The sequence below is a fragment of the Lepidochelys olivacea genome, assembly GCF_965140295.1.
Source record: "Lepidochelys olivacea isolate rLepOli2 genome assembly, chromosome: 5".
Taxonomy (NCBI): Eukaryota; Metazoa; Chordata; order Testudines; family Cheloniidae; genus Lepidochelys; species Lepidochelys olivacea.
The window spans coordinates 81,311,751-81,600,108 of NC_140415.1; the positions used below are offsets into that span (position 1 = coordinate 81,311,751).

General features: G+C 40.7%; 3 protein-coding genes across 7 annotated transcripts; 2 read left to right on the forward strand and 1 right to left on the reverse strand.

The window, feature by feature from the left end:
* Positions 1-7,611: 7,611 nt before the first annotated feature.
* On the reverse strand, positions 7,612-24,967 carry LOC311520766 (glutaredoxin-like protein C5orf63 homolog). Of its 3 annotated transcripts, XM_084628524.1 has the most exons (5): positions 24,566-24,967; positions 13,313-13,434; positions 9,058-9,114; positions 8,064-8,110; positions 7,612-7,777 (listed from the first exon to the last, which is right to left on the reverse strand). In XM_084628524.1, exons 2-5 carry the CDS (start codon positions 13,424-13,426, stop codon positions 7,750-7,752), a joined length of 246 nt encoding a protein of 81 aa, XP_084484650.1. In that variant the 5' UTR covers positions 13,427-13,434; positions 24,566-24,967; the 3' UTR covers positions 7,612-7,749. The 3 variants fall into 3 exon arrangements, with proteins under 3 accessions (XP_084484650.1, XP_084484648.1, XP_084484649.1); XM_084628522.1 differs by lacking the exon at positions 7,612-7,777 and having other exon boundaries at positions 7,807-8,110; positions 24,566-24,965; XM_084628523.1 differs by lacking the exon at positions 7,612-7,777 and having other exon boundaries at positions 7,808-8,110; positions 24,773-24,965.
* Positions 24,968-72,371: 47,404 nt separating this feature from the next.
* On the forward strand, positions 72,372-215,973 carry MEGF10 (multiple EGF like domains 10). The gene is made up of 25 exons (XM_084629272.1): positions 72,372-73,799; positions 113,829-113,958; positions 119,018-119,119; positions 120,277-120,377; positions 130,642-130,734; positions 151,832-152,078; positions 153,360-153,480; positions 154,848-154,984; positions 162,972-163,184; positions 169,444-169,618; positions 170,547-170,667; positions 173,753-173,916; positions 178,002-178,104; positions 190,039-190,185; positions 194,182-194,316; positions 194,747-194,875; positions 198,274-198,402; positions 200,135-200,263; positions 202,798-202,926; positions 203,495-203,731; positions 205,184-205,311; positions 205,542-205,665; positions 206,263-206,307; positions 208,844-209,050; positions 211,235-215,973. The coding sequence occupies exons 2-25, from the start codon at positions 113,846-113,848 to the stop codon at positions 211,393-211,395; spliced, it is 3,390 nt and encodes a 1,129-aa protein (XP_084485398.1). The 5' UTR covers positions 72,372-73,799; positions 113,829-113,845; the 3' UTR covers positions 211,396-215,973.
* Positions 215,974-245,761: 29,788 nt separating this feature from the next.
* PRRC1 (proline rich coiled-coil 1) lies at positions 245,762-282,765 on the forward strand. 3 transcript variants are annotated; one of them, XM_084629534.1, is made up of 9 exons: positions 245,762-245,908; positions 256,904-257,041; positions 257,959-258,366; positions 258,945-259,108; positions 268,063-268,165; positions 274,552-274,715; positions 275,566-275,669; positions 276,784-276,886; positions 282,383-282,765. In XM_084629534.1, the coding sequence occupies exons 2-9, from the start codon at positions 256,924-256,926 to the stop codon at positions 282,590-282,592; spliced, it is 1,374 nt and encodes a 457-aa protein (XP_084485660.1). In that variant the 5' UTR covers positions 245,762-245,908; positions 256,904-256,923; the 3' UTR covers positions 282,593-282,765. The 3 variants fall into 3 exon arrangements, with proteins under 3 accessions (XP_084485660.1, XP_084485661.1, XP_084485659.1); XM_084629535.1 differs by lacking the exon at positions 245,762-245,908 and adding an exon at positions 246,155-246,440 and having other exon boundaries at positions 256,887-257,041; XM_084629533.1 differs by lacking the exon at positions 245,762-245,908 and adding an exon at positions 246,155-246,440.
* The last annotated feature ends 5,593 nt before the right edge of the window (positions 282,766-288,358 follow it).

Consider the following 288,358-nt stretch of genomic DNA (forward strand, 5'->3'; position numbering starts at 1 on the left):
GTAAGCATGTTAACTACAGGGCTAAAAGTTAGAAATGAGGTGTTGGCAGCAGCAGTGCTGTATTGCCACCAGCCTCCCGGAGAGGGCTCGCAGCTTAGAATTCCAAGCAGAAATAAGTGCCTGTCTCCAGCCTGGACTTTGGTGCTAAACTCTCTGAAAGGGGCCGTCTCTCCTCACTATATCGCGTTGGCTAGCTTAGGTGGGGTGCCACCTAGCATGCTGCCTGTTGTGTGGCCCATTCTCAGACATGTATTTCTCTCCATTCAAAGTATAGGAAGCCGGAGCATCTAACTCAGGCTTTGTGAATCCCAGTGATTTTCTAGGTGCCTAGGTCCCTTTGTGAATCTAATCACTGTGTCAATGTGGCTAGTCATATTCATAAAGATAAATACCTGCATAAATGTTTGCAAGATTGGGGCCTAAACTGGAACAGGATTTTTCCCCCCATTTTAATTCAGAATTGAATAAAAAGCTCAAATATAGCCTTTGTCTTAATTCCCATTGCTTTTTTGGTTATGAGAGATTAAAGAAAAGGAGGAAAAACTCTATTTAGAAGTGTGGGAACTGAAAGGATAAACCAAATTCCAGGGAAAACTTCTATTTTTTTTGCAGCATGTGGCAGGAGGGGGGAGATAACTATTAGTGTATATTTACATTTTGCTCAGGCCTAAGGGCCACAGTTAGAATTGCGGTCACATTGTGCAAGATCCAGCACAAACACAGAAAGGAGGCAATCCCTGCCTGGCAGGGTTTACAGTCTAATGACACAAACAGAGGGTAGGGGATGGAGATGCAAACAAATGAGCATGATGAAAAATTGGTATATATTTGTTAGTTATAGGTATGGGAGGGGGAGGAAGGAGGGAGTTGTGGTTTGAGGGTTTTTTTGCTTGTTTTTCAACTAGGGTGTAAGTGGCAAATAAGTTACTAGATATGTCCACTATGCCATTCTACAATACACATTGTCAAGGGATATCAGAGCAGATGCATTCTTGTCAACATCCTCTGGAAAAAAAAGTAGCCTTGCAAATTTTCACAAATTTGCATGAATTTTGCTTCAGCAGGAGCACGTCTTCTAATTTTAAAGTTATTCTTTACCAAACATCATTGTGGATGACTGCGTGCACTTGCTGGGAGCTTAGTGTGTTTACAAGATGTCATACGCTGTACGTAAATCCAAAATAAATAATACAAGTTGCCATGGAATATTTCAAGTATTATTCCTTTTTCTCTTTCATGGTGACAAGTACTAAGATGGAGGGAGAGGAGGTCCTTTTAGTGCTATCTCAAGCTAGACTGTCACTAATCAATTCCCCTGCCCCCTCCCTTCCCCCCCCCCAAAAAAAGAAAACCCAACAACAAACATGCAAGTCAAGACATTTAAAAATTCTACATCTGACACAGATTCTGGCTGCACTGAAGTCAATGGGAGTTTTGCCACTGGGATCAGGATTTCACACGTGGTGTTCTTAGAACTGGTAATAACAGGGACACAATGTTTTTGTGGGAGGGCTATTTCTTAATACGCACAACTAATTCTGTTTTCATATGCAGTTCTTTCCATTGTCCCCACAATGAGCCAGCATCAGGTTGGCATCAGAAGCTTGCTTAGGTTTCTCTTTAGCAAATCTGTAGTCAGCAGTTAAAACCTTGGACTTGGCAGGTCTGCAAAAGTGCAGTGATGGTGCCTTGCAGCCTGTGATCTTAGAACATAAGAACGGCCATACTGGGTCAGACCAAAGGTCCATCTAGCCCAGTATCCTGTCTACCGACGGTGGTCAATGCCACATGCCCCAGACGGAATGAACAGAACAGGTAATCATCAAGTGATCCATCCCCTGTCGCCCATTCCCAGTTTCTGGCAAACAAGATGCTAGGGACACCATCTCTGCCCATCTTGGCTAACAGCCATTGATGGATCTATCCTTCATGAATTTATCTAGTTCTTTTTTGAACTCTGTGATAGTCTTGGCCTTCATAACATCCTTTGGCAAAGAGTTCCACAGCTTGTCTGTGTATTGTATAAAAATATGCTTTCTTTTGTTTGTTTTAAGCCTGCTGGCTATTAATTTCATTTGGTGACCCCTAGCTCTTGTGTTATGAGGAGTAAATAACACTTATTTACTTTCTCCACACCAGTCATGATTTTATAGACCTGTGTCATATCCCCCCACCCCCCTTAGTCATCTTTTTTCCAAGATGAAAAGTCCCAGTCTTACTAATTTCTCCTCATACGGAAGCCGTTCCATACCCCTAATAATTTTTGTTGCCCTTTTCGGAACCCTTTCCAATTCCAGTATAGCTTTTTTTGAGATGGGGTGACCACATCTGCACTCAGTATCCAAGATGTGGGCGTACCATGGATTTATATAGAGGCAATATGATATTTTCTGTCTTATGATGGATCCCTTTCTTAATGATTCCCAACATTCTGTTCACTTTTTTGACTGTCGCTGCACACTGAGTGGATGATTTCAGAGAACTATCCACAATGACTCCAAGATCTCTTTCTTGAGTAGTAACAGCTAATTTAGACCCCCATCATTTTATATATGTTTTCCAGTGTGCATTACTTTGCATTTATCAACATTGAATTTCACCTGCCATTTTGTTGCCCAGTCATCCAGTTTTGGGAGATCCTTTTACAGCTCTTCACACTCTGCCTGGGACTTAACTATCTTGAGTAGTTTTGTATCATCTGCAAATTTTGCCACCTCACTGTTTAAATCTTTTTCCAGATCATTTGTGAATATGTTGAATAGGACTGGGCCCAGTAAAGACCTCTGGAGGGCATCACAATTTACCTCTCTCCATTCTGAAAACTGACCATTTATACCTACTGTTTGTTTCCTGTCTCTTAACCAGTGACCAATCCATGAGAGCACCTTCCCTCTTATCCCATGACTACTTACTTTGCTTAAGAGCCTTTGGTGAGGGACCTTGTCAAAGGCTTTCTGAAAATCTAAATACACTATATCCACTTGGCCACTGTCAGAAGACAGGATATTGCGCTAGATGAACCTTTGGTCTGACCCAGTATGGCCGTTCTTATGTTCTAAGATCACAGGCTGCAACCATCATTGCACTTTTGCAGACCTGTCAAGTGGATTGCCCTTGCCACATGCTTGTTGACCCCTCAAAGAATTCTAGTAGATTGGTGAAGCATGATTTCCCTTTACTGAAACCATGTTGACTCTTCCCCAACAAATTATGTTCATCTATGTGACTGACAATTTTGTTCTTTACTATAGTTTCAACCAGTTTGTCCAGCACAGAAGTCAGGCTTACCAGCCTGTAATTGCCAGGGTCAGCTTTGGATCCCTTTTTAAAAATTGGCGTCACGTTAGCTATCCCCAGTCATTTACAGAAGCTCATTTAAATGATAGGTTACAGACTACAGTTAGTAGTCCTGCAATTTCACATTTGAGTTCCTTCAGAATTGTTGGGTGAATACCATCTGGTCCTGGTGACTTACTACTGTTTAGTTTATCAATTTGTTCCAAAACCTCCTCTACTAACACCTCAATCTGTTCCTCAGATTTGTCACCTAAAAAGAATGACTCAGGTTTGGGAATCTCCCGCACATCCTCTGCTGTGAAGACCAATGCAAATAATTCATTTAGTTTCTCCACAAAGGCCTTATCATCCTTGATCTTGTAACAACGCTCAGCAACATCAGAGACATAGCTTTTTCCACAGTCTGATATGAGCTGACCGCCATTCGTTGTTGCTCAGTCACCTTGTCCTGCAGTGTTTCCTTTGGTGGAAAGTACTTTAATTCTGCTATTTCTCCTATGCCAGCCCCACATCATGTAATTTGAAATGTACCTCAGTTTTCATGCCTGTACAGCCAGACAAGGGTAAAAAGGTTTTTTTCTTGGAGGAAAGATGAATAAGATTGAGACTTTTCAGCTTGGAAAAGAGACGACTAAGGGGGATATGATAGAGGTCTATAGAATCATGACTAGTGTGAAGAAAGTAAATAAGTGTTTACTCCTTTTCATAATACAAGAACTAGGGGTCACCAAATGAAATTAACAGGCAGCAGGTTTAAAACAAATAAAAGGAGGTATTTCTTCACACAATGCACAGTCAACCTGTGGAACTCTTTGCCAGAAGATGTTGTGAAGGCCAAGACTATCACAGGGTTCAAAAAAGAACTAGATACATTCATGGAGGATAGGTCCATCAATAGCTATTACCCAGTTTGAGCAGGGAGGCAAAACCATGCTCTGAAGTGTCCCTAACCTCTGTTTGCCAGAAGCTGGGAATGAGCGACAGGGGATTAATCACTTGATTACCTGTTCTGTTCATTCCCTCTGATGCACCTGGCATTGGCCACTGTCAGAAGCCAAGATACTAGGTTAGATGGACCATTGGTCTGACCCAGTATGGCCGTTCTTATGTTTGTTTCTCTGGTAAGAGACTAAGTCTAAGAGTGAGAATAGGGAAAAGTAGTAATGTTTTCTCAGGTAAATGTAGAGTGTTTAGCATTATATCTCATACATAAAATAAAGTCTTTGAAAGGGGAGGTTTTTTCCAAGATAAATGGATGAAAGTACTCTTTTATTTTAGTCATCAGGGAAATCTCTCTCTCTCTCAAATCCAGGAGGTCTGTATGCTCAAATCCACATTCCTTGCATCCCCAACACTCCCATTTAAGTCAACAGAAATTTAGTATGGGGAAAGCACAAGGAATGCAGAATCCACTCTGATCCTATCTAGGAGGCTGCGTTGGAGAGAGGCAACCTCTTTATTACACTAAATCAGGGATCAGCAACCTTTGGCACGTGTGGCCAGTCAGGGAAAGCCACTGGTGGGCCAGGACAGTTTGTTTACCTGCAGTGTCCGCAGGTTTGGCCGATCACAGCTCCCACTGGCCACAGTTCGCTGTTACAGGCCAATGGGGGCTGCAGGAAGCAGTGACCAGCATATCCCTTGGCCCACGCCGCTTCCCACTGCCCCCGTTAGCCTTCAATGGCGAGCTGCAGCCGGTGGGAGCTGTGATTGGCCAAACCTGCGGACGCTGCAGGTAAACAAACCATCCCGGCCCACCAGTGGATTTCCCTGAAGGGCCGCATGCCAAAGGTTGCCAATCCCTGGGCTAGATGGACCTCCTAAAATAAAATCAATCTGGTTGACCATTGTGAAGCCTCCATCTCCTCAGTTAGCCCCAAGATAAGAACTTCATTTGTGATCCATGGAAATAATGCTATTATAAATCTTGTTAGCATTCACATTAAAATACGAAGTATTAGAAAAATACCATGTGTAGTTAACAATAAAACTCCCCACCCTCCATGTGAATGAATAAGGCACAGACAAGTCGTCCTCTTCTGACCTGATCAGAAAGGTTTACTTTTGGCTCCTGAGATTTCCCACACAGAAGATGTAATAAAAACAAGGGAAAATACTGCTATCTCGGGTATAGCTACGACTTGTTGACTATTCCAAGTTCTGCCACTGACTAACCTTGTGATACAGGGCAAATCACATAACTTCTCTATGCCATCTGTAAAATAGGGGTAACAATGCTCTGCCTTTGTGAAATGCTTTGAGATCTACTGGTGAAATGCACTATACAGTTCTATTATTTTATCAAAAAAAATTAGTCAGGAAAAACTCTGGCTCTGTGAAATTTTCCTATATTTTGGAAAGGAACCAATTAGCACTTGCGTGCTGACATAGAGGCAATTCAGACCCACGTTTTAAAGGCTCCTTCTCAATATGCTTCTTTAAGGGGTAGCCTAAACTTTATAAAGTCTCCCTGGCCTTGCACAAATACAAATAAATTACTTCCCCTCTGAGCACACCCCCTCGGTTGTTGAATATGACTATGGATGGGGCAGACCTGTTTTTCAACATCCAGTGCAGGAAGGGTGCTTTGATACAATGGATGTTGAAACCTGTTGTGTATTTGGTTGGGGGGGAGGTGTGTGTGAGAGAGAAGACACAATGCCTTTAATTTGGCCCTGGTGCAATCATTTATACCTGTGCAAAGTTCTGATGTGCTAATATTTTCCATATCCTTTGTACTTTGCACTTGTGTAAGTGGTCGTGCCACGGCAAGATAGCTGAGAATTAAGGCCGAGGAAGTGGCAAAGTGGACCTAAGAATAAAAAGGGGAGGAAGTAGTTTATCAAAGGCCAGGGTGATAAGGTGTTATACAGATGCAACAGCTGGGTATACTCTCAGACTCATGAGGTAACAAGCCCTTCTGTTACCTTCTACGTCAAATGGCTAATCTGAGTTGTTGAGGGAGAGTTTTTCAAAACAAGACTATGCTATTGGGTTAAGTAGATACTTTTACTGTGGGTTTTTTTGTTTTGTTTTTGTTAATTTAATATAGTTTCAATTACATTCCTGCCTCTTTCATTAATGATGCCCACCTTTCTGCAGGACTCAGAGAGAGGGCACAGGTTTCTGAAGTTCTGTTGACTCTGAAAACTAGTGTGAAATTCTGTAGTGAATGCTTGATCTTAATTTGGTAAGACTGTCTGGTGCTTAATGTGTGTCCTTGTTTGGAATTTTCTAAGGATTGAGAATGAGGAAGAGACCCACCTTTTGATAGACAGGCTTCTTGTTTAATTTCCTAATTCTGGAAGGTGCTCAGATACAACTGAGAAGAACAGAAACGTAGTAATTACATTACTTTTTGTTTGGACAGATTGATTAAATAGACTGAAAAAAAAATCACACTTTTCCAATACTATTTAGTTAGTACTATAGCCTGTTCAGCCTAAAGGACAACAATTAACTTTCTCAATTCATCCTCCTCCTTAAATATATGTAAGGAGTTCCATCTACCCACATTATTCTTTTCTGCCGTATGATGCAAAAATGCACTAGTAGAAGCTGCCTCACCCCCTGCGATACAAGTACACTTGCCAGTCACTAAATTAAGATACAGTGATGTCACAGATGGGACTAAAATTTCAGTTTTCTCTGTTCTGTCACAGAATATAAGGGCCAATCTACACTACCGAAAAGACTGTTAACCCTAAATCCAAGTACTGTTCCCATAATACGATTAGAGAATCATGTTTTCTGTGCCCCCTGGCAAATTAAGAAAAAGCCCTGGTATGACATGGGCATCCCTAATTGTGGCAGAGAACCACATGCTAGCATGTTTTCTTTTTAATAGTGTAACCTGAGCCTAAGGGAGAAGCTATCTTATCTCATGCCAGCAGATTTACAAGGAAACTCTTAGGGTGTTTTAATTCCAGAGAGTAAAATGAAGGTGGTAGGTAGCACAGAGTGGCATGTTTGCAGTGTTAAATCTTGTTTCAAGGAAAAATTGGGCCCTCTTGGTTCAATTTAACTTTCACTTATACTTTTACTTGAGTACTAAAGAGCTCAAATTTCTCAGTTTAACATAAGCAGACATTTTAGGCTTAAGTGTAACATGTTCATACTGTTTAAAAAAAAAAAAAAACTCCGTTTTTACAGGTGAATAACAACTAAATCTAGGTCTCTGATTCTATACAAGAGTATAAGTTTGATTTTTTTTTTTTAAATCCCCCTCCCCACTTAACAGCTCTCCTTTCTACTTCAAAATAAGCATTTGGGGATACACTGTGAAAGTCTTACAGAAGAAGCTTCATACAGACATAACTTAAATATTCCTTTATTGTCAGTGCAGGGTGTATTAATGATCTGAAAATGCATTTCATTTTATCTGCTGCGGTGGAATAGCACTTGTTCTCTCATTGAAAAACAAAACCATCTAGGATAGCAGATGAAGAGTTGCTATTCAGTCAGATGGGCTTCATCATTACTACAAAATGAAATATAAATCAAATAACTAAAATTTTAATGTTAAATATGTACATTACATTCCAAAGAAAATATGGTTTGATAATATATGCAACAGTTTCAAACCATTTGTTCAAAATCCCTTCAATCCACTGTCAGAATGGTTGCATTTCCTTCATTGGTTTTCATCATTTTGAAACTCTAGCTTCACAAGCTGGTTCTCAAATTTTTTAACATCTACCCGATGCTTCATTAGGAACTGCCCATTTAAATGAAAGACAGGTATGTCATACTTATATCTGTCATACCACACTGAGTTCTCTGGAAGGGTGATATCCACTTCCTGCAAAATAACCTTTGAAAGAAAAGAACTAAATGTTAAACATTTTATAACATTGGACACTTTTTAATAAAAATAGCTGCTGTCTTTCATCAAATTTCAGATTTACTTTAACAAAATGGGTCAAATTTTCAGCAGGCCTCTATATTAGCCCCGCATGGGTCCCTGGATTCCCAGTGAGGAACTGTACCACATATGATCTTGGTCATTTTCTTTCTGCAGGTGGGTCAACAGACATTTTCTGTTTTGCTCATGGGTGCAGCATTTCTTTGTGTCTACTGCTGCTTGCACCACTTGCTCTAAATTCAAGCAACTGAGGTTCAAAAATTGGTCAAAGTGCACTACACGCAGTTGACAGAATATTAGTTGGGGAGGATGGTGGGAAAGTACTTTCAAGTGACTCAGGGCAAAGAATATTTGATGGACCTGCCTCACAGCAGTTTTGCTGCAAACTGCATTATAAACTTGAGATATATGTACATTATAGTCCAGTGGTTCTCAAACTTTTGTACCGGTGACCCCTTTCACATAGCAAGTGCGATCCCCCCCTTATAAATTAAAACACTTCTTTATATATTTAACACCATTATAAATGCTGGATGCAAAGCAGGGTGTGGGGTAGAGGCTGACAGCTCGTGACCCCCCCATATAATAATCTCACAACCCCCTGAGGGGTCCCAGCCCCCAGTTTGAGAACCCCTGTTATAGTAGCAAACGTTTTTTTTAAATAGATGCAACATTGCATTCATTGGTTTAGTTTGCTAATGCTTACTTGAACCACAGAGTCTGAAAATGCTTTTGAATAATAATTTTTATGGAAATCAGCGCTAAAACTTTCTTGAAGAGGTTGCCCATGAAAGACTAATGGATGCAAATAAAATCAAGCAATTTTTCTTTTACAAAGAAAGGTCCCTGATTAACTATTCTTTCTCTATAATATACACAGTACTGTATTGCATTACCCTGTTTTTATATGGCTCAAGCACTTCTTTTGCTTCATCACATAGAGGGCACGGGTTCTAAAGGAAAATATGAAGATCATCTTAAAATAATCAATAAAACATACCTAGAAACAAGTTACATGCTATCATTATTCCACATGTTCTCTCCTCATTGCCACATCATTTTCAAAATCTCATTTTAATCAGCACAGCATAGATTGCAAGTTTAAAAATTCTTTTTTATATAAGTAATAAAAAGAAAATCTCCCTTTTTATCCGGTCAACACCTCTAAGATTTTTGACTCTACCTTTAATTTGTGACCACAATAAAAATATTTTTGAAATGGTGCAAGTTCTAAAAGCTGACACAGCTGCATGGTTCTGAAGACAAGTTATAGGATAGTCATAGGGTTGACTTCTACAGTCACTTCCCAAATGTATATCTGGAAAACTTTATTGACTTCCCTGGAGTGACTCCAGATACACATCAGTGTATGTTGTTTGGCATACAGTAATTTAACACAAAATATAGTGAGGAAAAGCATGATGGTTCTGTCTCTTTGGTGTGAAGTACTGTTCAGAGATGGAAAATGTCTATTCCTTTCCTCCCTCCCCAAAGCTTTATTAGGGTATGTCTACATAGTAAAAGGTGTGCAGAGGCTAGTCTGCCAGAGCCAGCTTGAATTCAGCTTGTGTGAGTAACAGCAGTGAAGACAATGCGGTATAAGTTTCAGGGCAGGTAATACAAGCGCAGCACGGACCCTACCTAGATACACACTTGGCTCATTTGTCTGTGCTGTGCTCTCTTCACTGCTGTTACCCATGCTAGCTGGAGTCAAGCTAGCTTGGGTAGGTAGACTAGGCTGTGAAGACACACCCTTAATGTTTGAAACCCTATGCAAGGTGCTAAAGGACACCAAGTTTGGAGTGCAGCTGCTGCTGTTTGTAACTTGTGGAAGAGCTGGTGATGGTGAATCAGCTGACCAAATGTGTTATTGAGAAGGGCTGACAGAATTTTGTTGCATGTAATCTGTTGTAACAGACTAGACTCTTCAAACTAAACTACGGGATGCTCAACTCTTTATGGGTTATTACTAAAAGAAAGATTGCTAAGGTAGTGGAGCTGGTAAAATGAGCTGGTAGGGGCAGAAAGGCAAACAGACACACCATTTCTCCTTACTAAGGGCTTGTCTAAGCATGCAGGTTGCACCATTAGGATTTGAAGTGGTTTAAGACCTGACTTAGTTAAAACAGTGCAGTTTTAGTGCTTGGATACTCTTCTATCAGTGTAGGTATACATTTACAGGCACAACTTAAACCAGGTTTAAACTGGCAAAGAGTCCTGTGGCACCTTATAGACTAACAGATGTACTGGAGCATAAGCTTTCGTGCGTGAATCAGGTTTAAACTGATTGTCCACATGCAAACTTACACCAGTTTAAATGCAGAATCACACCTTTAAGTTAACTTGGGAAACTGTATTTAGACCAGGCTGTTATCAGTTTGAATTCACACTTTCAGTTATTTTGATGCAAGTCTGTGCGGGGACACTTATTTTGGATTAAGAGTTCAATTATTTTGATTGGACTACAGTTAAATAAACCAAGCCTTGTATTGAAATAAGTAAAGGTTTGGATCTAAAACTATCTAGCTATTTCGTTTCCAACCTCTGTGTGGGGACAAGTGCTAAGCAACAAAGCAAGTCATGGCACTTTACTCCTTTAATAAAGCCAGCACTGAGTTCCAATGGGAACTATGCTGAGAAATAATTCTGACTAGCCAAGGGTCTCTGCAAACAGACTTTAAACTGCTTTAATGGGACATTCAGCAGCTTGTATATATGTTCATGTCTTTCTGAAAGTACTCAATTGCCCTGGCTGCAAACAGAATTTGAATTTAATACAGAAGAGAGAGATGCAGATGTGCTGGGCAACAGAAGAGGCTGAAAGGAGAGGTTTTTATTTATACAATACGTTCTCACTTATGCTAAGCCTCATTCATACTTACTTCTGTCTTTACTTTAAAAAAACAAAACAAAACAAAACCCGAAACCACAAGCCTGGGGTGAATGGGGATAAACAGAGATCACAAATTGGTCTATTAAAAGCAGCCTGCAGTTTAGTGAGAGCTTGTTTTATAAATGCCAGTGATATGACACGTTCTGAGAGACGTGAAAAGTACGTTACTTTAAGCACGTATTCAACAAAAGAGGCCAATTTAGAAAACTGTTTCAACTTTGCTATCAGAAATTTGGTCGCAGAATTTCACATTGCTAATCAGTATGTATGCATAATAATCATGCAAAAGAGCGTTTTCTAAAATTAATGCCAGTACTACCTACATTATTGCCCTTTGGAGTATGAAAAAGCACAGGGCTGAATCAGATGGCAGAGACAGAGATGGGACTTTAAAGTATGTTTCCTCATATAACACACATTCCACTGATAAGAAACAAGTGCTGACTTTTCTTTTTCTAGAAAGTCCGCACCTTTGTAAAATAATCTAACTTTTTTCCAGGTTGGGTAGGGAAAAAAACAAACATTACTTGATGATGGAGCCTCTCCAGTCTCATCTTCTCTCAGCAAATTCACACTTTTTTCATTTTATTTAAAATTCACAGCAGTTTACACTTACATAGAAACTTTCATCTTAGAGCATTTTGCAATCTGTATACGTGCACCAGTATAAGACTCCTGAGTCCTTTCAGGACCTACATGTAAATCCGTGGTAGAGATCATCCTTGAATCAAGGGATTGCCAGTCAAAATCAATAAATAATATGCTACAAAAACAATGTACAGAAGGTAAAACTTTAGCCAAAGACACCAAATGAAACTCCTCTTCCTATGAAAAGTGAAGTGGGATCATTAATACTTTTGCAAAGAACACAGGATCTCAGTTAAGGTTTGTTAGGGGGCTTATTCCTTCACCCACTTACTTCCCTGGTCCTTCTCGCATGAACAGAGAGCAACAATACCCGAAGTCCAAAGGTGCAAACAATTCAATGTTTATTGGGGTGAACTTCCAGCAAGCATGATTCCAGTTTCCTTCCTTAGTATCCTCCTTCCCAGCTCTGACACCACAGAGCCTTACACCTGTGTCCCTGTTCCCATTCCTACCCTTAGCCAAACATGATTCCAACTTCCTTACTCCCATTCCCTGTTCCCATTTCCCCCTTTAGCAAAGCATGATTCCAATTTTCTTACCCCTGTTCCCATCTCCCCCTCCCACACCCACCCACTTCCTCACTGACTACAGTTTATATAGTTTTATATAGTAAAACTTGAGTTCTGCTTAGCTATACTTTAACCAATCATTTTCCTGAAATTTAACTAACCAATCCTAACATATTGTAACATGATTATGTAACCAATTATATCCCAGCACCTTAATTAGTTTACACTCAGCAAAATTAATTGTACAGCAGACAGGAACAATCACAGAACCAGATAGAGATTATACAGACTACTCATCGCTTTTTACTCCTGTTAACGCTGCAGAGCCACCAAAGCACAGAGGGAATGGGTTGGATTTTATTTCTCCTGGTGCATCATCGATAGAACTAATGTTAAACCTTTTCAGGCCCACTGACAGATTTTGCACAGATGTCATTGAGGGCCTAATTGGCCTTCAGCACTTCTGTTAGGATAATAATCTATGATAAATAAAGAACTTGCCTTACCTTCCAATCCCAGGTCAGGCCACTTATGGTCTACTCTACACAGTAGCTAGGAGGGTGCTTCCCAGTATGAGCAGGCACTTGTGCTAGCTCTATTTGAGTGAATGTGCTAAAGATAGCAGTGTGGCCATGACGGCACCGGCAGTAGCTTGGGCTACCAATCCAAATACGTATGTGGGAGTTGGGCATGATTGTACTTGGGTGGCTAGCCCAAGCAGCCTTCCATGCCACCATGGCCCCACTGTAATTTTAGCAAGCTAGCTTGAGCAGAGCCAGCTGGGAAGCGCCCTCCCGCCATTGTGCAGACATAGTCTTAAATAAAAGAACTTTTAACTTGTAAACTGGGTCCACTAGCTAAGGAGTCACTGAGGCACAATAATCCGACAACTCCGTCTTGCCACTTCTATAGAGTCAGAGTAGAACCAAACTATGAGTCTCACCCAAACGATGCCCACACAGTAAGCTGTATGGAACTAAATCTCTCTACCTCTAAAAGATGAAGGGCTGAGCCTTTCCGTCTGGGATCTATTTGAACCTACAGTTCCTGGAAGGCTGATATTTAGGCCTTCCTGTCTGGCTTTACAAACTAATTTTTTACCTTGGTGAACAAAGTTAACACTGGTATATTTGTAGTGGCTGCACATAGTCGTTTCCATAGTGGCCTAGAAGAATATTTTGCTAGCTGCTTTGCTGTACTCTGAAACCAAAGCATCTTTTATCCTGTTAAAACAAAAAACAGAAATTACATGCATGGCATAGTTTAATTTTTCACTAAGCTATAGCTCAGAAAATCCAATAATAAGGCAGAAGTGGTGGTTCCATGGAAGTTCTGAAATACAAACTCAAGCAAACCATTTTCACAATACTTCTGTGTTCACAGCCTCCGCATGTTAATCTTTAAAAAAAAAAAAAAAGTATGCAGCGGCCATATTATCAATTTAATGTAACCCAAGAAGCTCTATTTAAAATTTAGATTTCATTTTCTTGCTGCAGTGCCTTTGCTAAATTCTCTTACACAAATGCTGACATAAATACATTAATGTTTCAACTAGACATATGCCAGTAAGAATTACACAATACTAACAGAACGCAAACTGCTGTGCTTTGAACTGCTGTAATCTTGCCGATTTGCTTGACACAAAATATTCTACTTACTCAAAATTGTTCCATCAAACTAGTTCTGTATCTAATCAGAATGTTAAAATAATGCTTCCTGAAGCAAGTTAAAAAAAACACAACAACAAACTACAGACAAGATGATTTAACTTTAAAGGCGAGCAAATTGTCTTGTTCTTTCTGCAAGAGCAAACTAATTGATGAAAGATGTTGATGGGTTTAGGGTCTGTTTGGTTTTGGTTTTTTTCAGTGAAGTTACTGCAGGTGCAGTATGCCATGCTGGATACTGAAAACTTTCACCCATACAAGAGCATGAATAGCAATACTGCTTTCTCCATAATAGCCTACCAATGAGTCTTAACCTTGGCTTCTAAGGATCACCTGTAGAATTGAGAGACTTCTTTATTCTCCATGTCTGTTCATTCTTTGGCCTCTGTGTTACGATTGTCAGCAAAGATGTCAATTCTGATGGTGGTTATTGTGGATATCTATTCATTAGAAACTGCACTAGGACCACCCACCCATTTTACATAGAGTTAAATCCTACTGTTCTTGGACAAAATTTACATTGGCTTTTGCTAACTATAGATAACAACTTTATATTTCATTTGAATGTATTTGAAAGCTGTGGTAAGTGTGGGGCACAACACAGAGCAAAAGGAATAATCAGCTGTGTATGAAAAGCATATCCCAAAAACCCTATTAAATAGAACTGAGTTGAAGTGTGCCCTAAACTTTGATCATTAATACTGTAAAGTAGGGTTCAGTCAATGCATTAGATAGGCAAGTTAAGAAAAACACGAAGTCCAGCTTCTTAAAGCTAAAGGAGCAGTTATTTCAAAAGAAGAATAGACTTTACAGAGAGGTAATTTGGCCAACAGACCCTCCCATCACACAAGAACAAAATAATATATTGGAAGAACTGTGAATCTGAACTTAGTTAATTTCCTTCCTAAATGAAAAGCCGTACCAATAGTGACACATCATCCTGACTGCACTGTCTAGGACTTTTGTCTTTCTTTGGGAGGCAAGGTAAAAACAATTTGCTATGCTCCCAGGACAGTCTTAAGCAGAACATGTGCCACAGATGAGAGTTATATTTGCTAAAAAAGGGAAGTTATGTCTAATGTGCTAAATCACAATTTTGCAAAAGTGGTTAATCTATAATTCGATGGCCTACTTTCAGATGCTGGAAAAGAATTTGGACATGTCACAAACATGCAAAAGAAGGCATTTGAGATGAAATACATTGTAATTCACAGGCTGTTGTGATTGTGTTCCACTACTTCTTCTGGATGGAATCAGCTGGTTAACTGTGTCTCATATGCTCTATACTGCTAACAGACATTCTCCTGTAATTCAATTGGTAGGGTCTTCTGTAGCAGGAGGATCTGAGTTGTATCCTTGTTTTCACCACGAAGTTCCAGGTGACTGTGATACACAACACAGTGCCATTAGTGTTGGCTAGAAGTCCTTAGGCAGTATGACAGGGTGTTCACCCTACAACCTACACCAGCACCAAAAGGAAGCTGAGAAAGGGCCAATTAGTATGATAGACCACACATGAGGGACTTAGGCTGAAGAAGTAACCCCTGATTGGAGAAAGAAGCTCAGCTGTACAGGTGTGGGCTGGGTTAGTATACAATCAGGAAGCTGGCAACACAAAAGGTTACAGGAAGGAAGTCTACAGCCACCCTCTGTGTACTAGAGGGAAAAGGAGGGAAACCAGGGAAAGAGTAGGAACCTGACCCTGAGAGAAGGGTGGACCCAGGAAAGAGAAGAATGAAGAGGAAAACAAAGGCCCTGGAATCTTTGTAGAAGGGGAAGGTAAGGCCAAAATTGGATTCCTATGCCCCTTCTTCCCTAACTCCTGCATTCCCTCCTCTGCCCCCAGGTAGTTGGTCCGCTACCTCCAGTGGCGGCACATAGCTCCCGGGGAACCAGCTGTGCGGCTCCTCTTCCTTCTGCCCTTACCACCAGCTACCATCCAGCACCTATAGCAGAGGTGGGCAAACTATGGCCTGTGGGCCACATCTGGCCCGCAGGACCGTCCTGCCTGGCTCCTGGCTGGGGAGGCTAACCCCCAGTCCCTCCCTGCTGTCCCCCCCTCTGTGCTGCCGTGCAGGTAGCACGGCTTGTACCCGCCCACCTCCCAGGCTTTCCAATAAGCTAGTCCTGCCGCTCTGAGCCGCATGGGGGGAGAGGGGGTTGGATAAGGAGCAGGAGGTCCCAAAAGGCAGTTGGATGGGGCAGAGGTTGTGGGGGGGGGGCAGTCAGGATTCAGGGAGCAGGGGGTGGGGGGCCCTGGCGGGGGGAGACAGGGAGCAGGGGGTTTGGGTGGAGTCCGGGGGGGGGAAGTTAGGGGACAAGGAGTAGGGGAGGGTTGGATGGGGATCCTGGGGGGGCCTGTCAGGGAGCAGATGGGGGGGGGTCCTGGGGGGTGGTTAGGGGGTGGGGTCCTAGGAGGGGACGGTCAGGGGACAAGGAGCAGGGGGGGTTGGATGGGTCGGAGGTTCTAAGGGAGGCAGTCAGGGGGTGGGAAGCGGGAGGGGATGGAGGGGGGCAGGGGCCAGGCTGTTTGCAGGGCACAGCCTTTCCTACTCGGCCCGCCATACCGTTTTGCCGCCCCCATGTGGCCCTCTGGCCAAAACGTTTGCCCACCCCTGACTTAGAGCATTATGATCAGCTCCCCTGCTGCAAAGCGTAACCCCTGCTGGAGCCACTCCATGCTTTCCCAAGCCTTGCAGTTTGGAAGGGCAATGCCTTTTTGCCTCCCCAAATTAGGCCCATCTTAAAAAGGGGGGGGCATGGTCCCCTTACCTGCCTGATTCTGGCACTGGTGGAAGAAAACCTGTGGGAGGCAGAGTAGGGAGCAGCAAGGTTGAAGACTGAGCAGACCTTGGTTGCACTTTGTAGGGTCCCTGGGCTGGAATTTGGAGTAGTGGGTGAGCCTGGGTTCCCTTACCAGCCACTGAGTGAGTACCCCATAATAGGCAGCCACAAACTTTTTCTCAAAAAGAAAAGGAGTACTTGTGGCACCTTAGAGACTAACCAATTTATTTGAGCATGAGCTTTCGTGAGCTACAGCTCACTTCATCATATGTATGCCGTGCAAACTGCAGCAGACTTTATATATACACAGAGAATATGAAAAAATACCTCCTCCCACCCCATTGTCCAGCTGGGGATAGCTTATCTAAAGTGATCATCAGGTGGGCCATTTCCAGCACAAATCCAGGTTTTCTCACCCTCCACCCCCCCCGCCCCCCACAAATTCACTCTCCTGCTGGTGATAGCCCATCCAAAGTGACAACTCTTTACACAATGTGCATGATAATAAAGTTGGGCCATTTCCTGCACAAATCCAGGTTCTCTCACCCCCTCACCCCCCTCCCAAAAACCACACACACAAACTCACTCTCCTGCTGGTAATAGCTCATCCAAACTGACCACTCTCCAAGTTTAAATCCAAGTTAAACCAGAACATCTGGGGGGGGGGGTAGGAAAAAACAAGAGGAAATAGGCTCTTGTTTTTTTCTACCCCCCCCCCCCAGATGTTCTGGTTTAACTTGGATTTAAACTTGGAGAGTGGTCAGTTTGGATGAGCTATTACCAGCAGGAGAGTGAGTTTGTGTGTGTATGGGGGTGGGTGGGATGTGTGAGAACCTGGATTTGTGCTGGAAATGGCCCACCTTAATTATGCACATTGTAGGGAGAATGGTCACTTTGGATGAGCTATTACCAGCAGGATAGTGAGTTTGTGTGTGTGGTTTTTGGGAGGGGGGTGAGAGAACCTGGATTTGTGCAGGAAATGGCCCAACTTTATTATCATGCACATTGTGTAAAGAGTTGTCACTTTGGATGGGCTATCACCAGCAGGAGAGTGAATTTGTGGGGGGGGGGTGGGGTGGAGGATGAGAGAGCCTGGATTTGTGCTGGAAATGGCCCACCTGATGATCACTTTAGATAAGCTATCCCCAGCTGGACAATGGGGTGGGAGGAGGTATTTTTTCATATTCTCTGTGTATATATAAAGTCTGCTGCAGTTTCCACGGCATACATCTGATGAAGTGAGCTGTAGCTCACGAAAGCTCATGCTCAAATAAATTGGTTAGTCTCTAAGGTGCCACAAGTACTCCTTTTCTTTTTGCGAATACAGACTAACACGGCTGTTACTCTGAAACTTTTTCTCTTGAGCCATGTGGCAATCTGTTTGTACAGGGTTTTACATAACTGAAGAGGTGAGCTTGAAAGATTAGCAATGTGCAAATCCGACAATAACTGGCCTCAGCAGTCCTATTTAGGAATTTTTATGTCCACAATAGCACCGAAAGTCTACCCAACACTGGATATGTTTGGAATGATAAAATGCAGCATGTGGACCTACTTGCATCCAAGATAAAAATGACAAGCTATTTAATTTGAATTAATTTTAAAACATGGCAAAATACTTCTGCTACCACCCAAGCAACCAAGTTTGTCATTAAAAATAATATTTAAAAGTCTGTGTTTTTTCTTAAGTGAAACCAAGAAAAGAGTATTTTCTGAGTTCAAGAATAGGTCTTCATTGACCAGAATTATTACTGATTCTAATGAATCACTACACTGCCAACTCCTCAAGCCTATGAGTTGTGGTTTCCATAACATCCAGTCCACAAGTAGTAATATTAACTTATGTGCAATTCAAATATGATGTATGAGCTTAAATGTCATTACTTATTAACAGATGCTAGACACAGCCACAAATGCTAAGGAAATTCAACATTTATATTGCAAATCAAACTTGTATCCCATATGCCTTCCATGGAACTTACAGCCTAAAGACGACCAGGAGCCCTGGCCTCTGATTTATTTGCTTATGTGGTGTGAGATATTGGGGGGGGCCCTACTCAGCAGTTACACTTGAATAAATTGGAAGTAACTCCATTAAAGTCAATGATCCCAATTGTGGGTTGTGTTCTACCCATTCTGTACTGCCACACAGCACCTCTCAAACACCTCTGTGGGGTTGGGGGAAGATGTCATCAGATAGTATAGAGCTGCCACAGTACAGGGACTCCTGAAGTCCCTGGTTGCCAAAATAGTCCCTTGGGGAAGCTAATGCAGGTTAGAATAGCTGCTCCAACCTGTGCTAGGGAACTGGCCCAGCAGAGAGCAACCATAGCTCCTGAAGAACAGTTGAGGATCTGGCCCGGGGAGGCTCTCTGTGTTGGCTTCTGAGTTCATTCTCCTTCTGGTGAAACAAAACATGGTTTTGGATAAAATCAAGTAATAGCTTATTGAATGTGCTGAAGGATAGATGGGGATGTAAAGTCTAGTTCCTGTCAGCAGCAAACTACTAAAAGGTAAATACCCCAGAGCGTAACGTCAATCATTGGGCCACATCTATTCTCACCAATTCATACAAGAATTCAAGTAACTCTTGGGCAGATCTATACTACTGCTTAAGTCGACCTAACTTACGTCAAACAGGGGTATGAAACCCCCTCCCCTCAAGCGATGCAAGTTTTGCGCTGTCCACACTGGTGCTATGTCGGCAGCAGACGCTCGTGACTTCACCAGACATGCTACAGCAGCATCAGTGCAGCTGCGCTGATGTAGCACTGTTGTGCATGCTTGCCCTGAATAGTATCTGGATTCCATAATGTGACCAAGCAGCTCACTAAGCCTGGTCTGCACCATTGGTAGGTAGAATGCACTGGTTCCACTAATATGCAGAGTGCAAAAGTCCAATCTGTATCAATCCTTCCCCTACCTCCGTTTACAAGAGGCAAAGGAAAATGTTGTGCAGATGCCCCACATGTTACACTCAACATGGGAAAAATCTGTAGCGTGGGATTTTTGTGTGGGCGTTTTTTAATGATGAAATTGTTAACAATTAGTGCAGAACTTTTCAATACAGTAATTCTGAGAGCTCTTTCTGACATTTAAAGATCCTTCTCAGGATCAGCAATACATAAACAAGAAGCAAAAGAGCTTGCTAATGCCAAAATCCCTTTTATTCCATACTGTAAAGAGATGTTAATAACTTGACAAATATGATGTTCGGAAGATAAACTTGGCCAGTACTACATTCCAGAAAGACACATTGGACGAATCTATAAATAGTCTTCTCCAGCAAATAAATCCTAGTTTTCAGCATAAACTGTGACCCTGAAACTACCTTAACCAGTTAATTGTTTATAAAGCTAAAGAAAAGATACGCATGTCTGACTTTTTTCAACTTAGTATTTTTAATAATGACATTTTCTTCAATAATCTCAACTTCAAGACACTTGACGTACTCTACTTCCATGGCTCTGAATGTATGTGACCCAGAATTATGAATATATTTGGATCTGACTAGTAAGGTCCACTTTTTCATGATTCTCTGTGCATAACCAACTGTGCAGTTAATTACAGCAGTTGCATGTGCATTTGCAGTGTTTGTGAATACTGTGTGCACATGTAATGATTAACATTTAAGACCGAGGATCCCAAGACACAGAGCAACCGTGATTCCCTGGACAAATCACAAGTACCTCTATGCAAGGGACTGCGCTGTTAACCTGTCAGGATCATTAAGTTATGTTAAATTTGAATAAAAGCTGATTGCAGCTGCTCTAATCTAGATGTCTAATATGGATGCATAGCCAAAAAGAAGAAAGTCTGTTTCTGCCTCTCTTTATTGCACACTAGCATGGCTGTTAGCACAGTTCAGAAATCCATAGGCCACTGACCAAACACTATTACAGCTTTGTGTGTTTGTGACTGTTCTAGAAAACTCAGAACTAAACAATTACTGTTACAGAAACTATTGTATAATAGTTAAATACTATTCTCCATTTGATCTTTGGCCTGTAAATCTAGATCCACACACTGAATATGGTAAAAAGAACAGAAGCGGGAAAGAAGGCTCTATCTAAGCAGTGAGGAAAACATGCAGTCATTGACTGTAAGAAAACAGACTGGTGGCTCAGCGGGGTGCTGTATTAGAATAGCCTTTCCTCTGGAGTTCCTCATTCAAACCGAGCTCTGGTCACAAATGAAAATGAATTTGCTGTTAATCTGGTCCCTTTTACCTGTTATTTAACTTGGCAGATGCTGGTATGAAGGATGGTCCCCCAAGCAGAGACAAAGGGCAGTGCTGGGATGAGGAAACCCAGTGCCCAACAGTTGCTGTAAATGGGGGTACTGGTGGGATCCTCATAGGGTGCTGAGGGACCTTACTTGGGGGCTCTATCTTTTATATGGTGTCTCAAATTTGAAGCTGCTGTGCCTGTCTCTCTCCTTTTGCTCCACAACAAAGTCCCTCTTGGCTATGGGAAGGGAAGGGGGAACTTCTTCTATACTCCCTCCCTCCCTCCCTCCCTCATCCCCAATTCTAGATGCTTCCCCCTCTCCCCCATGTTTTCTATTCCATTTGCATTAGCCTCCTCCAGCCGCATCATTGTTTTCCTTTTCTCTAGCCCCATTTTTGGGAACCTCCTTTTCTTATTTTTGGGGACTCTTCCTTTCTGAATCTCTCTGCCCAGCCTCTGCTACTGCTCAGTTTTCCTGACCAGCAGCTAAGCAAAATTTACACAATTTGGTCCATTTTACTCCTACCCAACTTATCATGAACAGCAACAGTGAAACTTACCAGACTTATCAGGTTCACTTTGCTGATGCCCCTGCTCATGAAAGGAACTTGCCAACTGACCATTTGTGAGTACATATTTAAAGTCTTGCCAGTGACCCATTATTTGATTCCCCAAATGATGTAATGACTGGTAGTCTTCGCTCATGACATGCGTGGTAGTGGATTAGCAGGGGTACTGCATGTTAGGCTTGGTAGAGTGCTCTTTCCTTTGCAGACAGAAGGTTAATAAATAGTAGGGGTGGAGTATTTTTCCTGGAATTCTAAACAAGTTAAAAGATCCTAAACATACTCCAGTTCATAAAGTCTTGAAGTACTATTTTTTTCCAAGAGCACACAGCACCTTTTTTTTTTTTTTAAAAAGTCTTGAGGGAAGAACCAATTTCTCATGTCAGAATTCATTCATTATAAGCATATTCTGTATCACCATTTTAATATTTACTTCAATGGGGGAATGTTACAAAATCTCTGCACGCTGTTATAGAAAATGTTCTGAAAATAATCAGCACCATCTCCCACATCCCTTCCCTCCCTTAATTATAATACTTTAATCTCACCTGGGATGGAGTGCTGTAGGACTGTAGCATTTTCTTAAAGATATCATTTCATGGTAATGCACAAGGGCCTATGTTTAGTTGCAGACAATGGCATTACACCCTAAAATATATTGAGTCAACATTCTTGACTTTGACCAGATATATATTCCAAATTCAAAGCATACTGACATACAGTATATTGCTGTAATAGCTGTGAAACACAGCTGTCTTTCTGAAAGATATGCAATCTTGTATATAATGGCTAGTTAAAGTAGGATTTATGAGTTCAAAAGCACATTTTAAGTGTCTTCATTTGAGCTATCAAATAAAACCTCAGAGTGAAGTGATCCATTCTACAAGAAGGGGGAAAAGATTCTTAAAGAATTTTCTTTCCCATTGTCCTCCTTTCTTTTTGAAGATATTTTCTGAATTCTCAATATCCTCTACAGATTGGAAGTCAGATTTTATTAGAAAAGTTTCTCACTGTTAATAACTTGGCTAGCAAATAATATACATAGGTTTGAGGCTTGTTCTGTTGAAGGAAAGCAAGCAAGCATATGTTAAATGTATAGACATACCAAAATGCCTACTTTGCCACTTACAAATGACATTTACGCTACCACTTGCTTATTCTGATTGTCTATTCCTATACTTTGATTGCAATAAGTAGAGGATAAAGTTATTTAGAAGACCACTAAAGAGCATAAAAAAAGCATATATAATGCACAGAAAGTGCTAGAATTTCAGTAACCACTTCTGAACAATACAAGTGCGTTTCAGTCATGGGTTTTATTTTCAGGGACAAATTTTGATAAATTATCCAAGTTCTGCACAGAACTGCAAGTCTACTTCTGTATGCAACTCCCCCCAATACACATTGAACAATGGACTGCCAAATGGCTAAACATCTGTCTGCACGCACAAATTGCTTGAATGTGTGCAAAATCATACAACACACATCTTTGTGCCCATCAGTGGGCCTCTACTTCTTAAAATACTTGGCCTCCAGTGTCTTTTTTTATTTCATTCGAAATTGTGATCTTCCTGTTGATCAAATGGCTCTCTCCCGTGGCCAGTGATCAAGTTATTTGACCATAGCTGCTGATAACAGAAATCAATTAAAGGCAGAAATTGTAGTATTGGGTAATCTAATTTATATTTTAATACAAATTATTTGTTTTTTGTGGATTTGATCACACTGACTAGTGATGGTACTTTATATGCTTACATACAGAATATGTACAGTAACTATCTTATTAGCAAAACCAGAAAGGTGGTGGTTTTATAATGAATGACAAGGTATAAGAAGTGTGCTGGAAAAGGCTAAGTGTATTTGGAAACATCTACATTATCAAAAGTGCTATTGTATAAAATATTTATTTAACATTATTTGTAACACTAAGATGCATATTGAAGCATGCTACAATATCATTTACTGATACATCCTTAAATTCGGCCAAAACAAGTATTGGGTTATAGAAAATGAATGCTGTTCTACTGAAAAGCAAGTTTATCCGACAAACAAGTTGCCTGTGTGCATGTAGTTATATCTGCTTATGTCGTTGGTAAAAATAAGGGCCAAGATTTCCCATTCAGACCACAGTGGTAAAAATGTATGCTGCTGGTATACACTAGCACTCACCTCATGACTGTCACTGGTGGAGCTGCACCAGTGCTAGACAACTGTTGGGAGGATTTCTGATAATGTTTATGAACGTTTTGTTTTTTTTCCCCTCCCACTCTAAACCCTCCTTCAGTATCTCCCCTCCGTTTGCTCTACATCAGGGGTGGGCAAACTTTTTGGCCTGAGGGCCACATCAGGGTTCCAAAACTGTATGGAGGGTCAGGTAGGGAAGGCTGTGCTTCCCCAAATAGCCTGGCCCTCTCCCGGGACTCCTTGCCCCCCCCACCCCAAACCTCCGCCCTATCCAACTGCCCCCTTCCCCCCCCCCCCCCCCTGCTGCTCAGAGCAGCATGTCTGGCAGCCACGCGGCCAGGAATTTCCCCAGCAGTCTGTCTGTATGCAGCTATTGGCTGCTGTCTTGTGCTTAGATTGTAAGCTCCTTGGGGCAAGGACCCTCTTTTTTGTTCTCTTTATACACTACCTACCACTAGGGTCTTGGTTCAAGACTGGGGCTCCTAGGTGCAATAATGCACTTAACTCTGACTAATAAATTCTTAGTGGAAACATGGTGTAGATGTGTCAAGTCAGGGGGAGCCTATGAAATCAATGGCGGAAGCACAACGCCTCTCCAGACAGCCACTTCTGATTTATTACTTATCACTTTGGGGCACTTAATTAAATCAGGCCTGTTAACTAGTGGGGAGAAGACTGTAACACTGCACACACGTGCTGGTCCCCGAGTCTGGGGTGAGTTTTCTTTGAAAACCCCCCTCGCTGCCTTTTGCAGAGTCATTTGTCAAATGCTCTTTTGCACTAGCATTTGCTCCGCTCTGGAGCGTCACAGCGGCCCCAAGCAGTGAACTGCCTAGCCGCGAGCCCGTCAGAAGGACCGCGCTTGTTCTCCCCTGCGTGGCCCAGGCTCGGGGCTATTCCACCGCCTCTTACACCGACACCCACCCGCTTGTGCGGAGACTCCGCCGCGTGCCCTGGTGCCCAGCGCCAGCGGCCTGGTGGCTCCAGAAGGAAAGCGGGCGCCGCTCACTCCAGCTGCGCTGTCGCTTGAAACCGGGGCCTCTTCTACACAACCCAGCGCCTGGCCCAAGCGGAGCGAAGCAGGGGCACCGCGGAGCTGTGAACACACCGATCCTGCGTCGGGCTACTCACGCGGCTGCCGCTGCCCGGGGACGGAGCCTCCAGCTCCCCTGCGCCGCGGCCCGGCCCTCCCCGCTCCAACAGCAGCGCCTGCTCCGCCCCAGCCGCTCCCCCGGGGCACAGGAACCGACCAGCAGCAACTTCCTGACACTGCTGCTTGCATTGCACCCGCCACCGCTTCGGCGCCCCCGGCCGGCCGGACACAGCCTCGCGCCGTGCCCGGGAGTTTACACTCACATCTCCAGGCTCGCCCCGCCTCCTGCCCTGTGTTAAGTTGTTGCTCCTTAAAGAAGTTCTTTGCTCCGCTTTGTTTTCCTGCCCAGGGAAGGCTCCAGTCCGCTAATAAAATAAACAAAGTGTAACCTTCACCCTGCATGGATTATTTGAAAGCAAGTCCTAAAGGTTTCCCCAAATAGTGCAGTGGCTGGGTCTATTCTTTAAAAATAATGGTTGGACCATTTTAGATTTTTCTAAAGCAGTTTTGTTAAAGTGTTGGCAAGGCTGTATGGAAGTGCTAAGGACTGTTATTAAACTAATATTTCCACTTTGCTGTCAACATTTAGTTCCCAGTCCTGCAAACTGATGTCAGTGGGACTAGGGGGTGATAGCCCTGGGATCTGGCCACATGGAGCAGCTTGGGGAATCCGGGCCTTGTTAAAGGTAAAGCTGGGAGTGGTATGATAGATTATCTGTCTGACACTCCCTATGATAAGACTCTGTTTTCAGTTGCTTAGAATTCTCCCCGTCTTTAAGTACTTCAAGGTGAAATTTTGCATGCTGGGTGTCTGCCCCAGGAAAGGGTGTTGTTTTTAGAAAAAATCAGCAAAAATAGTTCAGCCATTTACATTGTCTTGCCCATAACAAATTGTTAAAACCGTTGCAGTGAGAAGCGCAAGCCCTCCCATGCTTTGGCCAAATTTTGAACCTCTGGGAATTTCAATTAGCATGTGTTCAGTGTGGAGACTTGTTAGTTTGGTAACTAGATTCTTTATAGATTCCATCTGTGCTGCATATGCTCCAGCTCAGACTATTATTAATTTTCTAATGGGCTTTTCTTTGGCACTGATCACTACAGTGAGTGCTTCACATAGCAAAAACTATTTGTTTCAAGTTGTAGGTTAGTTATTTTATCAGACACCAATTCATCCAGCTGTAATAATAATAATACCTTGCACTTATGTCATTTTCTATCTAAGATTTGCAGAGCACTTTACTAATGTTAAATTAACCCTCACACATACCAGGTGAGGTAGATAAGCATTATCTTAATTGTAGAGATAGGGCAACAAAGTCTAAGCAAAGTGCTCAAATTCACAAAGGAAGCTATTCAGTGGCAGTGACAATAGAACCCTCTTTGCCTGTCCAGTGTGTTAGTCAAGATATCATAGAATATCAAGGTTGGAAGGGACCCCAGAAGGTCATCTAGTCCAACCCCCTGCTCGAAGCAGGACCAATTCCCAGTTAAATCATCCCAGCCAGGGCTTTGTCAAGCCTGACCTTAAAAACCTCTAAGGAAGGAGATTCCAGTGTTTCGCCACCCTCATAGTGAAAAAGTTTTTCCTAATATCCAATCTAAACCTCCCCCACTGCAACTTGAGACCATTACTCCTCGTTCTGTCATCTGCTACCATTGAGAACAGTCTAGAGCCATCCTCTTTGGAACCCCCTTTCAGGTAGTTGAAAGCAGCTATCAAATCCCCCCTCATTCTTCTCTTCTGCAGACTAAACAATCCCAGCTCCCTCAGCCTCTCCTCATAAGTCATGTGTTCTAGACCCCTAATCATTTTTGTTGCCCTTCGCTGGACTCTCTCCAATTTATCCACATCCTTCTTGTAGTGTGGGGGCCAAAACTGGACACAGTACTCCAGATGAGGCCTCACCAATGTCGAATAGAGGGGAACGATCACGTCCCTCGATCTGCTCGCTATGCCCCTACTTATACATCACAAAATGCCATTGGCTTTCTTGGCAACAAGGGCACACTGCTGACTCATATCCAGCTTCTCGTCCACTGTCACCCCTAGGTCCTTTTCCGCAGAATATCTTGGAATATCTTCCAATGTTTCTTAGATTACGTCTCCTTTTTAGTTCCCTGTGATTGTTTCTAGGGCCTCTTTCAGACATCTTCAAAGTCTTTATTTTGAACTGCACAGCAGTGAGGTGCTATTCAGGTAAGATTAATTGCAGCTTTTTGTGAGCATTCAAAATAAGACTCTGAGATACAAGCGAAAATCATATCCTGCTTATCAGCTTTCCTGACAGAAAGTCACCTCCAGGCTGGAACATCATGTGCCTTAACAGGGAAATAGTGGAACAATTCCCGAACCCTGATTGTAGGGCTAGCCAGGTCTTCTCCTGGCATAGAAAGCAGGGTCTAAGCATCTGATGCTCCTCCTAGAGAGAAGAGCACAGGGACCTATGGCTCAGCATCACTATTCCCTGACTGGTAGAGCTGACTGGCTATGAGGAGTGAGTTTACACCCACATTCTGCAGAGGAAGATGGAACACCCCACCCCCGGTCAATGTGACCTGAGCAGAAAATTCCTTCTTGACCCCATATATGACAATCTGCACAGTTGAGCAATAACCAGCCATAATGCCCGAACTTCTCATGTGCACCATAGAGCATATAAGTGTAGCATTACAACAACTTTTTGTCTGGGCTTGGATTACTGGGAAGGTACCAGGCCAGTGGAGTGAAAGAAAGGGATTACCATATTACTTCATAAGGGGAAAGGCCCATACACTGAGTGAAGTAGCTATAGTACTCTACTCCTGAAAAAGACTTTACATGCTATTCTTGTGCAGCTCCAGCTTCTCCTTGTGAAATGCCATTGCCTTGAACAATTGGGCTTCATGGCCAGGTGATCCATAATAGATACTATGCTTGCTTTCCATCTTTTATCCGAGATCCAGCATGAATTTAAACAGCCTATGAAAGTAGCATACATAGACCTAAAGGCAGCCTTTGATTCTGTTGACAGAGCTGCCTTGTGGAAGGCCCTGCAGGGCATCAGTGTTCCTGATATACCCCGGAGGCTAATTTAAACATCTACATAGTGACTCAGAGGCACAGGTGTATTGGGGGCCCCATAGGTCTGACAAGATTCACACTAGATCCAGGGTGAAGCAGAGATGTGTCCTGGCCCCAAACCAGTTCTGCTGTGCAATGGATTGGCTCCTTAACATATTTATGCAAATATTGGTATAACTGTTGGTTCAGCCTCTTTTACTGACCTGGATTATGTGGATGATGATGTCTGCTTTGGTCAGGACACAATCTCAAAGATGCACTAGACTGCTTCCAGCCTAAGACATCTGCCCTAGCGTTAAAGGTTTCTTGGGCAAAACCAGAAGTCCAGAGTGTCAATGCAAAAATTGGATACAAGTCATTTGTGCTTCTGGACAAACTGTGGAAGTAGTGGATGACTTCACTCATCTATGCAGAAAAATTGTCACCAAACGGGTGCAGCCAGCCAAACATCCTAAGGAGAATTAGTTTAGCAGCCTCAGCCATGAAGGACCTGCATAGTGTCTGGAGCCAAAAGAAGGAGAAACTATATACAAAAGAATGTATTTCTCAAACCTGTGTACTTCCGATTCTCTTACATGAACCTGAAACATGGATGCTGCCTAAACAGGACCTCAGGAGGTTGGATGCTTTTCATATGCATTGCCAACAGCAACTACTGAGTGTAAGATGGTGTGACTTTATCAGTAATAGGGATGTATCATTGAGAAACGGCATAGAGAGGATTGAAGTAATTGTTGGCTGCTGCTAGCTGGTCCTTTTTGGTCATGTTGCCTGCCTCAGAGACAATGTCCTCACACATCAAGCCCTGAAGATCGGATTGAGGTCAGGAAGAGGCACTGCCCTGTCTTGGATTGGTGGTGGTCTCACAGTTACCTGCGATTAACCTGAATGCACCAGATCAGCAATAACCCTGTGGAGCTCTTAGATGCTTGGAATAAAGGCCATGCAGTGTGGTCATGGACACCTAGGTGTTACGAACCTTTGCTGTCTAAGCATGGTGGTGTTTGTTATAGTTACCTCTTAAAACTAATTAAGTTTGCCCCCACAACTCCTTTTCAGATCTTTTTTTGTACATATTTCAATTTTATTGAGACATTTAATACAATGAGTCTTGCGGGTAAACAAGAAATACAAGATTGTTATAAAAGTGATACAACTGGTTTAGAAAGTGTAAGGCAGAGTGCAAATATATTAATGGTTGAGTGTGAAGTTGAGAGGAGGCATCAGGTGGGTCTGCCACGGGTCAGTTGTAGATACAGTATTCTTTGGTGTTTTCATTAACAACTTGGAGGATTAAGTGGCAAATATGCTAACCAAATTAGTGGATGATATGAATCTGGGAGCAATCAAGTACTTGGGAGGTTAGGATTAAATCTTCATTAAATTGGCTCAAATTAACAGAAATGGGGTTCAATTAATTTCTTCCTATAGATTAAGTATTTTTATCAGAGAGACAATACCATGGAGAAAGCTCTCCTTTCCCCTTCCACCAAACGCCACCTCTTGGCCCAGATCTGCCAGCTTTTAGGCCCTTCCACCAGCAGGGGGGATGATTTTGCTCTACTGAAATTTGTCTCAACACAGGAATGTTCTGGCTGCCTGTTGCATTTGACTGTGCTTTTGGTACATTAAATAGCTGTGCAGTGTTTCGTTTGCTGATATATGTTGGTTTACTGCCCTTTGTTCTCTCAATTAAAAAAATAAAAAGTGCTCTCCAGTGGGCAATAGAAGCTGTAGACTTATATCCTTCCTTTTTATCTCTTCCCTTGCTAGATTCCTCTCAGGATTTCTGTTGCCCTTTGTAATCATTCCTATTTGGGGAGTAGGATTTATATCTGCATGGGTATCAACTCAACTCAGCTCCTGCTCCTCATCTGAACATTGTGTAACCAAAAAGACCCTCCAGGAAAGTGGCCTAATCCTACCTCATTGGCAAATGGAATGCATCAAAAGAACAAACTAATGTCTACTGAGGATTACTCTCATCTGGATCTCCCTGAATCTCTGTCGTTTCCTGTGCTTGAACAGCAGATGTAATGTAGGTGACATGGGCTGGTCACTTTGTGTCAAGGTGACGAACAGAATATTGAACTCTGTCATTTTAGGTTTATTCCATGGTATCCACATACTCCGAAATAGAGAGAGAACTTGGTATTTTGCTTTCCATACTTGTAAGGCATAAGCATGCCTAAGCAGGGATGGTAAGAAGGTTTATTTGGGGGCCTTTTGAATTGTAACATGGGATCACAATAGAACTTATAAACGAGCACTCTATTTATATAGTTTTTATATTTATTTAAACATATAAGATGGTGCTGAAATTTGGGGGAAGGGTTGAGGCATATAGGAATGCTTCAGGTTGGGAAGAGAAGGTTTAATAAATGTTCAGCATGGATTATAGGCTTGCTGAAAAAGCTAAGTAACATTTGAAATCAAGCTGCTTTCTTGGGAGGCATGCCATTGCTTTATTCCCCTTGCTTCAAGAACTACTCTAGTTAAAGACATAGCACACTTTTGGCCCTATGACTGGGATTTCCAAAGGAAGCTGCGGGAATTAGGCACACCAATTCTAAACTAGTCAATTTATTCAACATAAATTATGCTAAAGCACAGCAGTGCTCTGGTTATTCTCCTGCACCCACCTCTCACCTTCTGTGCCAAGGATTGGTTGGTGTATAGGCATGAGAGCCAGTTTGTACATCTATAGATGTCTCTTTCATCCTAGGAAAATCACAAACAAGGGAGATCTGGCCAATTTCCAGCCTCTCTCTGCTACCTGAGAGAATATGGTCTTTTGTCTCCGTGGTAAATGACCTGAAATGTCATTGACAAAGTGTTGCCTTAGTGGCTAGATCAAGGGACTATGATTCAGGGCCATTGGAGTGCAATTAAATGTTGCCCAGTGGAAGTAAAATGCTCACAAATCAGAATGATAGCATTTTGCACCCATTTTACAGTGATGGAAAAACATCTGCACAAGGTGCAGGGCAACAATGAATTAGGCCTTTAATTTCTACTCCCAGATTTGACACTGACTCAGTGTGTGGCATTGGGTAAATCACATAACATCTCTGTGCCTCAGTCAGTTCGTGGTTGTAACGTGGTTGTAATACCTACTGCACAGTGACATTGTTGTGAGGCTTCATTAATATTTGGGAAGTGATTTGATATACTTTGAGGGAAAGTGCTGAAGAAGCAGAAAGAAGAGTTGTTTGTTTGTTTTGTAGTAGAATTTGCATCAGTACCGTACAACCCTTAGGAATAAGAGGGATCACTAAGGTTTACTCTTTTTAAACCATGTTCTTGAGATCTGAAATTAGATTGATTCCATACTATTTTTCATTCTGGCACATGGGATGCCTTTGAAAACTAAGGGAAGTTATGACTCAATGGCAGAATTTGCTGCATAAGCATCTTGATATTGTGCAGGAGTCTCTCGCTGTCCGTCTGTCCATATACCTGAAATAATATGTGACTTAAATTCTGTTTTGAAATAACGAGGAATTCATGTTATGGTTTTCTGTCCTCATGACCTCTAGTTAGAGAGAGCTTCTCTCTTTTAGCTCCCTGCATTAGCTTGCTTTTATGTATGGCCAACATGAGTATTTCAAATACATACCACAGTGGGTTTTTAATAATTTTAAAAGGGTGTGTTTATTATGTAACATACACTTCCAATAAATACTAGATTTAAAAAGTAATACAACACAATCAAGAAATGTTTTAAGAGAGGCATAGTCCACACTCCTCTCCAATCAATCTGTGTGTTTGTGGGAGATTGGGATAGAAGCTCTGACTTATGAAAAAAAAAATTCAATTTCTCCTTTAATTTTGAAAATTTGTCTTTACTTGATTTGTTGCTATACCAAATGTATGTATCTGCACCTCTGTTTACCAGCTGTAAAGTGGGTAAGAATTTGAGATATCTCTCTCTCTCTCTATAAATATGCATATATTGTAAAGTCTTATTATTAATATTCATATGAATAAATCATGGGGCTCTGCTGATTTTAAAAATGAAGACTATATTCTAGATTATGTATTGCTTCTGACTTTTATGTTCATGTACAGAAAGAATAAAGCAGTTGTTTTTAAGGATGGAGTCTATTAATCTTCCCTAGCATTAGTCATCTACTTTAGCCCATTTTGGTACTAAGTAACTCACCTCTGTGATGCTATGAGCACCTAGCAAATTATCCAGGCATTAATAAAATTAATAATAGCTATCTCTCATATAGTGGTTTTCATCAGTATATCACAAGTGCTTTACAAAGGAGGCAAGTATCATTATCATTACTAAATGTGGAAGAAAAGCATTTACAATATATGAGGAAGCCATATAGAGGTATGTTTCTAAAAAGAAAAGACCCGTCTGTGTCCAAGATGTGCATAGAATGGTGCACCTCCAGCAGTACACCTGTGTACCAAAACTGTGTGTGTAAATCTGGTAATTGTGCATGAGAAGCTGGGATTGTATTGCAGAATTGTGGCCAAACAACTGACCAGTCTTAATTCAGTCCCCTTGTGCATTATGATACAGTCTTTAATTACATGTTCATGTACTTTTTTTCCCCACAGGATCCTCCCTCATTCAGGGCACTGGCTGGACCTGCTCTGTGACTGAATCAGGGTTGTGCAGTGAAGGACACTGTTTGTTTGTAGGGCCCCTGCCTCACTTTTTGAGAAGTTGGAAGGGGTCTAATGAATGAGGCAGGCAACTGCAGGAAGAGAAAGGAGGGTCTCATGGTTCAGGAAGTCAAATTCCACTCTAGAGAACTGGATTTGATCCCTGCCTCTGCGTTACTATGTGATGCTGGGCAAATCTCTTTCATCAAAGTTGGCCACTAATTGTGTGTTCCTCATTTTCTGGGTGCCTAGCTTAAGACAAGAGGGGCTAAGCACACAAAGGGACTTGACTGTGCAACACTCAGTGGTGCAGTACCTAATTGTCCAGTGGACTCCTCAGCCCTGAATTAGGTGCCCAATACAAAGCCTGGGGAGAGTTAGGTACCTAAACAAGGGATTCACAGAATGAGTGGGGAGTCATCTAATCTAAGCCATTTTGTAGGAAATGTTGAGGAGCAGGGACTGGAATCCTGATCTCCTATATCCCAGGTGAGTGCCCTAGCCACCAAACTATACAGTCAGTCTCTCTCTTTCTTAGTGAATATTTAATTATGTGTACAAAGTGGAACAGCTCCAACAGGAGAGATTGAGTCACATGCCAGACTACCTAATAGCTTAGTGTTTATGGCACTCACCTGGAATATGGGACACCCAAATTCAAGTCCTTACTCCAAATCAGGTAGAGTGGGGATTTGAAAACACATCTCCTACTTCCCAGGTGAATATCCTAACCATTGGGTTACTAGGTATTCAGGGATACATGCACACTCCAGCCCAGACAATTCCTGATCTGGTTGCCACCTAGAACTGTTTTTTGGGAGGCTAGATCTGATAGGCATGTTCTCAGAACACCTACTGGATTGCGATAAGCAGAAGAATGCCAAGTTTGAGGATCCTGCTGGGGTTTAGGCATAAGCTAAGGTGCCAAGCAGCTCGGTGTTGTCAAGACTTAGGTGGTTTTGCACATGCCCACCAATAGAAACTTGGGTACCATGGGGATTTAGGCACCTACAGGTTTAGGCAGCAGCTGACCAGGGGGGTTTGACCTCTGTGGTGTCTAAATGTTGACCTTAGGTGTCTAAAGTGGCATCTTTGCCTCTTTGTGGTTCTAGCCCCAGTAGTCTGATTTGCAGAGGTATAGAGCATTCAGAGCTGTAACTACAGTCAATGGGAGCTGTTCTTTGAACATATAAGGTGCTATAAAATGCAAAGTACTTGAAAAATCAGGTGCTAGACTTATCAAATTGGGCATCCAAAATTATAGGACATTTTTTATCATAATCTCTCTGAACCTCAGTTTCCCATCTGTAGAATTGGGACAATATAGTCCTTTCCCTCACAGAGGCATTGTGAATGCTTGTGAAGCACTCAGATTCTATAGCAATGAGCACCAAAGAAAAGTGCAGGAAGAAATTATTAATTCTGACATCAGAGCAAGGTTTGGAGGGTGTGCAGCAAATAAGGAGCAGGGCTGCACAGAGATTAATGAGGGTAAAACTAAGTAGTGAACCTACTACTATTCCCTAAGCACTGTCCGTCCTATGCACTGAATGAAGTAGGGGGCTTGTGGAGAAAATAGCTTGTGCTAATAGAATTAAAGGCTATCATAATGCATATGCGGAGGGGAGCTGAATTAAGGTTGCATAGGCAATCTTCATTCTCACATTTTCTAACTTTTGAGTCCTTTACTCTGCAGCTGTAATGTTCTTTTAATGTAGGGTTTTGTTTTTTAAATGTAACTTGGCATAGCTGAGCTATGTAAAAAAAGAATTGTAGGTAATGAAGTTTGTGATTGTGTGGGGGTTTTTTGGTTTGTTTATTTAGATGAGAGAGAAATAAACATAATGGCATCAGTATGTCCTGGCTGGCCACCAGCTGGAAATCTCCTATAATTTGATGTGTTGCTACAGGGCATCTGGATGCTGGGAGGCAGAGAGAACAAGCATATGGTGTTCCCTCTTTAAACTCTCACATTTACTCATCAGCTCCTTTTACTGGGAAGTCATTGCTCAGGCTCTGTCTCAGGCTGTGCTGCTACAGCCGGGCCATTGTAAGGTATGCAGTGTAGCTGCCCTTTGTCACCAGGAAAGATCTTTTCTGACGACAAAATAAAACCATCCCCAATGAGGGGCGGTAGCTTTGGCAGCGGGAGAGCATCTCCTGCCAACGTAGCGATGTCAACGCTGGCATTTTCGTCATTAAAACTTTTGTCGTTCAGGGCAGGGATGTTTTTTTTTTTTTCCAAAGTGCAGGCGTTCGCCCACTGTTTTAATTTAAAATTGCCTCCCTTTAAAAGCCCGTGGTGTCAGTGGGTAGTTTACTTGGATCCAAAGACAGTTTTTCCCCCTATCTTGGGAGTCAAACAATGTCCTGTGTTGGAAAACTGCAATTCTATAAACTATAGGCCAGACTCCCAGACCATAGTTGGACAGAACTAGCTATCTGGGGAGTCATCCAGCATAGTTGACTCTCTGTTATTGATTCCCAAGATGCCTTTTGGGAGTATGACAGGAAAGAATGGGGGCATTGGCAGATAGCTGCTGTTTGCTTGTGACCCCTACCTGGCATACTGGCTCGTTGGGCACATATCCAGCTGCCCTAGGAATGTTCTAAACTATGCCAGGGCTAGACCCAGCATAAAGCTGTCTCCAGATTTTGGAAGCCTCAAGTGGCTCCTTTGCACACATTCTTCTTCACCTCCACAACTGCCCTCAGCACATATTGGGTGCAGCTGAGAATCTGGGCCTATTTTTCTCCCCTATTTGAGATGAAATCGTTTCACATGCCACCTACTGAGCCATCGTATCCTGGAGCCATGTTCTCACTTTCAAATGCAGGATTTTGAACTCTCAAGTAATTTAAAAATAAAAAAGTAACATATCCTAGAAAAACCTCTGTCACAGATACCAATGAATTACAATAATGGGCAGAGGAACAGCAGGTCCGTGTGTGTGAGAGGTAAACTTTGCTCCGATGAGAGAGAACTTTTGCATTAAGATATAACTGCAAGAAATAATTATCAATGCTCCTAGCCCAAGGCAAGAGAATCCGGAGGAATGCATTTAAAAAAAAAACACCACAGCATGCCGATTTAAATGATGAATGTCAGGTATAGTATATTGTTACCTGCTTAAATGACCTACATCAGTGAAAGTTAGAAATATCTGTGTATGAACTTCCTTTGCCTGGTAGTCCAATAACCACAAGAACATTTAGCTGTAGTCACACATACATTATACAGCCTGGTGGTGGGTGGGACAATACTTTATTTTTATAAGTAATGATTCCTGTTGTGCTCATCACTGTGATGACTATCATTGTATGTATTATTTTACTGATTATAAGTCACTGAGCACTAGCAGGGTACTCAGGATTGGATCTACTGCCCACTGGAAATCAGTGGGATTCTTTCAATTGTCTTCACAAGGCTTTGGATCAGGCCATCTGTGCTGCCCCTAACTGAGGACAAACATGATCCATTAGGTTTTTTTGTTTTAAAGAATATGTGCTGTTTAGAATACTTATGGGTTAAATATATTTTTAAGCAATATTTTCTTTACATAAATTTCAGTGTACTGGTCCTGATTCTTAGTTCCAACTGAAGATCACTTAGGGCAAGTTGGATAGATCAGTAAAGATACCATTTATATCCAACAATCCTAAACTTTGACTGCTCGTATGGTCCCCAATATCATTTAGAGCCAGCTTAAGGCTGCTCTGATTTATGATTGTTGCAAATGTTTGCCCCGCAACCTGTTCAGGGCTGCTTAAAACAGCAGGGAATCACTGGCTGAGCTGTTGTGACCTTTCTTTCCTCCTTTGTCACTTCTCTGTCTCATGAGCATGTCTGTTCTCCTCAAAGTCAGCTGTGGCTTGGTATATGGTGTGGTGCCGCTGTGTTCTGTTCCGCGCCAAGTCCTCCCAGTATCTCTTTGAAACACTTCCGCTGTCCTCCGCAAGCCCTTCTTTCCTGACTTAACTGAGAGAAGAGTACTTGCTTCGGGAGGCAAGTGTCAGGCATACCTGCACAGTGGCCAGCCCAGCAGAGTTGGTATTTCTATGCTGCTGCTGTTGGCTGCAGAGAGAGCTCATTACAACACTATTCAAGGGTTATTCCTGAAGGAACCAAAGAGAACACACAAAGGAGGCAGACTAGCAAACTTATCCCCCACCATCGTTAAATGATGAGATGGAGATAAAGCGTTTTTGGTCAGGGGTGAGGGTTTCAACTGTGGAATGAACTTCCAGAGCTTAAAGTAAAGCTTTTCCATCCTAAATGGGATGATGAGGGGGAGGATTGAGCAGGGTAGATCGATTTTGAATCAGCAAATAGGAAACCTTGATTTAAATCTCTTTTAATTTTGTTTTGCATTTACACTTTTTAGTGGCTTTTCCTTTTTTTTCCCACTGGTTGGTAACCATTAAAACATGTTAACTTAAAATTAAATATTGCCTTTACACTAACTTTCCTCCTTCTTGCTAATGAGGAGGACACACTATGCCTATATGTTTATTTAAGCATTTATGTAGCCTAACATACCTTTAGTCAGATTAATTTTTGTATTTTTAATTATGTTAGAAAATGGCAAATGACTAATTTCTTATTTACTAGATTAATTTTTTATTTGTGATTTGTGTCAAGCTGCATTGGGATGGAAATTGGAATTCAATTAAAATGCACAAAAAATATCATTCAAAATGTTAATTAGTTAAATGTCACTGTTTTAAATGTGCTGGATATGTATGGAAAAATGTTTATCAAAACTTGTTTTGCATTTAACACTCATTTATTAAATTGAGGAAGTATGCTCTGTAGTTAGTGAATTGAACTGATTGTTTCTGGTCATTATGTCCTTCAGGATTGTAAGACTAATAGATCTCATCCCCTCACATCTTGTTTATATTCTAAGGTTGGAAGAGGAAAACCAGCTTTCCTGCTTTTTCAACTTCCTATCAGTTTCTCAATTTCGAATGAGCTAGTCATTGAAGTGAACTAGTTGAACAAACTGAAATGAAGAAAATATTTTCTTGGTACATGCAGAAGAGATTATTGCTGTCAAAAGCTGGTTTAGCACTTCGACAAACCCTGGTTTCAGGTGCTTAGCCAGTGACTTCTACCAGTGCATTTCTGTAAAATTTCAGCAACCAACATCTATTGCTTGAAGATTTTTATTTAATTAAAATTATTTTGATTAATTGATTTAATTATTTTGATTATTTGTAGGCCTTGATATAAGTCGTCCTATTTACAAATTTAACTTTGAATAGACTTATTTAAAAATGTATTTAAATAAATTCTGATTTTTTTAAATAACTCTGATTTTTGTCCACCTGGGGTAGAGGGAAATGTATGTGTATTTTTAATCAAGCAGAACTCTCTCTAAACTCAAGAAGGTAGAAGAACAAAGGACTCCATGAAATTCATGAGGGATCTTGCTCACCTAGATTTAATTTACCTGTGTAGCATTCTGATGTTGCAGTGATGAGCACTGTCGAAAAGAGTAGGACATAGAATCATAGAATTGTAGAACTGGAAGGAACCTTGAGAGGTCTTCTGGTCTAGTTCCCTGTACTCAAGGCCAGACTAAGTCTTATCTAGACAATCCCTGACAGGTTTGTCTAACCTGTTCTTAAAAATCTCCAGTGATGGAGATTCCACAACCTGCCTAGGCAATTTATTCCAGTGCTTAACTACCCTGACAGGAAGTTATTCCTAATGTCCAACCTAAACCTTGCTGTAGTTTAAGCCCATTGCTTCTTGTTTTATCCTCAGAAGTTAAGGAGAACAATTTTTCTCCCTTTTCCTTGTAACAATATATACTTGAAAACTGTTATCACGTTCCCCCCTCAATCTTCTCTTCTCCAGACTAAACAAACCCAATTTTTTCAATCTTCCCTTAAAGGTCATGTTTTCTAGACCTTTAATCATTTTTGTTGCTCTTCTCTGGACTTTCTCCAATTTGTCCATACCTTTCCTGAAACGTGTCTCCCAGAACTAGACACAATACTCCAGTTGAGGCCTAATCAGCGTGGAGTAGAGTGGAAGAATGACTTTTTGTGTCTTGCTTACACCACTCCTGCTAATACATCCCAGAATGATGTTTGTTTTTATTTTATTTTATTTTTTTGCAACAGTGTTACACTATTGACTCATAGCTTGTGATCCTCTGTAACCCCCAGATCCCTTTCTGCAGTACTTTCCTAAGTAGTCATTTCCCATTTTGTATGTCTGCAACTGATTGTTGCTTCCTAAGTGGAGTACTTTACATTTTTCCTTGAGACCAGTTGTCCAGATCATTTCGAATTTTAATCTTATCTTCCAAAGCACTTGCAACACCTCCCAGCTTGGTATCATCTGCAAACTTTATAAGTGTACTCTCTATGGCATTTTTAAGCCCTCCCCCGGATGTCCTGGCTTTTTTGGCAAAACTGGGCATTTGTCTCGTTTGCTCATTCCAACTGATCAGTTGGCAAGAGCAAACGGGACAAATGCCCAGTTTTGCCAAAAAGAGGCTTGGGGGGAATGAGTGGCAGTTCTCAGGCCAGCTCCACACATATTTGGGGGGGGGGGAAGGGTGACGATCTGCTGAAAGTGGCAAGCGCTGATGCCAGCCCTACAGGTGCGGGCAGGGGCAGTGGGTGGAGCAGGAAATATGCTCGCCCTACCACAGCCTGACTCCGGTTTTTGGCCTGGCCAGGTGGTGGGGCCTTGGGGGTAGGGTGGGGGGAAGGAACAGGAGTAGCAGGAGGCAGGGCCACATTTTGGTTCTGTTGGCCCCCAAATTGGCAGAGGCCCCTGGGCATGGGCCCTGTGGGTTCTTGTGTTAATCCATCACTGACAATCAGTATCCATTTCTCTCATTTTTCTTTCTTTTTCTTTTTTTTTTCTCCTTCAGTCATTTTTTTCACATGAAGAGCAAAGTAAGTACAATAAAAGGAAGAATCATGCTGTCAGGCAATCCATAGGCTAGAGAAGAAATGCTGGTATGCAACAGGCACATCAGTATAACTGTCAGCGGAGATGGAATGTCAATAACAGACTGCCTAATGGAGTCTCAATAATACAGTAGATAGGCACCAACCATTGATTCTTTTGAACACATGCAGTGGCTTCTTGCACTTAAATATGTAAAGCATGGTTTCAGTTTGGTAACTTTTTTGAGAGAGAGAATGAGACTCACATTTATTGGGAAAGTGACTTTGACTAAAGTAAGAAGATCCTTTAGGAAAAAGTAGAGCAATATAATTATGTATTTGGTGTTCAGTCTTGGAAGGTAAAGAGCACTGGGCCACATGCTAAGGGTAAGCACATAAGTAATCCATTGATTTCAACAATGCTAAGCACATGCTTAAGTGCTTTGCCACTGGGTATCAATTTGCATCAAGATAGGAAGAGCAGCCATTCACGCTGTATTTTATATTCTATATTTTTAACATAGAGATTGGGCCTCCAGTGAGTTGCATAGGCATCTATCAAAGCAGCTCCAGTTACAAAAGAATCTGCTTAATGAAGTTAACATAATCTGCTATTGTAATTAGTCACCAAATACCCCAAGCTCAGACTGAACCTACTTTCAATTAATTAATTTATCTATTTGTTCCTATTTATTTATTGTGAAAGAAGTCAGAAAATGGAGTGAGGTAAGAAACCTGTAATTCAGTCTTGCTTTCTGAAGGGATTCCTCATATTACAATAAGGGCCAAATTTGACCCTGAAGACACACTTTGAGATCCTGTTGACTTCATCAAAGGTTGCACAGGCTGTAAGTCACCAAATTTGCCCTGAAGGTACTTTTTATTATCTGAACAAAGATTTCGAATTTGCCAAAGGAGGGGAAAAAATTGTGATTCAGAGGTTATTGCCAGTATAGATCTTATTCTTTTAAAAATTGTCTCAGATGTGCTGCAACCTAGACATTGTAAATCAATCAAAGACTTAGAAATAAGACAATCAAATGTGACAAGTGTAATATTTCATGTTAATTAGAAATGCATGGCTGTTAATGAGTCACAGAATGTTTTAAAACATTTGTCTAGTTTTCATGGAGATGCATCAAATTTTAAGTGCCTTTACTATTAATCTTAGGTTTTATCATAATTAGAATTTGCTAACACAGACAAAGCATGACATCAGATTCACAAGCAATTTACTTTGGCTATAAATTAGGACAATGATTGAGGAAAATTGAACTGTAATAGTTGGACAATTAAGCTAATTTTTGGTGAGAGAAATTTCAAGCCTTGAGAAGCTTTTGTAAAAATTTCTGAATTCCAATTTTTGACTATTGAAACCACCAGTTCAATAATTGTTACTTAAATAATTTGGTTTGGTATGTTTACTTAAATCAAGAAAATCTTTTCAGCCTAAAACCACCATTATAGAGCAGCAGGTTTATCATCACAAGTGTCAATAACTGATGCATTTTAAAGAGTCAAAGGAATATCTATGACCCCCAGGAGACTGAAATTTTCTTAAGGCCAGAATGAAGGGCTAAAGGGAAGAAATGTCTGGTGTTGTTCCACCAAGTAACCAACCTTAAAATAGATTGTTTCCTTCAATATTGTGATATGGTTCAGAAGTATTTTGCCCAAGAATATGTTTCTGGTCTAGTTAAATTCTGCCCTGCACGTGGAACATTGTTGGTAACAGTTTTATTATGTTTGGTTTTAATTTATTTCAGGTAGTGCCTACAATGTGCTAGGCACTTTCAAATACAACTAAAAGCAAGCGCTCTGCCTCAAGAGCTTACCTTCTAAAAGACAAAACAGGTCAATTGTCAAACTAAAAGATAAATGGGATTTTAATTTAAAAAAATCAGACCACCATTAATAAAAGTCACTGGGTGGAATTGGATCAGTTAGGTCAATACTGAGCACTTCTGAAAATCATATTATAGATGGATGATGCCTATGGTTAAGCTTGCTCATGTCTCATTCTGTGATCCCGTTTTCAGTTGTTTATAATTTTGCCAAACTTCGTCACTTCTGAGAATGAGATTAAGAAAAATACATTTTGTGCCATGTTAAAATAAATATTGCAACCATTTTACTGAGAAGCTTTAGCGTCCCCAGGCTTTGAAGCAAGACCTTGAAATTTAGCACTTTTGTGTGAAAGATGTGCCTTTTGCTGTCCCTGTAAAAATCTGCCCAATTTTGGTCAAATTATAAGTCGTTGAAAAAATCTCAATTCACACATGCTCAGCAATGAATTGTTAGCATTTGACAGCTAAAGGTCTACAGAGATTCCATCTGTACTGGGTATGCTCTCGCACAGAGCTATAGGAGCTAAGTAGCATTCAGTAGTGATTTAGGTGACCAGTTGAACTGTGCTAATAGCCAGGGGTCTTAGGACTGGATTCTGACTTTAGGCACAGCACTACACAAGGGAGCAATAGTTTATAGTGACCTATACCAGTGCTAAATACTGTCGCTTTTCACCCACAGTGCTGGTTCAGATACTCTGGTAAGCAAGTAAGGGGCAGAACTGCAGCACTGGAGGTGGTGGTGAAGCCCTGGAACAGGTTACCTAGGGAGGTGGCGGAATCTCCATCCTTAGAGGTTTTTAAGGCCCAGCTTGACAAAGCCTGGGCTGGGATGATTTAGTTGGTGGTGGTCCTGCTTTGAGTAGGGGTTGGACTTGATGACCTCCTGACGTCTCTTCCAACCCTAATATTCTATGATTCTATAATGCCCATTGTTCACCTGTCCCTACCACTTGCTCAGGGAAGGAAGTAAATGGACAAGTAGCCCAGCTTTCTCGAAGTAGTCCCAGTAGCTGGCATAAGGTGTAAGAGAGGAGTCTTATTCTCTTGCATGGGCATGTTGTCCAAATCACAATCTGACCTTTAATGACCAGTTCACAAACAGTCTATAGAATAAACCTGTTCACAGAAAAGATTTGAACAATTAATACAAAAAAACCTGTGGATACTTCATGAAAAAGGAACCAAACTCAGTGAATACATTATTACATGTTTTCCACCCATCTCTTATAGTTTCTGGTGTAAAAATATGCTTTTTAAAATATTAACACAATTTGGCTCTGTCCGCACTGGGAGGCCAACCCATGGTGAGAGCTGTTTTAGTTGAGAATGTGCCTGGTGTGACTTTCAACACTGCTCTCTGTGCTTAATGTGGATGATGCAGGAGTACCAGGCTCAATTAGCTTTTTTCCTATAGGGTTCATATAAAAATTGGTCATGAAACAGCACTGACTCTGTAGGAGGTACTGTAATACTGCAGTTATGTATTAATGGGCAAGGGATACAACAAAGAATTTGTTACTGAATTTCTTGCACAAAGCTACATTTCAAGTCAAATGCTATTTTGCTGCAACCCTGTAATTAAACCCAGGGCACAATTATTACATGTAACTTAACTCTTTCTGTGAACATTTTGCCTTGGATATACTCAGCAGGATTTACTATTCATAGCAACAACTCAGATCATATGAAATTCACTTGGTATTCATGGGGTGGTTGCATGTGCTTTCAGGTGATACTTTGTAATTCAACATCATTTTTTTAAAACATCCCTTAACTAAAGTGTTAGCCACTTTCTTTCTCTCCATCTAGTTTAAAACCTCTCACTCCCTTCATTAGAGTTCTGCTAAAAACAGGTTTTTCTATGGGAGTTAAATCACAGAGCTTGCTTTACAATAGTTAAAGCAAAGTGCAAGAGAATGTGAAGTCACTTACACAAATGACAAGCCAAGGAATCAAAGAAAAACAGTTCTGGATTTATAGTTGCACAATGGACCGTGATGCTGATATTAAAAATAACCTTGCTAGGGAAGCAAGTAGATCATGTCATTGTTATGAAACTTACAGGAACAATGTTTAACTTGGCATGATTAATATATATTGATATGACAATGAACGTGGACTTCATAAACTAGCCTCTAAGAACATTGGTGGTTCTTATCTGAGCCTCAAGAACAGTGCAGAATTTCTGACAAATTCCACATGGATCTAAAGAATTTGTTTTTGATGGATTCACCTTAACACACGCGGCCTGTGCAGGAACGTCATAGATAATGACTGTGGTATGACCATGAAATACTTTGCCTGTCATGTAAATCTAGGGGAATTTCCTACGCATTCCTACACAAGCACATATAGGGTCAAATTCTACCCTCACATCCAGGCCCCCCAATGATGTCCATGGGATTGCCTGGGTGTAAGTGAGGGTAGAATTTTGCCCACAGTATATATTAACACGACCCTTCACATTGCAAAAGAAACATATGCTGCAGCAATTGTAATAAACTCCTGCTATTGAGGTGTAAACAAAAGTTTTGTCTAAACAAAACAGATTTAATTAATAGAATTAAGCAAGCTCATGTAATTTCTGATAGTAACCAGACCTGGCTTGGGTATAAGGGCACCTACACTGTCAGGGTCTGATTCTCTATTGCGCTGCACCTCATGTGGTTCTTTTCACCAGTGGAAAGTGTATGTGTACACTTTCCGCTGGTTTAAAGGACTCCACAAGGTACAGGGCTACAGCAAGCTGGCTCCTGGGTCTTTTCATGGCTGAACTAAAATGCAAGGAGCCAAATTCAGAGTTACACCAAAGTTGAATCTGTCTCAGATACTGTCACTTAATGCAGGAAGTAGACTAGAAGTCTGAATAATAAGAGCTGTGATGGTATATTCCATCCTTTCTCTTTTATGCCAGACATGTTAAGATGAGTCTGCCAATCTAGTCTTTGTCTGAATGATTTTCCCCCACTCTCTATTCAGTTCTCATTTAGTTTTGAGGAATAAGACTTTCTATACTATGTTTTAGCTGGCTAACTATCATTGAGCATTTTGATGGAATAGAGCTACTTAGGAGTCTAGAAAAGAGCAGATTATCTAGTGAATAATGCTGGGATAGGACTAGGGTAGTGGAAACAGGGGTTATAGATTAGTATTCTGCCAACACTTAACCACTTACACAAGAAGTAATTGCAAACAAAACCTTCAGGTGGTGGCTACAGAGACAGTAAATGGGTTTTATGTGATAACATAGGGGAGCTACTTACTATCACTTCAGAATTTGTACAGTGGCTGTTTAATTGCTTTTTGCATGTCAAGTATAATTTGAATTAATTCTGTGATGCTAACGGCCTGGAAAAAGTCATTTTCAGGTGAAAGACATTACAGACTGGTCTCCAGGCATAAATTCACTGAGCATTTAACTTCATATTGCAAATGCAACCAAATTCTGTGGACTCCATCTTTCTAAAAGTAAGCAAGCCTGATTCTCATCTACACTGCTTTACACTGCTCTCACATATTACACTTGTACCAGGAAAATTAAATTTGCACCCACTTTAAGGCCCTTGACCCTTCTAGAACAGAGTAAAAAGTCCTTAGTATAAGAGAAAATCTGGACAAATGTCTGCAAAGATGCAGAACTATCACCTGATTATAGACAGAGGATTTGTCCATTTTTCTTATTCACGGTTCCATTAAAAATTGCTTCAACACTATGATGCAGTAACAAAATCCAGGACAAGATACTGCTGATTTTCACTTTTCTTCCAAACCTTTCCGTAAATCTTTCATTCTGACAGTAGAACTTACAATTTTTAGTAACAGCTCTGATCATATTGACTTTATGAGGATTTCATGTATATTTCATATTCTAAGTGATCATTTGTGCTATATTACTAGTTATCGAATGTTGTAAAAAAAGTACTTATATGCTTTAATTGCTTTCATCATATTTTAAAACATAACAAATGTTCATGCTAAAAATCCTGAATGCAGCTGCTTTTGCACACTTTTATTGCATAAATCTGGCCTAGCAGGATATGCGTTTGAACATGACAGTCACCGGCAGTATTTCTTCCTTTACAGTGAAGAATTTCTTCATTTCCAAAGAGTTGCATAGCATTTTAACCTTGAGACTCATATTTTTAGCCCTGATTCTGCCATTCTTATTCACATTGAATAGTACCTTCCTTTGTGAATGCAATGAATGGAGCTAATCATGTAGTAGGGCACTATCCAAATTGGGTAAAACTAACAGAATTGGGCCATTTATGGAAATCTTTCTTATCACAGGCTTCACTTTGAAAATGGTGGTGGTGGTGGTGTTTTTTTTCTTTTAATCTGACCAAGATTTTCCAAAGTGATTAGTGATTTTGAGGGACTAATCTGAGACATCTTAAAGACATTTCAGAAAATACTGAGTGCTCACCCTCTGAAAATTAGGTCCCTTAAGGTGTCTCAAGTTGAGCTCCCAAAAATTACAGAACCCAAAATCTCTAGTTTTTGGTTTTTTTAAACAACTTTATTTTTAATTATATAGTGCCAATGGTATACTAGGTATCTTAAAGATAAGAATGAATACAAAATCTCTGCACTAAGGAGTTTGCAATCTAAATAAGAGAGTATGCACTTGAAGAAGGTTTGCCCAGGATTTTAACTAACAGTGGGGCAAATGTCTAAATATTACCCCGGAAAAAAAGATGGACCAGATTCTGCTCTCAGATACACTGGTGCAGCCCCATTAGCTGCAGTATTATAAGGGAGAACAGAATATGACATCTGTAGAAAGTATAAACAACTTGGGACATTATTCACGTAGGCTAAAAACAGATTTTAAAACACAGAGGCCAAATTTTTGTCCAATTTATACTCCTTAGAATCTCATTGACTTCAGAGGAGTTTCACTGGGTTAAATAAGATGAAGACTTAGTTTTACGTAGTCTCTTTTAAAAAGTCAGACAAATAACATACGGCCTATCAAGGCTTGCCCTTAAAAACCCAGACAATAAAATTCATCTGCTAAATATTATACCAAAAGTACCCACAAACCTATTCCCTCCTTTCCCAGTGATCTCTTGAACTGATATGCTGGTATACTAATTACGTGAGTTCATTGGCTCTGACATTTTGTTCCAAACGCCATCCACTGTTTGTGTAAAATGAGTTCTTCTTAAAATTTCTTATCCTAACCTTTTGCCTGAATTTCAAGTTGTTAACCCTTATTTTCATATTAACTATCTTAAATAGCTTCAGTCCATTTCTTCTTAATTCTCAAGATCTAATAAGTAATAGACCTGTACAAATTACTCCAGCGTGTCCTAGTTTTCTTATCTATAGAAAAACATGCCTTTCATAATATATGAGCATCCCAAATCTTGATTCATTTTCTTTCAATAACATGATGATCTGCTCAAAATAGCCACAGTAGAATAGCTTTCCTTAAAAGCTTGATGCCTTCAGAAAGCTAGATAACATTATAGAAGTAGTCTCTATACTTAGTATAGTCCAACTACACCCTCTTCTTAGGGATTTTTGTGCTGACATTGATTAGTTACTAAGACAACTGGAACGTTCTCAGAGTTGATGATGACTATCTCATGATTATAAGACAGACTTCTGCCAGCTTATGCTCCAGTCCTTATTAATGTGTTTACCCTCTTTCTCTGTTTTTAGTCATTTATCTAATCACTGCCAAATAAATTATAGGTGGGTTTGATGCATTATTCATGATCATCTCTTCCCTCCTCCCACTCCAGCCAGCTTGGTCATTTTAGTATTGTACATTGCAATTTTTGATTGCACATTTAATTTGAAATGTAATTATACATTGGCATTGTTGTGGTTATGCTGTATTATATTTCCAGTACTAAAATGCTGATTATGTTTCCATTTGTGGTGGCACAATCTTGTAAAATTGAAGATGGCTACTGGAGAGATGTATGAGTTCTTATTTTTACATAAGAGGCTCTCAAGCAGTTGCGATGTATGTGAACGCAATAATAAATAAATGCAAAGAATGCAGGGCCTACTGGTCTTAGTGAAGAAAAGGGCAAGTGAGCTAAGTGAAGTGTTCAGAGTGTGGTGTTCTACTGCTGTGGACGGAGAAGAAAAATACTCCCCAACAGGGTACTGTTGCTGTCAATACACAAGGACAGATTTTGCAATTCATTGAGAACTATCACTGTAAGATGTTACAAAGTCAGTAACATTTCAAAGGAAAATGCATAGTCACTAAGAGAAGTAACAGTGAAACTGTGAAACTTTTAAATAGCTTTATCAAAGTGCCTACAATTCTCATTTCAAAGCAGGTGAACCAATAATTGATCAATGAAAGGTAATCTTGGTTGAGAGCATTTATTAATTTTTTTAAAGCAGTGCAGACCAGTTTGCTCTGAAGCAAGTATTAACAAGAGCTATTAGTATTATTAAGCTCTATAGATACATGTGGCATTTTATGGGCATGAGAAGACAAGAATGTTGCCACATGCAGTTTACAATTGAAGGGTAAGACTTACTCTTTACACAAAGCAAGATGTAAGAAGCACCCTGTGGAAGGTATTTTGGCATTTGGGACAGCATGGGCTTGTGAGATCTATGTCAAAATAATAAATAGAACTTATTTAAATATAATCCAAAGTAATTACACTGCAATGTTATATATAACATTTAAAGAGCACTTTGTGTATAATGATGGGATTTAAAATAAACAAAGATAAACAAAGAATCATTGGAAATTGTACTCTGCCCACATTTTATTGTAATTTATTTAATGATTATTTTATTCTTCTTTCTGATGATAGGAGGTTTTGACTTCAATGGATCTGTGATAATGTACACCAGCTAAAGATCTGCCCCTTCATTCTTAAAGGACAACCATGATACGTACACAATAATTCCTTAGCACTTCTGTAATATGTTTTACACACAGAGGCTATATTTAACATACACAATTTGTAAGTCTTTCCCTCTCCTTTCCATCTATTCTTTGTACATCTGTACAAAGATGTTACATCTTTATAAATGAAGAAACTCAGTGGTCCATAGCAACTGAGAATAGTGGCATCTAATGACTGTGATTGACATTGCTCAGGGCTTCTGTAGCACATTGAAAAACAGCATACACACCCAAATGCCCCTTTCTCCTCTACATGTGGAATAACCCACTGAAGGGGAAACGGTTGTCTTGTGGAGCATGTAAAGGAGACAATGGATTGTGTTCTGGAAATTGGAATTCTCTAGACAGGAACTGGTCTCATATTACATACTTATATTAAATATATAGTATTTCAGCAGTGCCATTGTTAAAAGCCTCCAAGACTCCACCTCCAGTCCTTATTATGTCTGATTTATCTATGGTTAAAAACAATTTAATTTCATTGAGTGGCTTAGTTGTGGGATTTTTTTTTCATTATCATAGCATATTCTGGGGCCTGCTGTGTTTTCAGTGTGTTTAGAGAGGGGGGGAAAAGAGTAGTGGACTCCAAAAATAATAGTTCTACTGTGTAACTAGTCACAAATGGACACACTCACATGCTATAATAATAACTGTCTCTGTTTTAGATTTTGACAGTGAGGTGAGCTATGTAAGTCTTTGCAGTGTCTGCTTCCAGCTGAGAGGCAGTAGCTGCTTCTTTCACTGTATAATAACCATACCAACTTGGGAGACAGAGAGCTTTACTGCATCTGTTTAACTACTAAACTTGATACTTCCCCCATGATACTTGCCTGAGCTGCTGGGTTGAATCAAAAGCGAAAGCCTGGATGGGAAATGATTTTATTTCAGAACAGTTCACGCAGTATGTTTTGCTTAGTAACATAAGAACATAAGAATGGCCATACTGGGTCAGACCAACAGGTCCAGACAAAGGTCCATCCAACCCAGTATCCTGTCTACCGACAGTGGTCAATGCCAGGTGCCCCAGAGGAAGTGAACCTAACAGGTAATGATCAAGTGATCTCTCTCCTGCCATCCATTTCTGACAAACAGAGGCTAGGGACATCATTCCTTGCCCATCCTGGCTAATAGCCATTAATGGAATTAACCTCCATGAATTTATCCAGTTCTCTTTTAAACCCTGTTATAGTCCTAGCCTTCACAACCTCCTCAGGTTGACTGTGTGTTGAGTGAAGAAGAACTTCCTTTTATTTGTTTTAAACCTGCTATTCATTAATTTCATTTGGTGGCCCCTAGTTCTTATATTATGGGAACAAGTAAATAACTTTTCCTTATTCACTTTCTCCACACCACTCATGATTTTATGTACCTCTATCAAATCCCCCCTTAGTCTCCTCTTTTCCAAGCTGAAAATCCTAGCCTCTTTAATCTCCCCTCATATGGGACCCGTTCCAAACCCCGAATCATTTTAGTTGCCCTTTTCTGAACCTTTTCTAATGCCAGTATATCTTTTTTGAGATGAGGGGATCACATCTGTACGCAGTATTCAAGATGTGAATGTACTATGGATTTATATAACGGCAATAAGATATTCTCGGTCTTATTCTCTATCCCCTTTTTAATGATTTCTAATATCCCGTTTGCTTTTTTGACTGCTGCTGCACACTGCGTGGACGTCTTCAGAGAACTATCCATGATGACTCCAAGATCTTTCTCCTGATTAGTTGTAGCTAAATTAGCCCCCATCATATTGTATGTAAAGTTGGGGTTATTTTTTCCAATGTGCATTACTTTACATTTATCCACAAGAGCCTAAATAAAAAATGTGTTCTGTATTCCCCTGAAACAATGTCCACTTAATATTTATGGTCTTATTGACATTTACCCCTGCTGCACTGAGATTAGTCATTGACCTCAATGGGAGCATAATCAAGCTCTATGCCACTGAAATACAACCCTGTCTGGGGTAGAGGACAGAAAACAATATGGGAGCATAATAAAGTGTTAGCCAAGACTCTGGTGAAAAGCGTTTGAGATCTTTATCGGCCAAGGAGAAATAGGGTGACCAGATGTCCCAATTTTGAGGGCTTTTTCTTATATAGGCACCTATTGCCCCCCATCCCCTGTCCCGATTTTTCACACTTGCCCTCTGGTCACCCTAAGGAGAGCAGAAAAAACTTCTTTTTAATATTTCATCCAAAATATAGTCAACTGCATGGACTAAACTCATCAAAAGGCTGAACTGATCCTGGCAAGATTGGAAGCTGTGGTTCCAGGGAGATATTTCAGACCTGAGGCTATCACTTTGCCAATCTATCCCCTCCAGATATTATTGTCAGTATATACGACAAATAAATACACTTTCAGTTACTTAAAAATGGGTGTTTGCTAACCCAACAGTGGGGCTCTGTTAGCTGGTTAGACAACAATTAAATTTCAGTTATTTTCTGGAGAACAACAAAATCACAATTAAGAAGAAAAAAATTGTAGTTATTTTGCACTCTGAAGTCTCTCTAACCACTTTTGCTGTTGCTTAAGTTATTCTTTGTAAAAAGAAAAGGAGTACTTGTGGCACCTTAGAGACTAACCAATTTATTTGAGCATAAGCTTTCGTGAGCTACAGCTCACTTATGCTCAAATAAATTGGTTAGTCTCTAAGGTGCCACAAGTACTCCTTTTCTTTTTGGGAATACAGACTAACACGGCTGTTACTCTGAAACCTGTCATTATTCTTTGTAGGCAGCTTTAAAATGATTATAGTATTAACACATCCTCACAGATGATATTACATTCCCATAATATTATTGCCTTCTACACTCAATTTGGAGAAAAATTAGAAAGTTGCTCTGGTGCTGTTTTACTAGTAATCCACCAAATTTTCATGTGCTGCAGTACCTGGCATCACTAAGCCACAGAAATCAGAAAGCATTGTGAAAGATTTTGTTCCAGTATGCCATAGAAATACAGACCTTGGTATTAAACAATAGAGTGGGTGCAATATAGGCAATGTGGTATATCTAGGTGATCATATAAACTAAAGCATCCTAAGCAGCCTGCTGCAGTTAAAAGGAGATTGTGATGGATATGACAATATCCTGGGCACATCTCATGGAATTCAGTTAAACCTTATTGAATTACATTTAATACCTTTGGATCCCTTGTACAGAAAACAGAAATGCTTGTGTGCTATTGTGGGATTGTGTGGAACTTCTTTAGGAGGAAGAAGGATTAATGCAATCTCTGGGAGATAATGTGAGCTTCAAAAGACTATGCTGAATAATATATAAACATGATTGATCTTTTGGGACAATATGCATAAAGTGAAATTCCTAGGAAGTACTGGGGAAGAGGGGATTGCAAACCTCCACCTATGAACTTAGCCTTTGAAGCTTCTCCCTGAGTGGGGGGACCTTTTGTAGGCTGATCACCTGTTTGAGAAGGACAGTTCAAAGACCCAGGAGAGAGTCTCCAAGGGTAACAGACAAAGAAAGAACTTTTGAATAAATAGCCTGAGTTTAAGATGACTCAGAGCCTTGGTTCTGATCCAGCAAATAGACAGAATCACTGGTGGAGGGCTCCAATCCTTAGGAAAGGATTGGAAGGACTGGCACCAACCAAATCACTTGTGCAGATGTGAGGTGGGTATCTCTGGTAAGCTTATTAGCATGTGTGTAGGTCCTTTTATTGTTTTTAATGTTTTCTGTGGTGCTTTTATCTTAAGAATAAAATATGCTTGCTTAGAAAAAACCGTGTGGTAATTTACAACTGGGGCAATTCCACTGTGTACAACCTCTGAGGAGAGAAGCAAAGCAAGCCTGCCTAGGCAGACTATCTTTTGCTGGAAATAACACAGTGAAGACAGGGAACTGTTCAGTCTGGAAATACCCTGATCAAAAGGGAGACAGATGCAGGTTTTTACCCAAAAAAGCAATGGCTGGAGGGGCCAGAAGCTTGAGAATGGTGACCTTGCTGGACCATTAAAGGGGAAATACACATGCAGTTGCCCTGACCTGTGACAGAGGCTGAATGGACTTAGTTTGGAGAAGGTTAGATGGAACTGAGAAGAATGTCAGAAATTGATCATAAAATCATAGAAATATAGGGCTAAAAGGGATCTTGAAAAGTTCCCAGTGGGGGAATATGACTACAACATAAAAGCCACTAAAACAAATGCAATGAAGCTGGGGATGGGCAGCCGAACTGTTCTGTACCTGCTATGCAACTTGAAGGCCTCTGTAGCCTCTGCAGCAGCTGCATCACCCTCTTCCCCATGGGGGTTTTGCTTTGACGTGTGCAGAGCTGCAGATCTACTTGCAAGTCCCCCCGCTAAAATCCTTCTGTGTGCTACAGTGAAGAAAGCTCTATGGAGCACAGCTCTGGGTGTGGCGGTGTAGACTCCTGTGTGATTTCCTTGCATCCTAGTCTATCTTGCCTGGTGCAGCAGAACTACATCAGTTCCACTGCATTCAAGGCCTTCCAGGGCTCTGAAGGGAATGGATCATCATTTGCCCCCTGTGTTTATCTTAATAAAGAAATTTTGAATGCAAAACACAATGTTTTTTTAAAATGATGATAATGAGCATTCTGGATTTGAGACTAAGTTGGATGGTGGATCAAATAACGGTTTGCACATAATTAAACATCAGTTTACAGAATTACACTGGAAGAAATGTGACAGCATATCACACATTCATTTTCCTAGCAAGACATGAATCTTGTGCTCTAAATTCCTAACTCTGCAAGAACATGTAGCTGGAAATATAACATGTATTTACTTTAAAGAACATTTCTCTAGTGAGGAGGATCAATAACCTTTTTAAGCTAAATTTACAGTTCAACAGAAGCAATCCCACAGCATGCTTTCTTTAATAAATAAACACAGTAGACAAATAAAAAAGACACTAAATCTTTAAACAAGATTAATTAAATCTTCCAGACTATTTAAATGGTACAGAACCTGTTAGTGTGTTTCTATTTAATCTCTTCTATACATGTGAGAGTTCTTTGCTGAATCTACAATATTAGTTAGTAGGTAAGCACAGTATGCTATGCATCAACGGTGTAACTCCACTGTCTTCTGTTCCTCTTGCCACTAAAAATAGTCTTTGATTGGGCCCAACTTTACAAGATTCTGAGCACCTTCAATTTCCATTCCAAATTTGGAGGTCAGAATTTGCCCAACAGGGTATAAGTTACTCTATTTAGTTTTTATTTCAGCTAAAATTTCATAAATATATTATAAGTAGGTAGCTTTGCTAACATGTAATGAGTCTGGTCCAAATTCTCCTCTTGCCTGGGGTTTTCCTTTACTGTTAATTTAAATAACAACAAAACATTAAAATGCATATGCTAAAGTTTTAGTTTGTATGTTTTTGAGGTTTTTAAACTGGCAAGACTCCTATAACCATGCCCCGGTCTCCTTTGCTTCTGAGGCCCCTCAGACCCTTTTATACTTGCAGGTTGGAGCTAAAAGTACTGCCCACCCTGGTCACCAGGATGAATCAGCAGAACTAACTAGCTCCATGAAAGAATCTGGCACCTGATGTCAGGATGAGTCAGCAGAAGAGCTCTGCACCTCTCTTCAGGGTTTTAGAACCCTTTTAACTTCTGTATGATGCAATAAACTTGGATAATAAATTAATTTTAGCACAGATTGTTTTTTGTAATGGGGATCTGATTTTAACAGTGACCTTTATTTTTTTGGATATAGTTTTGTTCCTTAAGTTAACTGGGAGAGAAAAGTAGATTAATAGATTTCAAGACCAAAAGGTACGATTGTGATTATCCAGACTGAGCTCCTGTATGTCTAGACTAGAAATGTAAGTTGACCTATATAACTGCGGTGGTGCATGTCCACACTACCTTCCTTGAGTTGGTGGTGTGTGTCCTCATCAGGAACCCTTTCACCGACTTAAGAAGGACAGTGTGGGGAGCTGAGCTGCCCCCCTTCGCTCCCCATTCACCGCTGGAAGCAGGGGAAACCATCCAGGTCTTCTCCCCTCCTTGTTCCCTGTTAGGACCTGGGGGAAGCTACCCCGAGCTTCTCGCCCCCAGAGAGTGGGGTCCATCTGCCCTCACTTCTCACACACCCACCTGCTCCCCACCAGGAGCCAGGCAGCCTTGTTAATTTCATGGCTCAGTGAGCCAAGAAATTGAGAAGGCTGTCCGGCTCCCAGCTGAGAACGGGGTCCAAAGCGATGGCGGCTTCTTGTCCCAGCTCCCAGATGGGAGCAGGGTCCAGCCACCCAGCTCTCCAGGGAACTTGTGAGGAGCTGGGCTCTAGCTGCCTGGCTTTCTTGTCAATTTCACAGCTCCTGCAATGAAAATGATAAGATGGCCAACAGCTGATGTAAAGGACAGTGTCTACATAGACACTGCATCGCCCTAACTACACCGACATTATATCTGTGTAATTAGGCACTTACTTTGGCAGAAGGAAGGCTGTAATGTAGACACTGACATAATTAAGTCAACTTAAGCTGCTTTATGTGGACTTATGTACTGTAAACTAGCCCCAGGCCATAGAACTTCCCCAAAATAATTCATAGAGCATATCTTTTAAAAAAACATCCAATCTTGATTTTAAAATGGCCAGTGATATTCTATGTATTCCATTTATAGATGGGAGACCATAATTCGAAAGCAAACTTGAAATCTTTGGACCCTACATTGATGGGGAAATTGAATTATTTGCAGACGTGATGCACTTGTTTTACTGACTAATTATTGGAGCAGTGATACTGTGGTCCCAAAGGTAATCAGTGAATCAGCTTGTGGGGCTCATGGAGAGTGGTTTCTACAAAATCTGCAAATATAAGAGCAATCACAAACTGATGGCAAGTAAATGACATGGAGTTGAGTTTATTTTCTGCACCACAAAGTGGTTGCCTGTGGTAAAGAATGCCTCATTGATTATTATGTTTTATTGTCTGCTAATTGTGGTTCCGTTGCTCCAAATGGCATAACCAGGATGGGTGCATAAGCTCAGAATACTTCCTTTCTTTATGCAAGCCTTAGATAGTTATGGATTTGGTTTATTTCAAACAACACAGAATAGTTTTATGTGCAGCACAGAGAAATAAAATAAAGCCACTGAACTGAAAGCTTACTTGCCAAGTACAGGTATATACATGTCCTTTAGTGCATAATACCATCATGCTGACTGTATGCTGAACGGAGCTCATGATTTTATTCCAGAATACGCATTAGGCTGACTTTGGTGATGAAGTAACCAATTACCACAAGGACAATTTGTCACAGGCATCATTTTTTTCTCACCTCTGTCTTGTTGCAACATTGTAAATAGCTGCTCTGGCAGCAGGAGCTGGATTCTTGATGTAAGTCTGATTGGTTCTGATGTCTGTGTTGTAGAATACTGAGATAAAGACTATTCCCTCTTTATTGTTGCTCACATCTTAGTAAGGATGAGTGCAGTACTCTAGTGATATGTTTATTCTGTCTTTGCTTATCTAAATTAGGGTAGGGTGTATTGCTGATCAGAGCTGCAACTGGACAGAGGAAAATTCCACTGGTGCAGCTACAGCACAAGACCAGTGTAAATAGTCCTATGCTTCCTCATCATGCAGCCCCAGCCAAAGGGCGTGTGCCCTGAGTAGAGCTGAGAATTGGAGGAAAGGGATTGGAGCTAGGAACGGAGAGTGCTTGTAGCGCTCATTGCTGAGGATTCTGGACTGCAGAGGAACACATTGGCAGCTGTAGGGAGGTTACTGTAAGTTAAAGCAGTGTGCAGGAGGCATTATTGTTGGGAGATACAGAATCAAATGTTATACAAACAAAGTGCGACCATCAGGCCACCAGGATGGTTCTTAATTAGATTTTATCACATTCACTAAGACTCAAGTTACTATTAAACATGTTCTACAGCTGAGCAAGCAGAGAGTTAAGTGACTTGCCCAAAAATCACCAAGCAAACCTTTTTCTGCCCACAGGCTGCACAGCAAAAAAATGTCAACCTAGGCAATCACTACAGGTCGGGGGTTTTAAAGAGATTTGTACACAGGATTCCAAGTGAAAGAAGCATATTTATACCATCAGAGGGATTGTCATCTAATATTAGAGAGTAGGGCACTAGGAGTCAGGACTTCTGTGTTCTATTTTCAGCTCTCCCAATGAGTTGCAGCTTGACCTCAAGCAAGTCACCTAACCTGTCAAAGGCTCATTTTACCCATCTGCAAGAGGAGTATAAGTAACACCATGGCTGCTTACTGCCTCCTGTGTGCCCCCTCGTGGCCAGGTATGTCTCTGCAGCACTCCACCCCTGTTGTCTCCTTCACTAGGTTCCTTAAACAAATTTCGCACAGTCCCCAGGAAAATTACAAACATTCCCCACATGGGGTCCAATTTATTGGGGTACACCTGGCCCCAACCTCATAGAATCATAGAATATCAGGGTTGGAAGGGACCTCAGGAGGTCATCTAGTCCAACCCCCTGCTCAAAGCAGGGCCAATCCCCAATTAAATCATCCCAGCCAGGGCTTTGTCAAGCCTGACCTTAAAACCTTCTAAGGAAGGAGATTCTACCACCTCCCTAGGTAACGCATTCCAGTGTTTCACCACCCTCCTAGTGAAAAAGTTTTTCCTAATATCCAACCTAAACCTCCCCCACTGCAACTTGAGACCATTACTCCTTGTCCTGTCCTCTTCTACCACTGAGAATAGTCTAGAACCATCCTCTCTGGAACCACCTCTCAGGTAGTTGAAAGCAGCTCTCAAATCCCCCCTCATTCTTCTCTTCTGCAGACTAAACAATCCCAGTTCCCTCAGCCTCTCCTCATAAGTCATGTGTTCCAGACCCCTAATCATTTTTGTTGCCCTTCGCTGGACTCTCTCCAATTTATCCACATCCTTCTTGTAGTGTGGGGCCCAAAACTGGACACAGTACTCCAGATGAGGCCTCACCAATGTCGAATAGAGGGGAACGATCACGTCCCTCGATCTGCTCGCTATGCCCCTACTTATACATCCCAAAATGCCATTGGCCTTCTTCGCAACAAGGGCACACTGCTGACTCATATCCAGCTTCTCGTCCTTTGTCACCCCTAGGTCCTTTTCCGCAGAACTGCTGCCTAGCCATTCGGTCCCTAGTCTGTAGCTGTGCATTGGGTTCTTCCGTCCTAAGTGCAGGACCCTGCACTTATCCTTATTGAACCTCATCACATTTCTTTTGGCCCAATCCTCCAATTTATCTAGGTCCCTCTCTATCCTATCCCTGCCCTCCAGCGTATCTACCACTCCTCCCAGTTTAGTATCATCCGCAAATTTGCTGAGAGTGCAATCCACACCATCCTCCAGATCATTTATGAAGATATTGAACAAAACCGGCCCCAGGACCGACCCCTGGGGCACTCCACTTGACACCGGCTGCCAACTAGACATGGAGCCATTGATCACTACCCGTTGAGCCCGACAATCTAGTCAACTTTCTACCCACCTTATAGTGCATTCATCCAGCCCATACTTCTTTAACTTGCTGACAAGAATACTGTGGGAGACCGTGTCAAAAGCTTTGCTAAAGTCAAGAAACAATACATCCACTGCTTTCCCTTCATCCACAGACCCAGTAATCTCATCATAGAAGGCGATTAGATTAGTCAGGCATGACCTTCCCTTGGTGAACCTCAGTTGAGTGTTTCTCTCCCCTCAGTTGGGAGGTTCCGCACACTCTTTCCCAGAGCTGGGTCACAGTTCAAGGTCTCTGCAGGAGCCATTCTCGCTCCCTGCAGTTGCTTCTTCAAGCTAGCTATAGTTTCTCAGGCTTCTGTTTCCTGAGCATGCCCCAGTTTACTACCAGACCTCTAGCCTCTGTCAGCTTCTACTACTTCTCTCAACCATCTCTCCCTACAGTTTCCTGCTACTTTCTGTATTGGGATCACCTGATCCTTCTCAGATGAGATTCATCTTAATCAGGGCTGGCTCAGGCCCAGGCTCTCCAGCCCACAGGTAAGCCACCCTGGTATGGTGCCATAGAAGAATACGATATTACATTTTAATTTTAGAGAGTTGTTCTTATGGTCAGGTCTTTTAGGGTTTTTTTGTTATTAGGAATGTGATCAGCAGTGGTATGTAATATTGCAAATAGCACAAGCACGGGAAACTTTTTCTCTTTCTGAGGCTCATTGAAATTTAAAGAGATTTTCTGTATACAGTAGATGTTGCATAGCTCCAAAATCCAATATGCCAAGTTATCTTATTTTAATTTAATTTTTTTGATGCAATATATCTTACAAGACTGCTTGTGACTATCTACCACACACATTTTGTTGTGCACTGAATGTTAAGTAGTTCTTTAGCAACAGCAGGTATTATTTTCCACTTGATGATGTCCCTCATGTGTAACTCATGATGTGTAACTCATGATCAAGTCAAGGAAGGTCATTTTCAAGATAAAGCGAGAATGTACTGCAACCCTTACACAGTACAAAAAGTCTGAAATATAGCACTGAATGTAGTAGTCTGAAATTATTTTTGTCTGGACAGATCATATTATTATAGATAGTGATGATAGTGCTATGGCTGCTTATGTTTTTCCTCAACAGATTTTTTTTAATTCTACAATTCTTTGAAGACCGTTAGTTCCAGTCTGTCTCCAAGTTCCCCACTGATAAACACAACAGAAGAAGCTATGTTAGGAGAAATAACTGGTGAGTAGAATCTCTGTTAAATGGCAGCAGTCAGTGATTTAAAATTATATCATTTCTATCTGATATCACATAATCTTAACAATACATTGCTAATGATGACCAAAATTAAGTCAAATATGTTCATACTAATAAGCATATAGGACTGATTGTAAACACTTCCTTGGCAGAATGAGGGAAATCGTCTGAGCTGCCTGGAACTACAATGTAGATTTCATTGAAGAACATGGCAGCTCAAAAACTGCTTTTGCTGCTTCTCTCTTGTGTTCCAGCCTTTAGGCCGCCATCCTCCCTCACTGTGCGTGCACGCTTGCTCTCGCTCTCTCTCTCTTTCTTTCTATTTTTTTTTTTTTTACTAATTCCTTCCTTCTTCTCTGTTCACTTTACTTCTTACTTCCCCCACTGTCTATATTTTTCCATTTTTTCTCTTGCTTCTCCCCTCCTTCCTTTCATTCCTTTTTATCTATATTTCCCAGTCTCTCTGTTTTTCCTTCCCCTGATTACTCAAGAGCCAAACCTATTATCAACCTGACTAATTTCTTGCTGCCCCTCTGGTCTTAAGTCCAAAAGCACAAGCAGAGGGAGGTAGACTGGTTGCTATGGTGCTTTATGGTACTTTACCTTGTTTTGTATCCTCTGGATTGAAAACAAATGTTACTTCCTCTCCCATCTGAAAACAGCTTCTGCCTGAGCATGGAAACGCTGCTTTGTAGGAACACAGCATGGTTATTCTTACTCTGGGGTCTATTTTCTTCAAAATTACAGAATGATTTCAACCTCGCCTAATCTCATTCATGCCATTTCTCATCTCCAAACTTTATTGCGAAGGTTAGCTAGAATACCCCATTCTGGAATCCGGACCGGTTAGAACTGCATGCAGTCTCAGTCAAGATCAGGTGAATTCTGTGCTTTAAGACAATCTACTGTGTTCTACTTCCATCTAACTTTGACTCTTAGTATCAAATGTTTGCTAGCACTACCCAAGTCAGTTATATATATTCATATCACAAAACCCTTAAGAGTGCATCTGCGCTAGAGTTCAACTTATGTTAGCTAGAGTCACGTTTAAAATCAGTTCTTGTTAGGACAGGAATAAGATCATTTCATAACTCAGTGTAAATAGGGCCTAGTCATGTTACAAAATTGTTTACAAAACCATGTTATCACCTAATAGGACATGATTAGGCCCTGTGCATGATGAGATTTGATATTAATATGTTTAGGGAAAGTATATTTAACAGAGTAACAGAAAGCACACCAATATCCTACAAGTTTGAAGGATCATACCAACTGTAATTTTTGGGATACGTCAAAGTACAGAAGTGTTACCTGGCTCCCAGGGGTGGGGGGTAGCAGGGGGGGAAGGAAGTGATCATGTAATTAGAGACTGTATCATATAATGCATACACACAAGGGGGCCAAATTAAGATTGTACTTCTGAGTGCTTGACTTTGCAACCTTAATGTTATTTACACACACAAACTATTTTAATTTCCTGGCTTTTTAATAAAGCAAACTGAAAAACAAAAATTCTGTTATGTGGAGCTATATTGACAGGAGAGGAATCTTGAGATTCCTGAATTCTGGGGTTGGTTGCAGGGTTTAGCATGAGGGTGGTGTTGGTAACCTGTGATCTATACAGAAAGCCAGACTAGATGATCTTGTGGTCCCTTCTGGCCTTAAACTCTGACTCTATGCCAGGTTCTGAGGGAGAGTGTCATCCAGTGGTTACAGACTCTTCTGTCTTTGCTTCCTCCTGACTCAGTGCCTGCCGCACCCCAACAAATCCTGATCCCTTCCATCCCTGGCTTCTCTAGCCTATCCTTGTCTATCATCTAGCCTATTCTCAGCTTCTTGTCTCAATCCCAACCCCAGTCTCCACATTAAACTCCATCAGCACCTTTTCCTAGTCTCCTGCTCAGCACCTTACCCCTCTGAATTCTAGTCAAACAGCTTTCTGCTGCCTGGATCCTGGCCGGGGGGAACAGGAGCAAAGGGCACTGAGAACTGAGGGGAAACTGTCCCTGGACTCTGGCGTCAGTAACTTTAGGGAAAGTCTTGCTTGACCTCTGCAATCCTGGGCTGGTACATGTTCAGTACGGACAGAAACACTGGAGAATTTAACAAGTCTTTACTGAGCATGTAAGAAAAGTGATTCTCGGAAGCTTATAACTTGGCCAAATTTGGATGGATTTTCACAGGGACAGTAAAAGGCATGTTCCAGACCACAGGGTGACCTGACAAGTTTCAAGTACAGAGGTGCTAGAGTTTTTCAATAAAACGATTGTGAGAATTTTAAATATGGGTAGAACAATGTATTTTCCCCAATCTCATTCTGGGATACGGCTGAACCACTTTTGCTGAAATTTTCCAAAAATAATCAGCCTGAGGCAGACACCCAGCATGGAAAACTTCAGTTCAAATGCTTAAAGTCTGGCAAAGTTATAAGCAACCGAGAGCAGGGTTGTAGAATAGTAAGTATTGGGTAACCTTAACTATTGGCATCACTACCTGTGCTGCTCATATGTGCATAAAAGGAGAACTCAAGGAGAACTCAAAGAGAACTCTGTCAGCTTTATATTAGACCTTCCAGGCACAGGTATTCCAGACAGTGGCCGTATTTGTTTCTGATCCGTGTTTCTTCACAGTTCTAAGACTGCACATAGATAAGTCCTACCCCTAGTAAATCAATTTTCTTAACAGACTGTCACTATCACCCTTCTTCAGGCTGATCTGCTATCTTCCTGTTAGTCCCTTTGTTACCCAGGGTTACTAAACCCAAAGCTCTTGGTAACTTTACTCTCTGCGAGGTAGTATCAGGAAATAAACCAAGGGAGATGCAGCACCACCATCTGCTATATGGCTGGCATAAATCAAAAAGGCAAGTGCTTTTACTTAAAGCCTTCACTTTGTTAGTCTCCAGCACTCTCTCCAGAATGCTTTTACTGAAAATCCCTGCTTTATTTAGTCTAAAGAACATACAAACATAATAGGTTCTAGAGCACCCTCAAACAATAGTTACCCATGTTTTGGATGGGTCTTGAGTGTTCAAACAACAAGGTTCAAGTGGCCAGCTAGCTGCCTGTTGCTGGGGATTCCAAGAGATGTCCAGAAGGTCAAATCCAAATCCCTCAGACCTGTCAAACCCTTTTACGTTAGTGATTTCTACAATTATATCAAGAAGTCCATCAAAGAAAAACCACTAAGCAAGCACTTTTTAAGCTGTTATACAGATGTGCTTTTGTAGAGTCTGCAGTCTCATGGGCCCTGACACACATGCACCAGAAGTCAAATATAGAATTACTTCCTGTTTTTCACAGACGCTTACCCCAGCATATCAGGTAAGACGCAGTCAGGCCCACACCTTGTGATCGCTACCTCTCCCCTGGCTTTGTCTTAGTGATGCTAAGGCTGGTACAAAGGCTTATAGGTGCTACTCTTGGCAATAAGCACAGTAATCAATATTCCATCCCAAAAATTGGCAGTGGCTTGAGTACCTGGATGGTTGCTAAAAATGCCCCTCATCACCTTTTTCCTGTCCCATGTTACATAGTTATCCTTGTAACTCTTATGCTGTGTTCTTGGAGGCATTCAAAAACATGGTCTGAGAATATCCCCTTTGTGAAACTTACAGATAAGAAGATCACAAGAGAAGGTAAATTCTGAGCTTTATGTGGAAACCAGATGTTCCACATTATAATTTGAATGCTTTCTCTAAATGAAAAGACAGACTTGATCAAAGACATCATCATGCAGTCAATTTATCTCAGCAACTCAAGTAGTGGAACCAAATTCTATTCATTTAAAAATGCTATTTATATGGAAAAATATCATCATTTCATGCTTGTGATCTGAATTTATTCCTTAGTATTTTTCTCAGTAATATAATATACCTGTTTTTATTATTTTTTATTTCTAGTTTAAGAAAAACACTTGTTTTAAACCATACTTTCAGCATGTTCCATCATGATGAAGGAAAATATCATCACTAAAACCACAGTGTGAATCACAAAAAAGTGTGTTTTAAAGGTGCAGACAATCTTATTCATAACTCAGCAGTATGAACATCCAGTAATTCTGACCCAAGTTTGTGATCTTTTATTCTGTCATTGTGACATACCAAATATCTCCTATACTATGTTAATTATCTGTCTATATATTTATTTAAAAAGAGTATTTTAAAGGCATATTTAATGTATATTTTCTCAATATGTAATGGAAGATAATGTGACTATTTAGAATAGGAAAAAATCTTCTGTGTTCTACTCAGCATGACAAAAAGTATTTTATATATCAGTGAAATGCTATCAATAATTTAAGTAGGGGATTCTAAAAACTATATAATAAAATCTTTGTAGCAAGGGGAATGCATTTGCAGAGAAGCATAATAGGGTAGATATTCATTAGTCTTCCTATTTAAGCAAAAACAAGTTGTCATAAGCATAACCAAGGATGAAGTCAATACTATTTGGCAAATAAACTGAGATTAAGATGCCCTCTGCTGGAAGTGTTTATACTTTGCTCCTGAAACATTTGCCAAGTATAGTGGGAGGATACCATTGTGTTTGACTTGTATGATTTTGAAATGGAAGTCTTAGTGTGTGGGCTTTAAGGCCATCTGGATTTTTTTTTTTTTACCTGTCTATCATTTGGTGTAGTGTGGCCACTCCAAAGGCAAAAAAGTTGAGCTTCATAATTTTTATGATCGTTTTTAAGCCAGGGCTGGCAGGGGTTTCTGAGAGCTCCAGATACCAGTACTACAGCTGGAGCATAGACCTGATGCAGTCTCACTCTTAGTCCTGTAATGATCCCAGGTTTGTGCACTGTGTGCAGTCATCATTAAAAAGTTAGTAAAAGACACTTTTGCTACATGGTAGCATCTAAGATGCTGTGGTTTTCTATTGTGTTTAGAAGATGAATTACTTCATGATTGCCCTGCTGTTGAAAATGCTGATTTTTGTAATGGCAACCTCTGTGTGGGAAGACTATGCAACTCAATGTGAGCAAATGATTGTAGCATTTTGGACAAGTCTCTCTAAAACTCAAACTGAGTCAATTTGTGGTAACTAAATTTATAAAATTATGCATTTACACATAATACATTTTCAAAACATTTAGAGTTTTAACTGGACAATGTTACAGCCCTTCTTTGGTTAAGGAGAAGGAAAAATACATTGTTCTTAATTCATTAATCAATTAGAAAAATGATCCAAACCACCTAGAGGTAGTGTGGTCTAATGTACTGAGTACAAAAATGGAACCAGCATGTTCTGAATTAAGTAATTCTGATTCTGGCCCTGACTCACCTCTCTAAATTTTCTGCATCTGTAAAATGGGGATAAATACTTATCGAGCTCACCGGGTTATTGTGAGGGTTGATTGGTTAATACTGTTATGCTGAGAAGTAGGGGTGACTGCATGAATCACAAACCTCTGAGTTTGGTGTGAGTGCACACTTCAATTAACATAACTGTCAGGATGAATTAATCAGAAACACCCCTCATCTGCCCAAAAGGGAGTTATGAACCTACCCAGGAGTTTGAACTGAGTGAGTTGGAGGACTTTTGCTGAATATTGTTTTTGGATAGGGCAGGGGTGTGTGGGAAGGCAGAAGAAACAAACAAATCTGGGAGTGACTAAGGCCTGATCTACACTCAAAATGTAGATTGACAGAGCTGCATCACTTGAGTATGAAAAATTATGCACCCTGGAGCAGCATCACTGTGCTGTCTGAATCCCTGGTATAGACACAACTATGTCAGTGGAAAAATGCTTTTTTCAACCTAGTTGCCATTGCTCATGGAGGTGGAGTTAATATAGCAATAGAAAAAACCCTTCTGATGTTGTAATGTGTATCCCCACTGTGGTGTTACAGCACATAGCCATGCTGCTGTGGCCTCCATAGTGCGGACAAGCCCTGAGAGCCAGCCAGCCAGAAGCAGCAGCATGGTGTCCTAGGAGAAACCCGAAGCTTTGGGTCAAGGGTGGAGGCTGAAATGATGATCTTGGTGCTGTGAGCAAAAGAACCCATTTCTTGCTATTTGATTAATTCTGTGTTCAGAGACCTGAAACATTGTACATTTGTTGTAAATAAACAAGACTGCATCAAAGAAGATACCAGACTCCACTGATTTCTACTTTCATTTGGAACATTCCCAGGGCCCTGAAAGTTGACCAGATGCTCAGGTCAAAAAGAGGCAACAATTCTTTGAAGATGTAGAACTCTATAAAAGCGATAAGTATTAATATTTTTCTAAGAATGAGTATTTTCTAAAGACAGTGGGGGTTGTTCTTACAAGGAAATATAGCTTGCAGAACATCTTGCTCTTTGGTGAAACCAGCTGGTAATTATATGCAATGTTGTAGCCTAATGAATGGGTCTCAGGATATTACTCACCTTGTCTGACTGGTTTTAGAGTAGCAGCCGTGTTAGTCTGTATTCGCAAAAAGAAAAGGAGTACTTGTGGCACCACTTTTCTTGTCTGATTGGTAATTGATATTTGTGAATGGCTAAATTCTGATAACTCTTCTGATCCTAACAATAAATTCTATCCAAATCAGTGCAGAGAGCTAAGTTGATGAATACTAGAAAAAATGTGACCAATGTTTTGCTGTGTTTAAAGAGAAAGTTGCAAGATTACTTTCTTCAAATACACAGATTCAGATTTTTTTAATAGTCTTTTACTCTGTAATTAGATGTGTCAAGGTTCCTCCCCCACTCTGAACTCTAGGGTACAGATGTGGGGACCTGCATGAAAAACCTCCTAAGCTTATCTTTACCAGCTTAGGTCAAAACTTCCCCAAGGTACAAAATATTACACCCGTTATCCTTGGACTGGCCGCTACCACCACCAAACTAATACTGGTTACTGGGGAAGAGCTGTTTGGACGCGTCCTTCCCCCCAAAATACTTCCCAAAACCTTGCACCCCACTTCCTGGACAAGGTTTGGTAAAAAGCCTCACCAATTTGCCTAGGTGACTACAGACCCAGACCCTTGGATCTTAAGAACAATGAACAATCCTCCCAACACTTGCACCCCCCCCCTTTCCTGGGAAATGTTGGATAAAAAGCCTCACCAATTTGCATAGGTGACCACAGACCCAAACCCTTGGATCTTAAGAACAATGAACAATCCTCCCAACACTTGCACCCCCCCTTTCCTGGGAAATGTTGGATAAAAAGCCTCACCAATTTGCATAGGTGACCACAGACCCAAACCCTTGGATCTGAGAACAATGAAAAAGCATTCAGTGTTTTACAAGAAGACTTTTAATAAAAAATAGAAGTAAATAGAAATAAAGAAATCCCCCCTGTAAAATCAGGATGGTAGATATCTTACAGGGTAATTAGATTCAAAAACATAGAGAACCCCTCTAGGCAAAACCTTAAGTTACAAAAAAGATACACAGACAGAAATAGTTATTCTATTCAGCACAATTCTTTTCTCAGCCATTTAAAGAAATCATAATCTAACACATACCTAGCTAGATTACTTACTACAAGTTCTAAGACTCCATTCCTGTTCTGTCCCTGGCCAAGACGACTACAGACAGACACAGACCCTTTGTTTCTCTCCCTCCTCCCAGCTTTTGAAAGTATCTTGTCTCCTCATTGGTCATTTTGGTCAGGTGCCAGCGAGGTTACCTTTAGCTTCTTAACCCTTTACAGGTGAGAGGAGCTTTCCCCTGGCCAGGAGGGATTTCAAAGGGGTTTACCCATCCCTTTATATTTATGACAAGATGTGTTAAAGCCAATCAGACTATTCATGGAGGAAGGTGCTACTCAATGCAAGAATCTCCTTTTCCTGTGTTTTGCTGTTTGCTCCATTGCCATGTTGCACTCCATATGTTTTATGGAAATACATTATATTCACACTTATAAACATAACTGGAATATGCTTTATGCAAAAGGTCTCTTGTAAGGTATCATTACAAAGCTTATAATCTACTGAGTGTGTTTGTCCTATTTGTATGAATGTATCATTCTTTTATCTGAAGCTAGAAATATGAAGTATTACTCTGAAGTCCTACTGTAACTATGCAAAGTGTGGGCCATTAATGGTGGTTTAGAATCTTGCTGGCTCCCATTAACCAGGACAATTGGTTGTAAATGGCTCTGTTTACTTATAAGCCTTCCTGTGCTCATGTGAGTCAGGCTGAAAAGAATGGAGGCTTGGGGTCTCACAGGACGTGACCATGTCACCTGGTACTGGAATCCATCTTAAACCTGGTGCTTTTCCATTAGGAAAAGATTCCCGCCTTGTGCCAAAGCTATAAAAGGGGGTGGAACAGAACAAGGGGGGCTGCGAGTCATGAGAAATCCCTTAGTTACCACCTGAGCTGGAACTAACAAGGACTGTACCAGGTGAAAGGATTGGGCCCAGACTAGGAAGGAGTCTAATCTGTGAAAGAAGCTTATTAGAACATCTCTGAGGCTGAGATTTACCTGTGTTCGGTTTCTTAAAAGTATTAGGCTTAGGCTTGCATGTTTTGTGTTGTTTTTGCTTGGTAACTTACTTTGTTCTGTTATTCCTTGAAACCACTTAAATCCTACTTTTTATAGTTAATAAAATCACTTTTGTTTATTATTAAACCCAGAGCAAGTGATTAATACCTGGGGCAGCAAACAGCTGTGCATATCTCTCTCAGTGCTATAGACGGCGGACAATTTATGAATTTACCCTGTATAAGCTTTATACAGGGTAAAACAGATTTATTTGGGGTTTGGATCCCATTGGAAGCTAGGTGTCTGGGTGCTGGGGATAGGAAACCTGTTGAGCAGTTTTGGTTAAAGTCTGCAGCTTTGGGGGTGTGGTTCAGACCCTGGGTCTGTGTTGCAATGGAGTAGCGTGTCTGACTCAACAAGACAGGGTTCTGGAGTCCCAAGCTGGCAGGGAAAATGGCCTCAGAGGTAGTTTCAGCATGTCAGGTGACAGTCCCAAGGGGGTCTCTGTGACCGAACCCATCACACCCATATAAGCATGCATGAGACTGGGTAAAGAGGAGGAGCAAGTAAATTCTCCAACGGGGTAAAGTATCAACAGTGGTCAGTATTATTTTAATTCTGAATGCTAACTAAAGATCTAGTATAAAGTGTTCATTCAGTATAATTGTACTTGATGATGATATTAGAATTGGAGGGCTAGCAAATGCATATGAGTGCAGAATTCAACTGCAAAGTTACCATTTCTTGGAGGGATTAGAATAGGTAACACACTGCAACAAGATGAGTTTCAAAATCCAAATAAATATGAAGTCATGCACTTACGGAAGGATCAAACAGTCTAAACGCAAACTGGAGATCAGCTGCTTGGAAAGCAGAAAGTCCAGGAAAGATCCTCCCATAAAGGCAGTTAGTAGGTAGTAAACTAAATATGAATTATACCATTGCATCAAAAGTTTATCATCTTCATCTTCAGTGCTTATGATCAGACGTGCTACATTGTTCTGATACTTTGAAAAAAATCTAGCCATTATAGGGATATTTAAGTGCAACATGTCAGCATGAACATTTTATTTTTTGTTTTATGAGTTTCAGTTCTCACCATTGTTTATTTAATAATGTGTTGTGTTTTTAATTCCTTAGAGTTGATATCAGTATAAAACACCAATTTTAATGGAAATAGGTATTTCTAAGCAAGACAATGTGACCATGGAGGTTCCTTTTTTTTTTTTTATAATATAACTTTAAAAGTATTCATTATTACTCACAGTCCTTGTGACAGAAGATCAAGGATTTCCTGTGGCCAAACAGTCTTTTTAGGTATTTCTCTTGTCACTTATTTTTCACCTGAGTCTGCCACTTTTACATGTTGAAAAGAACCTCTACAAGCAGCTCTATTGAAATCAGTAGGACTGCTCATGTGATACTACTTAATATGAGTGAAGGTAATAAAATCTGGCTTTTTGTTGTGGTTTCACAAATCTTGACTGGTATTGATGATTCAGGTTTCAAAAATTGTACCTGATGTTTCCTGTTCCTGTACTTTGCCAGAACTAAAAGAGGACATTTTAAAAAACAGTCTCAAAATTCTTTTATGTATTTGTATTCTGATAGTGCCCACTAACCTTAGTCAAGGATGAGGGACCCATTTTGTTGGGCACTGAACGCACACACAAAGGAAAAGACAGTTCCTGGACATAGCATTTTGAGACTCTCTCACAGTCTTCAGCTCAGTCTATTTTTCTCTGACATTATCTTAGCCAGAAATATTTCTTTGTGTAGGGATCCACAAAGTGTGGTTAATTTTCAGCATATAAAGGGGGTAAGGGGGAGGAGGCAGAAGGGAGAGGAATAAATGCAATCTTTGTAATTCTACAACAATTATAGATTTTTTTTTTAAAAAATCTAACTTTTTTTATTTAATTCAGTAAAAACTCATTGCTAATACTTCTGTTAATGTTCTTTTGTCTAACGCAGGGGTTGGCAACCTATGGCACGCGTGCCAAAGACAGCACACGAGCCAATTTTTAAAGGCAAGCTGCTGTCTGCTGGGGACAGCAGCGTGCAATTAAAAATCTTGCCCGGCCCACTCTTCCTTCCACTCTTCCCACTCATGCCTGACTAATCTAATTGCCTTTTATGATGAGATTACTGGTTCTGTGGATGAAGGGAAAGCAGTGGATGTATTGTTTCTTGACTTTAGCAAAGCTTTTGACACGGTCTCCCACAGTATTCTTGTCAGCAAGTTAAGGAAGTATGGGCTGGATGAATGCACTATAAGGTGGGTAGAAAGCTGGCTAGATTGTCGAGCTCAACGGGTAGTGATCAATGGCTCCATGTCTAGTTGGCAGCCGGTATCAAGTGGAGTGCCCCAAGGGTCGGTCCTGGGGCCGGTTTTGTTCAATATCTTCATAAATGATCTGGAGGATGGTGTGGATTGCACTCTCAGCAAATTTGCGGATGATACTAAACTGGGAGGAGTGGTAGATACGCTGGAGGGGAGGAATAGGATACAGAAGGACCTAGACAAATTGGAGGATTGGGCCAAAAGAAATCTGATGAGGTTCAATAAGGATAAGTGCAGGGTCCTGCACTTAGGATGGAAGAATCCAATGCACCGCTACAGACTAGGGACCGAATGGCTAGGCAGCAGTTCTGCGGAAAAGGACCTAGGGGTGACAGTGGACGAGAAGCTGGATATGAGTCAGCAGTGTGCCCTTGTTGCCAAGAAGGCCAATGGCATTTTGGGATGTATAAGTAGGGGCATAGCGAGCAGATCGAGGGACGTGATTGTTCCCCTCTATTCGACATTGGTGAGGCCTCATCTGGAGTACTGTGTCCAGTTTTGGGCCCCACACTACAAGAAGGATGTGGATAAATTGGAGAGAGTCCAGCGAAGGGCAACAAAAATGATTAGGGGTCTAGAACACATGACTTATGAGGAGAGGCTGAGGGAGCTGGGATTGTTTAGCTTGCAGAAGAGAAGAATGAGGGGGGATTTGATAGCTGCTTTCAACTACCTGAAAGGGGGTTCCAAAGAGGATGGCTCTAGACTGTTCTCAGTGGTAGAAGAGGACAGGACAAGGAGTAATGGTCTCAAGTTGCAGTGGGGGAGGTTTAGGTTGGATATTAGGAAAGATATTTTCACTAAGAGGGTGGTGAAACACTGGAATGCGTTACCTAGGGAGGTGGTAGAATCTCCTTCCTTAGAGGTTTTTAAGGTCAGGCTTGACAAAGCCCTGGCTGGGATGATTTAACTGGGAATTGGTCCTGCTTCGAGCAGGGGGTTGGACTAGATGACCTTCAGGGGTCCCTTCCAACCCTGATATTCTATGATTCTATGATTCTCTGCCCACTGCTCTCTCCCTGCAGGGCAGGCAAGCTTCCCCCTCCCCCCGCTTCTTCCCTCAGCATCCAGGGTTCCTGCACCTCCTTCTCTCCCTCCCTTCGGCGGATCAGCTGATGGCCCTTGCTACGGAGGGGGAGAGGGAAAAGCGGAGCCGCAGCGCGCTCTCTGCTCTGGGGACGTTGGGGAAGGGGGTGGAATCGGCATATCCCCTCCAGCCCCCTGCCGTGAGCAGGGCAGGGGGCTGGGAGCACACCCACGACCCCAGCCCACACTCCCCAGCCCTCTGCCCTGACCGCTGCACCCCCCTCACACACGCCCAGCCCTCTGCCCTCACCCCTGCACCACCCACACACCCCATTCTCGTGCCCTGACTCCTGCACCCCCACCCCGAGTACCAAACGGGAGCTCCTGCACGCGCGTGCACACACACACACACACATTCCCACCTGCACCCTTCGCACCAAATGGGAGCTGCCCAGGTAAGCGCTCCACACCCAAACCTCCTACCCCAACCCTGAGCCCCCTCCCTCATTCTAGCTCCTGGCCAGACCCTGCACCTTCACCCCCAGCCCTGTTCTCAGTGCACTCCCACCCTCATCTCATTGCAGAGAGAGGAAGAGAACGGGACAGAACCAGGGAGGAAGTAGGTACCTACTCTATGTGGACAGGGCTGGGATCCCAGACTGGCAGCAGGCTGAGCAGGACCAGCAGCGGGGACCCTGGCTGGCAGAAGCCAGCGGACGGAACCCCAGACCGGCAGCAGGCTGAGCCAATCAGCCCACTGCTGGTCTGGGGTCCCGGCCGTCGGCCCCGCTCAGCCGGCTGCCAGCCTAGGTGAACAGAACCCCAGGCCGGCAGCATGTTGAGTGTGCCGGAGGTGTAAGATCAGCATTTTAATTTAATTTTAAATGAAGCTTCTTAAACATTTTGAAAACCTTGTTTACATACGACAATGGTTTAGTTATATAGACTTATAGCGAGCGACCTTCTAAAAAACGTTAAAATGTGTTATTGGCACGTAAAACCTTAAATGAAAGTGAATAAATGAAGACTCGGCCCACCACTTCTGAAAGGTTGCCGACCCCTGGTCTAACGCAAGGACTAATCTTATTACTGTAATGAGCCCAAGCAATGGGGTTTGGTACCAACACTTAAAAGATTGTTGCAAACAGCAGGTGGCACTATTTTCAAAGAAATGTCTTCAACCACAGAGCGCAAAGGCTTCGCTTGGTCGCTTCTGTCAATACAGAGTGGTGTTTTCATAACTCAGTTTCTAGATACTCTCCAAAATGAAAACTTTATTTACAAACTCATAAACACTTCAATTGGCATGAAAAACTATACATATCTTACCAATGTGCAAAGTCAGAAAGGCACCCTACTTATTTGTCATAAGTACAGTAGATATATAACTGGTAGGTAGGAGATTTGCCAACATTACAGTGTATTGGGGGATTTTAGTCGCTGCCTTTCTTTATTATCTGTCCAAACCATATTCAAAATAAAATTAAAATATTGTTTTCTGGGCAGAAACCATGCTAAGAGTAGCTGCTAGTTCTCCGCACTTCACATCATTATTGGGGGGTGTATTGTGCCTACCTCTGGAAGTCTTCAAGTTGTTTGGGCATCTCTGTATGATGTAGTGACTCCAGGCTGCCCCCTTTTATGAAAGGATTTTTGGTTTCGGTGCTACCCCCTACTCTTTGAAGGGTAAAGAAGGTTCACCCTCTGACAGCTTGAAAATATTTTGGGAGAAAAGGATGCATCTTTTAACTCCCCTGAAATATAGTGGCATGGGAGAACTTAATGAAGGGAGAAAACAGAAACACAATCTTTTGCCTTAAAAAAGGGTGGGGATGCTGGTGTGGAGAGCGCCGAGAAAGCATATTTCCTGAATAGGAACATTTGTCATGTTGCAGTACAAAGGCTTATTTCTAATCCCACCTCCTATTGTGTGTATGTTTTCTTTCCCTGGGGTGGCTGGGGCCTTCTGAGATGCATGTGTGTGCCCACTGGCTCCTTCCTTGGCTGGCACCAGGGATGCGCAGGTACTAAGTAACAACCTGTTCCTCCATCACAGAGAGAGAGAGAGAGCGCAAGCCATGACAAACAAATACTGGGCCTAAAGTCCTGTGTAGCTTTGTCCTGCATCTATGCTTGGGCTGAAAGCCTGCACAAAACCCCCATTGACTTTCAGGGGGCCAGGATTTCCCCCTAGATACTGTAGGCCAAATTCCTGGCCCTGCTGTGCCTTGGCATAGTTCCAGGGCAAAGCCCTTGGCTGATTTGACCCCTGAGGAGTCTTCCCCCACGTAGGAGGAGCCTTGGGTGGCATTTTGCCATTGCAAGTGGGTCCTCAGTGTCTGGGCAATAAGTCATGTCTGGCGCTTCCCTGCGATCCTCAGTGGAGCGGTTGGGCCCTGGGGCCTGGGCCGGGCACTGGAGCTCTCAGGCAGCCCCAACTTGCCTCCAGTAGCAGTCCGGCCCCTGGCCAACCTCAGGCTCGGGAGAGTGCGAAGCTGAGCACAGCCTGCCCAGCGCAGCGAGCCGGCCGGTTGTACCTACCGCTGACGGCGGCCTCGGGGTGCCTTTCTGTCCTGCCTGTAAATCTCCTGGCGTGTGTCCCGCCACTGGCTCCGGGGGGGGGGGCGCTCTGGCTGCGGGCGCTCCTTGCCGCGGGGCAGAGGGGCATTTCACCAGGCAGCGTATGTGTGGCTGGGCGGGGGGCTGTCCCACGCCGGCCAGCCAAGTTGGAGACAGCAGCAGCATCCTCTGCTCCGGCTCCTCTCCCTGGGGCTGGGAACTCCACGCCTCTCGCTCCAGCGCGGCGGCGGGGCACTTGCCATTGGCCGAGGCGCGCTGTGGTGTCACAAAGGGGAGCAGCAGGTTCCAGGAGCCCGCCCGGGACAGCGTGGGCGGCAGCGGGGGGCACTCGCGCTACGTGCCAGCCAGGAGCGGCAGGAGGCGGCAGAGAAGCGCCTCGGTCGGTGACTGTCCCAGGAGCAGCCGCAGCTCAGCTCCCCCTCCGGCTCTCCCTATCCCGGGAGCCTTCCACACCCGGCGGCCAGGGGGACCCCGCTGTGCGGCGGGGAGGGGATCTACTTCTCCTGCCTCCTTCCTCCTAGGGCCAAATCACTATGCTGGCTTCCGCTCCGTGGAGCAGCCGGCTGTAGGCTGAGCCACCGCGCCGCAGCAAGTACCCTGCCAGGGGGGTGCGCGCAGCTCTGAAGAGGACGCTGCTGGGGTGCAGCTCAGCATCTCCAGGGACAGGTAAGGAAGCCCGGCAAGGGCCTGGTGCTTTGCTTGCTCTCCTTGGCAAGGGGTGGGGGGGCTGTGCCCGACCTCCGGGCTCCAGCCCCTCAGCAGTGCGCTGCCCTTTAGCGCGTGGGGTTGGGCTGGCTGCGCTCAGTTTCCAAGAGGTTTGTATCTGCTCCCCCAGCACTTTGCATGTGGCGGGAGCGCGGTAAAAGCCCCCTAAGTGTTGCTGTTGTAGGGGAAATCCCCCCAAGTTGAGGTTGGGCTGGGCTGGGATTTCATCCATCGCCTTCATATGCCGCTTGCCAGTCTTTTGGACGCTTTGTGGATTAGAGAGCGGTTCACATCGGGCATTTCGTCCCGAGAGAAACACGCTTAGGGTCGTTTACAGCCGACTTTCGACTCACCATTCCTCTCCGAACATGAATATTTTACCCAGGTTTCAGAGTAGCAGCCCTGTTAATCTGTATCCGCAAAAATAACAGGAGTACTTGTTAGTCTCTAAGGTGCCACAAGAACTCCTGTTCATTTTACCCAGGAGTGCTGTTGTTTTTTGCTCTGGCAACTTTGGATTCCCCTCCAAAAAAAAACTTTTATTCTATTAGTTACTCAATGTTTGCGGATGCATTAATGTTTGCCAGGTCCCCTGATGCAGGGGAGCTGCTGTGCCACATGTTCTCGACACTCCAGAAGAGGGTCAGATGCGGATTTAAAGTGTGACGTTTATACTGAAGTCTGTGCCATTCCCCACTTGTTGGGAGCTGAGTTTGTGGAAACCTTGGAGACGGGTTCTCCTTAAACACTCACTGGTTTGAGGGGCCATGTTTATTCTTTATAGTGGCTATGTGTTTGTATTCTTTCTTTCTTGAAAGTACTGGGTACAGTCCGAAGCACTTCTTTTTCCTGATTTGGTAACTAATTAGATATACAGATGCCTCTTGTTTTCATTTTTGTATGTGTGAAGGAGTAACTTAAAAAAATCCTTTTATTTCTTCTCTATAGATAATATACCTTCTTTTAGCACCCACACCAGATGTGATATGTAAATATACAGATATTTTGTTTCAGACTGTTATTTTAAACAAATAATAAAACTGACTTCTATGATCCACACACATCCAATTGGTCTAGACTGTTTAGACAGAATTTCTCTAAGTCAAAGCAAGGGGAAAATAACATTTAAATATGTTTCCTCTGCAGAGAGTAACTTTTTCTCCATTGTCCCTTTGCCTTCAAAATTATTCGTTGGAAGCTAATAACTTTACATATTAGTCAAGGCAACAGACTAATCATAATTTTCTTTAGGGTTATCACTGCTGGGTGAACTGATAAGTAGGGATTCCACTCAGTACATCCCCAGCTCTCCTCCCTCATGCCTTATAGCATCCTCCTACTCCCCCTCCTTTGGGACTGGATTCTGTACTCATTCCAGTCAGTGAAAACGCCCATTCACTTCAGTGCAGGATCAAGCCTATGGTTGGCAGACCACACTAGTAGCAGGGAAACTGTTTCTTTAAAGAGGTTTAGTTTTTCTTTGAAGGCTCTTAGACTTTGACTCGGCTCCTTTGGTTCTGATGCATTTGGGCTGTTCCTGAACAAGGGAAAAGAAAAGGTTTTCAAAGGCCTTTTTTTATAAGCAACTAATTCAGTGGTTATCAAACTTTTGTATTGGTGACCCCTTTCACACAGCAAAGGGAGTGTGACCCCCTTTCTAAATTAAAAACACATTTTAATATATTTAATACTATTATAAATGATGGAGGTGAAGTAGGGTTTTGGGGTGGAGGCTGACAGCTCGCTATCCCACATGTAATAAGCTTGCGATCCCTGAGGGGTCACGACCCCCAGTTTGAGAACCCTTGAACTAATTTGATCTCTAATAGTAATTCTGAAAACAATTGTACAACAGGAGGAGACATGGGGGTGTAAGTGGACGTAAACTTGCAGGTTCTGCTCATAAAAATGCACACCTGCTTTATAACTTGACTGTGTTCAGGAGTGTCTGCATAAAGACTTTCACTAGTGTGATATCCTGTAAGCATTTTGGGAGTGTAAATATTCCCTATTTTTATTTCTTCCAAACCTTAGTTAGACTTCAGCTGGAATTATAAACTCAAATCCACTATAAAAAAGGAAACTCTATTTTCAGAATAGCCTATAGGTGAATTTCCCAGAATGAACTAAGAACACAAATTAGTCTGGAATCTTATGAATTCTTCAAAGATGTTGCTACTAGCTGTAAGATACTTCCCTAAAGTCAGAATATAAATGTAGTTCCTATGCCATTCACCACGATGATGCTTTCTCTATATTAGGTGCCTACATTTGGTCTATAATCCTTTCAGTTCACTGAAGGTCTAAAATCTCTATTCAGAATATGTTATCAGCATGGTATAAAAGAGATTGTGTGTAAAACTTAGTGAGGTTTCCAACTATGTTTGGCAATGTCAAATAGTTTGGAAGAGAGACCAACAATGACTTCAGGAAAATTTTATTGTTCAGCAACTTTTACAACTAAAAATCAGTTTGGAGAAGTGTAATTTAATTGTTGCTGACCTGCACTTAAAAGATGCATTAAATGAGCAGTGGCATATCTGATATGAGACTGAAACTGAAAGCTGGGTTAAGACTTCAATTTAATTGTAAACAACCCTGAATGGCAGTTGTGCCCAAAAACACAATTCCGGGAGAAAGCATACATAATTAACTATGTGCATTCTTTTTGAAGTGCAGTATAGGGTGTAACTGACTGAGCTGGAGGAAGAATTTATGAAAGTAGCAATTTGGGTGGGCAAATTATCCATGTCTTCTGGGTTCTTAATTCTGTTTCCTTCTAAAAGCCATTGAGTAGCAGGTTTTATTTTCAGTCTCAAGTCAGATATGCCAGCCAAGCAGAGGTGTTACAGAAGATTTTTAATAAATTGGATGTACAATACGAGCTTAGGCCTAAATTTTCACTTTTGCGTGTGTCCAACTTGCACTCATGCACACCTTGAAAATGTGGGTCTTATATTGTAAAAACTAGATCATTTTCCCTACAAAGACAGTTGGGACGGCCATATTCTCTTGTCATACAACCAAATTTGAAATGTAGATTGCCCTTTAACAAATCTCCTTAAAAGAGAAACGACTAACATTTTAAAATAATAACTTTAATTGGGGAGTTGGACAGTTCATGGGATTGAAAGTGAATCTTTCACCTCTAGCTCACTAATTCTAATCCATAACTGTCCAAAAATGATCCTTTGTTGTCCTTTCAGTGGTCTATGTAAAATGAGTTGGTTATCTCAGTCTAGTTTTCCCTGAATAAGTTTTTACATTACATAAACTAGAATATGTTTTTTATTTTTTTTTATGTTTTATTTCACCAAGGAATAAAAAGTCCTGGGTACTGAATTATCCTCTCATATCTAGGCTGCCTCGACATTAGCAAACTTTGTTGCTTTAATTCTCTACATGCAGTAGAAATAGTAGAAGCTGTAGTGTGGAAACATAGATGACACAGTGGTAAAAATACCTGAGTCCTGCCTGTCTGCATAACAGCTTCCACCACTGCTATCACTGGTGGAGTTGCACTGGTAGTGCAATACAGCTAATAAGTAGACAAGATCCTAGAGGTGATTCCTCTAAACCAGGCACACAAGAGGAAAATATAGGGAACTTTACACTACTGTTGCATATGCTGTTCCTAATTTGTAGATAAACTGGGAATTTCAGTCTCCTGGGTGGTTCATCCAGCACCTACCATGAGCATAATGACTAAGGGGGGATATGATAGAGGTCTATACAGTCATGACTGGTGTGGAGAAAGTAAATAAGGAAGTGTTATTTAGCCCTTCTCATAACGCAAGAACTAGGGGTCACTGAATGAAATTAATAGGCAACAGGTTTAAAACAAATAAAAGGAAGTATTTCTTCACACAATGCACGGTCAACCTGTGGAACTCCTTGCCAGAGGATGTTGTGAAGGCCAAGACACTAACAGGGTTCAAAAAAGAACTAGATAAATTCATAGAGGACAGGTACATCAGTGGCTACAAGCCAGAATGGGCAAGGATGGTGTCCCTAGCCTGTTTGCCAGAAGCTGGGATGGATCACTTGATGATTACCTGTTCTGTTCATTCCCTCTGAAGCACCTGGCACTGGCCACTGTCAGAAGACAGGACACTGGGCTAGATGGACCTTTGGTCTGGCCCAGTGTGGACATTATGATGATCATTTTTTTTAAAGGCATATTTAATAAATGAGCGCAACCATCTAATGAAGCAAATAGCTAGTTTTGATTTCTCAAAAGCAGTTCACTTGGATACAGAAGGAACACAGGAAATGTATTAACATATTTAAGTTTAACTGGCAAAAAACAGAGTTGTATTGAGGGGGCTTTTGACTGCAGCTGGTAAGTATCCCTTGAGTTTCTATTCAAATTACTGGGCAAAAGTTTTACACAGCATGTCTCATACCTTTTTGTTGCACTGGCATTATCAGATGTCCCTTTCTAATGGAAACTAAGCTGCTGTTGGAAAAAATACAGAGTACTTGAATATGTGATAGTTTTTGTTGCTGTACAAAACATTACAAAATACACATTAATTATATTAATTTTATATCTTTTATGAAATATAGTGTGGTAATAAAAAATCTTTTATAAATCTTTTCTTTAACAATAGGATTATGGGTCAGATTCTCACTCGTAAGTATCACCTTACTCAGTGAATGGTCTTATTGACATCAGAATCTGACCATCTAGTTGTCACGGTTACTACCTTTCTACTAATCAAAGTCTGGTTCCCTTACATTGAATAGTACTGTATACCACAAACAGTCTCACTGAAATCAGTGGGACTAATTGAGGAGCAAGGTTCTGGTCATCATCAGCAAGGATAATGGAATTTGAGCCTAGATTTGCAGTGATAATCTAATACCTATTTAATGTAGGACATTAATCTCTAATAATTTCTACTCGTGTCTTTTTCAGAGACTTAAAAACATAAATTAAAAACAATGTGGCACAAATTTATATATAACTGTGCCAGTTTTCTTTTCATCTGGGCATATAAAATTGTGAGAGAAATCTGTATTTTCATGTAGTAAACATTATTCCAATTAGTTGAGACTATTGATATCAATTACAGCCATCTTGTCAGAAAAATAGGGATAGCATTCTAGGAGGGCAATTGGCCTTGCTGATCCAGTTTGATTAATTGTGTCAATGTTTCTGTTGTTAAACCCAGACAAACTATTTGGTCTTTACTCAAGCAAAACATCTATTAATGACTGCAGGTAGTTCAGTCTGTGAGATGTACAAATTAGCTTCAGGCTGAAATTTAGACAGGCAAGTCTAGTTGCAGCTCTTGTAATAATTTAATTTAAATAATGTACCTATCTTTCATATCTAATTAGCAAATAAATTGATCCATAATGTGCACTGAAACAATAATTTTGAACTCTCTCGATGTGTGAGGCAATGGAGTTCTAGAGGAATGAGCCTGGGATTGGGCATCAGAAATTGTAATCGTGGCTCTACCATTGACTCAGTGTGTAACTTCAGGCAAGATATTTAATCTCTGCCTCGTTTCTCTAACTATAAAATGGGGATAATTCTAATTCTATCTAATTTTTTAACTATTCAATTCATAGAGGTGCTAAGAGGATTTATTAGTTAATTGTAAAGGAGCTTGAAAGTGCGAAGCTCTATATGAGTGTCTGTTGTTGTTGTTTATTAATTATATTGTGGTAGCACCCAGGAGCCTCAGTCCTGATCAGATCCTCGTGGTAGGCTTTTTACAAACACTGGCCCAAAGACCTTATGATGTAAATTTAAGACAACAGGTGGATATGGACAGAACGATGAGGTAGTACACGCAAACGATGAGCCAACCTTGGTCAGCATGATAAACAGTCAAGTTTTGTGTGGGCAAAGGAGAGTTTTAAAGAGGACAATGATGTGGTTTTGCAGGTGTTTACAAGGAGGTCCTCCCAAGTGTGAATGGCAGCATGAGAGAAAGCAAAAAAGGGCTTGTTTGAAAATATAAAAAGTGAGTGATGAAGGCTGGCACCATTGGCCAACTGGAGGCAGCAGTCAAAATCTGGATAGTTTATGAGAAATCACATCCATGTGAAAGGCAAATAGTGATGGCAAATAGTTTATCTTTGATGTGATAGAGAAAGGGGAGCCAGGATAGAAATGCAAAGATGGGGGTGACATAGCCAAAGTGAAGAACTAAGAATATTATCTTTGCAGGACCATTCTGAATGCATACCAGTGGGGGCAAGATTGTATTTGTCAAGCCAGAGAAAAATATGTTGTAGTGATAGAGATGTGAGGTGATGAGAGCCTGGCTGGCAGTCTTAGTGGTGTAGATAGATGGGTAAGGCCATATCTTAGTGACAGTGGCAGAAAGAATTGGCAAGGTTTAGACCCAGCCTGGGTATGAGGAACTTGAGATAGAGCTGACTCAAAAGTGACACCCAGGTTACAGGCTTGAGTAACAGGGAGTATGGCAGTACTGTCTGTAGTGGTTCAGAAAGGAGGGAGTGAGGACAGTTTGAGAGAGAAAGATTAGGAGCGCTGTTTTTGTCATGTTGAGCTTGACCTAATGGCTAGATATCCACAAAGAGAGGTCAGAGGGACAGGCCAAGATTTTAGAGTGGACAGAAGGAAACACATCTGGAGTAGAGAGGTAGATCTGTGAATTGTCAGCATAAAGATTGTAGTTGGATTTGTATTTGCAAATGAAATTCCCAGAGGCAAGAGGGAGAAGAGAAGGGGATCAAGTACCTGTTTAACCCGTATAGAAAATTGGAGGGTGGATGGGGCAAATCCTCCAAATGGCATACTGAAGGAGCATACTTCTAGAAAAGTAGAAAAAGAATCAAGAGAGGACTGAATCATGGAAGCTAAGGGAGGACAAGATTTCATGAAGAGTGTGGTCAGTGGTGTCGAAGACAGCTGACAGGTTGAGGAGGATGAGGATGGAGTAGTGGTTCTGAGATTTGGCCAGAAAGAGGTATTTAGAGACCGATGAGCGCCATTTCAGTGGAATGAGATGGGCTGAAGCTGGACTATTTTATTATTGGTTTAAACTCAGGAAACAATAAACAGATTGTTGTTTCAAACATTTCACCATTGGAGTTGGGATAAGTCGTATTGTTTTGCGAGGCCTTTTAGGCACTTGGAACTCTATCATGTGAGGTGCTGCTGAGCACCCTGATCTCTCTTAGGGCTAGTTTCTGTTACACTTACTCTAATTGAACAGCACCTCACTCCAGTAGTAGCGCTACTGACTTCAGTTGTAGTGCTTCCAGAGCACGGTATTTCAGAGAGTGAGTAAGGGGATTAGAGTCCAGTCCTCAATATTTTAGGTCTCAGTCTTCCAAAGAAAATTCTGTTCTTATAAAGGCTGATGTTTATTCCCTAATGGAGTCTCATAGATTTCAATGCACTAGCAGCGTACACTGGAATGATTCCTTCATGTTTGCTGCTTGTCTACCATCTAGCATGTCACAGACTCTACTACAGACTTATTAGCTATCCACAGCAAGGGAATTTGATGGATTTCTTTCTTAGAGAATGTAATACAAACTAACATTTCTGTCACCACAAAACTAATCTGTATTTTTCTTGTTTAAAAAATCAATATAAGTGTTATCTTCCTAATTTTTTCTAAGATATTTGAGCTGTGTATTTTAGAGGCAGAAAAGTTTGACTTTGATGTATTTTCTTTCCCAAACACTGTTTTAGAATGAACTCCACGCAAAGCCCTATGTACCACCTGAAACTCTAATTAGTGGTACATAAATCCTGGTAAGGAAGAGACTGGTAAAACAAAGAGGTACAGTTTTGTAGCTGAAATGCTGTGCTTGTCTCCCCATTGTGGTTAAATTTTTGAGGTGGTTTCAGAATAATGGGGGATGCTTCTGACCACATTTGCTGCAATATGCTCACAACAGGATGAATTAAGGATGACTGCCAAATTCACCTCTAAATTTTATTTCTGTTGTTACTTTCAGTCAGCTCTTTAATCCCACTGCAGTATATATTTTTATTATCCGTATGGTTTAACACTTGAATTGGGTTTTGATTCTTCCTTGAAATTAGATAATGCATCATTATTTAAATGCTGTCTAATTCATGCTACTTGCCTCTTTGTTTTTGTGACAGGTGGATACAATTAAGCATTGGTTGAATTAGATGAGAGATTTTGAAACTTTATTCTCAAGGTTTTAGTAATCAGCTATCCTGATAAACTATGGAGTAAAATAGTTCTAAGCACAGGGCTCCTGCCAAAGAGAGCCCACGAAGTGGATGATTTGTGTGAAAGCATGCCTTCCTGTTTAAGCCTGGAGTGACAATAATCTAAATAAATAATCTAAAACTGTTCATGTGACAACTAGACAAAGAAGCCATTATGCATGGCTGGCTGGCATCAGAGCCTATTGAAGCCAATAGTCAAACTAAGCTTGGTAGCCCCAAGGAAACTAATACATTGGAAGCAGCCTTATGTAAAAAAATCATCAAGAGGTGAAGGTCTACAGCAGTTAAACTGTTTATAGTGACATAACTGATGCAGTTCTTATATATGGTTTTTGTCAGCTGCTGTTTGGAAGTGTGAGATATTAGACAGCAAATAATAGACAATATAGAATTATAAATTTAGAATGGGAATCATACAAATAGAATAATAGATGTTAAAGATAGAAAGATCAAGTTGGTCATTTAGTGCCTCCACCTCCTAGTGCAGAATTTTTCCCGACAATATACTTTTGAGTCCATATAATCAAATTATTATAGATGCCCCATAAGCACTAGTGCAAATTTTGGACAAAAATCTGCCCACAAATACATGTATGTTACACTAATAAAACTTAAATAGGAGTTGTACACACTAATATCTGTGGGCAGCATTTAGCCCTTGTCTTAAAAATCTTTTCCAAAACATTCATGACCATGTGCCAGAATTACAAAACTCAAGAAAAGAAGCGAGATCCCAGAATGCTTGTACGCTGTGGTAGCTCTGGCCCCCAGAGGCAGCAGACTTGCGTCATCCACTGTAAGCCTATTTAAAAATTAGGCTAAGACAGCTGGAGTGGAAAGGCCTTCAATTAGAAATGTATTTGTTTAAAAACAACTGTTCCTCCTCCACTGCCTTTGGGGAAGGATTCTTCTCGCTATTCCCTGACGACGCTCCCCAGTATCCAGCTGAGTTTCTCAGGCTGAGAGCTTGGGCGGCAGGATTTTGGCCTTACTCCATAAATAAGAGTAATGATACTTGGTCATTTCACTGCCTTTTTGGATCCTGTGATCCAGCTCTGACTTTAACCTCTTTTGAAACATGTTTACCCATAAACACTTAGCTCAAAGGCAACATATGATTCTCAAGAAGATCTTTGGTGTTGTGGGTGTTCTTTAATCTTTATTTTCCATTACTATATAACACTGAAGCATAAGGAGTTAAGCTTCCTCAAGGTTGCTTGTGGTCTATCTATATTTTGCATTGTACCTTGATCATACTATGTAATAATGGTTTGAATAAAGAGTCCTAAAGCTTTAGATTACATGGATGCAAATTATTGCACTTTATTTATTACGACACACTTTTTTACCCTTTGTTTATACTCTTGTAAGTGAATACTTGATTTTGGAGACACTTGAAAGAAAAAAGCAATGTTTGCAACTGGTAATAGAAGTATATTAAATAATCTATCCTGTTTATTCAATTCTCTGTCATTAGAACTTTTTGTTTTCTTTTTTTATATGCTTTTGGGAGAGGCTGTCACCAAAATTACTTACGCTTGTACTAGTTTGTGTCAACATAGATTCAGTTAAGGAATGCTCGATTGTATTTTGTTCTTGCAGTTGTCAAAAATGAAACATAAAAACGTTAAAGTAGATGTATTAGTATTTAAATATTAAATACATAGCATAAGAGCCTTGGTAGAAGATGATTGTGTTGTTTATGTATAAAATATCAGCAAAACCAAAGGGCCAAGTTCTGTTCAGTATTACACCCATGCAACACTATTGCTTACTTTTACTCACAGGGTTGAGTGCTCACATGTACACCATAGACCTCAAAGGCACTACTTGCACGTGTAATTGCTCACTAACATAATGAGTGGGCAATCAGGCTCTATATGGACAGAGTAATTTACAAATGGCTTTTTTCAAAGTATCATTATTAAGTTCTATGACTAAAATCAGCCATTTTTATAACTGTGATTCATATGACAATAAAAATCATAACGTTTGCCCACTACTTTGTAAGCTTTCTCTTGGTTAGTGCTATGCCCTCATAGCACTAGGGACAGTGCAGAGCCACACTGCTCCAGGAGAAGCACTGGGACGCATGTGGTCTCAGGGAAGAAGGAGGGGAGAATCAGACCCCCTACTAGCTCCTCCCCCAATGCTTTAAATATATGTTTTGGTCAGTCTTTTTAGTGGAAAGAAATAAGCCCATGAAACTGTGACGATTCCACCCAGCCAGGGCCAGAGAGAGACTAGACTGTCAGCATAAGAAATTCCTTCCATTGATTAGAAGAAACCTTCCTGGAAGAGTGATCACTGTGACCTAGCACAGCTGAATAATTTAGAAGAATAAAGGTTTGCGAAGTATGGAGCTCTGCTGTTTTTATTCTGTGGGAGACAGCCTTCAAGAAAAGGATCTTAACCATTTTTTTAAAACTGCTTGTTTTAGAACTATGCCAGACTTTCTGTAAAAGCTGGGCTTTCCCCTTCTATTAGAAGCAGTATGTAAATGATGCCTGTGAGCTTTGTATGTGCTATGGCTGAGGAATGCTCTGCAGGCCACAGAGCACCATTATTGCCGCAGTGGATTTTAATTACCCATATAATTACCGTTTTGTGCATAAGAGCCCCTTTATTTAAAACATCACTATTAATGTCTTTAAAGTCATTGTCACTTAAAACAGGGATGTCTCTTTATTTGGAGACTACATAAAAATAGAAAAGCAAATATCTCATTGAATTACTATGAAAAGCAAAGTTCATAGAATGGCATTTATTTGTTTCATTGATGCTCCTTTTTACTAGGATTAAACTAAAGGGAATTAATGCTAGGTAGTGATAATTATATTTGTACCAACAAATTTAGGTCCAAAGTGATTGTTTTAAAGCACTGGCCACATTTATTTGTATTTTATTATTTACAGAGGTTAAAAAAAAAGCAGCAGCTAGCTTTAAGTTTTTGACTGTGTAGTATATGAATTTAGGTAGATCATAGTACTGAAATAGTGTTGATTGATACTGTGTGGTGCACTAGATTATTTCTGCTACATACTGTTTTGTGGCTAGATTATTAAAAGTGGCACTTTACACTTATGTTAGCTCACCCCAGGTACTGCTTGGGCAATGAGTTATATACTTCAGTTCCAAGCTATTGCTTTATTGTTAGCATGGATGTCTGTGTCTGTCATTTCAGAGAAATCATGTGTAACATAGCCAGAAGGATAACTAATTCATAAAACAGAATACTAATATAACAAGAGCATTAAGGTATATGCATATAGAGATCATTTTAAAGATAAGGGCTGGGATTTTCAAAGAAGCTAAAGGAATTAGACACCTAAAGGCCGTTGACATTCATCATAGAAATACCTCTTCAGCTCCCCGTTAAAAAAAATCTTCCTTTTCCAGCATGTCCCCTTCCTCATATCTTCTTTCCCCTCACCATGTAATTCTTTTGGTATTTCCAGGTATATTGAAAATACTTAGATTGTTATATTCAGTGACATCACAAATACTGGAAGTCCCTTTGAAAAACTCATGCAATCTATAATATTTTTTATGACATTGAAAGATGGAAGCTGGAATACTTTCAGGAAGCAAAAGGCACCAAAAATATGTCTCAGAAAGTGGGAGGGGAAGAAAAGGATTGCTTGGGTGCACTGAATTTGGCCCAATATGCTTAACAAGTGGATCTTGCAGTACAAGCAACATTCACAGTACTGTAGTATTGTTGTTTTAGCCACCAGTGTGTTGCTTTCAAGGAGCGTCAAAGAAGAAAGTTTTTACATTACAAACACACTTAAATTGCCCTAGAAAACTACCATTCTTTTCTGTTTGCAAATCTACTCACCCATGCTACTAGAGAAAAGTGATAGGCTAGTGAAAGGCAGTAACTAATAGAGAATAAAATTTCTATGTAAAAATAAATATCTAAATATTCATAAAAAGTGTCATGTTAACCTGGAAAGTGAGACATTTTTATAACATGTTGCTTATACAGCAGAATGTGGAAAGGGAAAATACTTATCGTCCTAATATGGGTGCTGTAACCCTGATCCAGCAAAGAGCTAGGCACAGACACCTGCCTATGAAGATCAGTTTGCAAATAGAGACCTATAACTAGGGAAATGTAAGACAGGGAGCTTAAAACTTAGTTGTCTGACTATCCCACAAACAGATGAGTTGTTACGTAGCAACAGTTCCATCACTGTGTGTCACTTGGCTTTTGTCACTGTATATAGATGTTCACATAGATAATTTAATGCCATAACAGGGCAGATAATCTGACAGCCTGGTTCTACATTCATAGAAAATATGTTCCCCTTGGCCCCTTGGCATCTGGCACTAATTTTCATGTTTTTCTGGGGGTTACCAACAGAATTAGAAGCCTCATATCTTTCCAGAACTAGCATAATAAACACATTGTGTGGAAAGATTTCTTCTGCTACTCACAAACTTATCATCAGCTTCACCCAGGAATAGGGCTGGTCTTTCACACCCACTACCCACCTTCTTAAAGGACACTCCAATGTTTTCTCAGGGGAGCACAATAAAGTTCCTTTGTTGTGGACTTTTATGCCTTTTTAAATAATGTATAAAAAACACCTGAACTTTTTTTCTTTTTTAGATCTTAGACATATTAGGAATGTCGCATCCAGTCTTCCCTCGTTTTGCTGGGGGACTTCCTGGGTATCTTCAGGCATGCATATTATGAGTTCTTATATTTTACTTAAATGGGTGGGAGTGCTGAATCTTGACTGAAGACTTACTCTCTGCAGAATTAGTCACTGAAGTTAAATAGCAAAAACAAGTAAGTAAAGTTAAGTAAGCAAAAAACAGATAGTTTTAAACAGTCTGACTAAAATTTTTCTTTAATAGATAATAAGGCCAGAAAAGCAACTGTGATAATCTAATATGACCTCCTGCATGATACCAGGCCATAAAATTTCCTTGAATTAATTCCTGTTTGAACTTTCTCTTTCAGTTATTCAGTGTTCACTCGACTCTTCTGATGTCATAATTTCACCAGTTCTCCACTCACTTAAGTGTTTGTCTAAAATGCTGCCAGCAAATTTACCTTGGTGCTATTTTAAGTAAAATAGCTTAGTGCAGACATATCCCCAGAACCTCCTGCGGTAAATCAGACCTGAATTCTAATGTGAAAGACAAAATGTAATTTTTTAAAATTAGCCTCTCACTCTTCCCCTCCACAAAACCTTTCAAGTCTTTTTTTTTTTTTGTACCACACAAAGATACAAAAAAGAACACAAGCCCATTTACCTCCCCCTTCCCTGTTAACTTTAAGGGTACAGTTCTGTTCTGGATTTACATGCCTTCTAGAACCTCCATTACTGTCAAAGAAGAACTGGTTAATGGTAGTAAGAATGTACAGGCATTTGTTCTCCAGAGGTTTTCTGTGGACTCCTGAATGCAATGTACTTGGTTAGATACAGCCTTCTTAATTATCCCTAATGTGGTGATGACATCTCACGATCCTTCTATCAGATATTCTTGGTTTGAAGGCCAATATCCATAAATTCTGGCATGTTCTTACATCTGAGATCTAGTGTCCTCAATACTTGTCATCTTTCCTTGCCAAAGTTGGTGTGCATAATTGTAGATAGATCTAATAAATATATATATAGTTAATACTTAAATCCTTACAGCCTATTTGTGGCTTTCTGCCACAGCCCATGGCTGTATATGAGATGATCATCTTGTGTTGAGGAGACCAGTAACAGTATGGATGCTAGAGTTTCTATGGAGAGCGTATGCTGGAGCAGCAGTTTTGTTGCTCTTTGAAGGTTTTTCTGAACTGAAAGATACTGAATTTGGTTTAAATACAATTTTTAACAATTGGGTTAAAAGTCATGATGCTGACCTCAACTGACTGGTCAGTGTAGAGAAGGGCAGGTATGGTCGAAGCCTGTGGTATATACCTGAAAATAAGTGAGGGAATTATCTTTGTGTAATTCACGCAAAACTGCTACAATACAATTAATCAGGGGCAATAATTTACATGACATTGAATGGATTAAATTGTATTCTGAAAACTGGAAATTCTGAGATTGTACCTTCTCTCTCTGGGCTCTTTTGGGATTTCTCAGATGTTATCCTTCATATACATACATATATGAAGTGGTTCGGTTATTATAAATGCCACATATAAACATAGGTAAACCTAGAGGCTTACTGGCTAATAATTACACTTGAAAGTTAACACTCCATTGAGATAACATGGGGAAGTTCATCACTTTCTTAGTTACGTTATTCTAGTTTCTTGGGATGTATTATTACAAGAAAGACAAAACTTTGAAAATGTGTAAATCTTTACAAAGAGAATAACTAGAAATTTGGGACCAGATCATGCATCCCAGTGCTTCACATGTAGAGGATCTTCAGTGTGTAGGACTCCCACTTCTGTGTGGAAGAGAGTCATCTGCCTGCTCAGAGTCACCATTCCTTTTCTGAACCCTATGGAGGGCTCTTTTGTCTTTGCATCTGGGAAGTAGTTGACCCAAGTCAGAGTGGGGGAAGGGAATTGTCCCCAATCACTTATCTTTCAATTGTTCACTTCTTTCCCTATAACTCTGCATGGAATTCACTAAAAACTTAGTGCAGTCTTGTGCTGATTCAGTTTTTTTCCTGGAGCCATCTATGTGCTGTGGGTTACCCCCTTTGAAGGGTGAGGATCCCAGTGGCAGTGGCAAATGGGAGAAGCCCTGCCAAATCAACTGGAAATGGACTGTGGAAGGACAGTAGACCCTGAAGCTGCAGAGGAGGCACAGGGCCTCAGCACAAATGGCTCTGGACAATATCTCAAGATCTGGGGATTCTGGGGGCCAAACTATCTGCCCATTTTGAAGGGAAGGCACCCCTCTCCATTAAATAATGTGGGGAGAAGCTCCAAAAGAGGAACCTTCCCTCAGGTTTTTTGACAAGACAGAATCTGGCCCTTTATTTTTGTAAGGGGACAGTGGAAGGGTCCTGTGCAACAGATTTGCCCGACGGACTATATGTGGCTGATGCTTTGGCTCAAAGTAAGGGTGGACAAATTCCACCCATAGTGTTAAATGCTAGTGAAAGGACCATCCTACTTCATCCAGGGGTTCTCATTGCTGAGGTCTACTTGCCAAATACAGTAGTCCCAGTGGGAAAAGTAGTGTTCAGTAACACCGGGAACGTATTACGCACCCAGGAGGTTGAGGGTATGACTTTTTCAGGCTCAGCCACTGGTTATCCACACTAGGAGGTTCTAGTACAGATTGAACAGGAGGACCTAACTGAAAATCAGGTACAATGACTGGTCAAGCGATTGGAAAAACATAAGGATGTATTCTCCAAAGATGACACCAATTTTGTGCAGAACACCACGAATACCCATCAAATCCCTGTGGGGGAAGTGGAACAATTAAAGAGACACAGGAAGATCCCCAGCTGTCTTCCAGGAATTCAAGCGATATGCAGGATCTGCTCTCCCATGGCATCCTCCCATGGCTGTGGTAGTGGTGAAGAAAGGTGGAGGTGTCCTTTTCTGCTGTGATTATAGGTGATTTAACCAGGTGCCCTGAAACGAAGCATATCTTCTTCCAAGAATTGAAGCATCTCTGGAAGTTTTGTGAAGGACCCAAATCTTTTCAAAATTAAACTGCACCTCTGGTATTTCCAGGTGGCAATGGATCCAGAAGACAGAGAGAAGACTGCTGTCACTACCTGGTTTCTACTGTTTGAGTGGACACTGATGCTGTTTCGGCTATTCAGTGCCCCTGCCACTGTCCAATGCTTAATGGAGATGATGTTGAGCAGTTATATCTATGAAATTCTCCTTATACATCTGGATAACATAATTATATTTTCCTCAGTCCTCAGATGGAGTAATATGTCCAGGTTTGGTCGCCACACTTTAAGAAAGATATGGACAAATTGGAGAAAATCCAGAAGACAGCAACAAAAAGGATAAAAGGTTTAGAAAACCTGACCTATGAGGAAAAGTTTAAAAAACTGGACATGTTTAGTCTTGAGAAAAGAAGACTGAAGACAGTCTTCAAATATATTAAGGGTTGTTATAAACAGAACTTTGATCAATAGTTCTCCATGTCCACTTAAGATTGGACAAGAAGTAACGGGTTTAATCTGCAGCAAGGGAGATTTAGATTAGATATTAGGGAAAACCTTCTAACTATAAGAGTAGTTAAATTCTGGAATAAGCTTCCAACGGAAGTTGTGGAATCCCCATCATTGGAGGTTTTTAAGAACAGTTGGACTAACACTTGGCAGAGATGATCTATGTTTACTTGGTTTTGCCTCCGCACAGGGGGCTGGACTTGATGACTTCTTGAGGTCCCTTTCAGCCCTATATTTCTGTGATTCTATCCACTTGGAGAAGTTGGACACTGTTTTCCAAGTTAAAAGAGCATGGCCTCAAACTGAAGCCTAGCAAATGTTTGTTGAGGAAGGAAGTTCAGTTCCTAGGACACATAGTTATGGCTCTCAGTATCTGAGTAGATGAAGAAAAGACTAAAATTTTGGTTAACTGGCCTATGCCAACTAATCCATGGGAAGTACTACACACATTGGGCTATATGAGTTATTACAGGTGATTTATTCCCCAGTTCTCTGAGATTGCTGCCCCTCTATTCAAGTTGGTGGTGCAAACAAAAAGAAGACGCAGGAAGGAGGTCTTACCACCATTTGTGTGGGATCAAACATGTCAACGCTTTCAGAAAGCTACATGAAAAGTTAATGAGTCCCCCAGTATTGAAGTTTTACCATTCAGTTTACCATTCACTCTCACCACTGATGCATGTAGACTTGGCTTGGGAGCTGTGCTCAGCGAGAAGCAAGATGGAATGGAAAAAGTAATTTCATATGCAAGCACGATATTGAGAAATGCAGAAGAAATAAGAACTACAATGTATTCAGGTTGACACTGCTTACAATGAAGTGGGTGGTGACTGGAAAATTCAAAGATCATCTGCTGTACCAAAAGTTTGTTTTTTTTCATGGACCACAACCCAATGAGATACTTGTTGCTCCCAGACTGGCAGCATCCTGAACAGAGATGGGTAGCCCAGCTGGTGGATTTCCAGTTTGACTTGTATTACAAATCTGTCCGGTTGAACCAGAATGTTGATGTCCTGTCCCATACCTGACCTAGTGGGGAGAGGTCCCAGACATTGAGAATAACAAAGACTTCCTCATGATAGTGGCAGAGGATCTGAAGATGAGTTTTTGGCCTATAATCTCGAATCGGGAAGATGGCTCTGGAGAATCACTGGAGCAAACTCTGACTCAGAAGTGCTATAAAATTACTCAGAACCAAATGGAAAAAAATTTGGGTCACAGTAGGGGACTTTTGCAGGCTCCAAGCTGAAGACCCATGCATTGGACCCATCCTGACACTTTGGTTCCAGAGATACCACAAAAGTCATTCAACAGAGTTTTTATTGACCCAATATGGCACAAGAGATTGCACAATGACTAAGCACTGTAAGAGATGTGCTTTGTCCAAAGGCTTGTGTCCCTGTGAGAGAATCACTATAGGATGTATAAATGTAACTAGTCCACTGGAGGGAGTGGCTCTGGACTACACATTACCAGATAATGCCATTACCATCTGATGGGTGTGAGAGTGTATTGGTGCTGACAGATATGTTCACATGGTTTACTGTTGCAGTACCCACACGGGGTCAGACTGCACTTACAATGACTAGAGCCCTGATACAATATTGGTTTGTATATTACAGATGTCCAGCATGTCTGCACTCCAATCAAGATTGAAACTTTGAATCCAGTGGGATAGCAGAGCTGTGTAAAATGTATCACATTGCTAAGGGTAGGACAATCCCTTACCATCCATCAGGGAAGAGGGATTGTGAAAGGTTCAACCATACCATATATAAAGTGCTCTGGACTATGCAATCTGAACAAAAGCAGAGATGGAAAGACCAGCTTCCTGAATTGGTTCTGGCAAACAGCAGCTATCTGCACTCATTAACGGATTACGCGCCATTCTGTCTGTTGTTTAGGAGAGATCCATAGTTGCCCATCGATGTGTTATGGAAGTCAGCTTGACCTGAGGTTGAAGTTGAGGACTGCATGAATGCATCCACAAACACCACTGGCAGTTCATGTTGGCCTGTGACCCTTGCTTGAGAAGTGTCAGAAAAAGCAGCTTAGTCTTGGAAGAGGGACTATGTTCATAAGTCTCACAGAGCCATCATCAGCACTGGTGACCAAGTCCTAGACGGGAACCACCAAGTCAAGGAGCCAGAATAAAATAGGGGATAGATGGGAAGCAGTGACCTACATAATGCTGAAATGCAACCATCTAGAGTTGCCCGTGTCTGCTGTATGGCCAGAGAAGGGTGGTTTAGAGAGAGCAGTACATGGGGATCAGCTCAAGTTATGCCCTTATCTCCCAAACCAATAAGACAGAGGGCCCCAGCCAAACCCAGTACGCTCAGGAATATATGTGATAGTGGCAGAAAGAGGGAGAACCGAGTCCCTTAGACGTACACCATTGAAGCAGGTGCAAAATCTGAGCCAGAATTAGGCTGTCCTGAATGGGTGGCCATAGTAGATGAACCTGTAAGTGATGAGGATGAGGGAGAGCTAGATGGGGCTTCTGAGGCAGTCAGGTTAAGGGCTCCGAAAGACCCACCTGCTCCACTAGGACTGTCCTACCAACCCAGTATCTCAACAATGAGCGGAAGTGTTTTTGTGTAGAGGAGGGGTGAAATATAACCGCAATACCTAACCTCAATTGTATATAATCCATTTCAGGATCCTATGTTTTGATTCCCCCCATGAACATGGTCATGGACATTATTAACTTTGCTAATGCCTTACTCAACTGTGTGGTACAGTGACTGCTTGGGCAGAGTGGTGAGCATGGATTTTCAAGGACAATGAGATACCCGCTGTACTGGGGTCCCCCCACCCCGCCCCAACATGTTATGTGATATATTATACATCAGGCAGGTATTTTTAGAAACCAGGGAGGTAAGTTGTGAAAAGCACAGGGGAATGTAATGGGACAGTTGGCCCCTTACAAAAACTTGGTGGGGTTTTTTTGGTTGGCCCTCTCCCTATACAAATGAGACAAGGGAAGGACTGAGAAGGAATCAGGATCCTCGAACTGAAAGAACCTCTGGCCAATCTGAGAGCTCCAGATCAGGTCCAATGGGAAATAGCCGGTACTCCAAATAAGTCTAATTGACCAGGCAGCCAGGCCAGTCAGGGAGCTCAGCTCAGGTCCTGGCCTCTGTGTGTGCTGTGGGAAGGACAGATACAGCAGCACAAGGCACGATGAGGGGCTGTGGCTGGAAGCCAGGAGGAGGAAAAACAGCATGAGAGGCTGGAGGGAAGCTTCATAAAGACAGGGAAAAGTGTAAGGGGAGGTGTCAGAGAGCAGAGCAGAAAACCCACCATGAAGGGGTGACAGACTCAGCAGCGCAGGACCCCTCAGAGGGGAATGAGCAACAGCACTAGAGATGGGTGGGGTTCTGTAGAGAGTGGCCTGGGGAACCAGAGACACTTACTCTCCTTAATGGGGGTCTCTGTAAGTGGAGCAGCAGGGATGGAACTGAACTGTGGGAGCCCAGTAACACCCCCACCACACTGCTCTGAGACCAGCCGTGCAGGGAGCTGTAACTAACACCGGCCTGCAGGAGTTCCTAGCAGCCCTTGGGTCCAGGCAGAAGGCAGCAAGTCCTGGAGGATAACTGCAGCTGGTTCTGCAGAAGGTTTTCCAGTCCAGTCGTGAGGCAAAGACTTGCATGAGCTGTGCAAAGCCCCGGACAAAGGTGACCCCGTTCTCACTGTAGGCAAGAGAGTCTGGAGTTCAAAGGAGGACATTTTTTTCTTTGTCTCTTTTTCTCTCCTTTTTACTTGATCCTTGACTCCGGGGGTGGGGGTGGGGGAAGGAGATGGGGTGGGTGAAGAGTGGACTGCTCCCCTTGGTGAGTACTCAGCCAATGCACTCATCCACTTGGGAGGTGGATAGTCTTCATTGACTAAAGCCTACTGTGGAACAACATCTAGTGACCTTTCAAATCAGGGTCTCTGTTGTAGGGTAAGATTTGTAGCTCACACAAAAAAGAAAAACAGGGTTCTAGACACTGCTGTAATAATTTGTGTGGAACTCTGAGTGACACGGTCACTTGATGGGCAGGACATTATCCTCATCTCACACACCTTCTGGAATTATCAATCCACACAGCCAAGTTTTACCACCCCACAGAAGAGATTGTTATGGTTTAAAGTGGGGTTTTTTGTGTGTGCGTAATATGGAGTACAGAGTTTAGTATGTCTTTCCATTCAAGTATAGGAAGTAGTGTAAAGGATTGCTTTATTATGTTCTAAGCTGCTTCCAACTGCTTACTATATTCTGAAACCTACTAACAAGGTTTCTGCTGTTTTTAGGCTGTTCCTGAGAAAGAGAAATCTGTTTTACCTGATTTGGTGTTTTGTCTGTGTGCCCTTTTTAACTGTTTAGTTCAAGATAAAGCTACTACTCCGTTAGGTCTCTGTTACTTACTGGGAATCTATCTAGTAACCAGGTGGGAGCACTCCAGCTCACAGACGGATCTGACATGGGTAAGAGACATAACTGTGGAGAAGGTAACATGACAAAAGGGCAAGGGGATTTGGAAGCTCCCTCACCATAGACTCCAGGGTTCAGTTTCAGTCCCAGGATCTTACAAGCAGCTGTGATGTCCCTCAGGAGGGAGGGAAATTGGGTTGGAGCCTTAAACTCAATCCCAGAGTGTTCTGAAGCTCAGCAGGCAAGGCCCTGCTAGTGTAGCCTTTTCCCCTGATCTATCTAGGAAGGAAATCCCCTACTGATGTCCCACCCCTTCCCACATCCAGCCTGTTCCTCTGGGTAATGCCAGGGGTGGTGAGAGATGGGTTGCTTATTGTCCCACTGAGATAAGTCGGTCCCATTTTAGCCCACCGCTGCCCCAACTCATATTTTTAAAATTTGAGGGTGTGACTGCAAGTGAAAACTGCACAAAGGCTTTAATTCTGCTTTTCTATTAACACAGAGGATCATTGACTCCTTTGCCGTTATTTGCAGGTTTTTTCACAGAAAGACCTTTTAGTAGGCTCCTCCCTCCTATTTCTCTTTATTTAAATGCAGCATGGAAATACACAGGATGAAACACCATTTTTTTACTTTTTTCCAGTGGAACTTAAACTTTGTACAGTCTCCTCTGCATGCAGTATATGGAAACCCCTCTGATGAGAATGTCAAATGGAGGAATTTACCAGTGGCACAGGCACTGTGTGTATAAACTCACTGTTTAGCCTACTTTATAATAGAGCTTTAGTGCTGCTTTAATCCATGCCACATGCAGATGACCTGAGTAAACCCTGCGGGAAGACAGAAGCCTTGTTGTATGCATGTGGAACAGTTGCTCAGAATCTGATGTACAGCTGTGGCCTGACTTGTTTGGAAGTGAAGAGTAACTTGATCTTTTAATCTTTTTTTCCCCCCAGACAGATACTGTAAATAACAACTGTTTCTGAAGAGTACCTGCCAGTGAGATTGAAATACATATTTTAAACTGTAGGCTTTATTTAGTAAAGACAATTGATTGCCTGTTGTGAAGAGTTTGATTTTATTCTTTAGTTATTGAAAAACTTAGAAATAAAATGAGAGGCATAGATTTTTTTTTTTCCTTCGGTGTGTTCAGGCACCTGTACTGGTATTCTTCTCACTTATACCAGAATAAATGTAGTAACTCAAGTGAAGTCAATGGAGTTACAATGTAACTGACGTAAGTGAGAAGAACAGGAGGACCATTATCCCCTTTTAATGTACTGTACAATGTGTGAACAAATGCTGTTGTGGAATCCAAACATTACAAAGTTGCTTGCAAAGTCCATACAATTGGTCTCTTCTAATGGAACATTAAAGAAAAAATGCTGAACTTCTTTCTCAGTCTTGAGGTCTGCTGGAAATGTACAGCAGTATTAGTGTATTTATGCTTCATCACTGTGATGGATGAAAGGCACTACATTCTGTAAGTTTCTGGGACAAAGGGGAGATTTGGCCCATTGCTGTTACCCTGAGCTACCATAGAACCAGTGCTACATTTATATGATGGCTAAGCCTTGGTACGTTAAAGGAGATTTGATATTTCTTATGCTGGGAGGTCAGACCAAATGAAAGTCATACTCACTAGTTCTGGCAAAACTGCATATAACCAACAGAGGAATAATATTATTAATTATTATAGCAGTATAATTAATAAACATAAAGAGAAACATTTTGATTTGATAATAAAAAGACACAGAGAATACATTGAGATACTTGCCTACTCTAATGGTTCCAGTTTGCTGCCAGTAGCTTCTTCCATCTCCAACATCCATGTATTCCCTCCACTACATCCTAGAGAGCCACCATGAGACTTAATCTCTTTACTGAAACACTTTCAATTAATTTTCTGCAATTGTAATACACATTTTAAGTCCAGACTTCTTTTCCCATAACTACAGTTCTTGTCAAATTGTGTTATGCATGAATAACATAAAAGCTTAAAACATGTTTTCCATTATGGGCGAACCTCAAAGGTTCAGTGGTTTGGTTAAGCATCCCAAAGTTTGGATACTTTCCCATTCTTCTAAAATATTTGAGGACTCCATGCCTATGACCTTTCAGACTGTTTACTTTCCTATGCACACCTTTTCCTTGCAGATCTCAGATTTTCCAATCCTATTTTGGTCTCCAGTCTTCTCATTTTAAGAAAGTGAATCATCCTGTGTTGAACAAAGTCATATTGGGAAGCATCCATGAAACACTCTTTCTCCTCTGGCAATGAACTGTCTGGGGAAAGATGCAAGCCAATCTTGTCTTTCTTCCTCTCCTTTGATAGTCGGTTTTTGAAATGAACAAGTAGTTTCCTTGTTAGAATCCACTGCAGTCAACCTGTAAAAAATTAGTGCCATTCAGGGGCTTCCCTGGAGCTTCCATCCTAGAATGCAACAACAACTTCTTGTCCTTGCCAGAATCTCTTAGGGGCTTTCAGAATTGCTCCTGTTTGCACCAGATGCATTTGTCTCCAAGTGAAATGCCAAAGCTTGAGTATATCTGGTTTTCCTTTTAGGCATCATAGGTTGTAAGTTCATTCACTGTAGTTAACATCTTGAAAAGTAAATGGAAAAATAATTAAATGAAAGAGCAGAAAACAATGCAACCCAAAAAGCATCTTTGCCTCCTCATATACTCCCTGTGACAGAGTGTAGGATGCAAATAAGTGAGCCTGCACTCTGATCACTCTAATAGTAATTAATTCCCCAGTAGGAAGCTGATGGTGGTAATTACTCAATCAGGCTACCCGGCTTAGCTAATTGCCCATCAGCCCCGGCCTGATAAAAGAAAGGCACAGGAAGGAAAGGCAGAAGGAGGAAGGAAGGAAGGAGAAAGGGAGGAATAGGGCTAGCTGAGCCTAGTGAGAGGGCCAGAAACTAGCTGAATATTGTAAGTAGGCTGTTGCAGAAGGACTGTTGTGAAGTTGGTGGAGGGAACACAAAATAAAAAGACATGCAAGAAGGCACAACCATGGGGGTCTGTGCAGTTTTTGTGGAGAGAAGGCAAGAGAGGAGCCACACTCCGTGACACTGCTCAATCCTGTTTGTTTTCTTTAAAGGGCTCTTTTGTAGAGTTGACTGAATTCTCCTGATTCCTGTTGAAGTAAATGAGAGTTGAGGACACTTAGCACCTCTCAGGATTAAGCCCCTAACTCATAAATTTCATGACTTTGATAATGGTGTTACACAAATGGCTACTTTCATTGAGGCTGGACAGTGTATTGGAGGCAGCATGGGTCCATAGATAGACCACTAAAGAAGAAGTCAGGAGACTTTAGTTCTATTCCCAGCTTTGTTATTGACCTGCTATGTGAACTTGGCCAAGTGGCTCCATCTCTTTGTGCATTAGTTACCTGCTTTGTAAAATGTGGATAAAGATATTTACATTCTTTATAAGGCACTTTGAGAACTATATATGGAAAGTATTGAATAGCTTATCTTGAAGCTGTGTTTTAGTTAAACAAGTAAAATCCACCAATTGCAGAAATAAGGAGAGTTTTAAGAAAAGCGGGTGTTGTAAAAGACATATGTGGGAAGCAGGAGAGAGACTACGGGGTGGAGAGGCACGGGAACATTAGCCACAATGTAAATTAGCTGAAGCTTAGAGCAGTATGAAACAGCCTTGGAGCCCTGAGTTCTCTAACTGTTCAACAAAGACATTCTTGTAGTGACAGACAATACTTCTGCAATAAGAAGGGAAGAGCTTTTTCAGAAAGAGGCCACTCCCCTACTCTTCTGGATGGAGAAAAATCCCACTTCCCCATGTACCCTGAATTTGAAAGAGAAACTTCATCACAGCAGACTTGCTCAACAGGAAGTTGATAGATTGGGCCGAATGGAGCTTCAATCTTCTGATCAAATCCAAAAAGAAGAATGTCAGAGCTGGGAGCATCATACAGCCATGATGTTGTACCTTTTACAAGGAGTAGGTAGCAGAATTAATTCAGCTTTCATCCCAAAAGTGAGCACCCAGTTCTACAGGTTGCAAGAGACAGTACCACTTTCATTCCCACCGAAACCTTCTCATCTATCAGAACAGCTCTGGATAGCCAGTGAGCTCTCAAGATTGAATGCACAAAGCCTAATACTCTATCTCATATCATCAAACAGCCAAGGGCAAGAAAGCCTTAAAGACTTCAGTTTCAAGATTAATCAGATGGAACAGTGGAGAAGTATATAAAGCAAAGAGGTTGACTCTTCATTCAATGAACCGGGCTCTCTCTCTGAAGCTTAGTAGCAATGTGAGCAGAAAAATCATACGCTTCATATACTGAAATTTGTAAGGTGGCTGCATAGTTCTCCGTTCTTAGTTCACAGAGTTTTATAAAATAAAATGTAGGCAGGAAAACTAGCCATTAGGCCTCCCAAAATGGGTAATTGGGATTTATTGCCATTTCAGTGCCCAAACTGAAAATGGTGACCTAACTGAGGTGAAAAAAAAATCAAAATATGGACCATGTCTCTAATTAGTAAATTATTTACTGAAATAAGATTGATACCTTTTTAATGTGTGTCACCTCCTATCCTCTATCTTTGTATACAAACTTGATTAATAAGAATAAAAGACCATAAAATGTAATATAGTAGTTCTTTGTTGTCCCAGCACTTGGTTGTTGATCTACAACCACATCAAAACAGTGCTACACAACTGTAAGCAAACACGAAATTTAGTCCCATTTGGCATTGTGGATTGCTGACTCCTCTCGTTAGACACCATCTTATAAAATGTGCATGTAAATTATTATAACCCTTACTTCTGAAACCAGTAAATGTTTCTAATAAAAAAAAATCAACCACCCACCGCATAACTCTTTACAGAATGAACCTGGGCCAATAGATGCATTGTTTTAACTGACCAACAGTAGAAGTCGTAACAGATAAGGTGCTAATGCCAGTTGGGCTATAAGTTATAAGTCTATTTATGCAATGTGCCTGTTTTTGGCAGAGTCTCTGACACATACACTCCAGTCAATCACAGTAAAGTGCCAAATAACAGATGTGGCAATTAAGCTGAAGAACTCTGTCTCTCTCTTTTAAATTTTATTACAGAGAATAACAGAGTACCTCATTAAACCCACCATCATAGAGATTTTTGAATTTGGTGTACAAATGTCTGTAAAAATCAGATCACTGAATGGGGTGCATTGTTAATGTAGGTACTTTGTCAGACAATGCTGTGAATAGACCATTTTTGTAATGACAGAATGCTTTTGGTGCTGCTGCCCTTTTGCATCCAGTAATGGAAAGAGGAGATGCAGATTTAAAGAATGCAACATGTGTCATATAAGGATCACGGTTTTGGGATTTAAGTCCTTCTGCTCATGTTAATAAAGATGCAGTCTCAATTCTTTTAGCTTCAAATTACACTGCTTGCAGCAGGAATTAGCTTCAGACTTCACTTTTAGAAAGGTTTCAGATAACCTGAAACCAAAGTAAATTAACATATTTTAATAAGAGAAATTATCTAAAAAAATATTAATTACAACCAAAAGGGTCTTTCTTTGATTGTTACAGTTTCTAAGGCAAGTGCCTTCATTAGTTTCCTTTCATGATGAACCAGGCTCTGTTTTTAAAACAGAGTCGGGTTCATCATGAAAGGAAATGGATGTAAAGATTTAATGATTTGGGACATCTTTAAAAAAAATTTTTTTTGTAGTAAGAGAAAAACTGAAAGTGATGTAAATCACAACTGGAAACTTTGATATTAAATCACTCTTAACTATCAAAGCATTTTTATGCATAATATGTAACGTTGTTTACTTTGCCATTGATGGAATGGAAATCTTTTACTACTCCCAATCCCTAATATTAACAATATTATATTTTCCAGAGTTTAAGTTTATTCAGTAACATTTCTCTTTATTCTACAAAAAGCAATATTTTACTTTAAGGAGGATTAAAAAAAAGCTCTGCGAGGCTCTGGATTTTCTAATGTTCAGCTGATTTTACAGCAAACCAGTTGTTAATGTTATTATTGGCCTGCAGGTGTTAAAGGCTCACAACTAGGAAAATTAGACCAATTTACGTTGCCACCCTATGTTAATGAGGCTTGAATGTGACCTTGCAAATCAAACAAGTTAGTAAGTAAATATGTAAAGGTCTAGGCTGATTTCAGGCAAGGATCATATAGGGATATATAGTTTTCAGTACTGAAGACTCATGCTATAGCTGTGTCTTTTTTCCAAAGAAGAGCACATAGAATAAAACTGAATCTTGCCTGTGACTCCACATGTAAACCAGGAGGGACAAAGATGCATGCAAGAGCAACCATCACATAAACAGAGGTTCATGAATGTGGTGCCTGATGGCAAGAGTGTGTAGACAAACATTGCAGTGAAAGGGGATGGGTATACAGGGAAAATGGGTATAACTAGCTCTGATCTAGGAAGTGCAAATGCTGTTCACTATAGCACTCTTCATTCAGCACAGTTAGCAGCAAGCACACTGCTTTTGCAAAGAGAAGCACTGAAAAGAACCTCAAGTGCTGGTGAGTCAGCCTAGCGTGTAACATCCTGCCTCTTAATCTTGGTCCCATTGAAATCTCTTGGCAAAATTCCCACTGATTTCAATGGGAACAGGATTTGGCCCTTTAATATTTAATGTTTTGTTAAGTAATTTTAAGGAGCAAAAAAGGATCTTTCAGTTTTGCATATTAGTCACTCTAATTCTGAGGCAAAAGAGATTGTTTCCCTTGGGGGGAAAAAGAAGGAATGGTGCCCATTTTAATCTTTGTGAATGAGTGCCTGATTGCACGTCATGCTCATTAATTTCTTCATACCTTTTCTCTTGGCAATGTGGGCAAACACATTTCTGGGTTACCCAGACTTCTGTATCAGTATATTGTGGTATAATGCTGACATGAGGGGGATCTTCTGTAATGAATCATAGATTGCTTTGAACTAGATTCCTAGAGATATAAAGAAAGGCTTATAACGAATGCATTGAACTGCTCAAAAATTTCATAGATTCTTAGAATGAGATGGCGTTCATAGTTAATTAACATATTTTTTCGTTTTAAGTCACAGCATTTGAATGTTAAATTCTGTAACAAAGTACAGTGATATGCTTGTGGCAGCCATATTCTCAATATATGTAAAGAATGCAGAGTCAAAATAATACACTCTCTTTTGTGTAGTGTCTTCTTGGATGATTTAACAAGTTAAATGCAGTGAAACAGTACTACAGTTAAATTTTTAAACATATGATAATAGGTAGAGTGAAATTAAAGGGCATAAGCAAATGAGGTGTCCACAGATGAGATTTTGAAAATATGTCACTGAAGGAGGAATGGAGAGTATAGAAGAAAGGCTCTTACAGCTGGTGAGAGCTGCAGAGAAGAAGGATCTTGCCTCAGCAATAATGAGATATGTAAAGGAAAGAGAGGAAGCTAGTGATAGATGTGTGGATGAACCTAGAAGAAAGGGGGGAGAGAGAGAAAGTGTCTTAAAGAATGTTGGAGCAAGATAGCAGAGGTATTTTAAAAGTAAGGAGGACAAGTTTGAATTGGATCCTAAAATGAAGAGGGAGCTAGAGGAGTTGTCCGAGCAAAGTGGTTGTACTCTTTTATATATGGTGAGAAGGCTGCCAATGGCATATGCTGAAATCTGGAAAGTTTGAGCAGGCCATAGAAAAGGGAGTCAGAATAGTCAAGATCAGAAGAAATGAAGGCACAAATAAGGATTTTGGCACAGCTGGAGTTGAGGAATGAGTGTACATGGTCAACCACAGGATTTTGTTGGGCAACTTTGTCAGCAACCGCAAGGTGTTCATAGTTTTATTCAGAAATTCAATACTCTTATCTCATATTTCTTTTTTGTGATGGTAATCCCAAAGCATCTGAGGTTAGATTTATCCTCAACAATTATTCTGACAGAGAGTATGCTAAAGATGGGACACGTGGTGCTAGACCAGACTGAATTTTCCTTTATCTTGTTATTCCACGCTGTAACCACTAAATCACAATTCCTCACATACATGAATAACAAACTAAAAGCATGCATTTCTTTAAAAGCATAGATCTGGTCATTCCAGAACAATACCTCCACTCTTCAATCATTCCCAGTCACAGAACATATAACATTAAAATGTCAGTGGAGACAAGCCAGCATTTTGAAGAAAATTGATTACTTTCAGGGAATGGGGGAGAGGAAAAGTTGCATTTCTTTTTCCCTGAAAAATTTCAATCTCTATAGTGTGTGTGTATGCTCTTCCTATTGAGATTTTTCAGGGAAAAGGAAAGGCAACTTTCCCTCTCCTCCATCCCTGCAAGTAATCAGTTTTCTTCAAAATGCTGGCTTGTTTCCACTGTCATTTTAATGTTATATGTATAAACTGTACTTTGATTGTTTGACAAATATCCTTATTGTAATGTGTAGAAAAGAGAGAGGAAAAAATAGCATTCTGAATATTGAACTCTTACAATAAGATTTTTGCTAACATAACAAATGTACCTCAGAGAAGTTCCCTGTCAGTGTAATGGTTTAATTTTCTTTTTTATTGATCCTGGATCTCCATCTTTGTGTCAGACAAAGTAATCTGATGCTCCATTTTCTTAGGAAACAATGACATTTCCAGTCCTGCAACTGCATCTGTGTAGGAAAACCCCTGTACTATTGTGGAGTATCACTGAAGTCTGTGGAGATCTGCCTGTGTGGATGTTGCAGTAATATGGGCCCTAGTTCTCTCTGAAAATTATTTTGATCTCTGTGTTTACACAGAGACATCAACATTAGTTTTACTTGAAAACAATTTTCTCTTCTCTTGTCCACCCTACATCATATCACACATTGCTTCTTTCTTCCTGACTATGCTCTTCTTTTAACATTTAGTTTGGTAAGATGGAAAGTTAAGAGTTTTGGAGGATTTTCCTGTTTTTGAAGTAATGAATGACATACCAGTAATACATAAATCAGAAACATACAATAGATACACAACATTTAATAAGTATATAGTTTTGTTTGACTCATGTAATGTTCTTGATATTAAAGAAGAGCTTTCAGGATTTCTATTCTAGTTGGTATTTAATCTTCTGAAAATTGTGATTTTTCAGATAATTTAGTTTGGATTCTAGAAAGTTTAGCAGTTTAACTTTATTTGGTGCCTTTCATAAGGATAGAAACAAACTGAACAACACACTTGGACGAAAGGGGATTTGTGTCAATTGTTTGAAAAATGTGTGTAAGAGCCCCATCCTGCAAACTTTCCTATGTGAGCAGTCCTTACACAAATATTTCCACTGACTTCAACTCCTCATGTGACTAAGGGTTTGCAGGATCAAGCCCTACATTTGCAACCTGCCTGAAAAACTAAGGCCTCTTTTCTCCATTATGTCTGAGCTGTGCTCAGATGTGGTGGATATTGGGCACGACTGGGAACAGATTCCGGTTCTCTGATCTTTGGCCACCTGACCCTGGTGGAAGGTAGAGGCCCACTCTAATTTCTGCTACTGATGCAAAGGACGCAGTGGAGTTTGGTACCACCCAGGGATGCTGGAACAATTTGTATAGTGCTGAGAGCCATTGAACCAAACTGTAAACCCTGTATATGATGGAAACCACTTCAACCTATGGTTCCACCACATTCCTTCTGCCCCTGATATAAACCCAACCTGCTCTTTCCTCCTTCTCTTTATACAAGCACATTGGTGCTAGGGGGAGCTGGTGAAGGAGGCAGCTCTGCCAGCTTTATGCCTGTGAAGACTCCCCCTACAGAGGGGTATTACTTGGCACAAAGTGAACTTGGAAGACTATAGAGTCGTACTTGAAATAAAAACATGAGATCTTGGGCTGTGCTTTCATCTGATTTTCTACAGGAAGCAGAATTAGTTCTGAACAAAATATGGATACGTGACTTTCAAGGCACTTCAGGAGAATGTGTTGATGATTAAATAGTATTTTTCTTTGAGTCAGTAATCAACAGTAATACTGTGGCATGGTGCTAGGCGTCACTGTGCTACTCAAGCCACCTAGGTCATGCTGCAGCGCTGGATGACACACAGGGCAGTTTTTGAGAGGTTAAACATGTTAGCGTCCGAATTCCAGCCTGAGTAATTACATTTCATTCTGGCCATCTAAATTCCACCTCGCAAAAGAAGTTATTTTTTACTTCCTCTCTTAAAAAATTGTTCTGTAGTGTTGCTGGTGCATACTGGCTAACCACATTCCACCCCGGAAGTATCTGCAGCTAAGCAGGGGGTGAAGTGACTCCTTTGCATATTTTTTGCAGGGTGCTTTGGATTCTTTTGTTTGAAAATTTCTATATAAATAAACTACGTTTCTACAAGAAACAGCACAAAATGTGGACTGTGAAATTATTTATTTACCCAGGTCATTCAGATGCCATACCTGTCACAGGAAAATAAAAATGATCTAAGATATTAAAACTGGAAAAGAGATATTAGTTCATTATTTACTTTTTTCATCACCAAAATTAAGCATGGCACTTAAAAAAAAACAAATTGTATCTGCCCAGTAATGGAGGTCTATTACAGTATAATCGTCTATTTGTCTGGTCTATTTTTAAGACATACACCACAACTATTTTATTAATTTCCTGAATCAGCCCAAATTTTCCTGTGTTCTGTTTCAGGCTGATATCCCTTCTTATACGACCTAAGACCACTTTAAACATTTCCTTTCTCTTTTTGGGCTCAAAATATACCTTGGAGGTACTAATCCAAGTTGGTGCAATGTAAGGCCATACCTCCATGGAGCAATTCTGGAAGAGATTGTGCCCATGCTTTCATGGGGAAGCTGCAGTCTGCACGCCTCTCCATGTTTGGCAAGAAGGGGAGACAGGAAAATGGACTTACTCCTTTTGGGATTACATGCTTCTGGGAAACCTAGGAAGGCACAGTCTCTGTGCTTGAGGGTTCTCAGTGACTGTGATCATGTCTGACTGCTGCATTGGGGCAATAGAGGGGAAGATTCTTGTAACTCTCTCTTCCCTCCTTATGCAACTGCCCAAGGCCCAGTCACATGCTGATCCTTTGCGTTTACACTCCTTAAATACTGGTAGATGCATATCACACCCTTTCTCCCCTCATCGTTTAACTAATTATGCTATTTAGTTCTCATAATCTTCACTCATGAATCCATCATTCGAGTCCTTGGATAATTTTTATGCTTCTTGAACTTCCTCCAGTTTGCCATCTTTCTGAAATGGAAGCTGCCCAAATTGTGCTCAGTATAGCAAGTACGCTGTCCCTAGAGCCATATACAGAGGGACTATTCTTTTCCTGTTTTGTGATATGATAGTTTGCCCATGCAGCCCAAAATCTCATTAGCTTTTTGGCTGCTGTAACACATTGCAAGTTCCTATCTAATTTGCAATCCAATATCACCCTAGGTCTTTTTCAGCATTATTGCCTTTCAAGTATTCTCATCCTATTGAACATCTCTGTTTTGGATTATCCCCCCCAGATATATATGTGTGCATTTTTCTAATATGACTCTCATTTTGTAATTTTTTGCCTGAATTTTTGACTTCTCTATTATTTGTCTGTCCTCACAGATGTTTGCAATATCTTTCAATTTAGTAACATCTGTGAATTTAATTAATATGCCATTTACCTTTCCCCTCCAGATCATTAATAAAGATGTTAAATAAAACTGACCCTAACATTGATCCTAGTGGTGCCTCCCTAGAAACCTCTCTTAATAACAAGCTGCCATTTATTTATATTTACCTTCATTTACAGTTCTTCAGCCAGTTTACAGTCCATGTGACCATGATCATATGCAAATAAATTCATATTTGTTTTACAAGCAAGATTTTCTGAGTCACTGCATTAAACTCGCTTTTAAACTCCACATATAAAACATGTACTGCATTACATTCTCTTCATCCATTAATTTTGTAATGTAATCAATAAAAACAATTGGGTTTTTCATAGTCACAAGTTAGCATGAGACTAATCATTGCTGACAAGATGAGGTCAAATTCAAGTTTTGATAAGTTGTTTTGGTTTTATTGTTGTTTTAATTAAGGTTTGTGTCCCTGGCAAAGAAAGACTCTTTTTTAAAAAAGATGCCCTATGTCATGATGCTGCCTTACATTTATTTTGTGCCTTATCCCAAAGAGCTTTACAAACAAGTGGGGTATATAGCAGAAGAACTAACACCTCTAGGGTGAAATGATTTAACGTTACACTAAACACTACACAATGAGTTAGGAAAGGAAGAAAAAAATACCTTACCCTAGTGGAATTGAAGTGGGTATTTAAGGACATAGATTACAGCTACCAATAGAATTTGGTGTTAACCTTGCTATTCTGGCAAAAAGTACCATGAGCTCTTTAGATGACACTCAAGTTCTGTCTCTCATCTGGGGACATTTACAGGAGCATGGTATTGTATCACCTAATGGTATTCTGAGGCATTGGCTTAGTCCTAAACAATAGGGATTGAGAGAGAAGAGGTCCACCTCCTAAATCACCAACACCATACTCAATTTGATTGCACAATTTATAAACACAATGTGAAAATGAAAGTATGTTGAACAAGGGCTTATTTCTTTTTAAAATAACATCATCTGCTATCATATGAGCAGGATGGCTGTGTACAAATGTAATACAAGGGAATGCAATGTGTCACATTGTCTGCAGTGGCTCACAACTGTGAGTGCCAATTTCAGGTCTGACACCCCCAAACCGGTGGTATGTTCTATAATTAGATTTCACCAACCCAGTAACAAATGTGAACTCCTGAATCACTATATGAGTCTTATCGTAGAGTCACAGACAGTCCCCTTGGGAACTGCAGTCTATCTGGCAACCCAGGCAAGCTGGATTTAGTGATAAATGGTCACTTACACCAAAGATCACAAAATATTTAAGTTGCTTCCAGTCCCTAGAGACCAGGCACTTACCCCAGATGAATTTGTACCTTAGAACTCACACCAAGACAGCTCTTGTACACAGTCCTATGGTAAACTAACTAAGGAAAAAGATTAGGAAAAAGGAATTAGGGAGTTATTTACAGGTTAAAGCACGCAACATATACACACCAATGAGTTACAGTCTATGGTTCCGAAAGGTGACAGAGTTGTAGTAATCTCTCAGCACTGAATATCTTTTGAAAGCTAAACCAGGTTGACCTTAGAATCATAGAATCATAGAATCATAGAATATCAGAGTTGGAAGGGACCCCAGAAGGTCATCTAGTCCAACCCCCTGCTCAAAGCAGGACCAAAGCAGAACCTTAGTGATCTCTGCTTCTGTTTCCTAGCTTCAGCCCAGTGAGAGTCCAAACAGCAAAGACATGAAGAATTTTCACGTCAGCTATCTTTATTTTCTTCTTCCAGAATTCAAGTTGATGGGACAGGCTTCCTTGCACATAGCTGCTTTACAGGTGTGAGAAGGCAATTAGCCCAGGCTTCGTATTGTGATGCTTCACAATGACGCACTTAGTTTTGATAAAAACAACGAGGAGTCCTTGTGGCACCTTAAAGACTAACAAATTTATTTGGGCATGAGCTTTCATGGGCTATAACTCACTTCATCAGATGCCTGCGGTGAAAAGTACAGTAGGCAGGTATAAATATATAGCACATGAAAAGATGGGAGTTGCCTTACCAAAGGGGGTCAGTGCTAACGAGGCCAATTCAATCAGGGTGGATGTGGCCCATTCCCAAAAGTTGACAAGAAGGTGGGCCGGGGAACCACTCCTTCTCCTGGGTTTACAAGTTCAGAGCAGGCATTTTTACAGTTATAAAGCAAAACTTACATATTACCTTACAGCATGGGCTATAGATATTACAAGTAAGGTTAATGCATGCAGCAACTTACAAGCATTTTATAGAGTCTAAACATCCTTACAAGTCTAACACCTATCTTGAACAGGAGAGCTGGTCTGATTTCCAGCTATGGATTTGTCAGTGCTCAGTTTTGGCAAGAGCTGGCACCTAGTTTACCAGTTTCACAGAGTGCACAATAGATGGTCAGAAAGTTTCCAAAACAAATATACAGTATCTGTACAAAAGGACAGAAATGAACAAAAAATATCTGACTGATTATAACAAAGCAGATATTCCTTTTCTGGAAGTTCCTTTCCCAATTCAATTATATGTTTCTGCTGCATGTTTTATGTTGCAGAGATAAAAGTACTTTTGCAACAGTAGTGGGAAAACTATATCAGCATTTTCCTTTCTCTTCAGTCCAGTGTGTCATGTTAGCAGTTGTATCATACTATAGCTCTGTTGCTTTGCAGTTCTAATACCGCTTAATTCACCAACAGCATTTGATTCTGCTGAACATAAAATACTTCTCCACTGCCTTGAGCAGCTTCTGCTGCTTTCATGTTTTTCATTATTTTAGCTTTTGTCCCCCACCTCTCCCAACATTTACATTTTGTTATGCAGCAGAGTATTTAGAGCAGAGAACCGTGAGTAGGGCCTCCATTTACCAATCTGTAAATGAGGAATGTTTGCTTTCCTTTCCTTTTTTCTACTTCTGATCCTGAACTTAATTTAAAAAAAGTTAACTGCTTGCCAGGTATAGTAATATTACCTACTACTGGGGTATTATGCGGTTTTCTTAATGAGGCCCAGATTATCAAAAGTGGGTGCAGTGGGCACATCTACAAACCCCAGATTTGTGTGCACAAATCAGGTATAGTAACAGTTAACTATCCCTATATAAAGTGCAATTACAGGACCTGCTCACCCGGTTACTAGACAGACTTTTTTAATTGCTTGGTAACTCATGTGAATACAAGTTTATAGGTTATTTATACCCCCATCTTAAACTTTGCCCATTAATATTTATACAACTCTTTGGGATTATCAGATGAAAGTTTTCATAGAAGAATTATTAATTATTTTTGTTTGATTTAGCAAACACATACATCCAGATATATATTCCGTGTTATCCTTGTTTAGGTGACGTAAGTGACAGAGGGAACAACCTATGGCAGTTTCAGGCATCAGCATCATATTCCTGTTATGGGTCTAGACCCTGGGCCTTATCCAAAGTCCACTGAAGTCCATGGGAATCTTTACACTGACATTAGTGAACTTTGGATCAGGGACCAGATTGCCAAGGAATTCCATCAGGTATCCTGCAAAATGAAAACAATGGTGCTTGTTTGCAAATCTGGGTTTTGCCTCCAGTACTAGTAACAGAAAATGAGGTGGGGCAATCAAATTCTAACACCTTCTGTTGTAAATTATTGGGTGGTCATTGTTCATCCTACCTATTCTTTTGAGGAAAAAATGTGGTTAGAAATACTTATTACTGTTGCTAGGTTGAATTTATTTTGGTTTCAGTCATGCCTTGATGAAGGATGGGCGGGTACTTCATTTATGCTGAAAGAGTTGCATTGATTGGTTACCAGTCAAATAAATTGCTTTTAAAGTTTACTCTGCAAACTTACACATGGCCTTGGTGGAGCCTTCACATCTTACTTCCTAGATTGTTTGTTAGTTTTGCAGTTTTAAATATGCAAACATATTGCTGGCAACAAGGGAGCATTCTGGAGGCTCTTCTTCACCTCTTTGGAACACTTTACCATGGATTTAAATGGAATTACTTATAGCTCTAGGCCTGGTAGCAGCTTTTTACAACATCAGTGTAATAAATTATACAAAAATCTGTATGAGGTCAGAAGATCTTTCTCTTCTTACATGAGTTGTTTACTTACACATACTTTTGCTAATCAGTAACATGTAGACAGAGAACATATTCCAACATGAATGTTTTCAGCTGTTAGATCATTTGTACTGTATATGGTAGACACCGCATATTGGGGGCACTGGAAAAATACTGAGAATATTACCTGTTGAGACTTTTGTTGCACTATATAGTAGCAAACAGGGATCTCTGAGCAGGACACATCAGTGCATAGTGTAGGCAGCAAGAGTTAAATGACTCATCTATGGGGTTTTTTTTAATTGCTAATGTAAACACTTTAGCAATGCTAATCAGTTGTACTGATTTTCTGTTTTGATTTTCCTTAATAATTAAGCAAAAGATCTGAATGCAATCAGGTTTTACACTAGGGGGCTCATGCAAATGATTTTTTTTAAATATATTTTAAAATTTGTTAAATGTATCCAAAAGCAAAGTTATTGAAGTTAAAAAAAAAAAAGAGAGAGAGAAATACAATATACAGTCTGCATATAAATAAAAGTGTCTATTTTAATGGAGGAAATCACCACTTTGTTGGTATTATTAACTTGAAAATGCAGCTGCTTTTATTTGTTTTTAAACTGAACTCCATACTAAATACCAGTTCCAGAGCATGAAATGTCTTCAGTCAGGCCTGGGTTTTGAAGGAAGGTTTTGCAAAACTGGGCAATCTCTGTGATCTCTACTTCACAATTTTTCCAAAAAAGCATGTTTCCTAGATATTTTTTTAAACATTATCTTAAACTGCTTGTATATTTATTTTGTATTCGTAAGGAGATACCATTAAGTGTACCTCTGTCTATTTCATGTTGCTTCTGCCGTGCTCCAGTGCATTTTTTCCTCTTTTAAAATAATATGTCAGTAGGTTTTGTAGTGAAACACTCCATAGTGAAACAACTCAGAAACTTTTTGTTTCAGATACATTTATTTTACCAAAAATATTTTCATTACTTAAAAATTAACTCTTTGGTGGGAAAGCTACTTTATTCTTACATCATAAGTTAGCTTTAACAATCTTAGAATTGTTTTTTGCCCAGATTTAGGAAGCCATATGAGGATACAGGGCCAGATCCTCAGCTAAAGTAAAATGGTATAGCTCTATTGCTTACAACGGAAACATGCCAATTTAAACCAAATGAGGATCTGGCCCAGTATAGCAGATCTATAATAGGTCTTCCTTAAAGCATCTATAAAATCATTGTTTAGTCTAATTTCTACTTTTACACAAAAAAGCAAATTCCAATTTGTAAATGGATGATTTTTTGTTTGAATTGGTGACTCTGTATATCGTTTCTAATTTAAGGTAATTGTTTATGAATAAATGGCAAATTGCTGCTTACCAGCCTTCATTCTAGTCTTTTGTGGGAACAGTAAGAAGAGGCTGGGTCTTAAACATTAAAAGCATTTCAGTATGTATTTTAAAATTCAGTAGCTGAAAATTCAGCTACAACGTATTCAAATCAATTGGGCAGCATTTCAGTTTATTTTTAAGATGAGTTTTTTGATGTGGGAGGGATGTGTACTAGCCTAGAAATGTGTACTAGCCTAGAAAGTTATGACTTACATAAGGGGATTTTATATCAGACATCAGTAAAAATGATTTTTACAGCAATTTGATGGTTAAATTTAGAAGTACACCAAAAATTTGGAACTACCTGTGAGAAAATCTTGAAAAAACTTAAAGCAAATTGGTTGAAAAAAAACACCACATTGTCAACTTATGCACTTACATGGCAATTATGGGTCTGATTCTGCAAGGTATTGAGCAATTCCTGGGATGGTGAACATTCTATATTCTCATTGAGGGGTTTGTTCAGCATCTTGCAGGTTTGAGTAATATGTGATTCATATATATATATATATATAAAACAAAAAAAAAGTGTAACGTTTATTTATTGTTACTTGTTTGTTTTTCTGACTTCCATCTTTTCCCTGTGATTTTGTTGTCAGTTTCACCATCCCAGACCGGGTAGACAATAATATTTATTAAAATATGTTAACTGTGATGATATGTGCATGTTAGTAGGATGTTCCATGTGTTAAAGATACAGTCCTTTTCCAAATAAGTCTATGTTCATCTTTTGCTATCAGCATATGATCCAGTTCAACTCTCTGTGCACAAGCATCACCCTTGTATGCAGTGGGATATGTCTATTCTCACAGCCAAGATCAGAACATGCACCCTTTTTACAGTGCATTCAACCATCACTGGTCTAAGATCAGTCTTGATTTTGCCCTTATTCACATAATTTCTGTGCCAATCTTATCTGAAATATAGATCTTTCTCATTTGCCTAGCTCTCCTCTGCTGGTGTGCACACACCACTGTGTATCATGCTGACCAATATAATCTAATTGTTTTCTTGTACTCCCCATTCTTTCTGTATCCATTTCTTATCTCTTGTCTTATAGTTAGCTTGTGAACTACTTAGAGCAAGGACTGTCTTTTGTTTTGTGTTTGTACAGCTCCTTGCAAAGTGGGGTCCTAGTCCATGGTTAGGTCTGCTAGGTTCTACAGTAATACAAATAATAAACAATAAGAATATTGAATTCTGTCAATAGGAGGAAGTATGGTCTAGTGAAAAGGGCATTGGACTTGGACTCCGGAGACCTGGGCTCCATTCCTGATATAGACTTCCTGTGTGACCTTGTTTAATCTCTTATTCTAATCTGTGCCTTAGTTCCCCATCTGTAAAATGGGGGTGATATTTCACTACCTCAAAGGGGTATTGTGAGGCTAAAATCCTCATTAATCATTAATGATTGTGTAGCACTCAGACATAGTAAGGGGAGCCATTAGAAATAGATAGATGTAGAATTCTGGGATATAGTTTTTATGAGAGATGCTGTGCAAAAGAAAGTTGTTTCACATTATACTCTATTGTGTTTTTTTTAAAGTGAAGTTGGGTCTTATTAAATTGTGGGACTCATCACGCTAAATACTTTGTCCCTAGAGCCGTTCTGTGAACAAGTGCTGTCTGCGCTTTTGGACAATACTCAACTAATTGCATCTTCATTCTGATTGGGAACATCCCTGCTCCTCCAGTCTTCAGTCTTTTCTGAGCTAAAGATGGCAGTTGTTTGAATTTGTGTGTCTGTTCTGTGATATAGACAGATAACCACTAGTATGTAAACTGAGCCCATCTAACACAATTTCACTTGTGACAACACAGGTCTAGGGTGACCAGATAGCAAGTGTGAAAAATTGGGACAGGATGTGGGGGGTAGTAGGTGCCTATATAAGACAAAGCCTCAAATATCGGGGTTGCCCCTATAAACTCTGGTCACCCTACACAGGTCTCCAGAGGTGAAACTATAGTGCATTTGCTCACTCAATGCCATCTAACCCATTCACATTTAATTTCTGATTTTGAATTCTATTAAGGAGAGCCTTATATTCCTACTACGAGGCTGTCACCATGTGTCTTGCTGTTAAATGCCTGCTATCCTATATAATCCGGTTTGGGGCCAGATTCTAACTTGGTGAAACCAATGGACTTTCACCAAGGAAGAATTTGTCTTCCTGTGTTTATAGTTTGAATATTACCTTGACCTAATATAAATCTTTTTTTTTACAGGTCATTTATTTGAAAAGATGGTTATTAATTTGAACTGGCTTGTGTGCTTGCCGGTTGTACTGTTACACTGGATGGGGACAACATTATCCTTGAATCTTGAAGATCCAAATGTGTGTAGCCACTGGGAGAGGTAATATTTCTATTAGCATCATAGACCTGATATATCCTTAGTTGCTTCTGATTATATTTATTATTTATTTTATACAGGGCATTTCACGTGCTTTAAAGTGTTTTATAAAATGATCAAAAATAATGAACTGTGGATCGGATCCTGTAGTTACTACAAGGGCAAAAATGCAAAATTGGGCCATGTATATGTAAAAGGTTTGGTAATTAAATATTCATGGTAAATAGGCCCAATGGCCTGTGATGGGATATTAGATGGGGTAGGATCCGAGTTACCCAGGAAAGAATTTTCTGTAGTATCTGGCTGATGAATCTTGCCCATATGCTCTGGGTTTAGCTGATCGCCATATTTGGGGTCGGGAAGGAATTTTCCTCCAGGGCAGATTGGAAGAGGCCCTGGAGGTTTTTCGCCTTCCTCTGTAGCATGGGGCACGGGTCACTTGCTGGAGGATTCTCTGCTCCTTGAAGTCTTTAAACTACGATTTGAGGACTTTAGTAGCACAGATATAGGTGTGAGGTTTTTTGCAGGAGTGGTGGGTGAAATTCTGTTGCCTGCATTGTGCAAGAGGTCAGACTAGATGATCGTAATGGTCCCTTCTGACCTAAATATCTATGAATCTATGAAAAAAAAAAAGGACCATCTTGCTTTATATTTAAATGCAGTCATCTCTGGGGTAGGATGCAGCATCCATTATAAGGACACCAAAAACACTACACAACCGTACAGGGACAGAAGTTAATAAGAATACCTTATCCAATTAACTCAGCAGGAGAATTTGCATATTCAGAATATAATTAGCCATACTGGAATTGGGCCAAGTATGATTAGGGTGTTTCTTTACTTTTCAGCTTTCCCTGAATCTAAATTAAGACTTGTTGGCTTAATTTTTTGATGAGATTCAGAAATTTAAAATGTACGGCTATAAATTCATTAATCTAGTTAGTCCGTTGCTTTCATAATTTCATGATAATTGCCAGTAGAATGTTCACATTGGGTAAGACAAGATTAAACAATATGCATTTGTTTTCCCTTCTTTTAAAATATGAAAATTATAATAGTGAAACCATGCCTCATGGTCTCATTATCATTAGGTTATTCTTCCGGCATCAGAAGTAAATTGTATTATATATTTAAGTGTTGAGAGTTTTGGCGAGCATTAGTAGAGACACATGCCTTATGGTGATATTTCTACACTTTATGGACTGTTTATCAAAAATGGCCTCTAAGGGCCTGATCCAACAAATGCTCTGAGATTCATGTGGAACATTTCAACTCTCTGGCCTTAAACTCTCACATGCAAGTTAGAATATGCAAAAACTTGTATTAGCTGATATATATCAAGTAGTTAGCTGAATAAATACCCTGTTTCTGAATGCCAAGCATAAAGCCAGAAGCTTGTCTGATAGTACTTTATGTCCGATATGGTGTGGGAGGAGGGGGTTGGGTGGTGCTGTCTTTAGCTCTAGGGATGATTTTGAAGGAAGCCACAAGAGAAATGTAAACAAAAAGAAAAGAATAATCTACTGCAACATTTCTTTAAGATAAATAATCAAAGACTGCAGAAAACAAAGATGTAACAAATCTGCCTAGTGTTTCTAAATCAACTTTCATTCATCCTTCCATTTTCTGGGGCTTAGAGAGTGGGTAGAATGTATAAAAGCACAAATTGAAAATTGCCATAGCATTTATATTCCCATTCAGAACAGACAGCAGGTACATAAGTATAAAAGAGTAACTACCAGCTACCAGTTTATTACTGCTTGTGTCATTGGCATTCCTATACACTTTAAGTAAGAGGCCCGCCCAATAATAAAATCTTCATTACATGTGAACTGAGATCCTAGTAGGAATGAACAGAGCTGGCCCTGTGTAAAATAAGAAGTACAGAGCCCCAGGGAAGTTGAGGTAACCCCCATGACATGTGATTGGACAGGGTATGACAGCTGGATGGATTAGAGTTGTTTGTCTTTAGGAGGATGCAGGAATCAGCAGGGAGTGGGTTCTGGGCACTTGGAAAAGTTAGATTCCCAATGTCCCCTCTCAAGGTAAGTATCACAACAGGAAGGGGAGATTGTAGGTGCTGTCTGAGAATAGATACTGACTGATCAGAGACACCAAATGTATGGGGCCCTATTTGGCCACACACTGGGCACATGTTTGTGGCCAACCTAGGGAATTAGCACCACAGAAGAAAATGTATCCTTCACTTTCATACATTATAATCCCATTACTCAGTGAAAAGTTGATTTATTGCCAGCACAAACAGTCTGGTTAAGAGTTTTCTAAGATTCAATTATTCTTTTCTCCTCTGAAATGTAGATGGATTCCACTTGCTCCAATGGCTTCTCTGCAGGCTTTGAGTCCCAAACCATGTATACTTTCCCACTGGGCTGTACCTGTAGTTTGGCAGGAAACAAAACTTTAAAACTGTATTTTTTGAAAGCCATTTTAAAAAAAATGTACTTATCTTTAATGTCCTGTACTTTCTAAGCCTGGTTCAGAATACACTTTATCCCCTAAAACTGTTACATGAATTAATTGTTCCACACCCTGTCAGCAATTATCATCCAACATATTCTTAGGATTCCTGTCATTTTAGTATCTAAGCATACCATAACTATAAGTATTCTCTTTATCATCCCTCTAAGGCTTTCCATTCACAGTATTCAAAGTGGATTTCAGGTACAGTTTTTTCAGACATTTCTCTAAAAGTCCTAGCAGATTTTCTCTCTCTATTTTCTCTGGTTGGCCAAGAAACCACATTTTATGGCTCCAGACTTGGCTCTCCAGCTGCTCAGTGAGATTGCTTAAAAGCTTATTTCTTTGATATATCCTCAGGAAAATGTATTACAAATTTCAGTCTCCTGTCTTTATTTCTCCAATTTGGTTCTCACTTGAGACAACTGATTTTTCAGATTTACATTACTTTTCTTTAAACAATCTATTCTTAGTTCCATTTGGTCAGATATATTACCCAGCAGAGCAGTCACTGCCTGCATGCAGAACAATTTTCTTTTTTTAGTGAGGTCTGTGATTTTTTTTCAGTTCGTGTCTTCACTCTGTTCTTTAAAGATGGTTGGTCCACCTCTTAATCAAGCTTGCACTTCCTCATGAGCTTCAATTTTACATATAGTTGTCATTGTTTAACTTTAATATTCATCAGGAAATGTCTCAGTACAAGTGGATCTGTCCATTACACTACTGTGTCTTGTGCTGTATGTTTTTAATGTGGAAAATGCAACATGGTAGACATTTAGAAACTAAACAGAAATCAATTTTATGTTTGGCTATCTGTTAATATCTGCATAATATAGAATTTATTAGGTTGTTAAGATCCAGTCTATGGCAATTAGCTGTTTTTCATTTCATAAAATGATGGACAATGTTAGGATTGGGATTAAGAACATTAAAATATTATGACTGATGCAGATGTTACTCTTTAGTTAACTGTAAGTTCTCTTATTACACTTTTCTCACAATCACCAACAATTCACAGCATAATAGGGCTCAGTCATTTTGCAGAAACTTCTAAATGATTACATTGTTAGTTATCGTTGCCATCCACTTTGAATTATTAAAGTCTTCAATAAATCAGAGTCTAGCAATCACTTTCTTTGATAGACATAACTAATTTCAGGTACAGTTTTCTTGAAAAGAAATATGACCTCCCAAGTTCTGAAAATTTGGCACAAAATGAAAGGCTGTCTTTAAAAAAACAATGCAAACAACAATAACCCTTAGTGGTCTGTATCTTTAATAAACTTGCATGAAAATATTAAGGAAAAAAATAAATGTAGAGCAAAAGCTAAATTGTATGCACTGATATGCTTCTGTTAGGATGGTGATTATTTTATTTTATTTATGTGGTACCAAATTAAGGCCTTAGGACCCAATCCTCCAAGTTATTGAATGTCCATAATTTCCACTAAAATCAATCAAAATTGAGAGTGCTCAACACCTCTCAGGAGCTGGCCCTTTTTCTGCAGAGTGGGTGAATGGTCTTCTGGGGCACATAAGACTCATAATGCCTCATAAACTACTTGCTGCTATGAGCTGACCTGTTCATGGCCCCATGTGCAAAAGAGAAACCAAAATAAACCCTTCCATTTCACAGTTCTTAGTAGTGTAGCTACTCATGTCTAGCACTGTAAGAGCAAGATGGGCTGAAGATTGGGATAACCATCCATCTCCTCCCTCAGAGCCTGTTCCACAGGCCATGAAAATATCTACAGTATTAGAGTTATAATTGGTGAATTCCTGCTGTGTTGCTCCCTCCTGGAGAGGAGAAGGCAGTGAGAAAGGAACCTAGATCTGAGGTTCTTTGTACAAAGTAACAAATCTGCAATTTTTGGTTAGGATGGGGACCTTGCCACACTGATAATCACTGCTGAGGGGGGTATTGGCTTGGGGTTGGACGTGTTCCACTTTCCTGGTTTAAGTACTTGAGATGCCTACTCCATAGTTCAGTGTAGTGAGGCAGGGGCCTCATCCTTCTTTTTCCTCCCTGTTCCAAAATACCATCATGATGAGAGAACCTTCCATTCAATGAATCCTGTCCTTTTTTAGCTGTGTTCCATTTTGTAGTTGTTATCCCTGATTGTTAGGCACCCAGGGAAGAACTTGCCACTCCGTTTTACACCTACTTCTGGTAGCACAGTAGAGAAAGCATTGAGTGTGCTAAGTGCTTCCTTGATGCCATTTCCTAAATTTTCATACAGAGTAGTTTGAGCTTGACAGTCATAGACTCTACCCTTAGGAAGGAGACAGTCTTAGTTGATAGTGTAATGTGTAGAGCTGTTTCTTAGGGAGGCTCAAGGAACTTCTCTTCTGCAGGTCTGCATCTGTGAAGGCAAACTTGGATGGAAAAGGACAGCCAAGTTCATAGTCATATATTGTTAAATACTGATATAAATATTTCTAAGGATTATTGGCTCTCCCCCAAAGACCTGAGTATAGTTATCAATTCTAGCTACAGCTAATCTACTGGGATTGATCTTTCTTTGTAAAAAGATTAATACTATGAACATATACTTGCTCAGTAATCTGTTTTCTTTCTCTTCAGTTATTCAGTTACAGTTCAAGAATCATATCCACATCCTTTTGATCAAATTTACTACACCAGCTGTACTGACATACTGAACTGGTTTAAATGCACTCGACACAGGTAATTTATAATTATCAATTCTTTCAAATTGTTCATTTGTTGTAGTAATGTATGAAAGGTATATATTTAATGTGTTAAAAATTGACCGTCGTGTACAGTGTACATCAACAATAGTGAATAAACTGTCTAGCAGTTACAGTTCAGCTCATCTGGAAAATGTTTGTCTAAATCAGTCAATAGTATATGTGTTTATAGCATTTGTCCCTGTCAAGATCACAGGGTCTGTCAACCCATCATATATGTGGTGTGTATCTGATAAGTGGTGACCAGGTTAAAAAAGATTTGTATGATATACCAAAAAATGATACCCCTCCGCTCCTATAAGGAGTAACTGGAGGGAGGTGTAAAATGAGGCATATGACTTGCTGCCCTCTTTGAAGGAAGGGAACATTGCCTTCAGGGGAAAAAAAGGCTTGTTCAAGGAAATCCCTTTCTTATGCATAGTAAAAAAAATAAGGAAGGAATGAGTGACTCAGAACTGGCCTCAGCAGCTGTAAAGTATTCTTTTTCTTCTGCCCAATATGATACACCCATTAGTTATGGTGGTGTTGGGTAACTACTCCTTGAGCATACTGCATGAGATAGTTTAATATTGACAATACGAAATACAAGTGATACAGAGTTCATGGAGATGTTGTACTGACAACATGTGTCTTCTATGTTGCCATTTAGTTGTGCGCTGTTCATTGTTCAGTGTTCATATTAGATCAGGTGTTGTGAGGGTATGTGTACTGTTTCCTTAAATCTGTAGTCAGAAGCCAGGCAAGAGAGAGCTTGGGAAGGTTCTAGGCTGGAACTCTACAGTGAAGAGAGAAAGTGCAGAGAGAAAGGCTTTAGGGATAAAGCTATATTCCTTATTCTAATAAAGTTGCTTGTTTAATGATAAAAAAAAAAAGCAACTCTTTCTGTGATTCTTTACCATGCTTAATCTATTTTACTGGCCGCTGAAAAAATAAGGTTTATGATGGTAATATTGGCAGATTTTCAGAATGGAACATTGATATTGTTAAATTTATCAACCAATAAAGCCAAATCTCTGTTTTTGTTTTTCTCTTGTATTATGTATCAACCCGAGATGTTCCTAAATATGCTAAAATAAACATTGTTTTATTTTAAAGCCATTATAATAAATGTAACATCCATTTATTTTTCATTAGAATCAGTTACCGTACTGCCTACAGGCATGGAGAAAAAACAATGTACAGACGGAAATCTCAGTGCTGTCCTGGATTTTATGAAAGCAGGGAAATGTGTGTCCGTAAGTTTAACTTTGTATTGCTTTGAAATTCTGTGTGTTTATCAAAATGCTAGGTTCACTCCCCTTTGGAGGTAGACTTGTGGAACTTGAATTACCAAGGGCTCAATTATCCCATCAGTTGTGCACATGCAACTCTCTTTGAAGTCAATTGATGTTGTGCATATGCAGATGACAAGCTAATTGGACCTCAGATGTATAAGTAGATACATTTGACATGATTTTCACTAATGATCAGCTGGCATGTTGCACCTCATACAGTACCAGTGTCTGTGTCCTTTCCAACACAATACATACATATTTAATACTAGACCAGTGTTTTTCAAACTGAGGGCTGCGACCCAGTATTGGGTTGTAGAATGTAAGGCACTGGGTTGCAACGGCTCTGGTCAGCACCGCCAACCAGGCGGTTAAAAGTCCCATGGGTGGTGCTACCCGGCTAAGGCAGGCTAGTCCCTACCTGTTCTGACATCGCGCTGCGCCCTGGAAGTGGCCGGCAGCAGGTCCAGCTCCTTGGTGGGGGGGCCATGGGGTTCCGTGTGCTGCCCTGCCCTGAGCATCGGCTCACTGGCCAACACGTGAGAGCCGCACAGAGCTGCTTGCGCGCCTCCGCCTAGAAGCCAGACCTGCTGCTGGCTGCTTCTGGGAGTTTTTCACAATTCTTACAGCATCTTATCTTCCATTGCCATCCTGCTTTCAGGAGGAGCTTGGCACCTCACTATATATTGCCATAAAGTAGTAACAATTACAACATATGTCATTTCATGGCTGGCTTTTGAAGGATTATAGTTCTGAGTGAAACTTCCTCCCTTGGTAACATTTGGATTCTCAGGAGCATACCCTTTGTCCACTGTTGCCACCAAGAAATGGGATTTTGGAAATGGAAATGAGAGAAAGCATCTGTACTGTGTATGGTTCAGTTTTTCTAGCACAGATTTACTGTGCTGTTTGATTAGGGATGTACCACATGAACACTCGCTAGTCCCGTAGTTGATTCTTACTTGGCAAATTACTATTGACTTTTACTACCAGGACCTTTTATTATTCAAATATAAAAATAACTTTGTATCTAACAACTATCTATCTGTCCTATATGAGAAATATTTTCCATAGGATTATCAGTCTGAAATCAACAAGATGAAATTCCATAAAGACAAGTGCAAATTACTACACTTAGGAAGGAAAAATCAAATGCACAACTACAAAATGGGGAATAACTGGCTAGGCAGTAGTGCTGCTGAAAAGGCACTGGGGGATATAATGGTTCACAAACTGCATGAGCCAACAATATGAAGCAGTTGTGAAAAAATTCATTCTGGGGTGTATTAACAGGAGTGACAGATGAAAGAAACGGGAGGTATTTGTTCTGCTCTACTCAGCACTGGTGAGGCCTCAGCTGGAGTTCTGTGTTCAGTTTTGGGTGCCACACTTTAAGAAAGATGTGGACAAATTGGAGAACGTCCAGAGGAGAGCAACAAAAATGATAAAAGGTTTAGAAAACCTGACCTATTAGGAAAGGTTAAAAAAACTGGGCATGTTTAATCTAGGGAAAGAGGCTGAGGGAGAACCTGATAACAGTCTTTAAATATGTTAAGGACTGTTATAAAGAGTATGGTGACGAAATGTTCTCCATGTCCACTGAAGGTAGGTCAAGAAGTAATCCAGGGGGGCATGGATCAGCATTCACGTCACACTCCCCTTTAGTACCTAGCCTGAGCAAGCTAATGATCCAACCAGATGACCAAATTTGGTGATAAATCCTGGTCATGTGTCACCTGAGGCACTTTGCACATATACTAACAAGAAGTAATCAACTTAATCTGCAGCAATGGAGATTTAGGTTGGATATTAGGGAAAATTCCTAACTGTAAGATAGTTAACCACTGAAATACGTTAATGTTGTAGGGTGTGGCTTCCCTGTAGCACCCCCAGCTTGCAAAGTGTGGCACTGCCTCAGTTTTCCTCCCTGAGGTGGATCTCCTCAGCTCTCTACATATAGGTCAGTGCTGGAGATGTGGCTTAGGTCCCTTTCAGCCCTACATTTTTCTGATTCTATGACCTGCTTTGAACACCATGTTCCATAAAATGATATGCTTCTTAAAATTAGATTCCAAACCCATTGCCATGGATGTATTTAGAAAAATCTGCCCAGCAAATATCTGTAGTGATTCTGCCTGTCAAATTGACATGCTTATTGTGCTTATGAAGGAAAACTTGCTAAATTCTTAAATTATTCTGTAACGCCATTGTCATCTCAATGAAATTGTGCCAACTTTTTGTTTCGGAATGTCTGGATAATGCCCTTACAAGTGAGAAACCTGATCATCAAAACTTAGGTGATCTAGCATAAACAACTGTTTACTCAATATGTTTTTTTTTTTTTGGCTACAACAGCCAAAACGTATTTCAATTTTTTAGAGGGAGACCAGAATCCATTGCTGTGGAGTGCAGATTCATCCCTGGAAACATACCAGTAAAGCACTGTGGAAAAGCCTTTGTTAGCATTGTTTGCTAGTGGTGGTTTTAGTTACCCGCAAATTAGATACTTGTGCTTTCAGAAATAAAAGCAGTTTTTACTTTAGACAGAGAATGAGAGAAGACCCCACTCATGACAGATGCCAATCATATTTCTTGATGCATAATTAGATGGCACTCACTGTGTTCTTTAAGATCAAATCACTCATTATCACTGCAGCAGTAGGACTAACTCAAAGTTATACATTCTGTCAAGCAGGTTGGGAGTGTAGATTATCTGAGTAAAGACATATTTTTGTCCTAGTTTAAAGGAGAAGTGAAATCTAAGTAACTCCCCCGCAAAAATTAGGGGGGAAAGAAAGAATCAATCCATTCATTTCAATGAGACCACTTGCAGAATAAGTAAGGATGGCAGAACTAGACTTTTAATTGTACTCAGGCTAAAGTACCAGTGGGCTAAATAGCAGAGGCCACTCACCTCCATTACTTCTGTGGAGATGAGCTTCATTTTGGATGTCCAATACCACAGGTAACAAGAAAATATAAAATCATCACTGATAAAGTTTGCAGATGACAAAAGAATGGGGGGAATGGTAAATAATGAAGAGGACAGGTCACTAGATTGCTTGGTAAACTGGTCACAAGCAAACAATGTGCATTTTAATACAACTGAATGCAAATGTATACATCTAGGAACAAAGAATTTAGGCCATACTTATAGGATGGGGGGGCTATGTCCTGAAAAGCAGTGGCTCTGAAAAAGATTTGGGAATCGAGGTGGATAATCATCTGAACATGAGCTTGTCAAGGTTCCTTCCCCACTCTGAACTCTAGGGTACAGATGTGGGGACCTGCATGAAAGACCCCCTAAGCATATTCTTACCAGCTTAGGTTAAAAACTTCCCCAAGGTACAAACTTTGCCTTGTCCTTGAACCCTATGCTTCACCACCAAGCGTGTTAAACAAAGAACAGGGAAAGAGCCCACTTGGAGATGTCTTCCCCCCAAAATATCCCCCCAAGCCCTACACCCCCTTTCCTGGGGAAGGCTTGATAAAAATCCTCACCACTTTGCATAGGTGAACACAGACCCAAACCCTTAGATCTTAAGAACAATGAAAAAGCAATCAGGATCTTAAAAGAAGAATTTTAATTAAAGAAAAAGTAAAAGAATCACCTCTGTAAAATCAGGATGGTAAATACCTTACAGGGTAATCAGATTCAAAACATAGAGAATCCCTCTGGGCAAAACCTTAAGTTACAAAAAGACACAAGAACAGGAATATACATTCCATTCAGCACAGCTTATTTACCAGCCATTTAAACAAAAGGAAATCTAACTAATTTCTAGCTAGATTACTTACTAACAAGTTCTAATACTCCATTCCTGTTCTGTTCCCAGCAAAAGCATCACACAGACAGACAGACCCTTTGCCCCCCCACCCCCTCCAGCTTTGAAAGTATCTTGTCTCCTCATTGGTCATTTTGGTCAGGTGCCTGCGAGGTTATCTTAGCTTCTTAACTCTTTATAGGTGAAAGAGTTTTGCCTCTGGCCAGGAGGGATTTTATAGCACGGTATAGAGAAAGGTGGTTACCCTTCCCTTTATATTTATGACAGAGCTCCTAGTGCGACGCTGTGGCCAAAGGGGCTAATGCGATCCTTGGATGCATAAACGGGAATCTTGAATAGAGAGATTATTTTACCTCTGTAATTGACACTGATGCGACCACTGCTGGAATACTGTGTCCAGTTCTGGTGTCCACAATTCAGGAAGGATGTTGCTAAATTGAAGAGGGTTCAGAGAAGAGCCACAAAAATGATTAAAGGATTAGAAAACATACCTTATAGTGATAGACAAATAGGTCAATCTATTTAGCAAAACAAAGAGAAGGTTTGGGGTGTTTGAATAGAGTCTATAAATACCTACATGGGGAACAAGTATTTGATAATGAGCTCTTCAGTCCAGCAGAGAAAAATATAACATGATCCAATGTCTGGAAGTTGAAGCTAGATAAATTTAGGCTGGAAATAAGGCATAAATTTTTAAAGAGTGAGAATAATTAATTATCAGAACAATTTACTAAGGGTTGTGGTGGATTCTCCATCACTGGCAATTTTTACATAAAGATTGGATATTTTTGTAAAAGATATGCTCTAGTCTAGGAATTATTTTGTGGACATTCTGTAGCCTGTGTTATAAAGGAGGTCAGACTGGGTGATCACAGTAGTCCCTTCTGGCCTTCAAACCTGTGAATCTATGAAAAACTGATCGCAGTTGAGCCCCACAGAACTTCAGAAGAGCTTTCACCGTCTCTCTGCAGATCCCGCCTACTTCCTCTTCTCCTCACAGGGACTTTGGAGTCTTTCCCCTCAGTGACTACAGTAACTTCCAGGGAGCTGTCTGTGCAGATTCTGGGGATCAGAATTCTGTTTGCCTTCACTCCCACCAACACCACATGCTTTTGGTAGTGGCTTAGAGAGGTTGTAAAGGATAAGCCCTTTCTCCTCGTCACTTCTTTTGCCTTAGAAGGGTCATTCTCAGTTGCAGTGTCCTTTCTGGGCTGATGGCTCCATTTGGCAGTTATCTGGTACTGTATCGCCTTGCTCCTGTCAGTTGTCAGTCAGCAAGGAGAACCTGTTTCCCCATTTCTCCCCATGCTGGGACATTAGGGAGGCATTGCTTTCCCCCCAACATCATTCCCCAGTGATCACATTGACATACACAGCAATGGAGGCAGGTTTATGAACTCTGCCTGTGAAAGAGGGGATGGGGACCTAGGATTTGTTCTGTGGCCACTACAGAGACACATGCAATATCCACTAACTGCTCTGTAGGCACAGAGTCTGGCCCAGTTGTAAAACTGGGCTATAGCTTGGATCAATGCCTGTAGGGCAGCAGAGTCATGACTTAGCCATTCAACTTCAAATGTAGTTTTGCCAAGTACGGTCTTGGGGATTTGGCCCTTTATAAATATATTTCTGACTGGAGTTTTGCAAATAACCAATTTTTCAGTTCAGTGGCAGAACCAAAATATTGAAGAAAAGAAGTGGTTGTGGTTGTGGTTGTTTTGGGTTGACCCAAAATGAAAATGTTTTCAAAAATTTCAGCAAACTGTAAAAGTAAAAATAAAAATTCATTTCAGGATGAACAATGCATTTTATTTGACCTGAAATGAAACTTTTTGTTTTCAAGGGCTTTTTTACCTATAATTTTTAAAAAATTGAAGTAACATTCAAAATGAGAAGTCATTTTCAATTGAAAAATCTCAATGTTTCATTTCAAATATGTCAAAAACATACTTTGAGTTTTTCAAAATTTTATTTATTTATTTATTTATTTCCCAGCTGAAATAATTTGGCAGATTCACAATTTGGTCGATCCAAATCTGCAGTTTTCGTTGAAAAAAATTTTAATATGAAAATTTTCACCCAGCCCTATTCCTGAGCAATATAGGTTTCATTCTTTTCCAAGTATTTGACAAAGTTCTTCAAAAATTGTGCATTCCTTGTATTAAAGATCAAACCCTCTTTCTTATTTCAAGATTTACTGCAGTGAATTCTTCAGCATCTTCTTTTGACATCCGATAACTCTATGCACAGCTGTTTAAACACAGTCCATAATGGCTTATGATTAAGAAATTTCATATCACTTTCTTAGTTACTATGCAGATGCATAAAATGCTTTTCAGAAATTTTGATTCACCTGATTATGTTTCACAGCTGACAGGCCTGGTGCACAAGTAAAGGTGTAAGGTTAATGAGACACATAAGTTCCAACACTCAAGTGTAATATTTTAAGTAGATGGTGGAATTGAAGAGAAGTCTAAATTTGCACCACAGGTGGTGTACTATAGCACATTAATATAAAAGGAGGTTTCTGGATTGCAATCTTCTCTCTAAATGTCATACTGTCTGTCTTTACCCCAGTGATAACAGACAAGTATCAATTAGAGAGCTTGTACTGGTGGTAGGACTAATGTGGTTAGTGTCTGAAAATGTCAAGTTGATCTGTATTATATGCACTAAACATGATTTAATTCTCTTGGTATGATCTCCCCTCACCTTGGTATGATCCTGTGATATGTCTGAAAATGTGCATGGAGAGTTTGCCACCCACCAGTTGCAGCAGTATAATAATAAAAATGGCAATGTTCTATGTGGCTAACACTTTTTACGTTTTAATACGCAGCACTGAGCTTACCCAGCAATGTGTTCTCATTTGAAAAATACTGTCATTTTTTTCGTATAAATGGTTGTTTTGGCATTGGTTGATTTGGCAGTGCTGAATGTGCTTTCTGCATGCTGCTTACTACTGTCAATGACTTTTTGGTGCTATTTGAACCAGACAGACTCAATGTTGAGTTACACCAATCCTTGTACATCAACATGTTAGCATCAGGTCTGTAGTAGGCCATAATGCAAACAGGACCTCTTTCCTTGATGTGATGCCTCGTTCAGCTTTTTCACTAGTCCAAGTCATATCCCACCCACAGCCAAGTGCAAGTCTTCTTACTTCTTTTTCTGACACAATATAGACCTCCACAGATAATATGCCCCTATTTGCACTTCCTTCCACTGGAGCAGATGCTGTTGCTCTATTTGGTGCCAGCTCTGAATTTAGCTTAGAGTATTAAAATGCCAGAACTTGATGATGTGGTATTTTTTTGCCTCACACAACATCTGTTAAGGATGCTGGTTTGAGTTCAGATGCTGTCAGTCCAACAGTAACCACAGAAGATATATGGGAAACAACTAATTATTTTTATGACTGTAAACAGTTTTGGATATATTAGTGTCCTGAGTATGGAAAGAAAAATTTCTTGAATTGGATATAATTTTGGATTTAAGAAGCTTAACTAAGAAATTTTTCATGTCCCTCCTTTCCCTTCTTTCTTAGGCACACATAGAATATGATCCTGCCTTTCTTATATTACTTAAATATTCCTCAAATTTAGTATAACCTCTTGAAAATAAAGAATTACATGAGGATCTCCTTTTGTGTAGAATTTTGTAAATATGGTATTTTCATTTGATGTTTTAAATTATCTTTATTAAAATATTTTGGAAGCAGTAATAATCATGTTATATAATATCCTTTATATCAATGGACTTCATCCTGCATTCCTTGTACATAAGGAATGGCCAGAAGAGTCAGCAGGAGTTTTGGATGTGAAAAATTAGTTTAAAGCCTATTTGAATTTCTTTCAAAATGGCAGTTGGTCCATAGTCTCTGCTCATAGAGTAGGCAGTATGGTAGTCCTCAGCTGGTGGAGTGGACTAAGGTTGCTTTTATTCTATACTACACCAGGACCAGTGCTGGTTCTAGATTCAAGGAGCCACAACTGGCTCCTTTGTGCCCCTCTGCTGTACCCATCAGGTATTGGGCACAACTGAGAATCTGGGTCAGAGTCTTTCTCCTCTAGGTCACCTGAATCAGTTCTGGACTTTAGTGACTCAAAGTCTTTGCCATCCAATGGTTAATCAGTAATCTATGTGAAATGAGGCAGTGGTTTTAATTCAGTTCCTGATGGGCATGTGTCCATTTACACCATCAAAGAGGGCTCTTAATGGCATCCTTGTTAACAGCTTTAGTGGATTGGCCAAAGAACTAATGGAGAGGGAAACTGAGCTATCCTCACTGTTAGGGGAGGTACTTTGAGATCAAGGACACATTGGTAGCTGTGTGGTGAAGCCTGAACTACATGATCGATAAAGGACTTCAATCTGCAGGATTGGCAACCTGGCATATTTCACCAGCACTAAATTCACTTTATTTTTAAAATAACAGTTACTTTTCATGGGGGCTGTAAATCTCAAGCTTTATAAGTTTAAAACAGTCTAGTAAGTAGACTTCTCTGCAGTTACTTATAAAGGTATTATGGAGGTATTAAGTTATAAAGATATTATATAGGTATTATTATTTAGGCTTGTGTTAACAAATACAAACTTTTGTATGTGTTATTTCTATGTATTTCACAGTGTGCATAATGGGATATAATGAAAGTGGGGCCAATGCAGAGCTATGTAGCCCCATTGCATAGAAATTTGGGTTTAGTATGTGAGTAATCACCTCTTTATCCACACATGCACATTTTCCACTCATTCAACAAAAGTCCAATTCATATTTAGCCTCCTTAAACCTCTTCCAAAGACCAGCTGAGCCATTTATCTTTTTTCCTCCCCCAAAGATTCACTTCTCATTGGTATAAATGATCAGGTTTCTGTTGTGGATGTTTCTTTCAAATGGCAGACTTTGGAGATGTTACAGAGAGAATCATCATCCCATGTGTATCTTTTGGAAATTACTGTTGTTTGAATTGAAAAATTCCCACAATGTGTGTGTGTGTGTGTGTACATATATATACACAAAAATTAACTGACCTTCCTGGGGATGTACCTTCAGTGTATGTAGTTTTCCTTATTTGTTTTTCTTTGCTAGAGTGATTTCAAGCTCTGGGAGGTGTGGTCAGTCATCATTGTCTTAAATATTTACCACCCCTAACTCCTGTACCCCTACCTATGATGGGCAATTCTATGAGGCTTCTTTAGTTTCCTGGCCTAAGAATTAGACAACATCACTGTTAGTTGGGAGGGCAGGACTAATTTACCTGTCTGCCACTGTGACTGACATAAGCCCTTCCCCTCAGTCAGTATGGTGATGTCTTTGTCTTGTTTGCAGTTTGGTCTTTTTGTCCAACAAAGATCTGCCTTCACCTCAATCCCTACTCTGGACATGTCTTCACAACAGCCCTGATTCCCTCCCTATTCCAGTCTTCTCTGTGCTGCTCCCTCTCTGCTCTGGGTTCCCATAGCTTCCTTCTTGCTCTAGGTTTCCCTCCCAGTATCCCATGCTAATGGTATGTAGCTTTTCATGCCCTTCTGGTGGCTAGACCACTGTTTCTGATTCTTCATCAATAGTAATTTACACTGTGCTTTGCATCTTCAAAGAGCTTTGTGAACATTAACATTAATTCACGTTCACCACATGATGTAGGTAAGCAAGTAACATGTATATCAAATTTATAGGTGAAGAAATTGAAGCAAAAAGATTGTGATTTGCCCAAGGTGACCTAGTGTAAGTCTTATGCCCAGGATTAGAAGACTCTGGTTCCCACTTCTGTGCTCCAAACACTAGAATACATCTCGCACAAAAGACTCAACATTAGGGCTGGTCAAAATGAAAAGTTTTCCCACAAATTTCCAATTTCAAAAAAGGCCCTTAATTGTTTAAAAAAAGTTTCAAATGAAAAATTTAATCCAGCTCTACTCAGCGTTGGCAATGATAATTGCAGGAGGAGTCAGCAAGTTTACATTTTGTATTTGTCTAGTGATCATGTTTGTTTCATCGTGCTGCTTCTGAGTCATACAGTCATTCATAAAGATAAATATTAAAGTACTGATGTGTTGTGATGTATTCTGTGTGGTGTAGAGAAAATCATGTTTTACTCACTGCTGCAGCAAAAACTGGCATGAGTTTTTCTCCAAAAGTTTAGAGTATCTTCTCATAGCTTAGCATGAAATAGTATTTGAGCAGCCTTAATGGAATTTATTTTGAGATTTTGAACTTAGAGAATAAGTTGTATGGTTATAAAATACACGTTAAGTCTGAAAAATGACTCACAGGTGAGGCTACCAAACATGAATTTAAAAACAATTTTTCATGTTTTTAAAGGATATTTGAGACAAAAAATAAAACAGCTGGATTGGGGAAAAAGCTATTGTGTGGTGTTTTATTGTTTGTTTTTATTTTTGTGCAAGATGTTCTTATTTTTATTGATTTCTCTTTCTGACAGCTCACTGTGCTGATAAATGTGTCCATGGTCGTTGTATTGCTCCAAACACCTGTCAGTGTGAGCCTGGCTGGGGGGGTCCCAATTGCTCTAGTGGTAAGTTTACACCTGCTGCTGCCTGTCTTGTGTTGTTTTTACTGTATTGTCCTTCTTTGGGAAATTATCATAGATCCTATGCTTGATCTCCTGGTCGCTGTTGGAGGAGCTTGCTCTGATTTATCAGAATGTGTCAGAACTCTGTGTGTGGTCTGATTTCTCTCATTTATTCCAAAGGAGTAGCGGCAAGTGCCAATATTAAAAAAATGCTAATTTTGGCCCCATTGACTAGCCAGATTGGATAGGGCTCCATTGCTGGAGAAGGTAAATATATTTGCCCTGATCAAGGTTCCCTCTAACTTTTCTTGTCTGAGCGCAAAAAGAATGACTGCCTAAGCTCAAGTTTAAACCTGACTAGTCTCTTCCTCTGCCTATTCCCTATCCCTTTTACTCTATTCCCTCCCTCGTCCCATTTACCCCTTCATTCACTCATTCCCATTGCTTCCTCCTCCATTGACTCAGTATCCTTTTTTGTTCATTCCATATCCTACATTCATTATCACCGTCTCTTCACTTGGTTGATCTCTTTTCATTTCACTCTCCCTCACTGTTTTTCACTTACCAGCCACGTCTCTCCAACTTTCCTCTCCCTTTTGCTGTGTGTGTGAATAAGAAAGAGAGAGAGAGAGATTGAAGGTTCAGGCAGCACTGAAGTGCCCTTCCCCACCCAGCTCTTAAAGCTGCCATGGGAATTTGGAGACCTGGAGAACTTCCCTGCACTTCTCCAAGAGTTCTCCCTCCCCACCTGGGTGGTACCAGAGCAGGGGTGGCCAACCTGAGCCTGAGAAGGAGCCAGAATTTACCAATGAACATTGCAAAAGAGCCACAGTAATATGTCAGTAGCCCCACATCCGCCCCCCCTCCAGCCCCAAGCGCCTCCCGCCCATCGGCAGCCTCACCAATCAGCCCCTTCCCCACGCCTCCCGCCAGCTGCAATCAGCTGTTTTGCAGTGCGCAGGAGGCTCTGTGGGGGAGGAGCGAGGAGTGAGGGCATGGCAGGCTCAGGGGAAGGGGGAGGAGTCTTGGGGGAAGGGGTTGGAGTGGTGGCAGGACCTGGGGCAGAGCAGGGGGTTGAGCAGTGAGCACCCCACAGCATATTGGAAAGTTAGCATCTGTAGCTCCAGCCTCAGAGTCATCGCCTATGCAAGGAGCCACATATTAATCCCTGAAGAGCCTCATGCAGCTCCGGAGCCACAGGTTGGCCACCCCTGTACCAGAGAGTTGAAACCCTGCCGGGAAGGTTCCCTGCGGTGCCCGGTGCCTGCCAGCACTGGGTGCAGCTCTACTATGACCACATGGCTTTGGTGGTAGGGGAACCCAGGGATTGACCTGTATGTCTTTTTTTTTTTTTTTTTTAAATAGAAGTGTAGTGGAGTAATGAAATCAGGTTTTCCCAAGATTTATTATGGGCAAACTCACATTAAAGGTGTTCCTCCATATCTCCTTTTAAGGTTTATAGCTTTATTGAATAACAGCTTTTTTTCTGGGCTCACTAGAATCTGATTGTTGTATGTAAAAGCACACTCTGTATGTGATGATAGAATGAAGTTATTCTGCAAAAAACAGAAGTGGAGGTTCATTGCTGTATCATAAAAATTTTAATTAGTGCATTGAAGGTACTGAAACAACTTGGGACTTCAGTTGTTCTTCATTATAACTAGTTTCACTATATCTGGCCCGCCCCAGATATTCATGAACAACTATTGTTGAGCCTTATTCATTTTTGCTGGCATGGGGAATTGCTAATTACTCTTGCCTGGCCCCTTGCACGAAAGGAGGGATTCACCCTAGACAGGGTGGATTCCAGAAGAGCTCTGCCAGCCACTGCTGCTAATTGGATGCACTGTGTTTAGGGCATCTCAGCACCTTAGCCATGCCCCCTCCTCAACAAGCTACACCCACATTTTGGACAGCACTGCCAGACTATAGGCCTCCAGCTGATGCATGGTTGCAATTGCTTTCTCCTTTCACTGCTCTTTTCTCTTCTTGGGAGTCTTTCCTGTGGCCCTGTGACAATTGTTATGCAAATAATATTAACAATCCCCCAAAACCATGAATCAGACTCCAAAAAATCATGATATTGACTTAAAAATCATTAGATCTTAAAAATATTATTTTTGGGATTCCTTTTCTTTGCATTTTGGTTTCTGAGCCTTCAGGGTGCACTTGGGTCATGTTCTTCTCCACAACCACAACACCAAATATCAAGAGAATTGTGATAAAACTGTGCCAATGTTATCCTGATCTTTATCTAGCATGCTTAATTTAAAGTTGCACATGTGTAGTTCGCAAAAGAAAAGGAGACTAACCAATTTATTTGAGCATAAGCTTTCGTGAGCTACAGCTCACTCCTTTTCTTTTTGCGAATACAGACTAACACGGCTGTTACTCTGAAACATGTGTAGTTGAATCCTTATGAAGTGTGTTCTGTATGAAGTGTGTACATCTACTTATATATATTAGATATAATTTATTTATCTCCATGGTAGCCAATGGGAATTTTAAATTAACACCTTGAGGATTCTGTTGATTTGTGATTGGAATAAATCCTCCCCATCAGCAGACTCTCCAGGATTACTTTCCCTTGACCCAAGCCTCTTCAGTTATAGTTTATTTTGAATGTATTTGTATCAAATCAACTCTCTTCTGCTGCTGCTGCTGCCTCTGCACATTGCCTCTGACCGCTGGTCATAGTAGCTTCAGCAGTGAAAATACTTTGTGCTGTCTGTATACAAAAGACCTAGTGTGAAAGAGCCTTTATTGTACCTTGAATAGAGTGATCTAATGGGATATTTGTGATGCTCTGTAAAAGTTTTTGCATACCAATACAGCTAAATTTAACTGCTAAAAATTTGTTTCAGATTGCTATTGTTCTTCCAGGGAGGATTAAAGAGGAAGAGGGTATTTTGTTCACATGCTGTTGAAGCAATGTTTGGGACATGGGGTTTGGCATATATCCAGCTTTTTTTATGAGCTGTTGCTTTCATTGGATTGTCCTGCTGAAGATTCAGTTGTTCATAGGCATTCTAGGAACAAATAACATTATTATTGGCCAGCATAGTGGGGAGGGTAAGTGTTTAATTTGAGCAGTGCAGTTTGTTACAAGGTATAGTATGATAGAATTGTGCGGTCTCCTCATCTGTGTTGACAGACAGCGCCTCTTAAAACAGACCCATAGTGGAAATCAGACCAAATAAATAATAGAGTGTAACACTATTACACTGGGAATACAATACAGCTACTGAACCTGATTTTCATCAGCGTTTGCGTAACATTAAAAAAACCCTCTTCACCCAATTTACTTTCAGCTATTATTATCCATGGAGTCCCAAGACTTGCATTTTCTTTAGTATGAACAAAGGCACAATAAAATAATATAAAGAGATAGCAGATTATTTATTTTTTATAAACTTTTTGGGTTGTTATAAAATAACAAGATTATACTGTGGTGATGGGGGCCGCATATATGCCTAGATATCGAACTCAGTCAGATCAGCCAGAGACTCTCCATGAAGTCCAAATTTATTTTGCATGGCTGAAGCTCTGATTCAGAGGAGATGGGTGGCAGGATAAAATCCTAAAATAGAGAGGGAGACATTTTCCTAGGATTCTGAAATTTGTTGTAAATTATTGTTTGGTAAACTCTTATTTGGTGTTTAATTTATTTGCATGGTCATTCTACTCAAGAATAAAACCTGTTATGTAAGTGGTGCAGAAATGAACCTACTCTCCAAAAAATACAGTTCTTTATTAAGGAGAGACAAACACTGCCCTTATATGGGAGCTGCACATATTTGTGTCTGGGGATAGAATTGGACTCATAATGGATCTCTCCACCTGTTCTTCCTCTTCAAACCCTACTTGCATTTTGACTGTTATTTACCAATTGTGTAACTGTCTTCTGTTAACAGAACTTTTATTTCAAAACGTCTTGGGCTGCTGTATTACTGTGACTGTTTGGCTTGCTGGGTGGTAATTGTAGACAAGGACTTCCTGAGTGTTATAATGTTCTCTCTAAAAATGACAAAGTGATTGCACTGACTGGATTCGGGTATCATGCAGGTAACAGCTGTGCAAGCAGCCTCCTCCCATACCCATTACTGACAATTCACCTCAGTGTGATATGAGCTCATGTCCGTTTGGGACTAGCATGGGACTCCAATTCACTTTTGATCTTTTGATGCAGATTTGAATCCACTCTCTCTAGAGATGCAGGGGAAAACCCACCGAAGGAAATTCGTCTTTTCTCCCAACCATATCCTGTGCACTTCTGAGCAGCTGGTTCCTCTCCATCCTTCCTGCAGAGTGGGGATCTTGGTTCTTCTTCTTTCCTTGCAAGAGGGAGGACAGGTTCATCAGCTTTCCCCCTCCCTGATTTATTGCAGAGATTGCAGGCAAAGGGTTCTCCCTCCCTAAGCAGGAGATTCTTTTCGGTCTCCCTTGTTCTTGACTTTTGGTCCCTACATGCTGTGACAGACTCATGTGAGAGGCCAGGAACGGAGACGATTCAACTTTATTGAAACACCAATTCCTTAGATTGCTAGTTGGGCAACTGCAAACTTTTTATAATTAGGTCTGTTCTTGCTGCACATTGTAGTAGGAGTGAGTGAATTGGCTCTGTGTGTGTGTGTGCGTGCGTGTGCGCGTGTTTGTGTGTTAAACCTCCCTACATTACTTTAGGTGTCTTGCCAAGGAATTACTCTACTGTGACTATCAACTCTTGTATTGAGAGAGCTCTTTACTGCATGCCAGTATTTAGTCTATTTTCATAGGCAAAATCCTGACGTCCTTAATCAGGTAAAAATATCAGTGTTTTTTACCAGTCCCTGAGTAAAATATGAGCAGAGACTTCAGGCTTGCTATGTCTAAGATCTCCTTGATGAATTTGTCATATGTATAGGTGGTTTTTTTTCTTCAGACCTTAGACCTTATCTTTTTGGCAAACATATTATGATGCATTGGGTAATGTATTGCCTGCGGTATAGTTCAGTGAAGAGAGATGAATGAGATGATGATAATATAAATCTGAAAAGAAATACCACATTGATTAAAAGGGTGCACATTTACAAAACATTTTCATTCCAGTGCAAGAGCTGACATTCATGTGAAGTAGATTATTCTAATAAAGATTTATTGACTGGACACAATAGACAGATCAATGTCTTTTGAGTGGACAGAAGACATATTGAGCCTATCCCTTGGAGCTAGGAGCTAGTGAATCAGCACATCCATTTCACTGTCAGGATCACTTTGAAAAATTGTTCATGAAGCTGCAAGAGTATGAACTGATCAGTTTGCTTTGGTCAGAGTGAGGGCAGAATTTACGAGAGGAGAAGGGTTGATCACGATAGGAAGGGGTGAATTAAACAAGAAAATATTTTAATAGATTTGACAAAAAGAGCCTCTGATTTTCTTTTAATTAGCTTGATTTTTGTCAACAGTTGTAGTGAAGACTTGAATTACAGTAGTGTAAGTTTTAGTGGTTACAATATTAGAGGAAAATAAAAATAAGAGCCATACATATGCAGTTTTTTTTCTTGTAAGAGTAGTTCTGCCACTAGCAGAGGTTTTACTTATGGGCGTGGGAACAAACTATATATCATCAGGTAGTGTGAGTTCTGATTCCTTGTGGGTTAGCGTGCGCTGCAAACACTAATTTTATTTCTGACAAGTAAAACAAATTCCTCATTTGCGAATTCCTCAATAGCAGAAGATAGAAACCACCAAGTGAAGATGTGTTGTGTTCATTTCTATACGTCTAGACAAACAATTCTCTTAACTGGTAGTCAGTTTTATGTAAGACAGTATATTATATAAAACTGACAATCAGTTAAGAGAATTGTCTGTCTAGATGTATAGAAATGAACACAACACATCTGCACTTGGTGGTTTCTACCTTTTGCTATTTTACCTTTTTTCATGATTGGGGGACACAGAGTGATATCCAGATGAAATAATACATAGCGTTATAGATCACACAAGTCTCACTGTGGGATATGTATGTGACTGAGGTATGCATATGCTGTAATAGTGATTCCTGATACGCAATTAGGAAATTCCTTTTCTTCACATTTTCTCAGACTGAATAGTTCTTAGTCCACAAATTGTTCCACTGAAATCAATAGGACAATTCATAAGGAAGCTTTTCCTCAATAAGAATAAGGATGACAGAATCCAGAGGATGATTCATTCATAGAGCTGAATTTGGGGTCATTTTAAAATTTATTTTAAGTGTGAGTGACAACTTTTAAATTATATGTCAGCTAGTCAAGGAAAGATTTGGTCCTAGGCTTTGGTCTGCATTGAGAATGCTCAGTGAATCCCTCCACATCATTCCCATAACCTCATATGCAATATATGCCTTGGAGTGCCAGGGTCCAGGACTCTAGAGCAGTCTGATTGGCGGATTTGCCCTACAGCTGCAGACCAGGGTCCCCTGCAGCCTAACAGGAATCCAGGCAGGGTTCTGTGGGAACCCTGCTTGGTTTCGCTGAAAGTTTTTCAAATCCAGATATTTCCAGTGAAATGTTTTGGGCTTGACAAATCAGCATTTTCCAAAACTTTGTTTCATTGGAAAATTTCTGACCAGCTCTACTTATGGGATTCACCAAAACTTGTAATTTACTTGTAATGTCTAAAATTCCCCTAATTTAAATCCAACTTTGTCTGATTAATGTCTAACTTTTCCCTCTAGAAACAATGAGAATCTTCAGCTTAAGATGTAGGGTTTCTTTCCCCAACTAGTTAGATGGAGTGCTGGGGGTCAAAAATGGAAACTATCAACACCTTAACAGTGGACAGAGTCATTACTCTGGCTTCAGTAATAGGTAACTTAGCTGCAGAGCCAAAGTTTCTGATGCTACATGGCTTTGGTACGTATCCAGGTCAGTCCTGGGGCCGGTTTTGTTCAATATCTTCATGAATGATCTGGAGGATGGCATGGATTGCACCCTCAGCAAGTTTGCAGATGACACTAAACTGGGAGGAGTGATAGATACGCTGGAGGGTTGGGATAGGATACAGAGGTACCTAGACAAATTAGGGGATTTGGCCAAAAGAAATCTGATGAGGATCAACAAGGACAAGTGCTGAGTCCTGCACTTGGGACGGAAGAATCACATGCATCTCTACAGACTAGGGACCGAATGGCTAGGCAGCAGTTTTGCATAAAAGGACTGAAGGGTTACAGTGGACAAGAAGCTGGATATGAGTCAACAGTGTGCCCTTGTTGCCAAGAAGGCTAATGGCATTTGGGGCTGTATAAGTAGGTGCATTGCAGCAGATCAAGGACGTGATCGTTCCCCTCTATTCGACACTAGTGAGGCCTCATCTGGAGTACTGTGTCCAGTTTTGGGCCCCACACTGCAAGAAGGATGTGGAAAAATTGGAAAGTGTCCAGCGGAGGGCAACAAAAATGATTAGGGGACTGGAACACATGAGTTATGAGGAGAGGCTGAGGGAGCTGGGATTGTTTAGCCTGCAGAAGAGAAGAATGAGGGGGGATTTGATAGCTGCTTTCAACTACCTGAAAGGGGGTTCCAAAAAGGATGGCTCTAGACTGTTCTCAGTGGTAACAGATGACAGAACAAGGAGTAATGGTCTCAAGTTGCAGTGGGGGAGGTTTAGATTGGATATTAGGAAAAACTTTTTCACTAAGAGGGTGGTGAAACACTGGAATGCGTTACCTAGGGAGGTGGTGGAATCTCCTTCCTTTGAGGTTTTTAAGGTCAGACTTGACAAAGCCCTGGCTGGGATGATTTAGTTGCGCATTGGTCCTGCTTTGAGCAGGGCGTTGGACTAGATGACCTCCTGAGGTCCCTTCCAACCCTGATATTCTATGATTCTATCTGTTCCAGAGCAAGAAACAGAAAAACACATAAAAATGTGCAATGTGTAAAACCTTTGTATGTTCAGAACACATCACTTGTTTGCTCCCTTTCATTGAAGTAGTAGGCCATTGACCGCCACTTTCCTGTGTTTGTGCCTTTGATTTTGTTGCTGTTGCTATCTATTTTCATTGTCTAAACATAGCGTCAGTTAGAGCCTGACATTTGTATAGTTTGTAGCTTTTTTTTTAAAAAAATGTGTTTGATCATGGGGTCAGTTAGACCCCAACACAAGTACTATGTAGTGTGCTTCTGAATCTAGGAAAGTTTTAACTTGTTCATAGTTTTATAGTTCACTGATTCCAATAAAGTTAGTTTTAAATGCATGCCATGTGTTTTTTCCCCAATTTTGACATACTAGGAGTCTCCAAGACCCAAATATAGAAATAACTGGGTGAGTTTTGGTTCTATACAAGGTTTAAGCAGGTGCTTACATCCAGTGGGACTAAGTATATGGTTAAGCACCTTCCTGAATAATTATGCTTCCTGAATCAGGGCCATAATTTCTACTTTAATTTGCTTTAAAATATATTATATATTAACATTGTCTATTAAATATAATAAATGAACAATGAATCATTGGAAGTAATTTATTCCTGTTTTTAATTAGAGTTCATTTAGGTGTAAGTGATAGTCTCAATCAATCTTTCTTCTAAACATTTAACAGTAATTTAACAATTTCAATAACACACTTTATTTCACTTAGCAATACTAGCCTTAAATATAAGCCTCTGGTTGTTGAAGGCATTGGGTTTTACCTTGTACTTTACATTTCCCTTGAAGCATATAATTTTTTTTAATATAACTACTTTTCTTATCAGCTGTTATGGTGTAGTTAATTACTAGAAATGCTAGTGTCTGTATTAAAATCAGTTAAAACAACTAATTGACTTATGACATACCCCGGGTTAAAATATGTGGTTTTGTTTATTATGGTCACGAAAAGGCTTTCTTATGAGATCTATCCTTTTATTCATACCTCTTTTAATATACAAATGTTTCTTTGAGCCATGGTAGGACTGTGTCTTTCTAGTCAACAGTTACCAAATTATCTTTAAAGCATATGTTTAGTGTGTCTGGAGGGATCTAGTGGTGTCTGGTAAGTAGGTGTTGGGAAGAGAAAAAATATGTTTAACTTTTAGGTTGCCATAAAAACAGTGTTTATCACTGTTATAATTTTACTTATAGAATGTTGTTTATATTAATACGGTCAGTGGTGAAGCTCTGCACATATTCAAGGGGCCACATTAAAACTTAACTTCTGGAAATGCTAAAGATTTTAAATAAAGATTAAAAATTGTTTTAAAAGGTCTATATCACTTAAAATAGCAAAAAAGGAATTTTAAAATATCAGAGAACGTAAGATTGGATTCATGGCCTACTTGCTAAAATTAATACAAAATTGGGTTCAATCCTGCAAACTCTTGCTCACAAGAATAAGTTGTGAGCAGATGACACTAAGCTGAGGGGAGAGGTAGATACCCTGGAAGGTAGGGACAGGGTCCAGAGTGACCTAGGCAAATTGGAGGATTGGTCCAAAAGAAATCTGATAAGGTTCAACAAGGACAAGTGCTGAGTCCTGCACTTAGGACGGAAGAATCCCATGTACCGCTACAGGCTGGGGACCGACTGGCTAAGCAGCAGTTCTGCAGAAAAGGACCTAGGGATTACAGTAGACAAGAAGCTGGATCTGAGTCAGCAGTGTGTCCTCATTGCCAAGAAGGCTAACGGCATTTTGGGCTGTATAAGTAGGGGCATTGCCAGGAGATTGAGGGACGTGATCATTCCCCTCTGTTCAACATTGGTGAGGCCTCATCTGGAGTATTGCATCCAGTTTTGGGCCCCCCACTACAGAAAGGATGTGGACAAATTGGAGAGAGTCCAGCAGAGGGCAATGAAAATGATCAGGGGGCTGGGGCACATGACTTACGAGGAGAGGCTGAGGGAACTGGGCTTGTTTAGTCTGCAGAAGAGAAGAGTGAGGGGGGATTTGATAGCCTTCAACTCCCTGAAGGGGGTTCCAAAGAGGGTGGAACTCGGCTGTTCTCAGTGATGACAGATGACAGAACAAGGAGCAATGGTCTCAAGTTGCAGTGGGGGAGGTCTAGGTTGGATATTAGGGAACACTGTTTCACTAGGAGGGAAGTGAAGCACTGGAATGGGTTACCTAGGGCGATGGTGGAACCTCCATCTTTAGAGGTTTTTAAGGCCCGGCTTGACAAAGTGCTGGCTGGGATGATTTAGTTGATGTTGGTCCTGCTTTGAGCAGGGGGTTGGACTAGATGACCTCCTGAGGTCTCTTTCAACCCTAATCTTCCATGATTCTATGAAATAGTCCCATTGACACCAAAATAAATGTATTGTCTTTAATCTAATTGACTTGAGTTGAACTACTCACATGGGTAAGGGTTCTTCGTGTGAGTAAGGGTTGTAGAATTGGGTGCTAAATATGAGTGAACCTCTTTGTATTCAATTTGGAGCAAAAACAGTTAGTTGTTCCAAAAGGAAAATATCATTTCCATACCAGGGGGAATTGCTAGAACTGGTTAAATAATTCACTGCAAATACTGGCCACAATTTAAGACAGTACTGAATTATGTGCTTAAGTCCCATTGGAGTCTTAGTCATGCATAAGTGCTTTCCCGAATCAGGTCTATATTCATTGCAAATTTTGGCAATTTTTATCCAATAACTTTTGTTTGTTTAGGAATTTGATCAGTTCAATAGATGGTGAACAATTTGTGGTGAATTTTGGTGAACCATTATTTGCAAAAGCAATTTTTTCATTATTTGATTAGTTCTATTACAAGTGGACTGATACTGTCTTATTTACTCCTACAAAGCTTCCAATGGCTTCACTGGGAAGGACTACAGGATTAGTTACTGTATTAAAAATTAAGAACTTCAAAATACAGTGCAGAAAAAAATTAAGTCCCGGTCCTGCAATGAGGTGCATACAAGATCTGATTACATACTATACTCAATTCATATGATTTTTTTAACCTTCTCTACAATAATGATTACTGTTAGTAGGGTTCATCTCAGTAGGACAGTAAAATTATCATAAAAGTCTGTCTGTGTTTTTCCTTAACAGCTATCCACCATTGCGTTCTGAGGTCCAAAATATTTTAAAGAGTCTTGTGAAATGTATGGCATGTGAAAGGCATACGGTTCCAGTCCTCTACAGAGTCTAAAAAACACATTTTCATTGTTCTTCCACTTCACAGACCAAAAAGCTTTTACAAAGTTAAAAAAAAGTCTTGAATAAAAATCCTATCTTTTATACAGAAGAATAAGGAAGAATGAAAAATATGCCTCAGGGTAGAAAGCCTTCAATGTAACAAATGAAATCAGATAGAAACAAAAGATTCTAAAGGAAATCCAGATTTAATAGGAAGTGTTGTGTTCTACAAAATGCACTAAGTACTTCTGTGTCTGGGATGTAGGAAAAATAAGTCTTTTACTAAAAGGCATTAATACTTCATAATTATTAAGAATGTATTTGTCAAAAGAATGTAGTTCTTGCCGACTGAGGTAACCATACAGATCACAATAGCAAAAATGATACGGAGAATAAACTCTTGGTTTTATTAATTGAAGCCTTTTAAAAGATTCTCTGAGTGGAATATTCAGCATAACTGGCCTTGATTTATAGCCCTTTAAATTGATTTCTGAGATTTCTGCTTCCAAATTTTACCATCTTGAAACCCTAGTAACATGCAGGTTTGATGCCACTTGTAGGGATGGACTTACACTTTTTATCAAATTTTGAACCCACTTGAATGTTGTTGATTTGAAATTTAGGGTGAACTTGAATGTTGTTTGGTTCAAGTTTAACTTAGGAGAGTAATTTTCACTCTCCTATCCTCAGAGGGTAGCCTAAAGGAAAGGAGTGACATTATTTTCAATATCCAACGAACCAAACCCTGGTATCAGAGTTGAGTAGTCACAAGATTGCACTCTGAGTTATGTAATAAGAATGGATTGGATAAGGTTGGTCATAGTGTCATTCTTGTCCTAGGTTTTGCCATGTAAATGCATGGATATTATTCCATTTACTGTTCTTGACACAATCTAGGTCATATAATAACATTTCAGAATCTGTGTCCAAAATACTGCATCAATGAGAATAGTTTGTACTCTATTGTACCTTTTTGGTACTTTGCATTTTACCTGACTGAGCATTCCCCATAGGCTAAAGACACTGTAATCAGAGAAATGTAGGATATAAAGCCATTCAAAATGCATTTTACAAGGTTTAAGTTGCATGATATATTACCATAGTATATGTTACTTAAAGGATATTAATATTCCTCTACTACCTCCGTATGGACAAAGGAGAGGAAAAACCCAAAAGAATACCGATCCAGTTGTATGGCAAAGCTTGTGATTTACCTAAAGCTTAGACATAAAGCATAACTCACAGCCTGTCCAAGGCTTCATACTGTAATCTTAGAGTACCCTTTGGACAGTACATTGAATATATTTTAATATATGCAACATATAAGAGGATTTACATCTTGATTTTTAATTCACTTGCAAATGGTATGGTTCCTCACAAGGGTTCTGCTCCTTTGTGTTTGAGCTGGGCCTGAGTAACAAAGTTCAGACATGGATCTAGATTTAAACTCTAAACTTCAGGATGTTTGGATTTGGGATTCTCATGCATACCTGCTACTAGTCAGCACCACTTGGATTTCAAACACATTAGTTCCAGAAATATAAAAAAGGACTTTTCTCACTGTCTGTGTTAAGGGAAGAGACCTTGGCCCAAATTCTAAGCTATGGCTAAGCTGTACTCAGCACAGATCAGGAGACTGGAAGCACAGGTTGTTTTAAGTCTTCGTTCTTCGACTGAAGGTTAATAATGCTGGAGAATCTGAACAGCATTTAATTATAAAGCCAAGTAAGCCACATGCTTATAGTTTCGCTGAAAATTGTTGGCTCGCAGTTGCATCAACATCTCGAGACAAGAATTAGCAGAAGTCAGTTTGGTTTCCGCCCAGGAGTAGGCATGAGGGAGGCAGTCTTTGCCGAGGATCTTAAGTGAGCGTGTGAGAAGCACAAAGGGAAATGTATATGTTCTTTGTAAGTTATGAGAAGGTATTTGGTAAAATCAAACACAAGAAGGTGATACAAATTCTTGAAGAATCTAATATTGACTCTCAAGATACATAATTAATAGGAAGCCTGTATTGGGGACAGTCTGCAGCAGTCTGAATGAACTATGAACTATTGATTATTAGGAGTCCGGTGGCACCTTAAAGACTAACAGATTTATTTGAGCATAAGCTTTCGTCGGTGAAAACCCCACTTCTTCAGATGCATGGAGTGAAAATTACAGATGCAGACATAAAAATACTGGCACATACAAGAGCCAGTGAGAGAACAGTTCAATCTTCCTGGACATTCTATAACAGATTTGAAAGTAGCTATACTTGAACAAAAAAAACTTCAGAAACAGACTTCAAAGAGAAACAGCAGAACTAAAATTCATTTGCAAATTTAACACCATTAATTTGGGCTTGAAGAGGGACTGCGAGTGGCTGGCTCATTACAAAAGCAGCTTTGCCTCTCCTGGAATTGACACCTCATCTATTATTGGGAGTGGACTACATCCACTCTGATCGAATTGGCCCTGTTAACACTGTTTCTCCACTTGTGAGGTAACTTCCTTCTCTTCATGTGCTGGTATATTTATGTCTGCATCTGTAATTTTCACTCCATGCCTCTGAAGAAGTGGGGTTTTTACCCATGAAAGCTAATGCTCAAATAAATCTCTTTGTCTTTAAGGTGCCACCGGACTCCTCCTTGTTTTTGTGGATACAGACTAACACAGCTACCGCCTGATATCTGATTATTGTAACATCAAGAAAGGTGTAAGTCAAGATTGCATTCTATCTCCACAACTATTTGTAGAAAGTACAATGAGGCAAAGTTTAGAAAACACCATCAGGGCATGCAGGTCGATATAAGACATGCTGATGGTCTATTTTGTATCACTTCACCTAGGGAAGAAATTCAGAACTTGCTTATTGCTGTGAACAATATCAGCAAGAAATATGGAATGACAATGTTAGAAAGACAGACTATTATAATGAGTAAATAATGTGATGCACAAGGTAGGCAATGCCTGTAACTTGATGGTCAAGTGCTAGAACAAGTGAATAATGAGTTCCCCTATTTACAGGGTCCAGTAACATCAGACAGAAGATGTGATGAAGAAACCAAGAAAAGTGTAGAGCTTGCAAAAATGTATTTAACAATTTCCAAAGACTTCTGTGTTTTCAAAGTAAAAACTGCACATCTGCACTAGATTGCTGAAGTAGTGCTACATATAGAATCATAGAATCATAGAATATCAAGTTATCATATGATCAGCTCTCCTGTATGGATGTGAGAGCTGGACACTTAAAGGAATCCAGAGCATTCAAGTTTTGGTGTTATAGAAAAATGTTAAAACATAGCAGGGTAAACAAAACTATGAATGAAGATGTGACAAGAAGGATGAATGTAGAAAGAGCACAATTACTTGAGACCCTAGGTAAAAGAATAACATATTTTTGTGGCCACATAATTCTCCAATTGCAGAGCAACCTTCTTCTAGCACTCACGCTATCAGGCAAGATTGCAGGAAAAACAGGAAGAGGAAGAAAGAGAGACGGTTACACAGGTAATATCATTAGATTGATTGGTAGCCAAAGGAGAGTGGAAATTTTACAACTCTGTCATGATCATAAAGATGGGAGGTCGCAATCGATAATTTTCATATCAGAGATGTCTCTTGAAGAAGAATTACCATAGCACCTAGGAGCCCGGGTAATGGACCAGGGCTCCATTGTGGTAGGTGCTTCTGAACAAAAGACAGACATTGCCCCTAAGAGCTCACAATCTAAGTATAAGACAAGAGACAACAGATGGACATAGACAGACAGATGGGGGAGTACAAGGAAACAGTGAGACAATATTGGTCTGCACATTAGGCAGTAGTCACAGCACACCAGCAGCCTAGTTGTTGTCAAGTTTTTGTAGGCATCACAGCAAAGGAGAGTTTTAAGGAGGGTTTAGAAGAAGGAAAGTGAAGTAGCTTTCTGTATATTTATGAGGAGCTCCTCCTAAGTGTGAGGAACAGCATGGGAAAAAGCACAAAGGTACTTGTTTGAAAAGTTAACAAGTTGCCAATGGAGGCTAGCACCCTGGGCCACTTGGAGGCAAGAGCTGACACCTTGATAGTGAATGAACCTTGAAAGCGAAGATACATAGTTTATGTGTGATGCAACAGAGACATGCAGTGGAGGGAGGCAAAGAGAGAAGTGACATGGTCAGAGTGACAGCCTAGAGAAATTATATTTGCCGCAGCATTCTGAAGGGATATGTATTATCATGGACCTCACCGATTGCATTTGTCAAGATCAGAGAAAAAAGATGTCGCAGTAACTGAGACAAGAGACGATGAGAGACTGGACAAAAGTTTTAGCTGTGTGGAATAATAGGAAATAACGTATCTTAGAGATGTTAGGCAGAAGGAATCAGCAAGATTGAGATGTAACCCGAATGTGAGGAGAGAGGTTCAAGTGTGAGTCAAAGATGTTGCCCAGGCTACAGGCTGGTTAAGTCAGTTATTGCACAGCTAGAGCAGTGCAAAGCAACCTTAATGTACCATTGACCTTGCCCTTTTGAACTCAGCTAAAGAAATTATGTTTGGTGGTTTAGAGGGACAGGGAATGAGATTTTGCACTTTTACAGTTGCTATTTATTTAAATTTTTGGCTGCCAAAATTACATTCCCAAATGAGTGAGCAGCTCACTCTGACCCAAAATTTGTGGTTGGAAAAAACACATTTTCATGCATGTGTTTTATGGTTAGACTTGTGCAATCACTTCAGGCATCACAGGAAAGGAGATTAAAATTATATTAGTCTAGTATTCTGATAAAGGTCTCTTCTGTTTTTGGCAGCAGTAAAAAGGGCACTTGTTTCCAGATACATACTATAATGTTTTGCCATACAATACCAGGAACAGTTATGGGCGAGAAGCAAATAGTATGTTATTATCTCAGTACCACCTATCTGATAGGAACAAAGAAAGATGCTAAGAAAAATAAATCTTAATTTTAATTTTAGTGTGATTCTTTACTTTAACATCCATGTTAGCATTAGCAAAAAAAAAAAAAAAAAAAAAAAACCACAAGAAAGTCAGACCTTTAAATAACTTGCCATAAACATGTTGCATCCTGAATATCACATTATAAAAGTAACTTTATAGCGTACGTGCAAGGTAGTTGTCTTTGTTGAGTTTCTAAGGGGAATTTTCTTCTGAAATGTTCTTTGATTTGATTTGATAGCCATATTTTGCTCTCATCATATGCCATTCTTTAGAGAAGCACAGAATTACATGTGATCAAGGTGGATTTGTCAGGAATAAACTTGGACTCATTCATGTTTCTCTTTTTTTTAACTTCTCAAAAGCAATCAACAGAGAGAGACAGAGATCACGTAATGTTAAAATTGGACTGACACATTGTTTTTGTTTATAAGGAATATAAGAATTATAAAACCAAACAGGTGTACTTCTAATGATACAAATTCCTATCTCACACTGTAAAATATCAGGACACCTTGCCTCCTAATTTGCAAGCCACTACCAGTTTAGATAAGCCATGTGCATAAAAATGAGATCCGTCGAGCATAATAACAATGTGCATTAAAGTTATTATAATATGAAATACACAACTTTAAATCTTCAAGTATCATACAGAAGTCCCAAGAATAGAACCAATTTGCATCACACATTTTTTTCCTTTGCTTTTTCCTTGAAGAAGGTTCTTTGCAGCTGAAGCTCTGGGACCATTTCTGTTCATAAAGTTGTCATCTGACACTGTGCTTCAGAGAGCATTTATAATTTGTTTTTATGTTGGTAACTTTATATTGTCTTAGGGTTCCATATCATACTGATGCATTTTAAATGAGGGTTTATATAATATAATGCCCTTATTCCCAAAGGCATGCTTTCGCTTTTACGAAGAGCCTTCTGAGAGGAATATTTTCTGTCCTATATTTATAACATTGTGTGATGTACAGAGGATATACTGTAGGGGACTAAAAAGATATTATTCTCAGATGAAGAAACCGTATAAGTGGCACCAAATATTTTTCTGTGCTAAAAAGTCTACTATGCAGTTTCTGGCAAACATTTCTCTGAGTTTCTTCCCACGATGTGAGATGTAGGATATAAGACCCCTGTGACTCCCACAAAAGAGCTGACTTTGAACAGTAACTCTGAAAAACTGTGTTTTATTTAAAATCGAGAAAACTGAGGTTGCATATAGTGTGTGCAGGAATGGTGTTTGGTATTTTGAAGAGGCTGCGCCCATGAAACTGAGATCAGATCAACCAAATATATACAATATGGATATAGTGGGGCAAATCTTCTGTTGGTGCAGATTGTGATTACTCCATTGAAGTCAATGGAACTATGACAGTGAAGATCTGTTCCAGTATATTTTGAAAAATATTGTTTCATTACTTATAAATCCAGGGATTAACTCCTGGCCCCACTGAAATCAGTGGGAGTTTTGCCATTGATTTCAGTGAAGCTAGGATTTCACCAGCTAAGGAATAAACATTCTCTAGCTACTAGGAATAATGATGAAAATACTTTGCAAATAGAACATCACTATTGTCAAAATCAGCAACTGATTGGTGAGGTCCATGATAATACATTAATATAATCACATTAAAGAAACGAGTTTTTACCATTAACATTACACACCTCACAACTTAGTTCTTGAGGCTAATGAACGTGATGACCCATTGAGACAGCAGCTATTGGTGCATAGATTCTGAGTTGCTTTGATATAGGACTCAAATCAGTTCCTTGAATTGTTAGTGCTGAGTCTTATTATTTTCTGCTGAAACAGTTCTGAATATGGGACTTTTATTTCTTTTTACTGTGTGGTTCTCTTCCCCCTCCCTTATGCCCTACACTGTGACAGATGACTTACTACCCTAATTTGGTTTGATAGAAGTCTCTAGCTGGCACTTTCTTCTACCCCTGTGTGACCTTGGAGTAGTAAGGACAGTCGTTATAGTGGCTATTCTGATTAAACTCTAGCTGACAGTCTGTAACCTGAGGATGCTCATTAATTCAAAGAGTTCTCTTTTTACCAAATTAACAGCTGTGTGACTTCCAGCCTGTCTTAGTTTTTGAGTATGAAGCAGAAGTAGAAATAGGCTGATGTAATATTTGGTAAGTTTAGCCTCCAAAGATAGTTAAAAATAAACAAATCTCTTTACAGGAAGCATTTCTACCCCTTCCCTTTGCCAATATTTGTTTTGTGTATTGTAATCTAAGTATCTGTTTCTGATAAATCATTTTAATTTCCTGTGAGGGACCTTATTGATTAGAGTGATATATAGAAGTAAAGTATGCAATGTATCTATCTTGTGCAAGAATATTATTTAATCCCATGAATCGTTCAACTTTCTCTGAAGTGGTGCCCATAACTCACAGTTAGAGAGTAGACTAGTGACAGACCTAGTGTAACAGACTACCTTACAACAGTAATTGTTCTGGTAAAATACTCTGGCATTATGCTATAGTGAAATAACTAGGTAGTCAATATTTTGTTTCCCACTCTCTCACCCTTCTCTACAGAGGGTGACCATGAGACAGGAAAACTAAACAGTGAGCACCTAGTGGTTTTGATTTTAATAGGCCCCGTGCAAACAGAATGAGAAAATCACACCAGTAAACCAATAAAATTTCGTACAATGTGCAGCACATGTCTCTTACAATAAAATAGTCGAGAAAAGTTCAAGTTCAGAGACGCACTATGTTCATCGCTAACTCCAGTAGATCTCTAAGGGACAGTAACAACCTAAGAGAACAGTCTGATGATGTAGCTGTTAAAATGTATTATAATGGGAGCAGAAGGCCTGCAATGCTTCACAAATGATACAGTTTGTGGTACTCCTGCCATTGTGCATATTGTCTGGTACTGTTACTGTGGCAGGTATACAGTAGCAAAGGCTGTCTGTATGTCTTTGAGACTCATTAAACTCTCTCTCCAAACCTCTGTATGAAAGTTGGCGGATTGCATCAAATATCCCACTTCCAGCCATTGGTAAAATAATACAAGCTGCAAACTGTAAGCCAAAAATAAATTTCCTTTTGCCTGATGGTGCTTTTTATATATTAAGAGAGGTTGGGCCAAGTTCACCCTGATGTAACTCCACCAGGGGGATGCACATGGCTCATTTTATTTTATTTGAAAGAGCTGCTGTGTGATGGTCATTTTAAATCCTTCAGTTCTTCACAAAGGGTTTTTCAGACATTCCAAAACGTTCAAGTTTATTTTTAATTTCACTATTAGGAATGGCTGAAATTGTCCTTTTCATTTGGAAGCAGGAGCGGGACTGTAATATGAAATCCGTGATGGGGTGTGAAAGAAAATGAATTTGGTGGCCTCCATACAGTCCTGAGAGAACATCTGTCTGTCTCACAAATTCACTGCACACATACATACCTCTCAGAACAGTTGGTTTCCTGAGGCGAAGTTGAGGACTGATTCAGCCTGAGGATTACTTTTCCTCCATCTAGGCATTTTCAAAATATTGTATTGCCAGGACTGGGCTTATCTGTGAGCTATAATGAGGGAATATGAGCTATAATGAGGGAATCATACATCTTGTGTGAAATACATTGTGGTGCATTGTACAGGTAGTCGAGCACATAAGAATGAACATTTAAATAGATAAATGAGGAAGAGGGGGACAAGAATGAAGAAATGAAAGAGGTGCAGTTATTACACATTTGTTTTACTTCATTTTATATATATAAATTTTTAGCCACAGTATGTGTACATAAACAACAGTTACATTAAGGAATGCATGTTCCAGTGACCTTTTAGGAAAATACTGTTTGAGAGGAAACTGTCACTTCAAAGCATGCCATAGCTCTTAGGAATTAACCAGGACACAAGCCATACAGAAAAAAAACATTCCTTAGAGGACCCTAATCCTTTTTATTTGTGTAATCTGAGTGATCAGTTCCTATAGCAGAGCAATTCTTACCCCAAGGAGATGTCTTGAGTTCTTTTGTCTCGCTCTAAGAAAGTAGGTCTGTTCTCTGCTTGGCTGCTCTGCCCCAGGAGAAGACTGAGTGAACAATGGTGGTCAGTCATTAAGGAGAGAGTATGGGCATCCAGTGATTGCAATTGAGATTTCACCACTGCACTATTGTTATCAGCAGAACATAAAAATTAAAAGCAGATCCTTTGACCTTTATGATTAGCACATTTCTGGTGAACTGTAGATGACCTTTTATCTTCTGTTTTGTTATTGAAAACTTCTATTTCTCATTTTAAACAAATGATTCCTTACTGTTAAAAATTTCTTTTGAAGGTGAGAAAACAAAAGATTCTGAAAAGGGTTTACTATAATTACTACTGATGGAGTAGAATGTAGAAAACAAAAAATACATAGTAGAATGATTATAAAAACAAATTGGGTTAACTCAAAATATTAAACTGTAGCCTTACTGTCTGTGGTATATGTCACCATACTGTTTAACCAAATAACAATTAGTGTCTGTTGTTTGATGGAATGTTTATTACCTTGCGTACAGCACTGTCAATCAACAGTATTGTAAAACATGAAAGGAAATAGCTGTAAGTAAGTAAACTAGTTGGAAGTTTCACATTTAAAAAATTGGCATGCACTGTGATCCTCTTACAATGAATTCATCTTTACATAGAATAACTTCATTGTGGGATTCTGATGTATGTTTATGGCTCCAGAGTCAGATTATGGGCTAAATTTTGCTCTCGTTTATACTTCCACTGAAGTAAGTAGCCAGATGGAGAATATGACCCTTTGGCCCTGTAACTAATGATTCACTATCATCATAATTTCAGTTTCACATTGTAATGCATTGAAGGAGTTTGGAACTTACCTTTATTTCACTGTAGATGAAGTTTCAGATTATTTTAAGTGCAGGTTAAGGCATATAATTGTAAACAGGAAATTAAGTCCTGTCTGGCTATCAAAACACTTAAAGACCCAGAAGAGCCGAGGGTGTCTCGACAAGGATACCACTACCATTTTTGTGTCAGAAAAAAAGCCATCTTGATATCTCTGAATCATCATGTCTTCTGCATTGCACGATGCATGCTTATAGAAGTGCTATGACATTTTTTTCCCACTTCCTCAGCATGTGATAGTGACCACTGGGGACCCCATTGCAGTAGTCGCTGCCAGTGCAAAAATGGAGCCTTATGTAACCCCATCACTGGAGCCTGCCACTGTGCTTCTGGTTTCAAGGGCTGGCGCTGTGAGGAACGCTGTGACCAGGGGACATATGGAAATGATTGCCACCAAAAATGTCAGTGTCAAAATGGAGCCACCTGTGATCATGTGACTGGAGAATGCAGATGCCCTCCCGGATATACTGGTGCTTTGTAAGTAGAGGGCATATTATTTATTGTGGGGAAGGTGGGTTTGGCATGGCACTAACCCCAGGGTAAACTATTTAGTATTTAGTAACCTGTGTGAACATTATGCTGAAAGTGCCTCTTTTAAAACTTACCAATACTTATATCTCATTATAAGTCCCTCTGTATACTTATAAATGAATGTTATTAAAATGCTACAGCAAAAGCTCTTGATAAGGTACAGTTATTGCACTGTTAGCACCAGCAACTTTGTACAAAAGCATTCCTGAGGTTATGAATCTGCACTGATGAGTAGTATGGTTTACATTTAGGTTTTAGTTTAAGTTTGAGAATTGACTTCAGCTTTTAGATTTGTGTTTAAATTAACCACTTCATCTGCAGCCTACTTCTTGCAGTGGAACATCAGGACAGAGCTGATGCATCCAGAATTTGAGTGTTAATGCCCTGGCTGCTTTAGGTAGCAGTCAACAGTTTAAGATTTGGGGGTTGAATTTTAAGGATTAAGCCCAAATTTTCAAACCATTCTGTAGATATGCTCACATTTTGGGGGGCATATGAATGGGTATTTAAACACACGCAATAGATAGTTGGATGGACAGCACTCTGTTTGCATGCACAAACTCCTGGTAGAAAACTAGCTGGCACAGTCTATAAGGGAACAGGACTAGCCCAAGAGGAAGCAAGGCCATGCAAGACAACAGTGTCCTGATCCAGAGCTTTTCCTAAAGAGTCTCTGCTAGTGAAGTTCATGTCAAGTCTTGGCTGCTAAATAGAGCTGCTCTCTATGCCCAGCTTAGAAGGTGAACTCTGCTGCCAAAGCAGCTGCCTCTTGGAAGGCAAAAGGGACAATCCCTGTACCTGCAGGAATGAGTTTGGCTCATAAAACATGGTCCAAATTTTGTCCAAGTTTTATAAAATTCAGCCAACAGAGTTTGGCCCTGTAGTGGAAAATTAAGCACAGAAAAATGCAGTCGATTGGGTTAATCCTTCTAGCAGAGAGTTTTAATCTTTGTCCATACTTATGAATCCAAGACCAAACTTGGTTTTTCTAGAAAGAAGTATCTTTAAGGAAAGATACATACACTTACAATTTTTTAATTGCTAATTTTATTTCCATATGTCCATGCCATTGATCCTGTAAAGGTTATTTCCCTTTATTTCTGAGTGCTTGCCTTTTCATATTTATAAACTGAAGAATTATATGTTTAAAAAAAAGTAAAAGAGAGGGGGAGAGACTGAACTTTGCATATAAATAACAATTATATTCATTATGCACCAATTGTTTAGCTGTGAGGATCTTTGTCCCCCCGGCAAGCATGGTCCACAGTGTGAAGAAAGATGTCCATGCCAGAATGGAGGAGTGTGTCACCATGTGACTGGGGAATGTGCCTGCCCACCTGGATGGATGGTAAAACTGCTTTCTAAAATAAATATAAACTGGGTAAATGTCCATGTTTGTGGATATCAGGCAACTTCAGGAGAAAGTTTAATTGGAAAAACAAAGACAGTCTGACTGAAGCCAGGAACAAAAGGAAATGTATTTTAGCACATGGTATCACCACAAGGGATCAAAATCAAATATAAATTCTGGACTGTCTTGTTAACCTTTTCAAAGAGTGGGAAGAGGAAAATGTGCTTTCTGCAGCATGCAAATAGCATCTTTTGGAACTTGATCAGAAGTCGTGTCTTTGTGGATATAATTTGATATAACTGTTACATTTTGAACCATTAAATACTCCTATGGTGGCCTTCATGTGTGTTTCCAAATATATGATGCTACCCTCTTAAAAGAAAAGTAGGTAATGGGCAGGTTCTGGTGGCACCTTCATAGCCCAGTGACATCAGAACATCCGCTTCATAACTGATCAATGGACTTTCTATCCCTTTGCACCTCACACCAGCAAGGACCCATTCCTACCAGGTGGGCAAACATGAGGGGCTCTACTGGTTTCCCAGCCCCACATGAGGAAGAGAATTCTGTAGAAGGATGGGGGCCATTGTTTCAACAGTTTATATCCAACAACCAACAAATTTAATCATGCTAGATACCACGGTGGTTAGAGATTGTCTATATATAGTAAAGGGGCAAACAAACAAAACAAATAAATAATACGTACAATAATAGGCAGTGAACCCTGTGTGACCATTTCTGGCAGGCAGTGGAAAGGGAGTTAAAATGATGTGACAAGGAATTTTTAAATAATTAAAAGGGAAACATTTAAAGTTTAGATTCCAAGCCATCCAACTGTACACATGTGCCTTGTGATCTTATTGCTGATACCCTCAATCTTCTTTCCCTACTGATGTCTATTGCTCTTGCTGTGTTTTGTTTTTAGTTAAAGTTACTCAGAAAATGCTAATATATTTTCTGCGAAAAACTTCACACAAAATTAAAATTTTTGGCTTTCTTTGGAATATTTAATAGAATTTTACAATAATATGAAAATTGAAACATTTTTTTAGTTTTTGTCCCCTCCTCCACTTTTCTCCTCCCTCCTTTTCTACTTGAAAAGAGTGTATCTGATGGAAACCCAAATGCACTTTTTTTTGGTTCTCATTTTTTGACCAAAACAAAAATGTTGCATTACTTTTTTCATTTTGGCAAAACATACTCTGTGTTTAAGGCTAAAAACGAATCTGGCTTTTTCTAGAAGAGCATAAGCACCATGATACAAGATCCCATTAATCTCACTTCTTTCTAATCCCCTTCTCTTCTTTTTCTTCTCCACACAGCTGCAGTCCCAAGCCTAACATTTAGATTCTGTTTGTAAACAGGGCACAGTCTGTGGTCAGCCTTGTCCAGAGGGTCGTTATGGAAAGAACTGCTCTCAGGAGTGTCAATGCCACAATGGAGGGACATGTGACTCAGCAACAGGACAATGTCACTGCAGTCCAGGTTACACAGGGGAACGGTAAGTAAAACTCACTTCTACCAAATTGTACCAAGGATTTTACAGCAAAAGGAAAAACTAGGAAGCAGGTAAAAGCATATTATCAGTGATATAATGCAAAGTGTTTTATAGATTTGTCAGTTATGTCACCAAATGATAATGAATCAAAAGTAAAGGTGGCAGTTCAATTCTTGAAAGATGTTTTAGTCCCTGTGAGAAATGGTTTAGTTTAAGGACTCTCGTACTGTGGCCTGTGTACCCCCAGTAATGTACAGGCCCCTTACTGAGGGGTCTGCAGAATGAGATAGTTTGAGAACCAAGAATGGGGTGAGATGGATCAATGGTGGCTATAGGATGAGGTAGCTGAAGAAGCATTGATCCATTTGGTCTCTGAACTGGGCTACCAGCTGTCTTTTTTTCAAAGCAGTTTTATTCAAAAGAAGAAATTAATCTTTTTCTTTGCCTAGCTGCTGTTAAAATGTCCCTCAAATGTGTTTCATAGCAAAAGTGAACATAATAACATTTTTCCCTTATAGAGGGGTAGAAAGTGCTGAAAGAAGCACCTTCCTGCGTACCTTTTAAACAGTACACAACCCAGTTGCTGAAGTCCACAGTAACTTAATCACTGGGGTTAGTCCATAGCATTTCTGCCAACAATGATACGTACAATCACCACATTCCACATGCAATTCCAGTGCAGGCATCCACAGGATGTGGGGATAACCCAACCAACCATAAAAAACATAAACAACCCCAAAGAAGAAAAACAGCCAATCCAGAGCTATTAGTGTTGCCAAAATTAAATGTTTGCCTCTGTGAAAGAACACTGGAGATTGTGTTACATGCATTTAAACAGACACAGGCAAATCAGAATGAAAGCACAAACCGCCTTCATGAGAGACAGGATGATATACACGAGAATCTCCATGCTGCACACGTGTTTCTAAAGACAGTTGTGGCTTCTGTTTTTCTCAGTTGAGATTCAAATTTTGCTGTAATATTAAATAAATTACAAATCAGAAGCAATTATAGGCCACACTGTGTCTATTTCTTGCAGAAGTTTGAGGTGCAAAGAGCCTTCCATCTTTTGCCCTCCTGCATAGGGTCCAGGGACAGCTGTAATCCCTGTGCTTACCAACATGCTGGGACTATTCCCTGCTAGGGTGCTACTTATCTCACCATGGTATGGATGAGTCAGAAGGCCATGGTCCCATTGGCTACTCCACAGCAGTTGACCAGCTATGGAGGGACTTGCTGTGTCCCCCCCCCCCAAAGGGTGTGTGTGTGTGTGTGTAATGGCTGTGTTCCTACTCACAGGATGGTGTGAACAGGTGTTAGACTACTCCCTATTTCAATTTATAACTTCAAGAACCTTCTTCTGATTCTTCAGTGTGGTAGTTGCACTAACTTAGACTCCCTCACACTCACTTATACACCAGCAAATGTATGTTAGTATGTCTAATAGAGTCTAAGTGAGTGTAATGAGATCTAATTAAATTCAAGGAAGTCCAGTTTATGCCACCTTACCTGTCATTTATGAACACAGCCCACTGGGTATTCATTGATACCAGTCTTCATTAGAGGACAGAAGAGGTTTTTTCCTAAACAAATATCTTGATGAGAATGCAATTTTTAAAAATTGCAGTGTGAAATTTGGTCTAATATTGTTGGATTTCTTTATCACCATTTTGCAAAATTTCTCCTTTAACTTTTTTTGCATAACCACAGTGAGTAAACATGTAGGTGGGATTTTCTCCCAGTATTGGCCTAATGACTCTTCTATTAATGTCAACAGAAGCATTAGGTCAGCACTAAGCATTTTTGAAAATCCCACCATCAGTGCTCATGAAACTGAGGGACTAACAGCACTGGCTTGAGCTAGGCACAGGGTGGGCAGGAGCTGAACATGTTTCCCCCACTTAGCTCTGTTAAGAATCTCTCTTCTGCTCTGAAGTGCACCATTAGTAAGCAGAGTCTGCCAATCATAGAAAGATTGTGAGGTACACAAGAGGACCAGAATGAGACCTCCAAGAAGACTATTTTTTCATGTACTGGGGAAGAGAATTGGTTCCTTCTTCAATAGGCAGAAAAACAGTATTAACTCTTGGCCAAATCTTCAAGTTCTCAAGCTAAATCTCTCATTTAGCCAAATCCTGGAAGGTGCTGTGCATCTGGAACTCCCATGGGTACATAACACTTCTCATAACTTGAGTGTCAGTGTGGCCTGAGTAAGGATTTCAGGATTTGGCCCTATTTATCTATCTGTCTTTCTGTTTCTCTGTGTACATTTGTATGGACCAGTCAGTACATCGTGTAATTTGTATAGGGCCTGTATCAATAAATATTCTCTGATCTTCTCTGGAGTGTAAAGCTGTGAAACACTCCATATCCTGGCTCTGTGCATGGTAACCTGTTCAGTGGGAAGGTCAATCTGCTGTGAAATGCATCATAAAATCTTTAGGGCTTTTAATAAGGTGGTGGTGTCATTTTGCTTTTTAACAGTTCAGTCATAAAACACAGAGAAGCACAAACTGAAAACATGAAGCTGAGATCATATATTTTTTCTAAAAAACCCCAAGTGAAATGTCTATTAAAAAGTACATCAGGAAAATGGGTTATATGTTTTAGAATGATCAAACAGGAAACTGGCTTTTCAGTATTTGTGCTAGACAGCGAGATGTATAGACACATCTTCAAAACAAAAAAAGTCTTTTTACAAAACGTGTCAAAAATTCAACAGATTTTTACTCTTGGAAAAAGCTGTTAATTTTTCCTCAAGAGCTACATGAAAGAAAGTCTGATGGAGGCTTTAGAAAAGTAATCTCTTGATCAGAAATTGATTTTCTGTCTTTATCATGCTGCTACATAAATGAAGCAAAGGAAAAAAAGGCTCATAATTTTTTACTATCTTCTGTGGGATAATTTCAAACCTCCTCTGACATGTATGTGTGAAAAGGAGTAGGCAAGTGGGTTGTTGTTTTGTGCCCACTCCCAACTACCACTGAATCTGTGGATGTTCTCTGTACCACAGTTTTCTCTCTCTCCATTTGTCTGATCTGTTTAGACTGTAATCTCTTCAGGACAGGATCTGCCTCCCACTATAGGTCTGTACAGTCCCTTAGCAAAATGGGTCTTCTAGGCACTACTATAAAATGAATAACTGGAGCCATGAAAAAGGTTTGCATGTCAGAGTGGTTTCTGTGTTTTAACACAAACCCCTTTGGTCCCTTCTGTAGTTTCCCTGCTGGGATTAATCCTAATTTTGATTTCATTTCGGAAGTCCATTCAGGGATACTTTTAACATTAGGGTTAATTAAAGACCAGTTTAATTATTTTCCCTCAGATGGAAAGTCAGGTTTGTCTTAATGACATAAAAAATGAATTGACCCAAACTGCTCTTTCTGAATTGGAATTGGAAGGAGTTTTGGTATTTACAAATTCCTTACTTTGGGGTCAGGGCTGTCTTTAAGGCACAGTCGTGAAGATGGAAATTATTCCTGGTGCAATTCCAAGAGGCATTGTGTTTGAAGCAGAGAATGTCCAGATTCAAGGCTACTGTGCCCAGGGGGCTCTCTCTTGTTCCAAACTGGGAAAGGCAAAGGACATAGTTTTGGGGAGGCCAGAAGAGAAGTCTGAGGCTGTGGATCTAGTGACTGGAAACCTCTACATGTGGGCGCTACTGTTGCTATTCCAGCCCTCGGGCTGTAAAAATGGCCCAGGAGAGGATGCATTGCAATTTGAAACCCAACCTCCCATTTCGGGGGTACATAATGCCATGGCCTGACATGGAGAACACTTGAGGTGGGGGCTACTCTATCGCACAATACTTGTAGTTTTCTATTTCAAACTGAATTGAAATCATACCAAGTGCCATATTTTGTGCTGCTTGAATCCTTGAAAGGTAGGATTTTATTCACCCACCTTGTCTTTCATCTCGTAGAAGATTCTGAGCAATCAGCATTAGGTGCTGTATACCTGGAAGCCAGAAGGCAAAGAATAATGAAAGGCAAAGGATATATATGGGCAGACTCCACTCTACTACAACCTGTCAATATTCTTTGCCTACTGTCTTGCTTCCTGGCATAATTGTGATTGTCTGAAATCATCTGCAGGAAGGGAGGAGATGAGGGAGTCTGACAAACAGAATTACTGGTGATGAGTAATTTCCCCTGGTTTTAATGTGGGTTCAGTGTTGTACGTATCGGAAACCTAGAAAAGTTAATGTGACTGAATTACAGGGAACTGTTAGTGGTCTCCGTATATATATTTTATCATATGTTGGTAGAGCACTAGTGTTGTGTGGAAAACATCTGTAGCAGCTGGTCCTAACTCAGATTTTTTTCCCTAACCTTCAATTATCTCCTTACAACCAGCTTATGTTCTAAAGAGCAAACGCTGTTGGGCATAGACTTTTTGCTTTATTCTTATGTCAGCTGTCGCAGGAAAAATAACAACCTGTATGCAAGCCTTATTGATCTTTCAGGGCCTGATCCCGCAAGGGGTGCTGAATGCCTCTCATTCTCACTGAAGTCACTGCACAAGTTCAGCCCCTTTGTATTCTTGTGGGAGTAAGTTGTTAAATCATGTCCAATTGCACTTCACAAATCCCAGTGGCTACAGAATTTATAAGAGAGCCTTTAGAAATCTGCCCTGTTTTGTTTTTAAAGAGTAAATTGCTTCACATTAAATGAAACACAACAGCAACGGGGGAACTAAGAGAGGGTCACAATGAATGCTGTGAAAGTGTGACTAAACCTTTTTCTATCCTCATATTTGCATAATGGATCATTTCAACTCCCAAACTGAGATGGCTCTGTTCGCTCACATCTTCAGAATCATAAAAAAACATGTAACACATCCAGTGCAAACCCATGTTAAAAAGAAGTTAACAGGTGTTTGGGTGACAAGTCCTACAGTGGTGGGACAACTCCATACAGATGGGTTTTTACAGCTTAATTGTTGATCTAAATAGAAACTGCAGCCTTCACCAATCTCTTTGCATTTATCCTAATCTATTATTAAACATTATTTTGCATAGATTTACAGACCTTGTTGGGTTTTTTCTCTTGAATGTTTATTTTTAATACAATTGAATTTTTTATCTTTTTCCTTTGCTAGGCTGACAATTTCTTTAAAATGAAACACTGACCCAGATCCCTAGCACTGTATTTTTTTAATGACTTGACAGCATGAAAAATGCCTGCTACACTGACTTCCCATTTACATTACTTCACTTGAGTCCCTAGAGGAATGTTTCTGTCTCTCCAAATATTGCATACCATGCTCCAGGAAACTACATCTCTCTCCTCAGTATCTAGCTAAACCTTTCAGGAAGAAACTTAACCTGAGAGATTAGTTAGTATAAGTTCCTTCTTGGGAGAAATGATTAATTCTTCTCCTTCTCAGCCTTTCTCCACTGGAGAAAATAACATTTTTTGCAATTGCTTGCCATTTGGCAATCTCTTTCCTGCTAGGGGACAGTATCATCCCCTTCATCAACATCTTGAATTTGTGTAAAGCAGAATTAGGATTTCCAGTGACTGGCAACAGTTTCCACAGCTAAAACCCAAGGAGAAATACTATCTATTTAATAAAAGTTCACCGTGCTTTAGAAGCAATAAGTCTTAAGGCTTCTTTAGAGGTAGGAAGTCAAGCCTACTTCTAAAGACAGAGCCATACTCCCACATTTTGACACTATTGAATCATATTCACAATCACACCTATACAATTAATTCCAAATTGCTTTACTACTGTGTGTTTATTATTCATATTTAATACAAAAAACTATATTAAAAGTAGGTAGGAAAGTCAAGTGCTCAAAAATTCTGAAATTTTGTGAAACTTTAGTTTTACCCGTTTGTACATTAATATAGTCTTGCCCGTCATCACATAGGAAACCTGGGACAGAGCAAAGGAGGGAATCCAGATCTCCAAAATCCCAGTCCAGAAGCATTAAACACAAGAGACCAGGCTTTCTCTTCTTGCAACTTACTGATTCATTCCTTGTCCATCCTGTGCACTGAATGAGGCAGGGGTTCTATAGAACAAATACTGTGTGACTGCGTAACTAAAGTCAGGTTTCAGAGTAGCAGCCGTGTTAGTCTGTATCCGTAAAAAGAAAAGGAGTACTTGTGACACCTTAGAGACTAACAAATTTATTTGAGCATAAGCTTTCGTGAGCTACAGCTCACTTCATCAGATACATACAGTGGAAAATATAGTGGGGAGATTTTATATACACAGAGAACATGAAACAATGGGTGTTACTATACAGACTGTAACAAGAGTGATCAGGATAATATTACCAGCAGGAGAGTGTAGGGGGGGGAACCTTTTGTATATGCCATCATGTGCCAGCAATGCCCCTCTGCCATGTACATTGGCCAGACTGGACAGTTTCTACCTAAAAGAATAAATGGACACAAATCAGACGTCAAGAATTCTAACATTCAAAAACCAGTCGGAGAACAATTCCATCTCTTTGGTCACTCGATCACAGACCTAAAAGTGGCAATTCTTCAACAAAAAAAACTTCAAAAACAGACTCCAATGAGAGACTGCTGAATTGGAATTAATTTGCAAACAATTAATTTAGGCTTGAATAAAGACTGGGAGTGGATGTGTCATTACACAAAGTAAAACTATTTCCCCTTGTTTATTTCCCCTCCTACTGTTCTTGTCAGCTGCTGGAAATGGCCCACCTTGATTATCACTACAAAAGGCCCCCCCCCTCGGCGCTCTCCTGCTGGTAATAGCTCACCTTTCCTGATAACTCTTGTTACAGTCTGAATGGTAACACCCATTGTTTCATGTTCTCTGGGTATATAAAATCTCCCCACTATATTTTCCACTGTATGTGTCCAATGAAGTGAGTTGTAGCTCATGAAAGCTTATGCTCTAATAAATTGGTTAGTCTCTAAGGTGCCACAAGTACTCCTTTTCTTTTTAACTAAAGTCAGTATCATAATGCATATTCACACTGGGGATGAATTGACTTTTGCTTTACGTTTCTTAACTTTTGAGTGTTTGACATTGCAACCATAATGGGTGAGATCCTTGCTCTGGCCTCTTTATTCTGCAGAAAAGGGCCAGAGTGGCATAAAGGGGCCCCCAAAGACCCATATTCAGCTGGGTGTGGATTTCCCCTGATGCAAGCACTGTGGAAGACAGCTGTGTGGCTGCCTTCCAAGGACCCCTTCACAAGTCCTGGTGTAATGTGTGTGGGCAGAGTGCAGAGATACCAGGCAGCGCTGCAGTCCTTAGGGAAACCCAAGGATCCTGTTGTAATTTAGACAGGCCTGCTGGGGGTCTCGCTACCCACTGGAGCAGCCCAGGATCCGTGGACACACAAAGGTGGCTTAAAGCTACCCTTTTCTCAGGCTGCTTGTTAGAGCACAGAATCCCACTCAATCTTCTTCTAACATACGTTTTTGAATGTCATTTCTAGGATTTTTAAAAAACAAACTGAAAAACCGTGTGGAACTATATTTACATTCCTGGTCTGCAGCCCTCATGGGTCATCAGCTAGGTACAAAATCAGGAGCTTTAGATCACAGCACAGACAACTACTTGAGCTACAGAAGTAACTGGTAGTGTCAGTACGTTGTCACCCCCTGTGTGAACCAGCCATTAATAGAGGTGGGGTGTGTGTGTGTTTGTGTATGTGAGAGAGACATATTTAACATTGTAAAAACTATTTTCCCTAACTTTTGTACTCAGAAACAAACAACATGTTTTTGCTGAAACTTTCCAAAAAACATTTAGTCTGAGGCAGATGAGCATGTAAAAGTTAAAATTTGGCAAAGTTATAAGCCATTGAAAACAGGAGCTTATAGTGCAAAGTATTAGGCAACCTTAAATAGAAGCAAAATTACTAGCTCCACCTATAATGATTTTAAGAATTCTATCTAGAGAAAACTCTTCAGAAACTAAGATACATTTTTATATTGATTCTCCAAAAATGTTTTAAATTTAAGGCAAGTAAACCTAATATTTCTGACTTTCACAGATGCCAGGATGAATGTCCAGTGGGTTCTTATGGAGTGCAATGTGCAAAGACCTGTCAGTGCATGAATGGAGGGAAATGCTATCATATTAGTGGCGCGTGTCTCTGTGATCCAGGGTATACAGGAGAACACTGTGAAACAAGGCTTTGCTCTGAGGGAGTCTATGGTCTCAAGTGTGACAAAAAGTGCCCCTGTCACTTGCAGAACACGCACAGGTATGTTGTTATATCTTTTAGCAGATTTTCTCCATGTGGAACATTTAACCAAGAAAGTAAATTATAAGGAAATAATTTCCTTAGGTTTCCAGGAAAAGTGAATCAGCTAAGAGTCACAAAGCTCAGAGAGAGAGAGATTGTTTAATGTTTTTATAATCCTAGCAAGAAACACAATAACAAGCAGAGCAAGAACTGCAGATTTTTTTTGTTTTGTTTTGGCTTACAGCTTTATTTGATTTCTTTAAATAGCAATCGATAATCAGATTTTAAGATGAATATCAAGATTATTAACACAAGAGATAAATATTGACCTGGTCTTGGCCTTTGTCTATATTTACCACATATAAAAATAAATCTTTATATTTTTCACCATATGAGGTCAATAGACTTGCTTCTTCTTTCACTTACACTGGGGTACTATTTATTAAAAGTATCACCAATCAAGTAAATGGAAATACACCATCCCGTACACATAAAACTGATGGGAGCAGAGAATCAGGCCAAATATATATATATATATTGTGGGGAGAAAGCATGCTGATTGTTTTAATGAGATATATCTGGAATTCTCATCATTGTGACTGATTTACATTTCTCCATACCTGTGTAGTATTGGGTCAGAGGAGCTAAACAATAGAAACACACTAACTCATTGCATGACTCTTTTCAGGCAATCATGAGCCAAATATTTTTGCATTGTATTTGTATTTACAGGACCCACAAAGCCTTAACATGTTGTAATAAAAATCTATAAACCAGAAATTCTGAGATAATCCCTGGGGATACTAGGAGAGGGATGGGAGTTAAAACAAGATAACATACAATCAAAATATAATTCTCATGACAAGGCTTTTCTTCTTATAAAGCACACCTGGCTATATGAAATACTCCAATAATTCTGCATTCAGTCACTCATAATGCCATTAATAATACACAATATGTCAGATAAGTTTTCTGTACATATGCCAAATGTTTTTCTGTCACAGATTGCTGTGTTAAAACTATTTGCAGAAATGATGCACTCTTACACAGAGCAATGTTGTGTTTTGTATCTGAGATGCACATTTTTTATACATAAAAATAAAGCCTTTGTTCAGAATTTAGAAGTGACATTAAAGTACACTTGGGCATTAATGAAAAAATCTCCTTTTGAATATCTCTGTTTGTGTAACCCTGTGAGAGGGCGGTGTGAGAAATAAATTCTTGGATTGCTTAAATTGTTCAGCATAACTTCTGTTGACAAGCCATGTAAGAAAGGGCTGCATTTCTCTCATATTTCACTTACGTATTTGAATGTTGGTGTACTTGTACTTCTGTTTATCCCATCTACTTGAAATGTGATTTGAAATAATACTGTTTGGACAGGATGTGAAATCCAGTAAATTATGGGTTGGGGAGAGAATTTAGGAGTAAGAAAAACCATAATCCCTCCCCATTTCCCTGCACCTTGTCTGGCACTCAAAACAGCAGTATTTGGCCCTAATAGCACTATGTGTATAAATTATGGTTAGCCAGTTTTCTGCAATTTTAACTGAAGACGACTGTAGAAGTTTAGCTTGACAGGAAAGTATTGCATTGTATAGCATTTCTGATATTTCAAGGATTACTTCTGATTTGTGTTCAACACAGCTGTTCCTTCATTTATACCTCTGGAAGACAGCTTGTGGTCAAATCAAATCACAAATGTTCAAATGTAAACAGCAGCATATGGCTGATCTTTTTTTGAGCATTTTCCCCTCTGTATGACAAATCAAATGGAACTTAGCACTGTTGTGGGTGTGGGAGCATGTGTGTCTGTAAGTGCATGTTACAGCTGAGTAGAGAAAAGTGAGGGGAGGGAAGCAAAAATTCACAGGCTTCACAAGACATTTTTATATACTTTTTCTTCCTTCGTGCCAGAGGGTGATTAAGACCACCAACTAGTAGCAATCAGATAACTTATGAATAATAATTGGAAAAACACAGGCTCCACTAAGAATACTTTCTTTCCACTTTTGATGATACAGTTGTTTCTGGCTATCTTCTGTGACTAAATGCCAGCCTGGTGGGAAAGAACTTACTCTCACATAAACACATCAGGGAATATCTATGTAGAACTGATTGGGACTTTTTCCATTAAATGTTTTTTGTCAAAACGGAAGCTTTTCATGGAAATGTGTCCAGTTCAGAGGGAAGATCTCTGAGGTCCAGGAGGGAATTTTGGAGAAAGAGAGAATAATTAATGCATCCCAGTATAGCTAATAGTCCAGTGGTTAGGGCACTGAGCTGGAAAGTAGGAGACCTAGGTTCAAGTCTCTGCTTGGCTCTAACAATCATGCTACAGAGTCAGTCTCTTTTTCTGGCTCATAGGCTGGGGGAGGCTGTGCAGGGAGGCGGTTTGGCCCTGCCCATGCTCTGCCCGCAGAGTCCCCCTGCACTTTGTCCTGGCTCGGGGTGGCTGGTGCTGGGGTTGCACTGCCTGCCCTGGCACTTGGACCGTGCCACCTGGTGCTCGGGGTGGCTGCCCAGAACTGGGGCTGTTGGCCATGGTGAGGGCGCTCTGGGCTTGAGTGGTAGTGGAAGGCGAGGGGTGGGGCCTTGGGCAGAAGGGGTGGGGCCGGGGGCTAGCCTCCCCCAAAACCTGGGTCAGCAGCCGCCCATGCTCTGGCACAATGAATATTTAACTATACAAAGTGGGACAGCTTAAACAGGAGAGAAAGAGTGACTGACTCTATTGCCCAGGGGTTAGGGTGCTTGCTGTTGATGAACAAAGATCAAGCGTCCATGCTGATTCTTTTAGATACATCAGCTGCCTTGAATGATACTGACCACATGATATTGTTGACATGCCTACTGACCCTGGTGGGGATGAAGTTGTATTTGAGTTACTTTGTTCTCTTCTGTCCTAGATGGCTCCAAGGGTAGTACTGGGAGACCGCCCATCTACTCCAAGGGCTCTCTCATGGAATGTTGTATTCTACTCCCTCTCAATATGTCTGTGAAGTAGTTTGGGCCGCAGTGTCAGCCATATGCAGATGGTGTGCAGCACGTCTCTCTGGTCTTAGACCAAATGATGCTACTGATCAGTTTTCCAGTAACTAGGCACGAATGAGAGCTAGCTGGTTGAGGCTAAACTCAGATAAGACAGAAATAAAACTAGAAGGTTACGGGAACAAGCTGAAGAATTGGTGAATGTAATATCTAGCCCTTTTAATGAGGGGGTTTGCCTGCCCTTGCTACTCAGGTTCACGAACTATGGGTCTTTTTAGATCTTCAGTTGCTTCTGGAGGTTCAAATGGCAGGAGTCAGCAAATAGTGACTTTCCATCTGCCTTTGGCAAGACAGAACTGCCTTTGGCAAGTTCTTTTGGATATGGACCTGCGCTGTGTCACTTTGAGGAAGGATTACAGCAGTCCCTCTACTTGGGTGGCATCTGATGATCATTTGGAAACTTTAGAAGGTACAGAATGGAGCTCCTCACTTACCTAGTAGTAATTCTTACAGGGAGAAAGCTACACCTACTCTCCAGAGAGTGCCCTGTTTTCCGGTTCATTTCTGAATGCAGTTCAAGTTGTATTATTTTTTATGTGATAAGCTTGTCAGGGCTTTCTGTTTCATCATTGTTTCATCCTGGCAGTTGAGATCAGCTGGGACACTCAACCTGGCATGCCAAGGTCATTCTTAATAGTGGGACCTTGACTCAGGACTTATTCATTATCATAGGTTTAATACAGCCCCAGTATGTTGCTCTTCAGGGCATATCTATTTTCTCATGCTTTTTCTGAGGCAAGAGTGGATGAGATGATGAGGGGTGGATTCAGTTTATGTGTGCTGACAGTGTTTTTAATGTTGACATTAGGTCATTTTGTATTTCTGGATGGGTTTTTTAGGGTGGAATTGTACATATAAATTGCCTAGGGAGGTTATGGAATCTCCATCATTGGAGATTTTTAAGAGCAGGTTAGACAAACACCTGTCAGGGATGGTCTAGATAATACTTAGTCCTGCCATGAGTGCAGGGGGCCAGACTAGATAACCTCTCGAGGTCCCTTCTAGTCCTATGATTCTATGATATACATAGATTTTTCATCAGACCATTTTATAAATTGAAATAAATATATGGCATAAAGTGTGCCAGAAAACTGCAGGCTTAAATTACTCTATATTATTACCAAATATACTAAAATTTATTTTAGTGCTTATATAGGAAATATACATATATGTCCATAAATTGTGAACAAAAATGAACAGGAAAAAAAGCAGAAATACTTGCAGCATCTCTCAACGTCTATTCTACCTCCCTATCTTAACACACAAATCTTATTGCCAATTAAGCTAACTGCATGAGAACCATCAAAAAACTTCAAAAGTGCTCCAGCTTCCTACATCTAATTACAAATTACAGAATACTAATTTTGGTGTCAATCAATATATGTGCGAGTATGCCTTACTAATACTCACTGGGGGGCACAGAATATCAATGCCTCTGTCTGCCTCATATGCTACACTCTTTAAAAAAGAAAAAAAGGCAGCTCAGAGGATTTATTTCCTGAAATCACTGCACCACTAATTTTCATTTTTTATATATTTATCTTATTTCTTCATGCTATGCTGCCTATTGTTGGGTGGGTTGAGAATGCTTTCCATATCGCTGAATACCTCCTGTAGTGATAAGAAATATGGGGATTATATCCAAAATGCCTCTGGAGGCATACAGAAAAGCAATTAGGTATAGGGAACTTATTTCTCAGGGAACACATTTCTGCTTCTCTTTCTACATCATGTGTTTCCTGAGGTTAACATGTATTTCATTTGAGAATATTTCCATTCCAGCCCCAATTACCTGCAGGTGTTCTAATATTTTAATATACAGACTATTCTCAGCAAACACCACATAGCCTGTTGGTGTGGCTTGATCTGTTTCCATGCACACTAAATAGACCACTCTAAACTTCTCAGTTACTATTCAGTTGAAAAGATCAGGGGCCAGATTTTCCTCTCATTTACAGCAGTTTTACACAAACTAGTCATGCCTTGTTAAAAAGAGACATATACGTTTATTGCCACATTCCCTATTTTCACTTGCGACTATTTTAAGGATGATGATTATTAATTTTTCAACACCCAAAAGTGTCATAGGTACTTTTCATACCTTCAAATAGGAAAAAAAAACAACTCACAGTTTTATTCATGTGTACACACACACACACACACACACACACACAAACAGCAAATGAAGGAAGTCTCAAGGCATGTAAAACTTCCTTGATGTCATGGGTCATTTAATGTGTCTGGACTTAGACACATTTTTTCCAGCACACTTCAGGGGACTTTACTTCAATCAGTGCCAGAAGACTATCTTTAAACAGTCTTCCTATTGTAAATATATTTGATTTGGACATTGAGACTTTCCTTTGGTGAGAATTAAGCAAGTGCTTTGTCTGCCAGAGTGCCACAGAGTACTCCATTGTGTCCACTTTTCCAGCACATATATCTTAGCACAGCTGATGATGTCCATTTGTTATGAGGCAACAGCTGTCCAACTAGCCATTCAATAGAACTGCTGTTTCAGGTAGAGACAGCTGGTCTATCACCAGGTATGTACAGTGTAGACTAGACACTTTCTGAAAGGTCACTGAGTTTGACAGTGCCTCTAACTTCTCCCTGTGAAAGTGATTTGGTATCATTTCTTGGAAAGAAGCCAGTTGTACACTTCTCAACCACAGCTTTAAAGAGAGGAGCATTCATATTACTCCTTGAATGTTGCTTTATTAAAGAAACTCATCATCTTTCTCAGACAAAACGATTATATTTCTAAATGGGCTTTGTAAGAAAATAAGATGCTGATTTTAACCATTATTCGAAAAATAATGATGTTTTAGTTACAGCTGAATTACCAAGAAGCATAGATGGAAGCTTGAATTTTTCACCATTTAAATATTTTTAATGTCATGAAATTTATGGTCATGAAGGCTAACTGTAGTGTACTTAGGGTTTTTTTGACACAGAAATAGAAAAGATAGATCTTTTATTTTCAAACTAAATAAACACATAGATTTGTAAGTATGTGTCTTTATGTTGTATTATGTTACATTATACTAATTGTGTGTGTGTTGTGTATGTTTAGTTTGGGGAAAATATATATCTTTATACACAGTATATGAGATCCTTTAAACAACATATCTGTAACAGCATGTCGTTCTCTGAAAAAAAAATACATTGGGATCTTGGTGTCATATTTAGTCCCAAATTATTTATTCCTTTCATCTTCTTCTTCCAGCTGCCACCCTATGTCTGGAGAATGCTCCTGCAAGCCAGGCTGGTCTGGCCTCTACTGTAATGAGACATGTTCTCCTGGATTCTATGGTGAATCTTGTCAACAGATCTGCAGCTGCCAAAATGGTGCTGACTGTGATAGTGTGACTGGAAGATGCATCTGTGCCCCTGGATTTAAGGTAAATAATTCTGAAGTTCACAGTTTATTTTTTTCTTTTCCTGCCTTCAGTTAGGGCCCGATTCAGTGAAATGCTGAGTGTACTCCTTCCTGTGAGGTTAATGGGAGATCAAGACATTCAGCTTGTCACTTGTTGGGAGTCGCTTAGCTCCTTGTGGGACAGGCTCGTAAAGGAAAAAATTTGCATTTGGATCTCTTAAAAATAATGTAGTGATGAGAATGGAAAAGTGCTAATAAGGTATACATACCTACTACAACAGAAAGGAATTGGGGGAACTGTGACTGTTGCAGCACTAATCTGTGGATTTAAGTAACTATTTTATAGTAAAAATCTACAGTAAATACAGTTATTTCTACAAATCATGATACCTGATTTCAGTGGTTCTCACAGATGTTTGTTCTTATACAGAAATTTGATGATACTAAAAATGTAACCTTGAAGACGTATTATGGTACTTCTTTTCTTCTGTCAGTAATACTGTGTATAGTAGAAAAAGCACTTTAATCAAATGATATTTTTTGGAATATTGTATATGTCCAAATTGTTTTCTATTACATTACCATTTTACATTACACTTTGCTTTTGTAAATTGCTTCTTTGTACAGTAGTACTGAATATTGGGTTACCCAAGTGCTGGCAGGTATGTGACATGCTCTCCCACATCAACTAATGTAAAACAAATACTTATTGTAGATTTAAAGAGTATTAAGAGCCTTGCTTAATGCTTTCCTGTAAACCCAGGCTGACCTGATGACAGCCTAGAATGTGACATGGTCTGCACATTTTCTTATACAACAGTCAGTCTCTCAGAAAGGGGTAGACAGTCAGTTAAATCTAGGATTAGAGAAAGTGCTGGTGATATTTTATTGTTTGAACTGTCATTGATGTTTTGTCAAATAATTTTTTAATATATTTGTGTATGTTTTAGGATTCTGATTGTGCTACTCCTTGTCCTCCGGGAACCTATGGAGTAAACTGTTCTGCTGTGTGCGACTGCAAAAATCAAGCCGTCTGTTCTCCGGTGGATGGTTCTTGTACCTGCAAAGCAGGTCAGAGTACCTAACAAATTAGTCTCCCATCTCTGTAATCAGTCATCAGTATACGTTATTTATACACATCAAAATGAGCTTCTGAAATAGAGAAGAAGAAATTAAACTTAAACTAAACTTAAACTAAAAAAGAGCCAGGCACTAACTCCATAACAATGCTGGCTCCCTCCACTGCTCAGAAAGGTGACAAACGGAAAAATTATCTTCTCAGAGACAATTGTGGGCAGCTTGCCTTTGCCACCACTATTCTGCTTTGTATCCACATACCCTTCACATTGCTCTCTGTGCAGGTCACACTGGAGTTGTGGATGCGGGGGGGGAGGGGGGCGGGAATCACTAGTACCCACCCCAAGATAGGATGCTGCTCTCTTCTCTGGAGCTGCTGAGCATAAGTTGCTGTAGGTTTCCTTGTGAGTGTGTTACTTGTCAGCAGCCCTACTTGACTGTATACTTCTTTTCTACTTCCACTCCAAATCAGCATGAATCTGAACAAGCTCCAGGTCACTGCAGCCTCCATCCCACCATGGACACCTGATATTCTTCCTGCCCGTTCAACACCACTATCTATACCCCCAAAATCATCACCTCCACTTTGGCTCCCCCACACCTTTCCAGCTCAATCCTGTGTTCTCCAATCATTCTCTGACCCAGTCCCAACACTTACCCTACTCCCCTTCTCAGCGTCACCATCATTAGTGCGAGGTACTGCTCCTTCATTCCTCGGCACCCCCACTTTATCCCCACTCAGCTGGCTCTGCCTCCATCAGTATCACCCATCCCACTTTCTTTCATAACCCTCTACTTTGCTTGGCACTTTCTCCCTGTCAAATCTTCGATGTACCACCTGCGCCCCAGCTCACCTTCTCCCACAGCAGATGTTGGAGTGAACTTGCCTATATACGGCAGGGATTCAGACTGTTTGCAAATTCTCCAGCCATGTGTTCTGCAGATAGAAAGGAGCATGATAAGAACTTCATTTCCCATCTCCCATACAAGGTTCTGCAGCCTTGCCTCATGTCTCCATGTAGTTCCTGTCCAAAGGAATATTCAAGGTGAAGGCACATGTAAGGATATTTTCTTACACACAGAGAGCCTGAGGTTGTCCCCCATCATCTGCAGGTGGGGAAAACCTTAAAAGCAGGATAACCATCTTGGCTGTGCTCCTGGATTGGTCAGGGGAAATAGACAGGCCACAGAATGCTGAGCAGGGGGATCCTGCGCCTTGTATGTGCCATGGAGCTCTCCTCTAAAGTGCTTCTCTTCTTAGAAGCACAGGAAAGGGTCTTGGAGGTGTGGCAGAATCAGCAGGAAAGTGACTAGTTGATTTGCCGCTCCAGGGATTCGTAGGCCTAAATCCTCCATGTAGCAGGTGTGCTGGCATCCAAGCTACTATTGTAATCTATGTGCTGTAATAGTGGCAGTGGGCAGATTTGGACTTGCAGCTGCTCTTTGCCAAATGGCTGGATTGGGAGAAGTATTGCTTTCCTCAGATCCCTGCCCAAAGGTCATTTGCTTGGGCCTTGTGAGAATTGAACAGAAGGTAGAATTTTACCCAACATAATTAATACTAAGATGAAAAAATAACTGATTTAATTGTTTTACTAAGTATTAAACAGATACTTGTCACAGCAAAAATAGTGTTTGACACAACTGCTAAATAAGGTGAGGATCATATCTACCCCTCTTGCAATGTGTTAGCCCTTTATGGTATTTCTGAAGAGCTCTGGGTGAAATCCCATTGATTTCAGTGGGACCAGGATTTTACCCTCCATTTTCAAATATTCCATGTAATTACACATATTATTTCCCCCAAATTCCTCTACATTTTTTCATTAACAACCATGTTCTTGCCCAGCCCTGGTGATGGAGCAGGGAGCAAGACAGTGAGTCTGTGAAGGGGGGAGTGGGACAGATTTGTGGAGGGTGGGTCAGAGAGAGTTTGGGGAATATGACATACTAGAAACATTCCAAATTTTATTTGATTCTTCATGGAATTGTTTACTTTAATGATTCTTGCATTTTAGGAGGCAATGTAAGGAGTGAAGGGATAGAATACAAATCCTGAGAAGAGTATTGTAGGAAAATGTGTTTCCATATTTTAATTATTACAATGCAATATTTGCAACAAATATTTTTTCCTGAATGAAGCCCTTAGTTCTGCAGTAAGAAATCCAGAGCACAAGGGAGATTCATGACAACACGTGTTGTGAATAGCTTATTGATTAAATTCAGTACAGTTATTTTTACCCTCACTTACTGTAAACAGAGTATAGAAATAGAAACGTAACTTGTGTCACTGTCGATGATAGCATATGACTACTTGGCTGCTATATCCAATAGATGTACAGTAGCATGTTTTTAAAAGCTTTCTGCTTTTCTGCTTACTTCAGTGTGTACTTCCTGAGTCATTTTTCTGACTTAATCACTTAATGAAGCATCATTTTATAGGCATCTTCTAATTTATACTGGGGTTATTTTTAAATATTCAGAAGGAAGTGGGGAATCTCCTGAAGCATCTCATATCTGTCTTTGGAAAAACCCACCTTACATAATAACTCTTTCACTGATCTATTTTTTTTAACCTTTGTTTTTTTTTCTGCCAAGACCACTGTAATGCCTGCACCATAGCTCTGTCTGCACTGAATGTAGTCTGCAAAGAGCCCATCAGAAAGACTACTATAGAAGTAGCTATATGAGTAACTTTGTTTTTAAGAAGAACTGACCCTATTTTCTAAGGGACCCTATTTTCTTTTTTTATGCTGTCCCTTGCAAAATTCAAAATAGTTTAGTGCATTTCAGTGAGCATTCTCAAGGTGTCCTATTTTCCCTTCAGATGTACTATTAATTGCTTTCATATGTTGACACCCATCTATAATGTGTGCTGTGCACAGCTGTTACAGGTGCACAAGGACACCTCTGTTTGAACTTGAGCAAGGCCTCAGTTGGGAGGACTAATACTCTCTCATAGGCTACATGGTCATCCTTGCTGCTGTGCATCACTGAGAGATTCCAGAAGAGGAACCTCCCAGCAACGGAAGAGAAACATGTTCTTGTTTAATATGACACTTCATTTTTGTTGTGGCAGGTTGGCATGGTGTGGATTGTTCAATAAACTGTCCCAGTGGTACATGGGGTTTTGGCTGTAATTTAACTTGCCAGTGCCTTAACGGAGGGGCTTGCAATGCTCTGGATGGAACCTGTACCTGTGCTCCAGGTTGGAGAGGGGAAAAATGTGAACTCACTTGCCAGGTAATTAAAATTCACTCAATGATGAGCTATAGGGGTTCTGTTATAAGTGGTCTAATCCTGCAAAACTTCCAACTGAGAGTATTTCTACTGAGTACAGTGGGGCTCCTCAGCTGCATATATGAATGTACAATACTTTTTTGTGCCTTCATATTGAAAATTTTACTCCAGATGTTTCACTGACTGTTTCAGAACTTGTTTAAAAGCTTAGTTAGAGACAAATTCTGCTCTTAGTTACAATAAACCAGGAGTCACCCAAACTATTTCAATGACGATATTTCAAAATGAGCATGTAAACAAAAAATATAACCTCTAATTAACAAAAATTACTCTGAATATAAGAATGTGTTTATCTAGGTTAGTTTGTCTTCCAGCATGAAAATAAAACCAAAATGAAAATCTTTCTCTCTCCTTCAACCAGATGTACATAATCTTTTGTTGTAGTAACTTGTCTTCCTCTGCTTCAGGGCTTTGTCTGCTACTTCCAATATTTAAGCAATCTCTCAGGGAACCACAAAAAAATCTGGGTTTTAACAGAGGAAACTTTATAATTAAGATAGAACAAAGTTTTACTCAAGATCTTTGGGGGTACTGTGAGTCAGACACTTCAGACAGGAGAATGCCTAGTAAAGGTGGTGGTCTCTTCATTAAGCTTTACTGCATCTAATTTCTTCCAGCCTGTTGACCCACACCCTTATGCTTCCCCAATTCTATCTCCATCTCTTCTTTATTTGCTTCCAGAGACCTGCAAATCTGTTTGTCTCTTCTCTCTTTTTCTTCTACAGACTCTCCCTCTGGTACAATTGTTTTTCTAGAGTGGGCTAGAAAACTGAGATTTTCCCCAGGAACATTTTAGTAGGAAAATCCCCTTTTGAAATTTTCCCATTGGGAAATTTCAGTTTTCTCACAGGCAATGTATAAAATGTGGGAAAGTAGTTCCCTATTGACCTTTCTCACTGTTCCCCAGTTTTTTCAGCTGGGAAAGAGCAAAAAAATGGGAGCTAAATAAATTATGTTTCACTTTTAGAAGTAACACTTTCAATTTTAAGGGTTAAGAGTTAAAAGTGCAAGTGTTACTTTGTCTTTGAAAGTGTTAATTTCAGAGGGAAAGTAACACTTTCACATTTGACATTAAGTGCTAAGATGTTACTACTGGCAAATGGGAAACCATCAGATATTGACGTGGTGGGGGAAATTCACAATTTCAGAATGAAAACATGGGAATCTTTTTTAAAGAATTGTTTTTTCTCTGCTTTTTTTTTTGTTTCAAATACATTTCAGAATGAAAAAAAATCATCCAAAAGTTGTTTCCAATGAAATCTTGTCTTCCAATGAAAATAAAATGTTTTGTGAAGACAACTCTCTTCTGGAGTTATGGATAAAGAGAAGCTTTGGGTTAATTCAGTTACAGATGAATTATTTGAATTTCACATGACCCCTGTAAATTCCCCACCCCGCCACTTCCACATCTATGTGTTTTGCTTAGTTCCATTATTTTCAATGAGATGGCAGTGTGAACAGCTGGATTACAACATGTCTAACAGCCGAACCTATGCTACTTCATTGGGTCTGGACTATGCAGCTCTCGGAGCAATCAGGAGTTAAATATTGGGGAGACTGTTTTGCTTTTAATTAATTTTCTCCACAAAGTAACAATATAATATAACTTATACTAAAATGAAAACACATTCTGTACAAACAGAAAACTGATAGGGTACTAACAATATAAGCACATACAATGCTTCCAACAAAAATATGAATTAAGCTCCTAGAAAACAGGTTCAGATTTCTTTAAAACAACCTTGTCTATTTGATTTTGCAAGATGCTGAATGCCCTCAACTTGCATTGGCTTGCATTAGCACCTTCCAATATTGTCTCCTTAAGAGAAAGCTGCTCTTTCGAGGCTGCTAATCCACAGCAGTCCACTATTTTCAGCAAAATGACACCTACAAATACTAACCTTTATCAAATGCTTTTTCCATCTCAAAATTCCATAACATGAGAATAAAAAAAAACTAATTTGAATGTAAGTCTCTACATATGTCTTATCTCTAAGCATAGAGAGATAAAGTGTGTGAGGTAATATCTTTTATTGGACTTCTGTTGAAGAGAGAGACAAGGTTTTGCACTTACACTTAGATCATCTTCTCTAAGCCTGCTGTTTAAATTATAAAATCTTCAAAACAGGGACTGTGTTGAGTACAACGTTGAAAATTAACAAACTAATATTATGAAATACACATCATTTATCCATTAGAGTTTCCATCCATAAATATTTCCCCTCTACTTTTATTATGTGAGAGATGTTTTTGCCAACAAGAAAGTAAATTAGTTATTTGGATCCACTTTAATGTACACATTCATTATTAAATTGATCCTCCTGACTAATACTTTCTCCCAAAAACCACAGATCAGAGGAAGTGCATATGACATAATGTTGTTGTTTTTTTGCCCATATCTCCAACAGTTATTAAACTTGAATCTAGACCCCATTAGTTTTCCTGTGTCCAGTGTGATCTGGGGAAAAAATATTTTATTATTTCAGCCACCATTTCAGGCTGTATACTTAGGCTGGTCATTCCAGTGAGCATAGGACACATCTTTTTACTAAAATTACAGCTCATATTAAAAGTAAGTGAGTTTGCAGTCTTATTTCTGCTATGTCTTATTACAAATTACCCCCTTTCCAGAATATATTTGAGGATTTTCTTTCTTCACAAATCTGATTATATGCAAAAGAAGTACTTTCCTTAATCTCTTCTTCTCCCTTACATTAAAATGGATTATTGAGATAAGTAAGACACTGCTTATTCTTGAGTCGTGTGCAGGGCAGTGTTGTTCTGTTTTGGAATTGAAAGACTGGTAGTTAAATGGCCAAATCCTGTGGAACTCTTTTCTAATGTAGGCATGAGTATCAGGAAACAGCAGATGAAACTTGATTTAGGCTGCATTTCAAGTTCTAATGTTATTATGACAATATGTTTAGCCTTGGTATTTAAATTATCCCACTGTACTAGCTTTTTAAATGGTGCTGTGTGTATTTCTTTTCTTGTTTTCTTTTATGCAGGTGGTGCCAGGCACATAAGTGTGATTATACTACCTATTCTGCCTTATATTTCATTTTGGTTCCAACCCCTTTTTCTATAGTTGCATATTACTGCTAAACTTTTCTTTCTTCTGGGAGGTTGAACCTAGTGGTTTTCCTTGGTGCAGTTTCTTGAGTTGGCTTGATGGGGAATTGTCTCTAAAATCAGTTTACCTTCTCCTACTTAACAGAAACTAAATGCAGTTAGAATTGGGATTCCAAAATCCAATGGAAGTCATCTGAATTGCATTGGGGAAACTTAGAGGAGAATTTGACCCCTTATGTCAAATCCATCATATACCAGCTTTCCATCAGTCCACAGAAATGCTACCACACTAAAAAATAATATTACATAATTGTCCCATTTCCTTTTGTGAACAGTAAGCATCCTTCCCCTTGTCAGGTTGCATTTACTGTAATGCAAAAGAAGGGAATTTTAATAAAAAGAAAGTGAGGCTGTTTGTGCTTGTTTATAAAACATGTATATGTAAAATTCAGTCCTAGTGTCACAGCACGCTAAAAGTTGTGCTTCCATACTTCTACTTTCTACTGAGTTCATTATAAAAGTCTGGCACTAAGTGGCATCCTTCTTGGCAATCTTAATAGAGAGGTCAAAGACTGAGTCGGGATGGAAACTGAATTACTCCCTCCTTCAAGGTCTCTCCAGGTTTCAGGTCAGGTTTGAGGGCCATTAGAGGGACATTGCAAGGAAGCTGCAGTGCCGCTGTTAACCTTGCAATAACTGTTTTGCAAAAAGAGTTGTCTGTCTGGGATCTGTCAAAAGCATTTAATTAACTTTTTTTTCTTACCCCTGGCAATAAAAGAATAAAACCACAGACTTTGATTTATTGAAAGCCAGAAAGGTGTTTTACCTTAATTAAGCTGATTAAAGTATAAAAAGGGAAGATTGTTGCTGCTTGAGAGAGGACTGATCAGAACTTGTTCTCCTCTAGCTCTCTTTTTTAGCTCTCATGGTTTCAGCTATGTTTTTTGTTCTGACAGGATGGCACATATGGAATGGACTGTGCTGAACGCTGTGACTGCAGCCATGCAGATGGCTGTCATCCAACCACTGGTTACTGTCGCTGTCTCCCTGGATGGTCAGGTAAAGTAAAGATTAGTATGAGGGTTAAAAAAATTATGACAACCTAAATAAGGTGGGACCCAATCATTCCTTTTGCTCTGGTGGGCAGAGAAGATCCAGACTGGTAGTTTCTAGGATGGGAAGTACAGGAAGATGGGAATGCCACCTCCATGGCATGTGTTCCCTTTCATGTGATCCTTGGAATGTGGAGCTCCCTGGGATCTGGGCTCTGCATACATTTGAGAGTGGAAGGGGGAAGTCACAAAATGCAGCCAACCTCCACACCATGGTCCCTTCAAGAGATGGTCAGTAATTGTGTGGATATCTAAGATAATACTGACAGAAAAAGCCTTGATTTCAGACCCACACCTGCACCACCCCCAAGGAGACTTTCTAACATGCAAGCACCAGGCAGCCAGCCAGTGGGATCATGGCTTCTGCAGAAGCTGTGTTGTCAGTAGAACTGGCTGAAATTTTTTGCACGCAAAGTTTTTCTGATGAAAAATAAGCTTTAAAAAAGCTGAAATTTTGGTAACATTTCTGCAACATTTGTACTGATTTTTTATTTAATTTTTTTGTCAAAAATGTATTTTAAATTGTTACTGAACACTTATTTGCAGAAAAATATTTTCAGTAAATGAAAATGTTCATTATTTTTAACATGATTTTGATTTTAAAAAATTGATGATAAAAATGTTGTGGAAACTTGCAAAAAACAAACAACTGGGTCCATTTCAAACACTGTGAAACAGAAGAGGTTTAGAAATTTTTTATGAGACTCTTGTTCCATTTTTTCTACCAGCTGTGCAGTAACGCCTCACTTAATGTCATCCTGGTTAATGTTGTTTCGTTGTTACGGCCCTGATCTATTAGAGAACATACTCATTTATAGTTGCGCAATGTTTCCTTATAATGTTGTTTGGCCATGCAGGCTTGCAACCAGGGTTGGGCTGGCAACCCCCATCAGCTCCCCTCCACCACCATCCCCAGTGCCTCCCACCCCCCGGCGGCCTTGTGGAACAGCAACTCCCTGCTTCCTCCCGCGCCTCTTGCCCGTAGCAACCAGCTGTTTTGCGGGTGTTCGGGAGGCTCTGGGGGGACTGGGGAGCAGTGAGGATGCAGCACTTGACAAGATATATCATATTTTCCTGCTCACAGAAAGTTTGCAAAAAGACTGATTTCCTCAAACATAAGCACTATTTGAATTTACTTGGTTTATTTTATAAGTTTGTTTTTTAACTCTGTAGATAGATCACAGACATTTCAATGTAGGTATTTGATACTCAATATTTGCAATTCATGTTTTGGTTAGCTGTTGAAATTGGTTATAACTTGCATTATATCGTTTCTGTTCTCTGATCGGTTACATTTAGTTCTTACAGTCAGGAGAGGCACTGACAAAGCCAGTGAGGCTTTGATTCTTGCAGAGAGAGAGAAGGGAATGAGCAAGGATTCATAGACCTTGCCTGAACGATCATTCCAATGTGTGTGATAGTGCCGGGGCGGGGGGGAGGGGGACAAAAATAGGATACTGTACGATTTATTGACTGGCTGAAGAGCTTAAATTAATTTTCACTTGTCACGTTCATACAAAATAACTTTTTGCACAAAAATTCTCATATTGTGTGTGCGGTTCCTGATTGTGAGCATGAGTGTTCAGGGTTGGTGCATGTAATCGGATGTCTTCACAAATTGTGCAGGCATAAGTAGGAAGACCAACTGAAAATTTGTCCATTAGTCTCTTAATCTGGAGGCAAATAGTCATAAAGGCCAACATCATTTTATAAAACTTAAAAGGAAACTTAAAAAATATAACACATTTGTTGTAATGACTTTAGTAGAATCATGACAAGCTTTTTTGTAACGGGTCTTCCCATAAAAATATATTAGAGACTTGAGAATTATAAACAGAATATTCTAAACTAGGTTGTGGCCAAAACTCTTAAACATAGCACAAGTCTCCAGTCCTATTTGAAGCCAGTTACTGAAAAGAGGGCAGTGACTATGCATATTTGCTTCTTTCAAAGTTAATTTGCTTTTTATACTTAAGGATGAGAAACATTTACCAAAAAAAAAAAAAAAAGCCTCACACGTGATTATGAGTGAAATTGAGTCTTCCTGACAATGTCATCTTGGCAGTGTGTGTAAGAGAGACTAGTTTCAACATGTCAAGGTGTCTAGACATACAGTATCTTATAAACAAGAAGTTTTCTTATACTGTCTGAAAAAATCCTCCACCCACACACCATGGGTCAGACTGACAGCCATGAGGCAGCCACACTTATTTATGAATGTACTTATATTTAGAATGGAAAAAAAAAGACTACTTTAGAAGGAGGTTCTAAAATAGCTGTGCCATAGATTCACATTTTAGTGATGACATTTTGACTGTTGGGAGTAAACAGACTAATAGTGGTGAGGATAGCTTTTGTTATAACAGCAATTTAAACAGATCGGTCGTGTATGAAAAATTAATGGAGATACTGAAACTCAACAACATAAGAAGATTAGATTTTTAAAATGTGTCCCAAATGTATTTGGAGATCATTGAGCTGGTATATGCTAGAATTAAAAACTCCAAATTCTGTAGTTTACAGAGATATCAGACCTGATCCTTCTTCCATTGAGGTCAAGGAGAAATGTACAAGTGGAAGGGACCCCGAGAGGTCATCAAGTCCAGCTGCTTGAAGTGAGGCAGGACCTAGTAAACCTAGACCATCCCTGGCAGATGTTTGTCCAAGCTGTTCTTAAAAACCTTCAATGATGGGGATTCCACAACCTCCCTTAGAAGCCTGTTACAGAGCTTAATTACTCTTAGAGTTAAAAAGGTTTTCTGAATATCTAACCCAGAGATCCCCAATCAGTGGGGCATGCCCCCGGTAGGGTGGCGCAGAGGACATTTGGAGGGGCACGGGGGGCAAGAAGGGGGTGCCATCCAGCTCCACTCCTGGCCCCAGCCCCTACCATGGCTGCCGGCCCCATGCCTGGGGTCTTGGGTGCCAGCCCTGCTTCTGGGGCTCCGCTCCTGGCCATGGCTGCCAGCCCCGTGCCCAGGGATTTGGCTGCCGGCCCCATCACCAGGGTTGGTTTGGCATGATTTGTTCTTGATAAATCTATGCTAGCTAATTCTTATAACCCTATTATCCTCTAGGTGCTTACAAATTGATTAATAATTTGTTCCAGTATCTTGCCCGGTATTGAAGTTAGGCTGACTGGTCTGTAATTCACTGGGCCCTCTTAGGGTACGTCTACACTGCAATTAAACATCTGTGCCTGGCCCATGTCAGCCAACTCAGGCTCATGGAGCTCAGGCTACAGAACTGTAAAATAGCAGTGTCGATGTCAGGGCTTGGCCTGGGACCCGGGCTCTGGGACCCTTCCCTCTTGCAGGGTTCCAGAGCATGGGCTCCAGCCCAAGCCCAGACATCTATGCTGCGGTTTTATAGCCCAGCAGTCTGAGCCCTGTGAGCCTGAGTGAGGCTACTACGGGTGTTTAATGGAAGTGTAGACATGCCCCTAGTTCCCCTTTTTAAAGACAGGTATTATGTTTTCTCTTCTCCAGTCCTCTGGGACCTCACCCACACTCCATGAGATCTCAAAGATCATTGCTAACAGTTCCTAGATTGATTCAGATAGTTCCTTAAGTACCCTAGGATGAATTTCTTCAGGTCCTACTGACTTGAATACATCTAACTTATCTAAATATTCTTTAACCTGTTCTTTCCCAGTTTTGGCTTGTGTTCCTTTCCCCTTGTTGTTAATATTAAAAAAGAATATTGCTATCAACTTTATTGCCAATATGATCAGTTCTTCGAAAATACTGTGTCTGTGTCTTCCCTTTTAAAAGAAAAGCAGATATTAGGCATTTTCATATGGCAGTTTTGTACATCAGGGGAATATTATGCAATGGATTGATTTTGAGGCATAAAGTATGATCTTAAGAGGGTGCTAAGCAATTGTTAAAGTCGGGAGCAGTTGTAGTATTTATGGGGGAACAGGTACACAGCAAATACATGTAACATTTGGTAGTTAGCACTTTTCCTCAGTTTTCATTATTCCTCCTAAGGGTCATTTGTGTGCCTCGCATCATGGGTAGCATGGTGGGGAAGTAGGGCTACTATGTGTCCTCTTCAGACAGGTGGTTCGGAGAGGGCAGAACAGGGCAGGGTTGGGTGGGGTCCTTGGCTTGACCTCCTCCTCCCAAAACACACTGGGCTGGGGAGCTGCACCAGCATGCTGGGGAATGGTCACTGCACCAGACATCGACCAGGTACAAGTTACTTGTTCTCAGGAGCAGTGAGGAAACTGGCTTCTCCTGAGGCAGTGCAACAATACATTGTCATATACTCTGGTCTTATGGCAAAGTCACAGTTGAGCAGAATGTCAACAAATTAAGATAGTATTTAATTTATTTTTATAAATAAGTTTGCCTTTAATATGAACAATGCCCCCAAAATATTGTTTTGCTTCTAGAAGTCTTTATACTTTTAAGAACAAAATTGTAAACTCACTATTGGATATTACATTGTCATGAGCTACCACAAAGCTCAAGGAGTAATCAGAATCATTTTTTAAAAATCTATTTTATTCCTACGGTATCTTCTGCAGTTACACAGTGAGAGGTTTATGTTAAGAATGTTCATCCTAAAGGAAACCCCACCCTGTTTAGAGAATTCAACTAAGAATGCTCACCGTATAAGAACCCAGCCCTGTTTGGAACTTAAACTAAGAATGTTCACCATATAGAAGCCCCTCCCTGCTTAGAACAGCTAGAATTAATGGAGTGGCTTATTTTCGGGTTCTCACTATTCTGATGCATTCCAGGAGCCGGTTGAATTATTATGGTATAAAAGGGAAGCACCCACACACATTTCAGATGACCTCTGTGCACAGACCCACCCTCTGTACCTTGCCATCTTTCACTCTGATGTTTTTTTTAATGCCTTCATTTGGATGGAGAAGAAGAAATAGGACAGTGGAAAAGAGTAATGTGCTTTAAAATAAGAGAGCCTTAAAACGGAGAGACTTACACACACACACACAAACACCTTATTGTTAAATAGTGACCATTAAATTTGGTACAATGTGTCCATGCACATTAATTTACATATGTATATATTTTTGGCATTTCTAGTTCCCACCTTAAGCACTGGGTACTCTATATCTAATTAAAATAAACAATAAACTACCATTTTAAACCTAATGCACTTGGGTACTATGCGTTGTTCCTCTCAGTAATCATTATCCAGCAACTTCAGTAACATAACAAAGCTATTATCCTTATCCCCTAATTTCACCTCTTCCACAAACAGCCGTAAAAAAAGTGGAGTTTGGAGCAGGCCAGTAAAATTAGCAAATTCAGGCAGTAGCAGGCCAAGTCGATCCATTGAAACAGTGTAAAAAGCACAAGGTTTTATTTCAGACAAGTTAAAATATGCCTTATTTCTTAGTGATAACACATTATTCTTTTGCTGTGTTGCACACTATTTTGTTAGATGTTTGGAGATCCTGAAGTAATACCATGTCACACTGATACTGCACATGCAATTTTAAAAATCAATTTAAGGCTTATATGGCACTGGGGATTATGAAATATGCTATGTATATCAAAACAATAGCACTGGCTTATGGAAAAGACAGATGCAATAATTCCTGTCTATGTTATGCCAGCAACATGTACAGTATTCAACCATATGTTATGCCAGACAGGATGTTGGTGGCTTTTCCCTAATATGGACACCTGCTGATACTAGTCAGATTGTCCGTCACCATATGTGTCTGCTGTAATGAGGAAGTGTTGTGTTTTTACCATGTGATCCTGACATAACTTTGGAAGCCACACTTGTTACTGAATAGAAAAGTGAATTGCCATAATTATCAAAACCTGCCTCACGGATGTAAATAAGCAGGTCCTCTGGGACGCCTGAACTAGAACACACTCTCTCTCTCTCTCTCTCTCTCTTTTAGTCAGTTTGCATTTTTGCATACTGTGGGCTTGTCTCCACTTACCGGTGGGTTGACCCTGTGGCGATTGATCCACCAGGAGTCGATTTAGTGGGTTTACTGAAGACCCACTAAATCGACTGCAGCTCACTCTCCCGTCGACTCCGGTACTCCACCAGAACGACAAGTGTAAGGGGAGTCAACAGGAGAGCATCTCCCATCGACACAGCGTAGCGTGGACCCCATGGGAAGTAGATCTAAGCTATGTTGCTTGAGTTATGCTACTAACGTAACTCAAATTATATAGCTTAGATCAATTTTCCACCCATAGTGTGTGCTATCTTTTGTGTCTTTTTTTCTGTGACTTTCCCTCCCCACATTAACAGCAAAAAATGATCCACTTCAGCGTAGATGAAAAGAGGATCACTGACTCTTTAAAAAGATTACTTGTAAGAAATGGTGTGTATAGCACTAGTACCCTGATGGAATCATAATGCTTAGCTGTGTCTCATAGGCACTATACTGCTGACAGCTGAAGGAGAGTCTTGTTTTGCTCAATTGACTGGTGTCTGTAATTTTGGAGCATAAGGACCTGAGTCCTATCCCCATAATCTCAGTGAGTGCTATAGCGTACTGACAGCCATCACCATAATCGTATATTGCCACACATTTGTGATAATTCTGTACTATGATAAAGAGCACATTTACTTTCCAAAACACATGGTTTGATAAACTCTTTGTTAATAAATAACACTTTGTTTTGGCCCATAATGTTTTACAGTGGGTTCATTGTGCCCCCAGACCTGTTGGGGTTGTGCACTCTGACTCCTTCTATATACAGAGGCAATAGTGCTTTCTTTTTAAGAACAAACTTTCAATAGATTAACATAAGAAAAGGAGACAAGTTATTTTATTTCTTTTTCCTGTGGCTGTTCAGAATGTGGTAACTGAAAAGTAAAGTATCATTGGACACGGTGGCAGTGTGTGGAAACAATAGAGCCTTGAAAAGAAAAGATCACCCACTAAAAAACTGGGAAATCTTAGACGTGACTGGGCTCTTCCTTTAATAAAATAAACAAGATGTGTGCTACCAGCCTCTGTTTCAGCAGGAATTTTGTAGAGAGGTTGTTGGTGGCTTGCTCCCTACAAAAGCGGCTGGAGACTTATTCCTTCCCCATATACAACATGTCATTAAATCAGTATATGTACCTGTGTGCTTATATGTGCCCCTTCTCCTCCCCAACCCCCAATAGAGTGGAACTGCCTCGCTTATACTGAACTTAGATATAATGAAATTCCATTTATAATAAACTTGATGGAAAGTTCAGAATTCTTTCAATGCATTACGTTGTGCAAATCGAAATTCCAAATGGTCTGAACTGATATGAAAAATTCTGTGATCCTGTATTTTCTCCAGTGGGATACACTGAAGTTCTAGCTATTCCCCCAGCTTCCCCTAAATGAAGACCAAGAGCTCCCCCTCTTCTCAGCTGGAGACAATGAAGGCATCCCCAACAACAATATCCCCCTTTGAGACTGTCCACCTCTGCACCCTGTGCTCTTCCCATCAAGCACTCACCTCAACCTGATTCCCTTCTCAGTGTTCACTCACTCATCTAGTAAAGAATTAGGGAAGCTTTCCTTGGTTTTCTCTATTATAGGATGCACCTGCTTTCCCGCTCACAAGTCTGAGCTTTCTTTTGAACTGAAGTATTGTAAGTTTAAGGAAAAGTATTTCTCATGTGAATAAGAACAAGGGGTGAAATCCTGCTCCCCACTGAAATCAATGGAAGGGCAAGATTTTATGGAACATTTTGATGGCCTGATCCTGCTCTCAGATGCAGTGTTCTGTGACAGAATTAACTCCAGTGTATAGGAGTGATAGTTGGTTAAAAACAGGTCTTGATTCTGTTCCTTAAGGATATAATGGGAGACTCCATATGCCACACAGGGTATAAATACACTGGCATAGTAGTGTGGTATTTATCTTATTTTGTGTTGGACTATTTTCCTCAGTCAAACGGAGGATGAGTAAGCTAGAGAGCATGCTCAGTGTCTGGGAACAATAGTTTTGCCTCTGTCACTACAGATCAGAAATAATTATTTATGGAATTTTCCTCTTAAAGGACAAAAATAAATAAGCCATGAGCTTTCAATGTGGGTTGATTTGGATGAATCACTTACTCTGAAAATATTAAAAGTACAGTGTATGGAGTATGTAAACATTCTGCTAGTATGGCTGAAAACACTGATACCCCTGAAGAATTATTTACTTCAGTCATGCAATTCGGATGCTGAGGGAATGCTGATTTAGATGTGAGGCTCTTGGCATAAAGCACTGGGCATTAAATGCATGAGCATTTCTTCAGAGCTGCTTAGCTGAAGTTTATCATCACCATTCAGCTATTGCCTAGCAACTTGTGGAAGCTATCAAAGAGCTCTTTGTCCACAGCCCTGGCAAAAACATTTCTTCACAGATCTCCTTATCAGGATCAAAAGCAACACACAAACTTATCAAAAATACTTTTATTGCATAAGAAAGAAAATTCACATTTTTAAATCAAATTGTTCATCATCAGGTGTATTATTGGCACCCCTGTTAAGGTTATGTCAAAACATCTCTTGCAAACCCCACTAAAATCTTGTTTTCCTCAGTTCATAGCTTTGCTATAAAGCTTAGCTCTCTTTTCTGAAATGTAGTATACAAAATCAGAGCTTGGAGAATTCTTTATCTTTTTTGTTTAATCTTTTTGAAATTTCTACCCTTCTCTCAAAAATAAATTAGTTTTTAATTTAAACAGATGTAAAAATTAAAATTATATTTTCCTGTGAATTTCTTTTTTGTGTTCCTCTAAATAACAACTAATAGATGAGATATTTTAAAATATGTAGATAGAGATACAATATGTCATTAAATCAGTATATGTATCTCTATGCTTATACATGCCTTTACCTCTCAGTACAGTGGAACCTGCCTTCCTTATACTGAACTTAGATATAATGAAATTCCATTTATAACGAAGCGGAAGGAAAGTTCAGAATTGTTTCAATGCATTATATTGTGCAAATTGCAATTCCAAATACATCAGTCACCATTAAAAATGCAACATTTGCCCACAGTTATGGCACAGTAGTATCTGAGATGCCATGTTTTTTCCTTTGCTAAGTAGCCTGAAATAATTCTCTACCTGATCACCTTCACCCATCAGAAAACACATGGGAAGAGGATAAAGAAAAGGAAATCTTTGAGGTTTTCTGCACAGAAGTTTCTCCATGACCACTATAGGGGGACAGGGCTTGTCTTTTTTTCTTTCAGAGTAGCAGCCATGTTAGTCTGTATTCACAAAAAGAAAAGGAGTACTTGTGGCACCTTAAAGACTAGCAAATTTATTTGAGCATAATAAAGCATAATTATTTGAGCTGGCCGCTTCCAGGGTGCAGCACAGTATTGGAGCAGGTAGGTACTAGCCTGCCTTAGCTGGGCAGCACCACCATCGGGACTTTTAATGTCCCGATCAGCAATGCTGACCAGAGCCGCTGGGTCACCTAAGCAAGGTGATCCAGTGCCTTACATGCCATGACCCAGAACTGGGTCACAACCTGAACTTTGAAAAACGCTGTCATAGAGGTTTCTCTGTGGGCAGATCACAGGAGCCGTGTTGTAATAACTCATAACTCATGGACTACATAAGCTCAGAAACACTCTGTGGTAGCTGTTGGTAAATGATGACTTGCTACTAGTGACCACTGTATACTGAAACTCAACTTGCCCTCATTGAAACTCTGTGAAAAAATGTGTTCACTATGACTGTGTGAAGCAGTGTATGATATGAAGGATAATGCACAAACAAAATGAGTTAAGGCAGACAATGTACAATTTAATTCTGAAATTGGTTGTATTTGACAGGTGGTGTTACAAACTCATAAACCCAAGCCAGAGTTTTCAAATTTGGGTACCTAAATAACTCCATATTTAGGCACCTAACTAAGTGGTCTGGTTTTCAGATATGCTAAAATCCCACAGTTCCCATTGATTTCAAATGGGGGTCCTTAACATGTCTCAATATCAGGCCACTTAGGTGCCTAACTATGGTCTTATTTTTCTAATGTTAATTTCTAATGTTAATTTCTAAATTTGAAAATATTGGCCCAAGTTATTGAGAAGCTGGTTGTTTTGTGTCTTAACTGTAGATAAAAGCAGGACAATCAAGATCCCTATGGAGGCAAAAAATCAAATGTGATGGTGGTATTGTTAAGATACAGTAACTCTTTCACCTCATGACAATAAAAATTCTTTTCAGGTCAATATTAATCGAAGGGTTGTTATTATCTTATGGCTGTTAGGTGACCTGTATCTGGATTCTAATAGACAGAAGTTTTCTCTACTGTTGGCACTATTTTGGCCCCCTTTTTGACAGTCTTAACAGAGAGGCCAAAGATTTAAGAATCTGGAGATTCACCTTTCCTCTAACCAGAGCGGTGCTCATTCCTTAATTAGATTCAGGCAGTTTGCAGGGCACTTGTTGCAGGGCTGGGAGGGGGGTGGGGATGGGGGGGTTTACACTGTGCCAGTATGGATGAATAGGGTAATTTATTTTCAAGGATTTTCAGCATTTCACTAACACTAGATATTCACTTTTCAATGTTTTTAGAAGATTTTTCTCAAATATCACATGTGAAACTATTTTTCCTTTTTTGAAAAGTGTGACAGTAAGTGACCAGAACCATATTTTGCTGGAAATACTTCTAAAGCAAGTCGTACTTGTGACTGGATTTAGTCCATTTTTTCTTTAGCCAAATGATTCATTCAATAGAGGCACTACAATAATCGTCAGTTGCTAATGCAAAGTTCTGTAGACACAATAAGGTCTGAGTACCACAGTGGTTGCTTACTGGCATTTAACATGCGGGGGAACTTTTCAGAAATGGGTAGAAAAGAAAGAAAATCAGGAAAGTTAGATTTAGTGTTGCTGGTTTGCAAAGAAAAAAATGTCTATGATTCTAATTACTAGTTCATATTATGATTTGTGCCTGTTTCTGTATTGGGGTTCAAGTCATGGCAATTTCATATTCAGTTTTGTGCCAAAAAGAGACAAAACACTGAATGACGGATGTCCTTAGTACTGTGTTGCAGCTAAGCATTTTGGAATGCTCACATGGTGTGTTTTGAAACCTTTTGTGTGCTCTACATTTTTCCATTTGGTATGAGGCTTAGTGGTAATCAGCTCACCACTAATTAGAAGTCATTCCCTGTCCCGATCACTATTGTTACATGAAATTACCTCAGGCCTTCTGAATTTTTACATTCAGAAGAGGAGTTTCTGAAGTAGCTTGCTTTGTCTTGTATATTTTTCTCACAAAGCAGTGACAATGATCTTCTGCTATCTCGAATGATCATTACAGCGGAACCAAAAGCCATTTATGCCGCATTTGAATTATTTTGCACTTTTCCATTTCATTTCTCTTTGCAGCTGGTACACAGAACATACCCATGGTGAAAATGAGGAGTGCACAAGGCCTGGTTTTATAAAGGTCATGGGAGACACCAAAAACTTTTGTAATACTGGAGGCTTGGCTAATTGGGGGCTTCAGCCCTGTAGAAGTCTTAAGCTTTGCTAAGCTGAAGCTAAGCACCTGAAGAGTTCCTAAATCATTGTGGCTTAACTTCAGTTTTACTGATCTTAAAAGCTCAGAAGGAATGAAGCTTGAAGGTAGGATCTTCTGTTGCTCATATGTTCTGTGGAAGCAGAACTGCAGAGATGCTTTCCTGCTGTAGAGCTTAGGATCAAGTCCTGCACACAAATAATCAAAGTGGGAATATAAAGGGATCCAGTGTTGTGGAGTCCAGGAAAGGCAGAGGGGATGAAAGCCCTGACCCTATTAAAGTCTATGGAAGTTTTGCCCTTGACTTCCATGGGGCCAGGATTTCACCCCCTTGTTTGTTATCTGTGGTCTATAGAATCTGACTACTGGTGTTGCTGGTGACATCTCTGTGTATTTAATGGCTTGCAGGTATACACTGTGACAGTGTGTGCACTGAGGGCCAATGGGGTCCAAACTGTTCATTGTCCTGTTACTGCAAAAATGGAGCTTCGTGCTCTCCAGATGATGGAATCTGTGAATGTGCACCAGGATACAGAGGCACCACTTGTCAAAGAAGTAAGGACAATACTTTAAAATTTTCATCCCTTCTTCCTTTTTAAAATATGTGTATCATATAACACTATGTGGTTTTGGTAATGTTTGATGTAACAGGCCCACATTCTGCATTTTAACTGTGCTAATGTACAGGTGTACCGAAACGTGCTTTACGTACAGTTATCAAATAGTTCCCAAAAGTAATCATCTTCTTTTTGTTACTATAGTTTTATGTTTTTTATTTATTATTTATACACTGCTATTGTAAAGGGTCTTACAATCAAAGTCCAAAATTTTCAAATCCAAGTTCCTAATATCAGGGTCCTAAATCCATATTTAGGCAACTAAATAAAAGAAGCCTGATTTTCAGAAGCGCTGAACATCTGCATTTCCCACTGCGTTCAATGGCAGTTGCTAGTCTAATTATTGCTATTATTTAACTATTATGTTGCAGGAGCAACTAGATACCAGCCAGATCAGGGTCTCATTGTTCTAGGCACTAACACAGTATACAGCATACAAATGGACTATATGTACAGACATATAAATATGAAAGGTTTTGCAATCTAAAAGACTGCATAACAGAGGAGACAAACAAATGGGCTGAGGTGGGGTGGCAAAAAACAGGATCACAAAAATAATAGGGTGTGCACAATTCTTAACCATCCAAGAGTACTAATCACTATTCACCACCTTCGTAGCTTTTTCAGACTTTATTTTTCTGTTTGTACCATAGAAGAGGTGAGGGAGAGAGATCCAGAATAGAGGTAGATTTGTGAGTCATAAGCATAGAGATGGTAGCCTTTTTTCTGAAGGAGATCATACACTGGTAGGGTTTTGAGTGAGAAGAGTAAGGGACAAGGATGGAGACCTGAGAAACCCCATTGAAAGAGGAAAGGAGAAAGGCCCATCCAATGACAATCAAAAGATAAGAGCATAACCAGGAGTAGATGGAGTCACAAAGCCCAGGAATGACAGGATTTCAAGAAGAAAAAGATGATGAATATGGTTGACCCTAATATTAAATGCGTGACATTACTGTGGCATTAGTATTCTCTAAGCATTTCTAGTTAAGTGGTGTAATTGTTCTTTACTATCACTTGCATGGCTCTCAAAGGACTTTTTCAGTAAATTAGTTAACCCAAAAGAAGACTAAGAACCTAGGAACACAAGAAAGGCCATACTGAGTCAGATCAATAGTCCACTGAGCCCACAATCCTGTCTTCTGATAGTGGTCAATTCCAAGTGCTTCAGAGGGAATGAACAGAACAGGCAATCTTTGAATGATCCATCCCGTGTTGTCCACACCCAGCTTCGGGCAGTCTGAGGCCAGGGATACCCACAGCATGGGGTTGCACCCCAACCATCTTGGCTACTAGATATTGATGGGCCTATCCTCCATGAACTTATCTAATTCTTTTTAAACCTTGTTGTAGTCTGGCTTTCACAACATCCCTGGAAATGAGTTTCACAGGTTGACTGTGAGTTGTGTGAAGAAATAGTTCCTTCTGTTTGTTTTAAACCTGCTGCTTATTAATTTCACTGGGTGACCCCTGGTTCTTGTGTTATGTGAAGGAGTAAATAACACTTCCTTATTCACTTTCTCTACTTCATTTATGATTTTATAAACCTCTATCATATCCCCCCTTAATCGTCTCTTTTCCAAGCTGAAAAGTCCCAGTCTTTTTAATCTCTCCTCATATGGAAGCTGTTTCATACCCCTAATCATTTTTGTTGCCCTTTTCTATACTTGTTTGAATTCTAATACACTGGACCCTCGCTAGAAGGCGCATCTATATTGCGCGAATTCACATATAACACGGTCGCAGCCATAGATCCCAAATTTAATTACTCTAATTGCAATTCATTTTAACGCGGTCCCCACGTTAACACGGTGCCACGCATGGATCCCAAATCCTGCATTCTAGTGAGGGTCTGGTGTATATTTTTTTTTGAGATGGGGTGACCAAATCTGCATGCAGTATTCAAGATGTGGGCATACCCTGGATTTATATAGTGGCATTATGAAATTTACTGTCTTATTATCTATCCCTTTCCTAATGGTCCCTAACATTCTGTTAGCGCTTTTTTTTTTTGACTGCTGCTGCACATTGAGTGGATGTTTTCAGAGAACTATCCACAATGACTCCAAGATCTCTCTCTTGTGGTAACAGCTATATCATTTTATATATATATAGTTGGGATTATGTTTTCCAATGTGTATTACTTTGCATTTATCAATATTGAATTGCATCTGCCATTTTGTTGCCTAGTCAACTGGTTTTGTGAGATCCCTTTGTAGCTATTCACAGTCTGCTTTGGGCTTACCTATTTTGAGTAGTTTTGTATTCTCTGCAAATTTTGCCACCTCACTGTTTACCCCTTTTTCCAGCTCAATGAAGAACAGCACTGCTCCCAGTACAAATCCTTGGGGGACACCACTGTTACTTCTCTCCATCCTCAAAACTGACCATTTATTCCTACCCTTTTTCTCCTGTCTTTTTACCAGTTACTGATCCATGAGAGGACTTTCTCTCTTATCCCATTAAATAAATGTAAACCTTCCTAGTGACTTGGAACTATGGGTATAACAAAGTGTAGTGGCTTCCACAGTTTAGCACTCAGATGGCTCTCAGAACCAATGGCTCCTGCACAGTCTAGAGACCAAGGAGACAAAAGGTCATACAAATACAGGGCCTAATGATCAAATGCTTTTTTCTGTAAAAAGTCAAATCTTATGACTGACACAGTGCTTTACTTGAAAATGGTGAAGCACTCCAGAGGGATTTGACCAAGTCAACTGTCTCGAGTGTACATTTAAGAGACTGAATTTTGAACTAAATTAAAATAATGAAAATATACCAGGTTACTCTGGTGAATAGTAATTGCTGCTGTACAACAGACACTAAACTTGAAGTATTACCTAATATATGCTAATTTATCAGGAAATAAGGGATTAGAGAAACAAAGAAAGAAATTCCATGCAACAGGCCTTTTTTCTTTCAGTCTCTTTATGTGGTTAGTGATGCAGCTCTGCTGAAGAAGGGACTAGTACCATTGGCCTCCAAATGAACTGGAGGCCTCAGTGTTTCTGGTCTGAGGTGGTGTGTAGCTCTCTGCACTGTTAGTGAATGGCTAATCTAAAGAATCGATGGAAAACACGGTGCACCTGGGCCTTTCTGCCAATACACCAGTGGGCTGAAGTAATTTAGATTTGTCCAACAAGTGAGAAAAAAAATGAGACGTCAATAATAGCAAAGCCTTATTGAAAGTCTTTCCTTTTAAGGATACAACTCTCTTACTCCATTGTCCTGGATTGTGTTTTAATGTTTTTTCCAACTACTTATCCTTTAATTTTCAAATCTACATATTTTTTATACATAATTCATGAAAGTTATTCCTCTCATCCTCTGCTTAAAGGGAAATAGGTTTGATCTGAGTCATATTCTTGTTTGTATTTGTTTGGCTGGTGCAAAATATAGCCTGACTACATGGCTAGGCCAAATTCTGCCACTGAATTACAACTTGTGCAGCCCCACTGACATGAATGGGATTGCTCGGGGTGTGAGTCAGGCCAGAATTTGAGTCACTGTCATTATAGGCTTTAACACATTCAGTGCTGTTCTTCAGTGCCACTACAGTATGGTAGTCCATTGTGACAACATCCTTTCAAGTGCCTGAATGTCACCAGTTACTAACCAGACTGTAGTAAGCTCCTCAGGGTAGGGACTTTTATCTTCTTAGATATCTTCAAGGATTAAGCACTAATTGGAACTAGATAAAAAACAATAACCACTAGTTCAACAAGTATGCACCTAGTAAATGGAGGTTTCAGAGTAACAGCCGTGTTAGTCTGTATTTGCAAAAAGAAAAGGAGTAAATGGAGCAGTACTGGAAGTGACAGGAAGGCAGCTCTGAACTGGTTAACTGTTAACCCATTTAGTGGTTGAAGAGGAATAGAACATGGTGGGGTAGAAAATGCAAGAGGAAATGACAGTATATTCTTTCTGATTTCAGTTTGCTCTCCTGGGTTTTATGGACATCGTTGTAGTCAGGCATGCCCCCAGTGTGTGCACAGCAGTGGTCCCTGCCATCATGTAACTGGACTTTGCGACTGCTTACCTGGTTTCACAGGAGCCCTCTGTAATGAAGGTAAATGCTGTAATAAAGACCCTTGCAATGGATACAGTGACCAAGTGTGGCAATTTTTTTCATTCCGTGCATTCTAGACTTATCAGATCACATTATTCCAAAGTGGTTTCTGGTTTTGTACGTGCAGTTTGTAAATGTAGAAACTGAAGGCAGGTTGAAGTTGGTTGAAAAGATAGCCCCTAACATATGAAAAATACCTTTCTTCTAATTATGGAGACATCATGCTCATTATCAAAAGGACCCTCTAGGTAAAGGAAATAGCTGGTCAATAAATAATATAAATGTGCTTGACTGAATTTATAGCAGCATTTATTTTGGCATCATCCTAAATAGGAATTTTCTTGATCCAAGACATCAGATTTCAGTTAGAAGTATTAGGGAAACAATACAAATATAAATTACGGAAAAATTCACTAAAATGTTTTAACAGTGTGTCCTAGTGGGAGATTTGGCAAGAATTGTGCTGGAATTTGCACATGCACCAACAATGGAACATGCAATCCTATTGACAGATCTTGTCAATGTTACCCTGGGTGGATTGGCAGTGACTGCTCTCAGCGTAAGTACCAGTTTTTTTCTTTCTTGAGATATCTTGTTAAAACGAGTAGACTAAGTTCAGTTCCTTTTAATTTTCTTGTTGTTGTTGAGGAAATGCTTTGTAACTGACTGATAAATGACGAGGACTTGTATTGGCACCTAGAATTTGTTTGGTTTGTTATAAGAAAAAGAGATGGACAAGATTAAATAAATAAAATAAATATATACAGACTCCTATGTAATATGGTTAAGAGATATTTACCTACTTTACATTTTAAATCCCATATAAAAAATCCATTTGAACATTTTCATAGTAGTTTCATTATCATAACATTCAAACTTCATGATTAAACAGTCATGCACCTTCCTTCTCTGTCTAGCTACGTCCATTGCCCCCATCACTCTAGTATTGTGAACACCCCATAAACATTAACAAATGTATCCTCAGGACACACTTTTAAATTATGGGAGTATTATTGTCATTATTATCATCCCTATTTTACAGCTGGGGAACTGAGACATATAAATGGTAGGTGATTTTCTCATGATCACACAGGAAGACTGTGGCAGGGCTGAAAACACAACTCAGATCTCCTGTGTTCAGTGCCTTTACCCGCAAGACCATCCTTCCTCTTCTTAAACATTCTGAATTTTCAAAGCATTTTCTTGGTTTGATTTTTGCAGTCTGGCTTCTTATTTAGCATCATTTTTACAGATTTCTCTCTGTTCCTTATTGATGTAGCTTTTATTGATGCATATTTTTTCCAATGGCAGTCTATTCCTTGTTGTTCAGTCTGTAGATTAGTCTGATCATGTACCAATGAAGTCAATGAGAAATGTTATCAACATTTTACTTTTCTTATGATTTGTACAATCTGTTATTATATTAAATATGGGCTTCCTACTGACACCGATGCTGGGTCTTTCTGAATCAGTAATCACTGGCATTAGATTTCTGACACATGCATTTTCATAGGTAGCAAGGCCTAGTACAAAAGCAACTTGATGGCCCAATCCTGTAGCCTGTACATACATAGCTTCACCGGGACAGTCTCAGACACAGAGATGTCAGAATTCAGAAATGTTTGCTGCAGGTGTGGGAAAGCTGTTCAGTTTCCAAGGAGATGCATCTCCTAATAACCTCAATTTACATTACGTACGGCTTGACTAGCACAGGTTAACTGGCTGTGTCCCAGTGCAATGCAAAGTCTCATCGATTTGGGAAAAAAACATTAATTGGCTAAATTCTCAGAGGCACTGAACACCCACAACTCCCACTGCTGTTATTACTGGTCAAAATAAAACTTAGGACCTAATGAAGTCAATGGCAAAATTCTTCATTGGATGCAGACTCTTATTCTGTTCTTTTCAACTCCTTACCTCCTTTTTGGGGTATGAGTGTTTGAGAGGAGGCTGTACTTACAGAAGCAATGCAAGAAAATGATGCCAACAGCATGAATGGGGGCATCTATTAAGGCTGTGCTTGTGACCACAAGAGAGGAAGTTTATTTGGTTTGTGCAAAGGCCATCAGTTCTCATGGAAAATAATGGTTCCATTAATTTCTATCTGAACTGGTGGCTTTTATGAAGCCCCTTAGCCTTTTTCTACACGTGACCTGCCATTCCTTTTTGGCTGACCACTAACTTCATGCAGAAATTTTTAAAAATCATCATTATTGTTCACAGCTAAAATGGAAACCTCAGAAAAAGAATGGATTGAGATTTAAGGAAGAAGATACTTCTTGCAAATGTTTTTTTATTTCCTTAATAAAATGAAATTTGGATTGTGGCAATAGTTCCCAAAAATACACGTTATACATATATAAAGGGGAAAACACTATCTTACCCTTAACATAGTCAAAATCAGGGGTCAAGCCCCACTGCCTAATTTGTTTCTTCTCTCCTGTAAAATATTAATTTTTGTTTCCACAAGACTGTATTTAAATTCAGAAATGTAACTTAAAGCTAATGATTTCACAGTGAAAAATGACAAAACTCTTTACTTACGCTAAAAATAGAAATTTGGAAGAGTAATTAATCAAAAAATAAGAGGTAATTTTTATAGCACTCACTACTCTCAATGGGATCTGATTTATTCATATATACTTTTAACTTTTCTTTTCTATAGTGCTGTTTACATATCATATTTAGCATTTGGGGAGACATTTTACCATTCTTTCTATTATTACCATTCAGTACCAAATTCATTCAATGTACTATTTTCAAAGCAGTCTCTAAACCTGCATCAATAATATTTGCAACTGTGGTTGTGTGTGCAAAAACCTTCACTTTATTGTTTATAATTAGGGCCCTACGAATTCACGGTCATGAAAAATGCGTCACGGACTGTAAAACCTGGTCTCCCCCCGTGAAATCTGGTGTTTTGTGTACTTTTACCCTATATTAAACAGATTCCACGGGGGGAGACCAGCATTTCTAAAACTTGGGGTCCTGACCCAAAAGGGAGTTGAAGGGGGGTTGCAAGGTTATTTTAGGGGGATTGTGGTATTTCCACCCTTACTTCTGTGCTGCCTTCAGAGCTGGGCGGCTGGAGAGCGGCGGCTGCTGCCCAGGCACCCAGCTCTGAAGACAGCGCCACCGCCAGCAGCAGCGCAGAAGTAAGGGCAGCAGTACCACGACCCCCCCATACAATAACCTTGCGACCTTTTGAGGTCAGGACCCCTACAATTACAATACCAGGAAATTTCAGATTTAAGTTGCTGAAATCATGAAATTTATGATTTTTAAAATCCTGTGACCACAAAATTGACCAAAATGGACCATGAATTTGGTAGGGCCCTATTTATAATGATTTGTTTGTTGGAAGGATTATATTGATTCATGGTCTGATGGGGACCAGTGAGGAATTCAGAGGCCTCAAATCAAGAAACTAAAGCTAAGCCATGGAATCTCTGATTCATCCTGCTTCAGCCATAAAATTACATTTTGGGAGAGGAATGCAGGGATTTAATTGATAACTGGGCCAGGGTGCAAATATTGTTCCTCTCTCCCTGTTTATTCTCCTCCTGTGCTAGGATTAGAATGCCCAACCTCTCCATCTAGTTCAGTGGAATTCAGGAGGGGTGAAAATGTTCAGTCACTGGAAAACAGTGAAGAATCAATCAAAAAACCTGATTTATATGACTCCCTCTTTTGAACTATGAGAAACCAGTGATACTGGCCACATAGTACTGTACTGAGATCAGGATCTCACACATTGATTCCTGTTTCCTGTTTGTGTTTTTCATTTGTTCTTATCTAGGGTAAAACACTAGTTAGTTTCAAGAAAAAACTAGGAAACGATTTGGTTGAAATTGGTCGGACTGAAGACGGTAGAAAAGAACAATTTAAACATTTGTATGTAGTGCTGCTTTGTGTCTTTACCAGATGAAATTAATTAATTGATTTGGGATATTTTAGCTTGCCCACCTGCCCATTGGGGTCCAAACTGTATTCACACCTGCAATTGCCATAATGGAGCTTACTGCAGTGCCTATGATGGGGAGTGCAAATGTACTCCAGGATGGACTGGCCTTTATTGTACCCAGAGTAAGTGACTCTTATGATCTACTTACCTTGTTGTGTGACTACCAATTAATAACAATATTTTCCTCCATTTCTTTTAATACTCCCTCTTTGTTCACTTATTTTCCAACACTGTTATGCCATTCTAATCCAGAGGATGTGTCTCATGTCACCTCAGCTGGTACAAGTGATGAAAATAGTAGCCACCTATATTAGTCGGGACTGCTGCTGCATCTGAGGGGGAATTCACCCCTGGAGGAGGATAGGCTATCTTCACACCACTGCCTTCCCTTTGGGTTTCCTCCAGAGGAAGGCAATATTCAGTTACAACCAGGAGTCCACAGGAGTCTCAGCAGCAGAAGCTGGCATTTGCCTGTGCTGAATGAATGAATGAATGCTTTCCCAGGTGCCCAGACATGGTCTCCCAACCTGGCCAGAGCTATACACTTCTGGGCAGCACTTGCTAGGTGTGCGTCCCTGACAAAAAGACAGTTTGCAGTTACTTTGTACCCCTTCCCCACTCAGAACCTCCTCTGGGAAGAATATTGCCACTGGGCACTCTGCACCCAAGATTACATCAGCATTACCCAGGGCTGAATCAAGTCCTATGAAGTGAATAGCTTCAAGTTTGCTAATGGCAATGATTCATAGAGACACATTCGTCTCCTCAGCAGCATTGTAAAGTGATTTTAATACAGGTCTCCTATCTCTCTGGTCATTAGATTACAGGGAACAAGCTTTACCAACACATAATTTAGGTACTTGCATGACTATTTATATTATCTGGAACCAGAACCGGAACTTCATCAGTTCACTATTCTATACTCCACTCTGGAATTGTTTTTGAGTGACTAATACATTTAATACCTGAGATCTCTCTCCAAGAACTTGACATTAATGAATTAGATATTGGAAGTGTTGTGACTGGAAATCTGCATATGAGTTCTGAGCAATAGTTCACACAAAGTCTGAGATAATTTTTTTGTTGATTGAAGGAATGTTGTCTCATTTTCCTCATTACAGGTATCATATGATTACATTTATAGCTATTATTTGGCTTATGCTCAAGTCAGGTATACTCATCATATTCGATCTCAGAAAAGTACCACTGAAATCTGCTTTGCATGCAGTGCTTTTTAAAGTCACAACACTCCTTTCTCAATAGCACAATGGCAGAGCGGCAGGAGATAACACATATTATGGGGCCATATGGATAAAGCTGTGGAAGACATTCACTGAATTGGTTCAGCTGTCAGCTATCATGGTTCTTTTGCTTCCTGCTGGTGAATAATGATCTGTTTGCAGTGATATGTCTTCTTCATAGTGACATGGCACCTTTGTGAGGAGCTGAGATACAATATTTTTACTCGTTAATGTTTCAACATCAACTGTGCAGCAAATATGTCCAAAGATTCATTCATCATTCAACAGTTTTCCTGGGCTCTTGCATGAAGTCCCCCCTCCCTCCTCCTTCAAATGTCTCCTTAAAACGTCTTCCAGCAATCTTTCCTGCCTACCTTCTTCTCATCATCAGCAATCCCCGCATCCTCCCTTACTTGTTACTTTGTCTTGTCTGTTTGTCTCATTTAGACAGTAAACTTTTCAGAGCAGAGAAGCTCTTCGTCTATTATGTTTATAAAGTCCTGTATAAATTAATGGCACTATAGAAATGATTTTTAATAAGTAATAATAATACTTTTATATTCCTCATTGAAGATTCTCTTCTCTTCCCCCCGTCCTCCCCTTTGCACTGCAGGGTGTCCCTTGGGATTTTATGGGAAAGACTGTGCATTAATATGCCAGTGTCAGAATGGAGCTGATTGTGACCACATATTGGGGCAGTGTACCTGCCGCACAGGATTCATGGGAAAACACTGTGAACAGAGTGAGTAGGAAGCAGAAATTATTCATGCATGGTAGGAACAAATGCAAAACTCCCTAAACCGAATACTGTGATTGTGAGTCCTTACTCAGACAAAACAATACTGACTTCAAACGGAGTTTTGCCTGAGTAGTGACCACAGGGTTTGGACCTAACTCTATCCTGTGTGATGTTAAGGTTGTTTCTCCATCTTTTGAAAGCCTGAGAGATTAGTAAGTAAGACTTATAGTCTTTCTTTAAATCTTTTTGATTGTTTATTTACATTTATATCTATGTTTAAAAAGCTGCTGTCCTGGGCTACCTATAGTTAACTGCCTTTGACATAATATTAGAAAAATGTACATAACAGTACAAAAATAACAAATTAATCCAAATAACTATTACCATCATAACACCCTGATGAAAACTAATAGCTGGAAGACTGAGAGCCAAATTCATCCCTGGAATAGCTCTATGTAAGTCAAAAGAGTTACCAAAGGGAAGCATATAAGGCACATTATATTTGCTATACATAGGGCCTGATTCTCCTTTCACACATATTAGTTCTATCCCGGTTTAACTTCATTGGTTTCAGTGAAGTTACATGAGAGAGAAGGACGAGGCCCAAAGGCTCACAATTGTGCTGGCCTAGTTTTTGTCAGGAGAGTGGTGGTTCTATGCCTAATACATCATACTACCCCAGAAATTGGCTTCTGTTCAGAAGATCAACACAAGGCCTTGTTCTAAGTGTTTAATTAGGACTTGAGCGGTACATAAGCCTTTGGTAGGCCCTCTGCACAGGGCTCAATTTCATCTGTGTAGGCTTTCCATTAGGTATAACAGATGTTGGTTTTGTAAAATTAACTAACATTTTTTGTAGAGCTAGTCAAAAAATGTTTGACAGAACAGTTTTCTCTCAGAAAATGCAGTTTTATCGAAATCTTAATGTTTTGCGGGAATGTTTTGATTTTGATGGAATTTTCAACAGCAAAATCTCAAACCAAACCATTCTGACTTTCTTGTTTCATTTTGACCATGTCAAACATTTCATTTTGATAAGCTGAAAATGTTTTGTTTTGACTTTAGCATATTGATTCATTTTGTTTTGAGTTTTATATTAAATTAAAACATTGATTTTTAATATAGCATATTTGTACAAATTATATTTAATATTTTATATTATAAAATGTTGACATTATTGAAACAAAATGTTTTGATGTTAATGCATAGAATTGTTTCCGAATATCAGTCCTATGGAAAATTTCAAAATTTTGGCTTTTTGTTTTGATTTGGAACAAAACCAAATATTTAAATGTTGGAATTTTCCATGTCATAGATATTCCCTTTTCTGATCAGCTCTAATTTGGGGGGAAATAAAACATGGACTTAAATTGCAATAAATAAATAAATAAAAATTAAGAAAGCAAACTAGTTTTCCATCCTCCCCTTCCCAAAAAGTCTGAGAACTTCACAAAATTTAAGCTCCACTGTGTCCACAAGTAAGTCTGCAGTGCTTTGGCACTATGTGGGTACATTAATGGGATACCACATACCCTTCGGAAAATATTTATTTCACCACTTGAAAATTAAGTTGCAACAATGGCCAGTTCCTTTTTATTATTTAGCCTACAGCCAAGAAGCTGTAACTGGTCTTTTCATATATCCACCTTTGCAACTGTCGTGCATGTCTTTGCCACCCACATCAGGATTGTGCAACTGTAATGTTCTTCACATTGGTGGGCAGCGATCAATCCAGCAGGGGGCAATTTATCGTGTCTAGTATAGACACGATAAATTGACCACTGAGCGCTCTCCCATCGACTCCGATACTCCACCAGAACAAGGAGCGCAAGCGGAGTCGACGGGAGAGTGTCAGCTGTTGACTTACCGCAGTGAAGACACCACGGTGAGTAGGTCTAAGCACGCTATTCACGTAGCTGAAGTTGTGTATCTTAGATCGACCCCGCGTGGTAGTGTAGACAAGCCCTCAGATTCCCAAGCAGAGAGAGGCCGCTCCCTGAAGCCTAGACATGTGTCAATCTCTGAGAAAGGGGTGGGACTTATTACCCACCCCTTGGTTTAGCATTTCCCAGGCTTTGTGAATCACAGTAATTTTCTAAGTCCCTAAAAGTTAGGCATAGCAATGCTTAGGATCACCATGCCTAAGTTCCTTTGTATATCTAGCCCACAGTGCCTTATTCTCTACTGCCTTTTAAACCTGTGCCATTATGATTAGGAGACAATTTACATTCATTTTGCATAGATGTAAACAAGGAGCTGGGCAGTGGAGAATCAGGCCCGGGTATTCACGTGTGAACGTAATATTTTGCTTGTTTTCCCAGTTAGGGAAGCTATTTTTTTCCTCCTAGAGCTCCAACATCAATAACACATTGCCACCTGCTGGTCACTTATAAAAATGTACTTGCTTTACAATGGCAAATCTTTAGGGTGCTTAATACTGTGTATCTGTACACTCAGTAGCATTTACTACACACAGAGTTCATATTCATAGGTTCAAATATAAAGATGTGCATTTGATTTTTTATTATTTTGCACAGAGTGTCCCCCAGGTACATACGGTTATGGCTGCCGGCAAATATGTGACTGTCTGAACAACTCAACTTGTGACCACGTCACAGGAACTTGTTATTGCAGCCCTGGCTGGAAAGGAGCAAGGTGTGATCAAGGTAGTGACATAGAATAAAATGATTGTGAAAGTACTGTAAAATATTGATGGATTAAATTCTCTTAGATATCATATGTACATAAGTAATGAATTCCCTCTGGGATGTGTATTTAAATGACTTGCTTGTTTATTAATAATATTTATACTTATGAGTCTTAATCATCAGATGACTTATTGATAGTTTACTGGAGGAAGGAAGGACCGTGAGCTAGGACAGTATCCTTGGTTTTAACACAGCACTTGACGATATCTTTTGAAGAGTTGTACAGAGATAATGCCATACAAAGCTGCCGTTGGGTCAAGTACTTTGTACACTGTGTATTTCTTGGCCAGAGGGCAGAGTGCTATTTTTTCAGCCACATGAAATAGACATATAAAAGTAGAGTATTGGCCAGGTAAGGCTTGGGCTGTCACTCCTAAGGCTTTCGGCATAACTCTAGCTATATTTAAAATATTTAGACATGAACACAGTAAGAGAGTTTTAACAATAGAAGTCAGATCTCTACTCTTCATTTTAGAATTCTTGTATGAATTTATGCCATGTGTTTTCATTTCTGTTTGTTTTCCAGCTGGTGTGATCATAGTAGGAAACTTGAACAGTTTAAGCCGTACCAGTACTGCTATCCCTGCTGATTCCTACCAGATTGGGGCTATCGCAGGAATCATTATTCTTGTCCTGGTTGTCCTCTTCTTGCTAGCACTATTCATTATTTATAGACACAAGCAGAAGGGGAAAGAAACACATATGCCAGCAGTTACCTATACACCCGCTATGAGGGTCATCAATGCAGATTACACCATTTCAGGTAGGAGTAGAGCTGTGTGAGGCACATGACTAAGTAAATCCCAGTTGGGGAAACAAAATTGCAAGTTTTGTTCCTCACTTAACTTTCACAACTATTCGTCCTCTCTTAATCAAGCTCATATACTGGCTACATAAATGCCCCCACAGGCTTGAGGAGGTGCAGATGGCACCTTTCTGCATCAGTAACTGCTACTATGAGCAGGGAAGTTTATGCTTTCAGGGAGGGTAATTTGGGTTTCTAGTGCCACCCTTCCTTGGGCGTTCCACCAGTGGGAGCAGTTTTAATCTCCCTGGGGATGAAGCTTCAAAGATGTCCCATATCAAAGAGGGAGATTCTCAAGGATCCACTGAATTTGTATATCCCCAGTTGCTGTAGGCTGTCCCTCCTGTCTAGTCAGCAGCTCAGCTTTTCAGGACACACTGGACAGCAACAGCCCCCCCCCCCCGCCCCAGCAGCCCCTTTCAGCTGTCAGTAGCACATAGTCATAGTTCTGAGTGAATCTTTCCAAGTGTCTATAGCTGTGAACTGTTGTGTGTGGTGCAATATAGCCTTTTTAATCTACGCATTTAATATATAAAGCCCATCTATGCTAGTAGAAATGTGTATTGTTGAACAAAGGAAAATGCTGACCACATACCATGCAGTACAACTTTATTCTCTAGCATCTTTCATGCAAATTGTATCTCAAAACATGTTTCAGAGTTAAGTAATACAGTGCCGGGGTTAATTTTTCTGTTCCTCTGCTAACTACACCGGACCCTCGCTAGAACGCGGGGTTTGGGATCCATGCACAGTATCGTGTTAACGTGGGGACCGTATTGCCATGGATCCCAATTTATATATTTAAATTTGGGATCCATCGCCGCGACCACGCTATATGCCAATCCGCGCTGTAGCAACACGCACTCTAGCGAGGGTCCGCTGTATATTTAAGGGGTTTAAGAAAGGGTGAAAGGATATGGTTTCCACTGAGATTTGAAGTGAAATAGAGTAGTATGAGACAAGTAAAGGGAGTGGGGAGAAGAGAGGAGGCAGGAGTCATGGGTTAGGCTGGAGCAAGGCCATGAAGGGTTTTAAAACAAGGAGGGCAGTTTTTAGTTAGACCCTGAAATCAACATGGAGTTGTTTTAGAGTTGGGTTGATATTGTCACATTTTTTTGTATTCGCAAAACTTCAGGAGTTAGAGAAGCTGGGGCTTTGGGAGGCCAGGAGTTGCAGTAGTTAGAGCAGATGAAGGTATGTGTGAAAAATGCAGCCAAGGGGCAGTCACAGTAGTAACAACACACACAATGTTGTGGAGCTGGTGGCTGGCAATTTTGCAAACTGGTTAATGCCAAGGTTGCAGACAATGGAGGGAAAAAAGAGTGAAGGGACTGAGTATCAGGGAAGTATCTTCAAAAGGCGACAGCACGTTCCTTTAAATTGTTCATTTTCTTCTCCCTTTCTTTTCAGAAACCATTCCTCATACTAATGGTGGGAATGCTAATAGCCACTACTTCTCCAACCCTAGCTATCACACCCTAACACAGTGTGCAACCCCACCTCATGTCAACAACATGGACAGGATGACCCTTGCTAAGGTAAAACAAGAAAACGGTGGTGACCATTATGCAGATCAACAAACAGTATTAGCTCAATGTTTTCTTTTACATGGTACATCTCTCAACAAGTCATTTTCATAAAGGATTTGATTTCTTAAACTACCTTATTGGACTTAGTTTTGTTTTCCCCGATTATTATCTTGTGCAAACATTAGTGATCTATAATCAGCTGCAGTCTACATTATCTTTTGTTTGTCTGTTTGAAATAGTCAAAAAACAATCAGCTATTTGTGAATCTTAAGAATGTGGATCCTGGAAAACGGGGTGCAGTTCTGGACTATACAGGAACACTGCCTGCAGACTGGAAACATGGAGGCTACCTCAATGAGCTTGGTAAAAATATAAAGAGAAAGGGTGCTGTATGTTACCCTGTGTGGATCGAAGGGATGGCAGAGCAGACATTTCCTATGTGAGGTATAGGCACAGTCTGGTTCTTCTGTGAAGCTAGCTAACATTGCCACTGGTGTTAGCCTTGCCAGATTGAGAGTAGAGGGGTCAAGGCCATGTGGACCGGTGGAGCACTACCCATAGAGAGAGGAATATAATTAAAGACAATCTAGTTGGTTTTATGGAAAATAGGTCTGGTTGATAAAGGAAATTGTGTAAATGTAATATACTTAGACTTTTATTTAACTTAGACCTGGTCTACACTAGGTGACATTTAATGGCCTATGATATACAGAAGATCAGATTAAATGATTAATGGTTCCTTCTGGCCCTAAACTCTATGAATCTAGGCATTGTTAGTCAGTATATAGGTGCACAGTCACGCTGCTTCTGCAGTGAATCTGTGCTCTCATTGTAGGGGTATTTCTTCTGTGAGGCACAAATTAGCCATGAAACAATTCTGTAGAGATTTTGAATGGTTTCCCAGAGAATTGCAATTGGATTTACAAAATGTTCTGTTTTTGTTACTCTCCTTTTTCATAGGTGCGTTTGGGCTTGACAGAGGATATATGGGAAAATCCCTGAAAGGTGAATTTTTATTTTCTGACACATTTTAATAAAAATACACAGCTATTTCATGTCCTATTTAAAATTATTCTTGGTTTCTGTGGAAAGAGAATATATGAAGTGCAGTGACTCTTTGTAAGCTGATAGGTTATCTCATGAGCCCAGGAAGAAACCAGTGCAATACCCAAATCTTTTGGACCTTTGCCTCCTGGCACAATTTATTGTTAAACAGAAAACTCATGAGTAACACCAAAATAAAGCAACTCCCCTGCTAATGCGGGCTGCAGTCCCCAGAGACTTTTTCTTTGCCTCTCTTCCTTTCTGGAAGGAGGATACATCATTCCCTTAAATCCCCTGCTGGATCCTGTGACAAGCAGGTAGCCCATTACCCTTTCTTAGCTGTTTCCCCATATCATACTCCAGTTACCACTGCGAGGATAATATAGTTTTGCATGAGGCTGTGCCTTTCGGGCACAACTGAGCTTGCATGAGTGAACTGAAGACTTTTGTCAGACATGTGTTCTGCTTTGGTAGTAATAAGACAAAGAAAATAACTCCTTTATATGTCAGTAAGCTGTTAAAAGGTCAAGAAGACAGCAACATGTTAATACTGCAATGAAAATTAAATGTTATAATGCTGCAGTGTTTCAGATTACAGAGCATCTGTGGTTCCCACTGTGTCCACAAGTGAGCCCGCAGTGCTTGGCATTACGTGGGCACATTAACGGGATACCACATACCCTTCAGAAAATATTTATTCCACCACTTGAAGATTAAGTTGCAGCAATGGCCATGCCCTTTTTATTATTTAATCTACAGCCAAGAAGCTGTAAATGGTCTTTTCATATGTCCACCTTTGCAACTATTGTGCATGTCTTTGCCACCAACATCAAGATTACGCAACTGTAATATTTTCTACATAGGGCTGTATCTTAGATCCATCTGGATAATAAAGATGGTGAAGAATGTGATGGCCCACCTGGTAAATTTAACCTGTGTTCCATGCTCTGCCCTGGCTGGCTGTGAGCTTCCAGATGAAATCTAAGGTTCTGGTTTTGACCTTTAAAACTGTAAATGGCTTAGTACCTGAAAGACCATCTCTCTCCCCATGCTATACCACCACAGCTGAGATTAGCAGAGGTAGAGTCCCATTGGTATAAATGAGAGGGGTAGCTGGCAGGGTATAGTCTGTCAGGGCACTACAGCAATGGAATTTGCTCCCCACCTTGGTCTGAAATAGCCCAATTCTGATCACCCTTCAAGTCTCACTGGAAGGCTCATTTTTTCCCAGGCGTCTGAAAATGGGAGAGTTAAGTATATAGACGAGAGCAGCTATTTTGTAGAGCATTTCTATAATACAATATAATTTAATTGAAGGAATCAATTATAATGTTTCAATATGTGATATTGTCTGGCAGTGAAGGATTCTCTTGATGTTCTTGAAAGATTTTGGGGTGCTTCATTTGAGACTCCTTAAAAGGGCCTGGTTGTTGAAAAGCTCTGACCATCCACTCTCTGAAAGTCAGATACCTATAAGGCATCTCAAGTTGCATACCCAAAATCAGGGTGTATCTACACTATGGAGCCCATACCAGTACAGCTAGGTGCCGTAGCTATGCCAGAATAATCCCATAGTGTAAACGCGGCCTACACCAATGGAGGAAGTTTTCCATCAGTGTCGGAATACACCCAAATGACATTAGCTAGGTCAAAAGAAACATTCTTCCATTGACATAGCTGCATCCACACTTGGGGTTAGGTTGACATAGCTACGGTGCTCAGGGATGTGGTTTTGTCAACTTAACTTTTAAATGTAGACCAGGCCTCAGTAGTAAGCTCTGAAAGTCTTAGATGCAAATCTGCAAAGACAGAAGAAACTCTCACAATGTCTTCCCAGCCCAAGAAAACACATGACTCCCTTAGCCACAGCCCAAACTGACTAACCAACTGACCCCTGCTCATTCTTTCCTCCTCCATCCCTACCATTAGGGAAATCGAGGAAAAACAGCTGAATCTTTTAGCATGTCTTGATGGTTGTCAGTGAAGGCACTGGCAGAACAAAATGGCCCCTCACTAAAAGCACCCTGCCTTCAGTTCTCTCAGAATTATTACAGGAGTCATCTGTTAGCTCATCCCCTTCAGTAATTGTAATGTTATTTATGTGTCATGAGTTCAGCACCTGCAAAGGCAAATGTGTTCTAAAATTGTCAGATGCAGCCTGATCCTGAAAATTACCTTTAATTAGTGCCGGACCCAACTTTAATGAGAGTTGAACTGTGCAGCAGGAACGCCCCAGGCAAAATCAGGCCCATAAAAAGCAGAGCAGTTGAGGTAACTCTATTAATCACTGTGTAAAACAAATCTGAGGAAGTATTATGACAAGTTTCTATATAGTTATTGATTTATGAGAAACTGTGCAGAACTCAAAGTAGCCAATCTATTTGGTGGCAAACGTTTTCTGGAACAGAAGTTTTTGCTTTACTTAGTCACAATATTTATGCTTACACATTACGCAGCACATTCAAAAGATTTACAGTGCTATTTTTTCTATTGTCAGATTTAATGAAGAACTCAGAATACAATTTAAGCAACTGCTCTTTAAGTAGCTCTGAAAATCCATATGCTACTATTAAAGACCCACCAGCACTTGTGCCAAAAAACTCAGAATGTGGATATGTTGAAATGAAGTCACCGGCACGCAGGGACTCCCCATATGCAGAGATCAGCAACTCTGCTTCAGCCAACAAGAATGTTTATGAAGTTGGTAAGTACAAACTTCATTGTTAGGAATCAAGCTGTGGTGGGGCAGATGAGCCCCCACCAGCCAGACAAGGGTTAAGGAACTGCTGTGGTACCAATCAACTGCAGTTTGCCGCATGTGCTTGTCAGGCCTGGAGGTGGGCCCTTAAAAGGGAGGAACTCCGAGCAGTAGGGGTGGCACTCCGAACAGGCAGAGACAGGGCTTAGTGTTCCCAGACTGGGGGCCCTGTGCCACTAACTGACTGATCGCTTGCAAACACCTGCTCAACCCTTTGAGAAAGAAGATGAGCTGGGCTGATCCTTTGTTGAAATACCCCAAGGATTAAGCCCTGATTTTTGCTCACATTGAGAGGTGGGAAATGAGACTACCTGCAGGGCTTGAGAGACTGCTTCCCTCTCTCTTACACAATAAAGGGGGTCAGGGAAGTATATTCCTTTTATTCGGACTGCTTTATAGCCCCTGAAAGAGGGAGGACTCACTGAAGGGCCCAGACAGAGGGCTGTACCTGGTAAACTCGGAACCAGACCACAGGGTTGTGACTCCCCAGAGAATGACGTAAGAGCTAACCGCTCTCACCCCAAAAAGATGACCTGAAGACATCTTCCACACAGGCTCAACCAAAACAAACAAACAAAGTCACTGAAAAAATACTGATACTCTTTCAGGTTCTATGCAGCTCCATGTTCATGTAAGAGCAATCCCATTCTTTTCAAACTCGTGAAGCAATTCACAAAGAAGATGGTTTCAAATACCTTAGTTTCAGTTGTGCAAATAAAAGTCACCCACCTAAATATCCCTGCGAAAGAGCCATATTCTTGCCCTCCTTCAAGCAGCAGCGGGAGACATAAGTAGCCTCTCACTGCCACATAACTTAGCCCTGTACCAGGTTGTCCAGTCCTGAATATGGTTATCCCTGGTGGACAACAGGGGGAGAAGAGCTCTGTGGCTTCTGTGCTCAGACAATGTGCATCCTGTCCCCCGACCCCAGCTCTCCTATCAGTAACTCTGCAGATCCTGGTTCCTTTCCCATGGCAGGTCCTGATGAGTTATTACAGTCCTAAGAAAACTGTGACATACTGGTAGAATATTTAAATAACTTACCTAAAGTCACAGACCAGATCACCTGACTGCCCATCCAATGCCTTAACCACAAGACCATCCTTCCTTTCTTAATTCATACAGAATAGGCAACAAGATCATTAACCCCTTACTAGCTGGAGTGAAATACTTTAAGATTTTAGATGTTCTGTTTTCTTCCTAATATACAAGGTCAATGCTTTTAAAAAGTCAGAAGCATTACTGTGAGAAAAATAGAAGAAAAATAGCAGATCTCTGTATGGTTAGTTGTACATTACTTAATTATTCTAAAGTACATTAGCAACATGGGTTAAAAAACTAGTCCTAACCCTTAAAGGGGATCTGTACTATACGTTTTGGATTTCTCCTAGTAGGTTGAAAAATGTCCACGTTGACAGTTACCACTGATGAAAGATGGTTTAAAAAAGTTGTTTAAAGTAGGATCAGAATTTAAAGAACATGTAGCTGCTGTATACATCAAAGGACCTAACTCTCCCTTTCTGTACCTATGTGGAGATTTCTTAGAATTCCATGAGGGTGTCCACTGTCTTGCTAAGGACTGTCTATTCCATGGTGACTCTCTCTGGGGCATCCCGGAGAAGAGTGGGATCTGTGGGATGAAGAAGACTGGGACATGACTAATGAGTCTGTGTGAGAGAGAAAGCCAAGTAGCTGCATGGTATTCTACAACCTGTCTGTGAGGATTAGTATGCAAATTTCCACTGGGTGCTTTGCACAATATCCTTTTACTGCTGATGCTTTGCTCAGAAGTCCAAACTTTGGCCCAATGTGTGATTAAGCAGGAGCCTGGATTCCTGCAGCTTGCCCAAAAAGAAAAGAGGACATGCAGTTCTGCTTAATTGTGTTATCATCTTACAAACTCATGAATACACACACAATTGAGTTTGTTGCATAACTGAGGAGTTTTAATGCCAGGCCAGCAAATTTTTAAGCAACATGCCCTTTACTTCAGAATTTAAAGCTGAGTGAACAAGTTCTTTCTTTTAAGCAACAGTAACTATTTAGCAAGACTTGTTCATTTTTATGAAGATATTTTCCTCCCATTTGCTATTACCAGTGCCCAAATATGTGTGTTTTCTTTTATCACAGAACCTACCGTGAGTGTTGTCCAGGGCGCATTCAGTAACAGTGGACCTTTCAGCCAAGATCCTTATGATCTTCCAAAAAACAGTCACATTCCATGCCATTATGACTTGCTACCAGTACGAGATAGTCCATCATCCTCTGAGAAAGAGGTCAGGAGTGAATGACATCTCAAGCTCACTGTACGGCACAGTGGAACTCTTAAGGAGAACAGTGGCTTGGTTATGCTCCTTCCTGTACTTTGCCACCATATTTGGCTCCTAATCCATTCTGTAGACAATTGCTGTATGTTAAACAGGAAGCTCAAGCTGAGGTGTGTATATACACATACAGCATGTGGATAGATGCCAAACTGAAGAGACCCTGATCAGATTTTCCATTACAGTTATTTTTACAAAGACACCAATGCCACACATTTACACTGTAGTATACTTGTTTAAACATATTAGTTTGCAGAATAGTTCTGATAACAGTTCCATTTCTGCTACTTTGAAATTGGATTTCATGTTTGTTTTTCACTGGCTCATGTTTCATAATAGAGATGCCCCTAAGGACTGTACAACCTGCCAAATATCCACTTCTTTCAGTCTGTAGTCTGATTCATTTGTTACCTAGAAGAAAAACTGTCTGATATTGCCAGATTTCTTTCACATCACATCATATTGTGGTGGATTATATTGTTTTTAGTCAAGATGTGTAAAAAGACTTGATCTGATGGGATGTAACCAAATGCAATGCTGCAGTGATTTGAAAAACTCAACACAGGTTTTTCATGTCTACTACTGGTTAAGGAAATACATTGCCTGTGTAGTTTTGAAGGTGATGAAAGCATTGCACGCATTAATATTATTGCAACACCTGAAGAACAATGGATACCCCATACTAGTAGGCTTTGGCACCCATCCTTGCCAAATCATTTGGTACATTACTGCTCCATATACTACAGTTCTGACCATCATTCCTGTCATACACAAGTAATAATCCATAACATATCAGTAATTATTGCATAAATATGTAAATGAAATCAGTTTATTTTTGTCAGAATGGACTGAATGAGAGTGTAAGGACTGAACAAAAATGATGAATGCTGTAAATTTGAAGTGCAAGAAAAGGTTTAAATTTTATAAACAAGTAGTGATATGGACTGTACTATAGAATAAGAATTGTAGTGTTTTGATTAATTTTTTCCCTAGAAATGACTGAACAATCTCTGTGCATACTTGCTAAAAAGGCACCTTTTTTTATAGTTGATGTAGGGAAAATATGCTTAAGCTGGTCTTTTGCATTGCTAATAACTTGACTCATATACCCCATGTTTCATTAACTTGTATCTCCATTTTTAAATTTTGTATCTATGTTTCTAGTGCTCTAGCTTATAACTGCAAAATATTTTATTGTACGTCCACTGTTTATTGCATTTTTGACAGCTGGCCTTTATTTTGTCTGGTTAAGAAATACTGACATTTTTTCTTTGGAAGGGATGGTGGGGTGAGTATAAAAGTGATAATTGATATAATATTATTGTCCACCAGAGATGGGCTAAGCAGGTTAGGTAGTAGTGTAAACTGGTGGATTGAATCAGCAGGGGAAAAAAAAAAACAATTACAAGGTGTTTTGCTTGAGGGATAATGTTTATAACAAGAAAGCAGGGGGAAAAAACCAGGACCCCTAGCTTGGCGTTCAGCTCACTCCTGACCCTGCATGTGGAGGCCAGCCTTCCCAAAGGCATTCTCTCCTCTGTCTCCCAAGTAGCCAACTTATAGTCAGGGCCCCATGTCTTCTGCAATTCAGTGGAAGTAGAATTGTTCATGGAATCCACCCCTTGAAACAGAATTGTGTTCCAGAGTCCAAGCTTTTATTTATTTGTAATTGTTAAAACTGTTGCAAGGACATCTCCCTGAATCTTCAAACAGTCTGAAACAGTAGCTCTAGGGTGTCTGGACTGCTTGTTTCATCTCATTGGGATGTTAGATTCAAAACCTAAAGATGAAAGGTTATATATCGGTACTGTTGAAGATACCACTGCTGATCATGTTAGTGAAGCATCCTGCTGATGGCCCATAATCTCAAACAGCCTTTTTCACCTTCCCAAACTAGCGACTCTGCACCCAGTCACAAGTAGTTTTACCTTTAAACGCATCCGAACTGTATGATGTGATATAAAGGACAGTGGTTGGTCAAGCATTTTGGTACTCTTATGCTCTCTGCCTCAGTACAGTAGGTGCCATTATGGCTCTGTATCTGAAAGTTTGGATTATGTTAGAGTCAAAGACAAAGAATTGTTGACATTGTGATGGTATTGGCTCTGAAGAGAATGATATCCCATTGCCTTTGGCTGGAGGAACAGTAGCTACAATACAGAACCTCAATGAGAAAAATGGAAAAACATTTCTGGATACAAAAGACCTCCTTGGGCTGAAGTGGAAATACTGTCTGTCTGATGTTTGCTGCCATTAAAGTGGTGACAGATCAGAGCTGTACACCTGAAGACCTCACCATAGCTGGGCTCAGGCCTCTGCAGCACATGTGGATGCATGGGGATGCCCATTTACACCCCATGTTTGTGTCATACATAAATATTGGCTGATTTGCGGACAAACTGGAACTTCCTGGGCAATTGCACATCCTTGTAAAAGTTGTATGACCAGCTCAGGACATCATAGATGTAAAAATAAATGCTGATGTTTAAGAAATCAAGCAGCACTTTACACCCCACTTAAGGTAAACGATTGATTTGGGGGGGGTGCCAAGTACATGTAGTGATATCGAAATACATGTGTTTGTACCATGTGATCAAAACTTAAAAATAAAATCTCCTTTCTGAAACTGTAAATAGAAAATGCAATACACTATAACTGTGAGTTCACAAAGTCCTCTCCTCTTACCTCATGTATAATTTGAATTTGATGGCCAATAGAACAATTATTCTTTGTAACATAAAAAAAAAAATCCCTGTCATTCATACTATACAATGGTGAAGAATAGCTCAAATTGTTTTTAACTTGTGTAGGAATTCCAAAAGTGGTGCCCATCTTCAAATTATGTATTCAAGCGAACACTCATGACAATAAATCCTGCTCAGACACTTTGGGGTATAGTGTATGCTCTAACTATACTCATACATACAGGTCCAAATTCATCCCTGCTGTATGTGGTGGCATTTCTGCTGTGGCCAAGGGAAGTTGCGCCTGCTTATATTTGGCCCACATAAGTATACATACGTCACATAAAAGACTTGTGAATATGCATCAGTGTGTGAGTGGGTGTACATGCTCACACACGCAGTTGTCTGGACAATTAACACGTTCTATTTAAACAATCTCTGCATGTCATTAACGTGAGTGAATAAAGCACACTGGAAAATGTAGAAATTTATCTATAATCTTTGATTTAAAAACCCTAAACCAATCAATGTTTACTGGTATTAATAAAGGCTAAATACCTGCTTGGTGCAACAAGGGGAAGCAGAAATTTTCCCAGAGCACCTGCTTTAGCAATCATGCCATCCGGAACAGGTTTCCTCATGTGCCTCAAGAAGACATGCTTTGGAATGCACTTTGCTGCTCTGTTAAGCACAAGCAGAGCTCACATCTCACAGCTGCCAAAGAGCCCCAGCTGCTGATCACAGTGTGTTCATGAACTCAGAAGGGGAATTTAGACTCTTCCCAACCTCCATACCAGGCCACCTTAGGAATATGATGTATATGCTGGTGCATTATCTGGTTATCTTTCCAGATTTCTTCTTGAGAACTATGGGGAGAGATCCTGCCTTGCCACTTGCACAAATGGAAAAAGGCGCCTGTGTCTTTTATATGTTCAGAACCCCATAAAGAGGAAAGCAATATGAAACGCTAGGATAAATGTCCATACAAGCTTGTTTGCTAGTGCAATAAAGTGAAGAATTTAACCCAAAGTTAATATCTGGTTTTAAAATGTGGTATTTGGTATAATCCCTGAAATTTTAAATGAGTTAGGCAAACTATCTCTTAGCCATTTAGAAAAACACTGAACCTCAGAAAGACTTTTTGTATCAGAGACTTTTACTCCCTACATACTGCTGCACTTAAACTTTGCCCTCATCTTCATTTACACAGAGAACGCCCATTAATTTTAATTGGAGCTGTGCATACAGATTGAGGGGTGAACAGACTTCATTGTGACTATCCTTTCTATCACAATCTGCAAAATCAAACTAATGAAATAAAGGTTAATAAAAGCATAAATATTGCTGAGAACACTATTAAAAATGCATTTGATTTTCAAAATATTATGACTGAAACTGGACTGTTGAGTAGGGTTATGTTTCCAAGTAATGACCCTTACACTGAGCCACATGAATAGGACAAAGCATCTTTAAGATCCATACTGAAGAATACAGAGCTAAAGTTGAGAAAAATGCTTTATATTAAAGACTGTGTATATAGCAGTTTAAATGACTTAAAACTGATGGGTGCTTGTTTAACCATTGGACAGAAAACCTTGCCCTTTTTGGTACAATTAACACTAGTGCCATAGCACTGGGCCTAACTATTATATTTTCAATGTTTTACCCCAGCCACTCTCCACTTTGATATGATTGAATTATAATATATATTTTTAAAGAAAACCTACAAACAGTGTCTGGCTTGTATCTCGATTGTAACAAAAAAAAAACTGTTGCAATGTTGAAATGTTTTCTATTTTCCAAAGATGACTGATGCTCATCATATTACCCTTCACTACCATTTATATCACCGAACATGCTTGTAGGTTAATGTAATAAACTTTCTAATAAAAGACTTGAAATGTTGTGTTTGATTTTTCCGTCCTGTTTGTCCTCTCTCTAGGGGCACATGAAGTACCACAAGAGATACACATAGTGGTCTGTGTGTGGAAGGCTTTATGTGTACGTGGTCAGTTCAATAACAGTCATACGGTGAAATCCAGGCTGCATTGAAGTCAATGGGAGTTTTGTCATTGACTTCAGTGGGGCCAGGATTTAAACCACGGAGTATTACATCAGAGCTCAGCCATTTTTACTGTATTTGGGTCTGTTCCTTGCCCCCACTAAGGCTGCTTTGCACTGCTCCAATAGCACTAAGCAGAGATAAAGTTGGCTTAATTGGCTCCCTGGGCATTCCGCTTGTGTAGGGAAATCTCTAGGTGGAATAGAGCCAACTCTACAGCACCCCTCTTTTGAGCCTTTCATGGCATGGCTGGAGACAAGGGCCATAGCTGGAGTCCTGTTGTACTCTGTTGATGCCTAGCTGTCAGAGTGGTCCCTTTGGAGCTGTGGCAGCCAGTCTAATTTTGAGCAGCATTGAGACCATCAAGGAAAGATTTAAATAATGTCAAGGCATTTCTCTTGACTCCACACATCTATTTGGCAGGATAACAACATCCTCTTATCAACCATGTAAAATACCAGTATAAAGCCTAAAACTACATGTACGTAGAAATGAAGAGATCATCCAGCAGCACGTGCATTCTCGTTTCTGTTCCATATCCTGGCATGAAACCTCTAAGCTGGCTGAAGAACACTGGCTGTGGACAAATGTGCTTGGAGATGGCTTTTTACTGTCCCCTCAGTTAGATTGCACAGGAATGTGAGATCTGGTTCTGAGTGTTAATTGGAAAGTTCTGTTTCATCTCACAAAGTTTTTTTCAGGATTGGTTGGGCTTCAGTGTACTTTAAGGAGGGATATAGTAGCTAGTTAGTCTAACATCCAACCTGGAGATCAGGCTATAGCTGTGTGACTCATTATGTGGCTGTCACTAGAGGTTACTGTTAAGAGTTCAAGTTCAATTCTATATAGAGAGAAAATAAAGTTTTTTGGTGTTTGCATCTGACTCCCTGGAATTAACTGAGATTCTTTAAGATAGTTCACTCAAGTTTCTTCTTTAACAGGTTAAACAAACAATACCAAATATAGAGCCAAATCCTGAAGTCACTCCTCATGTATAATTTTTTTTTAAAATTGTAATCCATAGTCCTGAGAATCAAAGAACAGAAGAAAAGGAAATGCCTCAAACATAAAAACATATACTTCCCAAAAATGTCATGATCTTTGTAATATTTGAGTGAGTTAAATTGCCTCCTTAGCATCTTTAATTTGTGTGATCAGCATTTATGCTGCAGATCAACCAAAGCATATCTGACCTCAGCAGCATTTCAAGGATAATTTTTTAAACAGATCAACTGCACTTTAACAACTGTCCTATTAAAGAGCCTCTGGCTCTTTTCTTCCCATCTACAATAATTATCAGAAACTTCAAGGAAAATTCTACTTTCCATTCATGTTACAGTTCCTGTATACCTCCATAGCTAACATGATTATGATAATAGTGTGCAGGATCTTGCTCTACATCCATGTCCTTTTGACATGGAAAAAGAGAGAGATTTTCTTTAAGACTCTAGTGCAATGAAGCAGCTGATCGTGTTTATAACTTTTCTAGAAGTAATTCTATTTTTGTGGTTACAGAGATATTGATTGATTATACTCATCATGACATAATGCATGAGGGAAAGAACAAGCTAAAATAGGGAAAGAACAAGCTAAAAAATTACTTAGACAAGTTAGATGTCTTCCAGTCACCAGGACCTTATTAAATATATTCTAGAATACTTAAGGAGCTGACTGAGGAGATATCTGAGCCATTAGCAATTATCTTCGTGAAGTCATGGAAGATGGGTGAGATGCCAAAGGACTGGAAAAGGGCAAATATAGTGCCAATCTATAAAAAGGGAAATAAGGACAAGCCAGGGAAGTACAGACCAGTCAGCTTAACTTCTGTACCCAGAAAGATAATGGAGCAAATAATTAAGCAATCAATTTGCAGACACCGAGAAGATAATGAGGTGCTAAATAACAGTCAGCATGGGTTTGTCAAGAACATATTATGTCAAACCAACCCTAATAGTTCTTTGACAGGGTAACAAGCCTTGAGGGGTGAAGCCATAGATGTGGTATAGCTTAACTTTAGTAAGGCTTTTGATGCTGTCTTGCATGACCTCATAAACAAACTAGGGAAATACAACCTAGATGGAGCTACTATAAGGTGGGAGCAAAACTGGTTGGATAACTACTGTTGTTCCTAAAGAGCAGTTATCAGTGGTTCACAGTCAAGATGGAAGGGCATATCAAGTGGGTTCCTGCAGGGATCAGTTCTGAATCTGGTTCTTTTCAATATCTTCATCAATGATTTAGATAATGATATAGAGAGTACACTTATCAAGTTTGCGGATGATACCAAGCTGCGGGGGTGGGAGCGGGAGATTGAAAGTGCTTTGGAGGATAGGATTAAAATTCAAAATTATCTGGACAAATTGGAGAAATGATCTGAAGTAAACAAGTTGAAATGCAATAAAGAACAAATGCAAAGTATTCCACTTAGGAAGGAACGATCAGTTGCACACATACAAAATGGGAAATGACTGCCTAGAAAGGAGTACTGCAGAAAGGTATCTGGGGATCATAATGGCTCATAAGCTAAATATGAGTCAATAGTGTAACACTGTTGCAAAAAAAGCAAACATCATTCTGGGATGTATTAGCTGAAGTGTTGTAAGCAAGACACGAGAAGTAATTCTTCTGCTTTACTGCACGCTGATTAGGCCTCAGCAGCAGTATTGTGTCCAGTTCTGGGCACCACATTTCAGGAAAGATGTGGACAAATTGGAGAAAGTCCAGAGAAGAGCAGCAAAAATGATTAAAGGTCTAGAAAACATGCCTTATGAGGGAAGATTGAAAAAAATGGATTTGTTTAGTCTGGAGAAGAGAAGACAGAGAGGGAAAATGATAACCATTTTCAAGTAAATAAAAGGTTGTTACAAGGAGGAGGGAGAAAAATTGTTTTCCTTAACCTCTGACGATAGGACAAGAAGCAATGGGCTTAAGTTGCAGCAAGGACGATTTAGGTTGGCCATTAGGAAAAACTTCCTGCCAGGGTGGTTAAGCACTGGAATAAATTGCCTAGGGATGCTGCAGAATCATTGGAAAATTTTAAGAGCAGGTTGGACAAACACGTGTCAGGGATGGTCTAGATAATATTTAGTCCTGCCTTGAGTGCAGGGGACTGGACTAGAAGACTGTTCGAGGGCCCTTCCAGTCCTACAGTTCTATGATCCTATGTGAAGATCAAGAATGTTCCATCTCTCAGAGGCACTGACACAAGTAACAAAAACCATCAGCCTCAATGGATGGCATTGATGAAGCTTTACCACCTTTTTTTGAATAACAACAAAAATTCATGTGCACTACACACTGGTGAAGACTGCCTCTTTCATAGGATTATTCAAAATGGAAGCAACATTTAGCTCAGTCATCAGTCTTTGCACAGGGCCTGGATTGTGGCAAGATTTATATAATTATTCTTTTCCATTTTGTCAAGTGTAAGACAAGAGTTAGAATTCCATGAATGTTGGCTCTCCAGGGCTAACAGGACTTAACAGATTTTTATCACAGAAGGAATTTGCTATTCCTTTAAATACACACAGGGAGCAGAATTATTGCATAAAAAGTTATCAGTTTTACTTAGTTACCGCTCTGACTGTAACCTTGTTAAGTATGTCAAAGTACATGCACAAATAATATCTGTAGCTGCTTTGTAAATATTCATGTTTACAGACTAGCAGAACTCACAGACAGGATATTATTTAGACTAATAAGTTAGTAATTTTTAAAATGGGTTATAAGAATAAAAATACCACTTGTGTAGTTACATTATACAATATAAAGCGATGCTTCAGTGTGCAAGCTGATCACCCCCCTGGGGTCAGGAAGAAATTCTTTCCAGGTCATTAAGGAGAGTGCATTAAGGATGTATTACATCTCCTTCTTAAGTACTCATTGTTGGCCACTCTCACAGACCAGATACCAGGGTAAATGGATGATTGTTGTGTCCTTCTATAATTATTCTTGTATTACTCCAAAAAGTCTGTGTCAAAAAAATAAAAGTTCTATGCACAATATTTAAATAAAATTTGCAGAATTTTAGTCAATAAATATGGAGGCTCCAGTATGGCAGTGGGGAGCACAGGTCACTGGCTACACAGAGGTGGGAGATCACCCTGCAGGCCTCCCCCGAGACGTGGACTTGGCAATGAGGCTGCACCCAATTCTAACACAGCAACAGGGCCGGGCCTCCCCAGAAACACCCTGCGGCCCTGCCCCTCCATGCCAGGCATAGGTTCTGGAACTAGGGGTGCTGGGGGGTTCTGTTGCACCCCCTGGCTTGAAGTGGTTTCCATCATATACATGGTTTAGAGTTTGGTTCAGTGGCTCTCAGCACCACTCCCTCCCCCTCCCTCCCCCCCCCCCAGCTCCATACAAATTGTTCCAGCCAGGCCCCCTAAAATAGCAAGCAAGAGGGACAGAGTTTCTCACCCACACCCAGCCCTGGCCCCCAATCCAGGAGTAGGCCGGCAGGCTCCAAGTGTGGAGAGGCTGTGTGGGGTTCTATGTGGGGCAATCTGGGTCCAGGCAGCTCAGTGGGGGTTCTGGGTGAGTGGTGGAATCTAGATGCACAGGGCTTGTTGAGGAGTTCCAAATGCAGGGGTAATGGGACTCTGCAGGGGGGGTCCAATGAAGGTGGTTGGGCCTCAGCATGGGGAGGTCTGGGTGTGTGGAGCTCATCGGGGGATCCGGGCGCTGGGGAAGTGGGGCTTGGTGGGGTTGCGGTCTGGGTGCAGCTGGTTGGGGGCTCAATGGGGTGGGGGGGTCTAGGTACGGGGGGCTTATCAGGATGGTTCAGGTGCAGGGAGGACCCCATGGTGATTTTCCTCTCTGCTGGCTGCTCTAGGTGCCCAAAAGGACACATCTGCACTCGTGGGGAGAAGTGTGTGAACACTTTTGCAACTTCCCTTTGCTTCCCTGTCAGAAGTCACTTTTCTGCTGGGAAGCAAAGAAATCTGTGGGAAACATGAATGCTGTGCATGCGCAGTATTCCCCCAGGAGTATTGTATTTGAGGAAGTTAGGTAAATTTCTGCATAAATTCCCAGGATAGACTTTAAGGCCAGAAGGGATCATCATGATCATCTAGTCTGACCTCCTGTCCATTGTAGAGCACAGAACCTCACGCATCCACTCCTGTAATAGACCCCTAACCTCTGACTGAGTTAATGAAGACCTCAAATCAAAGATTTAAAGACTTCAAGTTACAGAGAATCCACCATTTTTTAAACCAGCAAGTGACCTGTGCTTCATGCTGCAAAGGAACGAGAAACCCCCCCAGGGTCTTTGCCAATGTGACCTGGGGAAAATTCATTCCTGACCCCAAATATGGTGATCAGTTAGACGCTGAGCATGTTGGCAAGACCCACCAGCCAGACATTTGGGAAATAATTTACTGTAGTGATGCAGAGCCTTCCCCATCTAGTGTCCCGTCTCCGGCCATTGGGAATATTTGCTACTACTAGTCATAGATCAGCTACATGTCATTGTAGGCAGTCTCATCATACCACCTCATAGACATTAAGGTTAGAAGTGACCATAGTGATAATCTATTCTGACCTCCTGCATATTGAAGTCCACAGGACCTCACTCGCCCACTCCTGAAATAGATCCTTAATCTCTGGCTGAGTTACTGAAGTCCTCAAATTATGGTTTAAAAACTTCAAGTTACTGAGAATTCACCATTTACACTAGTTTAAACCTGCAAGTGACCTGTGCCCCATGCTGCAGAGAAAGGCGAGAAACCTCTAGGGTTTCTGCCAGTCTGACCTGGGGGAAAATTTCTTCCCAACCCCAAATATGGCAATCAATTAGACCTTGAGTATATCTCCCCTCAGCCTTCTTTTGGTTAGGCTAAATAAGGCAAGCTCTTTGAGTCCCCTCTCATAAGGTAGGTTTTCCTTTCCTCAGATCATTCTAATAGCCCTTCTCTGCACCTGTTCCAGTTTGAATTAATCTTTCTTAAACATGGGATACCAGAATTGCACATAGTATTCCAGATGAGTTCTCACAACTGCCTTGCGTAATGGTACTAACACTTCCCTGTCTCTATTGGAAATACCTTGCCTGATGCATTCTAGGACTGCATTAGCCTATTTCATGGCTGCAACGTATTAACGGCTCATAGTCATCCTGTGATCACTCAATACACCCAGGTCTTTCTCCTCCTCTGTCACATCCAACTGATAAGTCTCCAGTTTATAGCAAAAATTCTTGTTCTTAGTCCCTAAATACATGACCTTGCACTTTGCACTATTAAATTTCATCCAATTTCTATTACTCCCATTTACAAGGTCATCCAGATCTTCTTGTATGATATTTCAGTCCTCCTCCTCTGTATTGGCATAAACTTGCTCCATAAAATTGCCAAGCTCAGTCTTGAAACCAGTTATGATTTTTGTCTCCACTGCTCCCCTTGGGAGGCTGTTCCAGAACTTCACTCCTCTGATAGTTGGAAACCTTCATCTAATTTCAAGCCTAAGCTTGATAGCCAGTTTATACCCATTTGTTCTTGTGGCAACATTGGCACTTAATGTAAATAACTCATCTCCCACCCTGGTATTTATCCCGCTGAAGTATTTATAGAAAGCAATCACATCTCCCCTCAGCATTTGTTTTGTTAGGCTAAGCAAGCTAACTCCTTAACTCTCCTCTCGTAAGGTAGGTTCTCTATTCTTCTGTTCATCCTAGTAGTCCTTCTTTGCACCTGTTCCAGTTTGAATGCATCTTTCTTAAACATGGGAGACCAGAATTGCATGTAAGTCTTACCAGTGCCTTATATAATGGTAATAACACTTCCCTATCTCTACTGGAAATACCTTTCCTGATGCATCCTGGGATTGTATTAGCCTTTTTCACAGCTGCATCACATTGGTGGCCCATGGTCATCCTGTGATCCACCAGTACACCCAAGTTTCTCTCCTCCTCTGATAGGTCCTCAGTTATAACAGAATTTTTTGTTGTTAGTCATTAAGTGCATGAACTTGTACTTTGCACTGTTAAATTTCATCCCATTTCTATTACTCCAGTTTTCAGGGTCTTGTATGATAAGAATGCAGACCTTTCCTAAATAGGGCCAACTTGCACAGTTATCTATTTGGAAAATTTTCTTGTCTATTTTTATGAATCAACATCTTGTTAGCAGCCTCCTTGTTTCTTTTAGCTCCACCCTTTTGGCTGTCCACAATGTCCTTTGAATGTGTGAGGAAATTGCTATCTTGGGGTCAGATTCTCTCCTGTGCTCAGCAAAGGCGAATGGGGGGAGATCATCAGGGAACTGGTTATGACTCCTTGATTCTGTGGGCCAATCTGCATGTTGACTATGGACCCCAAAGGTCAAGGGACCATCTACCAGCTGAGAACTAGCAGAGCACAGCTGTGCTCCATCTGTGACATGCTGCCTCCTTTCCCAATACACCCCTGTCATAAATATAAATGGAAGGGTAAACACCTTTAAAATCCCTCCTGGCCAGAGGAAAAACCCTTTCACTTATAAAGGGTTAAGAAGCTAGGATAATTTCACTAGTACCTGACCAAAATGACCAGTGAGGAGACAAGATACTTTCAAAAGCTGGAGGGAGGGAGAAACAAAGTCTCTCTCTGTCTGTGTGATGCTTTTGTTGGGGACAGAACAGGAATGGAGTCTTAGAACTTAGTAAGTAATCTAACTAGATATGCGTTAGATTCTGACGCCTTTAAATGGCTGAGAAAATAAGCTGTGCTGAATGGAATGTAGATTCCTGTTTTTATGTCTTTTTGTAATGTAAGGTTTTGCCTAGAGGGATTCTCTATGTTTCAAATCTGATTACCCTGTAAGGTATTTACCATCCTGATTTTACAGAGGTGATTCTTTTTACTTTTTCTTCTATTAAAATTCTTCTTTTAAGAATCTGAATGCTTTTTCTTTGTTCTTAAGATCCAAGGGTTTGGGTCTGTGTTCACCTATGCAAAGGGGTGAGGATTTTTATCAAGCCTTCCCCAGGAAGGGGGGTGTAAGGTTTGGGAGGATTTTGGGGGGGAAAGATGTTTCCAAGCAGGCTGTTTCCCAGTTATATACTTGTTAGACATTTGGTGGTGGCAGCGATAAAGTCCAAGGGCAAAAGGTAAAATAGTTTGTACCTTGGGGAAGTTTTAACCTAAGCTGGTAAAAGTAAGCTTAGGAGGTTTTCATGCAGGTCCCCACATCTGTACCCTAGAGTTCAGAGTGGGGAAGGAACCTTGACAACCCCCTACAACAGGGTAGGGGTTAGGTCGGTGTAGCAGTGGTAAAAAGGGAGGAGAGGATCTGGTTTCTGTGTAACTGGTCCATAAAGCTGCATCTGGAGTAACTGATTAAAAGGATTGGAAATCAGGAGCAGAATAAATTCTGGAGTGCAAGGTATTACCAGCTGTGATTGTCTAGAATAGTGGTTTCTTTTTTTCTTCAAAGTCACTTTAATATAAGCTCTCTAAAGCTTTATTTCACTTTCCAGGGGCCTCCTCCTGATTTTTTTTTCCCCCCATTTGTCTCTGATGTTGATAATTTTTTGACTGTGTTGTTTTAGGTGGGAGTTGAGAGTTATAGTCCCTCAGGTGATGAAACTTAGCATTATCACACTTTGCCTGCTTGGGGGGGAAAGAGTTTAGAAGATTGCAAACCTTTGCACTTTACTCTGTAAGGGTACATTTAAACACTTTTGTTTCCCCCAAGTGATCATCCCAGTAAGCTTTTAGAAAACTGTAAAGACAGACACTACTTACAGCTGCAAAGTAACAGCTCCATTTTAAACAGTCTACTTATCCCCACAGCAGTGTGCAATTTTTCCCTCACAGGCACATGCATAATTTAGAGACCTCCTCTTTATGTAGGAAAATGGAAAGAAATACTGTACCTATATCTATTTCCTAGCCACAATGTGAGAAAAACAAATGGCTCTAAAATGAAATGCCTTGCATATTAATAAAACACAGATCATTTCTACTGATTAATTGATGATTTTCCATTTGACCACTGATTTCCCTTTGGTAGTGGGGAATAATTACTTAAAATACACAGAATCTGACATATAACTGTAACACCCCTAAAATTTTTACCAAGTCATTCCATTGACTTCAGTAGTGTTGCTATGGATTTACCCAAATGTAACTCGGAGCAGGATTTGGCCAGAGTTCTTAAGCAAATGAATTTACTCAAGTCTCATCCTTATTACATTAAATTAATTTTAATTTAATTTAAAGCTCTATCATAATAAATTTGGCACACCCTATATCAGGGGATTTGAGAAAAAAATCAGGAGGATAGGCATAGGTTCTAGAGACCAGGAGAGTAAGTAGAGTTATTTTGGATATACACTGTTGTAACTTGGAACAGGAGTTGACACCTTACATGTAAAAGGAATTAGTGTATTTTCCCTAAAACCTCTGCCCCGACTATTGTTTCTGCTAATTGGATGACATGTTGTACATTCAACGCCTGACGTTTTCCTTAACCAGATGAGATGAGGAAACAAATCTACTGACGTTCCCTATAATAGTAAAATGAAGCAATTTGAATCCATTTCTCATCAGCCCCTCTGGTCTGCTGAGACCTCATTAATCACCTCACTGTACTGTTTTATGCACTTGTGTACTGAGTGATCAATATTTTTTTCCTTGCTCTTCCTTTCGACTGTGCCTCTTATGACCTGTTTTAAAGCCACTGTCACCTGACACACTTACAAAAGAGATGTTTCCTACTTTTAAAAGCTTTCCTTCTTCCCTCTATCACTTACTGATCTACTTTCAAAGATACCTTTTGGCTTTTAGCTTGTCAACTATATGTGACGTTTTCAAAGGGGGAATACAAGCGTGTGTGTGTATATACATACACACACACACACACATACTGTGGTGTCATGGCAGCCTGGGAGCTGTGGGTGGCCATACCTGCGGACAGTCAATGTAAACAAACTGTCTCGTGGCCCACCAGCGGATTACCCTGATGAGCCGCAGGTTGCCTACCGCTGGGTTAGACCATCCCTGACAAGTGTTAGTATAAGTATACTTAATCCTGCCTTGCTGCAGGGAGATGGACTAGATGACCTTTTGAGGTCCCTTCTAGCCCTATGTTTTTATGATTCAACCACCATGAGACTGTCCTTTCTCTTCCTGCAGTTCCCGGTCTCATTCACTACAGACCTTCCAATCCTGGTCACCTCATCAGTGGCCCCAAAAAGTTGTGAGATCTCCTAGTCAACTTCCTCCTGGCACTGGCCAAGATGACCAGCCATCACTCCAGCAGAAGGAAGTTGGATTGGGGTGGGGTACTCTGAGACTGCAGGGCCTATTTCTGTTGCCTTGTTCAGTCATGCCTCCAAGCACAGTTCTTTGGGGCAGTGTCCACTGACTTCTTAGAAACCTTTGAGGAGCTGTGGGCACTGTCTGGGGCTCTCTGCTTTGTGTCCCCTTCCAGCTACCTGATTTTCACCCTATAACCATCATTCCCATCCCTGTTTTTTCATTTGTTGACCCTAGTATTCAGTTGTGGCCTAGGTTCGGTGCACCTCCATGTCAGCTAAGAGGGAGGGACTTTAGTTATGGGTGGCTTAGGCCCACTGTATTCTCATTACCCACAATAAGTTCAGAGCTTCCAAGTTTCTCAACAAATGAGACAAAGGTCACAAAGACAACAGTCTCCTTCTCTACATAACCCTGATGCATTCCCAGAGCCTGTCTGTCCTGTGCATTGAATGAGACAGGATCTTGTGGGAAAATAGTATATGCTGCACAGGCAACGTTAATTCTGGTATTTCTTATCTTTTGAACGCTTGACTATGCAACTTTAGCATTCATTTAAGAGGGTGTGGGTTGTTTATGTATTTTATTAATCTCTTAAATTTTTAAATAAGCCAACAGGAGGGGGTGGGGAACAAATTCCATCATGTGGCATCATATTGATACCCACATGGTTCCTCAACAGGGTTGGAACCATTGGAGCCATCATACCCTCTGCCTACCTTCAGGAGAGAGTTCATGGCTGTGAATGCAAAGGAGAGATAGATGAGGTCTGGTCTACACCAGTGCTTCTCAAGTTGTCTGATGTGGGGGACCGGCAATTTTTTTTCCCAATGTGCACGCAGACCGGCAGCCGATGGCTCGCAGACTGGCACCGGTCCGTGGACCATCACTTTGAGTAGCACTGGTCTATGCCACCCACCTAAATCGGTATGATTTTTTCATACTCCTGAGTGACGCAGTTATACCAATCTAACCCAGTGTAGACAGTGCTATATCGGTGGGAGAGCTTCTCTGTTGACCTAGCTACACCTCTTAGGGAAGCTGGATTAACTATGTCAATGGGAGAGCTCTCTCCTCTCGGTGTAGAGTGTGTTCATTAAAGCGATACAGCAGTGCAGCTGCACTGTAGCAGTGTCTTAAGTATACACTTGCCCTGAATTAGACTCCTAACTCCCTTTGAAGGGAAGGGATTAGGCCACACCCCTATTTTCAGCATTTCCCACAGACTAGTTTAGGAAGCTCACCACTCAACATGCTGGCTTCTGTGAATCCCATTCTTGGGCACCTAATTCACAGGCATTGCATAGGGAGCCTGGGTGCCTCACTAGGGGCTGCAGATTCCACTAGGCTGCAGGGCACTTATATGTTAGGCATTGCGACACTGAGCCTAAATCCCCTTTGTTGAGCTAGGCTTAATATTTTCTTTGAAATGAAAGCTCTGCTCTGTCCATGCACCCTGGCTAGTTAATCATCCCCTCCGCCCCGATTTCCTCCAATGTGGTAATGCTCTACACCTTGGAAAGATGTCACTAATTAAATCCAGTGGGAGAGTTTTCAGTGTCTCTGCTGGGCTTGAAAATGTAGGGAGATTCAGAATGCTGAAAAAACATTCTGACAGTGATGATGTCCCTGGACTACTGAAAGTATCTCTGATTGATTTTAAAAGCTCACACAGAGATAGGAATAAAGCCTTGAGCTCCCTCTACAGTGCAAAAAGATAAATGAACATGAAAATGTTAGAAAAGTAGCTAATGTATTTGAATGCACTTAAAAAGTGTTAAAGTAATGAGACTAAAATATTCTCTTGGGTACTTAATTATGAAGTGTTTAAGGTTCCCATAATCAGAGAAGGATGAAGAGTTAAAGATTCTATGATGTCCACTAGGACTCTCTCTATTGCAATCCAATTAACTGGGGAGGCATTCAAATACAGCAATGATAGGAAACACCATATAGCCCTAAGGTAGTTGTTGTCAACCAGGGCTACACAGAGGTCTTCCAGGGGGTACATCAAGTCATCTAGATATGTCTAGTTTTACAACAGGCTGCATAGAAAGCACTAGTGAGGTCAGCACAAACTAAAATTTCATACAGATAATGATTCATTTGATACTGCTCTGTATACTGAAATGTAAGTACAATATTTATATTCCAATTGATTTATTTTATAATTACAGTAAAAATGAGAAAGTAAGCAATTTTTCCATAATAGTGTGCTGTGACACTTTTGTATTTTTATGTCTGATTTTGTAAGCAAGTAGTTTTTAAGTGGGGGTGAAATTTGGGGGTATACAAGACCAATCAGACTCCTGAAAGGGGCACAGTAGCCTGAAAAGCCTACTTCCCTAAGGGCTTGATTGTGCAATTATAATTTTCTCTGTAGAAGTGGCAGAGGAACAGCACAGAGAAAAAATCATTCCTTAGACATGCTCAGTTCCTTCTGAGCTTCCCCCTTGCCTCAGACAGGTGGTAAGCTGTGTGTCCTGCCTAATGTATGCCATGTTGTAGCCGTGTTGGTCCAAAAAAGATATTACCTCACTCGCTGTGGCTCTCTGTCTTGCCTAACTGCATATTGCTACCTCACCCTGTGCCAGCTTTAGATGTAGTTGTTGGTGCATTGTGGGGGGTGTCAGGGCAGAATACCTGAAACAAGAAAGTTAAAGAACTTACTAGCACTAGAGTGAATCAAAGAATAAATGTGCTATTGAGGGGAGTGGAAATTAAGTGCTTCCTGAACTACTTAGGGTATGTCTACGCTATGAAATTAGGTCAAATGTATAGAAGTCGTTTTTTTAGAAATTGTTTTTATATAGTCGATTGTGTGTGTCCCCACACAAAATGCTCTAAGTGCATTAACTCGGTGGAGTGCTTCCACAGTACGGAGGCTTGTGTCGACTTCTGGAGTGTTGCACTGTGGGTAGCTATCCCACAGTTCCTGCAGTCTCCGCTGCCCACTGGAATTCTGGGTTGAGATCCCAATGCCTGATGGGGCAAAACACGTTGTCGCGGGTGGTTCTGGGTACATGTCATCAGGCCCGCCTGCCCGCCCACCCTCCCTCGTGAAAGCAACGGCAGACAATCGTTTCGCACCTTTTTTCCTGAGTTACCTGTGCAGACGCCATACCACAGCAAGCATGGAGCCCACTCAGCTCACTGTCACCGTATGTCTCCTGGGTGCTGGCAGACGCAGTACTGCATTGCTACACAGCAGCAGCAACCTATTGCCTTGTGGCAGCAGATGGTGCAATAGGCCTGAAAACCATCCTCATCGTGTCCAATGTGCTCCTGGCCTCCTCGGTAAGGTCAGTCAGGAGTGCCTGGGCAGACATGGACACAGGGACTAAATTAGGAGTGACTCGACCAGGTCATTCTCTTTAGTCCCGCAGGCAGTCCCATTGCACCATCTTCTGCCAAGCAGCCAGGAGATGTGGATGGCTTGCAGTCCTACTGCACTGTCTGCTGCCAGCCAAAGATGTAAAAGATAGATAGAGTGGATAAAAACAAGAAATAGACCAGATTTGTTTTGTACTCATTTGCTCCCCCCTCCCTCCCTCCGTGAAATCAATGGCCGACAATCATTTTGGTTAGGTCTGTCAGGGGCACCTTGAAAACTTTAATGGAGATTCAGTCCTGCCTGAAATAGCAGAGGGAGGGATAGCTTAGTGGGTTGAGAATTGGCCTGCTAAACCCAGGGTTTTGAGTTCCATCCTTGAGGGGGCCATTCTGTGTGACACTTGTTTTTGTTTCTCCTTGATGTAAAGCCACGCCCTTTGTTGATTTTAATTCCCTGTAAGCCAACCCTGTAAGCCATGTCGTCAGTCGCCACTCCCTCCATCAGAGAAACAGCAGACAATCATTCTGCACCTTTTTTCTGTGCAGACACCATACCACAGCAAGCATGGAGCCCGCTCAGATCACTTTGGCAATTAGGAGCACATTAAACACCACGCGCATTATCCAGCAGTATATGCAGCACCAGAACCTGGCAAAGCGAAACCGGGCAAGTAGGCGACATCAGCGTGGTGACAAGAGTGATGAGGGCATGGACACAGACTTCTCTCAAAGCACAGACCCTGGCAATGTGGGCATCATGGTGCTAATGGGGCAGGTTCATGCTGTGGAATGCCGATTCTGGGCCCGGGAAACAAGCACAGGCTGGTGGGACCGCATAGTGTTGCAGGTCTGGGACGATTCCCAGTGGCTGCGAAACTTTCGCATGCGTAAGGGCACTTTCATGGAACTTTGACCTGCTTTCCCCTGCCCTGAAGCGCATGAATACCAAAGTGAGAGCAGCCCTCACAGTTGAGAAGCAAGTGGCAATAGCCCTGTGGAAGCCTGCAACGCCAGACAGCTACCGGTCAGTTGGGAATCAATTTGGAGTGGACAAATCTACTGTGGGGGCTACTGTGATGCAAGTAGCCAATGCAATCAAAGATCTGCTGATATCAAGGGTAGTGACTCTGGGAAATATGCAGGTCATAGTGGATGGCTTTGCTGCAATGGGATTCCCTAACTGGTGGGGCCATAGACGGAACCCATATCCCTATCTTGGCACCGGAGCACCAAGCCAGCGAGTACATAAACTGCAAGGGGTACTTTTCAGTAGTGCTGCAAGCACTGGTGGATCACAAGGGACATTTCACCAACATCAACGTGGGATGGCCAGGAAAGGTACATGACGCTCGCATCTTCAGGAACTCTGGTCTGTTTCAAAAGCCGCAGGAAGGGACTTTATTCACAGACCAGAAAATAACCACTGGGGATGTTGAAATGCCTATAGTTATTCTTGGGGACCCAGCCTACCCCTTAATGCCATGGCTCATGAAGCTGTACACAGGCAGCCTTGATGGTAATCAGGAGCTGTTCAACTACAGGCTGAGCAAGTGCAGAATGGTGGTAGAATGTGCATTTGGACATTTAAAAGCTCGCTGGCGCAGTTTACCGACTCAGTTAGACCTCAGCGAAACCAATATTCCCACTGTTATTACTGCTTGCTGTGTGCTCCACAATATCTGTGAGAGTAAGGGGGAGACATTTATGGAAGGGTGGGAGGTTGAGGCAAATCGCCTGGTCGCTGGTTACGCGTAGGCAGACACCAGGGCGGTCAGAAGAGCACAGGAGGGCGCAGTGCGCATCAGAGAAGCTTTGAAAACCAGTTTCATGACTGGCCAGGCTACGGTGTGAAAGTTCTGTTTGTTTCTCCTTGATGAAACCCCCCGCCCCTTGGTTCACTCTACTTCCCTGTAAGCGAAGCACCTTCCCCTCCCCCCTTCGATCACCACTTGCAGAGGCAATAAAGTCATTGTTGCTTCACATTTATGCATTCTTTATTAATTCATCACACAAATAGGGGGATAACTGCCAAGGTAGCCCAGGAGGGTTGGTGGAGGAGGGAAGGACGAGGCCACACAGCACTTTAAAAGTTTAAAACTTATTGAATGCCAGCCTTCTGATGCTTGAGCAATCCTCTGGGGTGGAGTGGCTGGGTGGCCGGAGGCCCCACCCCACCGCCTTCTTGGGCTTCTGGGTGAGGAGGCTATGGAACTTGTGGAGGAGGGTGGTTGGTTACACAGGGGCTGTAGCAGCGGCCTGTGCTCTAGCTGCCTTTCCTGCAGCTCAGCCATATGCTGGAGCATATGAGTTTGATCCTCCAGCAGCCTCAGCATTGAATCCTTCCTCCTCTCATCACGCTGTTGCCACCTTTCAGCTTCAGCCCTCTCCTCAGCCCACCACCTCTCCTCCTGGTTTTGTGCTTTTCTGCACTCTGACATTGTCTGCCTCCATGCATTCGTCTGTGCTCTGTCAGTGTGGGAGGACTGCATGAGCTCAGAACATTTCATTGCGAGTGTGTTTATTTTTTTCACCTTCTAATCTTCACTAGCCTCTGGGAAGGAGAAGATCCTCTGATCCTTGAAACACATGCAGTTGGTGGAGGGAAAAAAAAGACAGTGGTATTTAAAAAGACACATTTTATAGAACAATGGATACACTCTTTCACGGTAAACCTTGCTGTTAACATTACATACATAGCACATGTGCTTTTGTTCCAAGGTTGCATTTTGCCTCTCTCACCACGTGGCTAGCCCCGCCCCCTCCCCCATGGCTAACAGTGGGGAACATTTCTGTTCAGCCACAGGCAAACAGCCCTGCAGGAATGGGCACCTCTGAATGTCCCCTTAAGAAAAGCACCCTATTTCAACCAAGTAACCATGAATGATGAAGTGAGCTGTAGCTCACAAAAGCTTATGCTCAAATAAATTGGTTAGTCTCTAAGGTGCCACAAGTATTCCTTTTCTTTTTGTGAATACAGACTAACACGGCTGTTACTCTGAAACATGAATGATATCACTCTCCTGAGGATAACACAGAGAGATAAAGCATGGATGTTCTTTGAATGCCAACAAACATACACTGCAATGCTTTGTTCTACAATGATTCCCAAGTACGTGCTACTGGCCTGGAGTGGTAAAGTGTCCAACCATGGTGGACGGAATAAGGCTGCCCTCCCAGAAACCTTTTGCAAAGGCTTTGAGAGTACATCCAGGAGAGCCGCAAATGCCAGGGCAAATTAATCATTAAACATGCTTTCTTTTAAACCATGTACAGTATTTTAAAAGGTACACTCACCAGAGGTCCCTTCTCCACCTGGCAGGTCCAGGAGGCAGCCTTGGGTGGGTTCAGGGGATACTGGCTCCAGGTCCAGGGTAAGAAACAGTTCCTGGCTGTCAGGAAAACCGGTTTCTCCGCTTGCTTGCTATGAGCTATCTACAACTTCTTCATCATCATCTTCCTCATCCCCAAAACCTGCTTCCATATTGCCTCCATCTCCATTGAAGGAATCAAACTACATGGCTGTGGTAGTGGTGGCTGAACCCCCTAAAATGGCATGCAGCTCATCATAGAAGCAGCATGTTTGGGGCTCTGACCCAGAGTGGCCGTTCACCTCTCTGGTTTTCTGGTAGGCTTGCCTCAGCTCCTTAAGTTTCATGCAGCACTGCTTCGGGTCCCTGTTATGGCCTCTGTCCTTCATGCTCTGGGAGATCTTGACAAATGTTTTGGCATTTCGAAAACTGGAATGGAGTTCTGATAGCACAGATTCCTCTCCTCATACAGCGATCAGATCCTGTACCTCCCGTTTGGTCCATGCTGGAGCTCTTTTGCGGTTCTGGGACTCCGTCCTGGTCACCTCTGCTGATGAGCTCTGCACTCACCTGTAGCTTGCCACGCTGGCCAAACAGGAAATTGAAATTCAAAAGTTTGTAGGCCTTTTCCTGTCTACCTGGCCAGTACATCTGAGTTGAGAGTTGTCATAAATATAAAGGGAAATCCCTTAAAATCCCTCCTGGCCAGAGGAAAAACCCTTTCACCTGTAAAGGGTTAAGAAGCTAGGATAACCTTGCTGGCACCTGACCAAAATGACCAATGAGGAGACAAGATACTTTTAAAAGCTGGAGGGAGGGAGAAACAAAGTCTCTGTCTGTCTGTCTGTCTGATGCTTTTGCTGGGAACAGAACAGGAATGGAGTCTTAGAACTTAGTAAGTAATCTAGCTAGATATGTGTTAGATTCTGTTTTCTTTAAATGGCTGATAAAATAAGTTCTTGTTTTTGTGTCTTTTTGTAACGTAAGGTTTTGCCTAGAGGGATTCTCTGTGTTTTGAATCTGATTACCCTGTAAGGTATTTACCATCCTGATTTTACAGAGGTGATTCTTTTACCTTTTCTTTAATTAAAATTCTTCTTTTAAGAATCTGAATGCTTTTTCATTATTAAGATCCAAGGGTTTGGGTCTGTGTTTACCTATGCAAAGGGGTGAGGATTTTTAGCAAGCCTTCCCCAGGAAAGGGGGTGTAGGGTTTGGGAGGATTTTGGGGGGGAGGGGGGGAGAGATGTTTCCAAGTGGGCTCTTTATCGCTGCCACCACCAAACATCTAACAGATATTTAACCAGGAAAGTACAAGGGCAAAAGGTAAAATAGTTTGTACCTTGGGAAAGTTTTAACCTAAGCTGTTAAAAATAAGCTTAGGGGGTTTTTATGCAGGTCTCCACATCTGTACCCTAGAGTTCAGAGTGGAGAAGGAACCTTGACAAAAGCGCTGTCCAGAGCGGTCACAATGGAGCACTCCGGGATCGCTCCCGGAGGCCAATACCATCTAATTGTGTCCATGGTACCCCAAATTCGACCCGTCAAGGCAGATTTCAGTGGTAATCCCCTTGTTGGGGGTGGAGTAAGGAAATCAATTTTAAAGAGCCCTTTAAGTCAAAACAAAGGGCTTTGTCATGTGGACGGGTGCAGGGTTAAATCGATTTAACACTGCTAAATTCGACCTCAACTCCTAGTGTAGACCAGGGCTCAGTTGATGATAGCTCCAGGACAAACTTTTTGTTATGCATTTTATCAGGTATTTCTCATTGTATTCACCATACCATTTGATAATTAGAATGACAAGGGTTATGAAGACTGATTTAAATGTGTGGAAACAGTTTTGAAAGGTTGCAACTAAGGTATTAAAATGTAGAGTTCTATTTCTATATGCTGCTGGAGGCTTGGGAGCTTCTTTTCAAGGACACTGTCTTTCTCTGGGTAGGTGATTAGCATAGTTAACAAAGCTGTATTTGGAGTGAGTATTACCAGAGCATTTCTCGATGGCTTCCTAAGGGTTAGGCATGCAAGATCTTTACCTACGGGGTGCAGGGGGGGAAATCATTCAGTCAACTCAATAGCATTATGCTGGAGATTGGATGGTTCCCAGCAAGCATGTCTTTGATCTATGAGCTAACAAATTTATTTGTTAGTCTCTAAGGTGCCACAAGTACTCCTGGTTCTTTCTGCAGATACAGACTAACACGGCTACCACTCTGAAACCTTTGATCTATGGGCAGTCACAAACTTAGTTGAAGTTGATGGATATGTTAACTGCCTTCCATTCAGGCTAATGAGAGAACCATTAAATGCTTGCTTTTGTAGTGATAGCTGAAACAACAGAAATCACCACCCAAGGACTGGACTGATTGCAAACCCAGCGGCTGGGATTGATTTGGTTGCAGCTGTCTATTGGTGCGTGTGTAAAAAGGGAAACCGAGAACAGGAGAGAGCCACCTGAAAGTAGGTGACAGCAAGAGAAGCACTAGTCGTGTGGCCCTGAAAGAGTTTTTAGGGCAGTGCTGGGTAGAAAGGCAGGCTTGGAAATGTGAACAAATAAACCGACTCATGCTTTTGTTTGTATTGTGTTCAAGGAAACAACAACGTTATGTACATTCTTTGTAAATAAACAGGATTGCACCAAAGAAATACCTGACCCTTATCAATTTCTCCTCCAAACAGCAATAACTTGCAAGGCCCCAGATATTAGCTAACTACTCGGGGTATAGTGTTGCAGAAGCAACACTATGTGGCTGATAGATTCTTCATTCAAAGTCATTTATTTTCAGGTGCTTATAACTTTCTGAAAAAAATATTTGGGGGATCAACATGATCCTGCTTATTCTCAACCCAAAAGTTGAGAATTTCTTTGGAACCTTGGTCAAATTTTATTTGGCGATTTGAGATACAAGTTTTGCTTTTATCGGTACTAAGATAATGATAAAAGCATAATTTTAATACTTTGGATTTGGCATATATGTAACCCACTATGAGGAATGCATGTTTTGCCATGTTAAGAAATCAAGTAACAGTATAATGGAGTAAAAATAGCATCTGCCATATGCACAGTGCAGCCTTTCCTTTATTGATTTAAGTGTTCACCAGTTGAAGTTATTCAGTTATCTCCGCTTCTGTGTATATTGAAATAAAATGTAGCATGCATTTCAGTGATTAAAAATTCAAATATGAAAATGTATATGAATATCTGAGCACTAAAATGAATGCTGTTCAAGTATATTTGATTTCTTTGTATATTCTCACATTTACCAATGTGATGTGCTAGTTTTTTTTAAACACAGATGAGACAATAACTAACTTGTTTAAAATGTGATAATTTGGATCATGTCACTTGTGGAAATTAACATGCAGTCCCATGTATACTCCTCTTACACCCAGTTTTATAGTGGTGCATCTGAACTGACTTCAATGGAGTTTCAGGTGATCTTTCTAACCCGAGCTCAGAATCAAGTCCTGTTTTTCTCTGGTTCACTACTGCCTTGATTACATCTTTTGACAGTCATTTACACCAGCGAATGTGAGTGTAAAATGCCACAAGAGCAGAATGGTAACAGTTTACACTCACTTCACCTAGATGTAAGTAGCAACACAAAGTGCAAGTACAGTAGTGAAGAATCGGTCTGTTTTTACATGTGACGTTGTACTCCATATGCTTTATGGAAATATGCTTATGAATGACATAACTGGAATATGCTTTACACTAAATACCCCGTATGGTGTCATTATGCTGAACACACTTAGTAGATTATAAGATATATGTTTCATGTATTTCTTTATCTGGAGTTAGGAGAATAAGATATAAACTTGTTTCAGAGTAGCAGCTGTGTTAGTCTGTATCTGCAAAAAGAAAAGGAGTACTTGTGGCACCTTAGAGACTAACAAATTTATCTGAGCATAAGCTTTTGTGAGCTATGCTCACTTCATCAACTTGTATCACTGATGTAAATATATTAAGTGGAGGTCATTAAGGGTGCTCCAGAAACAATCGGCTGTAAATGGCCTTAGTTACTTGAAAGTCTTCCTCTGTACATGTGGGACAGCCGATGGGGAATGGAGAGTAGGAGTCTTACAGTGACATGTGACCATGTCACCTGATGATGAAATCCATCTTAAATCTGGTACTTTTCCATTTAGAAGGAGGGATGGGAACCCAGAGAGACAAGATTCCCACCTTGTGCCAAAGCTATAAAAGGGGGTGGAGCAGGACAAAGGGGGCTGTCAGTCATGAGAAGACCCCTGCTTACCACCTGAGATGTCTGCTGGAACTAACAAGGACTGTACCAGGGAAAGGATTGGGCACAGACTAGGAAGGAGTCTAGTCTAAAAGAAGCTTATTGGAACATCTCTGAGAGTGAGATATTACCTGTAATCAGTTTCTTAATGTATTAAGCTTAGACTTGTGTGTTTTCGCTTGATTTTGCTGGGTGACTGACTTTGTGTCTGTTATTACTTGAAACCACTTAAATCATACTTTCGATACTAAATAAAATCACCTCTGTTTATTAATAAACCCAGAGTAAGTGATTGATATCTGGGGGAGCAAACAGTGCATATCTCTCTACCAGTGATATAGAGGGCGAACAATTTATGAATTTACCCTGTATAAGCTTTATACAGAGTAAAATGGATTTATTTTGGGTTCAGGCTCCCAGAAAGGCTGAGCACTGGGTGCTGGGAAAGTCCCTGTTAATTGAGAAGATCATGGGCTGAGTAAAGCTCAGTTTCAGTGAACTGCAGAGAGGTGTCATGGCTCAGCCTCTGGGTCTGTGCTGGAGCTGAATGTAATGTCTAACTCACCAAGACAGGAGTGGAGGGGCACCGGTTCTGACAGCAGGGTTGTGTTCAGTAGTACCCCATCTCATTGACTGACAGTCTCAAGGGGAGTCTCTGTGACCAAACCCATCACAGTGGCACAGTTGGCAGAATTCGAACCTGCACGGGGAGAGCACCCTTAATGGCCTCCACTTAATATGTTTACATCAGTGATACAAGTTTATATCTTATTCTCCTAACTCCAGATATAGAAATAATACATGCAAACAAATAGGATGAACACACTTAGTAGATTACAAGCTTTCTAATGACACCACACAACAGGTATTTAGCATAAAGCACATTCCAGTTATGTCATATTCATAAGCATATTTCCATAAAGCATATGGAGTGCAATGTCAAAACAGAAAACTAATTACTTTTTTTCTTCAAAAATATCAAGCACCTTTATAGAATCTGAATGTAATTCTAGGGCTGAAAATATACATACATATCAAAGACCTGAAATTACACTATACTCACTGTATACTATAGCTCACTCAAATTGCACATCTCTTTTAGGGCATAAAAGTTTTAGCATATTGAAGAATAAAAATACTAAATTATACTGAAAAGGACTACGTTTCAACTGATGTAAGACCCATAACTCTGAATTTCTTAATTTTCTTATCTGTGAATTCTATATTGCATTAAGTGTACGTGCTTTTAATAAAGATAAAAATGCTATGTGGTGGTGACTTTTTTGGTGTTTTTTTTTTTTTTTTTTTTTTTTTACAATTCCCTACCATAATGGCATTAGTATATATTTATATTTTGTCCAAAATATCAGGTTGTTTTGCAAGTCGAGGCGGGTGAGGTAATGTCTTTTATCAGACCAACTTCTGTTGGTGAAAGAGACAAGCTGGTGAACTTACACTGAGCTCTTCTTCATTATTGTAGATACAGGAATAATCTAATACCGGATGTTCTTTCATATTCATACTGGTTCTGGTTCCAGAACTTCATGTAGGAGGCCAGTGTGAATTTTTTGCTATTGCTATAGGTTACAAAAGAGTTGGATTAGAATCATGGAGTGGTTTATGTGATATGGATAGTAATTGTGATATTGATAAAACAAGGAGGAGGGGCTTTTCATATATTAATGATCTCATAATTGACCAATAACAGCATAATTTTGGGAATCTTCTTAAGTGATGGCTGCTATAGCAAGTAAAGCTTAGCTGCATCTCACAGCTTTGAGAATGTTGTATAACTGGTGGTCAGAGAGAGAAGCCAGTAGGACTACTCACATCCATAAAGTTAAGCATGTGCATGAGTCTTTGGAGGATTGAACCCAAAACTATTTAACAGCAGAGACCCCATCTAGGGGTACTTGTACTTGCTAAAAGCAAGCTGTTGTCACAGCTAAGACTAGACTGCTGCTCTTGTAGATACAGTTGCCAACCCTCCAGGTTTCACCGACAGTCTCCCAGAATGGGGCTCTATCTGCCGGAGGCTACTGAAGCCAAACAGGGACATTTTAAGCGCTAAAAGTGTGGTGGTGCAGCAGGGCTAAGGCAGGTTCCCTGCCTGTCCAGGACCCACACCGCTCCCGGAAGCTACTGGCATGTTGCTGCAGCCCTGGGAACTGTGGCCAATGGGAGATGCGGGGGGCAGTGCCCGCAGGCAGGGACAAGTGTGCGGAGTCCCCTGCCTCACCAGGGGCCACAGGGACATGCTGGCCACTTCCTGGAGCAGAACATGGAGGGGGCAGAGCACCCTGACTACACTTACCTTGGGCAGCTCCTGGTCGGTGGTGCAGCAGCGCTAAGGGAAGTGCCACCCCCTCAGTTCCCGGCCAATGGGAGCTGTGGAGTCGGCACTCGGGGCACAAGCAGCGCATGGAGACCTCTTCCTCCACCCTCCAGGGGCCGCAGGGACATGCCAGCTGTTCCGGGAATGGCAGGGAGCCTGCCTTCACGCCGCTGTGCTGCCAACTGGGAGCCACCCGAGGTAAGCACCACTAGGCTGGAGCCTGCACCCCTCACCCTCTCCCAGCCCTGAGCCCCTTCTTGCATCCAAACTCCCTCCCAGAGCCTGCACCCCTCACCCCCTCCGGCACCCCAATCCCCTGCCCCAGCCAGGAGGCTGCATCCCACACACCTTCCCACACCACAACTTCCTCCCCCAGCCCTGAGCCCCCTCCAGCACCCAAACTCTCTCCCAGACCTTGCACCCCAACTCCCTGCCCCACTCCAAAACCCCCAGCCCATAACTTGCACCCCAACCCCAGCCCAGTGAGAGTGAAGGAGGGTGGGGGAGAGCCAGCAATGGGGGAGGGGGGAAGATGGAGTTGGCAGGGCCTTGGGGAAGGGACAGGAGGCAGGGCAAGTGTGTTTAGGTTTATGTGATTAAACAGTTGGCAACCCTAGAGCCTCCTGCTCCTAACCTTCCTTCCCTCACACCAAGCTTCTATCCACTCACCTTCCTGCACCTGTCTCATTCCCTCTCCCTACCCCAGTTCCTTACCCCATTACATTGTTTTAGACAGCTTCCTAACCTTTCTCCTCCTTGCTTGCTGGGTGTCAGATGGAGGAACACTGAGAGCACAAACAAGGAATACTTGTGGCACCTTAGAGACTAACATTTTGGGCATGAGCTTTCATGGGCTAAAAGCCACTTCATCAGATGAATGGAGTGGAAAATACAATAGGCAGGTATAAATACACAGTATATGAAAAGATGGGAGTTGCCTTACCAAGTGGTGGGGGTCAGTGCTAACGAGACAGTTCAATTAAAGTAGAAGTGGACTATTCTCAACAGTAGAATACAAAGGGAGGAAAAATCACTTTTGTAGTGGTAATGAGGCCAATGTAATCAGGGTGGTCCATTTCAAACAGTTGACAAAAAGGTGTGAGTAACAGCAGGGAGAAATTAGCATGGGGAAATTAATTTTTGTAGTGACCCATCCACTCCCAGTCTTTATTCAGGCCTAATTTGATGGTGTCCAGTTTGCAAATTAATTCCAGTTCTGCAGTTTCTCATTGGAGTCTGTTTTTAAAGTTTTTTTGTTGAAGAATTGCCACTTTTAAGTCTGTTATTGAGTGTCCAGGGAGATTGAAATGTTCTCTGGCTGTTACATTATAATTCTTGATGTCTGATTTGTGTCCATTTATTCTTCTGCGTAGAGACTGTCCGGTTTGGACAATGTACATGGCAGAGGGGCATTGCTGGCACATCATGTTGATAGATGTGCAGGTGAACAAGCCTGTCAGGGTTCCTTCCCCACTTTGAACTCTAGGGTACAGATGTGGGGACCTGCACGAAAGACCCCCTAAGCCTATTCTTACCAGCTTAGGTTAAAAACTTCCCCAAGGTACAAACTTTGCCTTGTCCTTGAACAGTATGCTGCCACCACCAAGCATTTTAAACAAAGAACAGGGAAAGAGACCACTTGGAGACGTCTTTCCCCCAAAATATCCCCCCAAGCCCTACACACCCCCTTTCCTGGGGAGGCTTGAGAATAATATCCTAACCAATTTGTTACAAAATCATCAAAGATCCAAACCCCTGGATCATGGAACAATAAGAAAATCAGTCAGGTTCTTAAAAGGAGGATTTTATTTAAAAAAAAAAGTTAATCTCTGTAAAATCAGGATAGAAAATACTTTACAGGGTATCCAGATTCAAAACACAGAGGATCCCCCTCTGGGCAAAACCCTAAAGTTACAGAAAACCGCCCTCTTAACACAGGGAAAATTCACATAAAATAAAAGATAAACTAATCCACCTTGCCTGGCTTACCTATACTGGTTGCAATATTGGAGACTTGGATTAGGATGGGTTGGAGAAGATGGATTTCTGTCTGGCTTCTCTCAGTCCCAGAAACAAAGAGCACAAACAAAAACCTTCCCCCCCCCCCTCCTCTCCCCCCAAGATTTGGAAGTATATTGTTCCCTTATTGGTCCTTTGGGTCAGGTGCCAGCCAGGTTAGCTGAGCTTCTTAACCCTTTACAGGTAACAGAATGTTGCCTCTGGCCAGGAGGGATTTTATAGCACTGTATACAAAAAGGTGGTTACCCTTCCCTTTATATTTATGATAAAACCCCGATGGTGTGGCTGATGGTGTCCCTTGAATAAATATTTGGACAGAGGTGGCAATGAGATTTGTTGCAGGGATAGGTTCCTGGGTTAGTGTTTTTGCTGTGTGGGGTGTAGTTGCTGGTATTTGCTTCAGGGGGGGGGGGGGGGGTGTCTGTAAGCAAGGACTGGCCTGTTTCCAAAGGTCTGGGAGAGTGAGAGATTGTCCTTCAGGATAGGTTGTAGATCCTTGATGCACTGAAGAGGTTTTAGTTGGGAGCTGAAGGAGAGACAGTCTCCTTGCTCTCAATTCTGGTGCCCAGCAGGACAGCCACCACCAGCAACCTGGAGGAGCACTTGCAGGGGCAATCCTGGTAAGCCCGTTCAGCTCTAGGATGGTTCAGTTGCTCTTTACATGTATCCTCTTCACAGTCTGGACTGCTGTGAAGGAATCATACAGTGCAGATGGAATCTTCAGATAATTTAGCTAGCAAATTCTAACAAGCCTCTATTGAACTGTGACTTCTCAGAGATTTATAATCTGGGCAATTTTTCACCATGTTAACAAAAAAAGACACCTTCCTGACACTATGGCAACTCTTCTACCAAATTTCAAGCCCTTGCTCCAAAGCATGGAGACACTAGAACTTCCCAATAAACACCTGGTATGGAAAATTTCAGCCTGCTCAGTTTAAGGTTTGCAGTTATAGGCAACTGAAAATGGAATCTTTATAATGGCAAGTGTAACAATCAGCCACCACCTGAGCATCCCTTCACTTAGGGCTTCTCAAAGTCTACAAAGGAGTACTGTATGTGTCCATGTAAGCTTACAATTCACTAGCCAGCACCCTCGCGGTAGCAGTCATTCTGGCCCTGTGGTGGTCTGCTTCTCCTTTTGACTTGCCCCTTCAGCTAAGTCAAAATTCCATCCCTTCCAGGGTAAACCAGTAATCCAACAAACAAACAGTTCTTCAAGTTCATGTTGGACACTCCGAGTCCAGACTACCTAGTATAGGGGTAGGAGAGTTACAATAGTCCTTACACCTTGTCAGGGGAATGGAACCCAGGTCCTCTCTTCTTCCCTGGATTCCAGTCCAGGGACCCTTGAATGGGCAGTCAAGCCATGACTACACAGACCCTCTTGCTGCTTCCCTAGACCACTTCCTACCTTGCCCTGCCTTAGGCCTTTGCCTCAGCCTGTTCAGTGCATCAGCTCAATGCTCTCTTTGAGCCTTGTCCAAGAGCTTCTTACCACTTTCTGCCACCTAGCTGGTCCTGCTGCAGGAGAGTTTTTCCTCCACCTCCCAGGGCAGTCCCTCACTCATCAGGAGTCTTCCTACTCCCTGTAAGCTCTTCCACCACAGTACAAAATCTTGGGTAGACTCATTTCCTGACACTTTCTTTCCTAACTACCTTGGGCTCCTAGCTACCCCACTGAGCTTCCTGATTCCAGCCAGGCTTCTCTCACTGCCTGAGCTCTATAGGTGGGCTTTCCTTCTTAGTCAGGCCCTAATTGAACCAGGTTCAGCCCTTTTAACTCCTCCCTCCAGGTTTGATACTGCAAGTGTAGTAGGGCAAGGCTGATTGCCCCCATAGGCAATCATTAACCCTTCAAGTCCAGTGTAGGGTTGGTATACCTATCACAGTCCAATAACATCCCTTCTTAGGGTCTGGTTTATTAACAAAGAATAAAATCTCTTCTGCCCCCATCACAGGCTAGGCACAGCTTGTTAGACTTTCCCAGGTTCTGCTAAGTCTCTCCCCATAGCCCACCCTAGACTCCTTAAAACACTTCCTATCCTCTTGTGAGCAGCCACTCCAGCTCTTCTACCAGGAGTCTCACATGCTCCATAGTGTGCAAGTAGTCCTCCAGACCCAAATGCTTAAAGGAGTCGGGGTCACCCTGTGGCAAGAAGCGTAGGGCATTCTTCACTACAGGCATTGCTACCTCCACTGCCTATAATTCATAATACATTTTCTGGCTTAACTAGCAGACTACAAATATTGATTTTTTTTTTGAACGTTTGACATCCAGAACAGCCAAACACGTGTATAGCTTTGTTTAGTAGTTCTGACTAATGAAAAAATGCCATAAGGTAACTTTGTGTATGAAACTAATCACTGCAAGATATGTCTGTGAGATGAAAACAGCTTTCTAGTGAGAGAAACATAGCAGTTTGTCAGGTTCAGTCAGCTGCAGGCTCCATTATCTTCCTGCCAACTTTCCAATCGCACAAAGCCAAACACCCTTGCCCTGCCCACTCCACCCCCCCCCCCCTTTGCTTGCTCTTCCCTACCCTCACTCACTTTGCCCCAGCCTGGTGAGACTTTGGGTGTGTGTGTGTGTGTGGGGGGGGTGATGGCTCCAGCTAGGGGCTCTGGAACGGTACCAGAAATGAGGGATTCAGGGTATAGGAGGGGGCTCTGGGATGGGACAGGGTACAGGAGGGAGGGGGTGCAAGCTCTGAGGAGAGGATGAGGGGTTTGGGGTGCAGGAGGGGTCTCTAGACTGGGGCCAAGGGGTTTGGAGTGCAGGAGGGGGCTCAGGCCTGGGGTTGGGGTGCATGCTCCAGCTGGGGATATGGGCTCTGGGGTGGGCCCAGGGATGAGGGTTTTGGAGTGCAGGAGGCAGCTCAGGACTGAGGCATTGGTTTGGGGTGTGAGAGGGGGTTTGGGCTCCAGGAGTGAGTTTAGGTATGGGAGGTGGCTCAGGGCTGGGGCCCAGGATTGGTGCAAAAGATGTAGGCTCTGGGAAGGAGCTTGGGTGCAGGAGGGGGCTCAGGGCTGAGGTGTGGGGTGCAGGCTCTGGGAGGGAGTTAGGGTGTGGAAGGGGGTTCTGATCTGGGGTAGGGGGTTGGAGTGCAGGAGAGGGTAAAGGGTGCAGGCTCTGGGAGGGAGCTTGGGTGCAGGAGGCGGCTCAGGGCTGGGGCAGGAATGTGGGAGAGGGCGTAGAGTGCAGGCTCTGGGAGGAAGTTCTGATCTGGGGCATGGAGTTGGACTGCAGGAGAGGGTGAAGGGTAGGGGTTGTGGGAGGGAGCTAAGGTGTGGGAGTGGGCTCAGGGCTGAGGAGCAGAAGGGGGTTTGGGCTGTGGCTGGGCAGTGCTTACCTCAAGCTGCTCCCAAAAGCAGCTGGCATGTTCTGCAACCCCTAGATACAGGGCCTCTGAGCTCTGCCCACAAGCACAACCCTGGCAGCTCCCAGTAGCTGTGGTTCCTGGCCAAGGGGAGCTGCGAAGCCAGTGCCGCTGCTCGTGGTGGCTGCCTCTGCGCCTAGGAGCCAGACATGCTGGCTGCCACACAGAGCCAGGGCAGGCTAGGAGCCTGGGCAGTCAGGGAGTCTGTCTTACCCCGCCACTCCCTGGACTTTTAGCGGCCTGCTCAGCAATGCTGACCAGATCCCCCAGGGTCCCTTTTCGACCTGGCGTTCTGGTTGAAAACCAGCTGCCTGGAAAACCTAGTTGACCAGCAGCCTTGGCATGAGCCAGCACCCAGACTGCCAGCACATCACAGCCTCTCCTTTTTCCTTAACTTCATCCTATTCCACCCACTTGTACCACCCTCTGCCCGTGTTCACAACCAGCCTCTGCTGTCGTACTTGGGGGAGCTGGGGAGGGTACAAAGGTCTGTGCCCTGCTTCGCGAATATGCCCTCCCCACCTCTGTGGGGGCATGACGGGGCTCCGCTAGGGAGATGTCTGAGCAGGCTGAGAGGAAGAAACCCCGACATGCCCGCTGCAGGGCGAGGGGTAGCGACCAGGCTGCCAGGGCAGCGGGCTGGGCACCAAGAACCCCGCGGTACGTGGCCGGGCTCTGCCCCACCCCAGGTCACGCGCTGCAGACGGCTCCGCCCGGCCCCACCCGCCGCAGGCGAACGTGGCAGCAGGCGGTGGCGTCCAGCTCCCAGGCGCGGCCATTTTGGATGCGGGAAGCGAGCGGCGGCGCGGGGCAAACCGCGCCAGGGAAGTGGCGCCTGGAGGCCCGGCCAAGGAGCAACCCGCAGCTAGGTGAGAGTAGGTGGGAGATGCCGCCGCCAGGCCGGACAGCGCGCGCGGGAGCGGCCCGGCCTGGCCCCGAGGAGCGTGAGCAGAGCCGCCGGCGGCAGAGAGACGTGGCAACCCGGCGCGGCGGCGGGCATTGCGCATGTGCGCCCCAAGGCTCATGGGAGCTGTAGGCCCTGCGCTGCGTCTGCGCCCCGTTGCTCGCGCGCTGCCCCCTGCTCTGTGAGGCTGCCCGCGCGGGGGTGGGGGGCGGTGCGTCTCCTCCCCGGCGGCCGCGTCAGAGCCGGCGGCGGGGTCACGCCGCGCCGCGGGCCTGTTGCTGCCGTTAGCGGGGTCCTTCCCGCCGCCGGGCGGAGCTGCTCTGTAGGCGGCGCTGGAGAGTCTGGCAGCGGGGGCGCAGCCTGGGATCGGGGGGCGCTTCTGCGGAACGAACAGAAGGGGAACGGTCGGGGCTGCTGTTTAAATAGCGCGTGCAAGGCCCGGAGAGATCGTCCCGCCTCTGGGCGCTGTGGCGGCCGGCTCAGGAAGGCCGCCCGAGGTGGGTTTGCACTTGGGTTACCTCGTCAGGCGTTGTTCCTTCCCTGCTTACCGGGGGGTAGGAATGACTTTGAAAAACAAACCAACGCAAAAGCGGGGCGTCTGAAGGGGGCTTTTCTAACAGGGCGTGGGGTTCACTGCAAGTTCTGCCCATGGACGTTTGCAGCCTTGTTTGTGCTGCCGGTGTAACTTACTGTCATAGAGAATAATCTAGTATCCTACACCCCCAAGTTGGGTGGCTTTTTCTTTCATTTAAAAATTGTGGGATTTATGCATCCTATGAAGATTGGCCCTGTAGTTCATTAATCATTTGTGCTATAGTGTCTCTGATCTAGACGGTAAACTCCTTGGGACAGAGGCCAGCTCTTCTGTCTGATATTTAGCGCCTATCCCTCTGGTATCTGAAGTCTTGTTGGTACAGTGATGATGATTAAATGTTAAATACTCATAGTTTGGCAAGCAAATGTTTCGAAAACGGGTAGTCTGATCATGCTAGAAACGTAAGAAAGGGACTGGTATAGAAAAACTCAAGTAGTTCTGATTTTGGCATTTTCCTCCGGCTTTGAGCATGTCAGCGAGCATCCATTCTTGCTGTGCATGGTCTTCCCTGTGCCCACGTGGCACTTCATTTACATCAGCAATGCTCTGTCACCCGAGGGGCCTGCCCATCTGCATTTCAAAAAATGTGTGGGATCCTCTTCTGTCAAATGGAACTAACCTCATGTGCTTAGTTTCTTCAGGAGGCTTGTCAAGATTAATTACTCAGTTATAATATCTGATGTTGAAGAAGACACCCCATTGAGTTGTAAATGGGCATCACAGCATGTTCTGATAGTTGCTGTGTCTCTTTTGTTATCTTTTTTTGCTTTGTCCAAGAATGAGCTGAGTGCCACAGGGGTACAAAAGAGAGAGACAGGGTGGCAGAGCTTAAGTTCTTATTCCAGTACCTGTGAGCTGTTTCTGTTCTGTGGCCTTTAATGAGGTTGGCTGTCTGAGGTAAATAGGATGGATTTTAGTGAGCCAGCTCCCCACTTTATAAGCAGATGAAACCATATGTTTCCAGTCTGTATAGGGTGGTACGAATCTGATGTCCTTCAACTTCCCCTAGCCGCACTGATCCTTTCCTCTACCCATACACTCCCACCCCCAAACTAACCTGGTACCCATTTAGACTGGGAAATAATGGCTTAATATCTGTAAAAGACTTAGGCTATGTCTACAGTACCACTTATGTATAAAGCCAGCCCAGAGCGACATAAGTTATACTGACCTAAGCACTGGTGTGGACAGCACTATGCTGATGGGAGAGCTTCTCCCATCGATATAGCACAACTGCTGTAAGCTCTCTAGTTTAGCCATAGCTTTAGAAGATGAAAAGGCCTACAGTTCATAAGGAGTACTTGTGGCACCTTAGAGAGTAACCAATTTATTTGAGTATAAGCTTTCGTGAGCTACAGCTCACTTCATCGGATGCATCCAATGAAGTGAACTGTAGCTCACGAAAGCTGATGCTCACATAAATTGGTTAGTCTCTAAGGTGCCACAAGTACTCCTTTTCTTTTTGCGAATACAGACTAACACCGCTGTTCATAAATGAGTATTATTTATATCTGTGCCTATACATCCCTTAATTAGGATGTGTGTATTCAGGATGGCTGTTCATTTGGGGATCCTTCCTAGCAGTTAATTGGCCTAATAATGGATAGCAACACCTGCTGCTTAATCAGGAGAGTATTAACAAAAATTCTGCTTAATGAGCTTAACCAGTGCTTTAGGTGTTAACCCTATCTTACCTTTTCACATCTAGTTATGGAAACATTGCCTGTTACATATTTTAAAAAATGCATTAAGTAACATTTGAGTCTGGTATTTTAATTGATTAGTGAGCTTATTCACTTCTCAGGTTAAGCCTGAGCCTCTCAGAATAATTCTACTCTGCTTTGTTAACATGGATGTCTACTCAGCTGTGGAAATCTGCTTGTTAAGGGTTAACATTTAAACATAGCACCACTGCAGACTGTGATTCAGTTCTAGAAATTGACTTTATCCTTGTCAATTTTGGGTAGTCTTCCTTAACTATCAATTTCCGTATTTTTGGGACATAACCTGAAAATGATTTTAAATTAAGATTAGTCAGAAAAAGAAATATGTAAATTATTTGGTTTCACATTTTTCAGTTACTTCGCATTACTTTTAAAAAATCAAAAGCTAACTTTTTCTGATTGTCAACTCAGCAAGCTCAACCTTTGATCAGTAAAATGAAACTTTTTTTTCTGCTTCTAACATAATCACCACTTTAAGACAAAAAGTTGTGCAGTCAGAATTTATGGCCTGATTTTTTCCTAAATGCCAAATACCCACACATCCTGCTGAAGCAAATGAGAGTTGTGGGTGATTTTCACCTTCGAAAATCAAGCTGTTAGCCTTTTCCCCAAAATTGTCAGTTAACACCTGACTAGAATTCAGCTCCCTCTTCCTTGGTCGTATTGGCTCTGCATTCTGAATCAAGTAAATAGTTACACCTCAAAGAGGTACAGACCTCGTCTGTACTAAGTATTCTTCTTCTTGTTAAAAGCTCCCATGATCGTTTTAGTGTTGATGCAGCTCTGACATTGCTGGCCACAGTGGTAGCATTAGCATAGACCAGTTTTTTTTCCTCACCCGCACCCCCTTGTCATTTAGTAACTTAACCCTGCTGAGTTTTGTATTAAAATAAACCCTTCTGAAAACTGGATCTATACTGATGGAACTCTTTTTAGTGGCAAATTACACACAGATTTTTTTTTTTTAAACAAAGCCACAGAGCGAGAACCTGTTAGGAATATGCTACTTTTGTTATTAATTTAGTTATTAAACACAATTTAATGAATTCGTACAGAATGCACTCAAGTCTGGGAGGCTTTTCCAAATTCGGTGACATGGCCAAGACTCATGAAATGAACTTTTAGTCACAAACCTCTAGATGGCAGGAGCATAATTTCTTTTGGGCTAATTACACATTTGCTTGACTCTGCTTGTAATTCTTTGTCTCTTGGGTTTTATATTTTTGGACTGGTTTGTGGGGCTTGTTTGCTTTTTATTATGTTAACTTCAGGACCATAGATGTGACATAGGAAGTATCGGTTTTGTGGGTTATGTTCAGACTTTTTTTTTTTTTTTTTTTTTAATAATCTGAGAAAAGGCAGCAGATGATGTGCAGAGGAAGTGACATGCCCTAAAATATTTCTACAATGCAAATAACCATCCCTTTTCCCCACCCTCCAGCTAGCCCATACCAGCTGACTCTGGCTCCCCAGGTTTGGGATGCAGGGCTGTTTCGTTGTAGTGTAGACTGCCAAGCCTGCACTCAAGCCCAAGCCTGGAAGTCTATATGGCAGTGAAAGAGCCCCTTAGCCTGAGATCTGTCAGGTGAAGTCAACTGGCATGGGCTGGCCGCATGTGTCTAATTGCAATGTAGACATACCCTAAAATAGACTTTACTAATTTGCATTAATGACTGGTAATCCACTGCTGATTGAATGTTCTTGTGGTAAATAAAAATAAAATATCACAATGCATGTTGCTAATATATTTGGACAAGCATTTTATTTTTGACAGTAGGTTATAATGTAGTATGTTATGTAGAAACAGTGAAGTCTTAGGAAGAGAGACTTCACTGTAGGGTTCTGTAAATATGTAAAACTAAATCTTTGCTTGGAAGGGGGTTTAACCATCAAGGATTACTTGCTGAGAATTATGGGTTTGTGGATTGGAGCAGCGAGGAGAAAGAGAGGTGTTTCTGTAGCTAAATGACTTTTTAATATAAAGTTGGGAGTAATAGTAAAGGCCACTGCCAAAGCTGGTAGAAACTAAGGATTTGGGGCCTGATCCTGATAGGCACTTTGCCCCTGTGGTTTTCTTCAGGACTTTTTCAACAGCTTTGTTGTGTGGTGACTAGTCTTCAATCCTTATTTGCCCTCTTTTGGTTTCTCTTACTCTTCCATACCTGCTCTCTTTTAATTCTCTAGAACAGGGGTCTCCTATGCCTACCTCCCAGTGCTTCCTACCGCCAAACAGCTGTTTGGTGGTGCTTAGGACTTTCCAGGAGGGAGGGGGGAGGAGCAGGGACATGGTGCACTCAGGGGAGGAGGTGAAGAACAGGCGGGGCCGGGCGGGGATTTGGGGAAGGGGTTGAAATAGGGGCAGGGAGGGGGCGGAGTTGGGGCAGGGACTTTGGGGAAGGGGTTGGAATGGGGGCGGGGAAGGAGCAGAGAGGTAAAATATGAATTAATGGATCCTTGCAGTACAGCTACATTTTGCATTTCTTCAGCAGTAATTTAGTGGGGGACGTAAAGAATACAATCTGCACTGATGTCTTTGAGCTACTCATTGTGGGAGGAGATTCTTGGGGCAGCGGTATGAAGGAGGTAAATTGACTCGTTGTGAATGATGTTAGTTACTTTAAATCTGTCTGTTCTGTGGAACAGGACAGGAGCTTTTTTCTTTATGTATGACTCAATTATTTTCTTCCCCCATGTCAGTGAGGTTCCCTCATTCTGTCTCTTCCCACTGTCCCCGTCACTTTCTTTTCAAATCCTGTGGTCTGATTCTCAGGGCCATTTCCAATGAGAGAGAGAGAAGGAGAGCGTGTGTGAGCGCTAAACAGGAACACTGCAAACAGCTGGGCACATCATTGGCTGGTGTAAATTGTCAGAGTTCAGTGGAAGTCAGTGGAGCTATGGCAATTTACACCAGCTGAGGATCTGCCCCAGCATTTCTATTCTGTAGGGCTATTATAACATATCTAAGGTTTCAGTGATGTGGCCCTGAGACCAATGTACTAGTCCTCATGTGGACCTTGTGGTGATTTGAGTTTGAGATCCCTGTTCTAGAATTATATCTATGGGCCAGATTCTCCACTGTCTTGCTTCTTTGTAATCGCTTACACCTGTGCAAACTGAGAGTGGATAAGTTTAATTTGGAAGCATGTTATACTTGCAGCGTTACCAATTCTTGTGGGTTTTTTTTTTTTCCATGAGCTTTGTGACTGCGGTTCCCAGGTTTGCTGGTCCCACTTGGTCACAGGGTGTGGTTGGGCCCCCTCCCTGTGCAGCACTTGCCAGAGCTGTCAACCTGCACCCCTCAGGGAGAGGCAGGAGCAACAGCTGGGAGTTGCAGGGAGGGGCTGCTGCTTTCTGGGAGAGGAGACTGAGAGTAAAAGGGGAGGGTCTTGCAGGGGGAGGTGACTAGGGTTACTAGGTCCAGGTTTTCCCAGACATTGCCTATTTTTTGATCCTCGATGCTCTGTCCGGGCAGATTTTTCTAATACGAGACAATGTCCGGGTTTCTTGCAGAGCAGATGTTGCAGCTCAGAAAGAGTCCTGATTGGTCTGCTTTGTGATTGGTCTCTCCCGTGCATTTACATTTGATTGATCCCTTGCAGCTGCCAGATCCTGCCCACCCATGCCCTGGCTCCCAGCCCTGGGCAGGAGGAGATCCCTGCAGGGAGGCGCTGACTGACAGGCTTGCACTATGTTCTGGGTCTGCACCAGCCTCCATGCCACTGTGACAGGGTGACACTGCCCCTCCATCTCAAGATTGAAGCCCCAGGTACCCACTCCAGCACCCCTCAAATCCCTCCTCCCAGTACACACACCCTTCCAGCACCCTGTCCAACTCTCCCCTCACCCAGGCAGTGTCCTCTATTTGGAAACTGGAAATATGGAAACCCTATGGGGTAGGGTGAAAAAATGGGAATAAACTAAAAGACTGGAAGGGTAGAGTTGCACATGTGACATACCCAGGCTGAGGCACCCAACAAAAGCATAACTGAGAAACCAGAACTGGGTTGTCTTAGGGGTTTCTTTAATTCTCTATTCCTGGATAAATCTTTTTTGTTATCTGTATTGTTACAGACATACTTGCTGACAGGTATTTTGAAATAAATTACAAATATAATTGAAACTGGTATGGTACTGTGTTGTTTTGATAAATAACATATGCAGAATTTTAAAATGTGCTCAGAATTTTTAATTTTTTTGGGGGTGCAGAATTCCATCAGGAGTAAACTTGTCTGCTAGGACATGAATTGAGAATATCTTGTTTACTCAAGAGTAGCTAATGTCTTCACAGCCATAAAAACAACATTTGATTTTTGGCAGGTAATTGAAGGAGGAAGAGCTTTAGGAATGTTTTTGTTGTGAAATATAAACTTGTGCTATTAGCTTTTTAAAAACATTCTATTAAAAAAAAAAATACTTCAGCCCGGGTAAGTTTAATGGAAGGCTCTACCCAATGCAGTTCCACTGCAGAGGGCTGGGGCGGATGCAGAGATTCCGCAGACAGGATCCATAGCCCTACAGGCTGCAGAATGCTGCTTCAGAGGTCCTTCATCTGTTCTTGGATGGAGAGAGGTTTTGATTTGGAGAGGAAAGGGGCTGGCTTGTAGGCAGTAGATCTAATGGCATATGGGGAATTCCCCCCATGTTGGGGGACCTCAGCCATGAAGAGTACTGCTTAGTGGATGTGAAATGGATCTGTTGCCTCTCTGTAACTTGGCTCAAGTATTCCATCTCCCTCCTTGTCACCTGAACCTTTTGTGCAAAGCCTTCTGTTCGTGTTTTCCAGAGGCGACAGAACTGTTCCTTGTATAATTTAAACTTTCATTTATTCTCAGGAGCTTTACATATGTGAGCATATGTCAGAATTGACTGTTGCTATACCTTCTTTTGTGTGTATATGTAGGTATATATTTTACCTTCCTCAGCTTGGTAACAAGAATGTGAACATTTTTAGTGTTAAATCAGTAGCTGACTATGTAGGTTTTTTACATGGAATATGACTTTTTAGTAAAAGGGGGGGGGAAACCCCTGTAATTTTCTAAATGGAAATCTGTGTGTTGTATTGCATTTTTAGCACATTTTCTAAGACCTTCCCACTGTGCCTTGTTAAAGGAATATGCTGGCAGACCTTGATAGCTCCTGACGTAATGGATATTGTAGACAAGTCTTATCAAGACTCAGTCTATTTGTTATACATATAATGAGTTCACATGGGATTTGTATTTCATTATAGCTACCTTAGGAAACGTTCTTCCAAGAGACAAATAACTGCCTGGTTTACCAGACTTGTGAGAAACAAGACATTATTTGTTGTTTTTTAATTACACCGGACCCTCGCTAGAACATGTGTCTATATAACGCTAATTCGGATATAATGCAGTCACGGAGATGGATCCCAAATTTAAGTACAGTACAATTTTTTTTGAGTATAGACACAATAAATCAACTGCTGAGCGCTCTCCTGTCGACTCTAGTACGCCACCAGAATGAGGCGCACAAGCGCAGTCGACAGGAGAGCATCAGCTATTCATGCACCGTCAGCTATGTGATCTTAGATCAACCCCACGCGGTAGTGTAGACAAGCCCTAAGACGATTGCTGTAGGCCTAGAACGCCATACAAATGTCATGTAATAAAACTTTACAGGTACAGTACTGTATTTATCTTTAGAAAGATGTCAAAAATGTCGGGCAAAAGGAAGGCTTACTCGGTGCAGGAGAAATTGGACGCTATTGAACGACTTAAAAATGGCGAAACCCAGGCAAAGATTAGCATGAACGAGTCCACCTCCGTCGATGGCTAAAGAATGCTGACAAGCTCGGAACTTACATTCATAACCTGGATGAAGAGCATGGCCTTCAAAGAAAACGAGCCTGCTTAGCGAATGATGCCGATCTTGAATCTGCAGTGTACACATGGGGTTTGTGCAAAAACAGTAGAAAGGCATTCCTATCTCTGGTCTGCTTATAGCCATGCAAGCAGAAAAATTCGACCGGGAACTTAATGGCGAATTCAGCAATTTTAAGGCGAGTTCAGGTTGGCTATGGTGATTTCAGAAAAGACATGGAAAACTCTGCTGACGCCGCCGCACAATCGTGCCCTGCAAAGCTGAGGGAAATTTTACAGGTGGAGGGTTACTCAGAGGAACAGGTTTACAATGCAGACGAAACAAGAATTTATTATAAAATGTTGCCCGATAAAACCCTGGCTGTCAGAACAGATGAACATAAGAAAGAAGGATATAAACAGTCAAAAGATCGCCTTACTTTATTGTTTGTGTGAATGCAACAGGCAAGCATAAACTAAAACCATTGTGCATTGGAAAGTCTTGCGTGCCTCAGCGCTTTCATCACGTAGATGTGAATTGCCTGCAGTTTTCGTACAAGAACTCCAAAAATTCCTGGATGACCAGAGATTTTTGAACAATGGTTCTTCACCAGATTTGTCCCGTCTGTGCAAAAGCATTTGTGGGCAAAACGCTTAGAAGAAAAGGCCATTCTTTTGTGAGACAACTGTCCAGTGCATCCTCCAGCCGAAAGACTCAGAACCCGTGACAGTACAATATGGGTTGAATACTTACCCAAAAACATGACTTCCAAAATCCAGCTGCTTGATCAAGATGTTATCGCCATTTTTAAGCAGCATGATCAACGGAACTTGGTACGACAAATGATAGAAAGTGAGTTGTCTGTCACCGATTTTCTGAAGAAGTTGACTATAAAAGACTTCTTTTACACCGGCGGCAATTCCTGGAATTTATTACTTGCTGAAACGATAAACTGCTGTTGGATGGTGGGACTGAAAGAGTCGTTTGGCCACCCGCTCCTGGAAGAGAGTGAAGAAAGCAGATCACAGTCTGATGAGGAATTTGACTTTGAGGGATTTACAGAGGAGGAAGTTGGAAGAACAGACATGGAGTGGATGCAGGAGCTGTGCCAGCAACTGTCCGGGCTCGAGCTGTTCTGCCACTAAATATCGAGTCCTGGATAAGAGGTGATGATGAAACAGAAGAATTTTGACCCATTGCTGAAAGTCTAACAAATGACCAAATTCTTCAGGCAGTATGACCAAACAACATTCCAGAAGCTGAAGAATTGGCCTTCGCCGTAGAAAAAGAAGAGGAAATGGACGTCATTCCAATGTCAACTGTGACCGTAGCCTGCTTAGAGACTGGTTTGAGACGCAAGCCGTTGAGCCTATAAAAACTATGCAGATATGTAGTCTTTTGCAGTTTGCTAAGTGGAAGCAGCACAGCAGCAAGAAGCAAAAGCAATTCACCGACTTTTTAAAGAAAAACTAGACTAATTTATTGTAATGTCTACTTTAAATCTCTAGTAAAGCAACCCCTTTTTTTTTTTCTTGTTTCCTTCAAGTAGGAGTTTATTTTTTTAAGGTTTTCTATACTTTATGGATGTGACATTTACTGTATACAGTAATTTCATTTTAACGCGGTCCCCGCTATAACACAGTACTTGGCATGGATCCCAAATCCCGCTTTCTAGCGAGGGTCCTGGTGTACCTTTTGTACTGTAGAACACAAATCCAGAAATGAGAGAAAAGGAAAGTTGAGAATTCATTTTCATGGTTTTTCTCCCATCTCTTCTCTCTCTCTCGTGCTTCCCACACATTTTGTGCTACCTTTTAATAATAAGATTTTTAAGCAAGGGTGTGGTTTCATGTTTCTTGGGGTAAAATGGATTTTCCAGTGTTTTAGCATGATGAAAGACACTCCTATCCTCTACTGGTTGTGAAAGAAAACCAGTTTGTCATTCAGCCTTAAGCTTTGATGTTCTCATTAGATTAGTCAGGAGAGAACTAGTGTGGCCTCAGGGCTTGTCTGTTTGGTAAACATCAACTGCTGCAGCTAAATCATTATAAAAATCCATCTGGTTACACCGGGGGTAACCCCCTAGTGTAGACACACTGAATCTGCTTTAAATTGTGCTTAAGCTTAATGCAATAAGTCCCCTTAAGTGCAATTTAAAACGGTTTTCCGTTGTGTCAGTGTTAGGGACTTGCACTGGTATAAAAACATAAATTTTTATATTCAATTAGTTACATCAGCACAAGTTTTCTAATATAAACAAGGTCACAGTTAAAGCAGAGGAAAAGGACTCAGGATTTCCTGGGTTTTGTTCCCAGACGTGCCAATGGTTTCCTTTGTGACCTTTGGCAAGTCACTTGAATTTACAGAGTTGCTACCTCAACTTCTTTAGAAATAAGTTCAGGTGCTCAGCACCCTGTTGAAAACAAGTGCTGTATTTGAGTGCTTTAGTTTATCTGTCTGTAAAATGGGAATATGTACTTATCTGCTTTGTGTGGATTTTGTGAGGTTTAGTGTTTGTAAAATATTTCATATCCTTAAATGAAAGGTGTTATAGAAGTAAGGATTTCAGAGAAGTTTCGAATTTGAAACATTGTCTCTATAGTATAAGGTGTGGAAAGAATATTTATTATACAGATGTGCGGGACACTGAGTAAATGGTATGCCCAGGGCTCCTCAAAATATTTGTTTTGGAGCTGGTATTTCAACTTTCTTTGTCTCCCAAACCAGCATCTAGTCCACTATACCATACTCCTTTCTTTGTAATTCAGTTTGAAATAGTTTTGTCTTATTTTTCAATACAGATTTTGTTTCTCTGCAGTTTGTTGTAGCTGAAGAAAAATGATGGAAGAGAGTGGAATAGAGACAACCCCACCTGGCACTCCCCCGCCAAGCACATCAGGGGCAGTAGCTGCTGGTATCACCATTGCCGCCACCATCACCACACCTGTCTCATTAGGTATAAGAAGCTTCCAAGCATCTGGGTTTTGCTTGTTCGTGTGTTTGAAGCATAGCAATTAGTCCAAGTGAAAGCAATATTATAATGTGTATAATTGCAGTGCACTTCTCCAGACTAAATTGAAGAACTTAATTTCTTCCTTAATCCCAGTTGTGTGCTACTTAAATGATTTTCTACATCTTTTAAGAATATGGCTTTTTAAATTTACACTTCTATAAGAAATTATGTGGGTGTATGTCTAGGATTTTTATGGACGAGTGGGCGCAGAAAATACAGGCTTTGACTGCTGTGTAGGGAATAACAATAGAGTTGGCTAGTACTGTAGATAATCTGAAGATTTTGCAGGATCATGTAGGGAAATTACCTGCTTGCTTGGCCTGATTTTCTAGTGTTTGCACCATTTTCTGTAGACTATATTTCCCCCTTTTTGGTGAATATGCAGTTACAATTGTGCAGCCTCAGAGTAACATCTGACCCTCCAGTCGATACTTAGAATCTGTTTACTTTCCAGTAGTTGTATTGCCTCTGAATTACTAAAAGGCATAAAATGTAATGAGTTATTTTTGTTACGATTTTGAAGTCGCACCAAAGTTGGAGTGTTAACTGAGTAGTGACTCCAAAGGAAGATTGTCACCTATTGAACTGGCAGCACGTGAGGACACTTTTTGAAGTCTCCATTCAAATACTGACCCATCCTGCTGCTGTCTAGCTTGACATCTGATGGGGTCACAGTAGAAGATGGGGCATTACTTACTTTTTGGTGACAGTTTACTTGTAACTGGAATCATTACTACATACAACTTATTTTTTGCGGAAAAGCTTTAGGTATCTTATTCAGATATTTTTGTAAAGAATTTTAAAGCTATTATAATTTCTTATTAAAGTGCCTTTTCTTTTTTCCATTTTTCCTCTCCCAGCTTTGTCCAGTTCTCTCACTGCTCCAGACATATCCCCTCTCCCATTTTTCCCTCCTCAATCATTCTCCACACCTCTACCACCCTCAGTATCTTCACTTCCTCCTATGAGGTCGTCAGCGCCTTTGCCATTTGTGCCTTCTGCAACAGTTTCAACTATTGCACCCCCTTTAACTCCTGCCCCACCTCCTATTACCCCTCCAACTGCTTCAGCTTTTAGTGGCACCATGTCCCATTTCTCAACACCTCCTCCTCCAAGCTGTATTCCTGGCCCTAACCTTTCTGTACCTCCCACGGCACCCCCCATTTCAGGATTTTCCATTGCTTCATCCTATGACATTACCAGAGGTCATGCTGGGCGAGCACCACAGACCCCGCTGATGCCATCATTTTCTGCACCTTCAGTCACAGGTAGTATTTTGTTCCGTCTTGTAAGATGGGGGCAAGTTCTCATTAGTGGCCTTATGTGTAACATAAGGGGTAGTAGGGTGTCAGCATTTTTCTATTCACCCTGCGTCCCTGTAGAGAAATGCTGGCTGACTTCTGTATTATGCCAGGTACATCTAACTCATTCTGAGTATAAAGAGGTGGGAGTGCCTCTTTGGGGAGTAGTAGTCATGGTCTAGGACAGAAGTGTCACTTCAGGGAAACCCTAGGAACAGACAAGTTTGGGGGGAAAAAAAAAATAACTAAAACAAAAGGTTACTCTGGCTAACCCATGTAGCCAAACTCCACTGTACATAAGCGGGCTCTGTTCAGAACAGCGTAGAAACTTCAGTTGCTGTACAATGATACTATAGTATAACATTTTGAATCCATAAATTATACTCTAATGCAGTAGTTCCTAAACCTGCTGGTAATATATAGGGAACTGGCTGGTCATGTGGTGCTGGCTTCTGCTTTCTTATTTCCAGCCTCTATATTGCTTTAGCAGATTAATTGTGGTAAGATACATGAATGTTTGTGTGTGGCTTGTTTTTGCTTATCAGGTGTCTTGACAAATCCTGTTACTCAACAAACAACTTTTCCATCCTCTCTGGTGCCTGGAACTGGAAGTGGCCCTGCAATAACTTTCCCAGAGGAGAATGAAGACCCCAGAGTTGCTGGCATACAGAATGAAGCATCTGCTGGAGGCCTCTGGGGATTTATAAAAGTAATTGTTTTATTCTTTTACCATTTGTGGATTAAGTCTTTTAACAGACTAAAATGTACCGTAAGTTCTTCAAGTATGTGCTGGTGTGGATCCCATTGTAGGTGCACATGAGCTTCATGCATATGAGACCAGAAGGCATTAAGGGCAGGAAGGCTGCATCCCTCCCTCAGTTCCTTCTTGCTGCCTGTGACAACAAGGTAGAGCCTGGCATTTGTCTGACCCACTAGTTGATAACTCAGGCTAAACTTCGAAAACTTACAAGGTCTTCAGCACTACAACTTATTTTTTATGTTCAACTACCACGAAGTAATCTAACCAATATAGGCTGAACTTTACTAGTTAGACACCCCTGTAGAGAGCTTCTTAACATGACAGATTTGAAACCTGCAGGCTTTAAGCACTGTCTATCCTGCGATGGACTAATTTTGTATTTGTCTTCTGCTTGGGGAATGGCATATTCTGAGCAGATACTTGGTTTGCTTGTCCTCTGTTATAATGCACAGTTGCAAGGCCTGAAATTCCATCTTCTGGAACAGTCCATAAAGTTCTCATCAGATCTTAAGGAAACAAGCTCCAGAATCCCACTGGTGAACAAGTCCGCATCCTACATTGGCTCTGTCAAGCCAGACAGGTGACACCTGAGACAAGTGCCGAGAAGACAGATGGAAAGATCTGGTACAGGCATTCCTGGCACTGAAGCTGCCCTCAACATAAATTTTGAAGCTAGCACCAAAACCTCAGGTGTTGAAGTGAAGTACTGAGAAGGATTGCTCCAAATACAGAGGAAGACTCTCAGGAAGAAACTCACTGTCATCCCACAAGGACTGACTGCTGCAAAGCATTCACAGAGAAGTCCAAGTCCTGTACAGACTCAAGAACTGAGAAAGGGCAGACTGCTATGCAGCAGATTCTGCTGGTCCTAGTCCTGGCTCCAATAACACATCCCTCGTTGTTAACCCTGGCCTTGGGGGATGAGACTAGGGCAGAACTAGATCCATCACTGGTGCTGAGACACTGGCACTGGTACAGACTCTGGTACTGTGAGCACCTTACATGTTGGTGCTGCCCCAGAAGAGGTTTACTGCTTTTCACTGTCACTGGGCATGTTTTTCCATCATTGAGTAGAGAACTCTCCCCTGTGGTCTGCAATCAATGCTATTGGGAGACCTATGGGCTTCTCTTATCGATCTCAAACACCACCGGCCCATCAAGACTGGCATTAGACTGACCAACATCCAACTAAGTCAGCTGTACTCCTGTGCTATAGTAGTAGTAGTTAGTACCACAGGCATTGAGAAGCCAATTTCTATAACCAAAGAAAAGAAAGAGTTCTTTCTTGCTAGCAGTATGTATGGCCAGACCCCGAATGCCTGAATACCAGAAATAACCAGATTTAGGGTCAGAGCAACATCAATACCCTAACTTATTGCTAAAGAATCTCTTATCTTTGTTGCTAGATGAACTGTATCCTTGATATCCGTACTGGCACCAGATGACTTCAGGGTGTTCCAGTCTGAGCAGTCCTCAGATCAGAGAAATCTCACAAGCTGTTTGAAAACCTTTCAGCTTTTGGTCTTGTCATGATCACCCTCCCCATGACTGCTTGACCTCACTAAAGCTCTGTCAGACTCCATCCACAGTAATGCCAATGGCAAAACCAGCTGAGAAGAAGTACCAGGTGCCCCCCACAGGATTTGAGGACCTTTGCGCTCTCCTCAACCTGGGCTCCTTAATTATGTGACTTGTACAAGAGAGGTAGAAACTGAGTTAAAGCTCATCTAAGGACGAAGACCCTAAATTACTCAATTTATCTGAGAGGAAGTCATGCTGTTCAGCTTAGCCTCACACAGCTAGAGTGAACAGCCAGCCCTTTCTGCCAGATTATGATACTTACAAGAAAGGGTGTCGCCCTGTTCACCGTGAAATTCCCTTGTGACAGCAGAGGGTCTTCAGGACATATTTAGAAACGCCAGCACCAATGGTGTCCAAGACTGTGTTGTAGGCAGCAGTGGGTGCTTTAGACATTGCAGATCGGTCTATGTCCACTGTAGTGGCCATGCACAGAGCACTGCGGTTCTAGGCATTGGGCATCCTGAGGAAAGTGCATGCCATGATTGAGGATTTATCCTTTAATGGCTCAGGGCTGTTCAGCATGCAGACAGGCAGTCCTGTGCACTGACTGAAGGACTTGAAAGCTACCCTGCACTCTCTGGGGGGCTTACGCCTCTGCTCCATGTCACAAGATGTACCATTCACAGTGCATGCCATCCTACCATCCCACACAGATTGAATATCATGACAGAATATGGTGTGATAGCCTCCTCTTCCTAAGCAATGCACCCCACTCCTGTGATGTATTAGCAGATTTGACAAAGCTGTTGAGAGCCACGTTAGACCTAGACTAGAGAGTACGATCTTTAGAGTCGCATTACCACTTTCTACTACGTATTATCTGTCATGACATCAAATGGTCCTTGGCTACCCCTTCCCTGACTCTGTAGCAGGGTCTTGTGAGAAAAGTCTCAAAATATAAGTGGCCTCATTTCTTTGTCTAGGAACCATAGAGTAGGTCCCAATAGAGTTTGGGGGAAAAGGCTTCTACTCCCGGTGTTTCCTCATTCTGAAGATAGGAGGTCTTTGTTCTATCCAAAACCTGAGGAGACTCAACAAATACATATTTCTCCTCAGGTTCAGGATGATAACACTTACCTCCATCATTCTATCTTTTCGAGCTTAGGAATAATTCGTAGCATATAGGATGCATCCTTCCACTTTGCCATCCATCCAACCTGCAGGAAGTATCTAAGATTAACAGTGGGGCCCATTCATTATCAATACAGGGTTGTAGCCGTTGGACTCCTATTGCACCGAGAATATTTACAAAATGCTTGGTAGTATGAGTAGTACACTTAAAATGACAGAGAATTCATGTTTGCCCATACCTGAATAACTGACTGATCTGGGCAGTTCTCAACAGGATACTGCAACAGCCTTATGTGGTGTTTCCCCATTGTCTCAAGTAGGTCTGTGTAAACTACTAGAAATCATGCCTCGCACCATTGCAGACTATAGACTTCGTAAGAGCTTTAATAGACTCTAGATCCACTTCTAGTACCAGGCACCAGAGAGGACAAGTTTCAGTCACTTCAGCCAGAGGTTTATGATCTACAGCCTAGTCTGATGATGATCATAGTGCATATGTGTCTGGGGCTACAACATCACATGTTAGTGTGAACATATGACGCCACTTGCCATATTTAATTTACAGACCTTGCAACTGTGGCTGAGGTCCATATACCTCTGGTCCAGACATCACACGCACAAAGGGCTCACATTCCTGCCTCAAGTCCTATGGCAGCTTGCTTCATGGCTAGATCCAATAAATGTGAGAAAAGGGATGCCCTTCTGTCCCCTCTCTGACTACTCTTATCACAGACTCCTTGGAGGCGCCTACCTGGAATATCTGCAAATACAAGACACGTGGTCTTGGGAACTACACATGAACATCCTGGAACTGAAGGCCATCAGATTGGCCAACACAGTGTTCCTGCTTGTTATGTGGAACTCCGTGGTGCAAATCCTGATTGACAACACATCTGCAATGTACTCTAAACAAGCAAAGACGTACACTATCATCCCCTCTTTGCCATGAAGCCATCAGGTTCTGGATATGGTGGTGTTGTCACCATGGTAATCCCAGTGGCTCAACACTTTCAATGGGTCAGCAGCCTAGTAGACTACTTGAGCAGACATATAGTGACCAGAATTGAGTGGCCACTGGAGAAATCCATCCTAGACACAATATTCAGTCAGTGGTGGGGGGACTCCTGTCATAGACTCATTTGTCACAGAGGACAAAACTAAATGTCTGCATTTCTGCTTCAGAAGAGGTGATGGTCTCAAGGACTCCTATACACTTTCCCATAACTTTTTTCTGATTCCCAGGATAATATCCAAGATCAAACAGGACAAGGCCGGGATTATCGTAATAACCCTGTAGTGGTCAGGACTTTTTCGGCTCTTGAATGTCCCATACGCCTGCCACTGTGCCTGGACAGAACTTCAGAACTGAGATCCGATAATTCACTCAAACCTGCAGTTGTTGCACCTGACTGCTTTGTTGTTGGCTGGTTGAGTACTGACGTTGCCCCCAACAAGTTCAAGAAATTTTATATAAAACACAAAACCTTCCACTAGGAAAACTTATCCTTGAAATGAAAAAAGATTCTCTATATGGGCAACTCAGAATAATGTTGACTTAGTGGCGGCCCCAATACTGAAAAGATCCTGGATTATATGCTGCTCCCAAAATACACAAGGATACCCTTAAGGTTCACATTGCTATGGTATTTGCATGTCACACTCTGGCAGTCAGACTGTCTTCTAACACCCTATGACATCAATATTTTTCAAGGGCTTTCTTCGTACTTTGCCTCCAGTCGGAGACCTGATTCCCACTTGGGATCTGTGTCCTCTTCCTACAGCTTTTATGGAGCACTGTCAGAATGCTCAGAACACCCCCTTACCAGCAAGACTGTCTTTCTCTTGGCCATTACCTCAGCATGGAGTGTCAGTGAACTCCAAGGTCTTATGGCCAGACTGCCTTATATATGCTTCCGTAGGGACAGGCTGGTGCTGAAACCACACCCCAAGTTCATCCCTAAAGTGGTCTCAGATTCCACCTAAACAAATCTGTTTACCTGTCTTCTTCCTGAAGCTTCGTTCAATGTTGGGAGAAGAACTGCCTACTCTGGATGTCTCCAGAGCTTTGCTCTGTTACCTCAGGCTGTTGTGTCACCTCTTTGTAGTCCTATTTGGTGCAGCAAAAGGCCAAGCTAGAATGCAGCAGAGAATTTCTAAGTGGATCACACTGAGTATTTCCAGATGCTATCAAATGGCTGGGGATCCTCTCCCTCCGAATGCCAAGGCATGCACCATCAAGGCACAAATAGCATCTTCTGCCTGCTTCAGGAACATGCCTCTCGGAGATTTACACGGTGGCTATATGGAGTAACTCACTAATTTGTGTTAAACTGCCATCAGGTTATTTCCTGGTGAGCTAGGATGACCTGACTACCACAAATAGTGGGGAAGAAGCTGAAGACTCTAGCATTACTTCACAGAGGTGTACTGGTATTTGTTACAGAATTTGGACTAAAAGTAAATCAATGAGTTTCTGCTCTGTGTTTCAAGAGCAATTAAACTCCCCCCCCCCCCCCCCACTTTGGGAAGTCTTTAAAGGAAGCAGGTCCAGCCCATGCCTGCTGTTCCTGATTTGATACTTTTCCTTTCCGAAGGTCTGTCATGTTCCAGAATCTCTTGGGCTCCATTTTAACCTTCCTGGGTTACTTTTCAACCTCCTGACTCCCAGCTTTCACTAGGCAATCCTTCTGGAAGCAACAGAACACCCTTCCTGGAATTGACTATTCTCTACTGGAGTGAGCTGGGCTCCCTTCTGCTCTTAGCAGTTTCTGTGAAGATTAGTGATTGATTAGCATAGGCTCAACCACAACTCTAGTTCTGACTTCCTGGGGTAGTCCACTACATACAGCTGCTTCTCCAGAGACTTGGATTTCTTGTTTTTGTACCCAGTAACAGTTGACTGTGTCACACAAACATTATGCACTTGACATGGTAGCAAAGCCAGATGTCAAATTTTGGGAGAGCAGCACTTCGCTGTCTGAGTGATTCAGCCAAAACTCCTTTGTCCTACCATCCAGGGAGGATACTGCTTGCCAGTAACCTGCAGCAGGATCTACACTGACACATACTTGAAGAGTCAGTTACCCTATAGTCACTGGTTCTTTGACCTGTTGTAATCAGTGTGGATCTTGCCCTCTGTCCCTCTTTCTGGAGTCCTCAGCAATACAAACTTTGAATTACAAGGAACTGACGGAAGGTCATGGCGACCCTACCCTTTATGCACTCCTTTGGGAGCACAAGGTAATGTGGGGAACGTGTGCATTCCCGACTGACATAACTATTAAAAAAAACTTTCCTCTCTCATGCACACCTGCAATGGAAATGACACGGACTATAACAGCTCAAAGAGCCACGGTTACTGGAGAGTAAGTAACTATTTTATTTGCTGTATCTAATCAGACAGTTATCTCGCCAAGCCTTATACCTGTCTCTAGCAATGACCAGTGTGACAGATCATAAAAAAGTGGAAGATGTCTTTCCTCAGCCACCTCCCTGATCCCCAAATTAATGCACCTGGTTACTTCTGCAGTGCTGCACAGGGTGGTGGAGAGACAGATTCTATCTTGTGACCTAATGAATGAGAATTGACCGTTGTTGCTAACGTGTAGCAGCCATTGCTATTGTTTATAAATTATGTGGATTTACTTACGTGCTCCATCTGCAACAAAGAAATGAAAAAATCAGTATTTTGTGGAAAGTGATTAAAAGTATTCCACGTTTCCTCAAAATATTGTAAATATACTGAGCAACATAAACAACAAGTGCTTCATGCTAAGAGAAAATGTGCTGGGCTATAAGATGCCTTTCACTATAGCAAAAATGTAGGTATATAAATGTGAAGAATGGCTTTTAAGTCTGGTTTTATACTTTATTGTGTATTTTTGCGCTTGTGAAATGCTTTTGTCGAACAGTGTTACTGAGCTGACTCTTCATTGGTGCCTTCGCTAAACTAAATAAGTCTGATAAACTGCTCTGGAGTGACACTGGCATTCACTCTGATTTGGAGCAGTATTTGCATTCATATTGAATAAGAATCGAATACAATTTGAATGCAGTAGAAAGCAGTTCCACCTATGATTATTTGGCAGAGGAACACTGGGCACGTTGCCAGTATTGTCTGGAATCTGTATGGTGAACTATACAAAAATAGATCACATTGGCTTTTCAAGAAGGTAAAAAAAAAAAACCCTCCCTCTTAATGTTTGTTTAAAATTGTTTCAGTCCAGTTACATGGTGTGAAAGCATCTACAGTCAATACCAGGGACCTTTGCATAAATACAACCCTACGACTTCTGGTCTCAGGGTAGTGGTACTAGACAAGCTACAGTAGGTAATGCTCTTGGTCACCGAGAGAGAGGGGTTGTTTAATGTACATCTCAGTAAAGCCTTTCAGTAATGAATTTATGGAGTAGCATTAGTGGCAAGGTCAGAAAAGTGTACCCTAGTTGAAAAAAGTCATACTATGGTAGGTTTCAGAGTAGCAGCTGTGTTAGTCTGTATTTGCAAAAAGAAAAGGTGTACTTGTGGCACCTTAGAGACTAACAAATTTATTTACTATGGTAGTGAGAGCCCAAAATTCTTGTGGTGCAAGAGGAAAATTCATTGATGTGTTTACACACATGTATACATATGCGTTCTCGCTCTCTTTCTTTCTGTTGTATGTGCCTCTTAGGCAAGAAAAAAGGTAAAACTCAGTCTCTCTTCAGTGGATAAAAATCATGATTTAAAATAACTTAAATCATATATTTACATGTATGATTCTTTTTACTTTTTATTTTATAGTCTTAAATTGTTATAGTACACCTCTACCCTGATATAACGCGGTCCTTGGGAGCCAAAAAATCTTACCACGCTATAGGTGAAACCGCATTATATCGAACTTGCTTTGGCCTCAAGCATTTCCATTATTAATAGCCGCTTCCAGCCCCTGACTGATCCCTCAGAACCCCCGACTATCCAACCCCCCACCCCCCACTCCCTGTCCCCTGACTGCCCCGACTCCTATCCACACCCCCGTCCCCTGACCGCCCCGCCCCCAGAACCTCCAACCCCTGGGCCCCAGCCGCCTTAACACGCTGCTCAGAGCAGTGTGTTGGAGCCTGACACGCTGATCCACCAGAGTGCACAGTTCTGCCCCCCAGAGCACTGCTTTACTGCGTTATATCCAAATTTGTGTTATATTGGGTTGCGTTATATTGGGGTAGAGGTGTAGTACTTGTTTCTTAGTTTAATTGTTAAATCTCCTTCCCGCCCCCCCAACTGAGATCTGAAATTCAGTAGGAAAAATTTCACAATTACATTGCTCATCTGTGCTGCAACAAATTCAGAGCTTCATTAATATCCTTAATGCACAACACCACAAACTCCAATACAAAATTGATAAGCAAAAGAGCTTGAGCTGTTTTTGCAACCAACATTACTTTTCAATATATTGAACTTTTACGTTTCAAGAAAGCTTGAAATACTTTGATCACATTGTCCTCTTTCATCGGGATTTGCAGTTTGAAGTCAGTGGGACCTGTGTGCCTAAATCGCAAAGGTGCTTTAGAAAATGCCAACATTAAGACCCTAAATTCAGGCCTAGAAATCTAAGTTAAGGCTTCTATTTCTGAACTTTGGCCTGTGTGTGGTTGGTTGGTTGGTTGTTTTTAAGTTCACAATAACTTCAATTGAAAGTTTAAATAACGTTTAATTGTTAAAACTGAGGTAACTTTCATTTTGAAGCGACGATTTCATACCACTAAGATTTTTAATAAAAATGTTAGCCTTTAATTCTGGACGCAATTATGTACATGCTTCGCAAGCACAGGGGTGGTCCCACTGAATTCAATAACCTTTTCGGGATCAGGACCTTAATTTTCAATGTTTAGTTTTTTGCATATAGCATTTGTGTAAAATTCAACTAAGATACACCACCAATAATGGCATTTCAAAAAAGCATTAGTTCTGTGTAAATTTTAATCTAAAATTGCAACGGCACAAATTTTTACATCAGTTTTACAAAGCCTCAAACTGATTTTAAATCACTTCTGTCTGGTTTTTGCCCTGAGATGCATAATGTTAAAAAGGGTGGATTCATCTTCCCTAGATGCCTACTGAGTGTCTTGACTTCTATTTGAATGGAAAATCTGAAGCAACTTCTTGTCCCAGGTTTGTTTTAAGTGTAATATTTCAAGGCTTAAGAAAAGGCCTGAAGGTTTGAGAATAAACTTGATCTACAGTATTTACTTATTTATTTGTTTGTTTTGTAGGGTGTAGCTGGAAATCCTATGGTAAAGTCGGTGCTTGATAAAACAAAACACTCAGTAGAGTCCATGATCACCACGCTGGATCCTGGCATGGCTCCATATATCAGTAAGTACTTGAGGCAAACTTCCATAGAGTAGTAAGTGTGAATCATACAAAACTCGTAAACATAAAGAGATCTTATAGTCTTCAGATGAATTTTTAGGTACTGTACAGGTTTATAATAAAACTGATCATTTAAAAGCAGTACTGGAGTGTGGTGTACACCAAGTTTTGTACATAAGACAGGTTTTTTGTTTTAATGTTGGGCCATGATTCAAGTTACAACACCGACTTTTAGTGGTGTGGTTGCATTTGGAATGCTGCTATCTTTCTATGCCCCACTTTGCAATCAATTTGTAACTTCCCCAGTTAAACTTGGGGTTGAAATGTCTCTGATTCGGTTCAGCAAGTGTGCCATAATTTCCAAAAATAGGCACTTTTTGGAAAGTTATATTAAAAACCCATTCTGCCATCTTAATTGGATGTTTTGTCAGGATGGTCTTGGGGTAAAGCACTGGACTGAGACTCAGGGGGCCTGGGTTCTAGTCTCAGCTTTGCCACAGACTTTGTGTGATCTTGAGCAAGTCACACAGCTACATCTACGCTATGAGCCCTGCTTGTGTACACATACTCATGCTAGCTCTTGTCAAGATAGTGTGAGTATAAATAGCAGTGTCGCTGTGGGAGCATAGGTGGTGGCAGTGGACACACGGCTGAGCTATGCCGAGTACATATCCACTGGTTTCAGGTGGGTTTGCACTCAACCGCGTGTCTACCTGCTACTACCTGTGTTACCACATCTGCACTGCTATTTATGCTTGGGATCGCTCCATAAGAGCTGGGGTGCGCATGTTTACACAAGCCGGGGAATCACACCCCTAACTCATAGTGTGGATGTAGCCTTAATCTCTCTGTGCTTTAATTTTCTGCTTGTATGTTCTGTCCCTTTGTCCCTCTCGTTAGACTGTAAGCTCTTCAGTGTAGGGACTGTCTCTTTGTATTACACTGGTGCCTAGAAGTCCTACCTGAGATTGGTGCCCCATTGTGCTAGGTGTGGCATAAACACACAGTAAGAGACAGGCCCTTCACTGAAGAGCTCAGTCTAAATAGACAGGACAGACAAGAATGGGATGGGAAACAGGTGTGTAAAGTGCCTTGATGCAGCTGGTTAGTGGTAGATCTGGGAATAGAACACAAATATACATTGTAGTCCAAGGGATAGGCCAGTGCCTTATCCATTGGATCACACTGATTATTCCAATGTTGGTTGGACTTCTAATATATAGGTTGCTATGTCTGCACAATATGTTAACTTCAGAAAGATCATTCATGGTGTCTCTAAAAATTTGCAGGTGCAAACTTTGGAAGGTGAGCAGTTATCTGGGCACCTATAGCTACTTCTTCAGTTCTCTGTTTGCTGTAGTCGTCTGCATAGATACATATGAAAATACAAAAACTGAGGGAAGGGAGAGGGAAGAGCTTGGAATCTTATTTAATAATTCGTAACTGAAAGTCCGTGCCCACCCATGGGTATGGCATTTGGGTCAAGTAATTCACCATCCCTGTAGTCTCCTTCATACAACTAATGAAATTGTTGTATGCAAATTAGCTGTAGAGTAAGAGTGGTGGTTTTGTTGAGTTACTTCTGTTGTCACAATGCTGTAAGACTTTGCATGTCATAGAATCATAGAATATCAGAGTTGGAAGGGACCTCAGAAGATCATCTAGTCCAACCCCCTGCTCAAAGCAGGGCCAATCCCCAATTTTTGCTCCAATCCCTAAATGGCCCCCCCAAGGATGGATACATGCCTTTATTTTAGCTGTTCAGTGCATGGATGTAATGTGTAAAGTCACAATGGCTGAGAACTTAAATTTGATGGCAGTAAACTCTGAAGCCCAGTGATGATTGAACCTGGTGATGTTCTGAACCAAAAGAGCTCTCAGCCTTGCTTGTAGCTGTTTCCATTGCTTCACACTGGTTAAACAGGCATTCTGGGCTTCAGAGTGACACACAGTGAGCATCCTGGAATCTTAGAATAGAGTGTACAGCAACTTTAAAATACTTTAATTACAGAGTTATTCTTGGCTAAAAGGAAAAAAAAAGTAATGTTGTAGTTTAGTGCTAAAACTTGTTGCATGCCTCAAGTGTGTTGAAGTTTGTTTTTGTCCCTTCAGTAATCCAATGAGTATGCTAATGGCTAAGGAATACTCACCCGGCTAGTGACTTATTTCTACTATAAAATGGTGCCTTTGTGGCAGACATTCCAAACCCATGAAGAAAACGCAGAAATTACACTTGTTTTTGGCTTAATTGGCTTGTGAGTTGCTTGTTGGCTAGTGTTTGGCTTGTTGCTTCTTTTTTTTTTCGATCAGCTCCTGGCAAGGGCGGGAAAGCAGAGACAAGAGGGGGAGGGAGTCAGGAGTGCAGAGTGGGCCCACCACAGTCCCAGACTGCATGCCAGGGGGATGTAGTCACATAGAGTGTTGGGTTTCTTAGGGATTGGCTTGTTTTGGCCTTGTTTTGAAATGGGATTAGCTTGATTTTTGGCTTATTGTGAAAGTCGGGGTGCTTATTTACCGCATGAAAGTTGGCAACTGTGCTTTGCGGTAAAGACCATTGGATTTCATTTTTAACTAAGTTTGAAGGAATTTCGCTAACCACACCCTTCTAGTATGAAAAAAAAATACATAGATAAAAATAAAGATAAAGTTCTCTTGTGTGCCACTTATACTTTTAATAAATGTTTAAGATTTTTATTTAAGGTTATCTAAATTGCTTATACGAATCTTCCATCCAGTATGCCTCCATTTAAATGTGTTGAGTTTTCATGCACCAATGTCATTGTACAGCCTTTTTCAACTTTCTGTAGTAAAACCTACCTAATGGGGTACTTAAATATCATCCAGCATAGTTCTGATACCAGAAAGTGAGAATCGAAAGTCACTAAAAGGCCACAAAACACAACTTAAGGGTTTGTAGAAGCATGAAGAGGAAATGCTAATACTTGAATGTTTCTCCTCTCCTCCAAAAATACAGCATTTGCATTGCTTCTTGAGAATCGCTGGCAGCAGAATTCAGAGAGAGACTTCATGGTACTCAGCACTTTGGAGGTGTCTGGAATATATAATATGTTCCTTATAATGGATTTGAGAACTATTTCACCCCAATTCACCCTGAAAACGTCAGGAACCTAGGTGGAGTGGATGCAAACCTATAGATTCTTTGTCTTTTTGGCTCAAATACGTAAAGATAATAAATATTCAATAGCATTGAGAGCCTCACATTTAAGTGACAAAGGCTTATCTGCTCATTAAGTAGGAGTTATTGTGTGTGTGGTATGAAATCACTTATAAGGCCAACCAGCCGTGCAGAGAGTATTTGGGGGGCAGGGAGCCCCAAAGCTCTAGTAAATGTTGATTACACACAATTCAGGAAATCTAGAGTTAAAGGTTCCCACTGCTCTTTCACAGGATCTGATCATATCGCTCTAGGCATTTATTATCTAATGCAGCAATAAATTTGGAAACTTAAGATTCAGTTAACCAAATGAACTTGCCCACATTGCCTATATCATGTACTAAGTTGTATCAAATTCTCTAAAAAACCGCAAATTATGTCAAAGGGGAAGGTTGTTCTTGGAACTTTAACTGTTATGTATGCTGCCATTTTTTGTATTTGAGGAACCCTGTATGTCGCAGGATCAGGACATAAATTCGTAACCTTCCTGTTGTCATGAAAATAGCAAAAGGCTAATCCCTGTTATCAGGGTGATTTCCCCCATTTTTGCAGAACTTCAAATCCCTGCTCCAAATCTGGGGGTGCTAGAGTTGCTCAGTGGAAAGGTTGTAAGAATTTTTTTTAACATGGGCAAAACCAATATATTTTTCCCTTATGTCATTCTTGGAAAGAGCTGAACTGTTTTAACTGACATGTTCTAAAAAGAATTTAGCCTAAGGCAGGCACTTGGCATGGAATATTTCAGTTGGAAGTTTGGCCAAATTGTGATCTGTTCAAAATGGGGTCTTATAATGGAAGACTTTGAGCAAGCTTTACTATTGGTGGCGCTGCCAGCTCTGCTTATGATGTGAAGCATGTGTTACTAGTTTTGCAATCACGTAATGAAAGCCTCTGTTCTAATTTAGAGGAGGAGAGCTAAACTTGACATGCCAACCTTAACTCTGAATTTCCTGACTTGTGGTTAAAACCTCAAATTTAACATAGCTTTTTGCACATAATACCTTTATTTCTATATTGTAGCATTATATAGCATATAAGATGAGTGAACATGTGCTCTCTCACACTCATTACAGAAAAATAATGATCATAAACCCAGGGCCGAGTCCTCCTCTTAATAAAGCTAATGGCAAAACTGCTGTTGAATTCAGTGAGTATAATGTTGGGAATGAATCGCTTTCCTTTCCAAATAGTTACATTTGTGAGTGTGTCCTTGAATCCCGATAGCTTTGGTTTGACAAGCTGCACTATCTAGCTCATGCAGTGCTTGCTACAATAAAGAGTATACCGTATATAGAATAGTTTATTGGACTAGAACGCATTAGCACCAACCTCCTGGAAGATTTTTATGCTGTCAGGGCATTCCACTAGGGTTTACTCCTGCACAAGTCCTAGCTGAATCTTCAAATACCTATTAAACTATAGTGCCTGATTCTTTATTCATATCAAGATGTTCTCAGAAGTTTTCTGTCCTACTGTACCTTACAGTTTAATACAATTGTTAATGTTCAGTGATGTATACATAAAATTCCATTGAGCAATAGTTACTTCTTGAATTTTTTGCTTTAAACATAAAAGGTTTGGGTAGAATGTCCTGTTGTCACCATTCCGGCAAACCTTCAGTGACTTCTAATAAAGATCAGAGGGGTAGCCGTGTTAGTCTGAATCTGTAAAAGCAGCAGAGAGTCTGTGGCACCTTATAGACTAACAGATGTACTGGAGCATAAGCTTTCATGGGTGAATAAAGAAGAAGTGGGTATTCACCCACGAAAGCTTATGCTCCAATACGTCTGTTAGTCTATAAGGTGCCATAGGACTCTTTGCTGCTTCTAATAAAGAGAAACTGTTCCCTGTAATTGAGGGTTGACAAATCAATATAGGCCAAGGTGAAAACTATTCGTTTTCCAATATTTTTAAGCCTCATGTTGATTGTGGTAAATGCTGTTGTTGATGACATATTGGGGTAAGTACTGCAGACTTCATCAGCACGTTTTCTCGGTGCACTATTTGATGTCTGTAGCATCTGCTTTTTTGGGGGGGGATTTCAAAAAGCATTACATTGTGTTGGCCTTTTTTTAAGAGGTTGCTTTAATTTTCTGTTTGTTCCTGCTCTCAGTGGATTCTCAGAAATGGCAGCTTAACAGACTAACAACTTTCCAATCTTCTGTGTTTGTACAAAGTACTCATATTTGATACTTTGCAAGGGAAAATTAACATCCAACCAAACTACTTGAAGTCCAGCATTGTTTGCTTGAAAATACCAACATGTTATATTGACGGGGTTTTTAAGCTGTTCTTAAGAAGTGAAGCATGTTGCAGCAAGGACTTTTGGAAGGTGCTGTGATGGATTAAAGCTTATCCAAGATTGGCTAGTGTAAATAAGAGGAATGTAATATCTAAAATATTCTTAGAAGCAGTTAAAAAACAATTGTGTGGTGGTGGGTGGAGGAGGTGAAAATGTGTCATTTTTAGGCTTCTTTCAAAAATATGAATTGTTTCCTATAAAGTTTTTTTTTTTTTTAAATTCTTTCCTTAAAATTTATTTTCTTGATTAAAAATACAACCCACATTTCATAGATGTTAGCTGTCGAAGGAAAACCAACTACAAAGATGCGGAACCATTAGAGCTGCAAACAAGCGGACCCAGTTAAACAATCTATGTTGAAGCTCATGGTTCAAGAATATACTTGGAAAAAACTTACTTTCTTTTGGGCTCTTACAGTCTTATAAGTGTTAACAAGTATGAGGTGTCAGTTCATTTGCTTGTGGGCAAGTTTCCACATCACCAAAACGTATCAGAATTTATACCTATGTCAGGATTTAAAATAAATAAATAAATAAAATGTGTTAGGCCTCTAAATCCATATTCTGGCTTCTATAAGTTGTCTGATCTTTAAAAAGGGCTGGGCACCCCATCAGCTCCCATTGACTTCCCTGAATGCAAAATTTACTTAAAAGCTTAATCTTAACTCTTCACCTAAAAGATTTCCTAAGTAGAGGTTACTTCATAAGAGATGGCTGGTGGGAACAATTTCCTTCTAACCAACGCTCCCGTTTCCAGTACCCATTACAAGAAACTCAGCTTGACTTGTACTGATGGATAGTGTGTTGTACATGAGGATGATAGGGAAAGAGACTACTGATTTCTATTGGGGCCTACTCTGAGATGTGAGTGTATTTTGAACTAGCTTCTATTAAAATATTTTTGTCTTCGTAGAATCGGGGGGAGAACTGGACATAGTGGTTACCTCCAATAAAGAAGTAAAAGTTGCTGCCATTCGAGATGCTTTCCAAGAAGTCTTTGGAATGGCCACAGTTACAGGAGAAGCTGGACTGTCTAACATTGCACCACAACCTGTGGGCTATGCAGCTGGATTAAAAGTAAGGGGTTAAGGGGAGTATAGAAAGTTTTGTGCAGAGAATATTACAAATATCAGTGACCATGAGCGGAGCAGTTTACCTAGAACAGTCCCATCCTCTGAGAAATACCTTTGTCTCCCCAGAAAATTTAAATGGGGAAGCTGTCTTGTTCATTACTGTCTTTGTGTATAGGTGTCATCTATGCTACGTCAGTCATTAGAATGTGCTCTCAGGCATGTGTGTCCTGTTGCAAAGACAGCTAAAGAGCATAAATATATTGTCAATTTTCTGCATGGTCACTGACTGCAAATGTACATAGCATGTTGTGTCAGATCATAAGAGTTTCACAGTGTATCAATTCTTGGTCCTCTGTCTACTTGATAGTACTATTTAAAATAAATTATACTAGTTTTAAAGGAGAGATTCTCCTATGATGTTACTAACTTGATAAAGTTTTAACACAATTAGGTGATTAAATAGCCAGAACATAATGCTAGAGAATGTATGTGAGAGTAATAGAAACATTTACAATCTTTAACCATGGTGAAACTCAGCACCATTACAAGTAAAGGTGTCTTAAATTTCTTTCAGTATAAAACTAGTTGTTTTTCACATGAAGTCAGTAATTTGATTTGTAATGAACTAAAGCATATTTGAAACTGCCAAAGTTTTATCACAGTTCGTGTAACTTTTGGGATTCTAAAGGAAGCATTTTTTACTTCAAAATGTTGTTTATTATGCAACACCAAAGGCTTTTTGAACAATATCTGTGGTGTATGTTAATAATAAAAGTTACATTCATCCATCAGTTTTATGCTGTGTTGTGACCTAAAGAGAATATTTTCTAACCACTCATTACGTTGTCATTTAGGGAGCTCAGGAAAGGATAGACAGCTTGCGTCGGACTGGAGTGATACATGAGAAACAGCCTGCTGTATCTGTAGAAAATTTCATCGCAGAATTGCTTCCTGACAAGTGAGAGGCTTAAATGTATTCTCTGGGAGAAAAATCATTCTGTATTGGGTCCAGGTGCCCCATAAAGAGTTGTTAGCAGTATTCTACTTGAGAGATGAAAGGAGAGAATCTGTCATTGTATGGTATTGTCTTGGCAGGCTTTGCTTTGATGAAATTGTTCAGTTTCCTGCTCAAAAAATCTTGAGAGCTTAATAGCTAAATTCTGTCAGGTTTATGAGACTTAAAGTTGAAAAACATGCCACAGTTGCACTTAAATCTACAGAAGTGAGAAACTTATAGTAAAGTAAAAGCTGGAATTGGTTACTAGTTCTGTTCTGAAATGACAACTGATTTGGAGAGTATACTAGGTAGGTACTAAGCATCAGAGGGGTAGCCATGTTAGTCTGGATCTGTAAAAGCAGCAAAGAGCCCTGTGGCACCTTATAAACTTACAGACGTATTGGAGCATAAGCTTTTATGGGTGAATACCCACTTCGGCATGCATCCGATGAAGTGGGTATTCACCCACGAAAGCTTATGCTCCAATACGTCTGTTAGTCTGTAAGGTGTCACTTTGCCGTTTAGGTAGGTACTGACACTCTCTAGTAATGTTATGCTTAGGTAGTACCTTTTATCTAATAACGTATGATATTCTCAAGTCTGGTCAGCTTTCCTTTACCATTCACACACAATGTACTTCCCAGCACTGCTCTCAGCAGTTGTGACAGTCTCTTGTTTTGGAATTCACATTAACTTGTTTTCTAAACAAACTGTTTTCCTAAGAAAAGATGGAACTGACAAATAATTTTTGAGGTAATTAGTTTCATAATACAATTTGAGAAGTATTAGGGCCCATTTCTTGTTTGTCTTATATGATTTCTTTGGCAAGGATGTGAAGGGATTTTTTTTTTTTTTTGGTAATGTGCTGAGCTTTGATTTGTGTGTTTGTTTTTTTTTTTTTAACCTACTCTGCTCCATTCAATTACACTTTTCAAAACTACCTTTAATAGCTTAGGTAGAAGATGGTGCTTGGATTTTAACCCTGCCAGAGTTGCATCGTTGCCAGAATGTCATTCTTCAATTGGTTGATGTTCTTTACTGTTTAAAGCTTTGGGTAACTTGTGTGCCATTGCAGGTGGTTTGACATTGGATGTCTGATTGTTGAAGATCCAGTCCATGGGATTCATCTAGAAACTTTTACCCAAGCGACACCAGTGCCTCTGGAATACATTCAACAGGTGAGGTGTTTTGTATCTTTTATCGGGGGTAGACTTATGGCCTGAGCATTAGGAGTTAGAACTCATGAGTTCTAATCTCATCACCAACACCGACTCTCTGGGAAGTTACCTCTCCATTTATAAAATGAGGCTAAGGTCTACCTGAAAGCTGTTGTGAAAGTTAGTCAATACGTTTAACAGCTTTTTGCAGAAAAACACTGTACAAGTCTCATTACTTTTTTAAATTAAAAAATCCAAAACAACCTGTAGACACACATTTCAGTTTGCAAACATGATTTTTTTTATAGGTAGTCATTTAAATCCAAGATGACAGTTGGCAAAAGCCATGTCATAAAGGTCTAGATTGTGCCCAAGAAAGAAATTTAAATTTTAAAATGCTTTCAATAAAGAATAATGGGAATGCTTGAAAATAATGAATTATTAAAAGATGCTGTGCAAGTTACTGCTGAGTCAATATATTTTTCCATCATTGAGACAGATGGCAGTTTCTGAACCCTAATGCTTGCATTTGTATTGTGACTTAATGACACAACAAACTATTGCCCAATCCCACAATACGTTAGAGGGCCAAAATGCTGAGCCAGCATGGAGTCCTATTGCCTTCAGTGAACCTATATGCAAGTGCAAGGGTCTTCCCTTGCATGGTGTTTTGCTGGGTTAAGACCTTCTGTTTAGCATATTTAATTTTGGTTTTAGGTTATTTTGCATATAACTTAAAATAATAAAACTGATCCTTGTCTTGTCACTTTAAGTAAAGTGTAGCCTTGGTCTAGGGGACTTGGGATTCACCACTCCTGGATTCAGTTCCCAGCATTGCCACTGATTCGGTATCACCTTTTCTAAGGACCTTAACCACCCTATTCCTTGGTTTGCCCTTCTTTACTTGCCATCTCCACAGAAGTATTGAGAGTTTCAATTAATAGTAAAACTGTTCCAGAGGTTTGGCTGAGATGAGCTGCGTGAGTGCAAATTTTGTTTGTATACATAAATGTTAGCATTTTAACAATGTGACTTAGACTCTATTTAGATCTTCATTTATAAAATATGTAGCTATCACATCAGACTTGAGGCAAACTTTAATGACTTTTTAAAAAATTTAGTTCACAAATGGTATTTAAACTGCCAACAGTCAGCAGCAAACAGACAATCCCAAGATTCAATAGCAACAACCACTATGGAGGAAATACCTCACCGACTTTGTCTCTCCAGTATCCTGGGGTCTACCTTGCTACAACTACAATTCATACAATGTTCCTTAATCTCATCCACTTTAAAGGACACAAATCAAATATAACCTAACATCATCTAGCTTTTGCAAAACATAACGAATAAGTATTTTTTCCTATTGTTTCCCAACATTTTTTTGTAGGCACTTTCCCATGAAAAATTGCTAAACAAAACTGTTTTTGTTCTGAATATAAACTTCAGTTTCAGGTTTTGAAAACCTAAAACACCCAGATGTGGGTGTTTATCTGTTTTGCTACTGAATCCAATGGAAGACTGCCATGATCTTTTTTTCATTTTAATTTTTCAGAACTTTGTCCAACTTTGGGGAATGTGCAGATTGCCAAAAGGAAAAATGTAACTTTGTCAGTCTCATGAGCCTTTTTGCAACTGCATCACGTTGTTGACTCGTATTCAATTTGTGATCCACTATAACCCTGAGATCATTTTTCAGCAGTACTATCACCTAATCAGTTATTCTCCATTTTGTAGTGTGCATTTGATTTTTTCCTTCCTAAGTGTAGTACTTGGCATTTGTCTTTACTGAATTGCATAGTGTTGATTTCAGTCCAATTCTTTAATTGTCGAGGTTGTTTTGAATTCTAATCCTGTCCTTCAAAGTCCTTGAAAACCCTTCCAGGTAGGCGTCATCCACAAATGTTATAAGCTGTCGTGTTTTGGTGTGCAACCCGGACTAGTGACAAGTTGTCACCATCCACCCTTTAACTCTGGATGCCTTGAGTGCTCTTGTACTGTGGCTCCCCCCCAGACACCAGCAGACAAATACGCAGTTCCCGAAGTGTCTATGTCCTGTGCAACCCTGGTTCAGTACTCTGACACCAGCAGCCTGCCTACAACACAACAGCACCCCATTGATTTCCACAGGCCTCGGTTACTATGTACAGGGTGACCTGAACACACTCCCAGTTCCATATTTCCTCCAAACCATTGGCCGTGAAGTGTCCAGCCCTCTTCTGGAACACTCAAAGAATTGATAAAGTTTTTTGCTCGTTTAAAAAGACAAAAGCACAGCTTATTATTTTAACTGGAGTTAACAATCTTTTCAATTCAAACACAGCACTGAGTTGGATTATAGTGAAAAAAGATACTTTTATTAACAAAAGGACTTAGGTTAAAAGGTACCAAGTAGAAGTGATTGAAGGTGGAACAGGTTGCATACAAAAGTAAAAATACAATTTGTGGTGGCTAAGACTTAACTCAACAAGCCACAACCTTTGTTCAAGGTAGATTTCTTACCAATCTTTTTCTTTCCATCCATGGCTGACTTTCTGTCAAAGATCTTTGCCTAAGCAGGTTTTTTTTACTTACGTTCAAGCCCCAGAGACTTCAGCCCCCTTGGTTGAATTACCTGTCTTTCTCAGCCTGCAAGATCTCTGGCCCCTTGTGTCTGTCCAGTGATGGACGCCAAGATGGCTTCTTCTCTCTTCTTATATCTTCACAGACTCACTGTTTTGTCCCCAGACTCAGGATGGACCTCTGGCTATTCTTCCCTTTCTGTGGGCTTTCTATCCCCTTGCTGATTCATATGTAAAAGGACTTCTTTTGTTTTGATTCAACAGTGCTACCTTCCCTCCTGTCTGGGGGAAAAACTTATTTCTCTCTGTGTTTTGGTCACAGACTTTAAAGCATAATATCATTGAGTATCCAGATTTCTTCATATAGTGTTAATACGTACATTTCATAATGATATTAATCAACAGTGTGTTCCTAACTTTCATAAAAGACCTTACTCAATAAACATTTATAAAAAAATAATTATATACAATCAGTTGATTCCATTACTTCTTGGTTGAAGTTCAGATCCCCTCCAGATCCCCTCCAGAGACTATCTCTCCCACTCACTGGGTTGATGTCTTTGTTTACCTTTCTATATAACTGTGCCTTCGTTGTCTGCCTGACCAGCAAACACACATTTCTTTGTTTAGGGCAGACTGGCCTTATGCATTGCTTTCCAGTGATCTATTACGTGCCATCTTTTGGGTATGTATCATGATGGAGTGTCAGGTGTAGTGAGCATGTCAGACCTGATATGAGTTGCTGACTCAGAGTAGTGAACCGCCTCTGTGTTACAGCATACACCCACTCCATTGCCTAAGTCATTAATGAAAATGTTGAATAGTACCAGGCCCAGGAGTGATCCCTGTGGGAGCCAACTAGATAAGCCCTCCCAGTTTGACAGCAAACTATAGATAACTACTCTTTGAGTACAATCTTTCAACCAGTTGTGCACCCACCTTATAGTAATTTCATCTAGACCACATTTTGCTTATGAGAATGTCAGACTGTATAAAAATTTTACTAAAACAAAAATATATCCCATCTACTGCTTCCATCCTAGTCAGTAGCCAGAAACGCTGTAAAAGAAGGAAATTAGATTTGTTTGGTATGATTTGTTCTTGACAAATCCAAGCTGGCTATTCCTTATAACCCTGTTATCCATTAGGTGCATACAAATTTATTGTTTAATCATTTGTACCAGTAATTTGCCAGGTATCGAAATTAGGCTGACTGTTATGTAATTTCATGGGTTCTCTTTGTTCTTGTTTTTAAAGATAAGTACTACCTTTACCCTTCTCCAGTTATCTTGGACCTTACCCATCCTCCCTGAGTTCTCAAAGATAACTGCTAATGGTTTTAAGATTGCTGAAACTAGTTCCTTAAGTACCCTAGGATGAATTTCCTTAGGCCCTACTGACTTGAATACATCTAATTTATTTAAATATTTTTTAACCTATTTTTTCCCTGTTTTGGCTTGCATTCCTTCTCCCTTGTTGTTAATACTAATAGCGTTAGCATCAGGTCACCCATCAACCATTTTGCTGAAGACTGAAGCAAAATAGACATGAAATACCTCAGGCTTCTTGATCATCCATTATTAGCTCTCTTCTCCCCTCCTACCCCGCCCCCACCCCCAGGACTTTACCCTCAGCCGAGTGAATGGACAAGAATACAACCTGCGCCCTTGACTCCTTCACCCTCACTCCCAGAGCTCTGTACTCAATTGCTGAGCTGCTCGGGGTCATATCTGGAGTGTCATTCATGACCATATGGATGAGCAGCATGAAGTAGTGGTTGGAGGGACAGAGGAGCCTCAGCAACTTTTCTGTAACATCTCAAGTGTGGGCTCCAGGCTAGCAGAACACCTCCCGAAATATCCTGTCAGGTTGGCAGATGGATTCCTCCATTCCCCTCAGAAGGGAGTCCCCGACCACCACCATTCTGCACTGCCTTTTTGAGGTGGGGAGGGGGGGCAGGTGGGGTGGTCGTAAGCATCCTAGCTTTGGGCGCAGGTGGCTCCTCCTTCTCAGCCATTGGGATCTGCTTCTCACATATTACCATCTGTCACAGTTATCTATCCCCTTATTAAACAATTCTTTTGCTGCTAATTTAATTCTCTGGAGAGGAAACTTTGGTCTTGCATCAAAACAGACTACCTGTTGTATACTTTTGTCAATGACAACATTCATGACAATGGTAGGGCAGAATTTGGCTATATTCTAGCAAGTGTACGGGCATTTATTGTCATCTAATGGTGTATTGCTTCTACAGGACATTAGGATCTAGTGAGGTTGTGCACACAGTATGGGTATTTCAACTTAGGTAGATAGTGCACACACAGGAACTGATTGAGTCAGTGAGAATGTTGCCACAGCAAGGAGCGAAGAATGTGGCCCATTGTAATTTTAATGAAATTAGTATGGTATGGTGATCTAAGGAGTTGACACCCAGTTCTGGCATGGACTCCTTCTAATTTTGGGCAAATCGCTTGGAGTCTGTGCCTGACTTTCCACATTGAGATGGGATACTTACTTGTTTCACAGGGTTGTTGTAAGGATTATAATACTTTTAAAGTCCATTGAAAGATGAAAATCACTAAATATATAAGTAACTTTATTGGTCACATCTGTTTGGCAGCTTTTTTTATATAACTTTCTGGTAATGACAAGGTAACTTTATTTTAATAGTCATGCTGTATACCGGCTCTGGGAATGTCTAATGGTTGTCTAAGAATGTAATATGTAGAACTCTGAAAACCTGTTGGGTGAGTAGAGATGTAACCAGTTATTGTGGGACAAACTTTTAGGGTCAGATTCTAATATCCTTTCTCCTTTGTATATTATTATTCAGGAAGTCCTATTAAAATTATTGAGACTACTGACCACATAAAGGACTAATCCAGGGGAATATGGGTATTAGAACCTGGCACTTTATCTCATTCATTTAATAACATCTCCTCAAATTATTACACAGGCTCAGAGTCTCACTCCCCAGGACTACAATCTAAGATGGTCAGGTCTTTTGGTGACAGTTGGTGAAGTGCTGGAGAAGAATTTACTGAATATCAACAGGACTGATTGGCATATCGCATTCACTGGTATGTCCCGTCGACAAATGATCTACAGTGCAGCCAAAGCTATAGCAGGAATGTACAAACAACATTTACCACCCAGGACCATTTGAAAGAAGCTTGTCTCATCACACTGAATGCTGTTTTTCTGTTCAGCTTGATATGAAGGAAAAGATTGCAGCTTCTGCCAATATTCAAGTCCTCAGTGAATACAGCGCAATTTGGTAATCTACCTGTAAACTGTAATTTTTTTCTTTTTAAAAAAATGAAGGTACTGTTCCAATCATGGAAATGAACAACTCCAGTTTTTAATAATCCAGTATAATTAATGAGAAGAGAATTAGATGCAAACAGATACATTTATAGCAGGGCCAAATAGCATTAAAATTTGTCAGGTGGAATGCATTTTCATTTCAAAGACACTTAATAGGTATTTGCTGAGACACTTAACTTAATATTTTATTTACTCAAATATAACTTTTTTTTAAAGGGGGCGAGGGTACAAATATTATCTTTTGCATTTCAGTCGAGACAGTACCCTGTATTTTCTAGATGCCTATGTTTTGGAAGTATTTAGCACTTCACAGGGTTAGCCCCTATGTGTGCATGATCTCAGAACTTGCTGAGTAGCTCTAAAACATCTTAAAAGTGAATGACCAAGGAAGGGCATAGGTCCATGCTCAAATATATCCAAGGTGTAGACCAAAATAACTTTGAATTTTCATCTTCCATACCTTTTTTTTTTTTTTTTTTTTTTAAATACTTTTTCTGAAGTATGGTCCAAGCCAACTCCCCTGGAATCCAATGAATTAGGCACTTCATACGCATAAAAATGTGTCGTCAACTCAGTATAACACAATTCAGTTACTCCAGCATTTATCTACATACAGTCATCCGGGCTACAGAAAGAAAATTACATAGGAGCTTGCATTATCAGTTTTCATCTACCGCAAGTTAATATAGCAAACTGTGTGATATTCATACTGTTTGCTCTGCCATTCTGTATTTTCCAAAGCAGGAATAGAATCCTGCATGGTGTGATAAGTGTCATTGATTCACTACTTCTCCTATACATCTTTGATATCTGTCCTTCATAGCTGAAGATACCCCATAGCTATGCTCAAAGATAATCCTAAATCTCGATTCAAAAATACAGAAGTTATTGTAAAAGAATATTTTGATAATAGGTTTGTTTTAAAAACAAACAATGAATTCTTTGTTTGCCTTAAACACTAGATTTTCAGCTTGAACTGCTCTGCCTTTATCTTTTGTAGATGCTTTCAAAGAACATTTTTGTATGCCATATACTGTCTAGCCAACTTATTATATTTGCACCCAGAAAACCTGTCCTTTTTCCAAGTAATATATTTTGCCATAATTGGCTGTGTAAATTAATATTAAATAAACATTTTTTCCTACAGAATTAAACCTTTTTCATTTAAGATTTTTTTTTAAATAGTTTGTCTGAATGAGTGTAACTTTTACTGTATCTTACACAGGCCATTTGTATAACTAGTATATAGAATTGATACAGCATAGCTTGTTATCTGAAAATAGAAACCTACTACTTCAATATTTTTGGACAAAGAGCTCAAAGTAAGAGAGAGAAGTGGGCCCAAACAAGCTCTTTATTTTCTTCGCTGCTCTGTGTCTCTAAACCATTCAATCTCATGCCCTATTTTCTCTCTCAAATTTAGAATATTTGACCTCTTCCCTAAGAAAATAGCTTAAAAGTGGGGCTTGGATAATATAGTGATGAAGACCACCGAGCAAGTCTTTTCATATGGAGTCAGAGTTCTCTTCCCTCCTCATGAATCTTTTGAAAAAAACTGAATAATAAAAGTAAGTCAAGAATCTGAGATAGTGTCAGGAGAAGAAAATCAAGCAAATGAAAATCACTTCAGAAACAGTATTTTATGTCTTATACAATCTCTTACAGAATGAGTGTGTCTCCAGTCAATTTTATTCGTACCACTACTATGTGGCAGGCAGCATGCTACCTGAAAAATATTTTCAGCAAAGATGGTAAGCTGCTGCTATGTCTAATCCTGTCTGTAAGAGCAGCCTGGCATTTTCCATCATAATCCAAAAAGATGGTACAGAAACCTCGTCTGTCAGTCTTCAGTAAGGGCATCTTTGCCCTTTCAACTCATGGATTTTTTTTTTCTTCAATACACATTGTGAAAAATGTTAGTTGCTCTTTTTCCTCAAGGTGTAGGTAAAAGATTTCTAATACTCAATGGGTTTACATGTCCAGGCATGAATCAGACACCCTATTAAAATTGAAATAGGCTATCTTGTTTTTCTCCTGGACCTTTTTTGTCCTCTCTCCTCAGTTGTCACCATGATGAAGTGAACCACTGCTTATTTTTCAGCACCTTGCTCACAATGACAGCTGCTCAAGAATGGGTGGCCGTGACGTGTACTTCCTGTGATACTACTTGGTAGGATTGAAGTTGCCCAACTGCCTGAGTCAGGTTAGTTGTGTAGTGTACAGCACTGTTATAACTCTCTTTACCTCAGAGAGTTCATCACCATACAAAACAGTCAAGAGTCTGCTATGCCAATGCGGTCTCTGAATCCCCAGTGTCAGTTGCTCCAAAATTCTGGGTAGATGGTACTTTTTTAAAAGGATGCCACTCATTCAGACTCAGAATTCTCTACTTCTTGAGTTCTGGACAAAAATTCAAACCACTAACAGTTTCTTCTCGAATGAGGTATTAAACTGTGAACAGTTGGAGTGTATGAGGCAGGAGCATATCTACTCTATGGAGTACAAGTAGTTTCACAGTGAGATCAAACACATTCTTGACTGCCTTTAGAAAAAGGAAGCACTGAAACTGCTTGTCTGTAAGGCAAGCAGGTAGGGCTTGAATTTCACTTCACATCCTAATAACACAGAGTTGGTTTCACCTTGTAGTTTCCTAATATAAATTGTTCCCAATTACTCCTAACACTTCTCAGTATAAGTGAGAGAGTTTCTTGTAGGCGGCATGGAGGAAGTGGGCCAGTGACAGACTTACATGCAGCAGACTTCCAGGTGAAGTTGGGAAAGGTGTTCTGTGTAAGGTTTATTTTTTAAAATTTTATTTTGATTTAAATGAGAGAGCTGAGCACTGTACAAATACATTGAAATCTTTGATTTTATTAATGTTCAATCGGTTCACTTCTATCAAGCAGCAGCTCTTCATACAAATAGTAATGCCCCCATACGTGAGTCACTACCTCAGTCTCTCCTAACTCCTTCGTAAAGGCCAGGCCAAACACAAGCTCCCTGCACTGTGCTCTGAAACCTGACAAATTAGGCTATATTGGACCTGTGTGGGAACCCACTGCAGAGTCTGAGCCCTTGCTAGCTGCCCCAACTCCTCTGTTACATCAAGGGAGACCATCAGCTCTTCTTCCACTGATGGTAACTCGGACTGTATCATGGGGGAAGTGAGGTGGTCTCTCAGGTGTACAATATGATGGCCCACAATTATAAATTAACACACTTCTTTAAGAATAAATGTGGTTGCTTATAAGGTAAAAACATTACAGAGAAAACATTAAAAACAAGAAAAGAACCTACACAGATGCTAAAAAGCTTACCCGAGGTCACCCCAATTCAACCTTCGGGTTCTAGTAGGTGTCAGTCCTTAAAAACCTATGACTTGCTTTTCCTTGTGGTTACAAGTTCATAACTGTCTTAGGTTCAGAACCGGCTCAACCATGAATAGTTCAGTCTTAACTTTATACAGCTTGGGCCTTTGATCCTGGCCTTATGTAACAGGTGATCCACAGACTGATCCCCTCTGCAGGGATAGTTTCAAAAGGCTGCATTCACTTCCCTTCAGATATTCCCCTGGAGAAAACACGTTTTGTTCCAAAAGTCCATTCATGTATGTCACATTGTTCAACAGAGTTCTTTGAACCTCTCCCCCCGTGTCTCAACTGTCCTAATGTCCTCCCTTGAGAGGTTATATACAATACTGGTTCACAGGAATACATAAACCATTCATTTAATACCATGGACCCCAAAGATACTTAAACTTAATTCAATAACATCTTCTAATGACACTTTAAGAAACTGCCATCTGTCATTTCTAGTATGCTGCCATTATCGTGCTGGTACAATTAATTGATAATGAAAACTTTAAAACAAAGACAAAAGAAAATGTGTGGTGCTTGTGAATAACTTTTGAAAATGTGACCATCACTTTGAAACTCCCAGCTCTCTCATACTGGTTACGCTGTCTCAAAATGGAACAGTTCCTGTTATCGCTAAGATTCTTTGTAGGGATTTTCTCTGTACTTCACAGTTGGATTCCACTGCTTTGACCCTAATTTTCTTCAAACTTCTTTAGCAAGCAGCACAACATGAGATTAAAGTAATTACCTCCGTTCTGATGACATCTGATTTGCTCTGTTTTTAACTTTCCTTTTTTAATGTCCAGTACTTCTGTCATTCTGTTTTGTCTATATTTTGTTTCTCCCCATCTCCTCCCAAAGAGTCACTTCTTTTACTTTGTTCTTTAAACTTTTCTTCATATAACTGATCATACCGCTCTCCATTCAATGGAAGTCCTGCTGCTGTCACTATATCTTCCTCAGGCCTTTCATGCTCTCGCAGGCTGCCGTTCTGAACCTTCTGATTCCATCACTTCCTCCTACCGTTGACATGCACCCAGTCCTTCCACTTACTCTTTGAAGCAGGAGCTCTGTGTATCAACTGAGAATGCAAGTTGCCCCTCCCCTCTCTGTTTTTGCATTCAGCATTTAACATCAATGTATGTTGATGTAGCATTCAAAGCAAGATGTTAAATGTTTCCCATCTTGCCTGGTGTGTCTTTTCCCCTCTGATTCTTTTTATTATGTATTTGAAAAGGTATTCAAGGGCAGAAAGGAACCACTGACACGCCTACTGAATTCTACCTACTCCTGTGTAATGCTCCCAAACATTTGGAGCCATGACTCAAAGGAGTATTTATGGTGTAATTTTACCATAGAAGGGACTGCAGTCTGGATATTTTCCATTTGTGAAGTTTTCAGTGAATTAAGGATGCACCCTCTGCTTCTAACGAACATCTTTTTAAAAGGCAATTTTTAATAATTTAATCTCATCAGATTGTCTCGCTTACATGTATTAAAACTCATTTGTATTGTTTAGGTGTAATAAATCCATGGCTACCCAGAACTTTATGGTTGTCACTAATGCTACCGACTTTTTGGTTGTTTAGCACTTTGCAGTGCCAGAGAAGCTAGAATTCATGTTCTAAAAAGCACAGGCCCATACCACATAAACGTTCGGGAAATCTTCAGCTGTTTTGAGAACTGCAATAATATAAATAATAATAATAAAGGATCTATGGCCCTCATTAAGCATTTCTAATTATATCCAGAAGGTGGCAATACACATATGTGCTAACCAGCTCATTACAGTTTTAACTGACTAGAATGAGACGCTCGTTTAGAAACTTCTTTGTTCCTTTGAAATCTCATTTTTCAATTGTGCGTGATGGGCAGCAATTTACTGCTGGTGATTGGCTGCTGGCTTCTAAATCTGTCATGTGAACTACCATACACAAAAACTGATGGACAGTCTTAAGGTTTCCAGGGCCCCCATGTGTGCATCATCATGCAGATTTTTTTAAATCACAAATAATTTTGTATTTTTTATTAGTCACTGTAGGCATAAACAGGCAGCCATAACTTTTTAATTTTTTGACTTGCTCCCTTTGCTACCATAACATTCTTTTAGTGTGGGAGGTGGTGAGTACAGAATATCTAATGTTCTTCAAGTTACAGCCTGTCTAATAAGCCAGCAGAATTATGAGCCCAACTGAAGTGAACCCCTCCTTATAGCACCGTAGTTTGTCTCCTCTCAAAAAAGTGTTTGT

What these genes read in the sequence shown, in the direction of transcription:
- MEGF10 (XM_084629272.1), top strand. Translation starts at nt 113,846, where the DNA reads ATGGTTATTAATTTGAACTGGCTTGTGTGCTTGCCGGTTGTACTGTTA. An exon ending in TGGCAGTGACTGCTCTCAGC is followed by an intron (nt 194,876 to 198,273) that starts GTAAGTACCAGT and finishes GGGATATTTTAG; the next exon opens with CTTGCCCACCTGCCCATTGG. An exon ending in TGGCCTTTATTGTACCCAGA is followed by an intron (nt 198,403 to 200,134) that starts GTAAGTGACTCT and finishes TTTGCACTGCAG; the next exon opens with GGTGTCCCTTGGGATTTTAT.
- LOC311520766 (XM_084628522.1), bottom strand. Translation starts at nt 13,426, where the DNA reads ATGCTTTGGTTTCAGAGTACAGCAAAGCAGCTAGCAAAATATTCTTCT. An exon ending in TGTTAACTTTGTTCACCAAG is followed by an intron (nt 9,115 to 13,312) that starts GTAAAAAATTAG and finishes ATTTTCCTTTAG; the next exon opens with AACCCGTGCCCTCTATGTGA. An exon ending in TTGAGCCATATAAAAACAGG is followed by an intron (nt 8,111 to 9,057) that starts GTAATGCAATAC and finishes TTTCTTTCAAAG; the next exon opens with GTTATTTTGCAGGAAGTGGA.
- PRRC1 (XM_084629534.1), top strand. Translation starts at nt 256,924, where the DNA reads ATGATGGAAGAGAGTGGAATAGAGACAACCCCACCTGGCACTCCCCCG. An exon ending in GCCTCTGGGGATTTATAAAA is followed by an intron (nt 259,109 to 268,062) that starts GTAATTGTTTTA and finishes TTTGTTTTGTAG; the next exon opens with GGTGTAGCTGGAAATCCTAT. An exon ending in GCAGAATTGCTTCCTGACAA is followed by an intron (nt 275,670 to 276,783) that starts GTGAGAGGCTTA and finishes GTGCCATTGCAG; the next exon opens with GTGGTTTGACATTGGATGTC.